This window comes from Excalfactoria chinensis, chromosome 3 (assembly GCF_039878825.1).
Source record: "Excalfactoria chinensis isolate bCotChi1 chromosome 3, bCotChi1.hap2, whole genome shotgun sequence".
NCBI classification, from domain to species: domain Eukaryota; kingdom Metazoa; phylum Chordata; class Aves; order Galliformes; family Phasianidae; genus Excalfactoria; species Excalfactoria chinensis.
The window spans coordinates 79,939,696-80,201,049 of record NC_092827.1 but is presented as its reverse complement, the minus strand read 5'-3'; the positions used below and the strand labels follow the sequence as shown (position 1 = coordinate 80,201,049).

Here is a 261,354-nt window from a genome sequence, read left to right as displayed (position 1 = left end):
TATTGCATGTTTTTATTTCATGTTAGGTAGGGAGGAGTGGGGAGTAAAAACTGGAAAGCTATAAACTGGGACCTGGAGCTCCTGTGTGGAAAAGTGTGTCTGTTTTTGGAGAGATATCCTATTATCTCCAAACCACTTATCTGTAGGGAAGCTGTGTTCTTTACCGACACTGGCACTGTAAATGCAGCACTTGTGAGACATTCTTTGCCATTGGGTAGTGTTGGAGCTCCTCACCTGTCGCCTCCAGGGCAGCTCCTGCTGATTCCTCAGACTTTAACATATGCTACTCCCAAGGTGAGATAGTGTCCCTAGAAACAAGGGTGTTTTGCTGACTGGGGCCAAAATCTCGCTTTCACATCTGCCTCATACCTTTCCTCGGGGTTGAAAACATTTCAGGGGCATCCTGAAGTTTTCAAGACCACTGTTTTTGAGATGAGAAATTGTCAGAGCATGTAATAGCTATCTCTGGAATGAAACTGCAATGAGAAAAAAAAGCAGTGTATCTGCATCACTGATGTTAAAGTAAGTGGTAGCTCTTCCATGGTATGCCTAAGCTGCTTCCATGGGTTGTTATGGCAGTTCTTTAGGAACACAGTGTACCTCACAGCATGCCAAAGAACTCCAGTGCCTAGAGCTGCACCTGAGGGTGGTTCTGCATGAAGCCTGGTAGATCAGTGCGACCCCTGCTACAGAAATGTTAAGGTCTCTAGGAGGGGAACTGGGGCTTTGATGTGACAGTTTGTATTTCTTTGACTTATTAAAGTCGCAGGCATAAATGTTTGAAGAGAATAGATTGTTTGATATATGTTCTGTTGCTGCATACCATTAAAAAACATTCTGCTTTTTCCCAGTAAAGAGGAGGAACAAACTTCTAATTTTTTTCATCCTCTATCCTGCCTTTTTGTGACAAAAGCTTCCTGGACCTTTACAATCTTTTGATATTTTTGCCAAGCTGGGTTGACATCAGTCAAGTCCAGAACCTACTTAAGGTTGAAGAGTGGTCTGATAGTTGAATTGCCTTTAAGGACAACTCAGGTTGGAAGAAGGTTGAGTGGATCTTCTAGTCCAATGACCTCACCAGCTATCTTAGCTTATGAAACTAGGCTACCAAAACAAAAGAAAAAACCCACTGAATCTAAATCCTGCAGTAATTACTGAAGATCATGGTGTAGCAAATCTTGCATGTATAAATATATATGCTTTAATGTATGTGTGTTTGTGTGTTTTATACAAGCTATGATTTTGAAATAATCCTGTTCCTTCGGCTTTCATTACCCATTGTGCTTTTATTTCCCAAATTCTCTTTTTGGAGTGAAGCAAGGTGTGTTGGATAAGGACCTGATTGCTCTCAAAGCCCTAGTCCTGCTCCCAGATGTAGCCCTTTACATTGTTTCACTAGTTAGTTAAAAGAATGCTCTATCCTGATGTGCTGGTTGGATTGGAAAAAGCCTCTGCTTGCTTCTTTCAACAGAGCATGGGGAAAGTGAGCAGCTGCAAGAAGCTGAGCCCCATCCATTTGGTACCACTTGAGTTCTCAGTAAAACTGAAAATGTTTTTACCCTAAGGGGTGTGGGAGGGAAGCATACAGAGAAAAAGATTGAAAAATTAGATTTAAAAAAAAAAAGACATGGAAACCAAGGTGGCTTCTGTTAAAGTCTGTCTTGCTTTTTTTAAAGAAGAAAGCAAGTACTTTTCCTATGGTGCAGTGAATCCAAACATAACAGCAACATGCTGGTTCATGGAACCGGAAACTGAGACAGACTAGAAAACAACATCCTTGGAAAAAAAAGTCAACACCAGAGTGCTCCTTTCAGGGCAGTTTCTTTATTTTTATTTTTATTACTGTTGGAAACAAGTGACCTACTGGAGCCAAATAGGCCTGGGGCTAAAATAAAAGGACCTTCAGAAGGCAACCAAAATATGCAGCCCAAATGCTGTACTCAACATAAGCATAATTGCTACTGTGCTGTCCTTTCCCTCTACCAATGTGTATCATTTTAATTTCTGAGGGGAAAAACAAATGTAACTGGAAAGTTTGTGTCTCAGTTATTGTTCCCAAAGGGAGGGGGGGGGGAGAAGAGGGATGAAGCTAAGAGGGAAAATAGACAAGAAAATGTAGTTTGTGTGCAGATAAGTGTCTGTGGGGAAGGGAAGGGAACTGGAGGAAGAGCTGGTGCAGAATGGTTCTCACCAACGTAAATGGAAGGATAATAATACACAGAAAATAAATGTTGCTGTATTTGTGTACCTATGTGCCATAAAGCTACCAGATGCCAAACTGCAGGCAAGACCGTAATTAGAGTTTATTTTAAGCTGGAATGAGATGCAGGAAACACTGACAATTTTCAGCAAGACATAGTAGATCTAGGAGTTGGAAAACACTTATTAGATCACTGGAGCCTGTTGCTTCAGCCAGTAGACAAGTCCCCTGTAAGACACTGATCTGGTAATGTAGCTGTGTGTGCTAATGTAATTAAATACCAAAATAAGTAAAAACAAGCCTTTGAAACTTCAATATTACAGATATGGGGGTAAGAACAGTAGGATTACATGTTCTCTTTCCCCAACATAGTTTTGTTGTTTGTTGTTTGGTTTGTTGTTGTTTTTTTTTTTCCTGTGGACTTGGGAGTCCTCAAATTCTGACAATGATATCAAAAATCAAGGTGACCTTTCTGTGTAAAATAAATTAAGTGTTCCATTTTTTGGTAAAGCGTTCTACTAGATATTTGAAATAGTTAAAATGCTGCTAGGTTCAGGAACATGAAGAGGGGCATGCTTTGGACTTTGAATTTGGCAAACACCAAGAAGTCTGTCTTCACATCCCCTCTTCTCATTCTCCACATTTTCTGTTATTTATTTAATAAATATACGGCAAGTTAGATCTCAGATCTGTTTATGATCCCAATAAATAAAACCCCTCAAATTTGGGTAGTACCTGACAATCTGGACAAGCATAACTGCTTTTCTACTTCACAGTAAAATCATCTTCCTCTTGGGAATGCTTTTTCTTACCAGCTTACTTTCTATTGTTTTGTTTTAACCCATGGTACTAATTAGCTTTGCATTCATTATTTCATTAATATTATTTATTAATTAATTTCACTTTGGTTTTTTGGGGCTTTCAAAAATTCTCAGGTCTGTCTCCCATTGCTGCCGGAGACTGCTCAGCCACACAACATATGTTTAGCTCTTTTGAAGGAACCTTAGTCAGTTCCTCCAACCACATAATTGTTTTGCAGTTCTCCTCCAAAATTCTTCGCAATTGTTTACATCTTTCCAAAGACGAAAATCCTGTTAAGTTGTCTCCGGGCTTACAAAGAAATGCTTTTCTGGTCTTTCTGATTCAAGACTCTAAAGATGAAACTGGTTGTGTTGGCCACACAGCTGGTTTCTGCTGCTCTTTTTGCATGAATTGGTTCACACTGGAATTTCATTTAAAAAATTCAACTTTGCAGCAGGGATGAAACAGGCCCAGGTCAGTATTTCATGCTGCTGTGTTTTGTCTAATATCCAACAAATTACTTTCTTTTCAAACCTTTCTATATCTGATATTTTCCCTCTTTTTATTCCATTTAAGTTTGTATTTATTTCTATTTTTTCTATTCTGTTCACTGTGTGATCTGTAGATGATAATTAAGATGATATTCAAGTTTGCTTTCAATATAATTTAAAATTTCTTGATGAGATGAAGTCTTTGTAAATTTCATTCTTTTCTTAGGAAGCTAATCATGAAGTTGTCACTGATCCCAAAGAGAGCATTCAACAACAGTAACAAAAAAGAGTGCTTGTGTGTGTGTTAGTGAAGCAGATGAGGTCCTGAAACATCACTTCTTGTTCATACTTTCATACACTTTTATCTTTGCTAACCCAAATGGTTTAATCAAGGGCAAATTCTTAATGCCCACTGGAGGTTTTGTTTCATCAGCTTATACTGCATCAAGGTTTGCAATGTCCCCATGTGAAGTTATAGGAGTTGATACTTGATTTGTTTCTTTCTGCTTATATTGGACTCCATGAAGTCTTAGTATTCCTGTTGTGCTGGAAAAATTACAAAGCTATTGTGGAACAGCTCTCTGATCTCCAGTTCAGCAATTTAATTGAATAGTCTCTAATGTTAGTTATGTGGTGTCATTTTTTAAAGCAAAGTATGTGATTGTGGCAGTGAAGAAGGGTGTTAAAGTGAATTCAGATGCTAATGGCCACAAGTGAATATTTATTATGGTTTGAGAAAGGTTATATGCTTGCTGTGATAAAGTACCTCGAGCTTTGTATCTACTATATACTCAGTGCATTCAGTCAGTCACTTTTCTTCTTTGTAGAAGCACATACAGATGTTTGATTTTGTGGAAATTGAGGCTGTCCAAGGAAGAAAATGTTCTAGGACCAGGGCAGAATGTAATCCTAGGCAACAAAGATAACTGCAGATAAAAAGATAAAAGCAGAGAAGCCAACAAACTTGCAGATGATTGTGGAAGACACAATGAACTGCATTACTGCTTTATCTCAGTGCATTGTGCCAGGTGATATCAGTAAGGATGCCGCAAGCTTTCCCAAGCCTTTTGTAGTCTTAGAAACAGCCCATCTCTACCTGCCATTAGCAGGTGGTCGCATCAGGAAACTCATAAAATGTTTGTTGCATCTCACAAAGTTCCAGACTTCCTATGTTAAGATTTTTCTTTTTTTTTTTTTCTTTTTTTTTTTTTAGGGGGGGGGGGGGGTTGGTGGGTTGGTTTATTGTAAGAGGTAAGTGGTTTACAGTCACAGGGTTTGTCTGAAGGAAAATACCTTTTCTACATCAGTGCATCTGATGGGATCATCCTGCACACATGCACAACTTCTTTCTGTACTGTTCCTCTGGCTCAAAGTATGCTCAAGTAGATGCTGCACAGCAAGGCCAAGGTCTTGCCACCCCTGCTTATCTGACCCTTTTGGAAGAGGCACCAGACCGAGTGCCAGATTATGGCCCTCACATACCAATAAGCTCAAGTGACTGGTGGAAAAGCAGCCATCACTGCAGGGCCGGTGTGCAGCTGATGTAAGGCAATTTAGTTTGAGATCAGGGCTGGTATTTTTTTTTCCCTCTGAGAGAACTCAGTACAGCGTCTGTGGCTGCCCTTGTGCACAAACACTGGTGGCATTGCTAGAGAGCCTCCACAGTTTGTTTCTCCAGTGGTTTTGTCAGCTAACCACACCCGCTGCTGGTTTCTGCAGTACCAATTTACAAGATTGGCTGGTTTGGGTGAGGAAACCCACATTTCCTGAGGTATCCCAGGGAACCCAAAAGCCAAGATCTTAAGAAAAATTAATGGAAGTTGTGATTTATTTATTTATTTATTTTTTCTGCACTGCAATTTAGTGAAGCCTGTGTGCTTTTTCTTCTTGTTGAGTAGGAAGTTGCAAATGCATGCATTCATGTATCAGGAACTGCTGGCATTTCTCTTGTCATACAGCTGGAATAACTAGCCAGTTGTTTGTTTTAACTTGATCCAGAACCTTCTGCCTTGTGTCATTGTGTAGTCTTATTCAGGTATGCAAGAGGACAGGCAAGGCTTTAGCTCCATGAAGGAGAAAAAAAGTAAATGCATAAGTTGGCCTCTCCAAATTGGAACAGCTGCATGAGGGTTTTTGCTGATAGTTAGGCTCAATTATTCATCTTATTTTTGTGGGTTAATTTCATTCTGGATTAATAAATTGAAGTGACAGATAAGAATTATCTAATGAGCATCTGGTATGAAACAGTGTAAGATGGGCATGGGAAGGTGGAAGTGCTCTTCACCTGTGATGTGCAGTTTAGTGGCTCATTTGGTGTCATAGAGCTACAGGACTATTCTTTGGTGTTTTGGATGAACCCTGGGATTGGGATGGAGGGCCAGGAGAGAGGTGCTCCTGGTCTATGATGGCTGCAGTTCTTGGCCCCCAGGTCACTCTCCTGCTGAAATAGAAAGTGCTGTCCACCTGCTGGCTCAAGATCTCTGCTGAAGTACTAGAATGTGTTACAAAAACTCATGAGAAGATGTTGGAGAATGGAGGGTTTTCAATGTTGCCTATCTCAAAGTTTTTAGGCATTTCTTTTTTCACAGTTACCTATGACTGCCAACAACTGAGAGAATCAGTACTAAAAATAGTATACAAGAAACAGCAAAATCCCCACAGTAGTCAAGACTTGCTTTTCAAGAATTTTTCAAGAATTGCTGGTGTAATTGTAAGAATGTAATTACTAACACTAGGGGATAACTTTTAAAAAGAAAACCTTTGCATTATAATAATTGCTGTTAAATAATTACTGTTGAATGTATTTTAATGCAGTGCCTTAAAAATACTTAAAAGCTCTCATTCTGTCCTCTGCAACTCTCATTGAATATTATTGCAAGTGTCTTATGCAAAATCCAGTCTAGGATCATAAAATCATAGAATGGCCTGAGTTAAAAGGGACCACGATGATCATCTAGTTTCAAGCCCCCTGCTATGTGCAGGGTTGCCAACCATTAGACCAGGATGGTGCAAGGCTAAGCCTATCTGGGAACTGCAGTCAGCCTGTGAAAAATATGCAGCTAGAAGGAAGTGTTGATGCAGTGGCATTTCCATTTCATTTGTATGGCACATATTTAACAAATGATGAAACATAGGAATCTGCTGCTTAATGACTGCAACCCATTTAGTCAGGTTCCCTTGGATCTGTATTCCTATCACCAGGCTGTGCTCAGGGCATCTTGCAGGGTGGGAGGAGGAGAGAAATGATCCATCCTTGCAGTGGCTACAGCCAGGCACTAGTGCCAAACTAAGAGAAGGTGGAGGGTGGAGTAGGGAAGATTGTGAGGGGGGGGGAATGGGGAAGAAGAAGGGTTGCTGTTAAATGACTGTAATTACAGAGTCTGGGAATGTTCATGATTTGATGGCTGGTGCTCAGTCTACCTACTCCAGATCCAAAGCCCAGAGTCTTCGGGGGAATTCCATGATAGGCTCCGTGTGACATACTTTCCACCAAATATTTTTGAAAATAACAGTTAACTGGTGTTGGAACTTTAACTCTTAGCTTCTTAAATTTTAGTGAAGTGTTTGTTTTTACTGGGTTTCTTTTGAAAATAAACCTCATTCATCCAGGCAAGGAAAGCTTTGTATTCAGACTGCCAGTCCAGAGTAGAGACGACTTCTGGTTGGAGGTGAAACTATCATGACACATTCAGAGCACAGTAGTTTCATCCATGTGTTACCTGATAAAGAATCCAGGAGCTGAAAAACCCAGTACTGTTACTTACATAGTTAAAATGCTGCAAATGCCTGCCACACCCTCACCTCTAACCAAAGTTTGAAGCAGAGTTTCACATACTGTTTCATCTGGTTTGCTCAATAAAACAAATCCTCTTTTCTTTGCCTTAAAGTGCTTCAGTTTAAATGAATGTTGTATAACTGCTTGAGATGCTTCTTTTAAGTGGGAGGGTTAAGAGAATGGGAAATTATTGGGGTTTTTTTGTTACTGGGAGACTAGGCAGGTAATTTCCTACAACTTATTTTTGCTTAGGGAATGTCCAGGATGTTTACACAACTGGGTTAGAAATGAAGATTCCAGCCAAGTGCAAGTACTGAAGTGTATATTCATGTTCAGCCATGGGTTGCTGCAGAACTTACTGATGCTCTGTGAACTAGGCACATACTTTGTTACAAACAGCTGAAGGAGTTGGTCCTTCTGAATTCAAGATGATATATCTGTATGGTTTGTTGCTGTCATAACTCTTGGGATGGTTGCCAATGAAACTGTTAACTAGCATAGTAATAAGTGCTGAGGCAGACACATATGTTTCTTCCTGATTGCAGATAACCCTGAATCTGCTCATGAAAAAGTAAGAACAGATCTACCAAAAATGTAAGATTCTTAACCCTACATGCCCCTAATATTGCTCCTTACTTGCTCTGCTCATAAAGGGATAAAAAAGGTATTATCCCCTCATGTCTTTGGCTAATGATCTGGCCAAAAGTAAATACAGAGCGTATCACAGGAATGTGAAGGGTTTAATTGCTGCCGGTATCTCAGTCTGAGCCAGTCCTGATCCTTGGCTGGCCCGACAGTGACTGGTGCCAATGGGGCTCTGATGGTCGAACATGTGCTTGCCCCTGGGGCAATAGCAAAGCCACCACACTGAATGAAGATGTGAGGCCTGCTGTAATGCATGTAGCCTGATGGCACTTTTGTCTTAGAAGCACATATAAGAAGGCATGCTCTTTTGCTAGCTTGTCCCAGTTTTCTTGTTTCTTGCACTACGATATGTACTGACAAAGAGGAAATAGGCATCCTTTTTTTAGTAGTGAGAGAAACCCTCACATAAAAGAAATAATTATGTGTGGTGGCATACAGCAAATCATTAACAGCAGCCATATACTTTTATCTAGCCATGAGCGTATCAGTTGTTCCACATCAGAGCTATCAAACCTATTCTTCTGAAAGTCTTGGGCCAGCATTCATGTTCTGTTGCCTGGTAGTCACTCTCTTGAACTGCTGATAAATAACTAAATGTCATAAATGGTTTAGCTAATCCTTTTTTTCCTAAGAACCATGTTTCTTAGCTCTTTTGATCTTCTATGAGTACCTAAATGACTTTCTCTTGATCAGTGTGTTGTATTAAAGATTATGGGGGAAAAAAAAAAAAAAAAAAAAAGACTAATTTATAATCTTCTCCATGCATTGAGATCTGAATATAAAGTGGCTGAAACCTTGGTTTGTTGATGGATAAAAAGGAGTCAGGACAAAGACAACAGTAGGAGTAGAACTGTGTTTTTTGCTGGATGACTTTGTCCACTTCCGAATTTTGGAAGAGTAGAGTACTTTATTGTTTGACAGGTGGCCTTCCTCTGGACCTGCTCCAAACGGTCCCTCCCCCCTGTGCAGGGGGGCATCACAGCTGAATATGGTACTCCAGATTGGGCCTCACCAGTGCAGAGTAGAGGGTGACAACCACTTTTCCCAGCTTGCTGGCCACACTCCTTTTGAAGCAGCCCAGGACATGGCTGGCTTTCTGACCTGCAAATGCATATCTCTGGCTCATGTTGAGGCTTTTTTTGTCAACCAACAGCCTCAAATTCTTTCCCTCACAACTGCTTTCAAACCAGTCTCTGCCCCAGCCTCTATGCTCAGGATTGCCTTGACCTGGGTACAGGACCTTGTGCTTGGCTTTGTTAACTTCATGAAGTTGGCATGAGCCCACCTCTCGAGCCTGTTGAGATCCCTCTAAGTGGTACCCCTTCTCCTGTGTGTCTCAAGAGAGATCTGTATGTAGAGACTGCGTACACAAAATGTAAAGATGTGAGCAGTTGGGGGACTCCTGTAAACAGACCCCAGAGAAATACTCAGCCTAGATATCCTGTACACTGATTTCAGTTGAAACATCCCCACACTTGGTGTAACTCAGTGCTAACAGCGCTGAAGACTTCTGTGGAAAGAAGATACATCAGGATTTCCATGGCAGGCAGGATCACTGATTCATTGCACTCCCCTTGTACATCATAATGTGCTTTTCTTGTGTAAAACATGACAACAACAAAATGATTAGACTGAAGCATACTTGTAGGATTTCCATGGCTTTCTTGGTTACATACCATAACACTGTAAACAGATAACAACGCAGTATTTATTTTTTTTTCCAAGTTGAGAGGACAATACATGTATGCATTTCAGTCTTATTTACAGAGCTATGAGAATTTTTATATAATATTTCCAGAGCAGGAAACTGTAAGCTAGTGTAAATTGACTGAGTTCATTTATCATGATGTTCTGCAGATCAGAGGCATCTGATCTACAGCCCCTGAGCATCAGCATATACCCTGCCTTCCTCTGCCAGGAAGTATCTAATGTGGCCTATGAAAATAAAAGAATATGGTTTCTTATGTTGTAACCACATTCACTGGCCACCAAAGCCAATTTCTGCCTTCATGTTAGTACATGCTGTGTGCAAAAGTTCAGTTTATTGTATTGTTATTGGAAGCAATTGGTTTTTAGGAGTCTCTGAAAGTATAGTATTGATTTTGAAATCAGGAATTTGCAGGACAAAAGCTTATCTGCTGATCAAGCATGCAAACTGGAACTGTTGCCTGCCTCTGGAATTTTTGCGATACTTAATTTGATCTAATTTCCACTGCAGTTAGAAAAATCTGATGTTTTCATTCAAGAATTTCTTAAAGCCTGTAATCCCTCGTTATTCCCGTGTTAGCTAGGTGGCTGTGCAAGGAAATAAACTTGAAAATGACCCTAAGTGTAGTCAAAATATCAAGAAACTTTTGTAATAGAAGTTCAACTTCAGTAACTTCTGAATTTCTAGCTTCAAAATGATTTATTTATTTATTTATTAGAGGATGATAGTGATGGTAAGAACTTGTTGTAGAGGCTGAGAACCATAGGATGTGTTGTGTGGGCTATAGAACAGATTGTAAGGCAGAGTAATGGTGTAATTCCTCTGAAGATTTGCCCTGTTGCTTCTGAATGTCAGATAGTCTGTATGTGAGTATGAATATTGCTCTTTAAACACATTGTGTTAATTTGTTTTTTTTCTTGCATTTTTTTCACTTCTATCTAAGAATTATAAGAAAAACAACATAAAAGATGTCAGGAAATAGTTAATAATTCATCACTTTCTGCAAACCACGAGTTCCATGTATTTAGGTGCCTGTTTGTTTCTTAGTCCTTTAATGGCAGTATCAAAATGTACTGTAAACAAGAGATAACCTTTTGTGAGACAGCTCCATTAAAGTCCTTCTTAGAATTTTTCTTACAACTGAGAGAACATTTAGAAAACTATTCTCAACAGCTGATCAATCCTTCTAGGAAAACACCAGTTGACAAAGGAGTCACCCTATTTTGAGCAACCACACACATACACAGAATTTTTCTTTAACTGATTAAAGAATACTTCCTCGTGCAGTGCAGTTGGAGAACTTGGCAAGCAGTCTACATATAAATGGAATACAACTACTGCCTTTTCTTCCTTTAGACTCTCTCAGCCCAGCTGTAGCAGCTTCCTCTCTCTGCTGGCTCAGCTCCTTGTGCATCGAGAACCAGGTGGAGTTTGGGGCTATAGCTATTTACATCACAGATTTAATGCTGCTCTTCCTGTAAAGTTTTATGGATTTTTTTTTTTATTTTTTTTTTTTTGCTTCCCTGAATTCAAATATTTACACTTGCAAATAGAGATGTTTATTGCAGAGAAAGTAATAATATAAAATTCCAAAATAAATATAATTTTATTTTAAAGGGAATGATAGAAAACCTGACTCGTAACCAGAAGATGGCACATCATAATAATACAGAGAGATATGTATCATCTTGGTTGCTACTGATGGCAGCAGCTTGTAGTGAAATTAGTCACGGCTAGAACTTCATCATGATGAGGTTTGTGGCTAACACACTCTGAAAACAGCTGCAAAGTCTCAGAGGCTGATATCGTCTCATCAGGACAGAAGGTCACTGCAGTGTTATTCACTAGTACTCGAGTATATGGTAGTTCATTGACACTTGCATCTTCCCTTCAAAACCAATTTTTCCACTGTTGTTTCTAAAAGAAAAGCAGGCAGTGAAGGAAGTATGTGACAATTTCAACTCAATTGAGTTGTGGGTGTCATAATTATAGTTTAAGCTATCCTATGCAGTTATCTATATGTCATAAGCTTCTGCTCAAAGGTAGTTCTGCTCAGAAACAATGATAAATGCTTATTGCTTTGTTTTTGTTAGTGCTGTGTTGTACCATCTGAGAAAAACCAAAAGCTCACACCTGTATGCTTTTGTTGAACTTCTTGTGAAGCAGTGAATAACTTCAGGAAGGTTGGGTACATGTGTATCTTCTACTGAGGCTTGCAAGCATGTCCTTTCTGGAACACACATGGACAGATGACTCTGTGTTGTACAAAAACCTGACAGATACCCACTGCCTCTTGTCTACCACCCAGCTCTCCCCTGACAGGAGCTAGAAGTTGCTAAGTGCCTATTTACAAATGTTTAGAAATGTATGAAAGAATACATGCTCTTCTGATATTGCAGCAGTGACTGAGCTCTTCAGAAACCTCTGCTCCTAAGACTTACCATGGTTGTGAGTTTCATGTAGTAAAAATGAGTTCAGTAACATTCACACGATTTTATGATGCTTGTTGATACCATAGACTTCTCAAGAAATTCTCCACTATTACTACCTAGAGTACCGTGTTAAGGGGAAAAGAGACTTCCTTCAGTACATTTGCTTTTCTTCCCTTTATTAGAAAGTATGTTTCCAGAACCATTATAAGTGGTTCAAGTGCCTTGAAGTACATCAGGGCTCTCATATTCTTGGTTTTTTTGTTGTTTCTTTTTGAGTTTTTTCCCACCGTATGGATTTTATTACTCTGCTTCCTTTTCAGTTCCTGAAATGTTCTGTTATCTTTGAAGTTTTTGTCTGAAAAAGTGAGAATTGGAAACATTAAAAAAAAAAAAAGTGAGGTTTTCTTGTAATTGTTTTTTTGTCACTGAGATCTAAAGAAATCTTATCATCACTAATGAAGTGAATAGAAGTAAACATTTTTAATATATTTATTATTTCATAGAAACATAAAACTGAAAGATTCTTTCTTATTGAGCATATCTAACCTCTATCATTGCATGAGAATGTAACAAAATCTTTTCCAAAAGGGACAAAGTGAGGTAACTGAATTGTTTAGATGTCTCTTCCCAAACATTTTTGCTATGCAGCTACTTAGGTTGTTACTCCTCCAGTACGTCCTTTTCAGCCTGAATTTTCTTGCAGCATGGCAGTTGGTATACCAGAACTTACACATTAATTGCTTTTTCTAAAATAAAAAGAATTGGGATATAGTTCCACTTTATCTGCTGTGCACAACAGATCACTGGTGTTTAAGGGTTTGTGAAAGTTGGCACCCGGTTTATGTTGTACAGTAAAAACAGTGACAAGTTACTACCAAAAAGTGGTATATGGTTGTTTCATCCTGCAAGCTCTGAGCAATAGGTAAATATTACAGGATAGCTTTTCAAATGCAGAAAATGAATACTCACGACCAGAGAGGAGGAAAGACATGATGTAACTTTAACATATTTTCTATTCAATCTTAATTCCTCTTCTATTATAAAATCAGTGGAGAAGAAATGGTGGGATTGCTTTGAACACATTTTCACTCTCTTCCAAGTGCCCCAGTTTGTGAGCCAGTGCCCTATATGCATTTTTGTCAATTTTGCACTGCTGAATGTGGGCTTTCTAATGCCAACCGCAGGAAATGCAGGACCAAATGAACCAGAAGACATGATCTTTCAGCTGTACTTCTGTTCCCAGCAGCCACTTACACATCTTTTCTGAGAAGTGCTTGTCTACATCAGTGTGTCAATATCTACTCACAGCTCATTTTATCACTGCTCTTCCTATTATTAATTAGTTTTCACTCATACCTATGCTTGTATGACTTAAGTCTCAGTTCTGTCCTTCTTACCACAGCTGGTGATTAGCAGACATTATCTCTTTTTCTCTTTTATTTTTTGCAGAATCCTTTCTATATTTGAAGCACATTGTTGGTTAGCAATAAAAAACAAAAACAAAATGGAACAAAGCAAAAGACAAAAAACAACAAGAAGAAAAAAGAAATAAAAAGAAACTTCTAATGTGATCATTCTTGTTGTTGACTGCTGTTCTTTCTCTGGCTCTGTCCAGATCTGAGAAACATAATAGCCATGACTTCCTATCTGCAATTGAGTTCGTTAGGATAGCAAGATTTGTTGCTGATAGATCCAAAAGTACCAAATCTGTAAGCACTGTAGGATGAAGATGAGGTGAAAGGTTTTTAACTTAAGTATTTTCTTACTAATTCTTTCCCTTTCTGCTAGATACATAATCTTTCTCACTAGTGTTGCTGTACAAGCAGCCTACTTCAAGCTGGCATTTGGCTGATGCAGAGATTCTGTTAAACAATTCAACTTCCTTGGCATCAGATCAGGCAGCTGATTCATTGTTTGGAGTCATCACTCTATTTTTTCATAGTTTTGCTGAGATTTCCCTAAGAAAGTGGTGCTAGGTGCTCAGAAAGTTACCACAGATTGCTACAGTAAGGAGACTGCCCGTGCTGAAAAAGCTAATGACTAATGCATATCAGTAAGCTGATGACAGAGTAGTGCAAGAAGAGAAAGTGAAAATGATAGCACCTGTGAGGAAGAGGATCTAAAAATATGAATTTAAAAACAAAACAAAAAAAATCAACTCTTAAATACAAAGAAAATGCAAGAATAGGCAGTGATGTTGAAAGACTGGACTTTCATGTTATTGTTCTCTACTTCAGAGAAATCTGGTGATATAAAAATGACAGGAAGAAATCAGGAGTGTTTCAGTATCACTTGTAACAAAGGAGGATACAAAGCAGAAGTTTCTTGACGTGCATGTTAGCAGACACAGATGACTTGCATCTGAGAGCTGAATGGGTCTCTGAGATGTTGATTTTTTTTTCCCCCTCACCCTCCCCAAATGTCTTTTTGAAACCATGGAGAAGATGAAGTGATTTGACCAAAAACATTGCTGCATCACTTTTAGAACATAAATTATGGTTGTATTCTGAGGGAAAATAAACAGTGTGCAGACTGATGAAGAACAGAAGTTATTGCCACATTGTAGTACTGCAGTGTGACATATGCCCCATAGAACAAAATCTTCCTGCAAGTTTTGCTTAAAAAAGCCGTAGTGTAGTAGTGAAGTCTTTTGCTTCCTGTAAAATGTTCGAATTATGCCATATGTTATTTTAGTTATGAACTAGAGGTGACCTAATTGAGTTGCAGACACTGAATGGATTAAAACTGCTCAACTGGTAGGTCTCAAAATGTAACCGTGCATAGGGACTCTTTCTGGAAAGGTTTGATAAAGTCTAGTTTTTTGCCAGCTCTGATTGCAGGCATCTCATCAATACTCCTGCAAGACATAAAAACTAGCTCTGGCAGGGTCAGATGGCAAACAGACCCATGGGACTGGCTTGAAGGGATAGTCCTGTGGCCACCTCCAAAGAGTACTTTTCTTCCTTCCCACTTGGATGCAACTTTAATCTGCTGTAGTTCCCGTTTTCCTTTTGACTTCCCTTTCTTTCCTTTCCTTTCTTTCCTTTCTCCTCTTGTTTCTTTTTACCTTGTGGTTATATTCCTGAGTCCACTACCTGCTTGAACCCTTACTTTGTGGCTAAAGTGGTATTTCACAGGCTGCTTTCTGGTTGAAACTAATAGGAACTAACCATCTGTGCTGTTTCCAGACCAAAACTCTTGGCTAGAAAGAGAAAGTTACCCCATATAAATAGGGGATATGAGCACTGATCTCTGAGTGTAGGAGTAGGCCTGTTTGCATTGTGATTCCTGCCCATAAAACCATATATTTCATGCTTACACAACTTGTGGTCTCAGTTCTTTCATCAGAATCCTTCATAATCTATGTTTGTTATCTAGTAAAGAAATTAAAGTTTTTAAATAAGCTGTATTTTCACCTCTCAGGAGATTAATTCTCATTTTGTATCCCAACTTTTACTAGGAAAGAATTGAAAATTGCCTTTAGAAGACACACTTGAGTCTTGTCTTTCTGTTTTTCATTGCTTTAGGTTGTATGGATATCAGGTGTTTCCTGGGGAAAATCGCTTTCTGGAGAAAATGCAGTACTTTTTAGGTGAATTAGCTTGTGATCTGAGTGTAAACTTCTCCACTGCATGTATTCAGAGTGCAAAAATTACAGTTTAGGTCAAAAAGCTTCTGTTCATAAGTAACTTCTGTTTCAGAATAATTTAGGAGACAAAGCTACAGAACTTAGAGAGGAATTTTAAATTACATGCACTTTTTAAATACTGACTTACGTGGCTTTTGCTTTGTAACTAAAGCGAACACTGGCATAATTCAGCTTCTCAGAGAACTGCTGAAGTCATTTATGTGCCTGTATCTCTGGAGGTATGCCAGCACCCTGCGTTAAGCCAAATCATATGAGTTTCCAGTCAATGAAGGACTCAAGTTTTTAAGTTCTTTCTTCTGCTTGGAATAAATCAGGGTTTATTTGAGATGCTGATTTCCCCATTGTGTTACCTTACCTTTGGACACTGCTACAAAACACGAATGTCATTCTTTTTGACAATACAGTGTGTGCAGACAGACTTTCAAAAGCTTTTCTAAGGCTCAGGTGGATTGTGTGATGCAGCTTGAAAGATTTTAGTAAAGTGTGTGCCTGGATAATTAAATCAGCACATGGGAACATATGATTTTACAATTCTGTATCAGAAGTGGTTTTGAGCTAAATTGTTGTGATACCAATTGGTGTTGTAATTTTAAAATCCTGCTGCTTTTATTGAAAGCTTGTGTCAGTGAGGACTTGGGAAAATCCCAGCTGTAGTCATTTAGCCTAATGAAAATGACTTGTCCTGGTAGTGGGAAAAGTCTTAAACTGGCTGAGGTAGTTGCCTTTAATGTTGGAGGGGGGTAGGTGTAGGAGACAGGCTGTTTTCAGAGCCATAATTTGTGTTGATGTTCCATAGGACTCTTCTAGCAAAGTTTCCACCCGTGAGTCTCTGAAAACTTAAGTGCTGCTTATTGTTCCCTTCTGATGCAAGCCATGTCTGTGGTTCTTCTATACTCGTCTCAGGGTTGGTGACACAATCCAGGGAGCAAACCTGCTGAGCCTGTCAGGCTGGCCAAGATTTTGGGCCATACTGGCCTAACGTGCTCTGTCCGCTATTTGAAAAATGCAATTGGAGGTTTTAACTGGGTTCACAGTCTTTCTGTTGGAAAACAGTTCTCCTTCGTTTTGCTGCCATGTTTGTGTTATAGATGGGACACATAAAATCCATATCTCAACAACTCCCATGGCTTGATCAAACGGAAAGATGGATGGTGGAGCACTGGGAAACTTGCAGGAGTTGGAAAGCTTAGAGCATTTTTTAAAACTTAATTTAAAAATGGCTGAAGGGTGATGGAAGTCTTTGTTCCAGTTCCTCTGTTACTAGTGCAAACAGAAGAAAAATCATGTATGGAATCTATATTTCCGAGCAGGATTTTCAGATACTTGAAAACTAATTGCAGTTGTCTGTATCAGTGTAAATGAAGAGTGACTTGGAACCAGTGATGACTTAAATGATATCTGTGTTATCCCTAGTTTTGTTTTTGTAGAAATATAAGTGCTTCTTGTTTGTGCTGTTGCTTAGTATTGCAAAGCTGGAATTATTAGTTTTTATTTGAATGTATGTGTCCAGACCAAATACCCTGTTAGATTAAATGGTTTGGAGTTCATTATTAGTGAAACTAAGCTGGAATGATTCTTCTCAGTTTCACTCTTATGACAACTGAAATCCAAGAGTTCAGTGTTTTAGTGTTTTAGTTTCAACCTGGAATGGGATTGTTTTCTTCAGAGCATTTCATATGATGCTATGATTTTGGTTACAGGAGGAAAAATGGTGTTGATAATACACTGAAGTTTCTGGCTGCTGCTAAGCAGTGTGCTACAGAGCCAGGGCCATTCTAAGCAAAGGGCCCAAGTTGACAGGAGGGAACAGAATTAGGACAATTGACCTAAGCTGGCTGAGGTATATTCCATACAATACAGCATCATGCAGAAGGAGTTTTGAAGGAGGTGGGATTTCATCTCACTCTCTTCCACTCTCTGAGGGAGCTAGCTGGGCATCAGTTGGAGTGTGGTGAACAACTGCTTGTGCATAAATTGTTATATACATTCATACATACGTAGTCATAACTATTATACTTTTCCTTTTCACTATCTTAGTTTTATCTCATCCCAAGGGTTCTATTTTGTTGGGTTTTTTTCTACTCTCCCCCCCATCCCAGTGGAATGGCAGGGAGAGTGAATAACTGTGGTGCTCAGTCACCTGCCAGATTAAACTACAGCACTGGGGAACAGCAAAGCTGCCTTCTTCCTTACTAAATCAGCCTGCAATGAAAATAGTTCTTTTTTTTTCCCAGAAATAAATGACAAGATGCAATAGTTGCACTTTCCTCCTAGTGGAAAATTTTGTTCTTTATTGCAAAATGGCACATGGTATCATAAATTCTATATTGTGATCTAACAGTGTTAATGAAGAGCAGTAAGCATAGTCGAGGTCGTTACCAGTGCTTCATGCAAAAAGTATAGCATGTGGAAACGGAAGAAAAATGCAAAGCTTGGAGTGGGCTTTGGGGGCAACTGGGGACAGCTATTGAACTCCTTGTCTGCGTGTAATTCACTTACGCTGTTACCAATACATCATGTTATCAGTATTTAAGAGTCTATTAATATTTCCAGGAGCAGATCTACTTCAGATGTTAGGCCCCATGCCAAATGGGTCCTGCAGTGGTTCCCCGAAATAGAACAGATTTCAGGGTGAAGGAGAAGGTGAATGCTACTAGCACTTTAAATAATCAGGAAACAGTAATCACACAAAGTTTGAGGAGACAGCTCAGGAGCAATTTGGTTGTTCCAGAAGGTAGGTGTAGGCTGCATCCCACGTGTCAGTGAGACCCTAGTCAGGCTTTTGCTCTAAAGAACTCTTTCACGGATATAATGTTTCTTCGCTGACTTAGGGGGAGCTAAGGGAGACTTAGTTGAGGTTATCCTCTGTGAATATCTTTTGCTTTCTGGAATTGGTTGAGGCTTAAATTATCCAGGATACATTTGGGAGTTGCACAGAGTAACTTTGGGCTGGGATTTCAATAACCCCACGTACTAAATAATAATAATAATAAAATTCTTTTTTAGAGCAATTAGAGGTCAAAAAGTCTAGGATCTCTAGTAATGTTTTCAAATGACGCAATGATAAACAATTCATTTTTATTTAATTTTTTTTCTGACCATTTCCAATTCCCAGTAAAGGTGGTGGCATTTTGGTCAGGGAATTATCATTCTGTATTGCAGTATCTGGAGAATTCTTTATTTCATCCAGTTTTACTGTAATTTGTCGCATTCTTTAGGTGACAAGCAGCCACAGGGTTAACAGGTTCAGTGCTTTTGTTGAACACTGGGAATTTAAGAATGTCTATTTCAAAAGAAACAGTTTTTGAGATCTTCGTTTTAAGTAAATTAGAGTCTTTGGGGAACAAAAACAGCACCCAAATTTGTAGGAGTAACTGCCCGAGATGAAAAGATTTTGGAGCAGCATTTCCAATGGTACTTATGTTCCTAAAATAAAACACACACATATATAAAAGAAACGTAACCTGGCTGGTTTTAAAATCCAAAGCTCTGCAGTGAGTGTGTTACACCATCTCTAAATAAATGTTTGTTGAGTGACCGAATGTTAACTACTAGGCAATGGTATTGGTTTCAGTGTTGCAAAAATCTTCCGTCACAGCTTCCCGTGTCTCTGGATATTCATCCAGTGCACAGAGCTCTGTGTGAGGAGAGGCTAATATTTATGTTGCTCCTCCTCCTGTGTGCAGACAGCTGTTTCATGAGCATAGGGGTAACGAGCATTAAAAAATATTGCTGCAAAGTTTGGCTTTTAAGATCCAGGGAGAGGAATGTTCTTCCCTTCCCTTCTGAATGCTGCTGTTGTTTTTGTTGGCTTTGTGGAAGACAAGTCTCTGGTCTTGCAGCCACGCTTCCTTCGGAGCGCTACTGTTGCGGAGCAGGAGGAGGCTGCCGGGCTCTGCGGCCTGGTGTGGGCACTGGCAGCTGCTGGGGGAGATGTGGAGAACTCGGTAAATGCTATATGTATTCAGGGCTTATCTTCTAGAAGCACTAGAAAAGAATTTCTGCAAATGAAGGCCATGTCTGCTTCGTACTTCTTTTTCATTAAGTTAGACTACTTTTGCATTCTATATCAAAAAAGCAGCACACTGCACTCCTAGATTAAGCCCACTGTGTGTAAACTTTGGAGTATCTGTCCTGGCTACCTTGGTGTTGTTTGCATGCAAAATGCATTTAGCCTTAGAAAATGTATTTAGCTTTTACTCATTATAACTGTGAAACACAAGTGAAAAATGTTACTGTGAAACATGCTATTTTCACAGTATTCTCAAGTAATAAGCTATTGAATGTCAGGGGAAAACCCAAAACAAAAGCCTCCTTCATTTAGTAAGCTGGATTGGTTTCTTGGTTGAGCTTTCCCAAAATTTCAAAAGGACAGTTTCCAGTATCATGACAGAATTATTTCTGAGCACTCGTTCATCATCAGTTTTCTTCTTTAACTGAGCCTATTGCAACATTTCACTGTCTTTGTTTCCTGACCTTTGCTTGGAATAGGCCACAGGCACCCTCAGTACATCATTTTGAAAAAGTCTAAAAGATGAGCTAAGCAATTTTAAGCCTTTAAAAACTTTCAGATACATTTCCTACATTTTGGTCATTATGTCTTTTTCTATGGGAGTGTGATGGCTGAAACATCTGGAATGTGTCTGTAAGTAATCAGTGCCTCAAAATACCTGAGCTTATCAGCGAGCCTTGCTCAAAGGTGTGCACTCAGTATTTGGAAGCCCTAAAATAAATACATCTTTCTGTACTCCCTCAAAACAACACTTGAAACCAGCTGTTCTAGTAATGCCTGTAGACTATGTGTTGTTTTCAGCACAGGTTAACAGGAGTGACAGCTGTCATAAGCTGATGGTTGTTCTATTTATTTATCTTGTTATAGAACTACAGAAAAGGCAAAGAAATCCCACAAACTCCATGTGTGCGAGTTGTGCTCCTATTTCTAGCCTGAGGAATGGTTGGTGCCACTATGCAGAAGGGGCACCGCTACTGATTGTGCAGAAGTGTAGTTACACAGAGATGCAGGTGTGGGCTGCTCATTTTTCCTCTTCAAAAGTTAGATATATGTCTCATTGGCTAACATATGTAACAAATATTTTGAGGCCGTATCTTATTCTGGTATGAATAAATGAAGAATACCATCTGTTTTCCTCAAGGGATCAACTGTGTTGCAGGAACAGGACTTCCTCCCCTTTCATTTCTCATAAAAAGTTGATACCTGTGATAATAAATAATTATCTTGTTATTCTGCTTTTTGGTGGTATTGAGGAGCCAAGTGGAGGAAAAAGGGGAAAAAAGTGAATAACCAGGGATTACTAATGAATCTGAAACTCTTCCTCCACTCAAGCTGCTTTTAATTTTAATCATAACACCTTCCTTGTAAGGGATGGAGTAGTCATGTATCCCTGGAGCATTAACTTCTGAACAATCTTGTCTGTTATGTTTTACCAATAACCTTTCAGTAAATACAGGTGGCAGTAGCATGCATGCATAACACAAAGCATTGGTCCTCCTTCACAGCTGATAACTATGCACATTCAAATCAGGACGTGTGCTAATTTGGATGGTTGATTGCATGTGTATGTATAGCCTGAGAATATGTGGTATAGCATAAGTGGTCTTAAATCAGTGGTGTGTTTCTGAATGAAGGGCAACACACTGGAGCCTGCTTGCTTCTTGTCCAGGTGATATAGCATCCTGCCTTGGGATGAGCTGAGCTCCAGTGGCCCAGTTCCTACTAAATGCAGATTTTCTAAATTAATGCAGTTTGACCTGAGAGTGAATCATGAAATTTGACCGTGGTTTTATTTTTTGTAAGTCTTCCATTTGTGTTCTCCCTAGAGTCTAGTTCAAGAGCGATTGACATAAGCTGATCCCCTGTTGACTTGAGGGGCCCTTTGGGAACAAACCACTGCTGCGCTGGCAAATGATAACAGGTTGTTTTCAGTGCCTGTCATCTTAAGATTGCTCTTGGGAAAGCAAGAACTTACTGTTCCTATAGCATCTCTAGGGCATTCACATGGGAACAATGTGGGTCACCTCCTGTAATTTCCAAAACAGAGAGGACAACATAACTACTTATTTTTAACCTGATCACTAAGGGTGAGGAAGCATATCTAGATGAATTACTGTTATGTTGATGCTATGTTGATTCTGCTGCAGAACTTGACAGGGTAGGTTTAATAGAAGCTAACCCCTGTTTAGGTTAGCTCATGAAATTTTCTGAGTACCTTTCCTCCTTCCATGAGCTTCCCTCCAAATGATGTCTACCTTTTACAAGTTAGCTCTAAAATATGGCAAGTATGGGATATAAAATGTAAGGAGTAATATAGGAGTATGAAACAGAACCCATAAGTGGATGACAGTAATTGAGAAGGCAAGCTGTGTTTACTGTCTTGAACCAGAACTGTCTGAGGTTTCTCTTGGCTTTCCTGGCAGTTGTCATCTCCTGTAGATTATATATTGCATCTCTAGAGTAAATGCATTCACAGCGTTGCTTCCCTTGAAACTTGTAAGCATCTAAGAACAGGGAAAGTCTACCTTGTGATGGAAAACATTGTTAATAAATATTGGCTGACAGTAAAGGAGATTAAAACAGTAATGAGGTTCAGCTAGAACAAAACGATTTTCTCTACTGTTCTCCAGCAAAGAGAAAGCTTTCTTCCTCTCTCTGTAGGTGCCTGATTGTCTCAGAATGCATCAAATAGAGTAACGATGCTATTAAAAATCTCCCTCTCTGAGTAGTCATGGGAAAGGGAGGGAATTCACAGCTCAGGCTCCAGAGGGCAGGACATTTGTTTTCCTTGTGGTCAAGATGGAGAGCTCGATTGCCAGAAATAACAGTATAGGCAGCTTTAGGAACTGAAGTTGTAATGGAGCTGTGAGAATCTCTCAGGCTTGTTTGCTTCACCTTAATGATGCAACAGACAGGTTCTGGTTGTTCTGGGCTCTGCTCTGCCTTGTAACCACTAGCGTCCCCACAGAGAAGGGCATGCTGGGGTTTGGAGTATCTCTTGGATGTGATGCTGCAACTGGGAAAGCACTTCCAGGCCTCGCTAGTAAGAGAGCAAGAGGCTGAGGCTGCCGCTCAGCTGTGCTATATCCATGCAGACAGAGCCAACAAGAGCTGGGCCAATGGGATAGACCTGAAATACTTGAAATTTACTGTGTGGTTTGGAGTTAGCCAATTAAAATTCTTGTCTTGTCTGATTTTTGAAGGCAAGTTGTTTATCCAAGTGAAGTAGTCTAAGATGCAGCAAGGAGCATTGACATCAGCAGAGATCAATGCAGGATGAAGAGGTCTATTTAATGTAGGAAATGAGTGACTTGGCTCTTTGATCCTGTTGCATTCTTTTATTCCCAGAAGGCTACATTTAGTCCTGCATACACAAATTCTGTTTAACTAAGTTTATTTAGGTTTTAAATATTTGTGGGTTTCTTTTGTTTAGGCTCTGTTGTATAACAAGAAAACAAAAACAAAAACCAAACCTGTTACCACGTAATTAGGCTGTTGCTGTGTAAGCATGTGTAGCCCTATTCAGAGCCAAGAGCAGAATATGCAAATTCAAACCCAAATACATTTCTTTAAACATCCATATGGTATAAAAGAGAACAAACCTCTGACCCATTGTAAACAAAACGGCCTAGGACATGGCATAGGGAAATCTCTCCCATTTGAATGACCAAGGACAGTATCTAGTTGGCTTCACTTGGCCTGCAGTCTGCCATTTTCCAGAAGTAGGAGAAACCTGGCACAGCTTCATGCAAAGGTGTATGTTTGGTTTTGAGATGGAAAAATGTAAGGCACGCATTAGAAAACATGAGGATAAGACTGCACTCTGTATGGTGATGAAAGATAATCTCAGAAAAAATCTTCATCACCCCTTGTCCAGCAAGATTATTTGCTTTAGTGTAAATAAGTAAGAGAACCCTGAGGTTTTTGCATTGATGCCACAGCACGCTGTAGCAGGTGTTGGGATGAGCTGAGCTGTACCACTGCTCGCTACAGCTTGCACCTCGTTGTGTTTCAGCAGCAGAGAGTTTTAAAGCTTAAATAACATGAAGGCAGCATGATGTAGAAAACAGCACTGTCAAACAAGCCGGGGGCAGGCAGCCCGGTCCCAGCGCAGTCCTCCGACCCAGCCGCTGCTCCCGCACGCCGGGACAGTTGTAATGTGCACTGCCCGAGCTAGCAGCTCAGTTCATACGGGTGCCAGCTGTGCGTGTTGCTTGCTCGTTTTCCTTTCTTTTATTATTATTATTGATGTTTGCTAAACACGCGCACTTTTCCCACGCAGGGATCAGGGTCGTCCCCGGCACTCTCAGCCTAGGCGGGGCAGGTGTGATCGCACTTCCCCCTTCTCCCCCCTCCCCCCGGAGGGACGCGCGGGGAGGTAGCGGGCTAAAGCCGTCTTATAATGGAAAAGAAATAAGTTTTAAAACGAAAAAAGAAAAGAAGCGGGGGGAGGGAAGGAAGGTGCGCAAGGCATCCCGGGGCCGGGAGCTCGGCTGCCCCGCGGCCGGGCGGGTGCCGGGGCTGGGGGCGGGGAGGCCGGGCTCGGCGGCAGCGGCCCCCATTGGCGGGCGCGGCGGCGGCGGCGGGGCCGGGCCGGGGCCGGAGCGGAGGGGCCGGCCCTGTCTCCGCGGCCGGCGGCGGCCCAAGGTTTAAAGTGAGAACTTACTGCGGGCGGCGCCGAGCAGCACAGCCCGTCGCCGAGCCGCTCCCGTCTGCCGTGTCGCCGCCTCTGCCTCCCCCGGGCGGGCCGTACAATCCTCGGCAGTGTCCTGAGACTGTACGCCCGCCTCGGGGGCGACCCGGCACAGCCGGCCACGCCGACCCCAGCCGACCCCGGCCGGCCGGCCGCCCGAGGAGTCCCGCGTCCCGCGTGCAGGTGTTGAGCCCGCCCCGGCCCGAGAGGCGGCGCAGGAGCCGACAGCCGACGCGATGACAGCTGACAAGGAGAAGAAGAGGTGAGGGGCTGCGGGTGAGGGGCTCGGGCCGCTCCGTTCCTCTCGGGGCCGCGGCTGAACTCCGCGAGGACCGGGCGGGAGGCGGCGGCCGCGGCCCGGCTGGGTTTGGGCACCCGCGGGCGGTCCCGACGGGAGCAGCGGGAAGGGGCCCGGCCCGGCCGCCGCCCGGAGCGAAGGCGCTGTGCCCGTGTCCGTGCTATGGGAGCTCCCGGGCAGGTGCACCTGGTAGAGCGGTCGCGGAGGCGCTTTGGCTTGCCGTCGGTTTTGGCCTCTCGGTGTGCAAGTGGACGGAAGCATCTTTGTAGCTAAATGCGCTTCGTACGTTTTTGCCTAGAGGCGGTTGGCACACCGTGAGAGTGTACACAAGTGGTACTAGCCTAATAAACTTCATTCAGCACATCCCCGCGGCCGCCTCGTGCTGGGCACTCGATCAGAACAAACCCGCAGCTTCCGTGGAGTTCCTCGTGTGCCGCACGTTTCCTAGAGTGTCGGCGGTGCGAGTAGTGAGCCCGGCAGGCAGCGTTCAGTGCGAGCCGGGGGCCGGGGCTGGCCGACCGTCTTCCTTTTGCCCCAGTGAACTATTCTATGAAGAAGTAACAGCGATTTAACACGCGTCTGTAGTCGCTTCAGAGCGTTTTCCCCGCTGATTCTTGAGGCTGAACGTCAAAATAAAGCTCCCTCGCTCACGTTCGCCAGTTTATAAGGGTGAGCACTAAGCGAGGGAATAAAGGTCCACGAAACCTCAGACAGGGTGTTTATTCAGCCTGTTGTCTACAACAGGCAGTCACAAGGCTGCTTCTATTATTGGCTCAGGTTGCACTTCTGTTCTGACTATAGATTGTGTTCATAAAAGATGTGATTTGCCAAGTAAGAATTTTATCTCGCTATTTGTCATGTGTGCCTTCCAGCTGATGATGCACTAAACGCTGGTTTGGTAGAAAGGCTGCCTTTTTATTGAGTCACTCTGTGACCGTGGAATAAGTCGTACATCCCATATGTTTCCCGTGCAGCCTGTCTCCGTTTCTCAAACTCGAATGGTTTACAATTAGCGAATTACCTTCAGTGTAGTTTGTTCTGGGCTCTGTGCAGAGCATAAAACGTGGGTGCACTGCGTGTCCTCTTTTGTCAGAGAGAGCAAACAATAGCAGTACTGTAAGGTGTGCTTATAAAAACGTCTTATAGAAGTTTATAGGAGTTAGAAGAATGAAGCAGCAGTGTATTCTCAATACGCACACTCCCTGCCTTCCTTGCATCGCCTCTTTTCATGAGAAACTCATAATCTCTTTGGGTTTAGCATTCAGACACAGTCGGGGGGTGAGGGGTACCTGAGGTTGCAGGACAGGACGCTGAAGTGCTCTGGAGAAATGCTTTTAAGGTACAACGTAGAAAGTTCACGGAACTAGAAACTGAGTGTTTGATCGCTAATCTCTGCCCTGTCCTCGATTTTCCGTAAATATTGTGACATTCCGGTGACAGCTTTCTGTCTCTCTCCGAAGTAGGCTATCTGTTGTTATCTGGCTCGTGGGATTGTTGTGTAAATTGGCGTTTGTGAAAGAACTGCGAGCGTATCACATGAGTGATTTAAGATACCGTGCTTGTGTCTCTCTGTCCGAATACGTACCTGAGCCTGTAGGAAAAACCGCACTCTGTAGCATATTGAAGCAAGAGACATATTTTCTTAATTTTTTTACTATGGTGGAATAGATTTATTGCCTTGAGTTCAACAGTTGTTGTGTTATTCTCTCAATTTCTATCCAGATATACAGCTGGAAACTCTAACCTGACTGGCTAATGGCACTTATAAATCGATTTCAGGGAAAAAAGGTGGTGGTGGTAATCTGGTTTACCGGATTTGCAGGCAACTCTGGCGCATATGTTTAGAAAAGCAGTTCTCTTACTGTTAAACAGATGCTCTGTGGAAGATAATCTTTGATTCTTTTAATGGGCCATTTAAGTTGAAGAGCATCCTCAGGTTCTCATTTGGAGCTTTGTCTGTCAATGAGAAAGAGCAGTTGCTTTCGCTGGAACGAGCACATTTAACAATATCATTTCTTACGTTTAAAACTAGTTGAGATTAATGCGATTATTATTTTTAACTTAACAAAAAGTTCATTATCTACGCTGTCTTAAATACCGAATATAGGAAATTGGTGAAGGGTGAAAATCAATTTGATTAAACAATCAAGGGTGGGGAGGGAAAAAAAACAAACAAACCTGTATTTATGAATATTTTGCAGCACGGTGACAATTAGTAAATAAGTCTCAATTTAACCGGGACAGTTTTTAAGATTGTCTTGGGATATTTTTAAATTATTCACTCATCATTTGTTCCTGTAAATTTAATTTGAGGGACATTATTATTTTGTTAGGATTGGATGGTTTGTTCAATGTACTGTTCTGGACAGACAGCAGTATATGTTTGAGAAGAGCTTGAGACCAGGACAGATCTGGTACCACTGAGTAGTAATACATAATTTGGTTTGGACTTTGCAACTGTGTCGTCTGGGGCTTTTTAGATTTTTCTAGTAGTATGAGAAATAAACCAATTTTGCAGCTTATGGAGATTCTGTAGTAGGGGTTCCCACATAATAACAAGTTTGGACCTGAAGCCCGAAAGGAGTCTGTAGATAACCCGATTACAGACCCAAAGGATGAAATGTTGTGTAAATCTGTTTAACTTCTTCATGTCCAGTGAATGACAAATGAGATTGTTCCCATCATCGGCTAAATAAGTGGTTACTTTCAGTTCCTCTTTCACATTTGGCTTTATTAGATGTTGAGGCCCTATGACAGACAGCTTGTGCCTCAGTTTCCACTTACCTTTGCTTCAAGAAAGTGATTCTGCCAAGCTGAAATCACTCTTGGCTGTTCCTCCCAAGGATGAGGAAATGGCCCTGACACCCTGCGCTCCAGAGCTCAGGTAGCTGCTTGCTTTTAGTGGATGAATTTGGATGCCAGGAAATGCAAAAGTTTGGATGGGCCAAGGTGTTAAACTGCAGTTTTCAGGAAATGTACTGTCTCAGTTTTATAGCACCCAGTATGCTTTCTATTTTAAGGTAGGTCAGGATTGACAGATATACTGCCTCTTGTTTATCTGTTATGCTGTGATGACGATGGATTAGATCATCTACTTGCCAGTATGTATTCTTACTTATATTCTTGTAAACCTCGCTGTATTTACTTCAAGATGGAGCTTTGAACACATTGCTTAGTAGACTATTGCAGAGATTACTCAACCATGTAAAGAAACAAAACAAAAACGTCATATTTTGTTATTACTCAGCATTTCCCTACGCAAAGTCCTTACATTTAATTTACTCCCGATTACTTCTATGCTAACCTTTGCCCTACAACTTCTCTTACTGAAGTTATCAAAAGGCAATGTAATTTCCTAAGTTCCTGATGAGCAATCTGTTGGATGTTAACAATATGATGTCTGGATTTATGCGTCATCACCAAAAAGGCAAGCACTTCATTTTGCACAGGTCATCTTGAATGACTGTGGCTAATTCAACTGTGGAGTGACTGAGCTTATGCTGCTGTATTGGAGTGGGACCAACAGATCCTGCCTTCTGATCCACATCACTTCTATACATTGTGGTGTTGTTCTGCATTGTAGAATAACTTAGGAAGCTGAAGCTGTTTGCAGCTGGTGTATTCTCTGTCTATAGCCCAGTTACCAGCTGGAGGGATCCAGCAATTTCCTTTTCTTATTCTAATTCAAAACAAATCAATTTTTTGTTCCCTTTCGAAGGAGGTTAAGTGGTGAGTAATAGACACCTGAGCTGGTGGCTATTGCTTTAGGCTTGCTATGGCAATTATAAATTCCTGAGAAGAGGTTTATAGTGAAAAGTAATAAAGCCTTATTGGCAATGACATTGCCACTGCTTTGAGAAGTCTTGAGTGTGACATTTGACTTTTGGCCTTCTGGTTTCTGCATTCATCACCCTTGCTGTATTTCTACAGATGTTTCATTCAGCCCAAGGGCTGAATGAGGAACACCTGGCTGCAGGTGTCCACATCTGCTTCTTCCCACAATGGCCTGTAACAGGTTGTGCTGAACTCTGACTTGGCTTCCTGGTCAGCTTGGAAAGTTCAGCTTCAGCTGCCCGGCTCCTGGAGCTTCCATCCACAGAGCTGAAGTGTTTGAGCTTAATGAGGTGGTATTCACAGTGAGCATGGTTTGCAGTGTGAATGTTTCCTGGTGTGTGCAGCCCTCCAAAAGATATCTGGACTCCTCAGGATTTGTACTTTGCACTGATGCAACTAGATGGTTTTCCATGTGCATAGCATGTATCTTGACAATAGATTAGTTTCACCTCCTGTTGTTGGTTGTTTTCTGTAGTGTTTACCCTACTTGGACCATGGGGAATATATTGCATATTGTGGTAATTTGCTAATAGAAATTCGAAGATTATGCTGCTGGTTTAGGAGTTTCATCAAGAGGTATTAAAAATGATCTTTCTGCCTTTCTGTAGTGCATCTTAACATGATGTAAAACTCATAAAACTCTTCAGTATTTTTGTTTCTGGGTCATGTGTAAGATATGCTATACATATGCTGTTTGGTGCAGTGGGGATAGAAAGTTTAAATTACTTAACTGCTATACAATACTTGATATATCTGCAGGCAAGTGTAAAATCACGTTCTCCAGAAGCTGACTGCCACATCTGCAAGAGTTTTGTGAATATTTTTGTTGATGATTCTGCATTCTAAGAACTGTTTGCTATCATGGAAGCAGTCTTGACAGCCAGTGGTGACAACAGAACCTGGAATTCTTGTTATCTAGGGAAAACAAAAAACAAAACAAAAAAAAAACAAACGGTTTGCATAGATGAGGCTTCAGTATAAGCAATAATCATAGAATCATAGAATGCATTAGGTTCAAATCCATATATTTCTAATTTAGAGATGAGGATGTGGTGCAGGACCATGTCATAGTCCAGGTAGATGGTATCAGTTGCCATTTCTTTGTCCACCGATGCTGTTACTCTATTATAGAAGGCCACCAGACTGGTCAGGCATGATCTGCCCTTGGTGAAGCTGTGCTGGCTCTCTCAGATTACCTCTCCTATTACAGTCACTGTTGACTTTGCCTCTCAGTTGTGACTTTTCAGATATGATGGAGAGTGGCTTGGCAACCACATCATCCCATTCCTTCAGGACCCATAGGCTTGAGTCTCATGAAGCTGTTTCTGACTTGCTCTGCTCTTATGGTGGGGTGGGATTTGCTCCCTTGACCTCCATCAAGAGGTTCAGGGATGTGAGAGGCACTTTGTGTCAAATTTCAGTGTACCTTTTCCAAAAGCACTGGTTAAGCTTAACGTGTTGTACATAGTTAACCTTCTGTGTGAAGAGCTAAGAACTCTATTGAGATGTATTAAGTTGAATCTGTTATACCACTTGAGCAATGGTACAGGAACATGCACTTTAGTTTCAATTGGAAAAAGCATTAGAGTAAGCAAATAAAAGATGATTGAAGAGGTTGAATTTTAACATAATTTGAATGTAAAGAATGGTTTTATTTCTCTAAAGCTAATTGTGAAATCCAGTGATACTTTTCTGTTAATTACACCAATATGCATAATGTCATGTATGTAGTGTCATCTTGGCAGTTATAAATAATTTTACTTGTAGTACTTGCCACAGTGTAGATGGAATCTTTCTCTTAAATTAGACAGAAGTAAGAATGATTATTGTGCAGCTGGTACTTTTAATTCTCATTTGTCAGTCTTGTGCTCCATTTGTTTGAAAGGCAATATAATAGTTATCTGCACAGTGTTAAATCTTGACTGCTTATATAGCAGCAAATAACTGCCTTCTTGGATTTACAGGGCTACTCTTCATGAGGACTCTTTTTGAAATACGTAAAATAGGAAACTGCATTTTACTGTGCCTTTAAAAAATAGTTTAATGAAGCAGAGTAAGCCAATTGGCTGATAAATAAGTCATGTTCTGAAGTAACTCTCATTTAATTATGATTTTACTTCTTGAGCTCAAATCTAATTGTGATTTTGGTTCTTTTCTTTGTGACTTTATTTAGCCCTAGAAAATGTGGCTGAAGCTAAACCTACCATAATATATTCTGATTAAATGCACATATTTAGGTCCTAGAGCAGTTAGACTTGTAATTTAATTCACTTGACTGTTATTACATGGACTTTGGGGTAGATTAAAATATCCATTTTGCTTCTCCATCCACTGCATTACATGACACAGCAAATATTCGATATTCTATTATATAGAAACTCACCAAATGTTTTGCCAGGCAAGAAGCAAAGTTGCTTTAGTTGAATTTTTATGCCTGTTTTTCAGTCAGAGAGGTGCCCTGGTCTTGACCCCTCCTCTGTGCACGAATATGTGGAATCAGCAGTTTTCTTTGATTAGAATGTTTAGGGTGTTGCCTCCAAAAAGATTGTCTGAAAAATTCAGAAAACTCAGAAATGCTTTATGTTAGCCTGTGGGTGTGCGATTAATACCAGCTTATTTTTTAGCTTTGTGAACAAGCTCTGTACATCTATGCAGAAGGAAAAGAATTTCTTATTTATTTTCTTATTTATCTTCCAAGTGGGACTGAAACAGGGTAGTAGAGATCTGTAGCATTTTTCTCTTTCATTCCTGAAACAGCTATGTTGAAACGTGCCCCTCTAGTTGCTTCATCCCGTCGTGTAGTGATCTGCTTTCAAGCAAGTAAACATTAAGTAGCATCTATTTTAAATGTCAAGTGCTTATCGTATCTCTGTAGAACCAAAGTGACTATTTCATAATGATTCCAACGATTTATTGGTGTTTCAAACAAGTTGCAGAAGTAAGTGCATGTCTATAAATGTATCTTGTCTATGCCTCCCCCCAAATCTTGAGATCCATCCCTCAATCTCAGCGGTGACCCACACAAATTTCAAACCTGGCCAGAAACACAAAGGCTGCAAAGTAGACACAATTCTAGCTGTGATGGTTTATGAGCTATATAGATGGGATATTTCTGTTTGTTTGTTTTCTTACTATATTGTCAGTAAGCAGAAGGGTTAGTGCCCCACCAAGATCTTACAATAACTCACAGCAACTAAAGTGTCTTCTCAGCTTTTTTTGTTGTTCCAGCTAGCAGTAGTGGAGATTAGGTCACCCACTGTTTCTCTATGAAAGAAGTGCTTATTTTACAGTTGTGGTGGAACAAAGGTGATTTTAAGAGTAGTGACTTCCAGACAAGTATTTGCATCTGCATTTCAGATCTGCAAGATAAAGGACAACTTCAAATACATGATGGGAAGATGCTATTTCTTATTGATCTGGGCTGGTGTAAAAACTCCCTTAAATTTCTTTGGATTCAGAAAATAATTTTTACTGCCACCTCTGTGTTAGCATAACTCTAGCTCTTCCTTGCTGAAGGAGGCTGCTCTGTTGGCCATTGCACATCTATGATTCTGTGATTCTATGATTCACACCCCATGAGACAGATGTTCTTGACCTGCCTCTCTGCATGTCCATGACCCACCTAGGATGTCTTGTTGATCTTGGCAAGGGTCCTCCCACTCCCAGGAGTGAAGGGCCACAACATGGTGGTTGTGGGGATGGTACCAGCACGGCTGTCACACATCCATCTCTGGTTTTGTATCCATCTTGGGGCACAGGATGAACCCCATTGGTATCTAATTTATCTTGTCTGCTACTGAACTGCTCCAGTGGGTTACCTTACTGCTGCTTCTACAGAGAAGCCAATAGTGCTATGTGCCAGAGTACCTTCTACTGTCTGCCTCAGTGCTTTTTTTCTTTTAAAGACTGTTTCATCCCTGTTGCTCTCTTCACCTTCTCTGCAGTTCCAACAGGATAGAAAGCTCAAGAAGCAGAGCAGCACCCCTTACATCTGGATGTGAATCAATGCCATGTGATCAAGTCATTTTACAAAATTTTACAACGTTTTAGAATTAGAGTATGTGCAGGCTGACCTTCCCTTTATTTTATTTTTTCTTTTGTTTATTTGTTTGTTTTGGGAAAAATGTATTATTTAATGAGAAGCTAAAAATAGTCAGAGTATGGGGGAGGTGTGTGTTTGGTTTTGGTTGTTGTTTTTTTTTTCCTTCTAATTTTCTATTTAAAACTGAGCAGCTCTCTGTATGGATGAATCATGTGGGTGTAACGTTCAGCACTTGATAACAAGCAGTCTGCAGATAAATGCGCAATAAGATTACCAGGATCATTTAGAAAATATTTGAAACAGGTGAAACATGAACTTAATCTACTGTAAATGTTTGTTATTTGCGTTATAGTATATCAAAATGCATTAGTCAGAGTTGGGGAAATGAAGGCAAAATACAACATGCAAGTTTCTAGGAATGAGTTACTAAAAACTAGAAAAGCTGTAGTTATACTTGATGGAGCTGTGCACTTTTTTAAGACTCAGGTTTGCTGTAAAATATTTCCTTGGAAAATAACTATCTAAGGAGGAAATGGGAGCTCATATTAGACTAAAATAAAGAAATAGGATTGAGAAATTGTCAGAGCATTTGTAGAGTGCTGAAACATTTTACCTTTCACTTCACTTTGCAAACTAAATTCCCATGTTGCACTATGTTGATCATCCAAAACTGGTCTATTTAAATTTAGTCTGAATGAGACTTTGGTATTGTTCAACCTTCTTATAATGAAAGATATTTTTCTGGTATTTGATTTGATTTCTTGATTTCTTTGTTTTTAAGATTTTATTTATTTATTTTCTACTGAAAGCCATGGTAGACGTGCATGAATTTGTTTTGGTGGCTTGACCTGAATCAAGTTTATGCCTTCCTTTCAGGAAGACTAGTTTTAAGTCTGTCTGCTATACCAAAATACTAAAATGTCCCTTTTAGGCTACTCGAGGAGCCTTTGTCACCTGGGGCTTTACACACAGAACAGGCCCAGTCCATCAAAACTGGCAATTGCTCAAACAAGATACTGTGTGCAATGAAAATATTCAGCCGTCTTTGGTTTAAGCAGGAAGAGTGACTTGTAGATGACAAATGCCTTCTCTAGCTTTTGTTATGAGAACAGCTTTTGAAAAACAGTAGTATGGTGGAAAACACAGCAGTAAAGGTACACCCCCACACTCCACCCTACATCAGCAGTTCTTGATGTTACAAATGGGAAAGTCAAAATATGGAAGAGATGGAAAAAAAAGAAACCCACGTTGCTGAATTTCTAACTCGGTTGTTCTCAGAGGACTGATAATTTTAGAGTCATGCTCTTGAAAACCTGCCTACGTATGTTGAGAGATAGAAATGTTTGTCTTTCCCATGAAAGCTGTTGCTTTCAGTAACAGATGCAACAGTATCTTGAAATGCACTGATCCTAGTAGGTGACATCCACCTCAGCTCTTGCACATGTGTTTTCTGTAGGCAGTCAGGTTCCAAATCCATTAATGTGTACTATCTTATATGCAGAAAGTGATTTTACTACCTTTTTAAAACTCAGTGCAGTGGCCTAAATTTGTTGCATGAAGTCTTATTTTCTTGAAAGGGAAAGTTTGTTGGTAATTTGTAGTGCCAGAGGTCTTATTCACTTCTTAAAACCTTAGTACTAGGGAAAAAAAAATCCATTAGGAACTGAAAAGTTTGATGCAAGTCATCTCAGAGTTCAAATGTTGCTATGTAGTGTTTTTCCTTTAAAACGCGTTTGTGAGATGCAAATACCGCTTAGAAAATGAACTGAACAGAGCACGAAGTCGCGTGGTTCTGAAGGACTTTTTCCTAAAGGTGGTGGAAATGTGCTTAGGGTACATTCCTTGTATTTTGTCTCGATCATTAGCACATCTAAAGTCTTTAATGCCATAAAATGGTACTTAAACTCTTGGTATTGCTGTTGTCTTCGCACTTGCATTTGTATGATAAACTACAAAGCAGCCCCATTCAGCCATTGTTTTTCGGACATTGTAGCAGCTGTTGTTGGTCCTTTAGCCCTGTCTATTCACCATTGTATTACCCTCTCTGCGAGTAAATTCTTGGTGCTACAGGCTGCTTGTTGTCACAGTACTTCAAAGGTCTGTGTGGTGTTAACAAACACTAGGAAAAAAGCCCTGTCTGAGTTTTTACATATTTAAATGTGGAATGTTGCTATGAATGTACCGAACTGTTACGGACTTTGTATCTAAAACTTGTTGCAAATACCAGGATGTCTTCTGATACTGTGCCTTGTTGATCCTGCTTAGATTTTCAAACGCCTCTGTGATAAAATACTTGTTGAGGGATGTCAGTGAAAGTATTATCAGGCTTGCATAATTATGGAGAGCATTGACTTTGAAGCTGGTATGAATTTTGCTGAGAATGAAGACTTTTTTTAATGACATTTGGACCACGATTGTATACACAAATGCAAGAAGAAATTCTCACATTGAATGGCTCTATTGGGAGCAATCCAAGAAGGGAGCACTGCTAGTTCTGGCTGGCCTTGATTTTTCCCATCCTTTCTTAAAGAGAATCTCTGTCACGAAGGAAACCTCACAAGGGACCCTAGGTTTGGGATTTACTACTTCTACTGTCTCCTCATGCTGACTGGCATTACTCTTTTCCCAGTGTTCTTTCAAAGTGGCTAATTTGGGGAACATGGAGTGATGGAGTTAGCCAACTTTTGCCAGCAAGATAAGAGAATTTCAGTTGCAGAGGAGGAAGCCAGTTCCTCTTTTGCTTTCCTACCCCATGTGTACAGCAGCTAACTACTGCACTTATGCATGAGTGATTTGGAGACATATTTGTTTGACTGATGGAACATCTTTCTGGTTTTTTGATCCAAATGAGGGTGGGCAGTTTATGTGCTAAAGGTGTAAGGTTATCAGTTACAGTTAATAATTTCAGTTCTACTTTTCTTTCTGAAAATGATTTGAAGGATGTGTTACTGCCATTACTAATCAGAAGGATATTTTTATGAGTATATCCTTTCCTTAAATTGTCTTGACGCTGCTACTGGCTTTTACATAACAGCAAAGCTGTGTTTGCCTTCCCACTGATTCACAAGAGGGACTATCCTATTCTCTTAGGCATGTGCTGACCTGAAAGTGGAATAGAAGCAAGTGCAGGTAACTTGAGGGAAACTTAATGCTGGTGTTTCGAAATGCCCATTATTTTGTGCTTAAGAAAAAACAACCCCCTCAACCCTACTTTTGTTTGTTAACCACACGACTGGCCTGAACAAAGCCTCTGTGGAACGGGGAACCTGGGCCAAAGCACAACATAATGCACAGCTAAGCTGAATAAAATGTTTGGTGTTTTTTTTTTTTGTTTTTTTTTTTTTTTTTTTTTTTTAAATTCCATCTTCAGATCTGCTTCTTCACACTCAGAACTGATTGTTGCATGAGGTTGCAGTGAGAAAGTGAATGTCACCTCTGCAGTTTGTGCTCTTACCTTTCTCCACCATACTCTCTCTGAAGGCCCTGTTGCCCAACTGGAGTGGCCAGTGGATAGTGGGTAGTGTAGCCCAGCCAGGGTGGCTGATTTCTGTCATCAGTCCTTGCTCCCCAGTCTGGAAAACTGGTGTGGTATTATGTTCTTCCTTCCTCCCTGATTTATTTAGTCTGTAAACTTACTGAAGTGAGAGCTTTCTATTTCCAGGCCCCACACAATGCCATAGCTGTGTTTAGCAAGGAGCTCGTGTAGTAAACCTAGTTTGAAAACACTCAAACAGGAGGTTGACAAATGGAAGGAGCTAGGTTATCTCTCATTCTCCTGGCTATTTGCTTTCTTCACTGCACCGCTACATGTTATCCCTCAATATGCAGGTTACACCCATGTGCTGACGTGTGACCTAAGCCCTAATTTACATCACCTTCGATTTGAGCCCTCCTGTCATATGAGATCATTATGCAGGTCAGAAGATGGGGTGCTGGTGGGATAGGGAGTTGTACAGCTCTGAATATGTCTGGAAGGTGATAACCACCTAGATTACTTCGGTTTTTTTCTAGATGTGGGTCGGTAAGCAACCCAACAGCATGACAAGGACAAAAAGAAAGATCCAACCGTTGCACAGAAACCAAAGCTCCTCACAGACTGGGGGCTTGGCAGCACTTCAAACAGCAACTGTTTGGTCTCCATTGCTCTGGTCTAAGAGCTGCAATGGAGGAGGGTAGTGCTGAATTACAGAGTCAGCCTGGACTGTTTGTAGATCGGTGAGCATGAGCAAGCTCCTTCCATGGGCCTGTGGTCTTTGCTCAGGATAAGGTTCTCCTGCCTGTGCATGACAGGCAGGCCTGGAGAAGGGAGCAGACTCTTTCCTGAGGCTGAGGAAGAGAGTGAGAAAAGCATAACATTTTGAACAGGCTTTTATTGGCAGCTTTGCAAAGTGTATAAGCAGGCCTCAAAAAAGATAAAGCAAGAAGCTTGTTATCTGCGCAGCACCACTCCTGTCTCTTTGCCTGCCAAAGCTTAGAAAAACTTCCACTCCCCTCCCCACAAAACTAAATATCATAAACAGAGCGTAACACAATGCCAGGTTCTCGAAAATGAAGTCATGAACTGCAGTGACTGGTAGTTTTACTTTCTGTGCTTTATTTATTTATTTATTTATTTATTTATTTATTTATTTATTTACGGATGACAGATGGTGCTTGTTGTGTGAGTAGTGGCTTCTCTTCAAACCTGGGAAATACAATGAGCAGAATGCTGCAGGGAGCAAAGTCTACATTGCAGGTCATAGTAGGGGTTTCAGGAGTAAGGATGGGTGATGTGGAGCAGAGCTCCAGCTAAAGACAAAGCTGAATGATAAGAGTGTCTGGAACCTGACTTGTTAAAAACTTCAAGAGCAAATCATGCCAGCATGAAGTCATCATGTTCCTCTGGAGGGAGTCAGTGTAAGGGACACAGTGCAAGCATAAAATGATCTTGTGTTGCATTGTGATTTAAATAAATTGCAGCCATGGATTGAACCTACCGAGTCATTTCTGCTGGGATGTGTGCTGCTTTCTTTGTGTTTCTTAGTTTGCATTTGTACCTTACATAGCTGATTTAGTGCTGTGTCTTTATACCAAAACAGCTCCAACTCCTGAAGTCTGATAGTCAATGAGGGCTGTTCTGAAAGTAGTGCCTCCAGTTTGATTATGTTGGCCCATGACACCAGAGGAGGATATTGGTGGTATGGCAGTAGAGGTTGAACCTTCCCACCAATATTTTATTATGTTCTGTTATGTGCCGTGTGACAGATGGCAGAAGAGGCAGTCTGACAAAGTGGCATTTGATATGGAAGTGCATATTAAGCAAAGGTGTGTCATTGAATTACTCCACTAGGAGAAATACTGCACCCAATGACATTCAATTGACACTTGCTGGACATTTATGGAAGCCAAATAATGATTGTGAAAGTGAGGCAGTGGGTTGTGTAGAGGTGAGAGCAACATGAAAGACAAGCCATGTTCTGGATGGCTATGCAGGTTTTTACCAGCATGACATGCAGGCTCTTGTTCATCACTAGCAAAAATGCACAGCTAATGGTGGTGAGTGTGCTGAAAAATAGTGGGTTTTTTTGGTTGATAATTTGCTCTATCAAATTATTATGCTCTTTGTATCTGTTGTAGTTTCCATGGAAATAAATAGGAGGTGTTACTTCTGGAGCATCCTATGTACATAGAACTTCTTGCAAAACAGAGATCAGTTCTTGTCTGAGATCTCTGCATATACTTTGTGAAACTGCATTTGAAGAAAATGAGATAAACAGTGTAGAGTATGAACCTTTATCCCTCTTCATGATCATTCCACTTGGCTTTTACCTCCGTGAAGTGGTGGATTAAGTAAATAACGTGGTTAAACACTCAACAAAGTACAAAAGTGAACTAACAATCAGTTCTTACATAGTTACTTGTGTGGGAAGTAACTTCTGATTTTCAAAGTTATAGAAGGAAACATTTAATGTGCAAATCTATTTTAATACGCTGTATTGAAAGTATTTAGTTTGTTCACATACCAAGAATTGCTAGAGAGCTTACAGGAAATCTCTGGAATATGAAACTACCTTACCATGGGGAAAACAAAGAGATACGTAGATATCTAGAGTGTCCCGTATTTGAAGGAATCCCACGCCCAACTCCTGGCTTTACGTAGCACCACCCAAAATTCAAAGCCTATGTCTGGGGGCATTGTCCAAATGTTCTTGAGTTCCAGCAGCTTGGGGCTGTGACCCAGAGCCTGTTCCAGTGCACAGCCACTCTAATCCCCAAATTGACTCTCCCCTGACACAACTCCATGCCATTACCTTGGATTCTACGCTGCCTATTGACAGCCAAAACATCTCTCCTTCTACCCAAAGGCAGAAAATGCTTTGTATCTTGTGGTAGTAGGTATATTTTGGTTTGCTGTAGATGAATGTGAATTGGATACATAAAGTTCAGAGTATGATTTTTGGATTGGCGCATGTTGCCTTTAATTTACTTGGAAATGCAGTCATCAAAAGAAACTTCAGTGTAGAATTTAGTTAGAATAGAAATCAGATAGTGATTAGAATCATAGAATGGCTTGAGTTAGAAGGGACCTTAATGATCATCAGTTACAAACCTTCTGCCTTGGGCAGAGTTGCAGCCTGCTAGATCAGGGTGCCTAACCTGGCCTCCAGAGATGGAACATCTGTAGCTTCTCTGGGTAACCTGTTCCGGTGTCAAATAGACTGAATAGGCCAACCTTCAAATCTATGTATTTCTAAATTAGAGATGAAGGATTGGAGTGGGACCATGTCAGAAGCCTTGTGGAAGTTCAGGTAGATGACATAGGTTACCTTACATTGGTCTACCATTGCTGTCACTCTGTCATAGAAGTCACCAAACTGGTCAGGCACAATCTGCCCATGGTGAAGCTGTGCTGACTGTCTTGGATTACCTCCTTGTCTCACCTTAACATATCTTCCAGGAGAACCTGCTCTATGGTTTTCCCAGGCATAGAGATGAGACTGCAGTTCTGCAGCCTGTAGTTGCCCAGGTCTTTGTTTCTTCCTTCCCAGTAGCAGTAACTCCAGGCATCTTCATTCTTGCAGCAAATTATGGTACAGATACCAGAGTACATCAAGAGTTTGCAGAACTGTGAGAAGCAAGATTATACTTGCACTTTAGTTCACAGAACTTGTTGCCTTTGTAGAATGACTTACTAGTTTAATTCTAGTGGCGTTTCAAAATTCATGAAATACTTGCTTGAAATAGATGCCTATGAGATACTTTTCCTCAGCATTTCTGAGTGTTCCAGTGTGTTTAAACCTCACCAGTTTTGGACAAATGTGAGAACGTTTTAGTATTAACACTAGAGAGTGCAGAATATTTTATGCTGGCCAGACTAAAACCTTCAGTGTGAGTTTGAATCAAGACCTGAAAAGTACTTTTGGAGTTCTTTGTTCTGGAAAGGAATTGCTGTCTTCAGCTGGAGAAACAAGTAAACTTCTGAGCAGTGATAGCTTTGGGTCTGGCTGTGGAAAGATCTGTTTTGGTTGGAGAGGTCCAATTGTGTATGTATGCATTTGGTGTTTGCTGTCAGGTTCATGATTAATCTTGGACATTGTTATACTAAAGTAACAATGAAGCCATTGTCACCGGTAACATTTTCACTTTCCTGTGTTGCTGTGGTGCTCATTTAATTATTTTTGCAAAAGTGCTAGGATATGGGAACCTTTTCATGCCTGAAGCATGGGGAAGACGGGAATCTCATGTTAGGAGTTACGTATGTTCGTCATTCCCATAAGGGATGGTAATGAGGAAAACTCTTCAAATCAGCTCATTGCTGATGGCAATTCATATCTGCTGAAGATCTACTTTACTTCTCAGAATCTTTTCCCCCATCAAGGCAGCAGTGTACTGTTTGGGTTTTGTTTGTACTATGTATTTGCTGGAAGGAGAGCCCTATTGTTTTTTAGGAGGTTGATTACAAACATAAAACAGATTCTCTTGAGAATGCTTTGTCTACACTCATCACAATTGGTAATTGTTTTCTGTTGTGTAATACTTTACATGCTGCACTGCTTATTTGGAAGTATGTGTGTAAATCTCAAAACAGACTTCCACATCAAACCACTGATGTTTTGAAGGTAGGTCCTAGAACAAATCATGAAACTTCTCCACACTCTTGTATTGCTAGATGATGAATATTTGCCAGATTAAAGGCAAATTTTTCCAACCATTTTGGAGACAAAGTTCACTGCACTTGAATTGATATCTTTGTCAAGTAAAACCTGGATGAGGTAGTTCTCAAAAATGAAACGAACAACAAACAAATGAAAAAACACCCCAACAATTACTTTCTGCATGGAAACAGATTGAAGTATTGTCATTGTTTGAGGGGTGGGTGTCATTTTATTTTTGTCAAGTCCACTTGCTGCAATATTCCAAAATGCCAAGGGAAGTAGAATCCAGGACCCTCATAAACCTTATTCATGGGGTGTGTTCAGGTGGAGATGGGCAAAATGCATGGAAAAAGTGAAACTTCTGCCACACATTTTCTTTGTAGGTTGCTTATTGTAGGTTAAATTATAGGGAGCATAAGAGCAAGTGGTCTATTAGCAAAGCCATGAAAACAAACCATTTGCCACTTCTAACAAATGTCGGACAAAAATACGCTCCAAATTTTAAAAATAAATGAAGACTTGGCGAAAAATAAGACCTGGGTTTATCTGCATCTCATCAGGTACATGGCGTCCTGGACGGCAGCCCACTGGCAAAAACATGGGGAGTGTTATCCTTTGCAGCACTGGGAATGTTCTCTGCTGAATTTGGCGCCAATGACCGAGCTCTGCTTGTTAGCTGGAGTTCACACAGACTCCTTGCCAGGCCTGCCCAGAATACTGTCTCCTCTGACTTCCTGTGGTCTTGCATAATATTTCCTTGCTTCTTGTATAACTGTGACTCGATCTGGTCACTGCCCCGTCAGACAGTTGACTTTTAAAAGGCCGGCCCTGCAAATGTGCGGGTGAGTGGCCTCCGCCTCAGGAGCTGTGACGCTGGTGGAGATGGCTGACTGCGGGCGGGAGCTGGGGCTGTATGGTGATGCGCCAAGACAGGGTGCAATGGACCTTCCTGTTTTTTTTTTTCAAATGAGCTGTGTCAGTAACTCATTTTCAAAAAGGTGGTCATCCAACACAACATCTTCAGCTGCCCCCTTCTAAGTGTAGCTTTCAAGCTGTTAATCCTGTTCTTTGGCATAGCAACCTTGACAAAGAAAAGTTTATGCTGCCTACATGTGACTTCTTGCAACACTGTTTATTAATTTGGTTAATGTAATTTTAAAAAATACACTTCTATCAGTTAATCCATGTTAGGAGGTCATTTTCTAATCAGTTATGAGTGGTTTATTACTTTGTATTCTTAGCATCAGAACTTCAGTAACTTTATTATAATCTAATTGATATGGCGATTGGAAAATTCTCTGAGTAACATAATGGCAATACTACTGACATCTAGTACACTATTTTATAACAGTATTTCTGGGAGGATTAAATAAATATACCACATTTTTGACACATAGATGTCCAATAAACCAGATTGATGTGAGCATTTCTCTTGCAAATGGTGGAGAAGCTTCTTTATGTGCCAGTACAAAGCTATGCTCACACTGATGGTTTTGGGGTCCTGGAGAGACCACACAAATAGAAATAGTATTGTAGAAGTAGACCAATACTGAATTGGTTCTAAGATTAAGGAAGAAGCCTAATAATTATAAAAGATGCTGGACTGAATGTAACTTAGCCAAAAGCAGAACGCAGGCCACGATCAGGAAGAGAGATTTCCCTTCTATAGAGAAGCTGGTGAGAATGCATTTTAGTACCTGTCAGTCTTTTTCTTCTTAAGAGGATTTGTCTCTACTGTGTAAACCATCTGAACTGTTTTAAAGGATTTCAGTAAATATCACTATAGATGTTCTTTGATCAAAATTTACCAGGGTGTCTCTTTTTTTCTGTATTGCTTTGCCTTTATTTTTCTTTGATGATTTAGTTGCAAGTGTTTGCTGTGAAGCTTTTAGGGGGGCAAATGCCCATCACATTCAGCAGGAGTTTTGTTTGCATAAACAGCTCAGGGTTGTGCACTTGTACACATGTCTAAATATGGATCATAGTCAAGTAAACAAGCATGTAGCTGTACACAGCAATCTGCATTCAGAGCTGGGAAACACCCTGTGTCCCTCACATGGCTGTGCACATGCCCACATCTGGGACACTGTGCAGCTTGCTGCTGAGGGCCATGATCACCAATCCACATGGGCCTCGCTGCAGGAAGGGAACGATAGCTATCTCTGAGGGGCAGAGGCCTCCGTCATTGGCTTTTGGAGCAGTAAGATACTGCTCTCCTTTGAAGGACATGTCAGGGCAGATAGATAGGCGCTTTCAAAATGCCTGTGCTTACAGATAAAGGGAGAGGGGAGCAGCTTGCCTAACACTGGATGTTTTCAGTCCTAAAGGCCTGTCAGTTTGTGACGCATAAGATTTTGTTCCCTGTTCCTCAGGCTGCAGGAGCAAGAGTATCTTTCTTATCTAAGGAAGAAGCTGCATACAGACCAACTGGAAGCATTAGAAAAATAGGGTTATGGCTTGTGCTGCCAAAAACCATTGGGGCATATCTTGTGAATTGTGTCCTGCAGCTGACAAAAATATCTGTAAATCTCTTTGTATATATTGTGCAGAGAGGAATGTGAAGTGCTCATGACTATTTAGATACTCCTTATGCGTACTGCAGTAGATAAAGAATAAGTGATATATGGGTATTTATTTAAAATTTGATAATCATTTTTTCTTTATGAAACTTAGATCAAGACTGTAGTCTGTCCCCAAAGAAAGTCAAATTTGTGATGCTGCTGCAAAGTATGCCATGTCTCATGCAGTCTTATAGAGCGTATGCTGTCATTAGGGATCTTTGCACATGAGGTAATTATATAGATGTGTAGGAATTTCTTTGTATTACCATAAAATCTGATCTCCTTGAATACTGAAGGCCTCAGGAGTTTTGGATCAACTTCTACTGTCAGGTAGTCATGTCCCTCTACTTTTTAGAGGATAGATCTTAAAGGAGCAAATTAGCACGCTTGTGTGTCTAAGTAGGCTTTAAAAGCTTGTGGTTTGAAAAAGTGAGTTAAGGGAACTGTAAACTTAACAGTGAAAACCAGTGAATGCTACAGTGAGGAAGTCTAGTCTTAGCTGTACTATACAAAATAGTGATCTGAAATGCTCTCTGGTTGTCAGATCTGCCAAATCAAGAAGAAACAAAAGGCAAATATTACGGTTGCTTATGTTGCATTGGATCTTGTCTGCGTTTTAAAAGCGTTAGGGAATCCTGCAGGTGATCTGGAATCAAATTGCAGAAATGCACATTTCTGAGAAGTCAGTAAAAAAAGCATCAGAAAGAGCAATGATGTCTCACAAATTTTACACTCTTGAGTTTCTCTTAACTGAAAAAATAAGGAAATATCTGTTTTCTTTAATAAGGAAATTTCTATTTCCTTTAATGAGGTACATTGCTGAAATGAAGGCAAAGGGAAGCTCAGTGCAATGTGAGCTACACAGAGAAAGAGAAGTATACTTTCCTTTTCCTGATGTGAGTGCTTGTTTAGGCTCAGTGAGGCTACCTTTTGGGGCGAGGTGGTATGTATTACCCCAGTGGTGCTTGAGGGCTGGGAAGGGACAAGGTGGCTCTGCCCTTTCTGTAGAGTCCAATTCCACAGCATAAAGTTTTCCTGATAAGGCTGCACTACGTTGCCTGCTATACAGCAGGACTTGACAGACCAGACCATAAGCAGTGAGCAAAGGAAATGACCAGTTTAAGCTGTAAGTGTTGTGCTGGCCTACCAGTGTATACTTTGAAAGGTTTTTACTGAGTTTCAGCTGCATGCTAGCAATCAAAAGCAACTGTAACCACTGGACCAAACTGGCCCAGTAAAGAACTGCAGGTAACACACAGAGGCTGGGAGAATGTTTTGAGGAACCATCACTCTGTTTTATCTGCCCATCTTGGAGTTCGCTGATTGAAATGAGCTGGTGGGAAGATGCTGGGCTACATCCACCTCTCACCTGGCCCACCTGGGCTGTTCCCTACATATCTCTATAGATAAGGATAAGGATACTTCAAGAAGGCTGAAAGGATTGAAGAAATAGACACACAAATTACCTTAACAGGCAACCAGCTTCACTTTTGCTCTATCCAAATCCTCAGCAAAAGTCTGCCCTGCTGATTTTATTGACCATACATGATTTTTGAGCAGAAATCCTCATGATTTTATATCATTATTAATACGAGTCAGCTTTCAGTCTGATAGTTAATAAGGGTTCCTACATAATAAGTATTTTTGTTGCTTCTGCTTTGCTTTGTTTTTCAGGAAAATAAACATTTTCTACTAATTATTCCTTAGACATTGCTGCTCCTTTTCTCCAAATGGTATGTATATTATTCCTCAGCAAAGCACATTTTTCATACTCTTAACACAGCGTTAGCCTTGGTCAAGCACATGGGGATTACTTAGATAAGATACTAGCCATGGCTAGCGTAATCTTCTGATAAAACCAGAGCATCATTAGGGTGCAAAGCTATAGCCTTGGAAGACAGAGAAAACAGCATGTAGGACTCTTGAATAAGAGTCATGAGCAAACAGATTTTTGCAAGGATTATAGGAATACTTTTGTTAACTTTTGCAATAATCATTAAACCCCTTTCTTGTTGTTTAAAAATTGGTGCTCTCAGTTGTTCGTTACTGTTAAATCAATGGAGTGAATTTCTTGGTAATAAATTTCAGCATGGGGAAATAGTATCATAGTTATTTCAAGCAGAATTTGAGTACTGGAAACATAGGAAGAATGAAAGTTGAAGATCAATGGCTTAATAACAAGATCTTTGAGACCACACCTTGTATATGGAAGACAGCAATTTGCATTTGCTTCCTGTAGGGTGACTTTAATAAGGAACAGAAGACATTTAGCATATGCTAATGCTGAGTCTCTTTTGTGCATCTGTTGAACTTGGAAAGTGTAAAAGCTGTAATGGAGACTTGTAAGATGGTACACAGACCGATATGAGTGCTACTGTAGGCAGGGAGTGATGAGGAGAGCATGTGTTGATGAAGTTCCAAAAAGCTTGGGGGGCATCAGCATAGCTAATGTGGAGTTTTGTTTAAGAAAGAGATGTTTACATGCTGAATAGAATTGCGTATACTGCAAATAGCCTTAAATATATTTTGTGGTCACCGATACTTATATACAACGCAAAACCATAATTACAATGAAGTTCTTGTTTTTGGAACATCGTCGTGTGCCAAACAAGTTCTGTATATTTGTAGGGCACAATAATGTCAAAGATCAACTGAGAGTATTGATTTACAGGTACCTGCCATATTCACAAGAACAACAAGAGCTAAATTCTCATTCACATGATGTTGTGAATACACTAACCTTCAAGTGTTTGCCTATGGCTTCTGCAGCACCTGCTCATGGAGCCCACCTGCCCCAAGGGGTGGTGGGTGGTGCTGGTTGGCCTGTGCAATCTGTGAAGGGGAATCATTAAGGTCCCTTTGTTCTTCCCTAGTTCTGTATTGAACAGCTTGGAGAAGAAAAAAAAAAAAGCCTTAAACAGAGTTTGCTGATGTTACCCATGTCTTATGAAACTCAGTAGTTTCTCTTTCCTGTTTTGATCATTCTGGTGGCTTCTTTTGGAACATTATCCAGTCTGTTGGCTCCTCGTTTTTTTTTTTTAAAGTGTTTCAAGAAGTTCAAGGAAAAATGGTTGGTTTGATTGTAGTTTTAGAAGGAGGAGTCCTCACTGCAGTTGGAACAACAATTTCCTAGACAGTTTAACACACTTATTTAGCCCTCCCTGTTCTACTAGTGTCCCTGCTGTTGGTTTTAAGATAAATTATGGACCTGGAACAGCATATAGGTCAGATGCCTGGCATAAGAAGTAGAGACTTCATCTTTGGCAGAGCAGCCAAGCTCCCACAGACCAAATGTCTCCAGGATTTCTGCAGGTTAACCATAGGGTATTAAACTTACTCCTCCAGTCCAGCTTGGAAAGCTGACAATCTCAAATCACTTATTGAACCTCTAATCAAAATAACAACAATAAAAAAGTATTGGTAATGCATGAAAACAGATCACTAATAGTTTTAATACATTAGGAAAAACAAAAAACAAAAAAACAAAAACAAAAAAAACCGCTGCTATTTATAACAAAATGATTGTTTATTGGCAGTAAAGGAGTTTTGTCATCCATTCATAGGATGACACCAACTACTTGCAGGCATGAAAAGCAAAGTCAGTTAAAAATGTGGAAGATTTTGTGCATTTCTCTGCCCTTGCTTGTGCCCTGTTCAATATTAATGGGTCTGTATGGGATGTAAATGGCCACAGCACTTGGGCCATTACATATAACCCAAATTTGGGGAACTCTTAGTGTTTGTTATGCACAGTGAACCTCTGGGAAAGCTTCAGCCTTTGACCTCTGTAGTGGATTGTGACAGAGAAGAATCGTAAGAGCTGGATTTAGACCCATCTGTGGAAAGCTGGTTAAAAATATTTAACATGTTCTTCCTCTTCCCCCAGCTCAGTAAAGGTCCTCTTAAAATATATTCTCTGTGACTTCATTTTTATCATTGCTTTGGGAGCCCTGTCCCCAAGCTTTCTTGTAAGGAAATGATTAAATTATATTCATGTTTGTGCTTTGAAATTGCCTTGGTGCAAGTCCAAGAAGTATTTTCATGCTCTTCCAAATTTCCATGCTCTTTAATATTAATCTATTTTCATCAGTGACCTGCCCCAGCAGTAAAATTTGTTTGGTCATGTAATGATTGCTGAGGGGACACAAGAGTTAAACTGAATTAATCCCAGACTTAAAGATGTATACATATTTTTTTTTCTAAGAAAAAGTAAGGTTTTTATTAGACAATGAAATGGAATTTGACAAGTAACAGTGGGTAATTTGTTTCACAAATCATTAAAGAAATTATGGTAGCAGAACTCTTTCATTTTGTGTTTACAACATAGAATGTTCTTCTCTTTGAAATTCTTTGTCACTAGCTTTTAATTTTCCATTATATGTTAATAAGTGTTTATGTTTGGTTTGTGGTGGCAATTTCAAAGTGAGCAAACACTAACACCATTTATTGCTTTTGAGAACCTTTTCACATGGTCTACAAGTTAAAACTATCCCAAGTATCTAAAATTAAGGAATTCAAGGAATTATTTATTTTCTGTAATGTTAGCCTAGATGGTCTTCAGAAAAGTCCAAGCATTTGGCTGCAAGTTAGCAGACTTCTTGAAATTCTTAGTGAGGCTTTTTGTTGGGTTTATGGTGGAAAGATGTTTTGTACAAGAGCGGGAGTGGCTATACTGCTTAAGAGAATGGCTATTACTAATGACTGTTAGTTGCATTTTTAGTCAATAACATTTTGTTGGTTTTTTTTTTCCTGCAAAATAGTTTGTAATCAAAGCCATTATGCTATCACTTAAATGGAAAGGCCAGCATTTGCCCAGAACAGTTGTGTAGTTACATTAGCTTCTATAAATAAGTTTATTATTTTAGAAGAAAGTTATAAAGCACTCTGTTTACCTCTATGGAAGCAAGTGGAATAGCTTAAAATATGCCTAAGTAAAGGATGAAGAACAACATTTGAACAAAATAACATCCTTCCAGGGTTCTTTATGGATATATAATATTTTAATCAAACACAATTTCTCTGTGGTTTTGTGGTCTTAAGAAAACTGAAAGGAAGGAAAGTGCCATTTCTCTGTTCAGGTGGCTGAAATACAATAATTTCCTTGTTTAAAACATTGATTCTCCCTGTTTGCATCGAGATGTTTTTGGAGGCTGATAGAATATAGCATGTTCTCAGATTTTTCTATGTTATGTAATTTTCTCTAAAATATGGAAACTTCTGTTCACTGTGTGGAGAAAATAAAAGCATTAGCACACACTCTGTACTCCTTTAGAAACACACATTGGTTAGACAGAGAAGTTTCATTATCATGCATGCTGAAAATGTGGTCTAAGAGCTTTAATTTACCTTCATCTGTCAATGTTAATGGACAGAGCAAGTGCTGGAGCTGCTGTAAAACAAATCTGTTTTCCTTTTTTCTGCTGTGCTAGATAATGAAATAAAAGCTAAATTATCACTGATAAAAGTAATTTGCAGAAAAGCAATGATAAAAATATAACAGCAGAGCTTGCCATTAGCAGTTTAAATGGATAATGTTTGCTAGTGCTTCTAACATACTTCTGTCCTCTGTTTTTTGTTGTCTTCTCCCCTTCCCCCCCAATCTGGGAAAGGCCTTTAAAATTACGAATACACTAAATCTGAGCATGAGTACTTTTCTGAGAGCTAACTAATATACATATATATACAATATAATATTGGTAAGTCAAAGCATGTAGTTAGTGCTTTGAGGTGCTGTATCAGTATAATTCTATCCACCCTAACTTTAAGAATGTGTTCGCTAATGATGAAAAATGAGAAAATGGTTTAACTCCTTGCTGTGCTGGTAGCTCTTGTAAACTTACCATGAATTATGTGATGTTTACTGTGGAAGCCTTAATTCATTCTTGGAGGTGTATTTAGGTGAGTGAGGCTCATAGCTGCCTTTTGTCTGTTTTTGTTGTTTCTTTGTTTTGTTTACCTTTTTCTATCATTAAACCATAAAAATGAAGTTTGAAGCCATGCCTCAGTTGCTCACAAAACCTCAAAAATGAGGAGGCAGATGCACAGCCTGCTGAGCCTCATGTGTTTGCGTGCATGTTGTGATTCCAATGTCTGTGTATAGAAATGTACACAAACCTTTTTTAAATCTTAGAATTTATTTTTAAACTAGCTTTATCTCTGTTGAAATTGAGTCATCGTTTTTAGAAAATGACTGGAATTCGTACTATTTTTAAGATGGAAAGTCAGTTTCCAGGGTTAAAACTGAATATTAGCCAAGGAATACTTTAAAGAGGGTTGATTTCTTGTTATAGCTGAACATACTAACTGGTACACATGTAGTTTGTAAAAGTATTTAATTAAAGACATTTGGTTGTGAATGGCCACATTGGAGCAACTGCTCAACTCTAATTGTAGTACCTAAAAGCATTCTATGTTTGCAGCCTGGCTACCACCATACAGTGCTTGCCAGTTTGCAAATGTCAAGGACAGTTATGCTGTCACGTTCCTGACTGGCCTGCTCCTGACCATCCTTCAAAAAACCTGCTCTTTCTTCAGTGCTTTTTCTCCAGCTATTGCTGCCAGTTGCTATTTTGCTGTTTCATGGCTATGCCTGTAATCCTGAGGAAGGCAGGGCCTCGCTGGACCAGGCAGCCTGGGAAAGCAGATGTACTCACTCTCCCTGCCCCAAAAAATAAAGCAAGGGCACTGTGGGAGTTAAGGAAACTATTCATCAGTGTGTCTGTGCCGAGTATCAGCTGGAGCACACAGCCCTGGTCAGACAACGTCAGAAAGGTGAACGCTTGTGTGAAGTACAAAGCTACTGCTTTATTTTATTGTGCAAGAATTAACATAGGAGAAAGTATCACATTTCTGAAATTCTTAGAGTATTTTTAGCCAGCAAAACCTTTCAAGTGATGTGTGTCTGTTGTTCTAAAGTGCCTCACTATCTATTGTATCTGAACACTGTCATCATAAGTTTACGATGTCGTAATACTTTGAGGATTCTTTATTATTCAATATTTTGTGTTTATGCCTTCTGTGTTTAGCAAGTGTTTAGGAAAAATAGTGTTAAAACATGTTGATATATCAACACAGATAATTAGGTTCTTATTTTGAAGTACTATTCAAATAGATGAACATGAAGTGTATTTCATGGAGGGGCCTTCAGAGATTTATTTATTGATTTATTTATTTATTTTGTGGTATAATAGGTATAAATGTAGTAGAACAATAAGAACACCATAATGGAAGAAAATCTAAATCTTAGTTTACTGATATAAAACAAAATTAAGAAAATAACCTGAAACTGGGATGGCAGAGGCCTGCTTGCCAGCAGCAGTGCTGCTGTTACTCACAGCTGGCTATTAATAGGCAAGTGGGAGGGATGTGATGCACCAAGCTGACTCCTTTCATGGTAAGTCAAACACAACTTCAGTGAAGTAAAACTTTGATGAGTTAGTATCAAAGCTGTATCAGCATAGCTAGGTAGCAGAGCAGTCTAATGCATGAGCACAGTGTTTGTCTGTTGGTTAACAAACACACATTAGAACAAAATGGAGTTGCAAAACTGGTGCTCATGCAGAAACAAAGGCCAGAGGGTGAACTTTAGTACACAAGCAGAAATAGGAGAGGAGTAGCTTTGCTGTCTTATCTACATATGGATTTGTTATACTGTAGCTAGGAATGGATGTTGGGCAAAACTATCTCACTGCAGGAAAACATAATCTCCTATTCCCTAGTGACAACTGCAAATGGGGAGTAAACCACAAAATCTTTGAAAACAGCAGCATTAAACACTGAAAGCTTTACAAAGATACTCTCTGTGCTGAAAAGTCAGTGTAAAATGCATGGGAACTCTTGCACGTTCAGTTTGTCTACAGAGAGGAGGCTGCATGTGCTCAGTGCCTCTAGGTCTGCTGAGTTATGTTGTAGTCATAAGTAGAAGCATGCTTGAAAATTTGCTGTTTTAGGGAGCTTAGGTAAGCAGTCAGACCAGAGGTAAAACATGTGAGACCTGAGCTGCGTCGTCTGACAGCAGTTTGTTCAAAACAAGGTGAGAAAGGAATTGCCAAAGGCTTTCAGTAAATGAAATTGTTGCTTCTGGAAGGGAGAGATATCCTACTTAGAGAGCATAGACCTTTCTGAGAAGGGCTGAGTGTGACCTTGGGTGCACAATCATGAGGCCTACTGAGCCATCTGGAATGGTTTGCATGGGTGAGAAAAGAGCAAAGTTGGTTCAGCAGTAGAAGAGGGCTGGAAATACTCGTGCAGATAGAAAATAGATCTCAATGTAAAGTTGTATTGGCACAGTTGTAGTCATGTATGCTTCTTCAAAGGTACTACAGAGTAGATACTTTTATCCTTTCTAATAGTTTTTTTTCAGTAACGTTTCTTCTTTTCAGTATCCTTGTGGGGATGACAAGTGGATCTTTTAGGTCATTTCTGGTCTAAGTCTTGGTAGACAAGGCTGATGAAGTTACTGAGCAGGCTGGAGCCTTTTCATCATAAATGTTACTCATGGAGTTCAACAGAATTTATCTTTGTCCTTCTGACTGTTCTCAAAGCTTAGTTAATTGGGATGATCTCTGCTTGCATAACTGGGACTTAACAGAGTCCAGATATTCCTGTATTTCAGCCACACTTGCACCTTTCACCCCGTGTGAAGCAAGACACTTGGGGTGAAAAGTTCTTCCACTTTGCCTTTTATCTAATTCTGTGTCTGCGCTTTAAGATATTTTCCATGCCCTTGAAGTCTTTCTGCACCCATGGGATTTTTTTGGGTTGTCTCCTTTCCCCTTCCTCTCCCAAAGTCTGCTGACGGCACTCCCAAATCTTTCTCCCATTTTCTGAATTGTGTTATCTACTTCCTCCAGAGATGGTTTGATAAAAATCTGGTTTCCAGTTCTCTCCATGCTCAGACCTCTTTGTGGTATAGAACATCATTTAATGAAGCTCTGATAATGATCCTTCTTGCTTTACTGAAAATGTTATCAGTTTCTAATACTCCTCAATATTTCTATTATTTTTTCCTACAATGTTATGCATATTTTTGAGACATTGGAAATACTGTATTATATGCTAGCAAGACATTCATTATTTCTTGGCCTGAGGAACTCCATGACATTTTCATTGTTGTTTTTGAATAACAGACTTGTAGAAAGAGCTACTTTTTCCATGCAAGCCTTTTATTTTGTATGAAGTTCCCCACAGTTTGTTGTTTCTACCTACTTTTTTTTTTTTTTTTTTCCCTTTTTTAATGTTCATATTCATCTCCTTGACTACCAAGTAATGGAACTTATGCAGAAACTTGGATGGTCTTTCCCTTGCCAAACAGTGGCTTTCTTCTTCTAGAAGCTGATTTGATACAGAAAGCATTGCATGTCGTAGGCAAATCTGAAAGCAAAATATTTTCTGTTTATTGTCACCGACACAAGACAAGAAAATAGAAACCAAAACTCATTTTGAAGAGCTGCATTGTAATCTTTTACATACAGACATCAGGATAACTCTATTTTCAGTTGATTTAGTGAGGTGGGAATCAGTCCCAAAGATGGCTGCAGTTCCACCTGTGAGGGATCATATAATGGAGAAAAATGATTTTATAGCATCACGTTTGTCCATTGTCCAAGATTCTGCTAGGTCCCTGTTGGGTCTTCATCTTCACAGTACAACAAGGACTGTTGTTTGGATTTAGTTTTGTGTTTTGTTTGTTGTTGGTTTTGTTTGTTTTTTTATGTCCACTGGCATGTTTGAGTTCCCTCTTTGTGTGTGGGATGAGCGTCAGTATTGGATTGGACCCTAAAGTGGTTTACAGGCTCAGGACATTTCCCTTCCTATGTTGAGGATGATTTTCCCAGTTGTTTAGTTGCTGTTTTTGTTGTTGTTGTTGTTTTTTAATGCTAAAATGAGGAAGTGAGGAGTTTAATATTTCAAAGTGATTATTTAAGTATCTGTAGCTCCCCACATACATGATAGGCATGCATGGAGGCTGACTGTCCAGAACTGTTCTAAGTCCACCCTAAGCCAGAAGACATGCTCTGCAGCAATTCAGCCCTTTTAGGGCAGCAGGCTTTACAGGCATTCTAGTCGCTCATAGGTTTTTACTGTCAGTTACAGCTCATCTGTAGAAATATTCCTGCCATCATGTGTGATGCCACACGGTGTAATTCCAAAAGCACCTAAATAACAGTTTGCTGTAACTGATACATTTGTAATGGAGAAGGAGAAATTGCAGTCATCAGAGTAGGTGCAAACACTGTATTTTCTGGGAACAGAGTGTTATTTTTTTTCCCCCCTCCAAACCCTGCAGCTTATCTTGCTTGTTTCTGTCTTTCCTCTCCCCTTTGGCCAGACTCCAGTTTGTAATTCTGCATTCTTTGCTACTCAGCCTGAGGTTTTCTGATTTTTAAATGCTTGTTTTCAATTTGCATGATGTTTCTGCACAGAATATTGTGGTGACGCAAGACCTGCTGGTTAGAAGATGTTTTTGGGAATATAAAACAGAGGCTGAAAGTCAAGTGGTATCCACTTGGCACACCTATATGCCCAGAATAACTTCAGACCTATAAAAATAGACAGTGAGAAGTTAATTCTTATGGGGGAAAAATAAAACCTGTGCAAATATTTTGGCGGTGAAGGTGACTGACCAGTAGAACAACCTACTAAATATTAGAATGGGTTGGGTCTCCATCCCTGAAAGTTATATAAATTGTCCAGGTTGTTCTTTTAAAGAAATGCTCAGATTCAAATTGTTTTAATTCAAGTGAATCCTTTAACCTCTGATCTACAGGTTAGACAGGTTGTTGTTATTCATCCTTTCTGGACTGATGAGGTTTGACGCTGTCATTCATCCTTCTTCCAAGCTCTTAGTAAGTCAGAGCTTCAGGGAAACATGTCTTCATTCAGGATTTTAATAAAACATGCTATAATCATAATGTATAAAATCTCTGCATCTACAGAGGCACAGGCTGACACTCTACTTCTACTCTGATTTGAAGTTTTGTTGAAATTATAATAGGTCAGTGGGCTTTCCTGCTTCATGTCACACTGTGGGCAAGTTTTCTTGCAGGCCTTTCAGAAAGGCATTTTCTAGCTTTCATTAGTGAAAGCTAAGCAGCGTATTCTCAGCTGTCGTAAACATTTAATGGTAGATAATAAAACTTTAATGCCGTTCATAAAGATCACCTATTTAATTCTTACGCAGTGATCTGAGGTAGAGGATCTCTCTGCCACTGAATGTTCACCAGTGTGAATTTGCTGTGTTAATGACTATTCTGTAACAGTCCTTGGAGGTTATTATTTATTTATTTTAATGTTTTCAATTTTTCTTTGAATGACTAATGGGAAAATCCCCAGAAATTGGTGGAAGTCTACTACATGTTTAAGGAAGTAACAGTAAGAATAGAGGGGGAAAGGTTGATAATTAGTAGTTGATCTGTACAATGGTGAATAAGATAAAGAAAAATGGGAGTAAAATGACATACATAAGATGTATTTCTTTGAGGTTTGTTATTTCATAAATAACACTATTGACTATTCACAATTGACTAAAAACTGCATTAAGTCAAATTTAAACTATGCTTCTACAATGTAGATGAACACTGTGCTGTGCCCTGCTCTTTAAAAGTAATTACTGATGTTTTTTGCCATACGCATTGCATTATTAAGCTTTATTAATCTTAAATACACTTCACACTGGCAGTTCCAGTAAAAGATGTATTTATTCATGTTCTGTATTGTGTATGGAGGGGCTTTCTGTTCTCCTTTTTTCCTATGGAGGAATAAAAATCCATATAACTACCCTTGGCCATGGCAGCATGTTTTGTTCAAATGTAGCTAACCACACTGGGGGTGAAAATACAACTCAAAACTCATGCAAGCAGTTTTGTCTTTTGGATTCAGCATGAACAATACAGGTACATCCTGCTTGCTCTGTGCTTGTCTCGTCATTCTTTTATGTTAGCATTTGGAGTAGGCTTGTGGTACAACTGTTACCTCATCTTTGGCCTGCATGTCATCCCAGTTGTCTTTCCTAATGACAAAATTATTATTTTGGGCAATAAGTACAGTTTTTTTGGTGGTGTTTTTTTTTTTTTTTCTTTCTTTCTTTTTCCCCTCTTTTTTTTTTTTTTTTTTTTCCTTTTTCTTTCTTTCTTTTTTCTTCTTTCTGCTTCTTCCAAAATCAGTCATTTGTAGAACAACCATTCAGGTTGATTAAGTAATTTAATTTAGAAAAGGACAAGAAGAAAAAGATGCGTTTTCCAAGAACTGCTCTAAAGACGCACAAGATGTGTTTCTAACACTGCACTGGGAGCTGATGAGACTCAGCTCAAAAAGGATAAGCACACCTTTGCCCTCATCTTGGGAAGGAAGTACCATCTGGTTTGTGTAATGCTTGCGACCCCTTATGCATGTACTGATACATTTGCATGCATTTCATGTGAATCTTGGGCTACCTTGTCAGAAATTTGGCTGTGATATAGCTAGAATGAGAACAATGAAATATGGAGGTACCACATCCTAATGCAAAGTGGAGCATCTGCTAAGCCCACAGAGTTGCACCATTTTGCCTTAGCAAGGAGAATGGTTATTCTTTCTGTGTTTGTTTTATTGCTCTGCCAATGCTAGCACAACTGAAATGTGAAATTCTGATGTATGTCCAAGATATGGCTATTTGTTGCATGTCTTCTAGGGAACACAAGGGATTTTAATAGAAAGATGATGACATTAAATTGTATTGAATTAAAGAGAAGGTCTTATTTTGTCAAATAACTAATTTGTATTTACCACATACTATTGTCTCAACTGTAACTTATTACTGTTCTTAGATTCCCACTTCCTGCCTTTCTGGAGAGGTGGGATGGTGATGGAGATGGGAATCACAATCACAATATATGCAATGTGTGCCTTCTTTGGTTATCTTCAAGAAAGATAAAAGCTCCATCAGGAATAATGGCAAAATATTGATTTTGTTACTTCATAATTTTGAAGTAAAAATAAGAAAACAGAAATCTGTTATTACATGCCTTCTCAGTTTTGCTGCTGCTCACTCATCATCACCTTCTATGTCTGCCTAGAGCAGCCATTCTCTGATTCTAGGTACACAGGAATTTAGAGTTGGTAGGCAGCGGTAGGAAAAGAAACACAGATAAAGCAAGGAATGCTGAAAAAGAATGACTGTGTCCGGTTATTCTTGATTTGTAATAGAAAATGTAGACAGCCCTTACTGCTATCAGTTCCCTTTGCAAGTTTTTGTGTAGTGAGCAATTAATTATTTAGGGCCATGGATCAGATGTGCTGGCAGCCATTTCCTGACAGAACCAAGCCTTAATTTTTAGAATACTTGAAATTCTGTAGTTGAATGTGGAGAGGCCACAACTCTTTCTTCCTTGAGTACCAGAGTTTCTGTGTCCCTCTTGTTTCTACCAGATCCTGATAGGCAGGTCAGCCATGAGAGTGCTCATCACAGCAATGAAGGTAGCCATGGAAAAGGCTTTACTAAGAAACGATGAAGGTTGGTTTTGGATAAGTAAAATCTCAGTGGCTTGTGCTACTTTGTGATCAGTGGTTTCTTTACTCTTCCCATCACAGTTGTTCGAAAGAACCTAGCTCAGACAGTGACTGATGGGTGGTAATCAGGTGTGTGTACAAGAGTGGGCAGTCAGGGCACCAATTCCTTTGATGTACAAGACCTCCAGTTTCTGATTTTAGCTGTTAATCTGAAAGAAAAGCTGGAACTGAGAAATATCTGTGTCCCAGGATGCATGTGCAGATAAAACTTGCATTCCATGGTGCAAAAAATGCAGCCTGGCTCTAAGGATTTATGCTGGATAGTTGTTTCAGGAAGCTGAGGAAACTGTGTGACATAGAATAATCAAAATTAAGGAATGTCTGTATTGTTGTTCTTAAGAATTATTGTTCCCTCCTTGCTAGTGAAGTGGTTGTTTTATCTGTCTTTCTGGGTCTCTGGACATCCATCTTATTGTGCATAATTACAAATGACCACAAGTCAAGTAACAGAGAGACCATTAAATTGCATCATAACTGAGCACATATTAAAATGATCAAGGTTCGAAAAGTAAAGAAGAGTCAACATAATTTCATAAAGATTTTATTACAAGAGCTGTTTTCTTAGCTTTATTAGCAAAAGTGTTTAAAGGATTTGACGCTTTTGAAAGACAAGACATGGCTTCTTATCAGTGAAGCAAAGTAATTTAGATGATTGCTTTGGACATTCTTTAAAGGAGAAAAAAACATTTTGTTTTGAGTTGTTGTGGATCGTCTTTTGAGCATGCAGTGAGAAGACTGTATGCTTGAAGCAATGCAATGTGATCATCAAGCTGGCTGAATTTCCTTTAAAGATGCTCTACTGCCTGAATTCGGGGTTCAGATCACTGTGGAATGCATCAATGCAGAGCAGCCCAAAACCTTATCAACCTAATCAAGGAGGGACATCATTTTGCAGAGGGGGTTTGCCTATTCTATCTGCGCTTTACTTGGAACCTTACCAACTGCGTTGGAGACAAGTGAAAGCTTGGGCTCTACCCTTGAATATGTGCTGATTTCAGAGCACCATTTCACTGTGGATCAGTTTCATTGCTCCTTTTCTGTCTTGCAGCTGTTCTATCCTAAACATTTTTATTTTTATTTTTTGGTTCTAACTTTAACTGGTGAAATTAGCAAACAACAAAACAAAAAAGCACAACTTGAATGCATTGTGGAAAACCATTCACTTATGTAACTTCTTTTTTTTTAAAGTTGTTGCAATACTTTTACTTCATGATCCCTATGAATGCTTGCTGTCATTTATTTACCAGCCAGTGCCATCTGAAATGTTGATGGCTTTATTCTGAAAGTAAAGATGCCTAATTTACTCTGCTAATGTAGAAAAACTGGATGCACTTGAGACTGTCACTGGACCAAGGTTACATTGGATGCTTGCAAACCTCTTATACAACTGTGCTTGGTGAAGATATCTGTGGCATTAGGGCTCGCTGTCTTTTTTCAGGGACTGGAGAACCTACAGCATTTTTAAGGGTGGTCTGTTTATTTTCCCTGTGTTGTTTTATGTACTGAAATATTGTAGTGAAAATAGCTGGGTGGGGTGTAATGAATGTTTTCAAAGACCTTCCTTTGAAAGAAGCTTTTTTTCCAGTCCTTGGTGGTCACCACCCGTTTTCCTGTTCTGTGCGCGCCTCTCTCATTGTTCCTATCCACAAAGGCCCCTTGTGCAAACCTGTCAGTATATGTGCCAGTGTGGCGAGATAAAATGGCACGGGATATAAGGCTGAGCCTGGTGAAATGCCAGAGATTTTAACCACAGGCTCCATAAATTTCAGCATGTATTGCTCACATCGTTATGCGGTATTGGATTGTAAAATTCAGTGTTTGTCAACAAGTTTCAATGTGACTCTTTCAGCTGTTTATAGTTGATGGTGTCTGTGGCTGAAATGCTACCAGGGCAGGTATGTTAGCAGGTCATATTATCATCATGTGATGGCAATAGTTGTCCCTTAGACTTGAAATAAAGCGTGATTGAAAATTTGTCCTTGTTTACCCGTAATTGCATCATCTTGATAAATAATTTTCATTGTGGTCAGTGTCCCATCTGAAAAATGAAGCTGGTTTGGGGTTTAACTTCTGGGTCTGTGAGTTGCACTTCGTTCACCTTTAGCTTTAACCCACTGGTGAGGAGATAAAGCACATCCTTTGGTATGTGTTTTTTTAGAGTAGGTAAATAGTTGGGCTATCTGAAAGCAGATCTCAGCAATACCTGCTGAGCTTCTGAGCAACAATACTTATGGACCTTTAGATTAGCCGTCAAAATTGACTGATTACTACAAGTAATGCCACAAGATAAGAATCAGTAATCTCTCAGAACACAAATCACTGATTGAGATCTCGGGTTGTGCATTGTCATAACCTTGTCCCCACGGTTGCAGTGCAATTCCAGCTCTAACTGTGCTGCAGGTAGTCTTGAATGTGAGAGCAGAAACTGTGAAGAAAAGCAGAGTTGTACATTTTTCACCACAAAAATGGCTGGTTTCAAGCATGTTCAATTTCAGCCAATGCAGAAACAGTCTTTCTGTTGTGTTGTTCAGTGGTTCTGTTTTTCTTTTTGTCTACAAGTTATCTCTGAAGTTTGCTAGGTCCTGGCTGGTACCAAAGAGTTGCTTGCCACAGGGAAGGAATCCATTATCTGATATCTTGACTTAGCAGAACAGTGCAAAACCAATCTCAGGAGGGAAGATTGAGTTTTGAAGTCTTTGTGCTCCTCCAGTTGTAATTTGGCCATGTGCTGGGAACTTTGTTTCTCTCACACTTTCCTTAGTATTTGAGAAGACTGATGAAATGATTTCCTCATCTGCTGAAGCTTTACAGGATGGTCCAGAGCCATCCTGCCACTTTCTGGGGCCAACACCAGACCTTGCTGAGTGCAGGGACTTGGTGCTATAAGAAATGCTTCTCCATCATACTGCACTCCTCTAGCCTTAATGCAAGGAATGTGTTGAAAAGTAAAAAAGTCAGTGCCTACATCTTCTCTACCTGCTGACCAAACAGCAACTGGAAACTTCTCTTCATGTAATAAGCCTTATGAAGTTCCTGGTGGCTGAGCCTAGCCTAAGAGTATCATGTTCGGCACATCCTTTGAGGTGCCAGGTTCACGCTGGCATGGTGAATGACGAATGGGCTGTGCTCTCAACATTGTAAAATAATCCTTGGCCAGATTAATGGTTGATGGAATCCTAATACTTATCTCTCCAGTTCAAGGTACTCATAAAACAAGAGAGAAAATGGTAGAACGTAAATCCTGTGGACATTGTTTTGCTTTCTGTGATTAAATTTATCAGACTCTGGTGACATATTGCAAACCTAAATGCTTTAAAAAAATATAAGGGATCCAGCAACCACAATAAGGTTCTCAATGTCAGATTCCATGAGTACTTTTTAGCTGCTGTGATAACCAGTATTAATAGTGGTACTAAAAAATGGAAGTGCAAAGAGTTTATCTTAACAGCTGTATTAAATATAAATGATATAAATGTTTTTAAAATGTATGGATGTAATGCTTTTCATCTTAGAGTAACTCCACAAACCTTCTGAGCAGCTCTGGCATCCACACAGTAAAGAACTGCATCCTGGTGTTTAGATGGAAGTTTAGATGGTGTTTAGATGCCTTCCAGTTTGTGCCTATTCCTCTTGTCCTGTCACTGGGCATCACTGAAAAGATCTTGGCTCTGTCTTCCTTGTACCCATCCAAAGATCTGATGTATTTCCAATTCAAGAAAGCATTTTCACAACTATGTTACTGTAAGCCATAATGACAGTAGAGTCAGTATTCTCAGCTTAAAAACACTAGAAGTCTGGTGTTCTCATAGGCTTCATCTCTTGCTACACTACTCAGACTAGCCAAGTTCTACAATATCACGCTAAACATCCTTTGGAAAGGCCTAGCAAGAACAGAAATTAGTTTCTTGCTCTTAACACGAGCCTTTTTCTGATCTATTTTTAAGTCTTTTGTATTTTCTGACTCACATTAAATCTAGATTTTGGTTTTAAACTTGGAGGAAAGAATCACATTACATGTTGATATGGCAGTAGGTGCCAATGTTTGTTTATTAGACTAGCAGCAGTGATTTGTTTAGTGGGTATGTGCAGAAAATATACGAAGTCCCCCAGTCAAACCAAGGAGTCAGTGGTAAGTCAAAGTAGATTTAAAGGAAGGGTGGAAGGTATTTCATTTCCTTATTTTTGTAATAGCCCTCTCTGTTAGTAGCTTTTCTTGTTACCTTCGAACTCTCATTTCCTCTATTAACAAATTCTTTGTTTTGGTGGAGTTCATATTCATTTTGCCTGAGTACCATCTTCCAGTGTTCAACTATGCCACTTCAGCACTTTACAGCCATGAACACTACACGTTTTCAAACCTTTTTTTTAACTATTATTATTATTTTCCTTTCCTCTCAGTTGAGGGATAACTGTGTTCTTCCCCTTCCTACTGGTGTGCCAAACTTGCTCATCTGGTGCTTTCTCAGATTTTAGAAACAATTATTTTCACTGGAATGTGTTTGTGTATAAGGAGGGATCTTCATGGCACCATGTTTGGATTTCGTTGACAGCTTACATATTTGGGCCTGGTTTCCTGGTGAGCGAGTAAATTGCTGTTTGTAATACTCTTTATTTACTGATGGTCACTTTTATTACTTTAATGGAGGGGACTTTCAAAAAGCACAGTGTGCCATCCAGATTGAACTGCTTTTTGGGTAGAATGGTTACAAAGGTGAGTGAATTCTTTTTCAAGGAATTTTAAGGCTAAGTAAGCACGACTGCTGGCTGCTTGGTGTCCATACAGGAACATCTCTGGGCTTTCAGATGTTATGGTTCCGAGATAGCTATGGAGCAAAACTCCTTTTTAGATATGGTAGTGGCTTAAATCATCTAGGGATTTGCTAAACAGAAGGTAAAGCAAAATGTAAACACACAGAAAAAAGTGGATTTGCTGGTTTGAAATAAATCTTTGTTGTTATCTAAGATATTACTGCCCATTAAAATATTTTTACAAATTGGATTTTTTTTATGTTAAACATCCACTCTGTTTTTTAATTTGTTTTATGTGTACTGTAAAATATTTTCTTATCTTTTCATCCCTAGAATGTATTTCTCTTGCTCTACAAGTTAGCATTTGAGGCTATGAGAGTTTACTTCAGACATTTCATATGACAGCTTAATTAACTCTGGATTCTTGACCTTTAAAGTGCTGGAACTAGAAACATTTAATAACCAGCCACTGGATATAAAGTAATATGCTTGCTGTTTTACTAGTTTGCATGGAAGGCAGTCTGAAGCAAAGTCCAAGGGTCACCAAAATAGGGAAGGAAACTGAAGGAAGTCAGTCTGAGCTATGTATTTCAGAAGGTTTTATGTCTGTGTCACGCAGTGTGTAGGTATGAGTGAAGACTACCAGACTGCAATTAAGGTGTTCTCATGCGAGGAGAAGGCAGTGGTTTCACTAAAATCTCCTGTGATCTGGGGCTTACAAGGTAGAAAGGTAATTCAGCACAGTTACTGTGCTGCCTAGTCTTACATGAGCAAAGTATTGATCCATGTGGACTTGAGAGCAGTGAAACACTGAGCTGGAAGTTTCTATCTCAGCCTGGGACACAGTGCAATCCACTCCGCGAGTTGCAAGGAGGTCGCCACCCTCCTCGACATCGGGAGCATGGCTGAGGCTGACCACTCGGCACCATCAGCAGAGTAAGTTCCAAGGGCTTCCATGGGTAACTGCAGGCTGGGATTCCTCCCACCTGCAGAGGTTTGGAGCTGATGGGGGTGACAGGTCCCCAAGATGATGTGATAGTTTTACAAAGTTGTTTGGGCAGGGGTGGTTATATAGGGCTTCAGATTTTTCCCAGCCTGAAGTTTCCAGCAGCCTCTCCAGCACAGCAGTTGGAGAGGCTGCTGGAAGCCAGATTATGATCTGAACCCCAAGCAAGACCTTCATCTGCTGGCATTCCCATTGTTTTCAGCACAGCTGTGTTGCAAGGGTGCTGAGGTGAGCGAGGGGATGGGAATCCGACCCCTGTCGTCTTCACCAGGTGCTCTTGCTCCCAGTTGAGTTCTTCTCACTGGTAAGTGGCATGTGTGGTGGGTATAGCCATTGGGCTGGCTCATTGTCTGGGTTGGTGGAAGAAAACATGGAGAGCTGTAGCTTGTGACACGCTGAGAGCTCCACCTGAAACTGCCAGCACAGCTAGCGTCACAGGCAGCAGCCCTTAACTTCTGTTTTCAGAAGGCAAACTGAATGTGGCCGGGAGCAAGTGGACTGGGTCCTAACCAGAGACCCCAGGCCTGCTCCTGAGCTCCATCACCTTGTTTCCAGCAAAGACTTGAGCTTTCCCATTCCTTGAGGGGAACAGTTTGTGATCATGCAGTGATTACAGTGTGAGTGTGTGTGTTGGTGGAGCAGGGCCAGATCCTGGCAGGTCCTGGGACTCCCAAAAGTACAAGGCACGATGTAGGCTTCCCTGCAGGACCTCCCGCCCTTGTGAGCATGGATGGGTTGATCTGAAGTGTCTTTCTCCTCTCATTGCCCCCTGCATTTTTAAAAATGTGACATGGGTTGGGGTGAGGAAGGTTTCTGCCTTTGCTTGCTCCACTTTCTCTGAGCAGTGACGCACACATTTACTCGTTTTTGCCACATAAGTGGGCGGTTTATAAGCTGGGAGGGAATGATTCATAAATTAGCTGCAGCCTATGCCTTTATTGCTCTAATGATGTGTGAGCAGGACTCTGCGTAAACCTTTCTGCCTGGCCCTCAGACAAAGTTGTTGAGGAGTTATATTTTCACTTTCTGGCTGCTGGTAGCCAAGCCTTGCCCAGGGAGAAAAGCTCTCCCTGTGAATAAGATGGAGGACAGCTGCAGGGTGATGAGATAGCCTGCAAAGGAGAACCATGAACATAGTGCATTCTGCAAAGCTGTATCGCTTGGCTGAAGGTTCTGGAGATTTTTGTGCGACCAAGATGAATGAGTACTAGATGACAGTCTTTTAAGCAGGGAAAGACTCTGCTTGGGGGAAATGGTGTGAGGCATGAGGCCAGGGGATTGTTTTGTGCCTCCGTGTGCTTGTACTTACCTGATGACAACAACCACCCAACTTGAGGGTATGCTGAGCTAGGAAAGAAGAGGAGGAAAATTGAGGTGCAGGAAACCACACAGGGAAATGCTTAACAAGCAAATTGTTTGTTTATTCAAAATGATAATGTGCGAGCTAGAACTCTTTTGAAAGCAGCCAAACAGGCCAACTCTTCCTCTCATTTTCCAAGTCAAGAGGACTCTGGAGTGGCGTGCGCTGAGCTACGTCTCATTGCAGACAAGCAGGGAACTACTTATTGTTGGAAGCAGTGCTAAGGGAAGGCATCTGCAGCACAGAGGAAAAATCATTCTTTGCTCATAGCATTACTTGTTAGAAACCTTGGGCAACCTGTGGTTAATGAAACCAGCTTGTCTTATTAGCCACAATTGGCAACAATATTTACAGATGCTAGCAAAACTAAATATTTTTCTTTGTGGCTGGAGTGGCATCCTGAGAGACCCCATCCTCTCTTATACAACCCATTTTTTTTCATGCATGAATTGCGACATGGCTTTGGCTTTAGTTCCCAAAATCTGGTATTTACATGAGACAGGATTGGGCCATGTTTTGCCCATTTTGGTTCTAATGTGAAAATCACAGGGTTTAGATTTAGAGCAGAGCTTAAGTGTTCATGGTTCAAATTAGTTTTTCCAAGCTGCAATTGGAAATTCTCATGAATATTGCTGCATAGTTTATGTTTGGTTTGGTTTTCCTTTGTTTCTAACCTTTTATCTCAGTGGTTGCATTAGAAACTGGGAAGAATTTTTTTTCCCAGATTGGAATCTTTATAGACGCTGCATAGATGCATTTTTCTCAAGAGAGCAAGTTACCTATAAAAGAAACACTCACCAGGCTTTCCCATTCCAGGGTGACATAGCACATTTTTTTGTTATAACTTCAAGGACACCTTTGTGTAAAGGGACTTATTCTATGTGCATATAATCTGACTCTTACTTGGCAAAGAGAAAAATAAGCAGCTAGTGTTACTTCGTAAACATCTGATACTTTAGATTCAGACTTGGATAGGTTGATGCTTGCTCCTGTAATGCCACTGAAGTTGTTATCAAGCTGGATTTTGCTGCTACCTAACTAAAAGTGTGTTGGTCTCATCTTGTACATATCTGCTGTAACAGATACCATGTCAGAAAATATTCACCTCAGGCAAAAGAATTGTGAAAGAGGTTTGCCAAAGGCTGAACATGGATGTTAAGAAGATACCATAAGCATTTATGAGGCCCTGTTCTCTGTCAGCAAACCCAGTAATGAACACCTGCCATCCCACCTATCTGATCCCCACGCTTATGCCCAGCTTCAAGTGTTTTGAAATGTAGGAGTTCTGTTGATGTGCTATGAGTGGTTTTTTGCTTTGAAAGATGATGTTGAACACCCAGCCTTGGGTGGACCCCAACACACACCTTACTGTAACTTTGCTCTTAGCACTTAACACATACATATTTTACTTATAATTTTCTAAGCCACCTGTGGTTTCCATGCTAGAAACTTTGCAGTCAGTCAGGATCTTCTAGAAATGGTCACCTTATCTAAAATGCATTATCGTGTTTTAAAACTCTTTTTCTATTCTGTGCTGTTTTACTTCATACCAACTGTAATTTGAACAGCTTATAGGATTAAGGAATGTGGTTAATATTTGCCACATCATTTATTTTTCTCATCTTCTTTACATGAAAGAGTTAGTAAAATGTCCTGTTCTGATGGGGAGTTTTTCTAAGCATCGAGGACTCATTACTTCACACTAACGTTGGAAAGGGCAGGTTGTAATATTTATAAGGCTTGGCAAGCAGAGACCCACCACTGCTGATTCTGGAAATAAATGTCTATCAGCATAAATGATGTGGTCAATCTTTTCCACAACTTGTGCTCATCTGAGCTGTGCAATTTGCACTGATACTCCATTGTGGAAATATGACAGAAAAACATATCTGTTCTGTATGGAAGTAATTACAGTGTGAAACCTCAACTTGTGCAAGTGAAGGAAGTTTGTAATATCAGCCGAGCTACATTAAGTTGAAACAATTAATAGTTTTTAAGCCCTTTTTGTTTCCCAATAACACTGGGTTTCTCATGCTCTGAAATAAAAGAATTCTTTTTTCTGAAACACGAGTCAGTGAAGTTTTCTTTTAAATGATTGTATCCCGAATCCATAATAAATGTAGCCTTAGTGTTTCTCACGTTAAATTTAGCTTTGTGTCCCTTGGTGGCTTAGTTTTGTATACTTGCTTCATAAAATGTCTTCCCCTTTGTTATTTCCTGCTCTTCTGTTCTCTGTGGTGTTTAAGTGAGGTTGTCTTTATTTGTCTTGTTGTTTCACTATAGAAGGTGTCTGTTCTCATGCACAATGGAGAGATGATGTTTTCATTAAAATAGCTTTTACTAAGGAGAGATTTCTTGCATGCAGCAGTATTTTCTTTCCCATTCTGTATTCTTTATGGTCAAGGAAAGTTGCTTTCTCAGAGTAGTGTTAAGAGCTGAGACAGCTGTACATATACAGTTGGATACCCTATTATTACCTTTATTTTAATGCAGGGAACCATAATTGCAATTCATTTCATCCATGACACATGCTCTGCAATTTCTCCAGCTTAAGAATGAATTGTCCACTAACTCTGGAGCATTTTTCTAGTAAACTACTGTAGATTGAACAAAACAAATTTAGATTTCGTGCAATTTTTAACATTTACTGAATCTCAGGAATCATAGTTGGTGATTTCATTTTTAATCTCTCAGCTAAGACAGATCTTGAACCTGTTGCATTCCGTAAGGGCTCAATTGATGTGAGGATTTTCTAGTTGCAGCAGTCCCCCTCCTAACTCCCACTTTAAATGAGCAAATTAATATTAATGTTTGGTCAATGAAGTTTAAACCAGTTGACAGAGTGGATTCATTGATGACAAGGCTAACTCGTATAAATGCCTCTCTGAAGTTGTGAATTGCATTTCAAAAAATCCTTTTTTCCCTTCTCTCTTCTAGGAGCAGTTCTGAGCGGAGGAAGGAGAAATCGAGAGATGCAGCAAGATGCAGGAGAAGCAAAGAGACGGAAGTATTCTACGAACTGGCTCATGAACTGCCCCTGCCCCACAATGTCAGTTCCCACCTGGACAAGGCATCTATAATGCGCCTGGCAATCAGTTTCTTACGCACTCACAAGCTTCTATCTTCAGGTAATGTCTGGCAAAAAGAAGTTGTTGATCCTAGTTGATAGCAGCTTGGTAGGAGTGTGAATGGTCGGCTCCGAATGCAAGGACTTAAAAGAACAGGACACAGTTGCTTGTATTGTGAGAGTGCAAACAGATTTACAGTTTTTGTTTTGCTTACACAAAAAGAATTGTCTATACTTGAACTGAGATAAAAAATCTGAGTGATGCTAATCATATAAGGTTTCCATTACCCAAGTAACAACGGATGCATTTTTGCATCTGTAAGATCTGAACTCTAAAAACAATTGAATGCGGTCTATTAAAGTTAGTTACAGTGTTTTGAGCTTTTAGGAGTTTAATCAGAACTTAGACATATACCTTAAGCTTCCATGCTGAAACAAGTACATCTGAATATAGCATGGCAAGCATGTGTGTGCCACTGCATTCAGAAGGCTGCTGGGAAGTTCCAAAGGTCCAATACTTTGTCCTAAAGGCCTGATTGTTCTGCACACTGGTAATGAGTAGTAGGCTGTCTATATATGGCAGAGTGAGAGAGCTAAAGTAAACAACTTTAAAATCATTGATATGAATGGATTCTATTTAATCAGTACTGCTTATTTTGGACTAATCTGAAATGTTAAATCAGTGTTACATTCTTAGCCTGTTAAAACTGATAAAATGAACAGTATTCTTATTTTGCACCTACATTTGCATAATCACATTGATAGAAATTTGTTGTTTGAATAGCACGTAGAATCAATGAAAATAACAGTTGTATCTGGAGAAACATTTACACTGACTTTGTGTCAAGAATACGTTAAAAGAAACGTTGAACTATTTGTGAAAAGCAAAGCCAAGATTTTGTCTTCTACTTCATTCATGGCAAAAGTCCCAATAAGGTCACAATTGCCCTCCCTCTCTTTAGAAAAATTGAGTCATACCATAACAACTGCTTTAATAAATGCCATTAGGAAGTATCTCATCCCCTGGAAAAGTATGCTGTTGGTTTGTTGTTCTTAGTCTGAAGGATACAACAGATTCAGTTCTACGTCCATATGCCCCATATTACTTATAGCTATTTTGAGCTCCACTATGACTATTTTATGAACTATGGGCTTTTTACCTTGATTTATAGAATTGGATTTTAATGTTTACTTCTGTAAAAAGAAAAGTTTATTTGCCAAACAGCATTTGGAACTCATCTTTGATATCTCTGTGTAATTAATGCTTGAAGTGCATTAAATAGGTAAACATTCTTTAAAATGCTGTACACCAAGACTGTTTGTTCGTGGCTTTCTCATTAAAAACAAAACAAAACAAATAACAGTTTCAGCTTTACAAATATTTATGTGAGATGAGCTAGTGATTGGTACAGAATAGAAACAGCAAACTTGTGCAGGACTGTAACAGATAAATAATGCTTGTGTTCAGATAAAATACTTTGATGCTGTCGTTGTGAGAAGATATTTGCTGACCTGAAAATCGCTGAATTTGAAGTGAACTTTTCAAATACACTTTCGCTTTTGACAAAGTTCTACAGACAAAATATTTGATTCAGCACTTCTTTAGTGTTAAGGGTTAAGATCATATTGCTTGATAGTGATGATAACTCAATATATTGATATAATATTCATACATTTGCATACTTGGGGGTATTTTCTGTGACACTGTTTGAAAACCAGTGTGATTTGTGCAGCCAATTTACGTTTGCTTGAGGTATCACCATGACCAAGCAGTTAGAAAGGAATCTGGAAATAAAATGTTACAGTTGTGACAGGCTGTATCCTAACGATATTCCAGATCTATTCTGTGTTAGTTGTTTCCTTAGCCTGTAGTCTGATCTGCTTCCCCAGTTAAAATACTGGTTTGGATTAAATCACCTAATGCAGATTTGTCCATGGAGGTATGGATCAGAGTTTCAAAATCCTTAAATGTTTCCCTTTTGAGGGATTGAGCTTAAGTTAGTCTAAAGGGACTGATTTTCTGGAAGAGTTGGATATTATTTTCTGTCATGGAGAATACATGGAAATGAAAGAACTCAAGCTAGAAAACTACTGAGTACTTGTAATTTCTTGTTCATTTGCTTCTTATATTCTTCTGGGTTTGGCTAATGCTTAAATCAAGCTAAACAAGAAAGCTGAAACTGTTTAGCTCTGAATATTTGAAAGATAACACATACCAGGCTTTGGAATACAGTGGTTATCAGAGAGAGAACTTTCTTTATCAGAATAATGTTTTTGAAACATTATTTCATTTGATTACTGTGCATTGTACACTTGCTGAGATTCTTGAAATTCACACAGGTAGACTACTATTCTAACCAAAGCAATTTCTATCAGTTTGAGTACTGTTTCTTCCCCTCAGGAGATAAAGCTGTAAAACAGAATATAGACATTTCTAAGCAGGCTTTGGGCAGGTAAGAGTTCTTGAAAAACTTCTGCCTTTCAGGCCTGTTGTTGTACAATAACTACTTAATGCAGCTAATGTTGAAAAGCTGTTGTTTTTCTGACTTGTTCCTGTGAGTGCGGAATCAAACTCTTTGTGGTCTGCTGAGCAACATCAGTCTTTATAAAGACAACATTTTTCTCAAGTAGAATGTCTAATTTAATTCAGAATGATAGTTTTTTGTTATTTTTGACTCCCATATGAAGAGATTTTGGCAAGAGCTTGGAGTGAAATGAAAGTGGTTTATGAGATGCCTGTTGGTTTTCCTCTTTCCAAGCCCCAGCCAAAACTACCCCCATTTGACAGTCATGCCTAGCAGACTCGAATTTAGCATTAGCTTTGCACTGCATTTGAGGAACCTAACTCCAATGCTGGGCAGCACAGAGCTTCTTCTGTCATCTCTGACAGATTAACTGGGAACTATGGGGAGGTAGAGAACTGGAGCATGCATGAGGGAGACCTCTTTGCTTTATGTTGTCTTCATGGAACAGTACTGATTATTTTGGCTAGATTCTTTGTGTAAACAGGAGTTAAGTGGGAGTATATGTTCTGTCATTAATTAGGACACTGAAATAACATTTACTGCATTTATATATATATATACACACACTATGTCACTAAAGTAAGTCTGGGTTACAGCTTGGTAAATACTTCAAAAGTTAGTAGAGAAAAACATACTGCTTGATTAGCATTTTTGTTATTTATTATTAATTATATTAAAAGCTTCTGGTGGAAGACATTATATTTTATAATGCTGTTTGTGAGCATGATGCTCAAAAGAGGACACATCTTGATACACAGCAGTTTTACTGAAAACAGGGCAAGCAAGGGCTTTCCTGGGTCTGCATCCTCATCATTCTGCAAGCACACAGAATCACTGTATGGCTTGAGTTGAAAGGGACTTAAAACCCAACCGATTCCCACCCCCTGCCATGGGCAGGGCTGCCCCCCAGCAGCTCAGGTTGCCCTGAGCCCCATCCAACCTGACCTCAACACTTCCAGGCATGGGGTATCTCATTTTGGAGATGGCCTCAGGCAGTGTGCCAGTCTCGGTCCCCTGGCACTGAATGCCATTGTACTGTTCCCAGACTTGGAACAGAAATTTTTCACTTGTGTAACTCAGCTGTTTCGCTAGCTGTGCCTGCATAATGATTATTTAGCTGGCAGAAAGCTGAGACCTTGGGAGATCTATACTTATGTTCTTCCAGCAGGTGAAAGGCAGAGCCTGGAGTCTGAGCATGCATTGAGCTCAGTGCTACGTGCCGCTCACTGGGAAGGCCCAGTGTCTGGGCTGCGGGCGCGCTTCTCCTGCAGCCATGGCGGGGCCTCCGCAGGGCCCTTGCATCCTATCATAATAGGAAATAGCTGGTTGTATATCTCAGAGTTCAAAAGGGTAAAAAATACCAGGCTTTGCTTTATAAAAGTTGCTTCTTTACTTAGTAACACGTTTCCCTTTGATTTTCACAGTAGGCAATTCTGTGTGGGAATGTTGGAGAGGAAGCCTTTAACATTTAGAAATGCAGGCTGTTAGTCTCACGGCCTGATTGAGATTAGTATCACAGGAAGCAAACTGAAACAATGGCTTTATAATACTGTTTCCATGTTGTGCACACAACAGTACGCGGTATAATTGGAATGTTAGTAGAAATATCATTTAATTATGACCTCTTAAATATTTTTCAAGCTGTCTTCTAATTCTGTTGGCGTAATACCTTTTGCCGTCGCTGCATTAATATCGTTGGGATAAATTTAGAATCCATCTTTGTTCAAGTAAAGGCTTTGATCCCAGAAAGTTGCTGCCTAAAATTGGCTGTTTGGCGGTTGTCTATATCGGAGCTTTTTGGATTTAGGATCTTATGTCTTTTAGTGCAGTCAGAAAGACCCATACCAGTATTTGTATCTTACTATTCCCTAGTACAGCTTGTGCTTTTCGAGTATAAATGGATGGCAATGGGGGAAAAAAAAAAAAAAAAAAAAAAAAAAAAGAGAGAAAGAAAGAAAGAAAGAAATTGTCTTTTTCCACAGAACAATAAATCTGTCTCAGTATTGTGGCGGATTCTAAGGCTTACTCAGTGTGTTGTTGTCTGTATATTAGGAAGAGGATCCACTTCAGGAAGCCTATGTGGGGTACCAGTAATTTTAAGTGTTTATTTGGGCTGCACATGTGATAGAAGCCTGGCACCAATGTGCCAGGGCTGATGACTTTTTAGTTAGGCTAATCAGGCAAGCACAGCTTTATCAGCTTGCTTCAATCCCATGCTACTTGTACAGTCATCCAGGTGTCTTTTCTGCACAGAGAATCCAGCAAAGGAAGCTGGGTGGGAGTCGCTTCTGTGCAGTCAGACAGCAGAAGAAATGGGGAGGGAACAGGGAAGCAGACGGGAAGTTGTTTAGGAGAAGGGAGGCCACAAGGAAGCCAGTTGAAACAGTTGTTTCAAGGGAGGGAGACAACAGAGCAGGAAAGCCAGCGGGAAGCAGAAAGGAAAAAATAGCTTTTCTCTGTGCTTTTAAGGGAGAGCGCAAACTGCAAGGAGAACTGATGTGGGCATTGTTTTTCAATGTCTGGACAAGCTGCATCTAATCTCAGACCATTGTAGCATAAAACAGCGCTTTAAAAATAGCTTGTCCACTTGTTTGCTTTCATTAGATTGGAAAACTAGCTCCATGCCAGCTGTGCTTGTAGGAATGAGTGGAGATGGGTACCGAGTGCCCTCAGCCCTCAGCTGCCTGAAGTGACATCCCTTTTTGGGGAAGACATGCTCAGAAAGCCTGGTCTGATGTGATACTGTGTCCCTCTGCTCATCACCAATTGCAGCAGGACTTAAAGCACCTTCTCAGAGCAGAGTCTGAGGGATGTGGCTAAATACAAACTGCAGTAAAATTGCAAAGCAGCATTAACATAAGTGTTTTCTTTATCAAAATTGCTTGTGTTCTTACAGATAAGAGCCCTTCAGGAAGACTCTAGTTTCAGAGTAGCTTTTTTGTGATGTATCTAAACTGAAAGCATTTATTGGATATTTTGAAAATAACCCCTTGAACAGGATGTACTCTTCAGTCAAGAAGGGGCGGGGGGAGGAATCTGTTGCTTTCCTCTAATGCAGAAAAAGAAACTGGGAAGAGGCAGGTTTGTTTCAAAGTTGCCCTCTCTGATGCAGGTTAAAGCTGCTCTAACATCCCTATCTTCTGATGACTGACATCAAGCAGTTTTTACAACCCTCCAGAAAACTTGCAGCTATAGCCTTGTGTCTGCTATGCACAACATCTGATCAGTTTTTTGGCACTTGTTGGATTCAGAAAAGACAAACCTTGACAGGTCTGTAGAGGTGGTGATGTGACCCCTTGTAGAAGCCCCTTTAAACATTTTGTACCTCTGAACAGACAAAAAATAATGTACCTCTTGGTCAGAACAAAGCTGTTGAAAGGAGCAGAAGCTGTTTGCTAGGAGTCTGTTTGTACCTGAACAGTAAGGAGAGCATGGAGTTCGAGCCTTCAGATTCATTCCAAGAGGTTGGACTGAAGGAAATGAGCAAGCATCTACGGAAAAAGTGTTCTTAAACTTGGGAACAGAGCACATCCTGACAGTGGGAATTAATCAAAGCTTGTTTACACGAGCTATTTTTAGCATTAAAGGTTATCATAAACACTGCAATAAGCATTTGCCATTACAGTTCAAAGTTTCTTGTTGATGAATACATTCTGCTACAGTTGGTGCAAATTTATTTCAAAATAGAGCAGGTTAAAAATGCTTTTCAAAATTTGATACAGACTGAGAAATAGACTGCAAACATGCCACGTCAAAATTTGACACAGACTAAGAAATACTGCCTTGAGGCAACTTAAATGCATTGCACAGGAACTGGGGACACCATTGCTATACTCCTGGGTGTGCTGTAGCAGCCCCAGGGATTCTCCCTCCTGTATAGGCTTTCCTAGCGGTGTATGAGAACAATCTTGGCTGGGGTCCATAAATGTAACTATAGTATGAACAGTTAGATTACAATGCCTTATTCTGCTGAACATGCTATTAATTTATAGCTAGACTGGAATATCTGCAGTCCACTCTTTCATTGTCATGCTATGTGAACTGGGATAATCTGGTTATTAATGGGGAAATGAAAAACGTTGCAGGAAAAAGACAAGTTTGTCCTTATTGCAAAGTTAATATAGCAGCTCTTTTAAGCAGTGATGATGACAGTAAAAATTCTGCCTAAAAATCAAAGTAAGTTGGATTCACAGATAACTATCTTTAAGACTTGGAAGAGACTGGCAAGTCTGCATGGGCTGCTACTACCCAGATAAGTGGCGTCAGACCTACTGGGAATTTCAGGTTGAAGTTTTGTTCCTTCCTCCTTGTGCAGAACTCCTGCTTTCATTTGACTTAATCCTTCCATCTGGAGCTGAAATTCCGTATGCTAACGCTCCAGTCCAGCCCTACCATAAACTTATGAAGAAAATTCAAAGCAAAGTAAAAGATAACAGGGGTTTCTGGGGCCAGCTCAAAGCAGCAGTGGCTTTATTTTTTCTTCTGCTACTAAGTAGATTTGTTCTAAAGAAAAACAGATTTTTGCAGGTAGAAATAATTTAATTGTGTCCAGTGCATCAATCTCCTAAGGTGTGTATACCCTCTGTGTATTAATAGCCAGAGATTTTCACAGGAGAAAGGGAACAAGCTGTAACATTGTAAATGTAGCCAAAGGAGGGATTCTTATGTATTAATTGCATTAATGTAATTATACAGCTAAGTCCCCGATGCAGGGCCTGGCAGGGACATGGCAGTGCTGCCAGCCTCTCTCTTCGCTGCAGACCAGTGATTTCAGTTTGTGCTGCTCAGGGGCTTAGCACTGTTTGCACCTAGTGGGGTCACCACAGGGAACCTGGGCAGGGGAAAACGTGACCAGCCCAGGGACCTCTCCCCATGCCCAGGTTTCCTCTGGGAAGTGGCTGGGGATACCCACAGTCTGGCAAGTATGAGGAGGCACAGCAGCACACACCATTCCCCTTCCTCCTCCCAGCCCACATCACAGATGCCTCCAGCTGGACGAAGGTAGTTTTAATAATACAGTTAAACTCTGATCCAACAAATCCCTGTAACCACGTGCTTTAAGGCTGTCTATGTCTTCTAAGTGCTTTGCTGGACTGGGACCTTAAGGGTTTGAACCTGCAGCCCTGATGTGAATGATCTTATGTCCTCTCTGTGTGTTTGTACAAGTAATATAATTTATATACATGGAAAAGCAAACTTAATCACCTGATAATACTAGTAAAGTGTTTGTCTTTCACTGTTGGAGGCATTTAAGAATACAAATGCTTTGAATAGCCTTCCTGCCTTTGAATGGTGATGTTTTGTTAATGCAAACTTAATGAGCTGGAAAAAAAAATGGAAAGGAGGGTCTGGGGTTAGAACTGAAAAGTCATTTTTTCTCCAAACCCACACTTGGCTGATTGTCTTGGGCTGTAGCCATAGTCCTTGCTGAATAAACCATTTGTTTGCATCCGGAAAAGTTAAAAAAGACCCTTGACATTCTTTACACAGCAGAAACAAGCTTGGGAGCAGATGGTCACTTACCGTTTTTTTTTTCCCCACCTAAATGTCATTATGGTCAAAGTGCATACTATTCAAATATATTATTGTGCATTTGCTGTATTTTAAATGCTGGCCCTGATGTAATTTCCTGAAGCCAGTTGCTTTGTACTGAGGAGGAATTGGCCCCTGCGCATGCAGTTCAATGCTTGGTGCAGGGACATGAAGCAGTGCACTGCCAGCCTGTGCTGCCCATCCCCAGTTTCTCCTCTTCTCCTCTACCCAAACAGCCATGCTGAGAAGCAAAGTTTGGAACACAAAGTGCACCTGATGCGACTGGACCAGCTCCTTCCAGTGCTTGTAGAATGGGTGATGGGCAGCTGCTAGAGAGGTGCAGAAGCAGCAGCTGTCAGTTTTGTCAGTGCTCATCTGTTCCAACCAGGGTCTGTGTGCTGCAAGTGCTCATCCCTCTGCAACTGCTCCTGGTTTAGATTTAGGTGTTAGAGGTGCAGTTGCGGGAGGTGTATAGATTAGATTCATCCTTTAATCATAGCTGTTCCATACTTACAAGTAAGAACCACATTAGTTTGGCTTAGCTTCTTTCCTATCAGAGAAAAAAAACAAAGCAACAACAAAAGTCACTTCCAATAGTGTACTTTGCAAAGCAACACCCCAGTTCTGTTTCAGGACTTCTCCTGAAACAAACCTTTTCACGAGAAGATGAATGTACTGTTTGGGGGTGGGAAAGAAAAACACAAAAATGAAATACTTTTCTCAGGTTTGCTAACAAACAAAATCTCTGTTTTGAAATTGGAACATTTAACCAGCAAAGCGAAACAACTACTCTAAGCAAGTGCTTTGAGTCTCCCTATTCTTGCAAAGCAAGCTGATGCAGTGGGGTTGGAGCCTCTGGCCAGCACAACCCTGCTGTGCTCAGCCTGAGCCCTTTCTACAAAGAAGTTTTTTAGTACCAATCATGTACAAACCATCTCCTGCAGGCTTCCTATTTATGAGGCTGAACAGGTGTGGGAGATGAGAAGGTAAGAGTGCTGTATGGCCAGCTGTATGGCTGACTTAAACCTGAGAAAGCAGAGGAGGTGTTAAAAAAGAGTAGGGTCTCTCCCCTCCCCTCCTGCAGCCATGCCTACATATTGCATCCCATCTCAGGAGGTGGAGCACACCCACTGAAGGCGTAGCAGTGCCATCAGTCATCTCTACAGCCAAGCCGAAAAACAAAACAGGAAAGTGAGTAACAAAAATAAAAACACAAAACAAAGCAAGGATGTCCTCAGTTTTCCAGCAAGGCCTTAGATTTCAGCACAACAGTAGTACTCCTCCTCAGAAATGTTAAGATGCACTGAATTTGTGAATGCTTCATAGGCAAGCATATGGAATCTGAAGCCTTTGTGGGTCAGGAGGGAACACAGGTGGGTAACAACACATGCCAGAGGTGAATGGAGTTCTGACTCCTGCAGGTGTAAAAGCAGGTATTGATGGGATGGATCAGGGTTTTTTACAGGAATTTTGAGAGTTGTTAGATGAGAAATGCCCCTGAAAGGATTTCAAGGGACTTTTTCTTCTTTTTCTTCTAAAGGTAGTATTAACAGACATCTCCATTTGGAGTGCAGAGGTATATAGGCATGCTTCATAGGAAGAGTATTTGGACTCCTTAGAAAACCTGATCTGATGTAAATGTTCCTTGTTAAGACCATTTGGTTGTCTTCCGTGAGATTTGCCCTGCATTTGGCACTTATTAGAAGATGTGAAGGTAACGTGTGGCCAAAATGATGTGCGCCCAGAATCTGTGCTTCATGTCTGAGTATTGGTGGTGTTAAGCAATAAGAACACATCCAGCAGAAAAAGCAAACAAGGTCAATAGAGAATCTGTTGTGTTTGTCAAAAGGTTTAGCAAAGTATCTCCTGCCTTTCCATAGGGAGATGACTTTTATATCAAAAAAAAAAAAAGGAAGAAGAAAAGGCTCCGGCAGAAGGGATTTATGGAAAGGAAATTTGAAGAGCAGAAAAATATTTTGTTGCCTTGTTATTCGATGTGATGGTGCTGAAAAAGGCTGGCCAAAGATTTTAGATGCTTTTTTTTTCCTTTCTCAGTATGTGCCGACAATGAGAATGAACTAGAAGCAGATCAGCAGATGGACAACTTGTACCTGAAAGCTTTGGAGGGATTTATTGCCGTGGTGACACAGGATGGAGACATGATCTTTTTGTCAGAGAATGTCAACAAATACATGGGTCTCACCCAGGTAACTTGTTCCCTCACACTTTTCCTGTCTTTGTAATACAATTCCTAGAAACTAGATGTATGCTTAAATGCAGAAAAACAAGCATGTGTTTGTGAAATAAATAAATAAATTATATATATATATATATATATAAATAGACTGTCTTATTTGTCAGACAGATGCCCTGTACATCAGACAGATTGTTGTTGTTTTCTGTCTCCATTTCTATCAAAGTTATAGTGTATAATACCCAATGTGTATTTAATTAGAGCAACATTTTCTTCTAAGAAAATGATATTTAAAAGCATATGAACAAGCAACTGAAATTCTCATCAAGAAAAGATGACTCCCCCAAGAAATTGTCTCCTGATCCATTTGATTCACATTATTTTCTGTGTGTGTTGCTTTTATTTAAATAAGGATCATTTTTATTTCTGAACAGGTGGAATTAACTGGACACAGCATTTTTGACTTCACTCATCCATGTGATCATGAGGAAATTAGAGAGAATCTGAGTCTGAAAAATGGTAATACCAAAATAAAGAGTTTGCTTTATAAATAACCTAATGAAGTAATTGGCCGATAGTAGAGATCTGTTAGTCATGGTAAAGGGAACTTTTGTTCCTAGAGCTATCATCAACTTTTATTCAGTACTTTGCAGATTTGTTTTGTTTCAGTTTGCTAAATACTGCTTATGTATGATAGACCTCAGAGCTGCTTGTTTTGTGTTTTCCTTTCATCAAGTTAAAACAGGCGGAATGTTTTCTCTTGTAACACTTTGCGAAAATTTATGTGCTGCAAGCTAAAACATGAGTTCTGATGCAAAAAGTCTCATTTAAGTTTCACTTAAAGTTTATGTTCTACAAACTGCTTTTCAATGGTCCACGCATCTTTGATGGTCTCTGCAGCTATGTTACCTGAGAATTAGTCTATTATTTCTGTTGCATCTTTCATGCTTATGGATAAGCACAAAGTCAAGAAGCAAAACTGAGAACACTCATTTGCCACTTAACTTTTTCAGGTCCAGGCTTTGGAAAGAAAAACAAGGAGATGTCAACTGAACGTGACTTCTTCATGAGGATGAAATGCACCGTTACCAACAGAGGCAGAACTGTTAACCTCAAATCTGCCACATGGAAGGTACCATTTTAGCCATAAGTGTTGACTTTGTTGGTTTTTTTGTTTCTCTGTTTTATTATTGCGAAGATATTCTGGATGGTAGAGAACAAATGTTCTGAGTCTGTTTTTCATATAAAAATTGTTATTTCAGGTTTTGCACTGCACTGGACAAGTTAAAGTGTACAACACTTGCCCTCCTCACACTTTGTGTGGGTATAAAGAACCTCTTCTCACCTGCCTTATAATAATGTGTGAGCCTATTCAGCATCCTTCAAACATTGATATCCCTCTGGACAGCAAGACCTTCATGAGTCGCCATAGCATGGACATGAAATTCACCTACTGTGATGACAGGTAAACTCAGCTGATTTCTCCTTTTCATGGACATTTCAATTTTATCCAAAAACAAGCAGCCAGCAGTCAGTCAGCAGTCAGTCAGCAGTCAGACTGCCCTCCTTTGTAGACCTGATAAGCAAGGACTAAAAGAAAGTACAATCTGTTACCAAGACATCTATTCAGTAGCTCGCTTAATCCATCTTAAATCTTAGTTTAGACAAAATGGAACTGCTGCATTTCATCCCCTTCCATGTGAGAAATTCAGCTTTGCTGGCAGAAGACAAGACAACTTAGAGCCATAAACATTAGCTTCTTGAGTCTTAAATTGAAGAGTACAGAAAGTTTCTGTTATGTTTTTAGAGAATACCTCTAGGGACATGCCTTATGGACCTTACTCAAGGACTGCCTAATAGTTGTTTTGGCCCAGGTTACTGTTATCAGTTAGATGGAAAAGTAGTTTGTGCTCTGGATTAACTAAGAACTGCTAAGGCACCCAGAGATCTGAAAAGAGCTGGTGTCCTGCTCAATGAAGAGCAATCACCCTTTGGTGTTTGTCTGTTACAGAGCATCCAAGGAGGGCTACAAATATGGTGGAAGGTCTGGAGAGCAAGGTGTGTGACAAGCAGCTGAAGTCCCTAAGGGGACAGAGGGCAGTGCTGAGCTCTGCTCTTTTTGGCAGCAACAGGGCCCGAGGGAACAGCATGGAGCTGCGTCAGGGGAAGGGCAGCTGGGGGTGAGGGACAGGGTCTGCACCAGACGACGCTGAGCATGGAATGGGATGCCCAAGGCAGTGGGCACAGCCATGAGTTGCTGGAGTTCAAGCAGCAGTAGGACAGCACTCTCAGACGCAGGACTTGGGTGTTGGGTGGTACTGTGTTGTCACAGGTTAACCAACCATGACATGTGTGGAGCCAAGAGGTGGAATCAGTGATCCCTGAATTTAATTTGAAGTTTTCTGATGGCTTTGTCTGACCCTGCTCTCATTTAGAGTTGTTTGCAGCCACCTGAGATATGTAGGGTTGTCAGTGGGTTTATACATATGCTTGAATCTTAGTAAAAACTCACAGGATTGAGTTCTTGTTTATTTTCTTGATCTTGATGCAGCAGCCTTATAAATCAACTGGTTTAGCAGCTATGGGTGAAAGCAAGGTTACAAGTGTGAGACTCATGACTGACCTTATTCTGACCTCTCTGGGAATTTAGCAGCAAGTCTATTGTAATTAGAAATGTGCTATGGTGTAACTGCAGTAAAATATACTTTTTTTTCTTTAGTACTTTCAGAATGAGTGTACAGAGGTATCAGTAAGATTTTGCTATTGGGAGGAAAAGTCTAACAAGACAGTAGAGATCCATTATAAAAGGAACGTACCTCAGAATAACTGGTGCTATAAGCTCACTCAGCAGTTGGTTTCAAGAGTCTAACAGAAGGTCTTGCTATGTTTTATCATTTTCATATCTCTGCTGGACTTGATGCTTGAGCAATTACAAGTGCAAATTTTCAGGAGTGACACTTTTCTATGGAAGATATATATGATTGTTTTAAAAAGAGTGAAACATTACGTTCTGGCTTTGATTTACAAGGAGGCGATGTATAGGGATTACTTTTCATGTAGAAGTGAAATGCAACAGCATCCTCTGAGTTACATAACTTGTAAGGAATTTCAGAGATTTATCTTTAAAACAAAACAACCAAACTGCACGTCTGTTGCTAAATAATTTACTCTGGAGGTTTCATTCATGTTTTACGGAAATTATGATAAAGACATGAAAAGGGAGCCAGGCCAGAGAAGGAAATAAACTTCACACACCTTTCAGGTTTCTGTCAATCAGTCCTTCTGGCTCTCTTCTCTCCCAGAGGGATGTTGGTCTCTCTCCAGCAGGTGACACCTCAGCAGACACATAAAAATGTAAAACACTCAGCTGTTCTTATCAAATTTGGTGCTGCTAGACGAATGGCATTAACGGAGCAGCTTATGCCAGGAATGTAAATCCAGGCTGAGGAGCGAGGGAGGAAAGGCAGCATGTGCCAGTTGGATGCCTAAACCCTGCTCAGTGCACTCAGCCTTTCTGCAGCAGTGTGACAGGGCTGACATGGATCATTTCACCATAAGAGATCATCGTGTGTTCTGAGCTCAGGGCTGACATCCTAGGAGAGCAGTGTGCCTCCTCACATAGTCTGAGGACCCTCGTTGCAGTTCATCTGGTGTGAAGAGGTCCACCCTCCGGACTTCTTTCACAGTGTGTTTATATTTTTGAAGCGTCTAGTTCAAAAACTCTTAAGATTTCTGGGACATTTTGTACTGAATGGCTGCTGTGCTCAACCTTACTCATGGAAGCATCCACGTTGAGTGTGAAGCTCGAATACATACAAAAGATGACTGTGTGCAACTGAAATGTATCTGTGCAGAAAAATGAAGATGGCATCAGTTATCTCCTTAGGAAAGCTCACTGTCTTTTCATGTGACAAATGAATACACTGATTACCTTTCAATAGTGAGTAACAAAAATTAGGAGGCTGGTACAATGCCCCTTGATTATTTAGGGTTTTCCTCAGGAGGGTTGCAGGGGCAGGGAAGACATGACACTGGTAAGCCATGAAGTGAGTAAGACTGGCCTTCCCTCAGCTGAAATGTCTGAGACAGTAGCCTATATGTTTTACCTTCCAAATATTGTGTGTATATATATGGGTCCGTCAGTTGTCTGTGGCTAGCTGGGAAGGATTTGTATTCTTAAAACAGTTTTAGAAAGGTGATGAACCCATAAAGAAAGGAGTTTTGAGACATGAGATACTAAAAATTGGTCTACAACTCAAATCCTTGTTTTTCTAAATGCCTGCTTCAGCCATTCCTGGAGAGTGATTTAAAAACATTCCCTTTCTCCACTTATCTTGGCTAAGTGGTTTACAGGAAGGATATTTTTAGCTGTAATACGGAAATGCTGATCAGTGGCACAATTCAGTAATCCAAGTGAGGACTTAGTTCAGCTGCATGAGGCTTCATGTCAGGGACAATCTCCAGAGTGGCTGTTTTAGTCAGAAAGGGGCAAGTCTTTGGGTGAAAGAAGTTCTGTTTCTTCAGTGCAGAGCTGATGCTCAGCATATCTTCCTATGCAGGGCCACTGGGACAGTGGGTAGACAGAAATAACTGCAGCATGTTTCTGTGGTGGAAAAATCCACAAAACAAAGGTGAAAACTCTATCTGTGTTTGATAGAAAACCCCCCAAAATACCTCAGGTGCCCATAGGTATAAAGGAAGTGAATGCACTGTATCTTGATGGGGAATGGGGCTTTGAAAGCAGAGTGCGTGATGTGCCATTGTAGGTGATGCTGGCTTTCCACCTTCACCTCCACAACCTCTGCAAGGTGCTGTGGTGTGCAGGGGGAAGTGCTCTTTGCCCCCAGTGGCTGTGGGTGGTGTGTGTGAATGAAGGATAAGGGAGAAAATCTGTTCTGCACAGCAAAAGGACTGGGCATGAAGGTAGCCATTCTGGAGGCTGTCACAAACCCGTTCCCTGGCACCAATACATTAGAAAGCATATGTTGTGCATTACTATGAAGGCATTTCTGCTTTGGGGAATTGTGTGTTTCTGGTTACAGGAAACCTAATTGCTTACAATTTTTCTTGATTGGGACTTTGTAATGGAAGAGTTGAAGAATAAAAGGGATTGACAGTGGATGCACAGTGATTCAAAATAGGACTGTGCAGGAAGATGCAATTCCAATAGTGCTGGTCCCAGTCAAGTTTCTTCTAACATGAGCATACATGTGGTTGTCCACTCTGCGCCCAGCTGAGAGAACACTAGATTATGTTGTGCTTCCATTTAGGTCTGTGTAAAACAGAAATGTGCAAGCACAGGTCCTGACAAGAGGTTTTAAGTTGCTTTGCCATTTGACCTATATTTGGAGAATATTTTCATATTGGGTGAGAAAGCAAACAAGCATGTGAAAGGATGTCCTGTCCCTCTTCCATCCCTGCTCAGGGGTAATGCAGTAGGGAGAGGAGCATGGTGATAGCTGAAACCAGAGGTCTACATTTGGCAAAACTAGCTCTTTTTTTTTCTTTTTTTTTTTTTTTTCCTAAATTATTGCATAGAACAGGAATAACAACTTTTGTTAATAAATAAACTTTGCTTTAGATAGACCAAGGGTGGAGGAGAAAGAGAGTACTCCTGCAGTTCTCAGTGTACCCATATTGGTTTTTTGCTCAGCAGCACAGATACAGCCCATCAGGACAGCTCTGCCTCTGAGTGGGTGGGGGTCCCAGCTTTGTGCACTTGGTTGGCATGGCTTAGAGTGGGAGATGCCATGAACACTTCACTGTATCGTACTGCCTTCTGTGACAGCACCATCTGGAGCCATCTTACCAGAGGGAACAGGGGTGCTCAACAGGAGTGCCATACTACAGTGCTTGCCTAGCTTTACCCTAGAGGCAATGGCTGTTTGGGCTCATTCTCATTCTCATTGGATTGCAGCTCATTCAAATTTAAATATAACTTTGTTTGTTTGTTTGTTAGTTCCCAGCAAGACCAATTTAACTTCAATAGCTTGGTAACAGTTTGAATACAGAAAGGCTTTGTTAAGGGTTCCACACCCTCACACACACAGAGTCCACACAAGGGCTGATGAATACACACCCAGCTATTTTCTCTGAGCAGTAAACATTACAGTAGAGTTGCACAAAGAGCCTGGCTTTTCGGTCCTGTTAGCTCTCACTATACTATTTTAACTCAAGTAATGTTATACAATAAAAGGCTTTGTGCTCCTGCAAAGAGACAGAAAAACACCAAAGCACAAAAAAAAATAGATAAATAAAAACACCTGAAATAACTCTTAAGAGATGTGGCCTTGAACAGTGAGCTTTGTTTATGCTTTTTTTGTTTCTTGAAATGAACAGGAAGGCCAAAGTAGTGGCTATCCAGGTATAGGATTCAGATCCATTGTTTTCCTTAACACAGTAGTCTCCCCTTCCATCTCAAGAGATGGTGGTATTAAGATAAACTATACTAGTACTCAAAGACCACTTAAATAGTGGTAGTTGGGGCAGACTCACACTGGGGGGCTGTTGCCCATCTCATAATGTGTTCTTTGAGATTTTGACCTTGCTGCATTATGGGGACAAGTTTAGCTCAGAAAACTGAAGTGCCACTTTGGCAAAATTAGGATTACCCCGAAGCTATTTGTGCTCCATAGAGGGCTGCCTAGCAGGAGCACAAACAGCCTCTCAGCCCATCTGTCCTCTTCAGCAAAAAATCAGCATTCTTCTAATGCCTCCAATTCAGCTTTTACAGACACAAAGGCTAACATGGTAGGAAAGCCATCCAAAATCACCGTACACTTTGTGTTCCAATTTTGTCATTCCACGACTTGTCCAAAAAGGAGTTTTCCACTTAGTGCCTAAATTAAAGCAGAGTTCTGGACTCAGGTTTTGTGAGTGACCCATTTGTCCTGCAGAAAAAAAAAAAAAAAAAAAAAAATCCATATAATTTTCCACAACTTTTTTTGCTTTGGTACTCCTCATAGCTCTGTAGTATGCTTTTTGCTTTGCATTTCCTCCTCTGCGTGCTCATTTGATGTTCCATATTGCTGACAGACTGCTGTGGAAAGCGTGCAGAGTTTGGAGGCTGCACTAGAACGGCCCAACTCAATGCAGTGCCATAGCACTATCAGTGCAGAGGCTGTTGTAGCCCTTGTTGTGTTTCAACCTCAGTGCTGCTCTGCCAGACTTCTTCCACAAAAGCCTCGGAGAGGCACAGGACCATGTGATGGACACAGGGGAAGATGCTGATCCCAGCATCCGTGAGCATCAAAACTTACTGGAGTCAGCAGCACCAGAGGAGGAGGAAAGGAGTGTGCAACCTGCCAGTTCTTGCCCCAGAAAGCAGTACTGTTAGCAATTCGTGGCGAGAGGATACTTGTTACAAGATAGTGGTATTTGAAAGTGTATGTCGGAAACATTGCCAGCCAACTCTTTTTTAGTGTTTGGAGCTGGGAAAAAGACAAAAATCAGGCTCTGTTGCCTGATGTAGCTTTAGCTTGGTCAGCCTTGTTAGGTTCGTGAATATCTTTTCATGTACTTTTTTGTTGGTTGTAGTAAAAACCTGTTTACCACTGCTGACGTGAATCCAAGACAAAATTTGATCTAATCAAACTTGGCATTATCACAGCAGTATCGTAACACAAGTCTTCATGTGCCATGGAATGAGGAGAAGGCTAATTCTGTAGCAAGGACACATACTTGTTGGGAGCTTGTCAGAAACGAGTAATTTGAGAGGTGAATTACAGGTTTGGAGTAGACAATGTTGGCATAGAGATTGCAATTCATATATGAGAGGAGTTAAGAGTCCCTTAGCTTGCTGTAATGCATATGTTTTGCTTGCTATCTCAGTCCCATTGTTGACATCCACTACAGCTGGTTTTAGATTTGCATTGGAGCTTCTGGGTGCTTCTTTTATTTCATTACTTTTATTTCCTTTTCCTTCTTCGCAAGCAATCCCTACTTGCTCTTGAGCTTCAGATGAGTGGATTAAGATTAAATCCTGAACTTCCTGCATTGTAAAAGCCTTCCCCTTGTGCTGAGCTCCAAACTAATCTGCTAGCTTTATGGTGCTGTGCCATTGTATAACCAAAGGCCATAGTTCCAATTTTTAAAGACCGAGTATTTACACTGGTCCTGGAAAAAGCCTCTGGCTCCTTGCTCCAGTAGGTCTGCACAACTGCAAGCAAAAAATGTACTTTGGGAGACTTAACTAAATTAGGGATCCTTCTGTATTCAGTGTGTTCTGACATTTTAGCTCTTCTGACCCACTCGTTATGAGGACTCTTGCATTTATTAAAAAGAAAAGGCATCTGTTGTTTCAGAGAAAAGTTAAGATTAAACTGTGTCACAGTTTAAAAGATCAGCAACTTGCCAGTGAAGAGTGATTCAAGAATTCCCCTTTTGTTGGTCCAGTGGTAAGCATAAACAAAGCTATAAACACAAACAGAAGACCAAGTTGTCTGGGTGAATCCAGTAAAATCAGCAACTGTCTTTGCTTAGCTGAAGCTATTTGAGCTCAGGTTCATTCCATGCAGATGAGGACAGGAAGCAGTTTTCAGTGTGACAAACCAAGGTGTCCCAGGGGTATGAGCTTCTGTGGAGGTGAGGGAAAAACTGACTCAACACCTTGGCTTTCAAACTGTACACAAAATAGCTACATCTGATTCATCCTCCTTGCTCGAGGGGTATCCAGATGACTGCCATGCTCTTGTTCTGTTTGTGTTACAGTATTTACATGTCTGTCTTGTAAAGACATGCTTCTGTCTGGAGGGCTGGGCCACGACTGTCCTTCCAAGCAGTACATAAAAGTGGAGATGTGCATCTTGGAAGTAGCAGTGCGTTAATGCCACTAATCAAATGTGGTGGCAGATAAATCCTTCCGGGGGTGTTTAGTTATAAGGCATAAAACTTGGGCACTGCTGTTCATAGCAGGTATGTGCTGTAAGATGTGACCCTCTTTCCAAACTTCCTGGCTTTTTCAGGTTTTTGACAGCCAAGCAGTTGATCTGTAGTTGTTTTGGTACTGCTCTGGGTAGCATTGTGGGTGATTAGTGCAGTTTCAAAGCTAGTAAGAGGCATCCAAGAGTGTGTTGCTGACTTGAAAAACAGTAATGCTTCCGTGTTTTTCCAGGAGAGGTGATATCTTTAATTTTTGAGTGCATAGAGAGGATTTTTTAAAATAATTATTATTTTACTAACTGTATTTTCTGTAAATGTGAGTATGTGACTGTTTTAATTCAGATTTTATTTAGGAAAAAAAAGAACCCTTTTCCTCCACCCCCTCATTAGAGAAATTCATCTGCACAGTTTGCTGACCTATTTTCATTTACTCAGGAACTTGTGACAAACCGTGCCTTGCCTGAGTACTCAGAAAAGCTCTGAAAAAAAGTCCATTTTTTTTTTCAGATCATAGCTTTCTTTGTGTCAAATCCTACTTAGCTTGTGGATTAGTCACCCAAGTAACCTAATCCACATGGTAAAGTTCACATATAATTGAGAAGTGCTAAGTATAAGAGCTGATTTTTTTTTTTTTCTTCTAGCTGTTCGTAATTACTCACCTTGCATTTTTATTAAATGTAGTACCAAAAGCAGTGAATTAACACTTTTATATATGTAAGCTTTTACAGTATATACTTTCAAACCTGACGGTGCCAGCCACTATTCCCCTGCCTTGTGTGCATTTGTTTTGTGAATGATGGTAGTGGAAGTTGCTATGGGTAGGGAACAGCTTGAGAACTTGGTCAGCAACAGTTTCCCTGTGGTGAGCTTCTATAGGAGATACTGTACAATGGGCCTAGGAAAATTTGCAACACTTGTAATGATGACCACCCTAGGAATTACTGGGAATAGAATAGTGGTAAAAGTCAGTCTATTCTTAACATGAAAATATTTAAGAACATGATTGGAAATCCTCTAAAGCTTCTAAAGTGTAGGGAAGTTCAGGATTTCTCACACTGTAGTTTTAATCCTTTTTGTTTAAGGACTAGAACTGAGTGCTGTGATGTACTGTCAGATGATGTGAATTTTAAATGTTTGGCTTTTCTTAACCTAGAATAAGAGAACTGATCGGATATCACCCAGAGGAGTTGCTGGGCCGTTCAGCATATGAGTTCTACCATGCCTTGGACTCAGAGAACATGACCAAAAGTCATCAGAACTGTAAGTCACATTCTTAGTTTTCTTCATAGTTTGCAAACAATAAACCACAACTAGCAGATACCTCAATAAGTAGTTGGAAATATAAGTGCACCCTGTGTGTGAGGATGGGTGTTCATATGCATGTATTCTTAAAAAATAGGTTCTTTCTTTGTAAGAAAATGTACATGTTACCATGTTTGTCTTGCTGAAGAGTGTTGCTGCTCTTTCTACATGGCCTGATTTTTGCCAGACTTAAAACTAAATTTGGATCATAGCTAAAAGAGGATCTTTCTTTCAGGGAGTAATACAAAGATCAGTTGAGAAAAGGTGAGTTAGGCAGTATTATCTTGGTGAAAAGTGCATTTACTGGCTTATCATTCTGGTGTACTGTTGGGCTCAGCAACAAAGACGGCTGTAAAGAGTAGTAGAAAGAGCTTAGTACAGCATATTTCTGAATGTCCTTCTACCAAAAAAACCCTGTCTTCACTCAAAAGAGATGTGCAAAGAGACTATCTAAACAGGGTATTCGTTATACGGATGATATATACTGCCAGAAACAGCTGCTTCTTGTTTCTCTTATGACTTAACTGCTGGCCTCAGCTGTTTTTGGTGTAAAATACCTGAATCATTTTGGTAACAGAGATCAGAGCCTGTTCCTCCTATTTGGCAGGTGTCTTAAGATATCTTAAAACCTCTTGATTCAAACCTGCAGTCTTTGTTCTTAAAGGTGACGCAATGGCTAGAGAAAGCATGGTGCCCTAATGTACAAATTATGCTTTCTAGGTCTGGCTTTACAACCGCTGAACTAGTAGTGCTTGGGAGAGTACTCAGCAAAGAATCACTAAAACTTCTTCTGCTGCTGTTTTAATAAAAACAAAGCAGAGCTGCTAGGCTGGAGCACACAAGTTAAAAACAAAAACATAAACCTCCTTGTAGTTATTATGATCAAGGTCTCTGTGGCTCAGGAGAGACTATGACTTATATCGTGTACCTAGGGAATTACCCAGCAAATGCACTTAGAGTATTTTCTGTACATCTTGGAGGAAAGTATCAGTTAAGTGTAGCTGTCTGACTTTAAGGAGAAAAGGGAATATAATATGTGTTGTTAGCTGCAATGGCAAGGATTCAGGGCAGCTTTGAGTTGAATGTTATTTGAAAGATCATTTGGCAGTGATTAAAGTTGTGTGCTGTTGGTATGAATCATCCCGTTTCCAGAGCTGCTGAAAAAAAAAAAAAAATAAAAAAAAAATAGTAATAATCACATCATACTTACAGAGAGTTCTCTGGGAATACATTTGTTGAAATTGTTTCTTTGAAAATGTGTTCATGCTTTTAATAGTGAAAAAGAGTGATACTTATTAGATAGAATGTGCATAGCCCATGATGGGCTAAAAGTAATCCCATGAGGAAATTAGTGACTATGCTTTATGGTTGGTTTTGAGTTATGGAGTTACATTTCTAAGAATGGGACAATGCTAGATGAAAGAAAATGAGAGTTGGCAAATTTTTTGGTGGCTGGAGAGAGCCCATGTTGTTTATCCCTGTATAATTAATTAGACAGGACCATTTAGTCAAGACCTGTCTGTGTAAGGATTTCTCGATTGCTCCTACTAGTAATCTTGACCGAGTATTGATGGTGGCTTCTTCTCAATGTAGCAATTGGAATCATCTCACAAATGGCATAAGTTAATGTTTGGAGGCAATTCAGAGGAAGACCACGAAGACAAACTAGAAAATCCCTAGGTTTCTTAAAGTGTGCCATTATTACTGAGATGTTGTCTAATGCAAAAGGTTACCAAGCAAGCACATAGCATATACAGAACTTAACTGTTTCCTCCTGGCCATATTCATTTATGCAGGAAAATATCCACCTCGTAGCTTATATAAAGAGTTGTAAATAAGAATACAGAACTAAACTCAACATTCATGATCAGAACACTTGTATGTATCAAACAATATATTTTTATTTAGAAATATACAACAGTATAGTGATCAATTCTGATACAGTATTGTAGAGATGTATAGAAAACAGAAGAGCGAAGCTTAAGTGACAGAATGATGGCTTGGATTGGAGTGGACCGTAAAGATTATCTAGTTCTGACCCCCAGCTGTGGGCAGGGGCCTAGTTAAACCTCATTAAATCCTCATGTGCTCACTTTTTGGGCCTGCCCTGGTTCCTCTGGATGGTGTCCCTCCCTTCTGTTGTGTCAACCACAACTCTCCCTGGTGTCATCAGCATACTTGCTGAGGGTGCACTCAATCCCGCTGTCTAAGTTGCTGATAAAGATGTTGAAAAGCACTAGTCTAAGACAGACCCCTGGAGGGCACCACTAGTGACCAGCTTCCACCTGGAAATAGAGGGTTGACAGCAACCCTCTGGCTATGACCATCCAACCATGTCTTTATCCATCAAGCAGTCCAGACTTCAAATCCATATCTCTCCAATTCTGAGATAAGGATGTGATGCAGGACCACATCAAAGGCCTTGCACAAGTCCATTAAAGAGCATGAGGGAGAGAAACCTCAAATGGGTCTAATAAATAAAAGCAGAACTCCTTCCCTTTTCTTCCTTTAAATTTAGTTGTAAATCATGCTCATTGCAGTTCTACTGTACTGCAGTTTTTTTTCACTGCCAAAGTTCTTCAGTAACAGCCTTGCATTCAAGCAAGGCACAGTAGTGCTTGTGTTTTCAAGTATAGTTGCATATACAATATGAAAGTCTTAATTAAGTCATCATTAGTAGAAGATTAGAAAGTGGCAGTATTTAGCATACCCTGTTTTTCACATGTTATGCAAACAAGATGGAAATCTGTTTTATTGCATAGATGTGTACAAATGATTGGCTGTAGAGCTATATTTTCCAATTTAGTGATTAATAGTCTGTAATTACTTCCATTTAATGTTTGGTCTTGTTGACATTAAAACCAATGAGAATTTCACTGTTGACTTCAGTGAAGAACTGAAAATGTCACTGTCTGGGACATGTTTCTTGGTAGTACACCTAGGATACAATTCCCCCTTTCTATCCCCAATAAGGTATATATTGTGAATGTATTTCATTGAAATGTTACTAATTCTGTAAAGATACAGGCATGTGTGTATGTCTGTATAAAAATGTGTATTTTAAAAGAAAAAGAAAAAAGTAGTTCATTCTGAATCCAGAACCTTAAATGCAGTGTTGATAACAAAGTCAGCAGTTACGAGTATATTAGTAATTTATGAGATTACCCCAAGGAGTGCTTCTGCTGTACCTTATTATATCAGAACATGACATGCTTTGAATAATAATAATAAAAAAGATTAAAGCAGTAAAAAGCTTCTTTGTAATGTAGCAGGCGCCTACACTGTGACTCTTATTGATGAGCTGATGATTAGGAAGCTGTGTAATTGTGTTTCACAAGCAGAGCAGAACAGTTCAGTCACTAAAACACTTTGAAATGAAAGCCTTTTGATTTTGTTCTGCCAGAAGTATTTAATCAATAAAGGTAATGTTCTACTTTGTCTAAATAAATTAAATGAAGGATGATTAAATATTCCTAGGAAGAAAACAAACAAACAAACTTCAGAGATAGAAAGATAAACACAGAAACAATTATCTGCAGTGCAGTTGTTGAGTTTCACGGGGTTGGATTGTGTGTTTCTATTGTGGCAATGTAGGAGAGAGCGACAATAAATAGTCACTGTTGAGTGGCTACATTCACAAGGAATTAATTCTGTGCAAAGAATGCAGAAATAAGTTCCAGTCTTAGTGAGTAAAACTGCTTTATTTTTAGGGCATTACTTTGATGGCATACTGTCTTCACACATAACACTGTTTAAAAGGAAAAACTGCCAACGTGTTCTAGTGTTGAGTTTGCCAGTTCCCATTTAGGTACTCGGTGTAATTATGTCTGCATACAAATAAATGCATTCTTGTTTGTACTGCTTGTGTACTCCAGCCCTAATTTTACTGGTATTGATCACTACAATTTCCTATTTTTTTTAAACAGCTGTAAATTGCATGACAATATGCCTTGCTTTTAAGAAAAGTGTGCACGAGGCAGACGTCATAAAACTACATTTTAGATGTTCAGAGCTCCATGTTGAAATCTCATTCTTTTCAAATATTACAAAACACTCGTGGAACCTTCACCTTTTGAACACCTACATGAAACTTTAAACCTGAATTGTACTGTCATCAGTTTATTGCTTGAGAAACACAGGCCAGTTCAAATAAAAGGTCTGGAGTTAACATTATTTGATTTTTCACATGAGTCTCAGTTCCTTCTCCTTTGTTAATTCCAAGCTATTACAGAGAACCAAAACAGTGCAAACAACAAGGGAAATAAGATGCTTTTTCTTTATTAACATTGTTACCTTTTTAAAAGTGATGTCACTTCTTCAGCCACTTATTTAAGACCAATATTGTGCTGAGGCTACTTTCACTTTATTTGTGTTGCTGATACCTTCAGCTCCTGACTCTAGGCACAGAAAAGAAAGAGGTATGAAATTAAAGCACAAGAATTACTTTACTGTGGGTGTTGCTCTTAAATCATCTACCTGACCCTTGGTTTTATCCACCACCTAAATTAGGGAGACCATTGAATAATTTCCTGAATCAATTTGGGAACCTAAGTTGAGAGCAATTCTACTGGAACAGGAACTTTCAAGAAATATGCAGTCAGCAGACTTTACTTTTAGGGTAATTAGAACTTTGTATTAAATTCAAAAAACCTCATGCATTGGTCTAAATACTCAAGACAATCTAAAGGCTTCAAATGCCAGGTGTCTCAAGTGGAGAGCTCAGCTTCACAGACTTATTTATATCAAAAATAGCTGATTTTTTCTAGAAGTTGAGCATCATTGGCCATCCTGCTGATGGCAGGGGACTGGTTCTTAAATGGATCTTTAAGATCCCTTCCAACCGAAGCCATTCTGTGATCGCTGTTTACAAATGTTTTCGTGCAGTTTTGCATAAAGAAAAGTTGGGAGTATATGTATTTAAACAAGTGTTATATATTATGCATTCTTATTTGTGCTGCTACCTCATTTTTATCTCTCTGCTCCTGTTTCTTAGTGTGTACAAAAGGTCAAGTAGTGACTGGCCAGTACCGTATGCTTGCCAAGCATGGTGGATACGTGTGGCTGGAAACTCAAGGGACCGTCATTTACAACACGCGCAACCTACAGCCTCAGTGTATCATCTGTGTCAACTATGTGCTGAGGTAAGTTGTACAGAACAGAAAAAACACGTCTGAATCCTTGTGCTGGAAAAAATGCAAGGATGAGAAATATTTCTGAAGGGTCTATTTATCCAGTGCAGCTATGCTGGAATCAGTTTAGTCATGTTTGTTCAATCTTGTTTACTGATGTTAGACATTGATGAAGAATGTGGCATGCCCATTCCCATACAAGCTGTTGAATTACACCATAGCCTTTTTCTTCTACAGAGCAACTGCTCTGCTGGTGAAGCGGAACATAAGGCCTGCACTAAAGATTTTGTTGTGTAACACAACTACTGAATGCATTTTATTTTTCTAGTACTGTGACAGAGGGAAAAACTGGTAGTAAGTGTACTTGTGTTGCTAGGAAAAGCCATTTTCTTTCTCAAAAATCAGAACCACAGATCAATCTCTGTCCTGAAAAGCTCATGGATTTTTGGTCCTGGACGAGTCCTAAATAAAATACTTATTTGAGTGATAGTCTGGGTCATTGTAGCCCTGACTACATCCCTTAGAAAACCAGAGCAACAAAGCCCTAAGTACTCTCACAGAAGTCCTGACCACACTCTACATGTCATCTGAGATTGTGGTGCTCAGCAACACTGGAACTATGCCTTTCCTGTCAAGAGCCTGGCATTCAACTGAGAGAGACCAAAATACTGTTAGAGCAATCTTTTGAGAATTATAATTCCTGTCTTTATCACATCTTCTTCCTTTATGGTGCTAAATACCTAAACTCTTTCTTCTTCTTACTAGTGAAATTGAGAAGAATGATGTTGTCTTCTCTATGGACCAAACGGAATCGCTCTTCAAGCCTCACCTGTTGACGATGAGCAGTGCCTTTGAGAATGGGATCTCAGGGAGGGATAAGAGTGACTTATTGTTTACTAAGCTAAAAGAAGAACCGGAGGAACTTGCACAGCTGGCTCCAACACCTGGAGATGCCATTATTTCTCTGGATTTTGGTTAGTATTTGTGTAAATAATTTCTGTGCAACAAAGAACCACATATGAGCCTATGTTTAGAAACTTAATAGACCAGGTCTGTTTGCTGTGTGTATAAATCAGGAGTAACAGTCATAGGAGCTCATGTGCTCACATCAGTGGAAAATTTCTGTGAATGAGGGCAGAATCAGGCTTTTTTGCTGACTAAACAACATAAAGTCTGCGCAAACTTGCTTATTGTTATGGCAACTGGAATTAGGGTTTACTTTTAATGAATAGCTGTAATTATATCATAACAGGGCACAAGCTAAAAGCATCCATTAATATTGTACTATTAACATTGTTAGAACTCCATCCAGGGATACAGAAGTTTGAGGAACCCCCTGCCTATACCAGCGCTGTTTTGACACCAAACAAACCATGGCCAGTAGAAGTGAAAAGCCATGCTGCTCAAGGTGAAACACTGACAATGCCATCCTTTACAATGCCTCAGATTGCACCTGGCAACAGTACTCCAAGTGCAAGCAGCAACAGTAGCTGTTCCACGGTAAGAAAAGCTTTAAAGAATGCAAATGTGATATTCTCATATTCTCTATGTAAGTCCCATCAGAACATGAAGGTGACATTTTCTCTTTAGCAGTCCTGTCTCAATGCTTGTAACAAGCCCAGCACATCTATACTATATGTATGTATGTATGTGTGTGTGTATATATATATATATATATATACATATATATCCCTACTGTACTGTGCATTTTTATCCTATGCTGTTTGTGTAGGAAAGCACTGATAGAAAAAATGTCAGATGGAAGCTATATCTCGCCTTTATATTGCATGAATAAGCAATTATGATAGTCTATAAACCAGGTAGTAGCTGAACTTGCTACCATCTTACATGGAACTAGCCTTAAATGAAACTCCAATATTAAATGGTCTGGTGATTAGCAAAATTGCCCTCAGGCAGTCCTCTGTTTACTAGAAACTATAGTCTTCAACAAAAAAAATTTGCCCAATTCAGGCTTTTGAGAGTGGCTCTGCAGAGTTTACTGCTAAAAGAATGAATGAGCTTTCCAGGGCACTGCCCTCATGAGCTAGAGCCACTATTATCAGAACTTTACTAGATGACTTACTAGGTTAGGACTCTACTGGATTTTGGAGACATTCAAGGTCAAGTTGGAGCAGGCTCTGAACAACCCAATCTTGCTGTAGTTGTCTCTGTTCACTGCAGGACTTTTAGCAGTCCCTTCTAACTTGAAACAATTTTATGTCCAATTTTAATAAAATTACTGAGGTAGTGCAAAGGGTTTTATTTGTTGAGATGTGTACTATTCAATTATTTTGTCATGTTATTAGTATGATGTGCCAAAAAAAAAAAAAAATTAAAAAAATTAAACTAACAGGGTAACGAAGTTATTGTATTGGGTGCCTGTGTTAAATCACTATGGCTCTCAAAGTTTGTAGTGACAAGTAATCTGATGTTGGAGGAAATTATGTGACAGAAATGTAGTTAAGTGTGCTAAGCCAGCACTATAGTTGTCTTGGCTGCTTATAGCCAATTGTTATTTCTGTGCAGCCAAACAGTCCAGAGGATTACTACACTTCTGTGGATGACGATCTTAAGATTGAGGTGATTGAAAAACTCTTTGCCATGGACACAGAATCAAAAAGTCAGTGCAACTCCCAGGTAAGTAAGAAGCTAATATCTCTCCCAAAACCATGAAAACTGGCCCTCTGTTAGCAGACAATAATAGAGATTCATGCAGTGTCATAACATGCACACCAAAACCATCAAACACAAGTATATGCTTTGAAAAGCTGAGGTGTCCACTTATTTCCCTAATGATATGAAGCAATTACCTTGGAGGTGTCTCTGTGGCAGTGCAGAAAAGAGAGAAGCAGAGCTTCAGAAATTGGGAGCTTCTGTAGACCCGATAAGGGATATAAGCAGCGGCCTGTTTTTTTAATATCTTGCCCTGATGACTAATGAGTAAATGTTGTTTCTAGAACAAAACACAAATAAATTGACTCCTGTAAAACCTCAAAATGAAAAATGTTGTCAGTTAATGCCACAAGACAGGTAGACCCATGCAGCCACTTCCTCACTCCCTCCAGTAGGACAAGCAAGAGAATTAGAAGGGTAAAATTGTGCAAACTCTCCGGTTGAGATAAAGACAGCTTAGTTTGCAAAAGCAAAAGCTACACGTGCAAGCAAAGCAAAATAAGGAATTCATTCACTACTTCTCATTGGCAGGCAGATGTTCAGCCATTTCCAGGAAAACAGTGCTCCATCACGTTTAGCAGTTTCCTGGGAAGACAAACACTGTAACTCTGAATGCCGCGCAGCTTCTCTTTCTTTCCCCCACCTCTTATTGCTTAGCATGTCACGCGGTATGGGATATCCTTTTTGGTCATCTGGGGTCAGCTGACCTAACTGTGCTCCCTCCCAACTTCTTGTGCACCACCAGCCTATTCCACTGGTAGGGCAAGGTGAAGAACACAGAAAGCCTTGAGTCTTTGTAAGCAAGAGCTAATACATTGATCAAAAGTCCAAAATATAATAGTGTATGATCTATTGTGAATAAGATTAACTCTATCTGAGCCAAAATGAGTACAACATATGTGCAACTCATAGCAATAATGTTTTGTTGTTTTGTTGTTTTTTATTTTAATATGGAGAAGCTGGCCACTTTCATTCACATAAATTTGGCATACAGTGTTTTTTTTTTTAGCTTCGTAGCTCCCAACTAATATTTCACATCACAGTGCCTCAACTATTATTAACTTTCAGGTTTCTCATGAACCTCTTTCATTTTTGTGCAGACTGACTTCAATGAACTGGACCTTGAAACCTTGGCTCCTTACATTCCTATGGATGGAGAAGATTTCCAGCTCAGCCCTATCTGCCAAGAAGAACGTCCTCACTCTGAAAGTGCACAAAATACCCAGCAGAATCTAAGTAGCATGAGTACCATTTTCCAACCTCTTGCTTCTGCTTCACAGAACCAGTTCCTCCCAGAGAAATATTGCCCACAGCTATCAAATAAAAACATTAACCCTGGTCATGGGTCCCTATCATCTGTGTTCTTCAACAATATGAGTAGGTCATCGTTGCCACCATACCACAACCAAGCCAGCACTCCGCTGTCTTCGATGGGGGGTAGACCAAACACCCAGTGGCCACCTGATCCGCCATTAGAATATGTTCCTGCTAAATGGAGACTCATGGATAAATACTCAGGAACCCTATCAAGTTCCCCCTCAGGACCCCCAGTACATTCTCCCAACATGCCCGTATATAAAAAAAGGTAAGAATTTATGTTTTCCATTAGAAAATATTTGAGCAGAAAGGGGTAGATATCTTGAATACATACAACTCGTGTTTGTGCTTAGCAAGGAGACAGGCATAGCTTTCAGAATCCTAAGATTAAAAATCTCATGACTCTTTTCCATATTATTTTTATGCTTGGCTGGAGATTTTAGAGGCTACTTATTCTAGCCTTTGATCCCCAAAGTAAAGTGTTCCCAAAGCATGTGGGATGACTAACAAAAGGAAACAAAGACATTCAGTGTACAGTGTCATGTGTCTAAAGGCATCTTAAATGAAATAGATGAAAGAAGAATCTGTATAAATGAAAAAGATGGTTTAGATTTGCCTTCTTGCTCATCCAGAGATCTTTTTTCAACAGGCCACTGGATGGTTTGGGGCAACGAGGCATAGATATAAACCCAGCAAGAATTGCTTTGTCTAACAGTTTGAAACTGAAGCGACAGTTGGATTATGAAGAGCAAGCAATGCAACAGCTGACTGGGGTAATCATAAGAAATTGCATCCCCTTCAGAATTGTGGATGTACCAAGATCATCAGTGTAATGATTCATTTTGCTTTTCTCCAAACTGTAGGGAGATCCATCTGCCATTAACCCATCTCAGTTAATGTGGAAGAGAATGAAATTTCTCAAAGGGGAAAACTGTTCCTTGCTTACAGAGAAGAAGTCTCTCAGCACAAGTGTTCTTACTGGTAAGAGAAATGAAATTGGTTTTGCAGTGTTAAGCTAGTTTGAACTCCATCTCCCATACAGCTTACTGCTGGACAATTTATAGTATGTTTGATAACTGCCAAGTAGATTGTTTCGTATATGTCCATACCCTTACTTGGGAAGTAAATAGGGATCAGTTTAATAGAGGTAGGTTTACCTAGTGCTGATCTAATGTGTGGGCATTTTAGAGCTAGAACAGATACACTGTTTTTCATTATTCAAAAATATCTTCAGTACAACACAACTTCCAGGTAGTACTGACTTCAGATATGCCTACACAGTTTCATCATCACACTGAGGAACAATTTGCTTCAAATCAGTATTAGCTTCTATAACAATTACAATGGCTTGATTTAATTTTTTTGTTTTCTCCTGTATGAATTAGATGAGTTTGTCTGCAACTCGAGAGGTCTGAGCCAACCAATGAATCAACTGCAGCAGCAGCAGCAACAGCAGCAACCCACCTGCGGCAATCCTGGTGAAAATCTGAAAGCAGGAGCGTTTTCCCCTCAGTTTTACAGTCCCCATTATCAGGACTATACCGTGCAGTCAGCTCATAAAGTGTCAGGTAAGAGTTGTCAAATACAGAGGCTGAAAAATGTTGGCATTTAGTTCCACTACAGGTTCCATGAGAATAAAGCTTTTAACACAAAAGTAAGAGAATGTTAAACCAAGAGTCAAACGCGTGTTTCACAAAATAAGAAATTAATTTGGCTGTTAAAAGTTTCACATTAAACACGTACATTTGTGATATATGTGGAAAAACAATTCTTTTCCCTTCATTTCAGTTCAACTAGCACCTTTGTTACCTTAGTAGTCTAGTCATCTTCCTGCACGTTCTTGTCTTGTGACAAAGTTGATTAAACTATACTAAGCAACTTTAGTGCAGCAGCAGTAGCTGATGTTTGTAGATTACAGACCAATATCTGCCTTCTAAAAATTAATATCTGCAATGAAAGGAGATATATGGAGACAGAGCAAGGCTGTCAATTTATGAGCTATGTTACTATAGCCTTCTTCATTTTCACTGGTGTTGTTTTCCTCTGAACAATCTGATTTAATGTGGAAGTGGAAGACTTTGTGTTCGTAACCCCATAAATCAGAGATGCTTATATTTGCTCTGAAAACATTAACTGTTGGTAGTCTGAGGTGTGTTGGCATAAGTACAATACAAAGTAGTAACTGGTATACAGAAGAGGAGGAAACATTCTCTTGCCCTCATTCTCTCCCTCCGATCTCAGCATCCTGATTTACTGTTTCAGGTGTGACGAGTCGTCTGCTGGGGTCTTCCTTTGAACCATACTTGCTGCCTGAGTTGACAAGATATGACTGTGAGGTAAACGTCCCTGTTTTGGGCAGTTCCACGCTTCTGCAGGGCAGTGAACTGCTCAGAGCCCTGGACCAGGCAACCTGAGCAATCCTGCAGTATTCCTTGGCCTATACTGTTCAAAACAGCTTCAGTTTTTAAATATATTTTTGCAAGTAGACGATTTCTAATACCAATACACTTTTACAGGATTTTACATAGATACTGAATCTGTCCACGTTACCAAATAGTGGCCTTTTGAAGTTACTCACTTCTATTATTCATATTAAAGAAATACATCTACTGTATTTTCTCTATTCCAATTAAAGCATTGTTTAGAGAGTTTGATTACCCTCCCTTTATCTTGTTACCTGTAATTTATACTCAAATTTCCTTCGATTTTCATGCTAGTAAAAAGCTGTGGTATAAATGCCTTGTTGCGTGATACTTTGGCTGCAGTACTGCAAGGATTTATTTTTATTGCCAAAGACAAATGAAACAAATTTGATCTCCAACCACAGTTTTTTGTTCATTTGCCAAATTGAAATCCTTTGAGCCTTTCTGTTTTCCAGCATTTGTTGCTTTCTAACTTCAATAACTTCTGGAAAAGCATACTAAAGAGAAATCCCAGCCTTCTGCCTTCCTCCCTTCCCCTTCAGTTTTATACACCTTGATGAAAGAAATGTGAATGGTCAACTACAGTGTTTGTGGGTATCTGTGAAGGTTGCACATTGTAAGCTTTTGTCCTCAGAAGCAAGTCACGTTCTCAACTGACTTAACCTGGCTTAGTGCTAGGGACACGACAGTCCCACAGATTTATCCCAGTGGAGGATTCAGACCTGTGTTTTTGTTTGTGTTGGGGTTTCTTGCTTGTTGTACTTTTAGTTTGTTTTTTTTTTTTTTCTTTGTTGTTTCCTTCATTTTTTACACAAAACATCTTTTTTTTTTTAACAATTTCTCTTTGGGTCAGTTGTTCATCATCTCTTGGTACTTCTGCTGTATCTAGAACGCAACAAAGTTAAGAGCTGTTTCTGCTAGAACTGGTAGTATTTCTCAGAATGTTAAAATACTTCAGGAATCTGACCAATGGCCAGTAGTAACACCTCTGAATACCGCTAGCTTTTTTCCTGGGTGTGCGGCTGGCTAGCAATATAATTTCAATATTGAAACTAGAAGTAGTATTTTCTGGCATATTATGCTTACTCAATTGTAAGTGGACAAAAAGAATTAAGAGTGGTGTAGTGAGATGAATTACTGACAGACAGGTTTTTCTCATTTTAACTTATGTTTTAATCAAGAGCTGAAATGTTATTAAACTCAGATGTTTTCAGGGCTCTTTTTCAACTATGATGTATTGTCATACACATTTTTAGAAATAAGGCTATGAATGCTTTCAAATGTTGAAGGTTGAAAATTGGGGTGTATTTAAGCAGCAAAAACATTAAAACTAATAAAAATAGGTGGGAAGTTCTGACTTTGGAATAACTACGTATTAAGATATTTATCGAAATCCATCTGATTTCCTCCACTGGTATGAATCGTGGCTTCACTGAAGAAAATGGAACAGTGGCAATGTACAGAAGGTATAAAATCTGGCCCAGAAACTGAGAACAAAGGTAATTGGTTTTAGAAATCCAGTTCCACTGAAGCCTGTTTTATGAATTTGCTTTCCACATGCACTGACACTTGCAGAGAGGGAGCCTTGGGTTCATTGAGCACTTCAGAGATTGCTGTGTTAAGTGAGTCTTAACCATAGATACTGTGCACTCTTTTGAAAATGAAAGATCTTATGTTAGTAGTGGTATATAATGTATTAAAAGAAAACCTTACGATAGTCCTTACTGCAGGCAGATCTTTCAAGAGTTGTTTTGTTTTGTGCTCTTTTTTTTTTTCTTTTTACCAAAAATAAGCTACTCGTGAAGTGCATTTATTCCTATATGGGAAAAGGATAGCATAAGAGTCAATGAAAATTGGCAAGCCAGATTTGACATTTTTCAGTGGCAAGGACTTAAAGGCGTCAAAGACTAAAGACACTTGAATACTGCTTTTATTCTGTTTCTTATTTGTGTAGTTTCAGCATTAAAAATGTTATATAGCCTAACAGTTTACTAAAACACTCTGGAAAAATATTCCCTGTCTTAATATTAATCATACTTTTTATCGTAATTATTTCATAATCTATATTGCTGAATTCTTATTGACAATATTATAACTATATGGGAACTTTAATTTGATAAGGAAATGTATTTTGACACTGATACCTTATTAAAGTATACTGATCCTAAATTCTTTGTGACTCATTTGCTATGAATTTGTCATTTATTGTATCATTGTAAAACAAAAGTATTTATTAAATTATTTATAGAAAATAAAGGTTTGCATTGATCTTTAAAAAAAAGGTGGACAGTACAGGCCTTTGTCAGCTTAATTCCAGCTCTCATCTATGGGTAACTCCATTCTTCCATTTTTAGTCCATCTTCCAGCTTTCCTCATATGGGTTATTAATACCTTGCAGACCACACTTCTGCTCCAAAACTTTTCCTGTTATTTGGATTTCTGTTACACACTCTTGAAATTGAAGCAGGTCCCTGTTACAGTGCTACGATAAAAAAATATTGATAATAATTTAACAAAACAAGTACTTACCCAGAGATGTGGTCTGTGACTTTCAAGGCGGAACTGCTGTCGGGTCTCACTTCAGTTTCTGTAGCGGTGACATCATCGTATGCTGGCAGTCCTGATGTGTTCCTGAGCATGGCTGACCCAAGCAGATCTAAGCTGCTGGTTCAGCCATTCCTGTTCTTGCAATGCTGCTGTTCAACACTTCCATCCTTTTCCATGTAGGAATTGCTGTTTCTGACAGCGCAGTAACACTAATCACACTGTAAGAGAACACACATTAAACCATCATTTTCAGACATGCTCTATGAAAGCTGTTGCTTAACCTTTCTGATGACCACTGGTGAGTTTTTTAAACTCACCAGTAAGGCTTCTTAAATAATCTAAGTGGGTTATCAGCACCTTGTTTTTGGACATGATTCCAGACATAAGAAGTAACTCCTAGCTTCTCAATCTGTTAAAATCACAAGTGTGCACAGAATATCCATCCACCAGCGAAGAGCATGCACAGTCATCTACCTTTTAGAACATCCCCCTGCTCTTCAAAGCTTTTCCATAACAACCAGCTCAGCATGTCACACACTTCTTAGCCAACTGTTTTAAAGCAAAGCAAAACCAAAGAACTAATCTAATACAGATTAAGCTGTTCAGGTAAGTTCTGTCACCTAAAGGTTGCAGTCACTAACTGCAAACGGTGCTGTCCTTTACTAATGCTGCCTGGAATCATTGGTGTTGGGTAACCAAACCCAGCTCATTGTTAGCACTCTGCTCTTCAAGCAGTCTCAACTCTGACATCCAAATATCTAAAAGAATAATAGTGTTGCCTTCAGGTTTGTGGGTATATTTTGTTTGTTTTTATTTTTTCTTCCTCCTTTTACCTAGTACTTCTACAGAGTATTGCTACACATGGGGTTGAGCTTCAGAGCTTTATTCCCTTATGTATATTTATACATAGCTGGGTAGCTCACATCTAGCTATTTAAGCTCTCACGCAGCTTCTTAGTACACAAACTTTGAGCTGCTGAACGGGGGTTTCATGTGGCTTTTTTAAAAACCAAGTTTTTGCCAGTAGAAGTACTTACTTAAATGTACGTCAGTTTCACTGTGAATGCTCCATTTCTTTCTGAGCTTGCATTCCTAACAGCATTGATCACAATTATTTTGTTCAACACTATTTTCTGCCTAACACCAGGCAGTTCTGCTCAGCTCTCATGATTTGGGTTTCTCTCAAGCTCAGGCTGGCTTCCAAGTATATCACCCTTGTAAAATGATCAAGCCACTGTTTTTCCTAGACTGCACAGTTGATTCAATGCAAGCAACATTCACACTGATCTTCAAGCAAACGATAACAACAGAATTCTATAGCAAGAACATCCTAGTGTCTCTGGTGATTCTATTAGAGGTCAAAGAACACCCAGAAAGACTCAAAGCAAATTCTGTCTACCCTTTCAGCCAAGACACCCATCCCCAAGCAATGCTGAGATCCCCGGGCATGAGGTAATTCATCGCATTCTCTTGCAGTGGTGCACAGAGCGCAGGCTGACAACACCTCAGCCCGGCACACAACAGCTCTTGTACTAGGTGGTGACTATTACTTCTCCCTGTGGAGCTTTATAAAGCTACTCACATACGTGCCAGATTCTTTATTTTTATTTTTCATCTGCAGAGAAGTAGAAATTTTCACCTACATTTAAGTAAACAACATTGTTTTGTTCCTCACCCCAGCTCTCCTATTATAGACCTCCCAAGAGACAAAAAAATCTAGGAAAAATAAAGAAAATCCATAACAGTATTTTCCTAGGGCAAAGCCATCTGCCACTGCCACAGCTCCACTCCCTGCCCACCACACGCCAGATGCCTCCCACCTTTCTGGAGCCACACATTAGCCCAGCACTGTCACCCTTGCCTTTCCCATGCTCTATTCAGTCCAGTTTGCCTAGTCAACAGAAGCAGCAAAAGCACTACTGGAAGACCTAGAGATTTGTATGTACCCTGTTTCTGGGGTGTCCGCATTAAAAATGGCTTCAAATAAATAAAATGAGGGGAAAAAAACTTCAGCTACTCAATTTGGAAGCATCACCTACTTCTTCATTATCACCTTGGCAGCTCTTTCACCATCACCTCGACACTTTGCCTCAAGCAAAATCCCAGCAATGAACATCAGAAGCACAGACAATTTTTTCTACACTTTCAGAAACGAGAGCAATATTGAGCAATTTCCCCAAATGCCTGACCTCTGTCTATGAAGCCTGAATGATTTCTTAGCCACAAGATGCTTCTTTTAGTTCTATTATGCATCACGGAGCTACAACCAGCAGGAAGAAAACTTGGATTTGTGTTTCCCCGCGCAGGTTATTTGGGTTCAGGACAAAAATCAAGCCTCAGATTAGAGAGTTATACACACATGCACCAGAGCACCTCGAGAGCCTATTGCAATCTTGATGGACACCAACATCCTTGCTTGGGGTGAGATTTCTGAATCCCAACATATCCACTTGTGTTTTCAGCCCCAGGCAATCGTTATGCACTCCCCCCTGATTTTGTCCAGGCAGGTAGGAGTTGGAGAACTGCAAGCTGTACTGGAGGAAGGTAACACACAAGGATCGTTCTGTGCTGTATAAGCCAGAAGTCAGAAAAATAGAAGGCTAAAATTCCCACAACTAAACTTAAACTGACTCATACAGCAGCCAGACAGTGATGGGAAAACAAATGATCTCAATGTCAATTCAGCAGCTTTCCTGACTAATTCTCTTTCTAAAGACATTGACAAGGATGCATTTCCCAGTTATGAGCATATTTATACAAGTAAATTTCACTTTGAATCTCAGTAAAAGTAAATAAATTAATTTTAAAAAACATCATCTTGAAAGCCTTGTTCTCTATTTCCCAAGATGTTCATAAAGGCCAAATCCAAGGCAGAAGGAGAAAGCATGAATCCTAAACAATCACAGCTGACAAAAACCCAGACAGAAGCCCACAGTTCCCTGAATCTATTTTGAAGCAGAATTTGCATGACTTCTAAGTGGCAAACCACAAAAGTTGCATCCTGCAACGAGCCTTATGATCAATAGAAATAAAACACGCTTTTCTAATTCAAAACCTCCTCCAACACAGCAGCTTCACATTAGTACTCAGGATCAAATGAAGCATAAAATGGATGTCGTTGCCACTCATTTTTAGGTAAGTCACAGGTCAGATACTGGCTTTCTTCCCGGTAGAGCACACAATACTGTGTCTAACAACACCTTACTGCTAACAAGCATGGACTGTACGGAAGCTTAACTACAACCCCCCCTCCACTCCCCACCCGACTCCATGGAGTTAACAGCAAGCAAAACAGCAGAGGTGTGCTGGAAAAACAGGTTGCTCTCCATTATTTTGACTGCAACTGCAAACAGAATCACAGAATCATTTGTGGTGGAAGACACACTACAGGGGTCATAAAGATGAGATTTCCCCGTGCTTTGCTCAACTACATAAATGCTTGTATTTACCAGCCTGTTTACACCTTTTAGCACAGCTTGCTGTTCACAGCTTCCATTTCTTTGAATTTCAGTAAGACTTTGGTATCAGAACCTTCAGGGTAGGTCTGATCACTGCAGGCATCTCAAAGATAAAGGAAACACCAACACCAAATATGTCAGTTTTCAGGCTGCCTCCCTCTCCCTGCCTAAAAACACTCTTCTGCAGAAAAAGAGTTGATTTAATGATAGCCAATGCTTTGAACGCTTGGAACAATTAGACACTGTTTTTGCTCTAATCTAGCACAACACTGCCTTCCCCAAGTCCAAGGTGACCCATACCTCAGCCTGTGCACCGCCACCTGAACATTTCAAAAAGCAGACAAAAAACGTGGCTTCTGCAACCATCAATTAAATCTTTAATATACTGAACAAACACTTGTGCTTTCATTTTTAGAGTGACTTCCCCAGCCTCAGCCCATACAAGCTTTCCCTCCCCCCATGCAAAACCAAGAAGAAAGCAGCTTTAGAAAAACAGTAAGTCACTAAAATACTCATCTGGGTAACCAGCAACCAATGAATACCTGGAACTCACTTAAGTTCCTATGAAAGATGGGAAAGAGTCAACAGAGCTCTCATTGTTCCCTTTGGAACGTAGGCCCCACTGAGCAGTTTATTTGTACTGGGGTTTTGTATTAGAAACACAAACACACACATGCTGCTAAATAAAATTTTATTCATCCAGGATTTCTTCTGTTCTGCTCAGTGCATTAATTCCACTAGTGTGTGTATGGGAAACAATAAACAGTGAAAAGTGCCCATGCTCAGTGTTTCAAGAACCAGAACAGGTTCAACAGCAGCCCACTGCACTGACCCAAAATATGCATCCCAAACCATTCTCACAGCAGGTCCTCTTCAAAACCTGCCAGGAGAATGCTCTCCCTGGTGGGTGTGGGTTGTGTGGGTCCCAAGTGAGCCACCTCAGAGCACAAGAAGTGCTCCTGCCTGCTGCTGCTGAGCCATTCCCAAGAATATGGAGAAAAATGCAATCCTACTTCTTACTCCTCCCTTCTACCCAAGTCACTTCTCCCTTCCAGGGAGATCTCTCAATGCTTATTTCAAGTCCTAAACGCAAAGCTCTGTCCTAACTCATGCCAAGGAAGTAAATCCCACATGCTTACTCAGCCCATGTCACAGTCTGATGGCTGAGGGGTGCCCCAGAAGCAACTATCCCACAGGCTGGGTAGGAACCCTCCTGTTCTTCTGTCATTCCCAGGCTGTGCTCTTCCACAACCTGTACCCAGCACAGGTCACCTATACAAAACCCATCTCCTTATGTTTAGTGTAGATGCTGCACAATCCCCTTTATAGTGGGAATAAGGGAGCAAGTGAGCCTGGAGATGCATTACTCCTAAGGTTCATGGAGCTACCTAGTGGATGGGCACTACAGAGCAATACTGTGTGTAGCAAAAGCTGCTTAATGGGAAATTTTCCCAAAAATCTCTCAAAAACAAACAAACAAAAAAATCATACTTTCCACTTTCACACTAGACACCTAACTTCACCTTCAAACTGCATTGTGCACCCAGTGTGCTTTGCATTGCATCCTACCCTGCTTCCCCCGGTGAGCCAAGCCACAGTGGCAGCAAGGACCTACAGCAGCACTGCGGGGTCCCTGAGGAGTGCTGCGCTCACCAGCCATCCCTCAAATGGAAGGCAGCACTCTCCCTTTCTCACATTGGCTAACTTCGCAGCAGTCAGACCCTGACCTGCTTTACTGCATCCCACAGCCTTGCCCTTCCTTTCCTAAACACCAAGATGCTGAATTCTGAGTATCACCAGCTTGCTTTTTCACAATACCCAACAGCATTTAGAAATCCTCTTCCAGATGCTCTTATTGGAAATGAAGACGATGCAATTGCATAAGGAGTTCTGGGATCTTAACTGTATCTGTGTGAGTCATCTCTAGAAACAGCAAAACCTGCATTCAAATCTTTGGTCTTTTTTTTTTTTTCTTCTTTTCTTTTCTTTAAAAGTGTGCTACAGAACAAAAATATTTGCATTCTGCACAGCACACAATGCAGTCTGACACCGTGAGATGCCTGTGCCACTAAATCAGCCTGTACCCAAAGAGGTACGGTCTCATAGGATTAAGCTCCATTAAGAAAACTCAACATTTGAAGACAAATCCTTAAGTCAGTGTGATGTAGCTCTATGGTTCATGCTCAAATATAACAGCCTGCGTTGCTCCTGCACCACACAGTAACAAAAAAGCATTATAACACTGAAGTCATCTTCTTGTAGGACCTCTGAAGACCCAATTAAACAGGTATCTTTGTAACAACCAAGGAAATAGAGCAGGGTGCATTTGGAGGCAGAAGTAAGCAGCACACAAAGGGGCCTTTTTTAAAATAACGCAGACTGTTCTCTCCATTTTTGCCATGAAAACAAGTAGACTTTCATCCATTTCCACCCAATCAAAACGCGGTCCTGCTCAACATTCATTTCTACTGAATATGTATCGCTTCTACATATCATTTCTGTGTCCTTAAAGAAAAAAATAAAATAAAATAAAAATAAATCACCCTGCTCATTTATTTAGGTTTTTTAGTTTTTGATGCCTCCCCTTAACAGCTGCAATAACTTAATTTCCAGACTTTAAAAACAAGCTACTTGGAAAACTTAACTTTGTTAGCAGTTCAGAGAAGATGGATGTCATACTTTCATTTCCAAGAAGCAGTCTGCGTAGATTTTAGTACAATCACTTCATGTCTATGTCATGTTTCATTTTCATGCTCCACTTTACAAGCCCACTAATCAGAGTAATGAGGTTGAATGTGAAGAAATCCCTTTGTTTCAAGCTGAACAGCCTCTGAAATCACATCTATAATGGTCTTTCGCTGCTTACCCAATTCCTATTTTCAAGCAATTGCAAAAAGAAATAAAATGGCATCACTGAAGTTTTCTGCTAAACTTTCTTACTTTAAAGTCATCCTATTCCTACATACCCTGCAACTTACAGGAGATAGGGTTACACACTGATGTAGGAGTCAAAGTGCCCTCCACACTGAGAACATGTTTAAATGAGAACACAATCTTACTATCTGCTTTCGTAGGGCTACAAATTAGACCCATATGTTCCAAATCAGCGGTATAAGTTTGTCTAGTGAGAAAATGCCTGTCTGCAGGCAGCAGGGAGTTTGTGCCATGCTGACCCATCTCCCACACAAATTGGTTGATTCCTCCCATGGTCCATGTACCATGTTTGTAGGACCTCAACACAGCCTGGAGCCTTCCTGGTTCATTAACCCATCTGAAGTGTGAGCCACATGTATGTGGATAATCCTCTAGAGGAGATGGAAGTTAGAAGGGGAGATGGAAATTCCCACTCTGGGATTCATTACAGAGCTGTCACAAGCTGTAATACAAATACACCAATGTTTCTCAGTGCTTTTTGTCACGAGTTGATAGGACTACAAAGAGACTTACAAAGGAATACACACCATTATGAGCCCGCACCACAAAAGGCAGCACTGTCAACTGCCACACAATTCCAATGAACATGAAATCGTAAATACAAAATATTCTTGACTTGAATTTGCTCATTCTAGAGAACTCTTCCTTTTTTTTCCTTTTTTTAAAGTATCACATACTTAACACATGCTCCACCCCACCTTTGCTTTGGAAAGCTCAGTAGCAGTCAGTACATGGTGGCAATCAGAGAAAGGTTTGATTCTGGTCCTCTAAACACCTAAAGCAGCAGCTAACAACTGTTGAGAGAGTCACAAGAGGACTTCAGATTTTTGGGCCACAGAGGACTCCATCTGTTCTGTCCAAGTTACTGAGGGTGCCACTAGAGCTGCTCAGTGTGTACATATGAGGTTCAAACGTGGTTCAGAGTTGCTGAACAATGCTTGGATGCACTCCTACAAAGGCACGGAGATCAGGGAGGTGGAGGATAACTTTCAGCCTGCAGCACCATCTCTCAAGTGGTGCCATGGCTGAAATCCAGGAAAAGGATGGCTCCCATTCAAAGCATATTTTACTCTGCAGAGAGAACCCCGGTAAAACATTTCCTTCGAAAGCCATAAGACAAACATGAGAAACGCTCTTTTAATCCATCCTACGCTACAACAGAAGCATAGTCCTTCACACATCACTATAAGTTACTAAGAGAAGAGTCAGCAGGGCTGTATGAGGTTTAGAGGTACCACATGCCTAAACCTTCTGCCCAAACAATCCATGGAGATTAGGTGAAGTTTTGTTGGGCTAGGAGCCAGCCCTATCTCTGCATCAGTCCTGCCTGGTTAAGCTTCACCCAGAGCATCAACTGGGTTGCAAGACTGATCTCAAAGACATCAGTGTGGTATATGCAGGTGGCTTTTAGCCAGTGCCTACATCCACCCGCAGAAAACAGACAATTCATTTTGCTCTCCTTCACAAACCTGAGCCAACCTTCAGCAGGACCATAGAAGGCAAGTCATTGGGAACTGGGAGTATCTGAAGAATTGCATACAGAATAAACATTTCAGCTTTCAACTATCTCAAGTGATCCTCTAATGTTTCATTAGGAATAAATAAAGAACAAACAAAAAGTCAGATCCTTTCATGAGTACTTCAATAGCCATACACCTGCTATGTTAAAGAGGAGCTTCATTCCAGGATGGCAAACTCCCTCTACTCAAGAGCTGAAGAAAAGCCAGCTAATCTGATAAATAAAGGTGTCAGATTTCCTCCAAAACAGACATTTTTGGCAAAATATGCTGAAGCTACCAAACTGATTAGTAAACTTAAGCAGGGTGACTGACTAATGACAGACAGCAATCCCTCACTGTCAGCCTTAAGACACAGCTGACATTAAAATCAACGTGCAGCTTTCTTGAAGTCTTCAAAAAACTACACTGCCTTCCAGACACGAGAAAAGAATAAAACTGCCTGAGCAGCTTGGCTTTGGCATAGAAAGAGAGAGTTAATTAAAGAATTGGGTTAATCCCAAGCTGTGCTGTGTAAGAAGCCCCATTATACCTGCTGCACAATAGGTGGGATCCATTTTCTTTGAGCAATGCTTATGTAAGATGTTAATTGAAGACTGCATCTCATTTAACAAATACTGCCCTAAGTCAAACTATCTCCTGACGAACAAGAGGTAGGTAGGGCAGATTGCTGGAGGGACTGCTCCAGGAAGATCATAAACTACAGCATATGGGTGAAGAGTAGGTGAACTCAAGCGAGTTCAAAGGTGGAAGATGAAACATGGTTTAGAGATGCCAAAGATTTGGGAGGAGTCATGGAAAAGGAATGCCTGCGTTACTCGGGGTGAGAGAGCACAGCCTTTTCCTTACCACTACACTTCCTGATTTCTCTCTTTTTTTGGGTGCAGTCTGATTTGGGCCCCGTTGGAGAAGCAACATGACCTGCAGAAGGCTTCCTCTATACTGCTTCTGTAGCCCTATGCCTGGGTGCCTCACAAACACTCCTTGACACACATGTTCCAGTGGGGGGATTGAGGGACTCAGGAGCCGCATGGCTTTTGCACAGCTATTAGAGCAAACTACCGATGACTGGTGAATCCACACATAAATCTTTTCACTGGCAGATGTGGATGTGGCGTGCAGAGGCCCTGCAGAGCATGGGCACAGCTGGTACAGGGCTGCCCTCACCTCCTGCTCGTGCCACCCCAGCTGTGCAACCCAGCTGGGCGCTGGGGACCGGCACACGCTGGTACAGCAGGGAGGGTAGAAAAAACAACATGGAGAAAGCAGAGAAATGAACAGCAAAGACTCCCTGCTGCCACATCACACTACTTCTTTGACAGCACACATGCCAAGAAGCCTCAGGGCCTTGTCTTTGCTCTCGATGGCAGTGAGAGTCTCCTGGGTGCAATACCACCAACCCATGTTTGCACACCTAGGGGCTCCAAGGCAAGAGCCAGCACACCAGTTTCAGCAGGAAGACTAGGAAACAGAGACCATAGCAGATAACCCCCAAAAGGCAGTCTTTCCTTTGTTTTAGCAACAGAGATCTACAGTCCTCCTAAGGGTGCTCAGACAGGTCCTGAACATCAGTCTTGGTGCTAAAATTCATAAGTGAGAGAGTAGGTTGCATGGTGAGCAGCACATTCTCAAGCACCGAACACAATAAAGAAGGAAGCTATACAGCCACGTGGGCAGGAACTATGGGTGTGGAAGAAGCCACTGGCACAGCATGGGGACAAGACCCCTATCCTCCTATCCCCATTGGTCTCATTGGTGATTTGAAGATCTCTAGAGCAGTATTTTTCTGCTTCTGCTGGTTTTCAAGGAACCTCTGTTGACACAAACCTCGATGCCATTTGTGGCCCTACAGATATAAATGATGTGAAGCATGACAGAGGAATTTTATACGCAGAAGGACAAAGAGGAGGGGATGTTTAAATCAGCCTCTACCTCTAAGCATTCACTATTCATCAGTAATGCTTTCACACTACTGCTGTGTACTCCTTTTTTGCTTAACAACATGTTTTCATGTGAAACCTCTAGCTACTTTGTGGTCATCTCTTCCTGCTCATCCTGTCTTGCTCATATCAACCAAAACAGTGTTTTATACACAATAATCAGCATGCCTGCTGGTTGGAGAACATCCTCAAAGAAGACAAAAGTATCATGGTACCATAACAACTCTTCTCCCACATTTCCAAGAGAATAGTGTTCCCTATTTGAGAGAGACACACTCTGTCTTCAGTACTTACGCCACTAAGCAGTCACTAATAGCTAAACTCCCAAATTCTGATACTAGTGTCAGGAGTGAGCGTGCAAGCATCACATAATACATACACTTACACAACTCAAGATGCAATGAGATCCAGGGCAGTTAGCAGAACCTGCTCACAGTAAACTAACAGAGTTGCCTTTGCAAATATAAAAACGTAAATTTTATCTAGAACTCTCACAAACATTCCTTCACCATCTTCATTGGGAACGGCCCAGCTGCTGTTCCTGTAGTTTTAAATACTCTTCTTTCTGAAGGAAGTTCAGCTGCACAAAGTGAGCAAAGACAAACAAAACTAAGTAGTGTGCCTCAATTCCATTGCAAAACTAACAAATTGCTCAGACAAGCAAAACCGTTTACAGAACAAATGATAGTCTACAGCACACTAGCAAGAGAGGTCACATTATTGTTATGGTTAATTCTCATGCTTAACCCCTCCCATCTTACTCACTCCTCACTTCCGTGTCCCCAGACAGCACAGTCTGATCTCAGAACAGAGAATTTCTGAATTCACCAGAAACCAGTGAAAGGGTGGGAGGTTGTTTCCAACACCTGTATTTCAGGCAGAATTTGAGACCTGAAGAAGGGTTCTCAATCCCAAAGATCTTTATGTCAAGTCCTGTTCTCCAAGAACCGTGTTATGACACAGAATAATAATTAAAAAAAGAAACATCAGAACATTGCCGCCTTCTTGGTGGGTTTTGTTACATGCTCTCATTCATTTGTTCTCTCTGGTTTGTTTGTTTTTTTACTTACAGTCTCCCTCAGTATAAGAAACTCTCATTTTTGAGGTGTTCTCCTTAGTTCCTAAAGGAAACATCAACATCAGCAGATACGATCACATGGTCTCCCCAGTGATTAGGAAATGTTTATGCTTACACCAAGAATCTCATATCATATTAAACATTCTGGGATGCATAAACAGAAAAGATCATTCCTTAGCCTTCTAAAAGACAACCAACCATGTGCAAATGACAACTACCATCCCTCTGAAATAGCTTAGCACTGAAAATTAAGTTTTTAATGGGCTTTTCTTGGGATGTGTATGTATTTTCACATAAGCACTTACACAAGAAAAGTGGAGTAATGATGCTTATGTAGGCTAATTAATATACAAACATGTACATGGATACCAAAGGCTGAGGCTTCAGATCACATCTTAAAGTACTTTGAGTGAAAACATAACGCTTTAGAGCAAGTCAAATCTTAAAATGAAAGGCTCCGGGTGGGTGCTGCAATTTAAAGCTTCCATGATGAGAAACCAAGCATGATTACACAACCCCGTGATATATGCTGGGCTAGATGCCTGATATCAAGTGTTCCACATATATATGTGCTGACTATTCAGTTACGTAAATGAATCCTAAATCTCAGGACTGAATTATAAATAAAGTCGAGTTACATCACATTTAGTTACAGATACACCACACTTTATGCAAACTTTGTCCAACTGAAGTTTTATCATTTGAAAAATCATAAATACACTTATTATTCTTCCTTGTGCTGCTCAGTTTCCTAATAGATGCTGAGGGAAATATACGTTTCACTGAGAGAATTAAATGTTTGTCCTTCACAGGAATGACAAGACACAAAATGACCTTTTGTCTAGAGACTTACTTATCTTTGCAAATATAAAATGGAGACATTATGGTCTGTATAGTCTTACTTATAGATGCAAAACCATTCTGTTCAGAACATCTTCAGGCACGACATAAACCCCAAAACTCATCGCATGTCTTGTCCATAAAGGCACGTTAAAAACTTGCTTCTGAATCCATTATTAAGAAATCAAGATCAAAGTTTTTCAAGTTTTCCTTGCATGATCCCCTCAATCTGTGGGAAACTCATCAAGTCTTCACTGTGATAGTAAGTAGTTGTCCTTACGACTACTTCCACAATTGCTGAGATGCTTTTGGTGCTGCTTACAAAGGAGAGTCAGAATGACACAAGTACATGAGAGCTCAAGAAATCTTAGACCCGAGATCATCATGCCCTCCACTGCCCCAGTGGTTAAGAATCTGTGACCTTGCACTGTAACATTTATTTCTTTTCCTCACAAAACTTGTTTGTAAAGAAATCCAAGCACTTGAATTTTTCATACCTGCAATGGAAGAAAAGCTTCTAAGTCACATCCCCACAATTCAGAGCTAGAGTGTTCGAAATAGGTTCAGCTGACACTCATAATGGATAAACACAAATCAATGACAAAAGATGCCCAGGAGGTATTTTTCTACCCTCTTCAGAGCTACCAATATTTTCAGATTTCCCCATTCTCCATTATCAACTTATGTTTTTCTTATCATGGTGTACTATTGCACCTGATAGTCAATGCAACTTTCCTCAACTCTCATGCCATTTTTTTTCCCCAGAAGGATGCCAAAAACCACTCCATCATACCATGAAACAGCTACTTTTGCCAGCAGCTTTTGCTCCTGACATCTGGCTTAACCTGTTGCCAGGAGGATAATTATCACTTTAGTACCCAACTGCCTGAGCAACTGGAAAGAGTCAAGATTTCTTGTATGGTGTTTTTTGTTCTGTATATTTTTTTTATCTATACAATGGATGTCAAATCCGAGGGAAAGTAGAGACCAGAAAATTCCCTTCCTTCTAGACCCAGCTGGTTAGAGCTGTCTTCCAAAGATATGACCTCATGTGCACTTTGGGCATAGCACTCACAAAGACAAAACTACAGTTTTTGAGAGCCAATCTCTCCGTTGGCTCACTCTGTTGGCAATGAGAAGAAAGAATATTACAGAAGGCGACTCAGAGCCACTGTTGAGCTGCCCAGAGGAAGGAGCTGTGATCGTGGTGGTACATAAAAAGACCTGTTAAAACACACACAATGAAAGAAGAGTAAAGAAGTCTTTGTACTAGCTAATGTACTGCTATTTTTTTCTATTAGATTTCACACTCTCATCCTTCACATGCCAGACAACATCCAAACCTGACAACTCAAATTTTGCACGTCCCACATAGGACTGACTCCTGTTTTTCCATATCATACTAGGGCTGGTACTCCTTCTGAAACAAGAATCTATGTAATATTTGATGCAGTGTAAATCACCTCCACAACTCAAAGTAAGTTTATAGCAGAGGAAGAACCTCAAAAGATAGCAGGTAAGTCTACTCGTAGTACTGCTAAGGAACTGCTGGATGGGCAATGGCCCTGTGTTATATAGTTTAAAGTTCACTGACACATAAGCAAGCTCCTTTTTTCCCCACACAGTTTGCTGCTGAGTAAGCAGGCTTCCATACACATTCTTCACATCTTTTCTGAGCTTGAGTTTTTCTTTGTCATTTGAGTAATCATATAGCCCAGTCTCAGTCAGCAGTTACTGATCACAGCCAAACGTACAACTGTTTTGTATGGAAATCACAGGACCTTTGCCTCCCTAAAGCATTTATGCTTTTATTCATTAGGCTATGTAGTCTTGTTACTGGAGTTCAACAGGATTTAAAGGTTCTGCTGGAGTTCCTTCTTTACCTCTCCAATCCCCACTCAACTCTCTTCCACATGCATTGTGGAAAATACGTAATTTCTAATGCAGAGGTGAGAACTACTGGCCCAATTTTAAAACCATACTGTCCTATCAAATAGGCCCCTATCCTCCTCTTTTTTTGTTCATTTAGGTGTTCTTGAAAAAATGAAGTATTCAACCTCCAGATTTTTTTGTTCAAGATTTCACAAACTATAACCATGGCTTGAAATACATGGAGAGCACGTGCAAGAGTGCTATTATTCACTTCTGTGCCTTCTAAGACTTCTCACACATTGCAAGATATTTCACTTCTACAAACCACTTGAACTGGACTAGGTATTTTCCCTTGGTTTAACTGATGCTAGAAGATTGATTAGCCGTATCTCAATATATTTTTACAAGTATAAATGGTGCCAAAACATTATGTAGGCTTTGGTAGCAATCACATCTCTTTCACAGAAAGCAGGGTTATGGTGGGGAACAAAATAAAATCTGAGCAAAGAATTATCTGAGTTTAATTATGAAAGAGTAATGCAGTCTTACGCTTTGTAATACAAGTTAAACTTGTCCCTCAGACTAACATGAAGTTCCCAAGTAGATCGGAGGTGAAAAATAGAAAGATTTTTGCCTTGTTTCCTCTGGGAATAGAGTGAAAACTGTCACACTCAATAGAGAACTGTGCTTGAGCATTTAGAGCTTAAAATGTATTATTCCTCATTATAATGCGTAGAAACATTCTTCCATTTTCACTGCAAGTTTAAAAGCAAAAAATTTGAAGAGCAGCTATGCTACCAAATATAGCCATCAGGACAGAATAAGAAAAATAATTCAATCTATTTTTATTGTGCATATCTATGGGACATAAGTGAATACTACCCGATCTGCTAGAGATGTGAGAATTACACCTAGATATCAGTCTACAAAACAATTCCTACAGCTCCTTTCCAGGTAAGGTGTTTCACAGTGCTTTGACTCTTAGGACTTCCTCCAGTTTATCTGTTTAGTGTTTTTCTAATTACTTCCAAGTGTAGAATCCATATCATGGATACTCAGTATTTTAGACAAGGGATGAAACCGAAAAACAAAAGCCTCCAGAAGATAAATATTTTACCAGACAATGACAAAAAATTGCACAAAATATTTTCTTTTGTCAATCAAACCATAGCAATGTTCAAATATTTTTTGTACCTTGGCATCTTATGATACATCTCTTTCTTTTACTAGTCATGTCTCAATCCCGATTCATGTTCAGTGAACCAGGTGAACTTCACTCATTCCTATGCAGATGACCACATTCATGCTCACCAGTTATCCCACACATCTATGAGGTCACCTACCTCAAGCTTCTTATCTCACATGCATTGCTTAATCAAATTGTATTGTGCACCCTGTAACAAAATACCCTCCCTTTTCCAGGAGGCCAAATGCACTGGCAGTCTTTCACTGTTCATATTGACTTTTCTACATCAGCACCATGCCTCTATTAGTAAGAGTAGTAGGATCAAAGCTTAGGGTGGATCAAGCTTCCTGTACTGCATTCAGGCATGTAAGAGCATGAAATGTGTGCTGGTTTTTAGTCTCCTACCTACCTCCTGAGTGCTGCAGTCATTGCAGACAGAGAACCACGTGCAAACCTTCAAACACTCTTTATTTAGATAGCAAAAGACAACCACAGCTGTACCTGCCCCTTTCTCTATCCTCAAGGATTGCCTTTTCTTAAGAAAAAAGCTAATATCCCACTGTTGGGATGATCTAAACTGGAAGGAATAGTAGAGGTACAGAACCTATATATCAGAAAACACTGCCCAGCTCTCCAACTATATTTTGTAGAAGTTAGCTGGTGAGAAGGGCAGGACTGACAGACTGAGGCACACTACAGGTGGAGAGAGTGTAAAAGAGAATATGGCAAGTAAAAAGGGCTCTTAGTTTCTATTATATCACTGGCTATACTCTAGACCTGTAATAAAAGCCAAGTCCTAGATTTCTGTTATGCTTACTGGAAGCCTACATATGAAATCCAGAAGTTTGTAGGTGTGGCATTTGGCAGAGACCAGGTACATAAGGAGAGATGACCAAAGTCACCAACAGGCTGTACAAGTGATTCCAAGAAAATTCAGCACAGATCAATTAGCTCAGCAAAAAAAATCTCTGTACAGACTTCCCATGAATCCCCAGAGAACGGATATGTACTTAGAAATGAAAGGCATTTTCAGCCCTCTGCAGCTGAAGCACAGACTCTTCAATTTCCCTATTTTACATCAACAGGCCTTTTGATACAATTGCCTTGAGACAGGTGCAGAGTAATTGCTGAAGATCAGTGTCTTCTGTTATGGCCAACTTCAAAACTTCCGTCAAGATGTTGACAAGAACTCTGTATCTTGAGGATGTAAGTAATGGCCCTGCTTGCTTACTCAAAATCATTCCTGAAAAGGTTCTCAACATTCAAATACCATCCTGCGTACATACTTCTGTAGCAAATCAATGTGCTGCTTTTTGGCAAAGTTTAGTACCATGCCTGGCCTCCCCCTTCTAAAGCTCTTGCTGCTCTGGTAGAAGAGTCACCAAACGCAATCCACATTTGAGCAGGAATACAAGCAGTGAGGACAACCACAGCATCTAGAACAGAACACAGGGCTCAGGTAGCAAAGTGCCATCAATACAACTACTGAGAAGGCTGTCTGTTCCCTAACTTACATGAGGAATAACATAAGGCTACAACAAAGCAAGCAACAATGATATCTACCACACCTCTAAATTTCCTACCGAAGTAAAACATTTTTAAAATGTCATAAGAACAAAAGATAATGTTGAATTGCAGACAAATGAGATTTTTACAACCTCCAAGCATTGTCACCAACTATAGAAGGCAGCTTCCTCTTCTCTGGGGAACAGATTTCACGTTGCTGCATCTGTTGTGGCCCTTGTCAATACTGCGCTCAGTAGCAGAGAAATCCTTTTGCAATGCAAATGCCAGTTTTTTTTCCTCCCACATCATATTTGCTTGGATATGCCCTATTTCCAGCTCTTGACATAAGAATTCTGATAAATGTTTCCACCTTTGTTTTCCACTAGCAAAAATCACTACATACAAAAATCTGCCACTGATAGAAATCTGGATTTCTTTTTGCCTTTACTGAAACACTGAGTTCACAACTTCTGGAATACTTTATACAATTGAACTGGTATTAGATATGCGATGAGAGACTAAAGAAGAACAAGATGTAGTCATATTATCAAGTCACCTTTGTGCCTCCTTCTCTATGGTTTCTCCTACGGCTGATTATATGTATTATTTTATTGCACAGGAGTGGAAAATCTGGATGTGGGTTTAACAACTCTAAGCAAAAACAGCACATAGGGTATGGACACTCCAAATAAGCAAACATGTTACTCTAGCCTCCAGAGAATATTCAGAAGATTCTTTCAACATATTTATATTATTTACCTAAAGTGGAAAACATCAGACTAAAACAAAGTCCTTAAACACACTGAAACATTAAAAATAAGGGGTAAGCGGACCAAATCTATATAATTCAATGTTTAAACAACATTATAGAGAGAGCGCAGTTAAGTTCAAAGTATGTAAATGATTGCTAACTAAATATATATATATATTTAAAAACTTAATGCTTGAGACAGCATTGTAATAATGGGTTATCCTACACATATAGAAGTTCCTGGGATGCTAATGAGTGACAAGTCAGATGGGAAGAATGACAAGACTGTTCCGCTATGCCTGTTTCTTTATCATTTAAGATAATTTGCCAGCCAAGGACTATATTCTCTAAAGCCACAGCCCAAGCAACATCAAAGGCTATGGAGAAATTTGTTGTAGAATGAAACTGAATTCAATCACTTCATCACTGGATCATCACTTTTTGCCAACACTGAAGTTAAGACACTCGCAATTTTAGAATCTTATACAACAGTCTAAAGAATAAAAGATAACAGTATGAACAGAAGTTAAGCATCTACTGCAGCGCTAATGTGCTGGGGTTTTTGCACCAAGAGAAATGGATTATAATGCAAAATTGGCAAGAGCTTTGTTGCACGTCTCCAGAATGTTACAGAACTGCTGTTCAGACATTCCCATCTTGCAAAGGATAAGCATCGCACAGAAGCATCATCATTTACAGATTTGACACTGAATTTTAGTATTCATATTTTCCAACTGATTTTACTTCACCAACACCTTTCTACCATAATACTGAAAGGAGAAGAGGAATTGCAACCCTACAGAGAAAAAATAGCAACCTCTATCTGCATTACAATTTCAAAGGCAGAAAAAGGGGCACAAGCTGACTAACAGCACAAATGTTTGGACCGCAGACAGAGGCTTACAAACTGATGTCCATGTGTACAATGCAGGTCGGTTTAGTCATGGGCAGAAAGGGGCACAAAGCCACTCTGAAAAACAAAAATCTCACTCTTCATATTGTCTTGTCCTGCTGGGGACAAGAAAAGATGAGCAAAAACGTTCTATCCAGATGTGTCACTCACCTTTTGCCATTGGCAAGACAGAGGGATACATCCCATTTGTTACCAAAAGAGTGGACCTGCTATACAGACAAAATGCAGAGGATCAAATTCTGAGAAGCACCGGCTTTGCCGTATGCATGTATGTACTTCCTAACATAGAATGGATTTGACCCTTAGGAAACATTTCAAAAAGAAATGACACTATGCTCAGTTATTGGTACATGTTTCATGAATGTATTTTGATTATTCAAAATTAGGTACAGTAGAAAGATGATACCAGACATAAGATAATTTATGTAAACTAGAAGTTACAACCGGAAATAAGTGAATGTGCTGTTCTTCACATTAAACCTTTGAACAGTAAGCATCTTAACAGTGGAGTTTGAAATGCATTGGATTACATCTAAGTACAAATCACTAGGCACCTACTGCCTACAGAAATCCAACATGCAAAAAGCCAATAGCTTGGCTCTGTAAAAGCAAAGATTTGTTGTTGTATTGTTTGTCTCTCTGTTTGCATACAGATGGGCTACAGTTTTGTCAGAACAACTAGTACAGAAGAAGGCCCCTCCTTAGTAAAGTTGAAATCTACGAACCCAAATATTAATTTATGTTATACGCTTAAAATGAGGAAGATCTAGACCTAAACATAAAAATAATTTAAAAAATTAATGTTACTTTCCATGAGAACTCTGGAGATAAAGACAGCCTAGACAGTGGGACAGTAGCCTGGTCTTTTCTACAAGATTTTTTCTATAGACACTGGGTAGCATGCAGAAAGAAGTTGGAAGCTGTGACCTGAAAACTGAAAGAGCACAGAAGTTCACAGAGAATGCTGATATCTGCTTCACCTCACACCTCTATTTCTGTTTCAACTACAGCTATGACTGTCGCTGATTTTAGTCTGTGTCACAACCTTTCATACTGAATCTAGAACATAGAAAATTTCAGCTTCCAGCTGTAAATGGAGGAAAAACTCAGGAAGAAAAAGAGAAAGAGATATAGCAAAAAATTTACTTTCTGTATGTAATTATCAGAATGACCTGTCTTTAACCTACACTATGGTTAATAAACTTCCTGTAGCCATCATGTGATTAGACATCTCTTGCACCTGTTAGCATATTTAGGCATGTATTTTTGTGTTAACGGCCAGTGTCTTTCTAAATAAGCCACGACTACTTTTTAAATCGCTTAAGTCAACTTCCTCAAGCAACCACAAAGTAAGAGGTTCTCATGGGAAAAAAAAAGAAAAAAAAATAGAGAAAAAAAAGTGCCAGGCATCAGTTTTCAGTTCAGAAAACCTCAATAAAAATCTACAAACTATTTACCAGAGGAAGGGAGAAGAAATGAGAAACTACCTGATCAAAATACAGAGTAGCAAATACAGAAGGAGACAATCGGGTCACCTGCGGAAAAAAATACCTCCATTTTATCTTTGCTTTGAAATGTTCTTGCTTCAACAAGATCATCACGGATATCTCCACAGGTAAACCCTGCAGTATTAGTCTGAAAGTATTTAAAACAATGCAACTAATTCCTGACCTGGGGAGAGGACAGCGTACTGCTGGAGCAGCAGTCAGTGCACTACAACCGCTCTGTTGTACTCTTGCTGGAAAATAATCTCAATGAGGGATAAAAGGGATTTTTTTTGAGCAAAAACAGGGTGGTTTACCCTATTTCTCCCTTCTCAGAATCACAGAGTGACCCAGGTTGAAAGGGACCTCAAGGATCATGAAGCTCCAAACCCCCTGCCTGGCAAGGCCACCAAACTTCCATGTTTACTAGATCAGGTTGCCCAGGGCCCCATCCAACCTGGCCTTGAACACCTCCACGGATGGGGCATCCACAATGTCCCTGGGCAGCCTGTTCCAAGATCTCACCACTTTCCTAGTAAATAACTTATCTTGTGCCTCATAGAATACTACCATATTTCAGGTTATGTTTCATTTCTAGCTTTCATGACCTTAACATTACTTCAAGTAACTTGTTTGACCCGATCTTTACCTCTGCTCCTTCCTTTTCCAGGGCACCAGCATGGGAAAAGGCCCCTTGAAGAGGCCAAGATGTGCTTCCCAAGCTGCACTGCTGCCTTCCCATGTCACCCTAGTAGTGCAGCTGCAGCTGGTAGGCTGCAGAGAGGGAGGCAGAGCTTTTGGGACCTCTGGAACACAGTGCACAGAGACAACTGCATCTGACTCAGTTTTCACTTAAAAGACGCCTTCTGTTATCAGTCATGTAAAGGTCTATTGACTTCAGTAGAGCTCTATGTGTACTGTCACACACACACGCATACGTGCGAAGCACCATCATGAAGCATCCTTCCAGCTAGCAGGCAGCCAGCATGACAATGAGAAGGCTCTTTTGTTTGTGGCCATTTGTAGGAGACAGAGAGCTTTAAGTGCCTTGTACCAGTATAGTCTGTGGTTCACATGCAGCAGTCAACAGCCAAGATATTCTAATATGCAATACCACAGCACCGGCAGTACAAGTTCAACTGTATTTGTGGGTTACATGAAAAGTTCTCTGGAATAGTTAGGGCAATACAGTTGTTCAGCATGGACAAGATCTAAGATGCAATTGGATTATCAGGTTCGGGATTACATTAGACTCATCCATATATATTTTCACAGCTCTCACATGAGCTCTAGCCAGACTCAGCCCTGGACCCAGTCTGCTCATAGGGGAGACAGCATTTCCTCACGTAAGACCTCTCTGCACTGAGCACACAGCCACCACCAGGCATCACATGGGAGAAAGAATCACCAACTGCATTTCTTTCAGCTTGCTTGATTATTCAGATAAGAATCCATTTCTGCAAACATCGAGGGTGGAGAAAGCATTTGCTTTCAGGGCTGACATTTGCCCACACTGACAAGAAGGCTGGTGGTTTGCAGACAGTTTGATAAGTAGATGACATAGGAGTGGAAGAGAAATCTGTTAGATTTTGCCTTGTCTGACATAACTGGCAGGATAAACCACAAAAACAAAACTGGGAGTTGGCTACCAACATCAGCAATAGATAAAGCTCTTCAATTTCTGTGCTGAAATTGTGTTAACCTTCATAAATGTCTATCTCATCTTCCCATGAAGTCATTCACTTCCGTACATGATTATTGGCTCTGTAACACGCTAGTGACAACCAAGACATGGTTGTGTTGCCTTGGGCAACATTGCTTGATTTCTGTTTTTGAAGTCGGTATATCTGTTCTGCCTACTAATTATAGTTTTGTGCTTATAGTTCAAAGAATGATATTTAAAATAAAATAAAAAAAAGAGAGAGTTGAATTGCTAATATGGAAAAGTAGCTACATTGTTTTGCCTTAGGTTTCACTGCATCATTTTGGCAAGAACTATACGTTCATTTCTCAGATGTTACATATATTAGGTGGCCTGGGATTAACCAGCTACAGATTTGGGTTTTCCTGCTTACTCACATTTTTCCTAGCCATTTATGAAGTTAGAATGAAAGCCTCGGGTGTGTTAGGTTATGTGAAAGAAGCATGTCTACACATGTACAAATGAGTGCAGAGAAAATAAAGGGGAGGGGAGACCAATGACACCCTGCCCCAGCTCCTCCCAGGCCCATCACAGGAGACATCAGAACTGATCTTCACCAATCTGGATGAGCACAGAGGCATAAATGCAAGCAGAAACACAAAGCAAGGACTCTTAAGAAAAGACTCCCTGCCCAGGACACACCCAGGGCTGTCTCAGCAGGGACTGAGATCCAGTGGATAGGTGCAAAAACCACGAACAATGGCTTATGAGCCAACACTATTCACCCTTTGAATGGAGAAGGGTTGTTTGTCAGGGGTTGGGGACAGTATGGGAAGTGGAAGAACATCATCTCAGGATCATGCAAGACATTACAGGATGATGAGGGAAGACACCAGAGGTGGAAAAGGGATGGATTTGTGTGATTCAGGAGTAAATAAACATGACCAAAAAAAAAAAAATAGAGGGACAAAGGGCTATAAAATGTTAGTCACATGTCAACAGACATCTGGTTGGTACAGCTGTGTGGCCACATCCAGCACCTGATCAGCATTGTCTGTGCCACCTTATAAAAGAATGTAATAACTTCTCAGGAGTGAAGATCTCTGTCACTGCTTCATGTGGCTGTATGTGAATCTGAGTACCAGCAAGAGAAGAAAGATCACAAGCAGGAGGAATATATGTCCACAGTGCTAACAACTGCAGTGGGTACAGGGGGTGTGCAAGGGCCAGAAGAGAACAAGCTGGACTAGTTAATGAATAGGTAATTATCTGGGAGCCTGAGGTGTCTTTAGGGTCAAGAACATAGAAGCCAAGGGAACCCTGTGGTCAGCTCCATGCATGTGTGTACATGCATGCAACAGTGAGGTAATGTGTATCAGAAGCTGAACTGGGGCTACAGCCTCAGGATGCAGCCCACAGTACTGTGTTTCTACAGTGCTGTGTGTGCCTCTGGGATCTGTGTAACTGGTGATGTATATATGTGGGGTGCATGTGTGTTCCAGCTGGTTGCCATGTAGGCCCTGCTACCAACCCAGGCACATGCAGTAGCTCCACCTATCTCAGGCCACTGCAATTATTACAATGTATTTTCCCCTAGAAAGGTGTATTTTTCTGAACTATTACTACTCACATAGAAATTGTTGGCACTACTCCATACCACAAGTGTGTTCTACATGTTGTATTTCCAAAAGGGAACTCTATACACAAGTCACTGCTTCAGCACTCGTCTTCTGAAGTCCGTTCTCACCTTCAAAAATAAGGAAGCACTGTGGCTGCTGTATTAATGAGCCTCTGGAATTTAGATCAAGACTATTTAATTGGTGACAAAGTAACTCCGTAGTCACAACAGAGAGAATCATCTATTTTCCACAGGAAAAAGCAGATGTATTCACTATTCATGAGCAACTCCTCACCAGTAATCATGACAGACCTCCCTATCTCTTCATTTATTCACTATCAGAGCCAGGAGCCACAACCTTTAAGAGACGAGAACTAGACACTAAACACAGAGAAGACACTGCCTGAGGAGCGTGCAGCCTATATAAACAGGAAAGGAAACACAGGCAGGGAGAGGCAGAGTGCCTTTCCCTAGGTCATGCACCAGGTCCTTGACAAAGCCAGAAATAGAGCTCTGGCTTCCTGAGCCCCCTCCATCCCGGCCCACCTGGCCTCCCCTGTGGTTAGGGCACAGACAGCAAGCTCATGCAGCAGCACTGCTTCACACGTCAGCAGAGAACAGATCAGCAGCAGCCTTACAGGGGCTGCATCTGTACTCTTTTCAGGAACAGCAGTTTCAGCAGGAAGAGCGAGGCCAGGAGGTATTACATAGTAATAACTGTATTTCAATATTCTTTGCTCCCAATTGGTTGTCTATAATTTTCTGGGTAGCATTTGAGGGATTTTCTTTCCCTCATGAATTCATAGTTTCTTCTCCCATATACAGTTTTTTCTTAGAAGTGATTAGACACCAACAAAAAACATAGCACAAGAAATCACTCTATCAGAAAAACATCAAACCAAATACATGACATTATCATATACCCTTTGCAGTTACTTCATTCTGGAAGTGATCCTTAGGTAAGCAAGAAATTTACCTGAAGCAGAAGGAATCATTCTCTAAGTTATTTAGCATAATTACATTTGCAGTCTCCAAAATTAACAGAGAGGTCCAAAGTCTATTTATCTGCAAGCAAAAACCATCAGGAATCCAGATCCAAAAAAGCACTTCTGGGCTCTTTTCCTATGGGATGCAGGGCAGCAGTTGGCTTTGATAAGTTACTCCAAAATCAGAACTGTAGGCAACAGAGTCTCAATTGAGGTTGGCATCTGCATCACTCCCAGCAGCACATGGACTTTCTTCTCTACTGCATGTACTGCATGTCTGGTGGCATTAACACAGTACAGAGTAGATGGCTTGATTTCAGTTTTCTTATGTCTATCTGAGCATAAGATTTTGGAGAAGGGGTTGAACCAAAGCCTGAAGAACTTCTAAAGGCAGTCTGCCCTTAAGCCTCTGCATTTCTTCCTCTTCTAGAACTAGTACACCCAACAAGAAGATCAACAAAATTATTGTTTGAGATGATTGTATATGTGTTATTCAGTGGTCGCATTATCTCTCTTGGCAGTAACAACAGGTAATATGAAGCATAACATTTGTGGACTCACAGTGCCTTGGGCTGGCTGTCTCCGGGAAAGGGAGAAGGCTTCCATCACCCCATCCCTGCTCCTGTCCTCTCTGCAAGATGCATCTCCCTACACACTACACAGAAACTCACTGAGTGAGTCACTACTTTAAGATGCTCTACTTCTACTTGGCTAAATCTTACGATTCTCCTCCAAAAATAAATAAATAAAATCAGGCTACACTAGGGCTGAAGAATGAAGGACTGCATGTTTCAATTATGTACATGCAGCCTGGAGAAAACCAAAGTAAATTAATAATGTTACACCTGGGCAGTTAGCTGCACATGCTGGCTATTAGCACAAGGCTGTCAGCCAAGTGCCATTAACCTCCAAGGCAAATCATGATTAAACCATAACACCCAACCTGTCATGTCTCATTGTTTCATTAACACAGTTCTGGAAAGCCTCTAATAAAGTCAGGGAAACTGTTGCCTCATAATTAGCAGAGATTACAAGATTTTGCACGTGGATACTGAGGAGAAGAAAAGGAAGTTTATCACAATCATTTTAAGGGCATTAGAGATAACAGCGATAATTTTGCTTCTGATCTAAAGCCCACTGAAGTCAGCAAACAGGCTCCTACTCTTTTCCTCTGAAACAGTGATTATTATAAATACTCTACCCCACTCATTTCTTAAATTAAATTAGAAGTTGCTCAGCCCAGAAGAAATCTGTAATGCATGTACCAAAATATTTGCATGGCTGACAAGCTCTGTCTTTGATTCTTCATGAAAGGCATATAATTGTGTTTAATGTAATTTATTTGTCATTAAAGAAACAAGCTTTGATCCCAACATCCCAACAGAGATCCAAGAAACTAAAACTCCAGGTCTACTTTAAAAGCATTGTGCATTTAACATTCATTCCTTATCTTACTAGGAAATTTATTCCATAAGAGATTATAGAAATATAAGAAAGGGGGGGAAAAATGCTATGCTTACATAACTCTATTAATGCCTCAAATTACAGTTGAGCCAGTTTTGTTTGTTTTGTTGTTCTTGGTTTTAAGAAATTGTCACATAATTCAACCTAAAATCTAACCTAAAACTCTAAAATCAACCTAAAACCCTAGAAAGCTTAGATAGCACCAAACCATGTACTCCTTTCACTCTTCTCTCTGTCCCAGTCCCAAATGCCAGCTAACAAAAAAGAACCCTATGAGGAAAAGTAGTTTTAAAAGCATAATGGAAATACTGTTGTGACAGATTCCATTAACAGCAGCAATTTGTCTACTTTTAAATAGCTGCAACATGAGCATGGGGCAACAGAGGTCTTGCACACCTAGTCATAAGGGAAGAACCAGCTTATCTGGTTTTATTATTGTTCTGTATTGCTGGGTGAAGGCAGCAGGGGGCAGGACTCATCTGCTTTCTTTATTTCCTTTTTTGGTTTAATCGAAGCATAAGCAAAACAAACGCTCCAGAAGGTGATCAGCTGAGCAACAATAAACAAGTAATCAAAAAGCAACATTCTGTAATAGAAAATTTTCTCCTCTCAAGTACCAAACGCCACCAGGAAGCTTTTCTAGGGCTTCTCATAGTCATCATCCAGAACCTGGCCCCTAGTGAAGAATTATCCATGCCAAGGCAAGACAAGAGGCAAGGAAAAAAAAAAAAAAAAAAAAAACAAATTCTACAGTGTGATTGTGAAATAATTCGGATCATCTAATTTCCTATTACTCATTTAAAATATTTGTTTTAGAAGGAGGAAAGTTACTTAGAAGTCATGATTACATTTAAAAAGACCAAAAGCTTTAAAACCACAGCAGTTTGACTTCCAAGCTAGTTTTTATCATGTGAAAAATCGGTGTTCAAGAAAAAACACAGTGCAATCACATCACCCTGGGTGGGATTCTCTCAGTCACATAGTCATGGTAGCCCAGGCAGCCTGCTTCTGACATCAAGTGCCAGGGCTACCACAAGCACGTATAACAACTCTTCATGAGATCACTCTTTCAGGGACAACATAGTTCACAGCTCTGAGAATCCTGAAGCTCACAGCTTGAACTCTTGCGAAGTTCCAGCACCTCTAATCTCTTCTTAGTGTCTTTGATACTGTTATAAATCTCCATCTTTGCTTAAACCTCAAATTCCCTAAAACATTTAGCATTGTCTGCACTTCATACAATAAGCAGCAGAGTCCTATTTGTCTTCTCCTTGCCCGTGGCATTGATACCTTCATCCATCCTTTCTCAGTGGCATCTTTCCCAAGAAGAGAAGTTCAAAGCCTATCTGCTGTTAGACAGAAGATGTTTGAGAATCACCACTACTCTGTTTCCTCCAGTTCTATTCTACCTACTCAGGTACAGAGCAGCTCTTAGCTGTTTTCTTTATTGTTGGCTTTTGACTATTTATTCAATCATTTGAAGCCTCAGTGTAGTTGGTAACAGTGGAACAAGTAGCTCTTCAAGAAAACCAGTAGTGAGGAGAGTACTGGATTTTGTAGCCATCAGTTCTGCCAGGTCTAGCATTCTTTAAAATAAACAGAAAAACAATTTATCCCTATAAGTCATCCAGTTTTTGACTGAAGGCGAGTCAGACTTGTTAGCCAGTGAATACTTGAAAGAAAATAAAAATACAGCCCTGAAGCAGAATCAGTGACATAAACTCTTCTGCATTATTAAATGAGTTTTTAAAAAATACAATGTTAGTTTGAATTATTATTCACATGAAAATTCTTTTATTCTAACCACCCTGAAAAGGGAATTATGCTGTAAAGACAATGCTACTTTAGAGTACTTGGACTGTAGAAACAGTTCAGGCACAGTGAATTTAATTCTAGAATATCCATGTTAATTTACCCCCATCTCACACATGGTCTCACACAATCACCAGGTTCCCAAATGCGAAAATCCTCTCTGGAAAGCTTGTTTTTCATTTGTTTTTAAGCAACAGCCAGAATGCCTTTGAGTGTGTCCCAAGAGGTAAACTTGGGTTTCTTGTCCCCAAATGAAAGGACAGATTTAGCTGCTTCTGCAGGCATTTTCCACTCCTTTCCTCAGATTCATTGTGAGCTCTCCGGGGAGAAGACTACAGAACTAGATGAGGAAATCATGTGTGTAAGGATGTGATGGGGGGAAGGGAGATGGAAGTTTCAGGGTATAAACTGTACTCCCCTCATTCCATGATGACCACTGGTCAGATCCTGTGGGAGAATCAACAGGCTCGGAGCTGCAGTCAGACAAAGCAGTAGCTTAGAAATAACTCTGTGGAACAATCAAGTCCAGGCAGAAAAAATAAAATACAGCTCCAACAGAAGAACCCTGATAAGAAAAGAGTGTCGCCTACACAGAGTCAGGGTTATGATACTGGGGCAGTTTCAAGTTCTTTGAATCTGACCCCAAAAGAGAACACTGGAAAAGTTGGAAAGCTTGCTTATAAGTAGAGAGTGAAGGACCAAACGTTCAGCACAGTCTTTAGGGAACAGTTGTAGCTGTGACGACATTATAAAAAGCTGTAGACATCCAGCCACAGATGTAGAGATAAAGCATTCATAGCATGCATTCTAATAATTTCTGTTTATACAGCCTAGACAAAAAGTAACTAAAACTAATTCCTTTTTGTGTGGGAATCTGCTCTGGTTTGACTCAAAGGTCATTTTTAAGTCTGTGTTCATTTACAGCGCTAGACAAATATTTGTCAAATATACAGGCTGCTGGTCTCATTTGAAAGATAAAGGTTATGGAGGAGGAGGGGCGGGGGAGAAAAAAAGCCAGCCAGGACATAACACAACACTGAATGAACCTTAAGAAAAAGCATCCATCCGCCAGAACAAGACACTCCTGCTAGCAGACACCGCCACCTTTTGGGGAACAGCTTGAGAGGCTGAGCATAAAAGAGAGCGCTTCAACTTTCTAGTAAGTTTCCAGTCTTGGTTCTGTATTTGCCTGAACATCAGAGTCAAATCGATTCAATTCTCAGCTAACATCCAGCAGAGGAAAAACGATGAGGGACCCCCTGAAAGCTGCTGCTAGCTTCTTTTACAGTATATTTCCCCCAAAAAGATGTACTTTTATACTGTAGTCCATTCACTTCTATTGCTATTGCAATTATTTTTGAATCTCTTAGCCATCTTCAACCAAACTTGATAGAGGGAAAAATATCTCAGATAAAATACTAGTTTTACTTCTGAGAAGATGAGCTACACTCGAAGTCCATGCCTCATTAGGGGAGGGCAGAGGAGGAAAGTGTTACACACTTTTGTGGTAGTAACCAGTCAGTCAGTTTGGCCTTAGTCACTGCAAACGCACTTTCTTATATCAGACCCTCGAGATGCTTTTCTAGTATCAGAATTCTAACAACTGATTTTAAGATATTTATTTCAGATTAACTTGGAGTGTCTTAGTAAAGGACACTCCTAAAACTCTTGATACTGGAGTGGCTACAAACAGTATCTCTGAATTAAGGATTGAGGCCATGATCATTTTCCACCCCCTACAGGCTCCTGAAATAGTACACTCCTACCACCACAGGAAAGCACTTCCTCAAGCATTTGTAGTATTTACTAAGAGATCTGGGAGGAGGGCTGTTCACTCCACAGGAAGAACGCAAGATGACAAGCTTTTAAAGACTAAAGCAAGTTTTGTTGGAGACAGAAGTACCCTTTCTGGTTGAACCTTTGAAAGGCATCACAACATTGGTAAGCCAATAAGAATTAATATTCTTGTTCTCACCTTAGATCACCCAGGAGGACTAATTGTTAACGGTAACAAAACAAAAATCCTTGACAGTTGAATTAACACTTTCTGTCCTGAATTAGGCTGGATAACAGGTCTACCAACCTAACCCATTAGCGCAGTCAAATCTTAACAAACATCACAGCATCGATTTAGCCAGAGATAACTTTTTGTCCCAATGTCTTCTTGTTCCTGTCAGATAATTAAGATACTACTCAAAACATTACAGTAGACATGATTTTAAATTGTATGTGATCAGCTAGAAGATATAGGATGCTACGTAATAAAACAGGGCAAGGTTTCCTGTTGGCGTTAAGGTTGGTGAATGTCAATATTCCCTTAAAAATAAATAAGAAAATCATTCTAATCTGGTCACTTGCCTCCTCACAACTCTGCTTTTGCTACATTAATGTACATTTCCTGAAAGATTTTGTCTCTTCTCTAACCCACCATCAGCTTTCCTTATATCCAAAAGAGAGAATGAGAGGAAGAAAGAGTCACCTAGTAGACAAATGTCTGCCACTGGGATAAAATGACAGTGAAAGTTTGAAATTATATTAATTTAAATTAATTTCAAAACGTTCTAGTGTTTCTTCTAAGAAGTTAACCAACACTTTACAAACGATGTACAAGCAAAGGTCCGCTACAAAGCACAAACGGTTGCAAGGAAGACTGGGAGTGAGAAACACCTCTAAGCGCCGTGCAGCAGCTGGTAGCCTCCATGAGAGGGCAGCCTTAGACTGGTAATGATTCACAGGGGGATTCATCGTTACGCCTGTCTGCAGTCTCATCTCACCCTATGTATCTAAGGAGGGTGGTTTTTAAGCAACATCATCCATCAAACAAAAAAACAAACAACACTGGTCAACACTTATCACCTAGCCTCTTGCAAGGTTGAAAGGTGAAGGAAATATTTCTCTTTTCCAGAAAAAGACAGCATTCTGCATAGGGATCTCAGTTCAGGACAAAGTGTATAGTTAGGCACGTGCTCATCTTAAATAAATGATTAATTCTACAGCAGTCAACAGCACTTTCCCTTGCTTCTGAATTTACCAGCAGGAAGACTGGTGTGAAAGGCAATTGCTCAGATTCTGCAAGACCAGTGCAGGGGGAAAAATGCAATTGATACAGCATTTCCCTGTAAGGACAGAAATTCTACCAGATTATTTTTAAAGTCACTGTCAAACAGCTTTTCTATGCAAGCCTTGTTGCCTGTTTTCACTTTTATGCAGAAGCTTTACTGCTTAAATAACTGGAGATAGAAAACTATAGCAAATTGGAGCCTTCCTTGCTTTTCTCCAGACCTTTATTAAGACTATCAAGAAAGAGTCAACCCTAAATACAGTCTGATACTTCCCTTCTCACCAGTGAGCAGAGGCTTCTGGAAAGAAGGAAAGCTTGCACTGAATTCTGCTGCATCCAGCATTTTAAGTTATACTTTTAAGTCATCATTTCAGTACCGATACCAGCAGCCTATGCTCCAACTGATTGACGGTAGTTATAGGGTCCTGGGGAAACCTCATGTTTCATGTGGTTATTCGTGTGGACATTCATAAGGCAACCTGGTTGGAAATAACTCCCACCTAGTATTTATCTTTACTTTGACCAATGCTAAGCACACAAAATAGCACTCAGAGCTCTGGGGAACACGGGCAGCAGTAAAATACCAACAATTCTCGGGGCAGAGACCCAATCAATCCTTTAGGAGCAAAAGAACAGCTGAAGAAACAAAGATTGAAAGAGTAACTGTGAGCACAGATCTACTTTACGCCACTAAAGTAACAGCATCTTGATTTATACACAATTGTCTTGATAGTGCTTTTCCATCCAGCTGCACACAACCACACTTTGCCCTACAAGACATAGCTGCTGTCGCATTTCAGATGGCAGAACACAGGTTTGTTTACTCCAATCACTGCAGCTGAAAGAACTCTGTTCCTTCAACCAGAATGCCCCTCAGAATCTCAGAGATGCACCTCATCTCTGCTCATCAGCATCAAAGACAACTTCATGTGAATGCTTTGGAGAGAGACAGAAAAATAATCAGCGGGAACTTAGCTGGTTAAAGAGGTCATACTTTCTTCTTCTCTCCAATAAAACTAACACATATGGGCATCAGGGTTTTCAGATATTTCTGCAATGTAAAGTTAGGTTAAAAGACTGAGGGGGAAAAAAAGCAACACTGGAGCTTATGGAACACAACAGTAATAATACAATGGGAAAGATTTCTTAGCCAGAATGAGAAATTCTTAATTGAGATTTTAAGACTGTAAAAGAAAGCAAACAAGGTCCTATCTTCTCACTTTACTTGCTTAAGTACTCAGAAAAGAAAGCCCATTGAAACAAATCCTTCCAGCTTCCACTGCTGACAGACAGACAAAAGGGGGAACACTCAACTCAGATTTAAGTCACTACTCAGGATGAATATCTGGGATTTTTTTGTGTCTAATGAGACTCGACAGCTATAGTATCCCAACAGCCACTATAGTAGTGACATCCAAACAAGCAAGCTAGAACAACTTACCCAGCTACCACTGAGGTTAGCAAAATGGTTTTGTCTGCTTTCAGTGAAAGTTACCCTCACAGCTACAGCCAGGTCTGTCTTGCTGGTAAGGTCCCTAGAAGGACGCACCAATGCAATTCCTCAGTTTTCTTCACCAACAAGGAACTACAAGTCTCAAGAAATCACAGAAACCAAATAATCACTTCAGTAACACCTACCCAAGCTGTGCATTCCAGTTGGTTTTAAAGGAGGGCAATTCATAAAGTGCTAAGCAACTACAAATTCCTGAGCGCCAAATGAGAAGGAATCTATAAAGCATGAAGTTTGTTAGCCCCACCATAGCATTGCAGCCAATGGGTTGGTTTGTTTTAGAGAAAAGCCAAGAATGCAACACATAAAGACACTGCATCCCTGCAGACAAGTTAAAGGGCCTGGCTTTTAAACATGTAACACGAGACAAAACTACCCCTTGAACAACTAAAGCACAGACAAAAGGGAAATTCAAGAACATTACATTAACTTAAGCCAAATCGGCCCTGGAAAATACAAATAAAGATATTTAAGTAGTCTGAGATTATAGGGAGTAAGCTCCTTTAAAGAGCCCACCTAAGCCCACGCCTGGCTGTGATCAACTACATCCCAGTTACAAGCACTTAACACAATCAGTCCTTACCTATCACTGCTGAGGGTGAGAACAAGTAGTATGTATGCTCAATCAACTCCTTTTCACTCCTTAGTTTTGTATATATAGGGGTCATTACCATAACTATAACACAACAGGGATCCCATCTCATTCCACGTAATCTACAAAGCAGTTTACAGTGCTGAAGGCAACAGGCACAACCTTTATCTGTGCTAAAGAAAAGCGCTTGAGAAAAGTGTTTAACTGAAGTCTCTCCTGAAAGTCCCCCCACCCCCAAACAAATAAAACAACACAAAAACCATCACCAAAAAGAAGCACGTGCAACTTACTGTTGCTGGCTGTTCATCACTGCTAGCAAGCGTAGTAGCAGCCTTCAAACCTGTCCCAAAAGACTCAGAGCAAGAGCGCCCAGTCCAGAGCAACAGCAACCCATTTCACCACCAGCAGAAAGACGCCTATCCCTGCCACAGGCAATCCCCCTTCTCATCGAAATCAGGTGCGCAGGAGCCCCTCCACCTGAGTTTGCTGACGCTGAGTGGCTGGGCAGGGAGCACACCTGAGCACACACGGATGTTGCCCATCCACCACCACAGCTCTGTGAAAATAATTCATTTTTCTGCTGTCCCGTCTCACTCCCCTCATAACTGATTTGCAAATCACTCTTCCAAAATTACCCGTTTCTTACCTGAGCAACGCGTCTTCCGGAATTCCGTAGCTAGAATTAAGTAAAATTAAGAGCACGCAAAACCACCTGCAGCATCCTCTCCCTTCGTTACGAAGAGCACCAGACTACTCACCCGTACGTTTTAACGAGGATCTCCGAGGTTTCTTTGTCCCACGTCGTTGGGGGCAGCGGGTAACTCCTCCTCGCCCAGCTTTGCTCGCAGCCTGCCCCTAAGAGCAGCCTTACCGCGCCCCGATGGGGCCGGGCTTGGGCGAGGCTCCTGGCGTCTTTCCCATTGCCGTGCCGGGATGGGGTGCCGTGCCTGTCCCGGGACCGCCGGAGCTCGCATGCCCGTTGGGGAACTGCTCCGTCACCTCCCCTCCTCCCTGCCTGCTGAGGCAACGTGAGCAAGTGCAGGGCTCGCAGAGTTCCTCTGTTCAACGTCGCCGGTAACGTTCGGTGTAATGTGGTTTTAATTTTGCTCAGCGGAGGCAATGAAAGCACGCAGTCTTACCGCTGTTTCCCTTCTTTCTGCTGGGGGTTATCTGACCTGCTGAACTTTGCCTCGTTGGCATTCAAAGTAGCGGATTGTTTTCAGACACGATCTTCTCTGCTGCACACCGAGTCTCCTCTTCCTCTCTTCTTTGCTTTTTGTTGCAACGAATGAAAAAGTAGAGGAAGGTTTGGATCACGTTTACTAAGCTTACGTACATGGAAGAGGTCGTTTAAGTTTAAAACATAAATCTGAGGTCTGAAGGCACAAATTAACTGAAAAGAGCCCTTTTGCAGCACAGCTGACCTTGCAGCCATCTCAAACACTTCAGCTGTGATCATTAGGAAAAAACTCTTAGCTAGAAAGCCCTCAAATGAGATTGTTAAATATGAATGAGGTTTGCCTACCTGGTAGGGTGACGCCTTCCCTTCTCTTCAAGGTTTGCCCTTTCATTTGGTTCAGCCATCCTCATTAGAGGAGAATAAGAAAATTAAATGCTGTGAAATGTAGACTTGACCAGTAGGAGAATTAGCAAGTGTTTTGTTTTGTCACGTTAGTGACGCCCAGCTCAGGTACCCATAGAACACCTGTTAGATACCAGACATATAAATATGTATAATATCACACCATTATTTTTAATCATTTTAATCATTCATTTGGTGCTCTTCATGGGGGCCTTCTGAAACCTTGGACTAGTATCTGTTCTATGACCCTGAAGGTTAAGAAAGCTTTCTTTGCCTACTGAAGAGTTCTTGAAACCATACCAGCTGTAAAATGCTGCCTGCTTCTAGGTTTAAAATAGCTGAAACCACCACGTTTCCTGTGGTTTCACAGAAAACCATACGGTTTGTGATGAGTGCCTACTGTTGTAAAGACGTGGGCAAGGGCATAGCCAGGGGATCTAACCCAGGTTTATAAATATCTGAGGTGTGGGGGCCATAGTGATGAGGCCAGTCTCTTTTCAGTGGTACGTGGAGACAGGACAAGGGGAAATGGACATAAGCTGGAGCATAGGAAGTTCCACACGAATGTGCGCAAGAACTTCTTTACAGTGAGGGTGACGGAGCACTGGAACAGGCTGCCCAGGGAGGTGGTGGAGTCTCCTTCTCTGGAGATATTCAAGTCCTGCTTGGACACCTACCTGTGCGACCTGGTGCAGGGAGCCTGCTTTGGCAGGGGGGTTAGACTCGATGATCTCTAGAGGTCCCTTCCAACCCCTACAACTCTGTGATTCTGTGATTTTTTTTCAGTGGCAATCTCTGTCTGTCTCTCATCCATATGAGAATATGTTAATAAGTACAGAATAGGTGCCTGCAAGGATGACATATCAGGAAGAAGCCTATCTATTTTTTCCTTAATTTTATGATTTTAGGTGGTGTGTGTGCATGTGTTCGGAATATAAGCACGTGGCTGGGCAGCTGTCTCTCAAGACAGTTCAGTATTACCTCATAAGTGCAGTAAATAAAATGCAAAAGACTCTTCTTTCTGCCCCTCACCAAAAAACATTAGCATCTTCAGAAGCTACCATCAAACAAGTATTAAAAATATTACTTCTACACAGACTCTGTGCTCTGGAACTTGTAGTGGATTCGCATTTGTGACAACTTCTGGTTGCCTTTTGAGTTAACAATTCTAGATGCAGACTAACACCATCTTTCCTGTCTGTTAGAACACAAACGTCTCCAACAATGAAAACAGGAATTCTGAGTAACTTGCCTCATTGCAAACCATATTCATATCAAAGGTTATCTATAGGAAGCATTTCCAGATCCAGCAGAAAGCAAAGGACGGGTTTCTCTCAGCCATCTGGGTGACATTCTTGAGATTTCAGTGAGAAAAATACAGGTTTGAAAGCAGCTTATTTACTGTTTTCACTCTCAGTTCACTTGGAATATAAAGTCTAATTGCTGACTCCCACAGAAATTCTATAGCAGAAGGAGGGACCACTTCTGCTGGAAGTAGAGGAACTGTAGCTTATTAAAGCTTCCCTTCATTTATTTATAATTGTTCTAGTTGTCTAAATCTGTGTATGTTGGTGATACCTATAGAGAGCAACCTCACTTTGCTTGGTCATATTTCCTTTCAGGTAACTTACCTGATTATCAAATAGCTTTCAGGTAATTTACTTGTTTAGAGCACAATGCAAAGAGAAGGAAGACTGCAACAAAAAGTATTTAAATCGAACATTCAGGCATGTATATGAGGATAGGTGGATGAATTTTGTTCTAACATCATTGAAAGGGTCATGATACTGTAGTTACTTGAACCTGATATACCATATGGTAGATGACTTTTCACCTTTTCTTAGTTAGAAATACCTCATTCTATACGATTAAAGTAGCATTAAAAAATCTCATCTCAATAGACAAAATGCCTTTTTATTGGGGCTATATTTGGTATCTTATCACTGTGAAGACTTCAGAAATCACAACACCTCGATTACAGATGAGGTATGTGTCTGCCAGTGCTGGCTGGTTTATTGCTGATTGAAGCTGTGTGTAACTAAAGCGAGTGCCACGGCACGGAGGGGAATATTTCTATCCCAGAAGCAGAGAAAGCCTCAACCCAAAGCAAGGTATGTGCCCAGCATATGGTAATGAACTTACAGCAATATTAAATGATCCTGAGTATTTTTCCACAGCTAGTGAATATAGCTCTGAAGCTTCTGTACAAAAATACGTATATAGATAGAGAGATAAGCCCAAGCTACTATGTTAAGCCAAGGAGGGGAGGAAAAAACTAAAACACATTCAAAAGAGATTTATTTTATTTGTATAGACAAATGCCCCTGAATGATTCCAAACACACTGGTGAGACAATGTGATGTCAAAGGATGTCATCCAGTTCCAGTTTTCTTCAGGAAATGCTGGTTTTGTGTAACTGTTGATTGGTGTGGCTGACAAAAAAGCAGTAAGATCAGGGGCAGAAAAATGAACAATATGCCACCTCTTTTAAGGGCATATTTTTCCTAGATTTTTAATCCTGGAAAATCCTTTTGAGAATGAAAAAGAACACAATAGCAAAAGAAAACTGATAATGGTTTTGGAAAAAGTAAAAGACCAGGTCTTTTACTATGTAAATAATATACATAAGGATGAAGGAGTATAAGAACAAAACAGTTGGGTTTGGAGGCAGGAGCCGATCTTGGAGTCCTTGGCTAAACTGTGAAAAGAGAAGATATACATTATGTCATATGACTGTGATCCACTCACACCCAGTCCACGTGCTTCCCCGAGCACACCTGATCTACTGGCATGTTTAGTTCATAAGAAATAATTGTGAGGTTAGGCAGCACGTAGATTGTGACTGAATCAGCTATTCTGTTAAAAAACAGATGTCACATTCCCACCTTTATCTGTAACACAGACTAAGTTTTCTCTCTCTGAAGTAAATGTTAAGCAAACTCACTTATAGGAAGAGTCTGCAAGTACACAGAGTAGTTCATGTGAGGTAAGTGCACACCCAGGGTAAGACCTTTTGCATCCATCTCTATACCTGTGCAACAAACTGTAACCAGTGCTTCTTTACCGCATGGTCATTTTCAAACATTTACACAGGCTCATGGGCAAAATGTCAGGCTTTTTCTAAAAAGAATCCAATAGCTGAGATGTTTAGTCCAGATGCATGTAATTTAACCAAGTGTATTTCTCTTAATTGACATTAGAAATCTTAGGGATTCTATGGAGTTGACCAGAGTGCCATCCTTGCACATGCTCTGAGCTATGTACAACACAAGTGCTATGAATATTGCATAAAACATCCTTCCATTCTGTCCAGAGCATGCAAGTGAAGTCAAATATACAAGCACCTCTAAAACATATCTGATTTAAACTCAGATACTCTTTTTATTCTCTAACTCGATCCAATGACAATTGCAGGCTTATCAGGGAAAGTTCTGGCAAGCAGGTCTTGTAGCTGTCCTGTTTGCTAAACTGCCCAGTTGTCTCTTTTGGACTGGGCTGCTGTTAACAACAGATTAAATACTGAGCATACGATAACGTCAGCTACTTCTGTAAAAAGCAGTCTTGCAAAACTGATTAGTTGTATTGCTTTGATAGATTATTTCATCCATGCATTTACTCATGCATTTCCTGTCTGAATCATCCAAACGTAACTCAGGAAATTGATCATACTGTAGAGGCAGGAAACTTCTACACTGACAAATGTGGCATTCAGATCAAGTCCTTTGTCATTCAAGGGTAAGAAAGAGTAAGAAAAAAATGTGTTTGTGGATCCATACCTCATGAAGTTAACTTGTGAGTTAGCTGTTCTTTAATACATTTTATTGTAGTGAATGTTCTACGGAGAAGAACCCATCTCCATAGTTACGTGTACAAGCTCTAAGGATCACCTCCTGAAGTTTAACTTTAAAAGAAGTCATAGTACTACACAACACACAGAAGAATAAAACCTTACAAAGTGCTTAACACAGAAATGTTTCAAATCTCTACTGGGTTCCACCCTCTCTCTTTTTCCTACGTACTGCTCTTTTAACTACCTGTTGACGAATCCGTGCCATTCTCTCCTCATGAAGCCTTTGTTTGTCACTATCCTCATCTTCATATTTCTGTCCAGCCAGCATAAAATTACACCACATCCTCTGAAGTTCAATGTCAGCAGCTGTGACCTGCATGCAGCAAAGCTCTTTCTGCTCTTCCACATTGGTGGATACTTCAGACTGCAAAGCACTGGTTCTTCCCGTCACATCCAAGTGTGCCATGTGACTCCTAGCATCCGTGTTCTCAGTTGTATAGTCCGAGACGAAATATGATGTTGGTATGTCTCTCATGGCTCCCTGTTAGAGATTGGAGAGAGAGTAGTTAAATTCATCTTCAAACTGATAGAAATGCAAATGGAACAGGTTCATCTAAGTCTGCCTGAGTATTTGTTCAAGGGATTATTCATACTTTCCTGTAATGACTCACCAATTCTCTAATATCCCTCATTTCTCTAATTTCCATCATTTCTAAATTTAATCATCAGATTTGGAAAAGAAATCTTGCATTGAATGTTGCCCTACAAAACATGAAATATCCTCCCTATCAAAATATTCTCATTTGAACTTTTACAGAACTTTCAAAAAATATTTAATTAGGCCCTTTGTGGTCTAAATCAAACACTACGACCCTTTTAACCAAGTAGAAGGATCTCACAACTTGTGAACTTGATATAATGCAAAAAAATCTGAGCTACTGGAGTTCTTTTTCTCTCAGAAGAAACTCAGATTTCTCATGATCCTCACACACCTTTGTAGAAAAATTCCTGGCTGATCTATGTCTTCCATGATTCACTGTAGTTTTACATCTGGAAGAACTGTATTTTCCACATACCGTCTTTACTTGTTGCTGCTTCTTTTGCCTCTTGTTGTCATTATTCTGGGTTTCCTGTAATGTAAGCTCAATATCTTTCACTAGTTCGTCCATAGCTCTTTGGAATGAATGTCTTAATTCCTTTAGAATTTTGGATTCTTTCAAATCACCTTGCATTTCCTGGTCTTTAGCAAACAGAGATCCTTTCTGAACGTGAGAGACTTCTACCAACATCAAAGGGTCTCCAGGGATGTTCTGGAATGGAATGGGAATATGTATGAAGCAGGTGACTAGTATGTAACAAAGGGTGTGATTCTGAGTTCAATTTGGGAACATACACTTAGGGCGTATAGTTAGGGATCATATATAAAAGTGTCAAGAAGCCTAACTTGATTTTTTTTTTTTTTGCCTAGATGTGGATGACAACAAAAATCACTATTTGTAGTGATGCAGGTACATCTTCTGGAAATCTCCTCTCTAGTCTTTTTAAGATTTGTCAGTAATTCTCTTCACAGTACTATTCAACACATGGAAAAGTCTACCCTGATCTAGAGGGATTCTTACTGTTTTCTGCATAGGCAGAATCACAACCTGTAGGATTACAGCAAGTCATTAGTTAGAACTGCCAATACCATTCTTTTACTTAACTGGAGCTAGGCAGGAAATTCAGCATGCCAACTAAGAATTCAGCTTCTTGTTTCCAGTCTCACAGTATTTGCTACACTTTATAAAGGGGATACAAAGCATAAATTTCATATCTGATAAAAGACTGAGGCACGTAGGGCAATTAATTTGTTACTGAATTTGAGGAAGAGGAGCAAAAGAGGAAGAAAGGAAATGATCTGAGTATCATGGGAAATTGATATCCAAAGACAAGCAACAGGTTAACACAAAACAATTACCTTCTCTTCACAAGATTCCCATATAGAAAACTTGAAACTAGCTGTCCCAGTTCAGCTCAAAGAAGACTATGATCACAGGAGATCCTGCTCTTGGCTGACTTGCATGGACCTTGCAGTTGGCAGTGACATGTTTGAGAGTCTGTGGATAAGGATTAGGGGACAAGGAAAGAAAGTAGGTGTCAATGAGAGAGTCTGCTATAGGCCATCCAGAAAGGACACATTACTCTTTAAGGAAGTAAGGAACACCTCTAGAATAGCCATCCTTGTCCCTGTGGGTGCCTTCAAGTATTTTTCTGGGTAGCACCAGTTATCTACACACTTTGAAAGGAGCAAATAGCATGCTAGAAAAACAAAAATCAGTTTCCTTGAAATATCAGCAAAAATTCCTTGGAGAGTACCACTGAAGCTGAAATAGGCACCTAGAATCACAGTACGGTGGTAGAAAAGGAAACAAAATCACTACTCATACATGGAAATAAAATAATAATCATAATAAAAATTTAAAAATAAATAAAAACAAACAAGTACAGTTTGCCAAATAATTGAATTATTCACTCTTTTCAAACTTCAGACTTTTAAAATTCAACAATAAACTGAGCAAGGAAAAAAACAATGAAACACAGGTGTCTCTTAGTTAGGAAACGAATACACACATTATTTTAATCAGCTCATCAGCACCAGCCTGACAGCTTATGCACTTAGAGCATCTGTTTGCTCTGAACATGAGCTTACAGCATGAGGATATGGAGTCTCACTTTACTCATGAGTATGGAGGGGGAAGAGATGAATTCTGGGCCTTGCTGATGGGGAGGGGTGCTGAAACAGGGAACAAAATACAGCTCTCTCTTGGGTCTAGGGAAAATGTAAAGCTCTTTGGATGACAAAGTAGTTCCCTTTTGAATAATACAGGTTTCTATATCCCAATCAAGTTTGGACTCAATCAGTAGCAAGATCTGAAACTTGGTAGCGTAAGATGCATTTCTCCTACAGAATAGGAAAATTAAGGATATAAATGTAAACTGAGTGACAGGTCACAATTCCCTGCTATGCTGACAGCTGTGTTGGTGGAGGAATAAATGGATAACAGTACTGTTCAATTTTCATTACAACAGCTTAAGGCACCATTATTTTAAAGAAAATGGATTTGGAACATTCAAATTGAGTGAATGAAATTGTAGCTTTTTACAAATATCACGCTTTATCATTCTGACAATGTGCATCCCAGAGGCACAGAAAAAGTTAGTAAATACTGAGAAATACTATCCAAATTCCTAATAGCAAGGAAATATTTTTGTTTACTACGTTACTAAAACTGGAAAATAGGAACTGTAGGTTTTAAGATAGCTCTCAACTGTTATTAACCCAGTGTTTGCAGTAAAGTATCTGGGTATTACCAGAGCTCTGTGTGGTTCCAAGACATATAAAAAGCGGGGTCAGATGGAAATAACAAGTGGACCATAAAAGAACCATGATAGTAAACATTTGGAAAAAATTATAAGACTCTGATTTTTACCATTTAGAGTAGCAAAAAAGGAATCCAGTCTCTTTCTTGGCTTTGAGTCATACTGAATTGTTAGAGAATTTTACCCCCTTCGCGTGTTATTATTTTTCGGTACTCAGACATTGCAAGATCCTACATAATAGTTAACAAACAATGGAGCTGAATGCAAACACAACCGGAGGTTTCACTCTACTAAGGTTAGATGCTCTCTCCCATTCATTATGGTCTGAACGCTCTTGATATTAACATTTGGAATATGATTCTCAGTTATCAGCAATCCTCCCTCAAAACAGTTACTACTTCAAAGAGAAAATAAATAAATAGATAGATAAAGTTATCAAGTCTTGCAGACAATAGTTTTTCATGGTTTATTTTAATAAGATCTAATATTAAAAAAAAAAATAAATCATAGAACAGTGCTTTCCTTTTTCAGAAGAACCTCACTGAGGTTGTTCACCAATGATATGTCTGTCTTGATGTAAACATGTAGAAAAGTCCCTTCTTCCCATAATTAAAATACATACCTAGGTCAGATTCAGATAAAAGACTAAGTGGTTCCTGGCACAGCTCTTCTTCTGTAAATGGTGCATGTTATTTATTTACTTTACATGACTTCTTTTTCTCAAAAAGGAAATAGAGTTATAGCGAGAGCATTAGAAGCCAAAGAATGATTCTTAGTCTGGTGGGTGAAAGTTGATAATTTAGAGGACACATATAAAAAGCAGTCTGGGAGATTATGCTTGTATTAGAAAAGCAAGGCAAAAAAGAAGGTGTGAATCCTTGTAGGACAAAGATACACAAGAGGAAGAAAATGAAATACATGAATGGAATAAAGAAAGGGAGCCAGCAAGTTGCTTTACATGGCAATTACTCATGAAAAACAAAACAGATTAGTATTACGAAGACTGAACTCCCTTGTGGACTGAGGGAGGAACAAAGAACAATAGGTGACTCAGAGAGAAGCGAAGGAGTAAAGAAATATTAACTGAATATATACACTCTTGATATCAAAGGCAGCCTCTGTCTTCAATTTGCATTTGTGCACACTGCATGGGTGAAAAGGCAACGCAGCTCTATCTCAAGGCACGCATCCTCTTGGCAGAGCATAATGATGGTAACACCACGTCCCTGAGCTCCCTTCATGTTCTCCCAGCAAGTTAGACACATCCTAGAGAACATTTGCCTTTTGGGAACTTACACTTACTGAAACACTTATCAATAAACATGGGAATATCCATCCACTCTCTGCAGATGGCTCAGGGTCTGCATAATCAGTCCTTAACATAACACCTGCTGAGGTTTTCCACCAGCACAATTTACCATTATCATCCAGAATATGAGCCTCCTTTTCCCTGAAGGCAAATACCTACAGATTCTCTGTCAGCTAAAATCTCTAAGGAAACTGCCTATGCACACACTTTCTTCAAGAAGCAACTCCCAGAATTTCTGTTTCAAAACTTCTCCAAAGCTCCTAGCAGCCGCTCCTCTATTCTCTGGGGGGAGGTCTCTAACTAGAAAGAACTTGACCCCAGCCTGCTGCTCCTTCAAGCAGTCATCCATCTCTTTAAGCAGCAACATCACACAGCAGTGGAAAGGTCCTATTACAGCCCAGACAGTAGAACTCAAGAATGATGCTGATCATCATATGCAGTCAAGCTTCCTTTACCCTGAAATTTTAATGAGACCAGTACGAGGAAAAGGAGACTTATGGAATAAAGAAGTGAAGTGCGGTATCATCCCGAAGTGGCTTGCTGAAGTTGTCCTTCTTGATCCCAAACTACCAAGGCAACATAATAACAGCAAAGAAACTGCATCACTCTGACATAAGGCTTGGCAAACTATTCTGGAGGAAGTCCAGGAATGGTGAATGGGCTTGAACAGTCTGAGATGTATCAGCATGAAGAGATGGAGCTGCATGGACAAAAAACTCCAGGGAAGTGCCTGTCACTGATCCAGTTTCACAAATACATCAAACTGTGAGACGGAGCATAGAGAACACTGAATTGTCTCATGGTTGTTTTTTTGTCTCCAGTCAAACAGCAATTATACTGCTTTGGAGTAGATGTGTAACAGGACAGGAACAAACTAGCGGAGACTTTTCTCCATTACTGAGTTCTCTTCAAAAGCACTCTACATTCAAAAGGGTAATGGGGCTGTAGGTGTGTAAACAATATGCCAAGTTATTTTTTATATTGCCTACATTGCCATAATACATTATCAATATACAGCGATATGACTTCATTCACTAGAGGAAAGTTCCTAAGATTTCTCCTACACATAATTTAACAAGAGAATTAGTCAAGGTTCCCTCCCCCTCTCCTATAGACACTAAAGATGAATCATCTCATCTAGAGCATGAAAAGGAAATGGAAACCCACAAAAACTGGTAAGATAGCAGAGAGCTCTGCTGCAGCACTGGGCCACGTGGCCTCCAACTCACTAGGTGAACAGGATATTTGGTGTTTGTAGACAAGGTGAACGTGAGTCAGCAATGTGTCTACAGGGATGAGAGTCAATGGCACACTGGACTGCATTAACAAAAGCATTGCCAGCAAGTCGAAGGAAGTGCTTATTACCTCTACTCAGCACTTGTGAGATCACATCTGGAGCACTGCACTCAGTTTGAACTCCACAGAACACAAAAGACACTGATAAGCAGAAGTAAGTACAGCAGGAGAATGGGGGTTTGGGAGGAGGGGGATAATACAGGGCTGGGGCGGGGAGAGACCTTCAGTCTTGTCTACCTAATATACAGTTGTGAAAAGGACAAGCCAGGTTCTTCTTAGAGGCATGCAGGAAAACAGGCTATAGGTACAGGCTGTAGCCAGCAAAATTCTGATCAGATACTAGCAAAGCTTCTTCACAGTAAGAATGGTTCTGGAGCTGGTGCCAGATAAGCCAAGTATCTCTTGTGAACACAGGCTCACAGCATCTTGCAGGTGAGAATAGCAGTTTCAATTCCTTGTGTGGGGAAGCATCTAGCTGAGCTTCAGGCACCATTTCTCTATGAAGGGAGTTACCTTCAACCCACTAGTTAAAAACAGCTCACTTGTGTGTGTCTGTCAGCAGCTCCATGCTGGCTGGCTGCTTTTATTGCAGTGCTTGCTGCAGGAACTCTGTTGGGAGCTGCATTTCTGGTTCAGGATGTGGGAGCATGTGGGTTGCTGACGTGTGACTGAACAGAGGAGAGGCATGAAGTTTGTGGGTGCAGCAGGTTCACATAAAGAGCTGAGAAGCCAGTCTTGTAGGAGTGAAGAAACACTGTAGAAGGCTATAAAAGAAGGATGTCTATTACTGTGTATATGTGCTTTTTTTGTCCTGGAAGGAGTCAAACACACCCAGCAACTTAGTGTCTCACAAATAAGATTTGGAAATCTCATGTATTTTCACCACCTATGGTGGTGAAAGGGGAAGAAGAAAGTATATTTATGTTACTGTGAAGATCAGAAGATCTGAGGAGTATTTGATAAATATAAGGAAAAAAAAAGTCCATCAATAGTACCACAGCCATCTCAGATAGTGCTTCTTTTTATGTAAATCCTGGTATTTCCCTCAAATCAGCCAACTAGGAATGAGAAAAATCCTTCCCACAAATAACAGCTCTTAACTTTAGCGCCAGTTTGGTGACAAATGTCGGATCAAATCATAGACATGTGACATGTTAGCTTTATGTTTAAGACTTCAGGAAGTAAAGATGAAGTCTGAGTTTTCAATACATACCGAACAAGGAAACTCAATAGTTGTAAGTATATGATCAGCAGGCTCTTTGCTGGCAGTTTTAGAGATAAAAAAGAAAACTGAAGGGAAGAGATCATGTAGAAGAGTCTCAGATGTTTTACACAGTACCTGAAGGAACCTGAATGGAAATGAAACCTCACAATGTGACTAGCTCACGATACAGCTGGGTCATTGGATTTAGCTGTCTGTAAGCAATGAGGATAACTTATGGAAAAGTACATGCTAAAATGCACATCTGCCAAAGCTGATTAGGGAGCTTTCTCTGCCAAACAGTCTGAGGGACCTGGAATAACTTTTTGTCTCCCAAAGATTACAGAAGATGATATATAGCTGGCAAGAATGTGGTGGGATACAGAAACACATTTTAAGAGATAATAAAGCGTAAAAGGCATTGGAGGAGGACATCTATGGAGCACATGGATAGTCAGCCACAAATCAGTAAGAGCAGGAAACAGAAAGTTGGGCAGGACACATCAGGAAGTAAGATAAGGAAGCAGCATACCTAGCTTCATTGCTAAATGCTTCTGCATTTTGCAAATATCTCTTTCTATCACAACACAGGCTTCAGAAATCCTCTCAGCCCATGTGAAATTTGACTGGGCAATGTACCAACAGCACGAACATATTCACAGACAATGTCAAAATACTCTCACTTGGGCAGTTCAAGTAGACAAAATAGGTTATTGAAGTGCGATCAGTTCCAGCCTGAAGAAAGAAAGTTAAATGTTCAGAAGAAAAAGATATTAAAACTGAAAGATTATAATCAGATAGAGGACTTCTTTGCTTACCTATGAAGGAAAGAAAGTTTGATCATGCAAGTGATCACCCAGCTCCAGCCACAGACTTTATGCCTGTTGGCATAAAAAACATAAAAAAACAGATAAGAATGAGACTGTAGGTCCCAACTGGAATAGGATAGAAGTATCATCTCCTTTATATCATAGTCCAGCTGTCAACACATTGACACTGCAATATTTTACTTTTCACAGTTCTGAGTGATATAGCTGCAGGTGAGTCATCTCACCTTCACACCCCTGATTTTCTGTTACTCTGACAAGAACTTTTACTTTCTGGCTTGCCCCAAATACCTACAACCATCCCTATAAGCCAACATAGTCCCTGTGAGTACAGCAGCCTTCAGAAATGAAATTTTTCCTGCTGAGAATTCCACCACTGCTGAACTCAAGGCAGGAATGTTTATATATATATATATATATATATTATATATATATATAAAATATATATATATATTTTTTTTTTCCCATGGTAAAATTGTTCAATACTGATTCTGTTCAAGGCCTATATTATCACTGAGCCTAGATCTGAAAGCTGGTCCTGTGCACACTGCAATTATACAAAGGTAAAGTAGATGGGTAGCCAGAGGTTATATAGGAAGCACTCACTGATGTTGAGGCACACAGTCAAGATGCTCACCAATATTAAGACTCACTGTAGAAACTCCACACAGGAGCAATCTCCAGAAAGAGATGTTACCTTATTTGTCGTCAGCCCTTAAATGGGATCTCGGAGAGGTGGAGTCAAGCTCCATCCCTTCCGGGAGCACAGCTGAGTTACCTTCACCTGTGCTCCCACAGCTGACCCGTCACTTGCCTCAGATGGTTAATCAGAGGTTCAGGCTGTGATTAACAGTTTCCCATACAGCCTTGATTCTTGAACAGTTCTCTTCTGTCCTGTTTACGGTGCTGTATTGTGTGTGGATAACTGCATGCAAAGTGCCAAACAGAGAATATACGAATCTGATATGGCACAACATTAATAAAGATACTGAACTTTTAAATTAAAGTTGCACTTTAAAACCCAACTTAAACAGGGTTATCATTGCAAGGGGCAATTATGAACTTAATGTATAAGTTGCTTTAACATATAAGAAACAGTTCAGATACTTAAATTCAATATCTTGATCATGGAAATCAGAGAAAAGCTACCTCTGAGGAAAAACAAGACAAAATCTATTTCTTCTAGTGGTGTTTCCTAAGTATCAGAACACTGACCACCAACTTGGAAATTCCATTGAATGCTGTAATTCCTATATCCCTCTCAGAGTTTATCCTTCGTATATCTAAGCCAAAAACTGGGGGGGGAGGGGGAGGGGGAAGGGGCAGATTTCTTGAAGTAACAGGGCACCTAATGACATCTCCATGATAATGTGAAGATTTGTCCAATGTATTTTTTTCAAGAACAACTAACCAGCTTGGCTCTTATTATCTACAAAAAACAAAGGAGCCAAAATGATTAATTGGTTATTTGCACCAGTTCAGGTGAAGAGCATACCAACATAGATCTTTAGAACAAACAGGCAAGATTAAGGAGAAATACAATTAACTCACTGTTTAATAGATGAAGAGGATTTGACACAAATCTCTCAGAATCACTTGATTTTTGTGTGCATTCAGGTTTTACCTTAACTGGTCCAAGCTCAACAAAATGTCTGGTGGTTTGGACAATGAATCCAAAACAAATGAGTCCATCCTGTTGTTTTAGCTGCATAGAGTTCCATAATTGAGCTGACATTCATCATTAAAAAACAAAATCAGACAATAGTGCTGCTGTATTTAGCAGTCCTATGTAACTTGCTGTCAGTCAGAAATGGTAACAAATGGTGGAGAGGCAAACCAGATTTATTTTTAAATCTTTTGAGAATGACTAAGTCACATTAGATCATTCTCCACCCACCCCACCCCAAAAAAGTACATTCTTCTTTCTCCATAGTAAATTCTGTAGAAACTGCTTTGAAATGTTTTCATTAAATTTGCCAGATTCTCTAATGCCCTTTTTTTTCAAAGGTAGTTTCTTTTTGCTCTTACAGTAGAGTACAGCAGTGCTGTCATATGTATATACTGATAAAATTCACCTAGGCTTTCTTTCATTGTTGTTAATGGTGGTTTTCATACTAATAATTCTTAGTGTGCATGGTACCTCTTCCGTAGTCATAAAAGGAATTCCATATACTTTACCACTGTTTTTTTCCTTATTGCAAATTGGGATAGAAAGGCAACAGTATAATCACTGACGAGATTCTATCCCTTGAACTGTTCACCAGCTACACCCACTCTGTATCCTGTGTCTTTCTGCATAACTGTGAGGTGTATCTGCAAAGGAGTGAAAATCATTTTACAATTCATACACGTTTTCTTATGTGTAAGGCTTGCATGTTGTGGTGCACAAGGCAAACTACATCCACCATAAGCCTTTTATCTCTTTGACAGTACATGCTTTTTATTGTCAAGGAAAGGATACACTGGCACATACTAGCTGTTTTGTTATCCCTTTCTTGATGGTGTGCGTGGTTGCTCATTATATTCTCTTTCATATTACCTCTACATTGTAATGGTACTATGGAGTACCATAAACTGTGTTCTAAAATGGCTCTGACAAGACTTTCTTTTTTTGTGTGTAGATTTTCTCTAGTTCTTTTGTACTCTCAGTAGTTTTTGTCCAACAACCTCAGCTGTCCAAGTCTAAGCTTTTATAAACTATAGCCAAAAACAACCTGTCAATTGTTTTTTCTACATCCTAGGCTTTTTCTTTCCCTCTGAAAAACAATAGACATTAAGTACTTCAAACACCCTGATCAGTTCCTCCTATCTGCTCCTGCATATACAGCGAGAGAAAAGTGCTTACCTGTCCTTAGATATTTTCCCACTTCAGTTTCTGTGAAGATCAGTTCTCATAATTGCTTCATCTCTGTTCAGTTCCCAAAGTCTGATTTGCTTCATCTTCTGCAAAAGGGACATTCTTTGGCATTCTCTTGAATAGAAAAGTGAAATCAAGACTCATCACGGATGGGGTAAAATAATCAGATATTTCAAATACACTTGCATGCAGCTGTTGAGCTCACAGGGGAAAGAGCTCAGTAGAGAAAGGGCATGAAGAAAGAAGTACCTTAGAAATAGTTTGTCAGGCTTTCTTAAAAAGCTTTTGCTATATAGCTAACTATAACACTTCAGTTTGATTCAGATCTGTTATTTCAAGCTCACTAACATTCAAATTTCTTCCTGTTTTCCCTTCTCCTTCTCTTCGCATCGTGGATGGCAGCATCATCTTCCTACTCATCAGGCATAAGCAGAACACCATATTTCTTTGTCCTTTCTCCTAGAATACCTTGTATCTTGGCTGTGTTTAAATCCTATCACTCTTCCCTCCACAACTTTGCTAAGACTTGTTTTGCCTGAGAGACTGCCAAAGCACTTGAGGATAGGCTGATAATCCTGTTGCTTGACTACTGTCATTTCCACTTTTCCAGCACTTTTGCCTCCAGCCCTTTTGTCTCTCAATTCTAGGCCAAACACTATTGCTATTTTCTACTTTGCTTTTCACTCCTGTCTCCAGCTCCGCCTCGCTTTCTTTCACCATCTTACTACTTCAAATGTAAGCTTATTCCTTAACTCTTTAAAGACTGTAAAAATGTAACAACAAAATGATAATCAGATTTCCTTCGGAACAAAAATAACAACTCCATGGCTTGTTGTTCTGCAAACAAACATCCCTGCAAACAACACCTGATCTGTTATGATCAATATGTGACATGATATGAAAATCCTGATTAATAAGGAAAACTTTATCAGAGCACTCTTCAGATTACTTAAAGTCTCTTCTTCTCCAGGTCTTCTGGGTGATAATGAGTATTTTGGAGGGTGAACTAAGACCACTCTGTAGCATGTAGAATGATGTGGAAGAAACTGCATCTCCTCCACCACAGAAGCCATTAAACAGGAGACAGGCAGGAAAGAAAATAGGAAAGACAGCTGAGTGATAACAGCTTTAAACCATCTTCCAGGTGAATTGCATTCTGACCTGGCTCTGCTACAGTTTGCTTGTGTAATACTGAGAAACTCAATTTCATCAAATTTTCCAGATTGGAGAGACAACCTTTTCCAGCCTTAATGATTCCATGATTCTAGGGTTCTATGACAAAAGCCCTGTGTAGCCTGCCACACTCAGCCCTGCTGCAGCTGGGCAGGTGGCAGAGGCAACAGAGTGGCATCAGTAAGATCAACACTGGCTTCTGCTGGCCCAGGTCACAGCACTGTACTGAACAGGCTTTGCTGGGTCTTCTACAAGGGTGAAGGAGAGGCCTGACAAACAGAGGCTGCTGTTTATGAGTCCAGTGTTAATTTCCCTTTGTGCCTAACTTCTTAGCAGTAAGAGTAATGCTGTCTCTTCCCATGTTTACTCTCCTGTTTTAACGTAGACTTTGAACTATGACAGAATTTAACAACTCTGACAGGAGTATTTGCCTTTTCTGTCTGACTCTTCTTTTAATGAAAACTCTTGTTCGAGCTTCCTGCACTTACTTGCTAAATAAACAGACCTTCAGACTACATCCATCAACTTACCCCAACTAACATTGCTTTGAAAGGGCACAGAACTATGGAGGTTTACACAAAAGCTGATGAAAGTACCCAACAGGTCTTTCTTTAAAGCTTTACATGCAGCTATAACTAAATATCTCAGTACAAAGTTGTTTTCTACCAAAAACAGGGAGGAAAAACTACAAAGGGTTAGTCATGGGAACGCAGAATGTAGGAGACAGAAGTCCATGTGATACAGTAAGACCCAAAAGTGAGATAAGCTTCAAATAACTGTGGGAGAGAAGACAGACTAGTTTGCTCTAGCTTTTTTTTTTTCTGCTTATATGCATTATTGACCTTCTATTTGAGCAAAGGAAGGTAAACATGTCAGAGTTACGCAGACAGAGGTCTGTGCCATCATTTAGAGCTCAATATCACATTAATGGTTTAGCATTTGACACAGATGGCAGGGAAAGACATTTTAAGCAATGAGTAAGGAAAAGGCAAGAACGACTCTCAAATCAATAATTAAGTTTATGATAATTAAAGTAGACTAATTGGTTGACATTGATAGGCTCTACTCTGTGCAACCAAGAGATGCTAAAGCATTTGGAAAAGCGTGAAAAACACAATATAAGAAATTGAAAAATACACGCTTATTTCAGTTAAAAAAAAAAAAAAAGTTGTAGTTTTAAGAAGCTAAAACTGTTGTATATTCAGAAGGAGAAGGTGTGACTGGCTTCTGTATGATGGATTCCAGCTATACCAGGACTGTAAATGGACAGATAATTAGATGGCCTCTGATTAAATCTGCACACTGTACAACATCACTCATTAGATCTGTACCAATGACAAATCTGACTTCTATCTCATCCTCAGTTTCACTGACAGTGAATTTTCCTCTGCCTTTTCCATTCTAGTGTCAGGAATCTGGGTCAAAGGCCTTGGTCTCTCTATGGGAATGTGGTACAGTAAATTGACAAGGCTGTACCCATACTGTAGACTATGTAAGTCTATGTAAGCTGCATGTGTTTCACAGAGATTTATTGAGAGGAATCTGCTGTAGTTAACTAGATTGGGGAAAAAAAATGCACAAACATGATAATTTGTTTCTCTTGGTTACAGGTGATGAATAACAGTTGTTTTGTTTTTTCTTTTTCCCTACAAACTGCACTAGGGGGAAACTGTAGGAAATCTTCCTGACGGCTTGAAAACTAGAAGTCTCCAGTCACCAGAAGCTGGAAATGGCGAAACATGCAAGCAGATGAAGGCACAGGGAGAAAATGATGATCTTCAAACCAAATTATCCAGCAGTGAGGGTGAGACAAACAAACAACCAAAGGCAAAACAGGAAAACTTCAGGCTGAATCGAATGTCTCAGTCTGACCTGGAAAAGATGAAGCTGGATATGGAGCTTACCATGTTGCAATGCCAGTACAATGAAGTAGTAAAAGAGACGGCAACATGAAGAGAAAATGTGTTTTCTCTGTCTGCAGTCATCACCAGCAGATGTAAGTCTAAAAGAAAGTTCTAAAAAAAGCAGTGAGGAAGAGTGGGGAGTTCCAGATGTGTGCTTACTACTCACTGGTTCCAAATGCAATCCTGAAGCATCTTCATGTCTCAATAAAAGTTCATTCATCTGGACATCCTTCTCCCTCTAGCCCAACAGAGCTGGAGGAAGCTTCTTTTTACCACTTCACAATCTACACCTCCAAGATTTGCCTAAAGGAGGCAGGTCTCTTCTGCCTCCCTCGCCCAAAATTCTTCCCAGATGCTTGCTGGCTCATTAATGTCTTCCAACAGGCAGCCTCACTATACAGAAATCTTCCTTCCTTTTCTGTGTTTCCCTTTCCAGTTGCGTACTGTGTGCCACTTCAAAGATACCTCCAAACCCTCTGCCGGGAGGAGGAGAGGCCCACAGCTCTGGGTTGCTTACATACAGCTAGTCATCTTTCCAGAATACTTTGCTATATCTTTATTATAACTTTATTATAACTGCAACCCTGGAGTGTATAGCTCCAAATGTATTCCCCTGAGGAGCAACATAAGCAGGGCAGAACTAAGGTTGGAATCTTTTTCACAAAGGCCACATTTATTTATTTTTTCTGAGGCAAGGGAATACCCACTCAGCCACATCAAAGATACCCTGTTACCACACAAATGCAGAAGAAACTGAAGAAGAGATTAGAGGACCAAATCCTGGGCAAGGGAAAACAAGCAGTTGTGATGGTTAATAGACACAAGGACAGCTCATAGGAAAAGAATAATGAGACATGGAGCATGATGTAAAAGAAACAGGCCAGATGGCAGTACAGCTGTAGTGAAACTCAGCAAGCTCTGAAATGAGTCTTCTGTTGTTCAGACTGCTGGCTGTGGATCCAAGCCACTGACTGCAAAAAAAGAAAAAAGAAAAAGTCTCAGGATTGTGGCGGTTTGTTAACAATTATCCAATTGAAAGCTAAATGAAGCAGGTGATGTTAAGAAATCTATTATGACACGCCTGATTACGACACACCTGATGCAGAGCCACACAAGAATGTCTACTATATCTTGTACTTCCAGTAGCACAGATTTAGCAGATACTTTAGAAAGCGGAGTTGTAACTTAAGCATTAGGTATCAACAGCTAATAACTTTATTATGTACAGGATTATCCACTTGAAATCTGTTCCGGGAATTTTTTTGAGGTCATGCAGTATCTTCTTGGATTACTCAGTAAGAAAATAGGAAAATTAATCCATAAAGTACTCTTCTGAAAAAGTTTAAAGATGTAGCAGTAAGGAGTTCTCCCGACACCGCATATTTCATAAATCCTTGTAATTTACCATTGGCAAAGGTTACAAGGAAAAACCTAATTCTAGCTTAGTTCTTGGAAATTGTATTTTACTTATCATCTCGAATTTAAAGAAATACTCTCCAGCTGATTTAGAAATGCCCATAATATTGCTGTTCCTGTCCATGCCAGCAGAAGAGAAAAATGGCTTTGAGTACAAGACAGAACATGGTGCTAGAATATTTAGATATTCAGAGAGATGGTAGTGTAAGCCACCAAACTCTAGCAGAATGCTTTCCTTAACTGAGCAGTTCCATTAGATGGCAATTCATTGGCACTCTCCATTGCACTTCTGTTGGTTCTCAGTGTACCACAGCAATTGCTGCTGGCAAATGCTTGTCCTTACCACATTCATGGCTGCGATTCAGATGGGAGGTCAACAGTGTACCACTGTATGAGCAGTGCTAGGGTGGGCAGAACAAGTATATATAATATACTCTTAGATTTATCTACCTCCTCAATATTTAATCTAACTTTACTCCATTTTTCCTACAATCTGTCAAAAGATTACAGAACATCCATGTGCCCCAGGACCACACTGGTTTGCTTTTGTACTGTTTCATCTTCATATGCCTTATCAACATTGCAAAAAGAGCTGCTGTTCTTTCTTGTTGAGAAGAATCAGCTGCTCATTCTTGCGCTAGCTATGTCACATTTAATTAAAAATCTCTGTAACTATATGCTTGTTATTAGTTGTTCCTTTCCAATATTAGGCTCCAGTGAAATTCCTGACTGTAGTCCAGGGTCCACACCTGAGAATGAAAAGGACCTTACAAGAGGGATTCATCATGTGATATGAGTCACTGTCTATTTCTGGTATTTCACTTTTGGAGAACATATCTCACCCTCCTGATGATGAGATAATATCATTGATAATAAACTATATCCTTTACCAAAGATATAATTTAACTGAGTATGGCTAGAGTGGATGAACCAAAGATTAGATTAACCTCTTGGGAGGTAAAAAACTGTCTTCTCTGACACTATGTGCAATGCCATCCTAAATATCCCAAGCAAGAGGATCTAACCTTCCCATGGGATATTATTCTAGAATATTACAGATACTGTCAGGAATATCAGACATTGTACATTTCCCTCATCAAGCTCTCATTACTCCTTTTTCAGCTACTACCCTTAAAGTAAACCACCACCAAGGAAATAAGAGACTTTTAACAACTAGTGACATGAACTTGTGTTGTGCTCACTTCAGACAATGCTGACCAGATTGATTCAGATTAAAGGGATTTCTGTCAAACTTGATTTTGGATGATTGCTAAGCAAGCAATTGCTAAGTAAAACAAGCAGAGAAAGAGAAATAAATAGATCAAGGGAATGAGAAATAGAACAAGGAATAAAACACTCAGAAATATCTATGGATGACTGAAATACCCAGGTAAAGCCCTAATGCAGTACTGGGATCAACTGAACACAGCAAGAGGTTGTTCTGAGAGTCCAGTCAGCTCATTGGCACTCTTCTTAAAGCCAGCTGAAGAGTACAAACAGGATGACAGAACACGGTTGCCTGCAAGAGGTAAGGATAAGACTTACAAAGTCAGTTTTAGTCTCATCTTTCTCGTTGTCTGCATCAGACAAAAGCCCCAGCATGAGCCTAAAAACCATTTAGAAAGTGCATATCCACACCTTTCCCAATCATACTATTCTTAAAAAGCAAAAATAAAAACAAAACAACTCCATGAGCCTGAGCTTGGTACCACTGTAAACCTATTTAGATTATGCTGTCTTCAACTTTGGCTCAAAATGAGCAAGCAGAAGAAACATATGTCAAAACTTCATTCCACACTCTTTAACTCAATTTGGTAAATAAGAATTGCTATAAATCCTCAACATTTTCTCATCTGCTTGGTTTTTTATTATACTTTATTGCATGTGCAAGCCTGGATTATCAGCTAGGCTCAAACTAATAACAAACTTCTACAGCAGTTATACTGTGAATTAGGAGTTTCATGCTTGATTTAGAGTTTGATGCAGACAAAATGGATTTTACATCTGCATAACCATCTGGGTGCTTTCGCTTTGCAGCTAAGTTGGCATTTTTCACTTCAGGAAGAAGCAAAAAAGTTCATGTTGACTAATTTGCTACTGCAAGGCAAAAGCAAGACGACTACTGCTGAAGCTTATCATCCCTTTGCACCTTCAGCTGCCTCTGTCACTCCCCTTCTGGGAGTTTTTGTGGCTTCTAACGTCTCTACAATCTCTGTTTCCAGCTTCCCTGTGACCTTTTGGTTCATTCAGTTGTTGTCTACTGAAGTCTCTCTCCTGGGGATAGATAAGTGAGAGTAAAGATGAATATATTACAATCCACAGATCTCTTAAAATCCTAGAGGAAAGGAGAATGTTAGTCATGGTTTCCTTGACAATATCTTGTCTCCCTACACAGGTTGATTAGAACCTTTTTTTGGAGGAAAAACATAAACCTACAACCCAACTATTTGCTGTATGGAGAGACAAACAATGATTTCAACAGATCAGACAGTAGATTCCCAATTATGCTGGAGATCTGGTTCCTGAGATCTTTTATTTATTTTTTACTAGGCATGAGAAGAAACTAGATGACTGAGAAGACCATGCGTGGCAGAAAGATGCGGCCAGATGGTGGAATGGACAACGGCCTTAGCTCTATCTTAATCCTCTTTCATGAATCATAGAATCATCTGAGTTGGAAGGGACCCTTAGAAGTTACCTAGTCCAGCATCATTGCACTGAACAGGGGCACCTACAGCTGGATCACGTTGCTCAGAGCTCTGTCCAGCCTGACCTTGAATGCCTCCAGGGATGGGGCATCTACCACCTCCCCAAGCAGCCTGTGCCAGCACCTCACCACCTTACTGTAAAACATTCTCTTCCTTATATCAAATCTTAATCACTCCTCTTTTAGTTTGAAACCATTTCCCTGTGTTCTATCACAACAGACCCTGCCAAAGAGTCTGTCCCCTTCTTTTTTACAGCCCCCTCTATATACTGAAAGGCCACTCTTAGGTCTCCCTGGAGCCTTCTCATCGCCAGGCTGAACAGCTCCTGCCCTCTCAGCCTGTCCTTGTAGGAGAGGTGCCCCATCCCACTCATGGAACATGAGGGTTTTTCTCTTGTCACCTAATTGAAATAAAATAAAATAAATAAAATAATAATAATAAAAAAGTACCTATAAATTTTGCCATAATAGAAAGACAGATATATAAGACATGCCTGTTAACAAACAAATGCTTTAGCTGCTGTATGGTGAGGAACCACAGAGTGGTACAGAGCCTGATTCACTTCTCTTTACAGGTGACATGATTGAGGGGATCCAACCAGACTTAAACACACACATTTTCATAAGCACCCTGAAAACCGAGAGATATTAACTGATTGAAAGTGAAACTCAGAACACGCTGATATTACTGCTACTGCGTGTTAGTCTCTCCAAACAGGTCTTCCCAAAGACCCTTTATAATCATTACCCTGAAATTCTGCTAACTATGCCAGTTATAGGATTCTCTCTCCCAAACACAGATCACTGTACAGACATTTAGAGCTCAGAGTCAGCTAGCTGCCAATATCCCATTCATTCAAGGTCAAACTTAGATGCTGCAATAAAGAGCAGAGGCAGGATGAGGGTTAGACACGGGTCATTCTGCACTTTCTTATATTCAAATGCTGACAGCAGGAAGGATCCTCTCTGGCCTCTAGCATGACTCAGAACACTTTTCTAGCTGCTCAGTGTTAGAGCCCGCTTCACTGAATCAGTGGCTTTTGTGGAACTGTCTCCTGTCCTGTCCCTGACTCTGAGATCACATCTGTTGTAGCTGCAGTGATGGTAGCAGAAGGAGACCAGAATGTCAGGCTCTACACTTTGCAGTAAGAATTCCTTTCAGGTCAGGCTTCTTCGCCGTTACTTTCCAGGACGCTGACATGAAATAGATGGCAGCTACGTGTAGCAGAAGTATGAGCAGTAAGAGGAGGAGTGGATGAAGGAGGATACAGGAGAGAAGAAAGTGGAAGAAGCAGCAGCGCCATGAAGACGGGAAAGAAAGAGCCGAGCACAAGGAGAGCCGGGGGCAAAGCCGAGGCATGCCACACGCGCCGTGCAAGCGAAGGGAAAGGCTGCAGGCAGGCAGGAGGCGGGGCGGTCCGCGGGCCCCGTGGCCCGACTCAGCCACGCAGCCGGGGGTGCCGGAGGCGCAGCCGTACGCCCCGAGGCGGCCCTGCCGACGTGACCCGCGGGGCGGCGCGGCGCCGCGGGGAGCCCCACTACGTGCGGCCGCGACCGCCGCTTCCTGGGGCCGCCGCCCCGCCCCCCCGGCCTACGTGAGCGCCGGCAGCCGCCCGGCTTCGGTTGCTCTCCGTCCGAGGGATTTGGGGCCGGGCCTGGGGCGAGAGGGGGGCGGCAGACTACGCCTGTGATGTACAGCCGGCATCCGTGAGGAGCCGGGCGTCGCGCAGGAGGAAAGGGAAGCCTGCTGGGAGTGATAAAGGGAGCGGGATGGGTACGAATCCACTCGCTTGGGGATGAGTAAGCGCGATTTGCGCTCTTATCCATCGTCAGTCTGGAAGAGACTGAGAAGGACGGATCCAAGCTGTGTGCTACAGAGAACGACGGAAACTACGGGTGTATCCCATTCATGAGACCGCAGCTGAGGTTCGGGTTTGATCCTGCGATTTCTGGTCCCTCACCCGCAGATGAATAGCACAACTGCAGAGAAGGCTTAAAGGGCAATGGGCGACCTGTAATAAGAAAGAACAGAGAAAAACCTGGCTAACCCGGCTTTGCACAACAAAGGCCAAGAGCAGATAGGATCGCTTTGCAGGAACACCTCGGGTGACTGTAGTCTGCGGAAGGACAAGAGCTATGTAAACTAAAGGCGAAGTGTTTGCACAAAAACAATGAAGGTGTAAATGGGTCACAAAGATGTTTTGGCTGAAAATTTGGGGATTTATTTTTCCTTTCCTGTTGAGAGTGAGAGCCTGCATTAGCCCTTCTGTGGAACTAGGAGGGGAAACGATCCTGATTACCTAACTAGCGACGGGTTTGTCATTTTGAGACAGAAATTATACGTATGTGTGCAGTGGCAGTGGAACTGGACTGAAGCAGGATGTCCTTCCAATCCTGCTTTCTTAAGTGGGCCAGCAGCGTCTGGATACCGTGCTGATAAAGCATGCAAGTGAATACGTATGAAAATAGTAACATTTCTAATGTGTTTATCCAGGGATCTCCAATGGTGCAAACGTGAATGGCAGATACAGATCTGTCACTCGGGCAAAAATATGGGCAAGTACTATTAGCTTCATGTAGAGTTGGGGACACTGAAGTGTGGAGAAGCCGTGTATCTGTCATAGCTCCAAGCCAAGGGTTTTATTTTCAGTGATGACAAAGCTCCAAGCACCGCTGGAGTGAACTAGTGGCACATTGAAGCTCTGGAGTGCAGGTGACCATGTAGACTTCTTTCCTAGGGCAGCAAGCAAGAGCTTTGGTACCTGCTTCTTAAAACATTTCTTAAGACTGGAGGTCCCTGGAGGTTTTGGGAAGTATTCTGTGTTGCACTGTAATACAGGCTTTCTGTGTACCCTGCAGATAAAAGAAGATGATCAGAAGTAGCTGTGCCAATTAGAACAGCCTTGAAACAGCTCTATATTTCACCCGAGGGCATCAGAACAGTGGAAGAGTTCTCCCCAAGTGAAAGAATAGTGTGACTGAAAAATAGGCCATATGAATAAGTGGCGGAACAGAAAGAAAACACAGTAACCCTAAATTCTCTTCTAACCACAATGAATGCAAGTCTTCATTTACATTCAGCCACCGGCAAAAAGAATGAATAATGTTGCTGTGCATCAGCATCATACATGGCCCGTATTTCCCAGCTATTTGTCCATGCCCTCAGTATAAGCCCGTAAACAGGGGCAGTCTAATGACAAAGCAGATGCTTCTCTTTGCTAAACTTTTCCCAGAAAAAAAGAAGAAAAAACAAACCAAAAACAAAAGGCTGACAAAACTGGCAGACTTTCACACGTGTATCAAGAGTAAAGTGTTAGTCTACCTGTGTGGCCACATACCTCCTAACAAACATCAATTTTCAGAATCATAGAATCACTAAGGTTGCAGGAGACCTCCAAGGTGATCCAGTCCAACCATCCACCTACCACCATATTTCCCCACTCAGCCATGTCCCTTAGTACAACATACAAACTTCTCTTGATCACTGTGTTCATCTGCAGTATGGAAAAAGATGTTCCATACCCCAACACTATAGCCTCAAGCAAAGCTAAGACATACGTGAACTTTCTTCCTTAGAAACCATCACTCTCCCATGATATCTGAGTTCAGTAAATATCTGAACATACACTAAATAATGAATCTACCCAGGAATCACAGGAGGCCATCAGTTTATAGGAGAGAAAAAAACGGGGTGGCACCTGTTTACCTGCAGTTTTCTTACAGGTGAGTTTAACCTCCTACTTTTTGATGTTATTTATGTATGTTTCTATGAACAAATCTCCACAGTTCAATTCTCCCCCTGAATAATGAAAGCAAAGTAGTTCCCACTGCAAATACTGACGTGTTTTTTCTTTGCTATCATTTTTCCTTTCTATGAGGCATTCTTAATGCTGACAAAGGACATGTGTCAGAAAAAAAAAGTCTGGGTGGACTCTGTACTGCTGATGTTTAATCATTTACACTGCTGCCAGCAACCACCAAGTGAAATGGTTGCATAGACCTCTTCCTGGGACCTTTGTAAATGATATCAAATGCACAGCAATGGAGCATCCTATACTTTGTACTTTTTCACATATTTTAGGCACATTGGCAGTTAAGGACTTGATGATACTTGTGAGTCCCTTTCAACTCAGAATGTTCTATGAGTCTATGATAAGCACATACGTTAGGCCCATTTAGGCATTTTGGAACAGAATTTCCCTATGTTTCTAGGCAGTCGTCATTTAGGTCTGTATCATATAATTCTGTAAGCTCATATGGGGTCAAAGCTGGTCTTAATTATCTAAAAATGACAGGTGCAAAAATCTATTTATTTGGGACTTATGAATGCTGGTTATAAAATGGCTGCATCATGGAAAGGCTCAGGATACAGAGAATCTGCAGTTTGCTACCACAGCTGGTCCCATAACTTCCTGAAAACAGAAAAAAAAAAATAAATCTAAATGAGTCATAGACATGAACAGTCTTCCTTTTAAATAGGACTGTCATAGACGATATGTATGGCTTCACCCAATGGTCTGTAAGAGCTGGGGGGGAGTCCTGGAAAAATCCCAGTAAAAGAGAAGGAACAAAGAGCAGGAAGTGGCTTTTGAAAACACGGATGTTAAGTGTTGAGGAGATTCAAAGCATACTTTGACTGAGGGAAGTCTTTTGCTATTGTAGAGAGCTGTAATAGAAATGCTAAGACTAGTATGAATAGGAATTGTCCGGCTGTGGAAGTACCAGAAGGGGCACAAGGTAGGATAGAACTATGGGAATGGCAAGTGTTGGTGGTATTTAGGTTAGCAAATTGCACATGTATGTGCAGCTTCTCAGGACAACCATGTTGAGAGAACAAAGGGCAGAAAATCCTAATTACTCACTGAGGTGGGACAGAGTGTAGAGACTGGTCAGTGTCAGCACCCAAAGAGTACAAAGAGAACCCAGCTCATGATTAACCACTCTGTAAAGAGCTCAGAACTGAGGAGGACTCAGCAGCTGGTGTCCTCTGCATCATTTCAAGGAATGTCCACATACTGGACAGGCTACAATGCTTGCACGCATGGGGCAGTGCTTGTATGTGCTGCCAGTGTGGAAGTGTGAGTGAACATCTGTTTTATTTTGTGTTTTGATTTTACAATAAAATTGCCTTTCTCTCTTACAAGCTCTGGAATTGAGATGCCACGCTGTTAATATAGGGTTGCAAAATCTCCTACACTGAGTCTTTTTGATAATCCGGACATGGATTTATGGTTTTTAGTGAGCTCTGCGATTAATTTTTGTGTATTTATTTGCTTGACTTCACAAAATTATTTAAATAATGTAAAAAAGAAAGTTTGATCATTAATTTCATTTAAAGCTACTGCTTTAGAGGACATAAGCAGCCTCCATGGGCAATGCTATCCAGTACTTTTTCCAAGGAAAATTGAAGTGTGGTCTGTGCATCCCTGTGTCTGGAAGTAATGACAGAGACTTACTCAAAGACCATCAGTGTGGGTTTGTCCATTGAGGACATTGGAGTGGCTGTTGAAGGCAATATGCCTATCAAGTGAAAATGTGCTTTTTTTGTTTGTTTTTTTTTAGTACTGCACAAGAAATTCATATATTAGCAGAAATAAAAGACTCTGTTGCCACTCTTGGTTAGAGAATTAAAGTCATGTATGTGTGTGTGTGTATACAAACATATATATACCTACACATATACATATGCCTTGTCTTTTTAATCCATCATAAAATACAGTTGGTTATTATACTATAGTCTTAGGCGTTAAAATAGATTTGGAAAGAGTTCTGATATATATTATCTCAAACTCTCCTTACACCTTCCCAGCTCTGCTGGATGTCAGATTTGTTCAAATGCGTATTAATTACACGGACTTCAGAATTATAGCACCTTGCCTTGAGCTTTGCTCTTTCCACCAGCTCCTTTAATTGTGTGTAGGTAAGTTCCCTACGCCAAAGTTTCAAAATCATCCACCTAACACTGGTATCACCGATGTTCTGATACCCCTTTAAGACTTTTGATCCAAAATAACAAATACAAATTCATCTTAGCCCAATCAGAGCTTTGTTGTTGGCAGCAAGCTCATTTTTATGCTGCAGAAGAGCTTGGTCACATTAATGAATTGCATATTTTCCTACCGGTGAGTGTATATGTGAGAGCAAATGTGCATTAGGATGAAAATCAGAAAATCTAAACTTAGCTGCCATCATTAAAGTAATTATTTTGCTGAGACACATTTGTAAGGTGCAACTGTTAATGGCAGTGCTACCTGCGTGCCAAGATACAGACCTTTTTCCCAGGCAACTACAAAAATCTGGGGGCTAATCTTTGCTTCAGTTGCTGCTGCCCAGCATCACTGCTCTTACACCAGACCAGAATGACCATCGCCTCCATTTCCTTATGAATAGCAAACTCAAACGCTGTGTGGAGTCCAGAGCTGATCTTTTTTCTGCAGCTGCAATGAAGAAGCAAACAATAGTGAAGATGCTGCAGCATAAGAGAAACAACAGACAGGGCTCTGAGATTCCACCCTTTGAAATGCCACAGGCTTCTTCAACAGTCCTTCATCAAATAAATAATTCTGTGTCCCAATACGTTAATTTATAACAAAGATCTTGACTCAAAGCTCATTTATCTCTAGAACAGTAAAATATCCATATGTTTTGGATTTACTAAAAACATTGAAATAAAAGATGATGTCACTTTAAACTATATATTATTCATGTGTCTGTGAGATGTTTATATGTCCTAAAACATTTGAGCTGTTGTATGCAAGATTTAAAATGATGTGTTCCTTCAGCATTTTTTCCCCCACTTTTTAATATGACTTTCTGTGTTTCAGTAGACTTGTTCTCTATCTCCATTTCAAAAAGAAACTTGCATTAGGATATATATACATATATATATATATATAAGAAAACAGTAAATAATTAGCATATATCAAGCAGCTCATTTAGAAACAATGTAGATCTCACTTGGGCAATTCCTGTCCCGAAATCTTGTCTGGCAACATCAGGCTGCTTTACAGTACAGAGAAGTAATCTGCTGAGAGAACCGCCTGTACCAAGGGCCCCTTCAGGCAATGAAGAACTGGTGTAGTAAATCCACATTGGTCTTTCTTTCCACTCCAGCACACAGGGAAGATCAGGAACACTTCCATATGAAATAAGGTGGCTCGGTGATCCTCAAGTCATAGCTGACCAAAAACGTCCCATTTCCTATCTGTGGGTACACTCACAGACTGCATTTTGAGACCATAACTTCTAAAATTTCTGTTTTTTACTTCAAGAAACTTCAAACTTCAGGGACACGTCCTGACTGTCACCGAAGTGCTCAGTGTTGTGTTTTTTAACAAAGGTGAAACTGGAGGAAGTCTGTAAATGCTGCCCAACTGACCGTTGCTACCATTCTTTCTTAGTAATAACTGATCAGAAGGGCTTAAACAGTGACAATGTTGGATTAGAGGATTAGTTTGGGAGAATTTCAGCAGATGCTGAGGAGACAGATGGTCAAATACTGCAGTGAAAAGAGAATAAAGCCTGGAAGAATCAGTGCACCATCTGCTTTCAGAATTTTCCGTGACCACCTAAAAATACTGTAACACAAAGATTGTTTACATGTGGAATATTGGATGTGGATTTTTTTTTTCTTGGCAATTGGATCAGATAAATACGTAATGCTACATAGAAGCAAATCCCATGAGTATTTAATCAAAAATTTCTGAGGACAAGAAGTATGATTTTAGATACATGCTGGATATACCACCAGCTAATATCTCAAGAAACAGAAATTCCTGGACACGGTAACAGGCTGTCTTTGATTTTCCTGTGTTTTTTAATGGCACATCTATTCCAGATGTAGATTTTCAAATGTAGCATATACCTGTTTTGGCAAGGATAGAAATTCAGCAACCTACTTTGTCGCCTCTATGGCTGCTAGACCAATGTTTTCTAGTTAAACAGCATCCATGTTCTGATGAAAATAGCATTCCTCTAAGGTGCCGCTTTCAATCTTCTAAAGGTTCTTTCCAAAAGAACCTTTGGAATAAATTTTACATTTTTCCTTTTCAGGACAGTATTTCCACCTCAATGTAAAAATAATTGTAACAGATTTTGAAATCCCAGGGTCAGCCGCTTCCCCTCGTGATAAAGCATGGAGCGGCAAATACATGAAGCGCTCTATCCCATACAGTTAGCATGACTTTGCCTTCGACTAAAAAATGCAGGGCTGAAACCTTGTGTGATGCCTAAAAAGGGAGCTGATAATTATGAGGACTGCTCAACTAAGGGATTCCTGACTTGGAAAACACTATTTACACAATCCTATTGGTACCACTTTGGTTATTTGTGGACCCTAGTCCTTGACCTGTGGTCATCAGTTCAGCAACCTCTGCACCGTTCTTTTCCTCACTGCTTGACTGCAATGAAGTTCATTTGCGAGGCCTATAAAGCATGGAGTAGGAAGCTGTATGTTTCCCTGACCAAGGAAATTCTGCTTATACACGTGAGAAGCCATCTGCCTTTTGTGAAATTTAAGTGCAAACTCCAATTGGTAATTTGCATAGTTGGTGTTATACAAGTTGCTAAGTCAGCCCTGATGTGTTGCTTTGTGATATTCACTCATGTTCTTTCACTTCGCAATGGGGAACGGTGAACGTACAGTATCAAAAATAAATAGTGTGAGTAAAACTGCCTAGGTTTATGGAGAAACCCACTGCAGGATTAGGGAAACACTGGGAGTGTATTGTCTTTTCTGTTCTTTGATGTGATTAATACACATGCATATGCAATACGTACACACTCTGGGTTTAAGAGCATATTGGTAACTCAGATGTTCAGATAATCGAAGCAGTAGGATGTATGTCAGTTGAAAACCAGATAGCTGGGGGTAAGTATTAAGGCTTATTATAGTATAGAAGCCACATAGGATTAAAGGGAAAATTTACTTTTCTCATACAGAGATGGCAAAAATAACACCTGGAAAGCTGAAATTTATGCATTATTTAAGCCCAGTTTTGTTAAGTAGAGCCTCGCAGTGGCTGTCTGCATAAAGGTGACTTTAACATAGAAGGAGTACCGAGACATTTAATATTGCTGCTATTAAGACATGCAAGAGAATTGAAATGATTCTAAGCAGAGATTTATAGCACCAGCAAGGACCTGATTAAATTCACCAAGAATTCTCCAAGGTCTCTAGATAAAACCTTCAGTCCAAATATTTTATCTAAGTATTTCATAAACTCCAGTACTGTGCTTTATAAAAGGTATTTGCATTATTTAAATGTCTTCTACAGGGGTATGAATAAATCTTTCTTCTCGTCTAACCCTTTTAATCAAGTTTTCGTTTTTCTTTTAAACCTTTACATCAGGATTATATACTTCAATGCTGTTTTTATATCCAAAATCCCTGTCTTTCCACAGTGCTCCCAAATATGACCCAGGCTGCAGGAAGGCTGGAGTTGTTGCTGAAACCTGTATACCACCAGATGTACAGCAAACTGCTGCACACACACTGCTTCACAGTGGCTGCTTACACCTACAGTTCAGGTTAAACCCTCACTGAGGTCAAAATTGTTCACTTTTATTAACAAGCTACCTCAAATTTATTAGATTCAACTGTATTAATTACAATATTCTAGTACAGTTTATTCTGTAGGACTGACCAAACAAAATGACCAAGGAATTTTATTGATTTTTACCCCTTAGGCAAATTTTATTTTATCCAGCAATCATGACACCAAACAAAGACACAGAATCTGAGAGCCCTGGATGGTCTATGACTCCTCATACTGTTGGAGCAGAAGGAGTTATATTCATTGCTATGAATAGCAATGCCTGGCATTCAAGCTACCTTTCAGTTAGCATTGCCCTCTGCTTTTGTGGGCCAAGAACACACAGGGTCTGCAGGAAATCAAGACAAAAAGAAGACTCTGCACATGTCCAGTCCCCAACCTTTTGCATCAGCACAGAAAACAGTCATGGATTAACAGAAGCAAGATAGCAGGATCAGAGCACTGCTGCAGGTCTGAGTGGTAGTAAAATGTCACACCAAAATATTCATTAAAGAGTTAAATGATTTAGCTAAAAATACAGCGTCACATCAATTAATTCAACCAGTGCAGAGACATGTGTATGTGCATATTCTGTGCTAGTGGAGGGGACCACCAGCATAAGCGAAGTTAGATTTGTCATCAACCTTCTAATGAAACTGACACATTTCCTCTGTGTAATGAGCTGGTTTTGAGACAGCATTGCTTTGTCTGCATCCTCATTTACACCTACCTGAGAAAGGATACCCTATCAAATCAGCAGAAGGGATACTTCCTATCAGATCAAAAATTACAAAGATGATTTTGCAAAACCAAGGTTAACCTGACTAAATCCTCCGTGCTTTCTGTGGCAGATTTATATTTTTAAAAGAATTTGGGAACTGGCAAAGGCCATAGGTCAGTATGATTCATCTCAGCTTCTGACTATGGAGGTAGCTGCTTATTTGACACGTTCCTGTTTCTATCCAGGTTTCCTAGATAAACAAATTCCTCTGTGTAAATGAATCTCATCAGGTGACACGGGGCTAAATATTCATCCAGCCTGAACTCCATGTGCAAGGTGCCAGCAGTTCTAGGACATTTTATCTGTGGATCCCAGTGAAATAGAAATCATGACCAACAATCTTTATGACTACTACCATCTGACTAAGTACTGTGGAGTTCCTTGCTGCTTCCTCACTGAAGCAACTCTGGGAGGCCAGGGTACCCTGGTGTTCTACCTACTGGAGTACTTGAATCCTACCCAGCTTGGTAAGCTACAGTCTCCAGGAGTTGTCAGCTTAGTAGAGACAGATCACTCAGTGAATGCAGTATTTCATGGGCTTGAAACACAATAGGAATTTGGCTGAGATGAATCTATATGTAGTACAGGCTCTGCAATTGGTTTGGGGTTCACTGTTATAAGAAGTATCAAGCTACGGAAAGTAGAAAGCAGGAGAGGGTGAAAATAGGTGGAATGCCCATTTCATTCCTTCAATATCACTACTGTGTGTCACTAGACACACTATTCCAGAAAGGTCTAATTCCTGTTCCTTCCTTGTTTAGAATCTCCCACCTGAGGCACAGGCTACACGGAAGGGCATATACTCCAGACATAATTAGCTGTGAATAAGCAGGGATCATATTTATCTAAGCGCTGCACTTCCTTGAGTAACTCCAGTAGCCTGTCACCAGCAGAGTACAAATTCTTGCCTCCTGTCTTTCTTTTTCCTCAGAAACAGGAGGTACAGTGCACCTGTAGGTTTTGAAGTAAACAGAGGCCACAGTAACACTCATGGATACATAACAAGGGATTTGTCACAGTCCATTTGGTTGTCAACAATATTCTGATACCTAAAGGAAACACTACTCTGTGCTTCATAAGAACAGTCTTATTTGCTCAAGCTTCTTAAATGAGGGATGACTGGAACGCTGTCTGCTTTGGTTACTATGCAAGGCAGGAAATCTGCAGTCTATCACTGAAATTATAGCAACTCCCATATTTGCTGTGTATATGTTATGTAAGAGTTACTATTCTGGGCTCTGCTAAATTTAAAAGAGAAATCTATCAGGGACTCCTTCCAGCACATTGGTCATTTGGGTATTCAGGAGGATCTCCTGCTTTGATTAGGCAGATTGTGAGTAGAAAAGCAAAGATCATCTGCTTAATTTAATTCCCAGTTCAGGTTAAAAGAGAAAATTTTAAAGACCTAGACAAACTGCTATGGATATTGTCATCTAATCTACACCACAAATAAAACTTCATCTATAGCAACACATATCATGTACAAGGGGGCATATCCTGAGGCTCTTCTATAATAAATTTCCCCTCCTAGTCTGGCCAGGGAGGGTCTAGTGTATAAGACATAAAAATATGACTGGCCTTATTGGAAACTTGTAAAAATGAGCTTCTGTCCCTCCAGAAGGTCCATGGCTTAAGTGGGGCTCACACAGAGGTCTTCTTTGTCTCATCAAATAAGTCAATACAGCAGAATGTATGTTAGATTATTTGATGTTTTCACCTTAGCACTTTCTAATAAATAATAGTCGTTATTTGATAACAACTTAATTTACCAGTACTAATAGAAATAAGAAAAATTAAGCTAAACACCAAGAAGTTGATTTTGAAATGATTATAGGCATCAAAATATACAGCACATACCTGCTGAAGTGTAGATATTTTGCACAATGTTCCTAACACTGTGAATACAGAGTGCTTCTCTGAAAACTTCTCACCCAATGATATGAGATACTTGAGGCCTAAGTAACACTTTTTATAAGGCTGTAGTGAGAAGACATCTAAAGAGAGACTCCCTAATGGAAGGTGCATGACAAACCTGAAACTTGACTCTTGCCATGTTGTTACAAATCTCATCCAGTTCCAGCTTTGATAAGTATGTCAGCTTTCAGAAGGGGCATGGGCTTTTCACACAGTGCTTACCTGAGCTGCTCTGTGCCTGGTGCCTGCTGATGCTGCCCAGCAGCAGGGGAGGCCAGTTCAGAACTAGGGATGAGTTAAGTTTTCCCCACCTCTCTCAGAGCCACACCATTACCACCATCACCACCATTTTAGGAATGATGGAGGAAGTTGAAAGATTCTTTTCCTAGTACTCACTCGCAGCTCAGTGTTCACAGGAAAACGCATTATCACAAGCTGGGCTACAGGTGAAAAGAGGTGACTGATGATTTTAATTCCTGGTGAAATGTGGAAAATATATCAGTCATCTACATATACAGTCATCTACATGGGGGTTAAGTTTAGGCTCATCCTAAACAGGGCAAATGCTTATTCAACACCACACTGTTCTACCTGCTCAGCAACGAGTGTAAGGCAATCCTGTGCTGCTGAGGTGTCTTTCCCTGGGAAAGCACTTCCCGGTGTGCTGAGAAGCAGCAGGGCAATGTCCCCAACAGCCGGCCCCGGCGACGGCCCGCCTGCCGGCACCAGCCCTCAGGCACCACAAGATGGCGCCCTGCACGGGACGCGGCTCCCGAGATGGCGGCCGCGCCAGGGGGGGATCGCGGGCAGAGAAGCCGGGGATGCTCCCTGCGGTATTGACGAGTGTGCTCGTTTTTAACACCGGTAGAGCTTCATTCTGCCATGGAATGTCTTTCTGAGTGAAACTGCTGGCTGAAAGCATCTCATGAAGGCTTGGGCGAGGAGGCAGTGCCATGGCCATGGAGTGTAGGTCTCCAGGAAAGGCTTTCCTGGATCTGAAGCCAAAATATGACTGAAACCCTGTTTATCTAAGGCAGAGAAATCCCATCCCTTTCCAATATGCTGTCAACATAAAGAAGACCAACTAGGATATTTCTGATCCAAAGCACTGCTATGGCAGTTGGGCAGATTAGAATACCTGTGACACATCTGGATCCTGTGAGAAGATCAGCAATAGAGTGCAAAAGGAAAGGTGGATAAGGGATAAGTAGTTGTATGGAAAAAAAGCCTTTTTTTCCATCTATTTGATAGCACTGTAACTGTTATGAAAAAAATCTGGTCTGTTTTCTAGGGATCGTTGCAAATTGGAGGTATGTTAGTGAGAAAACTCAAAAAAAAAAAAAAAAACAAAACACAAAAACACAAAAGTCTTGGCACTTTTAGAACGCTTTCTGTTAGGATCACTGAGCAAGTAATTGCTGTTGTCATTTCATGCATGGCATAAGGGGCCAGGAGGTCAGTGCAAAGCTGAGATTTTAATTTAGAACCTCTAACCCTCACCCAGCCTCAGCTTTGATCCCTATATAACAGTTCAATAGCAAATTATCCCCACAGAGCAGACTGAATCTTTGGAAATTTCCAAGGTGGGATCCCCTTCATGTTGAAGCGGTGTTCATCTGCTGAGAATATTGTTTTCTTCTTACAGGGCCCTTTTGGGGACTTGTATGATCCAAAATCTAAGCCAAAAAGAAAAAAAGGGCAGGCTTATGGGGACACGTAGTGCCCTTGGATGGAACTCCAGTGAAAGGAGCAGAAGTTCCGGCATGCCTTCTGCAAAATCATCCTGACAGAGCATCCAGAGTGGCTCCTGGGGAGGAGGCAGGGCAGAGACAGCCCCCTCCGTGCTGCAGTATCCTCCCACATATCCCTGGAGGACATCAGAGCCTGCAGCAGCCCAATTGTCTGCATAGTAATCCTGTGAACAGATCATTGAGGCATTTTCTTCCCTCTAAGGCCCCTTCTGCGGCTTTTTCATTGGGAAGGGATGATCTAAGCCCGTGTGACTTGTGATTCAGTATTTTTACCCTAATAGCAAATGTAGTGCACTTCCCAAGTGGAAAAAAAAATTGTTTTGCATAACTGTCACTGTTTGAGAAGCTGCTTAATAGTTCATACAAAGTACATCCATGTGTCCAAATTCAGGCTGCTTCTTTAAGTAACTCATCAACTAGCCTTCTAGTACAGGCTTTTTGCTTATTTAAGGGCTGATAGCACTGCCCTCACTTCTGGGGGAGGAGAAGAGAAAGCAGAAATATGAGGTCATGTTTTAGTCACATGATTGCTGCAGCATCTGTCAACTGTGATACAATTACTAACCCACAACAGTGCATTTATGACATTCAAACCTGCCCAGCGTAGCCTCTCCTCCTCCAATGCTTGAGCTTTTTTGGTACTTAGGGATCAGCTTAAAAGCTGTCTAAGCAAACGAGCATCGTGAATCACAAAGCATACATTTTGGCAGTTTATTATATTGAAAATTGCACTATACCAGGAAAATCACATTTGGAGACTTTGGTTAATTAAATCCTTTCTCTGTAGAAAGCTTCAGAGCAGCCTCTTGGGTGGAAATGCTTGGAGTGGTGGATTTAAACACACTGCTTCTTGAGAGCAGCTTGCTGATCTGAGAAGGACTGAACACTGCAGTCTGAGACTCTTATTCCAAACTGTGGCTGCATGATTTTCACCTCAGCTGCTTCCTAGGTGAATATCACTGGATAGAGTAGTTTTTGTAGCTTCTTTCCTTCTTTCCTTCTTTCCAGTTATTTTACAATGACAAGAACAGCCAGATCTGCTGCAGGTTATGTCAAGGTATACAGAAGGGCATCACTATTTTCTACCACTTTGAAGAAACTCATCTCTGCAGAGTGTTTCTTCTTTTGGAACTTCATGGCAAAGTCTAATAGTTTCCTGAGCTGGAATATGCATTTGGACCAGCATATTTAATGGCCATGGATGGAACTACCATAGGGAAATCTTTCTAATCTTTTTAAAGCCTGTTTATGCATTTTTTGGTGCCACAATTTTTTCTGACAGCTATGAGCTCCACAACAGTAGGATGCACTGTGTTTAAGCAGTTGTTTTCTGTTTATTTAATACTGCTGCCTGGTCATTTCTTTACATTTGAGTTCACATTTATCTCATGTATTAGGCACCATACAACTATTAGTCACATTTGAAGAATGATATGCTAATGCACATACTTACTGTCTCCTTATTCAGCAAGGAGTTAGGGAGAAAAGTAACCGAGCTGTTAAACTGATGATGGTTTTCACTGCCAGCATTTAGGCTGTCTCTGATATTAGTACTGGTGATGTGAGAGATGAGCTGTGGTCTGTAACTACCTCACAGTATCCATCACTTACTCCCAGTGGACTGAAGAAAGGGAAGATAGAATCTCTAAGGCTCTTCTTAATTCAAAAGGGTGAACAAAGAAGAAAATCACCACAGTCTCCTCTCAAATCTCTGAGTCCCTTCTGCTTCTGTGGCCCCAGTGGAGACTCTGCTCTAAGCTCCTTCCCATATTCTCTAGTTGGAAAGAAGATGCTTACACAGTTAGCTGGGTGTTAGAGCAGACTATAAGTCACAAGTAGATGAACATACTGAAGTGCCTGGAGGATGTTTTGGGTGGTAATAGTTCAGGATGGAAATTAATCACTGAGAAATTTGGGATCCCAGAGAAATTGTTACAGAGCCTATAAACATTGGAAGAGGTTAATTGATTAAATTAATATATAAAGGAGAGGTTTCTGCGAATGCTGCCAAGGGATGAGTTGAACAGGCTTGAATATGATTTGCTAGCAAAATCCTTAGTGACTAACATAGTTCTCATAAAGGTATCAACAACAGCAAGAATGAGACTATCCTTTACATAGCTAAATTTGACTCAAATAAAGCCTCATCCAAAGCTTTTCTATTTTAATTAGAACACGTGATATAAATGTGTTTGCAAGAAACAGAGCAATGGAATTAAATCACATCCCTTGGCAGAATATGGAATTGTATGTATGCAGGAAGTTAGACTACAAGATAATTCAGGAGAAAATGACAGCAGAAAACCAGGAGCTGTTTCATATTCATGGCTATGTATACTGTCTGTGGCATGTGAAATGAAGCATGCAAGCTGAAGTCGGTATCTAATGAATCAAGAAATGGTGTCAAGCCCATCTTCTCACACTGGACTGTAAGTGCAATTCAGGCTGCAAGCTACGAGTTCTCACTGCATGGGCTGTACAGTTTGGCGTGTGCCTTTCTGTGCTCTGTTTTTCTGTGTTGCTTCTAACTTTTCTCTTGATTTCTGCATCCCTGCAGCAGCTGTCTTTTATTCAGATGAAAAGCTCCATGAAGAAGGGAACACGTTACTATAGACCATAATACAATAGAGCCTCAAACTACAGCAAAGTCAAAAGGAGTTGTTGTAGTACCACAAATGCGTTCGTTTGTGTATGTCTTCTTTTGCATTTATACATCAGCTGCACAATGAGAGAGATTTCCAGACAGAAGAAATTCTGAGGGCTTCCTTAACAGAAAAAGCATTTAATGCTTGAAAAAGCATAGTAACAAGCTGGCACTGCATCTAAGAATTTTATAACAGTTTAATTCACACCCTCTCTCCGAATGTAAATTAATCCAGATTGGGAAATGTTGAAAATCTGAAGCAATATATGTGGTTTGGTACTAACCTAGGGGTGGGGAAGGGAGACTTGTAGGAAATATCTTGCTCAGACCTTCATGTGAGCATAAAGCCAGTTTTTTCAAGCCTTTCTGTCTTCAGGCTGTCCTTGCTGCTAAGCCCAAACTGAAAGTTGGATCCCCAGATGCCATCCTCAGACCTGCTTGAAATTCTACTAGTGATTGAAGCTTTACAATTTCCCTTTCTACTTTTTCTTCACAATCAGGAGGAGGGGGAAAAAAAATCAAAGTAAAATGGGACATACAGACCGAGTCAGGTTTGGAAATGCTTTGTTCAATTTGCACTGATATTCTCTAGCAGAGTTTCAATTTTTTCAACAAAGTTTTCTCAGTAATGATGGCTCTTTAAATACAAGACCACGTCCCATTAAAATGTTCTAAGCATACCCTAGCAGAGCACAAAGGATGGCATCCTGCAGGCAGTCAGACAGGTGGCAGGGCACTTACATAAAAGCTGTCATTAGCACTCGCACTCCCTTTTCTGGTTCCTTCAGTGCCTTTTGCACTTAACTCTTTTCTGACCTCTTTTGAAAGTACTTGTGGATCATACCCTGGCATGGGATTTATCTGGGAGGCAAGTACAGGTGATGCAAATGAGACCGAAGGTGTTTTTGCTACTATAGATTATCTACCAAGGAACGCACAATGTGGCAAACAGGACTGGTTCACTGTGGCTACAAAAGAAGTACATTATTGACAGTACCAATCATTTTGATGTCCTTCAGTTAATGTAACATCGCTGCTCATAAACTCACAAAACTGACTTCCACCTAACTATGCCATAAGCAGTTCTACTGATACGAAAGAAATTGAGTTTGAACACAAAGTTATCCACGAGTTTGGACTACTTTGTAAGGTAATTCATAATTCGGCAGTGTTAACTATTTTAGGGGTTGGATGGCCTATTTTCTCTGATGTCCTCACTGCATGGGCTGTTATTTCTGTAGATTCTAACGTCCTGAAGTTCCTGTCTGTCTCTCTGGGTTTCTCATGGGCATTAAGACAACAGAGATCCACGCAGAAGGAAGCAGCAACTTCTGTATCCTTTCCAGCTAAAGGGCGGCACACACAGTGCAGTTCCTCTGTCTGAAAACATTAAGCTGGTTTTTCTGCTGTTTTTCAGATTGCATGAAGCAGGACAGTCGGTAAGGGAACTGAGATTTGCCTGGAGCCAGCAGACAGATCTAAAACAACTCATCAAGCTTGAAATTCAAAAGACTTATAGCCATTAATCCCAGCTTACTTTTTTTCTTTTCTCTTTTTCTTTTTTTTCTTTTTTCTTTTGGCATTTATTATTGCAAATGAACATTCGTGCTACTTATTTTTGGGAGAGGAATGGAGCACAAGTCGGGACATTTGTAAAGACACTTGGTTTCACTTAAGAATGTGCTGATTTTAAAAGAAACCTATTTCTGCCTGGTTCCAATCACACTTAATCACAGGTTGCCACAGACAGCTTCCTTTGGGGGTGTTGGAACGGTGCCTGAAATCCTTTTATCCCTCTCTTGCACTGCTCAATAGTACAAAGGCCATGCAAGGTTTATTTCTAAGGCAATACCTGCTTTGTTTGGATTCCTTCACTGTCCAAACTCAGACACCGCTGACGCTGATGCAAATGGTTGACTCATGCCACCACTGCTGTTTTTTTTCCCCCTCAAACTATTGCTGTAAGGTAAAATCTACATCTGTTTTATCTCTCTTCTAAATGCCCAGCATCAACTGTCACCTTCTGGTGATGGTTTAATGGGTGGAAGGAGCAGTGGACCTGGTAGCAATGCACTCCTCCATATTCATGAATACATGAACTGCTGAGGAATTTTGTCACTCCTACCTTGGCACGATAATGCTGGTTTTCCAATGGACAACATTGATTTGTATTGCTTTTTAAAAATGTCACTTGAAATGCTTGAACTGATCTTGGGGTCAACTTTTTCTTTGCCCTCATTACCCTTCATTGCCCTCATTTTTCAGGCACCCTGGGAGAGATTATCAGGTGATAGAAATGGAAGGTTAAGAAGGTTACAACCACCATGAGTGACAGCTGTGGTAGTTATGTAGACTGCTCCAAAAGTAATGCCACATATTTATTTCCATGCAAACTACAACGGATACAAACAACGCAGTAACTCTATTATTTGATAAAGCAAATTCTCAGCTATGAAACATAATTCTTCAACACAGTCACCACCATAAGATATGCATTTTCACCAGCAGTGAATAAGAGCCTGTATGCTGCACTCATAACAGTCTGTACCAGCAGAGGCGATCCGCTGTCATAGAGGCCACTATTGAAATGTACCACCCACTGCCTCACTGTGCTCACACACACTGTTTGGTCTCCATAAACATTCAGCAACTGTAGATGAACGTCAGTGGGGGCCATTTTTTCTGCATGGAGGAATTCAGTTAGTTCCATGCCTTTGCTCCATACGCGCTTCATGTCAGACGCCATTCTGTCAGACTGCCCCTCTGCTGCCATATGTCACACAGCAACAGTGTGTAACGTAATATTCAGCTTCTACTGCCATACCACCACCATCCTCTTCTGATGTCGTGAGCCAACATAATAAAATAGGAGGCATTACTTTTGGAGCAGCCATCATGTTTTGGAAGAGCAACTTCCCCTCCCCCCCCTCTTTGTTTTTTTTCTCCTAGCAGGGTAAATAGGAGCTGACACTGAGTTTAAGCCTTTTTAAAAAGCAAGCTACTGTCTTCCTATGCACCTGCTAAAGAAACCTGCTTGTCCTTACCTCAGTATTTTTAACCGCCAATGGAAATAGAACCCATAACAGCAATAAAGAAAATAAGAAAATGGTGAACTTCACCTGATATAAAAGAGCTGATCGGCAAGGAAATGTTATAAAACCAACCAGGCAGACCCACACACCAAAAAAACCCACACCCATCCTGCCATACTTTCTGCCTCATGCACCGGTTTTCACTAGAAGCCTCAGGACTGTAGAAGCTAAAGCCTATCTTTCTCATCCTGAACTATGGACCAAGACATTGCAAAGATACTCATGCAAGCCACATTTTGAGGATCAAGGAAAGATTTTATGTCTGGCCCTTAAAGCATCTTCCTTTCTTAGTGACTGTTGCAAACCTGTAATTAATGCAGAATTAGGACATCCTGGCAGAAGCTAGAGCACTTATAATACATCACCTTCAGCAGAATTCAGACTTTTGGAAACCAGGTAATACAAAGCTTAGGTCAACATTCAGGCAACCTTTATTTTATTGTTCCTTCTTCAGATGGGAAGTGGCAATATTTACCCAGTTGAGTACTACCGTATCAAACAGTGGCAGACTGGTTAAACTGTGATAGCAGGAAATATGTTAGGCAGATGGAGCTCATCACTTCTGTGGAGGGGAACAGAAGAACAATGTCTATATGCACCTCTTGATAACCATATGCCTCTTCTCACTGATGAGCTGCATACACTGAGTCAGCACTGGGACACAGGAATGTTTTAGCCACTAGCACTTGGGCAAACTAAAGTAAGGGAAATAAATGTGGGTTTAATAATACATATGTGACCAACTATTGTCACACGGCACCTAGAAGGAAAGAGAAAATGTAATTACTATGGAATTGGTTTTAGGAAATTGGATCAGTGTATGCATGTAAAGAAAGTGTCACTGTAAATACAGCACGCTTTTCCAAATGGGTCTGCCTGTGCAGTAGTAGTTATATACAGTGTTCTCTGAAAGGCGCTCACAGTAGTGGTGAATTATTTCCATTACAGATACACTGAGGCACTGCTATAAAGACTGGCATTCATACCGATCTATTATGCTCCATATTTTCTGGTTTCTTGGAGACTTGAATTATGCTGAACTTGACTTTATGGAAGCAAGTGAGCAATCTCAACCATCAAATATTGAATATTTTCTGCAAAGTAATGTTTCTAACAGAGGCATATTTCCTGTAGACCTTAGGAGTCCATCGGGTGCAACAATGGCACTACTGAGATGAAATAAAGGGAACTAACACTGTGATTGTCAACCCCTACTCTCTCTGTTGTGACATTGGACTAGGTGTTATTACCACTTACTGAAAAACTCAGAAGGTGAAATTACTGATAGTATGACCAGAAATTATGGTTTCCTGTTAATTACACCAAAGAACCATTGAATAAATACCAAAGAAGTACATAATGCGTGTCTCCTACCTCCCCTCCATTTCCTATCCCAATAAACATGACCCTTTCTGAGAAAGTTTCCAGTGTGCTCTTCTTTTCAGCCTTATTAAACCACTAGCATCTTAGAAACTATCAATGCTGATCCTCTGGAGCTGCAGGCATGCTTCACAGTGAGCAGCTTATACATTGCATACATAAGATTTCCCCAGCTCTGGTTTTCTGTCCTTGGGTCTGTATCTGAGCTCCCTTCAACACTCTTGGTGTGCCAATTTACATGACAAGCTGTGCAAGAGGATTGCAGTCCTAGCACAGGACTGAGCAGGAGGGCCCCAAGATTCCCTGCCTTTCCATTCACACAGGTAGCCTGAAAAGATAATGTTAAGTGCTTAGATGAAGGCCTTGCTTGCTTAATCCTCTCTTCTGTTCCTGGCAATGCTGGTAACTGTAGCTGTACAAAAAACTCCACTGTGAGGCAGATTTTATTTCCAACAAAATGTTTGGTGAACTGCAAGCAATTATCACCAAGTTGGTGTGAGGAAGAGAATTGCTTCCTTTAGACACTTAGCCCAGCTCCAAGTAACTCTGTAGTGATTTATTCTGTTCAGACTCCTTTCCTGAACATAGCACCAAAAGAACTCAACTCTGAACAGTAGTAACTAGGTATTTTGAGATACCTAAGGCAGCAAAAACCATCCTAACTGGCTGAGTGCGAACATAACACAGGGGGTACTCACCTGGAAATGAGATTGGGTGGCAATAATATGGAGACTGAGTGGCTGCCCCAGCTCATGTGCTAGGGATGCACTGAGAGAAAGAGATGCCATGGTTGGACACATCAGGTAGGATAAAGCACTCACTGCTCTGCCTAAGTCTTGGCAGCATCGTAGTTGCAGAGCTCAGTGAAACGTGGCCCCTAGATGCTGCTGAGATAGGAGTGCAGAGATGCAAGTGACCTCTGTGACACCAGGAATGGTATAGGATACACTTAAATAGGTATCACAGATGCCTAAGTAAATGTCACTGGAAGCCAGCAAAGTGCTTCCTTTCAGAGGATGAAATAAGTGTCTGAAGAGGCACCTCAGCCTCTAGCTCATTGCTTTTCACACCCTGTCCAGAACATCCATGTTGTTTCAAACTCTCTCCTAAGAAAGCTACTTACAGTGATGTAACATTCCCCTTAAAATCACTTTTATCTCTTTTTTTTTACATAGGAACCAATTCATTAGTGTTGCTGTGGAGTTGTCCTTGATTTTAGTCAAGAGGCAGGTGCTCCCTTTGACAGGAGACCTATTATCTTCACTGCTTCTGTTAGATAGACAGTGCATTCAAATGTCACAGTTGGAAGCTACAAATAAATCCGTGGAGCAGAGCATCTCATAAATACCTTTTCATGGAAGAAAATGAGAGGTAAACATCACTAATGATTCCCAAACCGAAGGGAAATCAATTGTATCAATCTACGGATGAGATCTCTGCAGTGTCTTTCTCCCTGATAGGGACCACCTCCTGTGATCTGCAGCAGAATGGTTTGAGCAATGATTAGGAAAGCAACCTGAAATTTTAACAAATTCCTTCAAAAAAGAACTCATAGGGAAAAAAGAGAGAGAGAGAGGGGAGGAATGATTCAAATGTTGAATGAGATCATCTTTTCTTTAGTATTGCATGGTATTCTAAAACTATGCTAGCACAAGCTGTAATAGCATAATAGCATAAAACCGGCTACTTGAAGAGACCTGTGCATGAGGTCTCCCTATAATGGAGCAGACTAATTCGGGTTTATTGGAGGGAGGAAGTGGTGTATATATATGTGTATATATATATATATAATGTTAGTTTGTTTGTGATAGCCAGTTCCATTTCAGTAAGGTGACTGCCACAGGTAAGTGTGCTTGGACAACTGGATAATTACAGCTGATGATCTAAGACGTGTCACCTTTTGCATGGAGACCATCACTGTGTTTATGAAAAGCGTTACGGAGGAAGCAAGAATACAGATGGGACACTTTATATTGAGATAAAACGATACCTCTGCTCTTGTAAATGATGAAAAAAATGTTTGAGATGAAGTAGATGCTGACATTCAGAAGGAATCATATCTGCAGCTATTGAATTCCCTATCCATTTTTGGCACATTAGATACACGTCATTTGTTTCCTCTGTATGAGCTCCATGTATATATACACAAACATTCTCTGCATTACCTAATCTTGGAAAGACAAGCAATACGTAATGATCTGATTCATAAACTGCAGAAGTAGTGTTCTCACCGCTGATGCTGACAATGAATCATTCAGACTGAAATACCAGCTTGCATTACATCTGTGCTGGCATTACCTTCTGCTGCTTACAGCAGTGACGGGGAGCTCTGTTTGAAAATGAGAGACCGAGTGGTCTGAAAGACAATATGCTGCAAACAGGGCATTCGGAGGGCACTGTCCTTTTTACTGACTTTTGTGAAGACTTTATTTCTTCTGAGTCTGTAAGTATTGTAAAATAGCTCCAATCTTGCAAATACATGCACGCATAAGGAGTGAATCCTGAGACTGACTTATGTACAACTAATGTTACTGAAACTCACCTATTACTTCACGTAGTTTATCAGATCTTCTCTGAACATCTTCCTCCACTACTGACCTGAACGCTTGCAATAGACCCTATTTGAAAAGGTAGCCTAGCTGTATTCCTTCCTCCCAGAATACTCAGTGGGTGACACAGGCTGAACATCGCAGTCCTAGTCCTAGAAACGTGTAGGCCAAGGGGCTCCTGGGAGATTCTATGAGGTCCTGCTCCTACTCCCTGTAGCCATGCCATGTGGTGAGCAGATCCAAGCAAACATTTTAGTTTACCAGCTCTGAGTCTTCATTTGCCCTAAATATTTAGTGCAAGCTGATTGGCCGCCCATTGTCTGCGAGAGATGGAGGAATGGAGGAGACTAATTTGGCTGAGATTGTGCAAGTGCAAAATGATGATTATGGGATTTGTGAAGCAATGCTGGCAATTATGCAAGTGCCAGAAGGGAAGAAGCACGCTTCCCATTGCCTGTGTAGTGGCAGGCTGGGGAGCTGGCTCCTGAGCCCGTACCTCAGCAAGCATAGTGATAAGGAAGTGATGTTACCAAGGCCACTGTGTGTGTGCATGCTGTCAGCTCCCTTGTGGGTACTTGGAGAACCTCTGACAGGTACTGAGGGGTAGCATGCACCAGATTGCTATGAAGCACTGATGCACTTTAGGAGGCCACTGCACCCGTGCCCCAAGCCCTGTGCTGGCTGCCCGCTGGGTTCTCCAGATGGTCGTTTCCAAATACAACTGACATGCTCTGGAAGGCTGACGACATACCACCATTTTCTGTCTGCTCAAGGGGTTGGGTTAATGCTCTCTGAGTGCATCTGGAAATCAAGGTGCATTAAAAAGAGCATGGCCAGCAGGTGGAGGGAGGTGATCGTTTCCCTCTACTCTGCCCTGGTGAGGCCACATCTGGAGTACTGTGTTCAGTTCTGGGCTCCCCAGTTCAAGATGGGGAACTTCTAGAGAGTCCAGTGGAGGGACACAAAGATGATGAAGAAACCTGGAGCATCTCCCTTATGAGGAAAGGCTGAGATTCCTGGGACTGCTCAGCATGGAGAAGGCTGAGAAGGGATCTCATCAATGCTTATAAATATACCCGAAGGGTAGGAGTTCTTGTGGATGAGGATGGGCTCTTTTCAGTGGTGCAGTGACAGGACAAGGGGCACAGTGAAGAACACGGGAAGTTCCATATGAACATGAGGAAGAAAGTCTTCCCTGTGAGGGTGACAAGAGCACCAGAACAGGCTGCTGAGAGGTGGTGAAGTCTCCTTCTCTGGAGGTATTCAAGAGCTGCTTGGGCACCCACCTTGGTAGGCTGCTGTAGGGAGCTGCTTTAGCAGTGGAGTTGGACTCGGTGACCTCAGTGGTTCCTTCCAACCCGTGGTCCTGTGACCCTGCGCGTTTCCTCTCAGGGCTCTCAAGGCTGAGGGAAAGACTTGTCAAGTAGTAAGGGTCATACTTTGTTCTGATCCAAAACCACGTCCTACTGGATATTCGGATAAGCCTTGTGCAACGTTGGGATTTGCATTCATTTTCACCCTTAAGTGCATCAGATCACAACAAAGGGTCTTTGTGGTGCATTTTGTCGTGGTCAGATGGGGCTTAATCGCGAGTCTCCAAAAGTAATCACAAACCAGAAAAGACACTGTTCTCCCTGTAAGCAGTCATAGCGCTCCAGCTCAAAGCGGATTGCTGGAATGACACCCTTGTGCCGCTAGACGTGGCGCTGCTCGCCGCGACCACGCGTGGAAGCATGACTTCATTCCTTTCCGCGCGGTACCCCCTCGCCAGACCTGCCCCCCGCTCCTCAGCCTTTCAGGTGCGAGCTCAACGCGCTCCAAGCGCACACGTTCAGGTTCCCCAGCATCCGAAATTCACGGCTCGGCAGACCGCCTCTCATCCCGCCGATCGCCTCGGCTCAGTAGCCCGGCCGGGGCCGCTCCTCGCGGCGAGGGGGGCCCGTCTGGCCGAGCCGAGCTCGCGCTCCCGGGTTCCGCCGGCGGCCGCGAGAAGGAGGGCAGGCGGCAGCTCCCCGGTCCCGCGGGCCGCCTCGCCCACGCTCGGGCCGGCCTCCCCGCCTCCCGCGGGCACTTCCCCTGCGCGGCCGCGGCCGGGGGAAGGCGGCTCCCGCCGGGCCCAGCGCGGCGGCGGATGGCGGGGGGGCCGCGCCCGGCGGGGGCCGGCGGGGGCGCCCGTTGAGCGGCGGCGGCGGAGCGATGCCGGGGGGCCCGGCGCGGCGGGGCGCGCCCGCGGGGCCATGAGGGCGGGCTCCCGGCCATGGCCCATGGCAGCGCCGCGGTCATGCTCAAGTGCGTGGTGGTGGGGGACGGCGCCGTGGGCAAGACGTGCCTGCTGATGAGCTACGCCAACGACGCCTTCCCCGAGGAGTACGTGCCCACCGTCTTCGACCACTACGCAGGTGAGCGGGGCGGGGGGCGGCGGCGCGGAGCGGATCGCTTCGGCTCGGCTGCGCTACCCCCACCCCCCAACCCCCCCGATCTCCTTGCCCCGCCGCGGCCTCACCCGGTTTGTTTCTCCCTCCTCGCAGTCAGCGTCACCGTGGAGGGCAAGCAGTACCTGCTGGGGCTCTACGACACCGCCGGGCAGGTGAGTGAGCGACCCCAGACCCCGGCCGCCGAGCAGCCGGCGCTGTCCGGCGCCGAAGTTGCTGTGGCGGCTGCGCGCCCCGGCGGCATTACTCAGCGGGGCTCCTCGCATCGCCCGCTGCCGCAGCGGGGACAGCCCGGAGCGGGGCTGCTGGCTGGGCGGCGGGGAGCCGGCTCGGCAGCGGGGAGGCACGGCACGGCCGGCGGTGGGCTGCTGCAGGACCCGTGTCTGCGCTTGTGGCTCAGGGAGTTGTTCAGGCTTGCGTTTTTGGCTTCACTGCCTTGTTTCTTTCTTTCTTAATTTTCTTTTCTTCTTCTTTCTCTTCTTCTTCTTCTTTCTTTTTTTTTTTTTTTTTTTTTTTTTCTTTTAACCTATTCTAGACAGTCCAAGTGATCCTCTCTTGCTAAGGTTATTACAGCCCACTGTAGAAGATGCTATGTCAGCATGTGACTGAGGCAGTTTTAATGCTGGATATTCAGAGGGCTCTCTGCCGTAGCAAACAGCACAGGGCTCCATTATCTACAGCCCTGCTCAGTTATCCCGATTTGCAGCCAGCAGCTGCCGGCTGAGCACAGTCTTACAGTTAAAGTACTTGGGAGGTGGTATATCTGAACCAAAACAACATGTAAAGGGCCTGACTGTGGGGGGCAGGAGGTGCTAAGAGGGTGTGGAGCCTCTGCAGAAATGCTGCGTGGTCTTTTGCAAAGTTGTATATTCCTTATACTAAAACTTCTTGCAGCGTGAGCATGTGTTTGGGTCTCACATGACCTCAGACGTGCTTCCCTCTGGTAAGGAGCAGCGAGGAAGATAATCTCTCTGCACTGGCACACGCTGAAACCATACTTTGTAACCCAGTAATTCCTGCTCTTAACTGAACAATTGCTATCTAAATTAGCGTGCCTCTCTAGGTGTGCATGTGTCTGAAGGGAGGCAATACTCAGCCAGTCCTGAGTATTTAAGGCCTGAAAGCAGCAACAGAATCCATTCAGGGAGAATTCCAGGGAACAGCTTTGCTTCCAGAAAGCCGGTAGCTGGAGGGTGAGGTTCTTACCAACAGACTGACTTCATCACTGAGATCTCACTGATACAAACACAAACTGGTCCCAGTGATGCAAACTGAGTTCACTTGCTATTTCCATCATAGCTTTGTTTTTTAGTAGTAAATGCTTCACAACCCAGCTGGCTTTAACATACCGCTCAGGTGTGCTGCAGTATGAGGATCTAGTGCTCAGGTAAATAAAGCATCGGTTAACATGCATCCAGTTTCTATAACAGGCATTGGAAAAGACAAAAAAACCAAAACCAAACCACCTTGCACTTGTGTACGTATGCAGAGCTTATTTGTGGATGCTGTCTCGAACAGCCCGTGCTGGCTTGTTGCTATTAACAGGAGCTCTGTGCAACCTTACCTCAAGTGGCTTTGTGGTGTCCATCTGGGTAGCTGCACAGAGAAACCTTTGGCTTCCTCTGACACTAATGGTAGGCTGGCCAATTTGCAGCAAACAGCAAGCAAATGTATTGTATGTCTGGACTTGTAGGTTGTTTCAGTGAGACTGCTGTCACAAATAGAGCTGCTCTTGGCAAAACTCAGACCTGCGGCAATCATAAAATCTTGACCATTTCCCTCACTCCAGTTGAAGGGGAGCAGTGGACATCCGGGGCTGCCTGTGGAAGCCCCATTCCAGCACCCAGCACAGCTGAGGAGGTTCTGATGGGAACCTGTATAGAGCCTCCAGTCTGACAGTTCTGTTCTTTTTGCTCCTTCATCAGAGTTTGCTGATGAGCCATGCTGAGAGAGCCATGGCGTAGATGAAAGCCTTCAATGAATTTTAACAATTATATGCATTTAAGAGCAGAAAAGACAGGAGTTGCCGGTGTCTTCTCTGTGTTGAGGAAGCAGCACGCTGCATCTGGTACGTGCCTGCTGGTTGTACAGACTTCTGTTCAGCTCGGATTCATTGCAGCTTGAAGTCAGGATTTCTGTGCCAGCATACAGCAGTGTTGTTATTTCTAATCCTGTCACCCCCAAATAGTTTTACTGCAAAACAGTAGCCTGATAGTATCATTTTATCAAAGCTTGGCAGCATGTGATTATTGTGGTATCTGAGCTACTCGCAGCCTTCTGAGTGCATACAGTTCCAGCCCTGGGTAGAGTCCAGATCTCATCTTCTGGGGGAAGAGGGGTGAGAGTGCAAACAGAGGTTTGGCCTGTGACCTGCTCTGCATCCCTGCAGGAAGCCCACGGCAGAGCAAGGAGCTGAAGCCTTTTGATTTCTAGCTGGTGTGCAGCAGGCCCATCAGCCTGAAGTACTGACTTAGCGGTCTGTGGGTGTTGTTAGCTTGCATGGTTATGTATTTAGCAATGTGTGACAGACTTCTGTTTGGCGGGGGGCTGTGAGCTGAGTTCATGACATCCAGTTTGCTTTTCTAGTGAGCTGCTTCACTATGTAGGCAGAATTGCACATAGTAACTGCACCAATCACATAATGCCTTGCGTTTTTGTGAGTTTAAAGTAGGTTGTGAATAAATCTATTAAGATCCCATTTTTTCCAGGTTATATTTAGCAGGGGAAAATGACACAGTTCATAAGTTTCAGTCTATACACAGACAAACCTTCCCCACTATGTGCATGTCCAAGCAGACTTCATCTGAAAATGCCCCAGTTCAGCAGAAAGCAACCAGTACGGCAGCTGGGAGGTTCCTGGAGCCCACTTGGTTTTGCAGCTGCAGTGGCCAACTCCTGGTCCCGGTGTGGCCATGCCGCCATGGGGAGTGCATTCCACAGGCAATTCCTCTCCGAGGTGGAGCTGCAGCTCCTTTGGGCCTCACTGCCCTGCACAGCCCTCCACTTGGTCTGAGTTTCTTTGTCCCCTTACTCCTCCTTGTTGTCCCTCGGATGAGAATGGTGGAGCCTACTTGCATAGCCTGGAGCTGGGAACAGAAACATGCCAAAGCTTATGAACATGAAGCGCACTCAGTGGTGATGCTTGCTCTGAGAGCAACTGCATGTCAGTACTGTTCTTTATGGAACAGGGGTACGTGGCAAAACAAGCCTGGGAAGGAAACTGGGGCTCCAGCGGGAGCCTGCTGACTTCACCCTGGCAGAGTGCTTTGGAACTATGAACAGTGCTGATCATTTTGGTCTTTCATAATACAGCTAACTCACAAGATTGAAATTCTCAGAGAAATTTCTGAGAGCATTAACAGAGAGGTAGGCTGTGTGCCTCCTTGCCACGTCCCAAGTGATGGAAGTGGGAGGATATGTAGTGTTTGCCTCTTTGAGGTGGTGCTACTTAACATGGCAGCCAGGATTAATCCTCCTTTCCTTCCCTTTTGATGTGGGGTTTCCATTTGTGGTGTGGTCAGTTTCATCCAGCATGTCCTGAGCATGTACATGCAGAAGCCTTGCTCTTCTCATATGTTTTGCTGTGAAGGGCTGTCAGGAATCAGAGGGTGGACAGGAAGGTTGCAGCAGCTGGCCAGAGTAAAATCCTTGGTGGCTCCTCAGCTGTGACTAAAGCAGAAGCTGCAAAAATGCAAGGCACAGTATGAGAACAGCCTCTGCCCGGTGTCTTTCAACTTGCATACTCTGATGGCTGCTCTTGTTGCAGCTACAGCCACCTTAATTCAGACACGGTGCTATATATATTTTTTTGGTGTTGTAACTGAGTTAAAACTGAAGTCAAAAGCAATTTTATGTTACAGTTGGTCAAGCTGAAGTGTGTAAAGCTAACTCGAATACTGGCGAGATCAGCGCCTCCCCGAAGGCCAGATGTAAAAACAAATAATTCTAGCTGTGAATGAGCCTGTGGGAAAGAGAGGGATGGAGGCAGGGCTTTTAGAGTGGATGGACACACAACTTGTAGTGGTTGCTATAAATAAAACAAGAAATAGCAGTCATCTCTGTAATCCTGGCCGACTGTTTGCCTTGGCTCTGGAAGGTAGCCTCAGTTTCGCAGGTAGCGCTTCAGCATCCAGGGAGGAGAGGCAGCTGCTGACTGTTGGGGTGGTCTGTTGTGGAATAGGAATTTCCCTCCTTAGATTGCATTATTCCTTCTGATCTGCACATACCACGCAGTCAGAGCGCCAAATGCAAACCCAGAGCAAGCCAGCACGCTTCCACAAAGCAAACCCTCTAAGCCTTCACTGCTGAGTTACAAATGCTGAAACCTCCAACGTGATGTTGGCAAATCTAAAAATTAAATGTGAGCCACCCCCATCGTGTCCCTGCACCTCCCTCCTCCCACGTGCATTTTGCCTCGCTCCCTTTGCGCTGTTGCAGGCAGGCTGCAGCTGCTGTCGGCAGGCTGTGAGCTCACTGCAGCCTGGCTGGCTGCAGCCCTATGAATAGCTCAGCTGAAGCTGCTGTGTCTGAGGATGCAGAGCCACGCAGGTTTAACAGCTCTGCAGCAACAACTGGATGTGTGTAGGTAACTTAAAGTAGAAATATGCCCAGATCCCTTCTCTGAAGTTGGAAGATTTGAAGGAGGTAGTATGAGTGAGCAGATGGTCGCTGTGATGGGAGGTCAGCAGCAGATACTTCAGCAAGGACACACTTCCCTTTGAAAGGTAATAGACTGTTACCTTTAGAATGGCCAAATGATCTTCCTTACAGCGCAAAGCTTACTTACATCCAAACACCTCATTGCTGTCTGTGAGTCACACTTCGCAAGCATCACATCTTCCCTAGAAAGACAGGGAAGTTATCAGCAGGCGAAGAGTCACAGGATGAGGAGTATTGCTCAGAGCTTCCAAAAGCATCTGCTGTAGCAAACCCAGTGTTTAATTTTCAGAATGTCCCAAATAAGGCCTGCAGCATTTCTGAAAATCGGGACTGAGTTAACTTAATTAAATTAAAGGTTGCCTTTGAGAATGAAGACCTGTGACGTCTTGGTCATATGAACACTGAGTTAATGGCAGGCCAAAGGGAAGAATCCAAAGTAAACCATGCACGAGAGGTTCTTCAAAACATCAGCTTATGGTATGTTACAACCATGTTTTTATGAAGTCTGCTGGCATAGAGAAACTATTGCTAAGCACCAATTGTGTTGTCAAGTAAAACCATCTCTTTTTCTGGGTTAGGAGTCAGTAGATATCCATTAGTTTGTGAGGAGGTTCTCTCTGAATTTTGCTCGCTTTTCTGAGGTACAGTGGCATGTTTCAGTGCTATAGAAACACCACAATCTACAAGAGAAACCCTGAATTATCACTGTTCTAGCATAATGTTACCGCCTGTCCTCTTGCTTCCTGACTTCACTTTAAGACGGTGTGCACCTGCGCTCAGCAAATTGTCATGTAATCTGCAACTGTCCTGTAGGCAGCAGGAGTGATGGAAGGGGACAGCTGGGTGAGCGGCCTGAGCTGGCGGGGCTTTCTGATGTCAGAATTTGCTGTACAAGACCATGGGACTTTTTGGAAGTTCTGCTGTCGCGTTTCTTGATTGAAACATTTCATTTGCGAAGAGTTTTTCATATTTTGCCAAATAGGAAGAATCTTAGAAATGCCCTGTTTTTTCTCTTATACTCCGACTCCTGAGTCAGCCTCTAAAATATGCTTTCAAACAAGTTAAGTATAATTCAGACCAGAGGACAGCTTCCGCAGCAATGACCTCCTTTGGCTGGTCGGAATCCTTGGTGCAAAGGGACATACAGTGTAAGTTAAGGTGTGATCCACAGCTTCACGTCAGCAGGCGCTCACTGCTGATTTCAGTGTGCTTTGTTCCAATTCCTTCAGTTAGAACACGTGGACTAAGAGGACATAAAACAGCTGTGTTCAAAATGCTGAGTCAGCCAATCCTATCCTCACACGCTGGTATGGAGCACCTGAAAACACAGGAAATGAAGATGGTTTGAGACTTCTGCCCCGTGCTGGGAGTGATTTTCCTTGAAGCCTTTGGGTTCTGTGAATTCAAGTTTTCTCTGTATTTATGGATGAGTAGAAATTCACCTTTCATTTCAAAGGGAGAAGGATGAGGTTTTTCTTTTATGTAATCAGCAGTCTACGGGAGCCTGGGCTTTAAGAGATAATATAAAACACACTGACTGGAAATCCTGCGGTTTTACTATGAATTATACAAAGCAGTATTATGAGAATGGATGCTTTGGGACAGAGCTTCGGTTCTTATTTCAACCTCCAAGCGTTAGGTGCTGCCACCCTCATCTTTTTTAATCACTTTTTTAGTCACCAAAATGGAATGAGTTCCTTATGAGGAAAAAGTGAAAACCTGTGGTAGGAAGAGTGCTGTCTGTAAGGTCACTGAGCGTGAGGAGGAAACCGGCACAGCAACCCGGTGATTTCCCATGGATAATGAGTGAAAGGGCTTCCCAGGCAGTCACTGCACTGCTTCCTTGCAGATCCGTAAGGGGGGGGCAACTGGTAAAGGTGTGTTGAAGTGAAAATGTGCATGTGGTCAGTGGAATCCATGTTCCATTGTGGAAGATGCTAAATAATATGTCTTAGAGAGAAAATCCAGGGATGGCTTCTTTTAGAAAGCCAGAGAGAAGTTGGGAAGCTGAAGTTACTGTGGTAATGGAGAGAAGTGCTCTGTTGTGACTGTCTAGGGAAATAGAGAGCATCACCTCATGCCAAGATGTGGGATTTGGACAGTGTTTAATCCCACATGAAGACTGGGATCAATTTTGATCTCTTAAGAGCAATTTTATAGATAATAAAGGGCATATTCTGTCCTTCTTATCTCTACTCTAAGATCCTCTTATTAGGCTTCATCTTTCAGCTGGTTATTGCTCGATATGCAGAAAAGCTTTTCAGACATGTAAGCAGCAGCACAGTTCTCAGATATGCCAGAAGTTTTGTCAGAAGAAAAACCATAATTCACAAACCCTGGTCTTGTTCAATGTATAATTCATACTTCTTCAAACAGTTCTCGCAGGAATTCAGAGATGGATTTAGATTAGCTCACTTCATTTTTAGAATACAATGGGAGAGCACTTAGCCTGTATTCTTGCAGCCTTTTCTATAAATAAAAAATAGGTGCTGGACCCAAATCAGCCACTTTCTGCATTCCCTGGGAAACCTGTGTTAGAAGCCACAGCAGGACAGCTCGGTCTTCTTTGGCAGCGCTCACTGGAACCCCAGCAGCCAGCAAAGAGATAGAGGGGCTGTGCTGTACTTTTTCCCTTCAGGCAGGGAACAATCAGCTGACTTTGTTGTGCATGTTCAGAAGCCAGGGGCTACAGATGTAGGCAGCAGAGAAATCGAACACAGCGATGCACGTGACAGGCTTTGATTGCAGAGCTGGGCAGGCAGTTGCTTTTTGGCGATGCTGCATCACGGGCACCATGCTGGGGACACTTCACTCTGTGCCCCTGCAAAGTGTTACAGAGTACGTGCAGCCCAGACTGAAATGGCTCAGTTTTTAAAGCCAGAGACGTGCTTTGTATTGAGCAGTACAGCCCACTTCCCTCTCCCTTCCCTCCCCCCTGGGCTTCTAGCACAATCAGAAACCACAGCGTGATTCAGCCCCTCAGCACAAATCTGCTTCCTGGTGTGCTTCTGAGGGAGGCTGTTGCTTGCTGAGGCTCTGCTTGGTGCGTATGGCAAAGCTGCAGATTGACTTTTAACTCGGTCTGGGGGAGACAGCAGGATTTGCCCAGTGCTGTGACGAGTCCCTGAGGTGTGTTCTCATTACAGCAGTTATTCAGGTTCTTTTTATGCTTTACAAAATATTGCAGGGCCTTCCGAAATGGGAATTTCAGGGAGGAAAACTACGAACGATGCAATATTGAAGGATAGCATTGAAACATGCTCCAAAAATGGTAAAATTGAAGCGTGGCAGTTTCTACGGAGTGAAAACTGTCCTACCACGTAATAGGTTACAACTCACATACAGCTGGGGTTGACTTACCACCTCCAGTGATCTGTGTGTGCCGCACTGAGAGCCTGCGAGCAGCAGTTGTCATTACCCTGCGCTACATGAAAGCTGGATTCCTCTAGCAACTCCGCCTGAGATCTATTTTTGGCTTCTCGTCTAAAAACAGATGGTTGGGAGTGAGAACCTCCTCTTATGATTGCTGTTGTAAGCTGTGAAAGCAACAGATGGTTGCCAATGCAGAGAGCGCAAACCTAGAGTTGTTAAGTTCCAGTTTTTCTTGCAGCGTGGTGTGAGCCATATTTTGTTCCCCTCTGTCCACTTCATATCTTCTCAGAATATAAAACAGGCTTATCTTTTTGTTTATAAGAGTATGGAGATATCTGCAAGGAAAACAAACAGGGTTCATGTCTTTTTCAGTACCTGTAACAGCAGATCTCAGAGGTGTGAATTTCTCTGGACCTTTTGGTCAAGGTGTGGGGAGGTGCTTGCTGCAAAGCAGGCTCCTCTAATTATCCTTCATGCCTCCAAATGGAATAGAGAGAGCCTAGTTCCATTCCAGAGGAGAAGGAAGCCAGCGGCTTCCTTCTCACTGTGGTGAGGAGGGTAAGGACCTCTGTCCCCACTGCTCTTGGCCACCGATACCATAAAACAGGGAAGCTAAGGTGGATATGGGTTCTCAGCTATGTCTACTCATCTGACTTAAGTTTTCTAATAGATAAAGGGAAATGATGCTTCTGTGGGTCAAGAAATTGAATTTGCAGTTTGTCTCAGCTGTTTTTCAGGTCTTTTGTTTTTTTGTTTTTTAAATAACCCATTGCACTGCAAGCTGTGTACACCAAAAGCTTTCGGAAAGCTTTGCAAAGACTAATGCATTATTAAGCTAGCAAACCCCTGTGGGACACCCTAACAGATGGGAAGATGCAAGGAGAGAGAGGATAATAACTTGCTCAGGGCAACAAATTGTGTCAGCAGCAGAGTTAGGAATGCAGTTTGTGTGTTTTTAACTATGTCTTCCAGCTGATATCCATGGAATTAGGCAACTTGAAATACAGCACGGGCTTCTTTTAGTCTGAGCAAAACCTTGAAATGAAGAACAATACGCTGTTGTAGAATTGCAAGATCACTTCACGCAAGGAGTTCTTTGAGACCTCTGTTTTGAAGTATCTAAAGGTGAGGAAAAGGAGTAGCCAAGTTTTGGATCGTAGATTAGAACATATCCAGCTAATCATCCAAAATACAGCGAAAATCAGTGATTTTGGTGCCAGCCAAAGCAGCAGGAAACCTGAGAGGGGGAGATTGTTATGTACTACAGCAGATAGAAGAAGAGACCTAAAGGAGAGATCTTAAGGAGACAGATAATGCTAGATTTGTTTGCAAAAGACCAAAACTAGAGGGAAATGAAAATTTACTATGAATTTTCTTTTTCCCTTCTTAAAAACAACCCCCGTTAGTGGCTTTCTTACCCATCCTATTTATACTCATAAATATTCCAGTTTCATTCTTTACATATTGTAATGCCTAAACATACAAGCACTGCCTCCCCCATTTGGGTTGGAAGTTTAATTGCCGTACAGCATGGTGTGCACGTGCACTCCAATTGGAATTTATGTTGACTGACCTGTATAATTAGATTTTGCCGTCGCATTTAATTTTAGAATAAATCACACTTATTTCCCTTACTCTAGATTCAGGAAATAAACTATAATTGAAGCAATCAGATTTTTTTCCAGGCTTCTCTAATATTCAGTCTGAATTCATATGGTATTTCAGCTTCTCCAACCGAGTGCAAGCAGTTACTGAGACCTGAGACATCACAGAAAGTTTTCAGATTTGATTTTATTATTTCAGAGGGGGTTGTTGGGGAGCAGAAGGAGCCTTCATACATGGGCAGCCTACACAGTGCTCACAGTGTTTAAGCCAGGCTCTCCCTGAGGAGAACCCAGTACCAGTCTAACTATGTGTCTTACTAAAACAAGTGGTGGTGGGCCATTATTGCTATCAATATGAACATAATTTTCATAGTGCAGGTGAGATCTAAAGGACAGTCTGGCAGCATTGACTTGTTTCAAACAGTAGGACTGGTGAGTATAGCCAAACTCTCTGTTAATTTATGTCGGTGAAGTCACTATAGTGAATACCACATACATTTGGCTGTGGTACATAAAGTATCCGATCACACTGTACTTGTTTAACATCTTAAATGGGGTGGACCCACAGCTTGCCCAGATGGAGCAGGGTATAAATCAAAAGGCATATAAATAGATGAAGGCAGAGAGAAGAAGATCAGCTCTTCACGCTCTTTAAAGAGCAGTGAAATCCCTCACTCCTGGATGACTACTGGGAGATGGTGAAGAAGAAAGATGCCACACCAAAATGTGGCTGAAAGTACAGAGATTTGTGTCCAGTGGGATTTAAAAAGAGAACCTGAACAGTATGGAAGTAAATCAAACAAATGTAACTTGTCTTTGGGATGAGCAGATGAGTATTTGCCATGAGTTAAAGGTCTGTCTGTAATTTGAAATGGGTTAAGTCGTACATATTTTAGTGTCAGTGGACTTGCAGTAATTTCTGCTGACACTTTTCTCCATTGCAATATTTAATGCATATAATACTCTTAATTACTGTAACCCGGGTGTGAGGCTTTCATAAAACTTAAGAGTTCAGTAAAGGCAGCTCTCCAGCGGTAGAAATTACGACTATAAGCTAGATTTATTTTTGTAAAAAAACAAACAAAGCAAAACCTTTCCAAGAATATCTTGCATATGATTTAGCAGAGCTGATTTGGAGATGGATCTCACTGATGGATCCACACGAGTGTTCTTGCACGCAGATTTCTGAACTCCAGGGACCAGTTTAATTTGCAGTTGGGAACCTTCTTTTAGGATTTCGTTCTCCACCCTAAAAAACAGTGTGGTAACTCTGAGCAGGCTCTAATTACATTCAGTAATAAAAGAGAATCGTAAAGTGTACGCTTAAACCCAAACGACAACAAAATCATGTTGCTATTGTGATATTTTTGTTTGCTTTGAAAGTTATTTCTGCCTTCTATGATGAATAGCCACGGCGGTTGAAAAGACTTGCTTACTGGGTCTTTCTTCTGCAACAAGATAGGACCCTGATGCTAGCAGAGAAAGAGCAGACCTTCAAATGGCCTGTCAAATGTTTCACAGTAGTTTCAGCTACCGTGGTTGTGAAACTGTGTGCGCATGTTTATGGCTCAGCTTACTCTGGCTTATTGACAAAGCTGTAGAGTTAAATAGGGCTGGCATTAAAGTACGTGTAACCAAAATGGCACATGAACACAGAAGAGCCTGGCCAATGGTTGCCTCCTCACTAGTGCAGAATCTCCTCCAGTGCTTACTTGTTGCCACGTCTTTTCTCTGCTTCATGATGAAGACAGCAGTCTTCTTCCTGCAGCTGCTGACTTTCAGATGACCAGAGAGGTCTAGCAGAAACTGTGCTGAGGAAGTTCTCATGCGATATCTGAAATTCTAGTGATGCATCTTAAGAACTTAACAGTTCGTCAATGAAGCACTTTTTTGAGGGTGCAGCTATAGGTTAATAATCTGGTGCAGCTGCCAAGGAAACAGAAATTGAATTTTCTGGTTTGTTTCAAACATGGAGTTGAATCACATTTCTGTTTATATTTAATGAACTAATTATTTCAGTATCTTTGAGATTTAATGAAGATGGGGAGCTTATGTGCGGAAGAGGGAGGCTGCTATAGCCCACAGATTAACCACGCGGTGTTGTTTATTGTGGAGGAAAAGGCACCAAACAGTCATTTTTCACTGTCTTGGCAACAGCAGGGATCAGTCTTAGTTATCTATGCTAACAAACAAATAACTAACCAAGGTAAGAATAGTAGGACACAGACCAAAAGAACCCTGGCAGAATAAGCTGGGGAGTCTTCCGTCTTGGCATTAGCTGGAAAGTATGGCAAAGTCTACTTTCTTCCTCTTGCTAGAGGGATTATGTCTGTTTCACAGTGGGGATAATGTTTCTAAGTACCTCTGTGCCTGTATGCATTGGCAATAGGACTGGTGGCTTCAAATGCTATGGCTCTAAATGACCCAAACAGTAATCTTTTTAAGACACATGCCCCTAAAAGGACATTAATGTTTCCCTGAGAGGGTTCTTAATCTTTAATTTCTGTTCCTTGCTGCTGTTTGCTGAGCTTGTTTGTGGAAAGCAGAGTCTGGACAAAGGAGCTCCCTTCTGATCCCTCCTTCCCCTGCCTTGATCATTAGCAACAGGACAGCACAGTTTCTTTGGCTGAAAGAAAATTTTCAGGAAGAACTTAAATAGCATTTCTACATATGATCCAAAGGGAACATTTAAGTGTATTAAATAGCCTTAATCTAACCTAGCTTTGTATAACCTGGATGACTCTATATTGGTCACATCTTGTTCTTTTTTTAAAGATACTCTTCCATATATTCTATTACAGAGGTAAGTGTCTATCGGTACTAACACAGAGATTGTGTTTCTGTTTAAATTCACATATAATTACTCTGATATCGAGATTTTGTACCACACTGGCTGACCAGGAACAGCTGTAAACATTGAGAACGTTTGCCTCAATGTACTTCCTGCAATACAAGTATAGTTCCTGAATATGAAATTAATGAAATACAAGCAATAACTTAGCATTGAAGATAACGGCATTTTTCTTTCTCAGGAAGACTATGACCGTCTGAGACCTTTATCTTATCCTATGACCGATGTCTTCCTTATCTGCTTCTCAGTGGTAAACCCTGCTTCATTTCAAAACGTGAAGGAAGAATGGGTACCGGAGTTGAAGGAATATGCACCTAATGTTCCTTTTTTACTAGTAGGAACACAGGTATCTGTTTCTGTTTTAGTTTGTTTAAATCAGTTGATTGTTTATGCCCTTTCTTTGGGCGCAGAGTTCAAGTCCAGCTGGATCTGAGCAGCACCTCCTTATGGATTTAAATGCAGAACTATCCTAACAGTTGGCAGAAAACTTTAGGTCTGCGTTTTTCTCTAATAAACAACTTGTGTTTTGTTGAAATAAAAGCACTGGTCTGCAACTACCAGTCGTATCCATTGCTTATGGAAGCTAAGGAACAAGCAGAGAAGTGAGACAGTTTCCTCCTGCATCTTGTAGGTAGTGCACTGGACTCCAGTTATGAAGCGATCCACTTGTTGCGTTTATGTTCGAGTTAGCTGTGCTGCCACTGCTAGATATATATTCTAGTATTTTAATTGAAGAGCTGAATTAGGGAGTAAATGTTTTGAACTTCTGGACTGAAAGCAGTTAGTAGCTTACATTTACAAGGGCTTTTGGATCAGTAAGGATTCAAGATCTAAGCAGCGACTCCATTTTTTGTTATGCTTTAAAAAGAAGGTATTCACATAACCAGTTGTCTTTTGCTTAAGAAAAAAAGTTATTCCAACATGATTGCAATCTTTCTTGTTAGATTGATCTTCGTGATGACCCGAAAACTCTGGCAAGACTGAATGATATGAAAGAGAAGCCTTTATCTGTGGAACAAGGACAGAAGTTAGCAAAAGAGGTAAATTAGAAACTCCTAAATGAAATGCAAAGAAGCAAGAAATATCTATTTTCAATCCAGTTTTTCTTCCTCTACAGCTTTGTCCATTTCTTTTACCAGTTAACATAGGAAACCTCAGAACTGGTAGCCAGCAATTAGCAATATTTCTTTATATCACTGAATACAGCTAAGAAGCAGACCTATGGAATAGCACTTCCTTATTAGTAGTTGTTGTAGCTTTCTGAATAGAAACTCAGTAAAATTTATGTAAGCATTAATAAGAGATAGTTGAAATCGTGGAATGACTGGGGTTAGGAAGGAGGTCATCTTGTCCAATCCCTATGCTGAAGCAAGATGCTGGAACCATTTGTAGGGAATTATTTCTGAATGCTGTACTACCATTTTAACACCCTGTGTGGATGCTGTGAACGTTTCTATTGAGACTTCCTTTTGAAACATAAATTGGTCATGTTATTCTTTTTTGCTGTTCAGTTATTGAAAATGCCTGGAGGACCTCACTGCCTGACTACAGAGTTTATTTAATATGCTTCCTTTATAAGATGAACCAAATTAAAGAAGTGCCCTGTCTTTGGCCAGAATACAAATCTTCTTCTGCAGGGGGAAGCACATTCAGATACATTTTTGAGATCGCAGCCAAACTTTGTGGTTTTCATTATAGAAACAAATTGCTCAAGTTCACAGTTCTGAACAGCTGAAATACATTGCTATTGAATTAACTTATTTTCTTGACAGATAGGAGCCTACTGCTATGTGGAGTGTTCTGCTTTAACACAGAAAGGACTGAAGACTGTTTTTGATGAAGCTATTATAGCCATTCTAACTCCAAAGAAACACACGGTGAAGAAGAGAATAGGCTCGAGATGCATAAACTGCTGTTTGATCACGTGAGACACATTTGACAATGGCCAGGCTTACTGTGAAATTCTACTGAACTGAAATACAACGCGTTAAGTACACAGCAAACTTGTTTGAAAGCTAAAATAACGATTCTGCCTTCTACAACCAGTGAAATCCAGAGGAATACAATCAAAATCAACGAACTTTGTAATGAGAAGCCACCACATCTGTTACAAATATTTTATTCAGACTGGAAGGTACAATCTCTCAGGGTTACATAGTCTAGAGGAAGCAAAAACTGCACCATGTTGAAACAGCATCTGTATGATGCTATTGAGTGGAGGTGCTTGGCCTGTAATGCTTTAAATGCATTTGGATAGTCGTCTGCTTTGACTACACATATACATATATATCTAAAGGAAAAAAACAAACAAAACAAAAAACAACGACAAAAAAGAAAAAAAAAAAACTTCTGCACAGTCTGTATGGAATCTGCACAAAGAAATACCTTGTCTCTCTTTGCGCCAGTTATCTGCTCTTGTATGTAAGCTGTTTCCGGTTCCAGTGTATCCACAGAGGTGCAATAATCAGACCAGCCATATAGCCAAAGGTAGCTCCGAGGGAACATGAAATGGGCCACACCTGAGGGGAGCACACAAGGGAAAAGCAGACAATGAGAAAAAGGTTTGTGTTTTTGTACTTTGTGAGCACAAATTCCCAGTGTAATCTAGGTACTGAAAGACAGTGGAGTCTTATTCTACTTTAAAGCTTGACGTGCTTTCCTAAAAATGCCACAAGTATAACAATCATACGTGCATCTTCATGAACACTAAATGCTGTGGTACAGTTTTGTTATTTTTTATATTAATATGTATTAAAATGTAACCGGGCTTCTGGCTGTTGCAGAACTTAGTTTGATATTCCCAAAACTACGTGGAAAACTTAATAGCATTTATATCCCCTGAGATGTTCAGCTAACGTAGTGTCCTCCTCACACATCTTGAAACCTACAGGTGTTATTTTTTGTGACAATTAGACTTGAAGGTCTTTGTAGGTCCCTTCCAACTGAAACTATTCTAAGTCTGCCTTTTCCCATTTTTCCTTCCAGTCTTTCATGGCATTCTGAAACTTCCAGAGGTGTGTCTAAGTAACCTAATAATCCAATAAGGCCAGAGACTGAGATTAATAGAGGGGCTGTTTTTTGTTTGTTTTTTTTTTTAAGGCTTGAAAAGTAGGCAGAGGGATGAATTCCCTTCTGGCTAGAAGAAAGAAGCAAACTTAAGTCTGGAAACTGACTGAACATCTTGCACCCAGTTCAGGAAAAATATAATAAGCCAGTTATTTTGAAGACTCCAAGAGAGCTTTCATTATAGGCCCTATTTCCTAACATAAGAACAGGGAACTGACTCAATACAGCTGACTCACTTACACAAAGCATCTAGTATTAAGGCAAAGAACTAAAGGAATCCTTCCCCCACCACAGTCAAACTGGTATTGATTTTCAGGGAGGATGGTCCAAAGCAAAACTTTAACCATTCTGTACTCAGATGTAGCATATTTTAACGTCAATTGCGAGTTGCATTTGATGAAGGTCCCAACTAAGTTGGTGATTAAAAATATTTATTGTAGAATAAACTGAATTCCCACCTCTCTTCACAATTCTCCTTTGTATATTGCAGGGACAATTTTGCACATCCTGCTGTACAGTCCTTAAGCTAGTACAGACTGCACTGTCCTATTTGTTTTTTAAATTAAAGGGGATATTCCCCCTTCTACGGTACTTGAGACTGAGAAATGCACTAGACATTAAAGAAAATATCCACATCTCAGTGTCCAGCCTTTTTTCCTACTTCATTTTGACTGGCAATTCATGAGAATCAAATGAACCTACTCTTAACGGTACTGGTTTCTCCTTTCATTTTCCTAGATCTGATTCTTCATTTATCACAGGGAGAAATAGATTTATTCACATCCTTCAATCATGGGAATTTTAACCAGGAATAAGAGTAACTTATTTTTGACCTCTGCTGTTTCATCTTCACATTCCTTGGCATTTGCAGTTTTATATATTATTTGGAGGTCTTAAGGAGTGTAGCAAAGATGACTATAAATAAACAAGGTGCCTTAGGTACTCTTTATTGACCTTGTTTCATTCTTCCATTTCCAAACGTTGTATCTCTGCTACTTGGTTTTGTTGCTAGAATGTTTTGGCTGTTGCCTCTCAAACCAAAGACTTGTTTGTTTCTATTCAGTTAACAGTGGCGTCGTAGATCTTCTATATAAAGCCTTGAGATGCTTTGGCACAGTAGGATATTATGTATATTTAAAACTCACATGACTTTGTGGCCTTGGCTGAACTTCTGCTTCAGGTAGATCTTTTGGACTTTTAAAAGAGATGTAATCAAGTTCCTTCTAACGTTTTGCAGGCTATTTTAAGTGTCTAAAGGACAAAAGCAAAAAAAGTCCCCGAGACCGCAGCTACTTGGTAACGTTCAGTGGAAACAGCAGTCAAACTTTCTTATCCACTGGTAAAGTCAAATACCATTCTAACAAAACTAACGAGAGAAGCTTCATAACTCTGCGGTCTTCTTTTGCATCAATGATCCTTCATTAAATTTTACCTACATTAGGTGAATCTATTGTAGCCAAATTGCTTTTCAGAAGCATGAGCAGATGTCAGACTCTGAATTTTTCATGTTCCCTTAACCAGTAAGGTCAATATCTCTGCTGACACATTCACTCTGTATTTTTTGGTATTGTGTGTATAGCGAGCAATTGTTGAAACGATTAAAATGATCTCTGTTGATTGCTGTACCTTCTTTTGCCTGATTGAATCACAACTTGGAGCACAGTTTCTCAATAGTGTTCCTGAACTATGTAACTTAATATTGATGATATCTCTGTCTGCCCTCCAAGACATTCAGTTTTTGCTTTGATTTTTTAAAAAAATCAGTGTTATCTCGCGAGCATTCAGGCTGTCTTACCATATGACCTGAAATCCAGCCCTCACCCATGGCAGACATCAAAGGTAAGGGGCAAAAGTGAGAAACCATACAACACTCCATCTCACTGACTGTGAATGGGATAGAAAAAGAAACACCTCTAGTGGCATAGAAAAGAAGAGTACCATAGAAAAAAAGAACATTACCAGATGCCTTATTATTGCTATTGGCCTACGTGTCTTATGCTGGTCACATGGCCCAAAACAGTTGTGAAGTCACTTTGGCCTTTCAAAAAGTCCCTAAGCACAGGAGCTACAAGCTTGGACATAAGAGAATAGCTGTCCTTATGTCACCTCTCAAGGCAAGGCAAAACAATAAACAAGTAATGGTACAAGCTCTGTAACTTTTATTCTTGACCATTGCCATATAGCCAGATGCACCCAAGAAACAAATCAAAGAAATATTAATATGTGGTTCTTAAGCTCATCAGCTGCTGAAATAAAAGCCTTGTGAATGCTTTACAGTCTGTAGTAAATGTACTGCATTGCACTGACCAAAGAAAGCAGACCGCTTTCTTTTTCATTAGGTGCTGGCCTTGTGTTTCTGAGGTGCAGTCACTTTCTGCTGAACCTTTTTAAATGAAATTGACTTCCTTGATCAATCTACTTTTGCCCTGTCTTCCGTATTTTCTCTTAAACTTGGTTTGGCGTTCCTGACTCCGTACTGATTGATAAAAATCTAAGCAGCTGACAGACACCTACCAATTGTAAGAGATTCCATCCATCCCACTTGTTAAAAGTACCCAACTTGTCTTATATTCCTTTCACTTTCTGAAAACTGCTCAGCTCAGTTTCCCGTACTTTGTGCTCCTTTCTGCCATGAGGAAGCTGACGCAACCTACTCCAGCACTGATGTCATGCTTGGGGTGGAGTACGTGGGTCAGCAGCAGGAAAATAAGACGTTAGGCAATGTTACCTAACTGCACTTTTTTGAGGGAGAGGAGAGGAAGTTGATCTGCAGAGAAAAGTATGGAGAGTGTAGGAGGCAGGACAGAACATTCTTCAGGAAACTGTTGTGAAATACCTTGTGTATCCCAGCAGCTGGGAAGCATCTGCTACCATCCTCACAGCCTAATACAAAAACCGTCAGCATATGTACCAAATGCATGTGGAAACAGACCAGTCCTAACAGTGTATTTGATTGCTAAGAATCTGAACAGCAGTTCGGCAACAACAAATCCCACCTGCATGCTTAGCAAGTACAGAAAATGAATTTTAAGGGATAGAGCAGAAGCCAGCGGTTAACAGAAAGCAACCCTGACTTCTGCTTTCAGTTTTCTTCATGCCTTATTCTTTTAACCTGGCAGTGCTGATAGGACTTAACAGGAGGTTTTTTTTAGGCTGGCCAAATAGACACTGCAGAACTGTGAGGTTTTTAGTCTAAGAACTTATTCTAAGAATGAGAAAAGGAGTTGCCAGCCTTTCAGGAAATAAATGAGCTAGTTTCCTAAGTGCTCTTTAGAACACCTACGAGCCAACTTGAGAATACTTAACGTATTGCATGGAAAGAGGTCCTTGCTCTGCTATACTACGCATGTAGCTACTTAAAGCAGATTTCTGGCTGCATGATAGTTTTGTCCTCTACTATGAGTCTGCAACATGCAGTAGGAAGCATGTCAGCACTGATAATGACAGAAAGGTCAAATTCTTACAGAGCAGAGCAGTAAAAGCCTAATAAAGGTTTTAAGGGGTAAAGTAAGCAGATGACTGCTGGTACAAACAGAGTGGGGTAATCTACTGCATTTATTCTTTAAATAAATAAACAAACAGTCCGGTCCCATTCTACAGATAAGTGCTTTTCTCATATGCCTACACTAGGATTTGTTTTGTATTATTATTTCCAAAGATCCGTTTCTGGCTGTCAATTAGAAAGCTGTGTAAGATTTTTATTTCACTTAAGAACCGAATAAATGAGCATAATGATTTTCCCTCTGTTTTTAACATGCCTTAAATTACAGATTGTTTAGTCTGCAGTGTCTCAACATTTTCAAAACATACTTTTAACCCATTTTGGTTGTGTGAATGTTAAGTAAAAGTGTCTTATCACATTGTACAGAGCGTGTACGTTGACAAGCATGTGCTGCAGGGAGGAAAGTGTGAAGACTTTTTCAGGCTGGCATTTGTAACCACAAGTTGGTTTTGTTGATTTGTGTTCTAAAGTTCTAGCAAGCATGGCTGCCTTTGATTTCAACATTAAGGTTTACACTAAGAAAAAACATACCTTTAAATAAACAATGATAACCCAGCTGAAGTGGAACAAGCTTCTACCTCTGTTTAAAACAAACAAACAAACAAAACCACCCCAAAACCAAAACCAAACACTTCCCCCACCTCGGTGGATATTATCCCTGCAACTCTTATGAAACAACTTGTTTTACAATAAAAATTCTGCTGTAGTTAATAGAACAACTCAAGTTGTTATCAGCACTACATGTTATGTTACAGACATTCGGTATCAGGTAGGAACTCATTCTTCAAAGTCACTGTCACACATGATACAAAAACAATGTAGACAAGATACGGTTTAGAAGTCACATTTTATCATCAATATTATGTTATGAGAAAAAGGGATGGGCATGAAAACAGTTTTAAAAATCCAGTGTCAAAATATGCAATAAAGCCAGGAACTTCACTCTTTGCTAAATAAAGTTTCTGAGTGATGTACAGGATGTCTGGAATACTGGTTCTACAGCATACAGAGTATACTGATAAGGTTTTCATCTTTAACTATACCATCTTGTTTTGCAACTCAGTTACCTCACATGGTGCAAAGAAAGGATGTGTCACTTTGTGTCTAATTCCACCTGAACTATCCCGCTCTGTTTCAGCAGCGTTGTGCTTTGAGGTGCCACTTCTCAGATGACACACAAAGCTCAGATCCTAATCGCTTGTGCTTATTGCATCATCAACCTGAAACAGTCAATCTGGGAAAACAAACAAAACCCAACAACTAAGCAACTGCAGCAAAGGAAGTTATTTCCTTTTTCTTTGCTGAAACTATTCTAACCAACCCCAATCCTCACATAAGCACTGTGCATCAGATGGCTAGAGGCAACTGGCTATGGATACTCTTGAAAACATCCGATCATCCTCTAGAATAGTCAAGCAATCACAATTAAGCCCCACAATGATTTGTAAAACTTCTTACAGATTTGACAGTAAGCTCAAGACACTGAAAAAATACCCATTCTACCAATAGGACATTTTTTCTCTGCAAGACATGTTGACATGTTTTAGTGTATTATGCCTTGAAAAGTGTGTTGTTTCTTTTTCCATACAGAAATGTAACTGCTGTAGGGACTTGCTTTCCTGTATAACAACTGTCCTTACATCTTCACCTTTGCCTGAGATTGGATTAATTCTGCAGCATTCTTAATTCTTCTCTAACCAGTAAGAATCACCTGGTATGTCTCCCTGACCAACTGTTTTACACAGTTAGAAAATAAACGTTTACTGAAAAGTAGCAGAGAGACAACAGGCGTGGCCAAACTCTACCTTAAAAGGTTACTTTATGAATAGCAACAGAATAATGAAGAACAATGAATCAGGATACCAAATGACTTTCCACAATATGTTATACTCTTCTAACAGAAATGCTTTATACATTTTTCATTTCCATTCTGAAACATTATTCAGACAATGAACGTCATTTTATTTCCAGAATAATATTCCGTTCCTGCTGAGTTTCATTTACTTAGAATAACAGTTGTCAGTTGTATGCCAAAAGAAGCGTTTTACATCATTATATTTAAATGTAGGGCCACTAATCTCAATATCCCCTGTATGCAATATTTTTCACAATATGAACATGGAAAATAAAGCAAAGATTTTCTGAGACATCTGCATTCATCTTGTTTTTTTTATGGGCCACAAGAAGTATGCACAAAGGACCAGTATGGTTTTTGTTGGTAACTAAGTATGAAGCAGCATTTTGGTTTTAGCCGTTAGGACATGGACTGCAATTCCTGATTTTGAATTTTTATTAAGTTTTTTATTAAGTTTGCTCCACTTGAAATCTTAATCTTTTTGAACTGAAAATGAATTCCAGTGGAAGATGTGCTAGACACACTGAAATCTGTTTTCTGGCAAGATATAGGTAATGGTAGTATAAACTACTCCAGTTCTATTACGTCTCCAAGGATGGAGCTTCCACCGCCTCACTGGGTAGCCTGTTCCAGTGCCTCACCACCCTTACTGTGAAAAATACTCTTATTTCCAGTCTAAATTTCCCCTCTTTTAATTTGAAACCATTTTCCCTTGTCCTATCACAACAGAACCTACTAAAGAGTCTGCCCCTTTCTTCCTAAAGCCCCCTTTTAGATACTGAAAAGTCGCTATCAGGTCTCCCCAGAGCGTTCTCTTCTCCAGTCTGACCAGCCCCAGCTCTCAGCCTGTCCTTGTATAGGGTGGGGTGTCTCATCCCTTGGATCATTTTTGTGACCCCCTTCTGGACACACTCCCAACAGGTTTATGTTTCTCCCATAGTAAGGCTCCACATCTGCATACAGTACTCCAAGTGAGGTCTCACCAGGAGAGTTTTGACTGGGCTGTCAGTACTTTTGAGCCTATGTTAATACCTACATGATTTTTTCCACACCTTGCCTAGAACTTAATCTGTAGGTGTTTCTGTAAGCACACCAGTTGGATTAAATTCTACACAGAACACTCCAGTTCGTGTCTTTGTTCTTCCTTCGGTGAACTTTCCATAACTGTGTTGTACAGATATTTGTATGATCAGGAAGTCAACCTGCACTAAATATCTTCTTCCTAAAGCAAGTAAATTTACAACTACAGTATAATATTTTATTAGGCCCATTCACCATTCTCTGCCTTTAGCCTAAGGTAACACTTACAGCACCCCTCCTCTTTCATTGCTACTACAAAGGATCTACTATGAGCTTCCGTAATTACCTGCCATCAGGTAGCAAAAGGCAAACTATTCCAAAAAGAGATTTTGTTTCTAGTACACATAATTTCTGAAGACAGACAGAAATGTCTCTTGGTTCTTTAAGACAGCAACGCACAGCTGCTACATGCAAGTCAGTACCTGTGATGATGGATCCATACCAAGTGGGGACAGAAAGACAAAGAAGTTATGTAAACTCTTGCATAAAATACAGTGTTTCTAGAGAAGCTGGTTCTTAAATATGAATCAACCAGCTTGGCTGAACTGGAAAGATGTGATTCCCGGGCAGCTCTTGAAAATACCTGCCTAGGACACTTACACTTTTACTGTCCCTTTATTTACCAACACTTAAGACATCACGTTCAGGAAAAACAAAAAAAGAAACAAACACTAAAAATAAAACCATTAAAATAAATAAATAAGTAGATCAATAACTGCAAACCTCTGAGAGTCTTGAACAGGATCTCTAAGAAGCTACCTTAAGGGAGTTCCACTCCTGCCTTCAACACTTGTGACCATTTTTGTGCTTCACTGCAATACAGCTATAAAATATAAAGGATTTTACAAGGGCTTCTTTCATTTTTCCCTATAAAGCGGATCCTTAAAAAAAATGATAATAATTTTAAAAAAGCACCTAAATTTGAAATTTTCTGACTGTTGAAATATCAGCTTGCAGAACCGATAAGCAAACTTCTCCATTCATCTGACCTCTTGAATTACTCAGATGATGATTCAACTAATGATCCCGCACTTCAGACTCAAAATGGACTTCTCCCACTCCATTATTTTAAATTCCACAGGGTAAAATGTGGAGGAGCGGGGAGCACTCATGCCCCCAGAAACAACTAGTGACAAGTTACAATATTTGAGGCTTCTGCCAATTCTTTGCTGTTCTGAGGAGTCAGATAATATGTTTTTAGATTTACAGATTCCAGATCTTAACTTCAGTAAGTCTGTTACGTTCAGCTTGTATGACTTTGAAGACTTTTCAAGCAGAAAAAGCTGATCATTAGCAAACTTGTGTGTCTTAGTGTGGGGAGACGGTGGGAATGGACAAATTTAAAATGGGTATCTGTTTTAATCAGAGCCTATTGACTTTTATGAAGGTTTTCTTGTATCACTGGTGCATAAAAGAAAGTTTTTATATAATGCAACTTAGTGTCTTCTGAGATTTTGTGCATGTGTACATGCATACATATATCTGTACCAACATAAAAGAGATGAGTAGGCACGCATATTGATGGTATCAACTTGTCTAAACATGAGGTGTCCAGTGTCATTCTTACTCCTCTCCAGCTGCTGCTTTGAAAGTTGATGTTTTTCCTCTATGTCCTCTGACATCAGCCCTACAGGAGTTTCTAATACACTGCATGGCAATCAATATTATGATTAGGCTACTAAGGATCATCCAAAACTCACGCATGTGGGCTTAACTCCAGCTCTAAATTGTAGAAAGCATTAGTCAGAATTATTACTCTTTGTATGGTAACTGCTGAGTCATGGCCTGAACCACTGATTGACCAGCTGGGGAAAGGACCTGGTCAGCCCTGGGAGCACAGGTGAAGGCAATTCAGTTGTTTGACTACAATGGGTGGAGGCTGGCTGCACCTCTCCTAGACCCCATTTAAGGGCTGACTGCCACTGGGGAACAAGCTCTTTCTGGAGATTCCTCCCTGGTGGAGTTTTTCCCTGCAAACCTGGAATTTTCTGACACAGGTAAGCAATCTTCTTCCCTTATAGCACCCTTCCATCGTGTCAATACTACCATCACATTGACCTGCCCAACTGTACTACACTCATACACACAGTTTTCACCCGAGATCAAGTCCTATACTAGGAAATGCAGCTCTTAGTCTTACTTTTGTGAATGACACCAAAGAAAGAAGAGGCAGAGAGCATTCAGTACTTCTTTCTGACAAATATCAATAGAGTAGGGAGATGGACAACATGCCATTATATGCTCATATAAATCCAAGTTTTTAATCAACACTTACATAGATTGATTCAATACACAAATGCCAATAAGTGAAGATACTGTGACAAATCATGGGTGTAAGCAAAAGAGTAAAATAAAAACTGCCAGATGTGACACGCCATTTAAAAACACAGCTGAGCAAGAAGAGAACTGCTTGTCTCTCAACGCAGAAGGACATAATACTGCACTTCAATGAACCCCTTGTCTTTTAGGCAGTATCAGGGAAGGTCAGCCAGCAATTAACTGGTTGCCAACACATACTTTACCATCAGTCTCACGTAGGTACCTTGCAAAAAATAAATCCAAGCCATTTTAGAGAGGAAAACTTCATTTTGTATGCAAGGTATTACCCTGCTCCTCTACTATTACTTTTGAAATAGAAATTGTAACGTCTCATTACACTGGTATAAAGAAAGGCTGATGGCATAAAGCTGCTAGCTGTTTCAGGAGGACAAATTTCTATGGCAGCTCTAAGTCTCCACCGTATCAGAAATAAAAGCATGTTGCCTGTTATACTGATTTCTGAAATACACCTTTGAAACCATCTGCTTACAAACAGGCCTCAAAGATATTGTGTAGCTGAGAGTTTTTGAGGTTGGTCACTGGAGGAATGAAAATACCCACTGAGGATCTTCAGTGCAAATTGGTACCGACATCATCATTTTATGGCAAATGCAGATTTTCACTGTTTTATATAATCATTTCTCCATGACAAACAAAATATGAAGAAAATAACACAGACAATTTGAATTTATAAAGACGGAATCTGCAGTGCCAGCATTTTTTATTGTGCAGTTACAAAGTTAATCATCCTTGCCTTCCTTTGAAATCAGAAGTCAAGATTGTAGTACAGTTCTTTGGCCACACCATTTCCACAAATCAATCCAAATCTATTTCAAATGCATTCTGTTAAGTGTTTGTATGGAACTAAAGCACTGGGAGAGCATCATTTCTTCCCTGCCCATAAGAAAGAAAAAAATACCAGACTGAAGGTAGACAAACCCAGAGCAATCTTTACCATTTCACATTTCTCTTTCCCCTTGTCTACCTTATTCTTACAGCTCTATTTTGTGATTAAAATTTGCATGCAGCAGACACACTCATAAAACTACAACAAAGAATCTTAACAAGTAATAAAAAAATCTTAAAAAGTAAAAAAAAACATGCATCCTTATACTGTAAGAAAAGGTGCTTCCAATGACCTTTCAAATGTCTGGCAGTACCCTGTAGAAACAACTTACAAGTAAATCCAATATATCTATTCAGTTTCAGAGCTACTTTGAGTAGCTTGTATATCTGGAAAACAGGTTTTTTTTTTTAATTAACAATGAAGATGCCGATACTAACCTGCCAGGGCCGATCCCAATCAAGAGGAATAGGAAATGCTCCAAACCAACCTCCTAGTATACTGCACGTTGTAGTAATCTGTAGGCTTTTTTCCCAGATGGACATAGCTCTGTAAAAACAACGTGTTACAGGATTTCAACAGCAGCAAATGACATGAAAATCAACACTGCAAAGTAAGTACAGACTGCATGTTACACCTCTTAAGCCACACTGCATTCAAGTTCAACTGCACAGGAGGCAGGAAGAATTTTTTGCATGCTGGTGAATTATTATTATCCATCATCTGTTTACTGAGTGATCATTTTTGCTTTCCTCAAGCCATGGACTTCTGAGTTCTTTGTGCATTTCATAACGCTGCAGGCTATAGTACTGAGTTGAATTGAATTCAAATCCCTACTCCAAATCAGTAAGGTACAAGATCAGAATCTTAAATTTGCTCCATCTCAGGTTATAAACACAAATCTAGCCTTAGCCAATGAAGGAAAGAAAATGGGCATTTTACAGCTAAAAGTCTAGATGAACTGCAAACCCCAAGCTTCACAAGTGACATTTAGTTTGTGTCACATCAAAGCTTTAAACCTTTAACCCTTATTTTGAAGAGTCTAAAGTACACAGAAGTCTAAAACATGTAACTCACTGCTGCATTCAATATTGATGGAACAATGTATAAGCATAGGACAAACAAACTCTACTGCTTGCATAATATAACTCATACTGATTATAGTATTTATAATGCAATGCTGACATTTTGGGCAGAAACAACACTATTTATTCTACGCTAATCCCATTGCTGTAACTTAGAACACTAGATTTGAGCACACAATTCTATATTCTTGTAACTTGGAAAAAAAGCCAAACAAATACCAAGCTAGTCTGCACACCAAAAATTGTACGTTATTTCCAGAAGCTGAATAACCAATGCCAATATGGAGAGGCAACCATTCACTACGGCCCTAAAGCAGTGAAAGAGGCAGCAGAATACACTAAGGACAGACTGAGGTACGTTTGTATCACACAAGACATCCTATCTGGTAAACGTATGCACATACTGCTGTGCCATATGGAGATGCCAGATTGAGTCCAAAAGCAGAATAACAGGATGAGCAAGGCACGGTGCCCAAATGAAGAACAGTTCTCGGTCGTTTGGCAACAACTTGAACTTCTAATTCATACACATAGACAAAGCATGGACATAGGCCTCTCAAACCTGGCACAACTTGTCCTCCAACAGTTTACCGCAGTAACAATGCACGGATCATTCACTGCTCTGCATGGAGTGTCAGCCATCAGGATTTTTGTAAATAGTCATTAACACACCACACAAATCCTTCATTAGTATGAGGAGCAACAGGTAGGAGCTTTAAATATACATGTACAAACATCTATATGTACTCATATGAAAACTAAGTTTTATAATTTCTGTATTTTTAAACCACTGATAAAACTAAGCTGAAATGATTCTACAGGTAAAACTAGTAATATTTAAGATGGCAAATGATGACTAGTGGCATAATAACACTTTAAAACCTCAAATCATTTCAAACCTTACTCATACCACAAGTTGAGAGCTGTTTTAAGTAATATTTGAATTAAGAGGTTAGTTAACATAAAATAATGTATTAAGATAGATCCTGGATAGACAAGAATGAGAACTCTACGCCATGGCAGGACTGAAATACAAAGCAGCACAGTCCTTTGGTGATGCCCACCTTTACAAATGACATTTCTAACTCTGTGAAAGTGCACAGTACATAGACAAGTGATGAAATCGGAGAAATGAAAACTGGACAAAGCACTTCTGTGAAGTGCTTCATTTAATCTCACTTCATTTAATTCATTGCACTCGCTTCATTTAATTGCTCAAAAAGTGCACTTAGAAAATTTCACATGCTTCATGTTTTTAAGCTATCTGAGCTACAATTGTACTGCACCTAACTGTATTCTGCACGCTGGAGCGTGTCCCTGACCCACCAACATCCCCCATCCCTTATGTAACAAACAAACCTGCAGTGCCACAGATCACACCATACCATGCAATGGCACATAGAATCTGACCCTTACAGGCAAGAAGACTTGAATTTTTGAGTTCCAATTAAAAGTGATTTTACTCAAGGTGACTGCTTTGCTAGAAGTGCTGTAATTGCAAACAGAGAAAGCTAAGCACCTCTGCAGAAAAAAATAAGCACTTGGCTAGATTGCCTCCAAGATATTTATGCTGAATGACTCAATTGTACCATAGCTATTACAATGCAATAGATTATGTAGCGCAAGTTACTTGGATGTAACCTTATGAAAAGGCCTCCAAGAAAATATTAGGTCTAACAGTATTTCCACACTAGACCACCACCTTAACATAGCAGAGATTTCACGGCTATCCAAAGCAACAGCTGGCTAATTAGTACTAAAATCTATCACTTGTTTACATTTGATTTATTAAGATAAAATTTCTTTTAATAGATGCCCTCTCCTATGTTTCTGTAAAGACAAAGGCACAGCAGATCTCGATCTTATAAATATTGCAAGCAAGAGCAACAAACATAAATGTCAACGATTTCTTCAGTTTAAGTTGTACACATATTTTTTTAAACAATTCCTCTTTCATTCTATGCTACACTCCTACTCAGACTTTCCAGCTCATTGTGCCAGTGCAATTCAGTTCTCTAAATGCTTCTTTCAAGGCAAACAGCCATGCTGATCTTACCTCAATGCCCTTTTCCATGTTCAACCAACCTCACCTCATCCCACATGGTTAAAGCAGGATATAACCTTTGAATAAATCATTCCCACACTTTGTTAACTTCTAAGTACTTGCAACTCATTCAGGAGGTCAAATGAAAAAACACGGACTTATTTTCAAAAGGGCAACTTACTACAACTCATAAAAAAAACCTGCTACAATATTTCTTCATAATTTATTTTCATTCAAAGGGTTGTGCAATCAAACATCATTACTAAATGCACATTTAATCAGATAACGTCATACGGCTCCCTATTAACAAGTATGTACAAAAACATCATAGCAAGACAATCCTGTTTCCTGTGCAAAAATTATGCTGAAGTAACATGAAGTTCTGGACTAGGAAGAAAAAGACATGCGTTTAAAATCTAACCTGGCACAAAGACGGGCAGTTGCCAAACATCTGTTACTTGATTTCACCTATTCTCTCCAGTTGCAAAACTTCCACACAAGAACAAGTGAATCAGCAATGATTCGTTTTGGCTAAATAACACCACGATTTTATTAAGTTCTTGTGAGTTATCATTTTTGTTACTCTATTCACTCCTTCCACTGAAAATGAAAACCAAACATAACCAACATGGATAAGAATTTAGATACTTTTCAGTAAGCTGAGAACTGATATAAAACAAAAGCCAACATATAAACTACTATAAAAAGTTTCTTATTTCTAATCTTCTCCACACGGAGTAACTAAATGCAACTCCCCTCAGTCAGTGGGACGATACAACTTTTTGTGTTCTTTTGAGACGAGAGTTTACCCTTACAAACTGTTATAAGGGAACAAACGCTAATGTCTTATTAAACTTCAAGTGTATGTGGAGCTGCTCATATTTCACAGCCCGAATCTTTCAACAGTCCTGTTATTTAGCGTGTGAAAAAAGGAGAAAGAGATGGAATGCTTCTGAAGACCGTGTTATCCTTGACCCAAGCTAATATAATGGCTTTTACTAGGCAAAAAAATAAATTACATTCATTTCTTTTTTCCAAGAGCATATTTAAAGAGTACTTGAAACCTCTGACACTGAGGAAAGCTTTCTTTGAAACGTGAAAAGGAACGAGGGCAAAGATTACATAAGTAAGATGACAGTAGACTATACGTTATCTTCACAATTACATTTAAGTTAATAATACTGTTAAAATACTACCGATTTTTAGCTGCTATTCCTACTCTAAAAACTGTTTTTATAAAGCTAATGTGGATCAAATTCTTCCTCACTCACAGTACGGTAGCTCACTCACTCCTCTTTATTATAATCATCATACTGGACAGCAGGATGCTTACAGACCATTAAAACGCTCATTTGAAACTTTACCTCCTCCAAACACATATAAAGTAAGGCTTATTCTTTGGATAACAGAAATAAAAGGCCAGTTTTCCCAATCTGCGTCTTCAAACTAAATAACACAATCTTTATCAGAAAAGCTTTCGCAGAGCTGCCATTACAAAAGTGAAACTACATCCATAATTCAGAGAGTTTCCTTCCCCAAAATAAAATGATAATAAAAATTCCCTGATATTCACATCAATTCACTCTGTTTCTATTGCGGTTAGAAATCAGAATGGAACAGAACTTACCCATTTCTACTAAATACTCGTATCCAAGCTTGTATGTTTGGTCCCAGCAAACATAAACATTGTAAAGTGGTAAAGGTAGATAGGAGAACTGCAAACAAAAATGTCTCAGTCACTGACCTACAAAGAAGCAATATAACAAAATTATGTTATAAATACCAATTTTCCTAAATCTTGGAACTCTAAGAAAAAAAAAATATCTCAATCAACCTGTGAAAGCACATGTGCTTTCTAAAGTCTCATGTAGAAGAATGAAGCTTTTTCTTATTATTCTATTACAGTTCAAAAAGGTAGAGGAAAATCACTATTATCTGCTGCCTCAGCAAAGTCTGAAATGTAGTTTATTAGCCCCTGATACTTGTATCATTTTAAATACAGGTTTATCTCATACGGTTTTGAATACTTGGATATTCACTTCATTATTCAGCTTATTTTTCTAGTTTGACATTGTGGAAGCAGCCATGAAACCAAACACCATTGCTAACCTGTAATTTGTTGACTCTCTCAGAAATGGGGTTGCTTTCTGATTCTCTTACTTCCTTTACGTAACTATGCCTAAAAATTTACTTATATCAATAGGATGAAAGATAAACAAGATGTGTATTTTACAATCTTAGCAGAAAAATAATTAAAACTTAGCAGACATTTGTACCCGCACAAAGACTGAGTGAAACATGGAAAATACTCGTCCCCCTACACAGAACAAATATCAAAGTAAAACAGCTTGTTTCCTAAGGTCTCACAGAACAGATCTCCAGATGCATAAAATCTATAAGAGCCAACTTCTACAAAGAAAGCCACCCTGCTTCCTCCAGCCAGGAGCTTATTTTTTAATTTCCGATATACCAAATAATATAGAAGAATTTATACCAATATCTGCTAGGAGAACTCCCCCTTAAAGCGTTTAGAAAAAAATAGGGTCTTCTGACTTACTCTATGAGAGGTGCTCCATAAAGAACAATAATCGCATGAAATAGTATGCAAGACATGAAAAAGTATATACAGCATTTTAGAAATCTGGATATCTAAAAAAGAGCAATAAAATATCAGAATAATGTTTCAAAAGTGAAGAGAATATAAACAACATACTCAGCTTATATGTATCTAATCAACAACATCACACACTACTCTTTAGATATTCAATTCTAGCACAGTATGCATTCAAACAGGTACCCTTTAAACAATGAATTAAAATGACAACACACGCTCCATCCAACGTTTCTTCATCCATCTTATTATAATAAAACAAATATAAAATATATAACTGGAAATGACAATGTAATCAGAAATGGTTTCACATTCTGTGAAAGATGTCTCTTAATGAAAAGTTAAAAAAAATTCAAAGAAAGTACATAATATGAAAAAAAGACGTTCAGAATCAAAAGTAGTATTTAAAACCACAAGCAATTAAAGCCACTCTGTTTTGAAACTTGGCACTATACATTCTAAATCCCTTTAAAATGTTTGTAGATCTACATAGAACTGTCTACAAAATTAAATGACAGCTTCTGGGTACTCACTATATCATACAGAAGGACGGACACTGGATAAGCACATCTGGCTAGGCCTGTTCTGATCAGGTCACAAATGGAAATCCATATCTCACTTGACCACTTCTTTGATATTTATTATATATGCTAGGCTGGGATGAAACCTCACCTAGAACACATAAGCCTACTTCATTTTCAAATCACAGGTGGTTAAAAGACTTGTTTTCCATGATGTTTTCATGTATTTCATATCCCCTCTGTCAGCAATTAACAGTTTTACATACAAAGATACTACTTTCTTGGATGGAGACTGCTTAACTCTTTAAGAATCACTGTAAGAGCACTGTCTGACAGCTGGTGGGGGTGCACGACTAAGCTGACTTCAGATTGTATTCTACCACTCCAGACCCAGCTATGTTTTACTCCAAACGTGCTCTCCTCTAACCTGTTAAATTAGGATCCATGCCCTCAATGGTCCTGTTACAAACTGTAACTACAAAGAAATCTCTCGGATTCCTCTGCATGCAGATTTCAAGGAAACGCAATCATTCTGACACTTTTCAACTTCACTTTTTTAAAGTTTACCAACTTTCAGAGAATCACAGAATAGCTTAGGTTGGAGGGGGCCTCAAAGCCCACCCATTTCCAACCCCCTACCATGAGCAGGGCTGTCCACCACCAGCTCAGGCTGCCCAGGCCCCCATCCAACCTGGCCTTGACACCTCCAGGAATGGGGCACCACAGCTTTTCTGGGCAGCTGTGCCACTGCCTCATCAAGTTTTAGTAGTAATGAGCTGTTCTCTCTTTTACACCTCGAATCCTACACGAGGAACTACACAAGAGCAAAGCAATACTCTCTGCAATAACGAAGGTCAGGCCTAGACTGTGAAGTGAATTTCGTGCCCACTCTGGCGTGCCCCAATTCCTGCCAGCATGCAGTCAGTGATAGTCTTATGACTACAAACCACAACCCCGTGGGCAAGATGTGTCAGGGATGCTCGCTCCAGAGGGCTGCTGGCAGGTGCAGACAGAGTTAAGCTCTGCAACTCATGGAAAACAAGAATTCACCACCAGAAGCTGTAACTTCTTTCTCATCGCATCATTCCAGTTGACAGACTTAGCATCCTCTCCACATCACTCGGTAGGAATCTAAGAAAAAAACAAATCTTACCTTGTTAGACAGCGAGCTTCTCTTAGAAGATGGACTTGGCTTTAGGATTAAACACAAGGTTACGTTAAGGACGCTAACACAAACAGAACAAACACACAGCCACGTGAGGTGCGTGCCCAAAACCGAGAACCCATCCAGGAACAAAGCCGGCACGAATGCCGTCAGGACGACGGAGACGACGCAGAGCAGGTTGGCAGCCAGCAGCCTCCTCAGCTCTGCCTCCTTCATCGCGCCCTGCCGCCAGACACCTGCAAGACAGCGAGCGGCACTCGGTCAGAGGGACTCAGCAGCAGCAGCAAGGCGCTGAGGGCGTTCTGGGGGCGAAAAGGGCTTTTTCGTGGCAGAATAACGACCCTCCCGCTCGCACAACGTCCTGGGCCGGACTCGCCCCGCGGGGCGGCCTAACAACGCGCAGGGCCCACCTGGCCCTTACCGGGGACGCCGGCCGCCCGGCAACGGGATGGCGTCAGCTCCGGGGCGGGCCCGGAAGCGGCAGTTGTTGTGCTGGGCAGCCATGGTGTGCGAGAAGTGTAAGTAGGGTGGGCTTGGGGGGATCCCCGGCACTAAGCGGGATCTGAGGGCAGCGGGCGGCGCAATTCTAATCGTTTCTTTCGTGCTGTTTCTTTCCGCAGGTGAGAGGAAGCTGGGCACCGTGATCACTCCTGATACGTGGAAGGATGGGGCGAGAAACACTACAGGTAGTGTCGGTCGCACGGTGTTCCCTGCGGGTCGTCCGGGCGCACGGTCTGTCACGCAGCCTCAAAGCCTGCTGTAGTTACCGAGTTGGCTCTTCACTGCTGTAGTTTCCTTTGAGTGCAGTGAAGGTCTGTTTGCCTCGAGCTTTTTGGCGTTGAACTTGTCCACCTCATCGCAGCCTAACAGTATTTAAAACGGGATCATAACCGGGGGGGGGAGGGGGAAGAATCGACTTTTTTCTTGAATAGGTAATGATAGAATCAGGGGTAACAGTTTTAAGCTCAAAGAGGGAAGGTTTTAGATTGGATGTCAGGGGCAGCTCTTCACACAGAGTGGTGAGGTGCTGGAACAGGCTGCCCAGAGAGGCTGTGGAGGTGCTGAAGACCAGGTTGGATGGAGCCCCAGGAAACTTGGTTTAGTACCAGATCTGGAGGTTGGCGGCCCTGCCTGTGGCAGGGTGCTGGAACTTAACCATCCTTGGGGGATCCCTTCCAACCCAAGCCATTTTGTGATTCTAGGCATTCTATGTTTCCGTTATGATCCTTCCTCTCATTTGGAAGGATGATATGCAGGGCCTACCCATGCTATGTGCTACATGTTTCACTTTGTTCTGATCACACATGCCCACGTGTGGCAGCTGGAAGCTGGACTCTTTCCAGCATACCACAAACTGTGAAATGCATTGACTTGTGGTTGTATTTTTTTTTAATAGAAAGTGGTGGCCGTAAGCTGAATGAAAACAAGGCGTTGACCTCAAAGAAAGCAAGGTTAGTATTTAATCCTCGTTTTGGCTTAAAAAAAATAATTCAATTTTCTGTAACTGAGACCTTGCTTTCTCACAAGGCAGGGTAATTCCTCAAAACTTGTCCAAAATACACCTTAATTTGTTTGTCTTTTTTTTTTTTAACAACACGCTTTTCCCTGGTGGAAGTGTGTCTTTATGTACTTCATGGGGACTTTCTGTGGGATTACAGAGCATGGGCAGCTGTATTGCTGTGGGCATCCCTAAAATTGGTAGGAATTGCTGTTTGTGTTAAGAAAGGAGATGAAAAGGCTGTCTGTCCCTGTTTGTTGCAGGAGAGTTGGACTAGATGACATTTAAAGGTCCCTTCCAACTCACATGATTCTGTGATCTTTCATGCTAACATTGCCTGTTCAAACTCTTGAGTGTCTCCTTAATGTCTAAAGGATGTTCCGTTATGCCAGGGGCAAGCCATTGTTGAAATGTATTTTGACTTCAAAATAGGCTTGTATCTTAAGAACAATGCATGGTTTTAGTTCATCACTTATTAATTTAATTTCCAGAATGCAAGAAACCTCTCTTAATGGAGAAAGCGGGAGTTTTTCTGTAGAAATTCTGTAGTCTATTAGAGTTGACCTCTTTATGTCCCTTTTTTTGATTGCAGTTTTTTCTGGAGTTTCTGTCTATATCCTCTCGTATAGCATTTTTAGTATGAGGTGAAGGAAGTGCTTTATTTCACTGTGCATAAACAAAGCACTTCTCTGTTTTTCCAGGTTTGATCCTTATGGAAAGAACAAATTTTCAATATGTCGAATTTGTAAGAGTTCTGTCCATCAGCCAGGGTCTCACTATTGCCAAGGATGTGCCTATAAAAAAGGTGAGTTTTACGGAGAACTTTATTACCCCACTTTGATTTGGAATTAGAGGCCAAGTAGAACTCTTGAGTTTGTTCTGTGAGGAAAAAGAAGGCTGTGATGAGATTCAGTTACCATCTTCAGCTAATAATAGGAAGGTGTAGAGAAGGTGCACTGACCCCATCACAGTGCACAGTGATGGAGAAGAGTGCAAAATTCTTTAATTCCATATAAATAAAACAATTTTCACCATGAGGGTGGTCAAACATGGTAATAACAGGGACTCAGAACCCTTATGAAATCTCTACTGGAGAATATAAAATTTTATCAGTCTTGTGAGTTTCAGAGGGCAAGCAAAATGGCTCAAACTTGGAATCCATGGGGAGAAAATAGTGCAACATGAACTCAGTTACGTTCTTACTATTGAAGAATTCACTCAGCACACAGACATGGGGTGGATGAATTGTTAGATGTAGAGTCACAGCTAACTAGTAATGATTTTTGTTTATGGAATAATGTTAATTGTTCTACAACTGCACACTGTGTCACTGAGTACATGGTTTAGAAGACTGCTAAAGGAGGGCTGCCTCTGGGTCATCAGTCTTCTCTGCTTCAACTCTTAGCTATTCTTGGTGTCCATTATATTTCTCCCTTGTACACTGTAATTAGCTTAATTCTGTGAAATTGTATTCTCAGCTTTCTCAGTAGCCAGTTAATCTTTCAAGGTAATCTTTCATCTAGCAATCAGTTTCTTGGCGCCTGTATTTTCTTAACCTCTCTACTTTCTGTCCATCTCAGGCTACAGGAATTATAAAGTTCAGTAACATGCTATTTTTACCCATTTGCCAGTTGGGATCCTTTCCTGGCTGTCCTCCAGTAGTTCAGCAAATTAGAGGCTTCAGGTGCTGCTGTGAATCATAACGCTCTTAAAATAGAGTTTATTTTTTAAGTGGAAGTGTTACATGTACATTGCAAATATTAATTTGTGTTAAAAATCATATGACTACTTCTGAATGTGCAGTATCTGGTGAGAAGGTGCACGGGTAGATTGGCAATTAGAAGTCTTTAACAGTTCATTGAAAATTATCCTTACAAAAACATATTCAGTTTGTTTTTGAAGAAAGGATAATGATTGTTTAATGACTTACACACCTTTTGTGTGTTTGTAGGCATCTGTTCAATGTGTGGCAAGAAGGTCTTGGATACAAAGAACTACAAGCAAACTTCTGTCTAACTACATTGATCAGTTTTTCATGAAGAACTGACTTCTGTGTCTTTGTACATTTACCTTTGTCCAATATTGTTTGTGAATATTGCTTTCTGGAATATAATAGACTTGCTTGGAATGAGTTTAGGGGAGAAGACAGCCTGGGTGTTTCTGTAGAAATGAACATATTTGATTTTTGTTGTTTTAGCACTAATGTTAACTAACATTTAAAGGTAATGGTTTGCAGCAGCTGATACAGCTCAAAGTCATAGGTTGAAACTGTTAGTATCATATCAGATCCTTGAGATTAGCACTTACTGTTCAGTTGTCCTATCTTGAATCTTCTGCTTGTCTGGTGGTAATACTTAACAGATACATAAAATAAGAGCGTATATCACCTCATTAAAGTACTGTCATTAATTAGTTCTGTGCTTATAGGTCTTTATATTTATGCTCATCCCTAACTGTTATGTCGTGTGCTTTGAAGTGCTGCTTTTCAGAGTTTAATTGCATTATTCTGATCCAACAGTAGGGTTTGTTGAGTCACAAGCTGTTGAACTACTGAAATGTGTTACTCTGCTGCTTCTTACTTCTGCAGCAAGGCTGATTAGCTATTCCCATGTCAGATCCTAAGCAGATTTTGCATACAGCATCTGGTGGCCCGAGGCAATAAAATAACGAGCATCAATTTCTAATGCCAGGTCTCAGTCTCCTTATTTCCTTAGTTAGTGAGGTTTCTAAACACTTGTTTTGAAACTGGCTCCTGAATTCTGTGATGTAATCAGTTATATAAATGTCAGATGGAAAGATCAAAACAGGCTGCCTTCTCCTTAGCACTGTTTGGAGATAAGACTTGAAGCCTGCACCTGTGAACGTGTGGGACTGCATTTCTTGTATCCTTTTGTCATTTCTACATAAGAAAGCAGTTTCTCTCTTACAAAGAATAATAACTTGAATTCATGATAGGATTTTAACTAGGCCTTTTTGTTTATCCCTCTTGCCACCTATTCTTAGCAAATTCTTACAGTTTTGCAACTTATTTTCAACCATAATGAAGAAAATGTCAATACGAATTTCCCTGTGAATTGATTTTTCTAGTTGAAATTTCCTTTTGTTCTGTTATCTACAACAGAGACAGCTGTATGTATGATGGAGACTGAACAGTCACTGTTCTTTCTGTGTATTAATGTGGAAAACTGAACAGAAAGTGCATGGAATAGCTCATGTACAGTAACATCAATTCTAATGTCAGTGTACCTCACTGTGGCACATTCCTTGTGCAGTTCAAAGAATATCTGTAATGGACCTCATGTTTTGCAGCAAGTGCTTCTCAGTACAGCTGTAGTAACATTTCAACCATGTGACAAACAAATTATGAGGTAGCTGTGAAAACCAAGTAGTTAGTATTACGTATGGATCATTGTCCTATGTAACAGCAATGCACTGGCAACCATCAAGAGGCCAAAATAAGACCATCATAAGAACATCTTTTCTGTCATGCTGGAAACAATAATTTGTAGTGAGGTGACTGAATTTGGTTACTGCCTGCCAGATTTATGTAAGGCGGCTGTGCTGAAGGGTCTCACTTGAATGTACTTGTTTTCTGCCTCTTTTGTGTCCTCTACAGCTGTAGGGTATTTTCTGTGCAAGTGGTATCACTTATTGCGTTGGCCGTATTGCATTAAATGTATGAAGACTATTAGAAGTGAAGGTTGTAAACCAAGTGATTTTGACCATGCGAAAGGATTAACTGGGGAATGTAACTGGGCATCTGAGCAAGTCATTTCTAGTGGCAGTAAATGGTATTTTAAAACAAATGCAAAAAATCCCACGTTTATAGAAATGTAAAAATCACAGGTAAGGTGGTTTGGGGATTTTTAAGGTACTCTGTAAGTCATTGGTAGGAGTTCCTGTGTTTTTTTAGAAGATCAAATGGATATATATATATATAATTACTATTGTTTTATCCTCCCATAGTTGGGTTAGATAGTTTTCATCAACTTGTTTCCAACTTAGCCTTCAACTTTAGCTTTTTGATCAGACTTATTCAAGGTGATTTCAAGTGAAAGATCCTCTGATATTCTGCAAACTCTTCATTCTTTGTGTATTTGTTCTATAAGATTAGTTTGGCCATTCTGTATATAAAGTTTTTCTTGCCTTCCTAATGTTTTCCAGCATCTTTGTTTCAAAAATCTGACTGTTTGTAATTCTTGAATGCATTGTATCGATTCAAGGTTATTTTACACTGTAAATACCATATTGAGTAAACGTGTACTTTGTTTTGTAACATGTAAATAATATGATTCTCTGTTGACAGTTGGTTTATGAATGGAGCTTTTATACCCTATTACCAGGCAGCTGCTTTTGCTTGTTACGGTGTGTCTCAGGTGGAAAAAGGAGAGAGTAGGGGTTTATTTTATATTTTAAAGTGGTTACAGATGGTGCCTGTTCTAGTGGTTTGCACGTGCTCATCTCAGACCTTTTTACTCTCGTGAGAGGTTCAGTTCCTGAGGTCTGTGTAAGATGTACTGATGTAAGCAATCAGCTTTCAGAAATGCCCTTTTCCTTCAGAAATCCTTGTTTCGGAGACCTACTACAATAAGTTTGTATCTCAGGCCCTGTTCTGCCTCTCTGCTCTATGGCTTAAATTTGTATATTGTTCCGGTATAATTGAATTGTCATATAAAAGCATTATTTGATTATATTAGAAATGTCTCATTAGCATGTGATGCCTTTCTTGCAACATTATGCCTTGAAAAGCAAAGAAAAATCTGTTATGGAAAGTTGCCACTTTTGTTTAATGTCTTGAGAAGAACAAATTAACGTTCCCAGATGGTCAGACTGTCCTCTAGTTCACAGGTTATGTAAGAGATTTGTGCTGCCAAACTGACTTGGATTAGGATTTTCCTCAGTACTGCTGAATTCCTACTGGCCTTGCTCTTTCTGCATGTTTATTGGCTACAGGTATTACTATATACAGGCAACATTTTGATGCAGATTTCTGAGAGAAATGAAGGGAATAGCTATAAGGACATTTCTGTGCAGCCAAACAGATGAAAATTGAACAGAAACCATTGAAGAGGTTTTTTGTGTGCCTTTGTATTCTTCCCATCCTTCCCATTTGTTCCTCTGATTGATTTACTCCTACTGCTGCATCAGCTAGAGAAAGGACCACCCAGGTTAGGCTGGGTGCATAGGCATAAAGACTTTTAATTCTTACCTGGTTCTGTACTGGCTGGACATCGTTCTACTCAAGAGTATCTTAGGGCTGCCTTTGTATTATCAGTAAACACAAGAGTTATGTGCAAAAAATAATAGCTTAAATTAAGCAGCTGCATGAAATAACACAATGAACCATGTTACTGTATTTTCCTAACAGAGCTGTACATTTCTCAGCCATGGAAACAACAGACCACAGTATGAGAAATTCATTATTCACTGAAGGACATTAAGCCTAAGAGGAGGAGAAAAGTCTACATCCAGGGGCAGTTAACTGTCTGTAGATGACAAGAAAGCCAATGTGAGGTTTCTTAGTGTCAGGGATAAAAAAGGCTTTCATGGTGGATGTGAAATGTACAGTGTGAACTTCTTTTCCTCTAATTGATGTGCTAATTGTTCAGACAGTGCTATTGAAACTAAGCAGTGATAATGCTTTTGAATGTCAGTACAGTTTTTTCGTGCCCCTGCTGTATGCAAGCAGCATTTGGTTAGTTGAAAGAGATTTGGTTATTGTTTACTTGAAGAAGTTTTGTTTCCAGTGCCTTTGTGCCCACTGGTTGCTCAATAGATATTACTAGATCTATATTCTCCGTGAGCAGTGGTTTGGCATGGAATCATGGTTGTGTCTTTTGCTCCTACTGTTTTACCAGTTCACCGGTTTAGGAAGGTTGCGAAGTGCCAAACTGAATACTGATAACAGAGAAACTGGCCTTGAATATCATCAGAGAATGAACACCCTTGTCACACTGCAGCTGAGGTTTGCTACGAAGGAAAAGTGTTTTTGCTATCCCCAGTGGCAGAATTGGATGGACAACCTGATTAGGCATGAGGATAGCCCTTATATATAAATAATGGCCAAATGTTTCTGTTAGTGAGGATTAGAAATGTGCGTTGCTGTGAAAAGCAGTTGGCTTTAAAGTAATTTTGTTCCTCCCAGAACTTCTGCTTTTATGGAAGCAGTTATCATCTGAACTTCATCAGAAACTGGTTTTTCATTAACTTTTATGGATGGAAGCTGCAGCTCACTTAACAAAATTTGCATGAGGCATACATGTGTTCATCATCTCTGTCTAACATCAGCAGAAGACTTGAATTCTCTGCTGATAACGAGTGCTCATTTCACCCACATCAGGGCAACGAGAGCGGATGTGATGAAGGGGACTGGAAGAATTTGTTTGATATCCTGCCAAAAAAAAACTGAAGGGAAAAGCTGAGGGCAGTCTTCTCCATGTGGATATTGCTGATGAAGATTGTTTTCTGACGTGGTTCGTCAAGGCTTTTCTGTAATGGAGTAAATAGCAAGTTCTGTTTTCAGGTGCCACAGAAGTGATGGTCAACCTACCCATTTAAGCAGGCATTTCTAGACTAGATGTCAAATGGTAGAAAGGCTCAAGAAGCAACTTTTTCCTTCCTTAGCCTCTCTTTGCACTGAAAGACACAGACTGAGATTGGCAATGTTAGCGATCCATTAAGGCTGTTTTTCAGAGCAAAGTGTAAGTGCTTCCAGCAAATGCACTTACCGTATGCCTGTCTGCCAGGTGGTATTGGGAAAACAAGTGTGGAGATATTTTTTTGTGCCTCGTTGCAGTTACAATTCAATATAGCTATTGTTTAACTGTTTCAGTTCATATACAAACACAGAACTCATCATTGCAATTTTCTACTGGCTAATGGATCTCTTCACATGTAACTGTAATGCGGTTATGAGGCTGTTTTACAGAAAATCACTCCTGGCCATTAGTTTTCTGTTACCGCTATTGCTGACATAAAGGTGAGAATTTTGTTCCTGTACATCCCAGATGGTCCCAAACACTTATTGTTCTGATGCATATACTCCTGTTCACTAACACATTGTCACTGGGCCAAGTGTGATAAAAGGCTTTCATGGCTGCTAGGGAGCTGGCATCTAGGCAACAGTTCTTGGTTTTTGTTCTTGTTTGGTTTGTTCATTTCCAGAAATACAGCAGCTGGGTGCCAGGGAAAAGTTTTTGGAAGGCTGTTAGATTTAAACAATTTAATAAAGCTTTCAGATCCTTTCCTATATAAATCTGTATATGGCAAAACCGCGAGACTTGTTTGGAGGTGAATCTATAGATTACCCGAGCTTGACTGTCGTGTATAGGTGTGAAGTGAAATTTTATAACAACTACTCTATGCTCTTGCTTTATTCTGCCTTTCTGCTGGTAATGAACAATCAGTGCTTGATTGAGGGAGGGAACTGTAATACTAGCAACTGTAGAAGACTGTGTATATATTCATTGTTGCGTATGCCTCACTGGCTATAGCAGCTGATAACAGCTACCCAGAACACTTCCGGGGGACATGTGCCCATCAAGGTCCCTTCCAGCTCAGGATATTCTATGACTGTGTGTATTTCTGCTAGTGACTTTTAGAAATGGGCAAGTAACTGTCTTACTCTTTTTTCAGTGCTGTCTGACTTCCAAAGGGCAGCTCACCAGGGGATCCAAAGGGATATTTGGATATTTGTGGTAGCAGTGTGGCACATATTCTGCCATACCACTTAGGAACTTTTATCTTGCACTCCATTTCTGCCAAACAAATCTACAATGTCTGCCAGATATCTCCAGAACAGAATTCACAGGGAAAGTCTGACTAAAGACAAGTTCCCTTCCTTTATCCTTAGATACCTAGGAGCCCTTAATGGGGAAGACCTTTATCCTGCTTAGGTAGCTTCTCAGACAGCTTGTTGCTTTTTGAGGATCTCATCCTTCAGCACCCAACAACCCATGGACTTTTGTGCAGGAGAACTGTAGTGCTCCACCTCAAGTACCACTGCACATGACTCAGCCTAACAAGGAAGCACTGGAGCACTAAAGTCTCTTGCAGAGCCAGTTGCAAATGACTTCACCAAGGTCATTATATCAATGTCATAAGCAGAGTTATCTTCAGGGGCTGACTCAGAATGTTACCTAACTGTCTCAGAAGGAAACAACAGGAAAACACCAGTACTATGCAACTATTCATGATATTGATACCAAGCACTGTGATTAGATATTGGGAAGTATGTGGAGTGATTCTACAACCCGTGGGCGCTCCAGTATATTTCAGAGCCTCAGTAATTGTAAGAGCACTGCTTGGTAAACTCTTAAACTACAGGGAGAAAAAGTGGAACTTGTAAACCCCATTAATACTGCCAGCACTTGTGAAGTAGTGCTGAGATGGTCCTGCTGCACTGCAGGTATGCTCTGTTTAAAGCAGGCATTAGGGACACCTGGGCCTGTTAATGTAAGACAGTGAAGTGCATGTCTCATATTATGTGATTCAGCTGTGCTTGAACCCATTTTCTCACTAGCCCAGCCTGGAGGTAAGCCAGCACTCATTTGTTTTAATCCATCTACTTTATAAATGTAGTTATGTCTGTGAGACATCTGTCAACCAAAACAAGGAGATCATATTTTACTAGTATGATCAATTTCTACTGCATTCTCAGGCATGCTATCACAATTACAAAGCAGTCTCTAATATCCATGAGTTGCAGTTCAGAGCACAGTAGGAATACAATAGGAGATTGTTTACATTTATTTTTATTATCTTCATGATGTGGAGCTGTAATGTGATTTTGTTGGTTTGTTTTGTTTTGCTTTCAGATGTAGGGTGTTTGCTCATTATTTGATAACCTTAAATTGTTAGCAGAAAAGAGATTAACTCACTTGCAGGGATCTTTTTTTCCTATCCAAAAAGACCAATTAGTCTGAAAGTCATAGGTATTCCTTGCTTTGCTTACAAAACTAATCTGGCAAATGTAGCAAGTGACCAGCAGGGCCATCAGCAGCTGCCAGTAAAATAAGTGTGCTTGGTGTTAGCTCTTAACTACACAGATCACAGAACCTACCCTTCATACAGACCTTAGCTCTCTGCCAAGTCCCTGCTGAGAAGTCTGGGCAATAGGAAAATATTTGCAGCATGCTTCTGAGGCTATTTCAGTTCAGGCTGAGGTGCCAACTCCTTAATTGAGCACCTTTCACAGTGAACACCCTCCTGCCAATATCAGCCTGTGGACGATGGCAAGTGTTCTTTCAAACAGTCTGATGGGAAAACAGGTTTAGAAAAGACAACATTTCCATGGTGTGAAAAACTACAGTTATGAAACCTTTGCAAATAACTACATAAAGTATAACAGCATCCCATCATGTAAGCTCTACAGAAATATGTATATATTTTAACATCACTGTCATTGTTTTTGATACTGGTATAAGCAAGCTACAGATTATCCGCACTGTTCCTGTTGTCTATAAAAGACCCTTGCCTGCTGTGGGTAGGAGAAAGCACTCACAGAACTTGGGATAGAGAAGGACCTTCATTTATACACTTGGCAGCCATGCTCTTCTGCAGTTTAGGAGGCGCAGCAGAGCTATCTGCTAGATTTTCAGTTCTCAAAGGGAGAAAAATCCAACTGCAATGTCAAATATGTTGAATAAGGGCTTGTCTAAATCGAAAAGTTGTCTCACTGATTAGCAAAAAGAAGATGATGTAGAGACTACGTTCTGCTGCAAATGGACACTGGATTACTTATAAATAGAAGAGTTCTACTGGAGAGAAAGGAAATTCTGACAAATGAATGCTGTGGGAGTCTCAGTTGTGGAGGGATTTCAAGATTAATCCAGTGAGTGTAAAACTTGGATTAAGTTTGTCTGAATAGAGGTACTACCTTTATGTAGAGAGCGGTGGCTGTTCTGTAGCCAGCAGTAGATTATCTACAATTGCTCGCTGATTTTGCTGTACACCTTACGTGTGTTATTACTGACTTTCATTTTACTCAAGCAATTAGCTGAAATTAGTATCTGCAAGGATACCTGCAAGGTCTGGGAAAAAAGAAGTGGTAGTCATCCAGCTGCAAAGAAAAGTCAGATACTACAGACTCATCAGCCTAACTTTGTGCCGTGGAGAGTTTTGGAACAAAACACCGAAGAACCAATATCTGTGAGTGCTGAGATAAGACACTGATAGCAGCCCACCCACAAGCCTCCCACAGTAATCTGTCATTAGATGAACCAGTCTAATTTTCTTGTTAAAGGGAATAACTAGCTTGGCAAGAAAGGAAGAAACAGTAGCATATATACAGCAAATAACCAGCTATGCAGCAATACAGAGTGTTTGTGGGAACAAAGTATTTTAGCAAATACATCTGAGTCAATTAAATGGCATCATTCTAGGCTGAATGGACAGAGCTGTCATATTTTAAACAGGGGAAGAAATTGTTGTGCGCTATTTGATCCTTTTAAACACTCAGATGGAAAATTCTGATGGCAGATTTTAGAGAACGCAAAGCAAAGCTAGAGGAATGAGTTTGTTCTCTTAAAAAAAGATTACACATAGAGAGTTTAACAATTTTCCAATGCGTGAATGGTTAGTAGCAAAATCATAGAACCACAGAATCTGTTGATTCCAACCTTGTTAGGTTGGAAAAGACCTAAAAGATCATCCAGTCCCCTGAATATCAGTGGAGAGAAAAAACCTATTTCCAGGGTGTGATTCATCTCACATTAGATGTGCCTGTGATGCTTTTTCCCCTGTAATGGCTCCTGCAGGCTGGTAGCATGTGACGTAAGCGACCCTCTGTAACTGCCCCAGAAGATGACTTTGTAATTACCCCATAGTTGACATGCAGGCACCTAGTACAGGTTTAAATGAGGATCTTAGGGAGGGCTTCATACTGAACTTTTAAACCCTCTGTGAATTTTCCTCTCATTCCCTACCTGGCCTGAAAAATGAAAAAAACAGGTGCTTTTTGGAAGGGATAGGGAGAGATGTAGAGAAAATGAAAGCATGTAATGGATGGATATTTAGATAGTAATGCCCCACTTTGTGCATGTTTCTGTTGTCAGCTGGCCAATTAAATCATTTGGCAGTAGGCTCTGGGAATGGATTGCTAGGATGTTGTCTGTTACCTCTTCTGAACTCTGAAGCCAAACATATTCATGATTATCACTTAATCACAAGACAGGCCAGGTACCATCAACAGTAGTTCTTTTTATTATTAACACTGTATCCGTGTCTACTTAGCAAGGATGAGATAAAATATTATAGCCTGACTTGTGGAACTTAAGGGTTAATCAGAGTGATCAGAATGAGAAGTAACGTGCAGTAAGTTCCTAGACATTTTAGCTGTGATCTCCTGCTTTGGTGGGACCGTTTGCATGCCCACTGAGGATCAGAGTGCACTGCAACTGCCCAGGCAGCACCACACGTTCATTGCTGTGAAAACAGCGAGCTATTTTATTATGCATGGCAAAATAGTATAAGACATGCAGGTATATAGAGCTAATAAAGTATTTAGACATTTTAATGAGCAGTGTACTGTGAAACTGCTCTTCCAATAATTTCTGTTGAAGAAATTTGGATACAGCAGATGAGCAATGGATCACACAAAGAATTATATGAGGTGATAAGTAATCACATCTGTACCAGTTACCGAGCTTTGGCATGTCAAATAGCTATTCATATATGCAGAAACATTCACATAGAGAAATGCTTGTTTAAACTACATTGTATTTTGTATATGACAAAGGTTTCCCTCTAGAAAAAAACAAACATATCCTGATTCCTTCTTATGCATTTTTGCAGAAAATCATCCCTTATCTGTTCCAAGATACTTATGCCAGAATCGAGGCAGATCGTCATGTTTTTGTTTAAACAGAATTTCTCAATCGATTTTCATGTTATCTCATGGTAAATTTAATTTTGCTGACATTCTATACGGCTTTCTCCCTTTTAAATATCGGGACTGGTCTTTTTGAACAGCCTCTGGCACAAAGGAAGTACTGATTCTGTTGAGTCTTTGAGAAACGTTGTGGCACAGAGCATAAATTATCCAGCACAGTGAGACAAAGGCATTAGCAATACCCAGGAGTTCAAAGTGAATCAGACCGCCAAGGTACGAAGCTGATTTAAAAATCGTAACATTTCATCACAAGTCATTTTGTGGGATGGATTTGGTCTTCTTGTTTCGGAGGTCTTAGGACTTACATTTTTCCACCTTGCTCTGTGACGTTCAAAGCAGTTAACTGACATTTAACCTTTTGTTCATTGTCCTTTATTAAGATGAAAGCTGATAGTTTCATAGATCTCTGGATCCATGAAGCCACCAGATTGCATGTCGGGAAATTCATGCATCTGTGAACAGCACTGAGATCTTACCTGTGAACAGCACTGAGTCTATTCAACTCAATAAAAACCCAGAAAGGGCAAAAACATCTGTTTTTCATATTAGATTTTCACTTTTTGCAATAAATCCTGGAATAAACGCAACTGTGATATTCAGCTTCAGCTCATTTTCCACTGCTGAAATGAAACAGTTTCTGCTCATTTCAACCAGAGCTGGAGCAGAACTTCTTGAGCAGTACTTTCTCTCACAACTCTGTATTCACAAAGCAATTCAGGACTCTGTGACAGTTTGCTAACTCATTTTAAATATGAAGAACATAATGGGAAAAACTATTTTAATGTCACAACTAAACAGACCAACATGCCTCAATTTAACTTCCTTTCAGGTCAATAGGAAATTTCCATTAACTTTGCTGGGCATTGAACCAAGTCAGATAAATCAGGCTGAAAATCTGAATGGAATCTAAATAAAATTGACAGCCTAGAGTGAGATCCTGGGTAATAAGCTTAATGTATTGCCAACCCCAAATTCAGAAGGCATGTGTGCTGCATTCAAAAACAATCTAGGCAGAGAGCATCAAAGTGTGTGGAGGAATTGTTCTGTTGTTGCAAGCGTAAGTGGGTAGATTTTAAATATAGCAGCAAGCCAAACCTAGATTAAATCATCAAGCATATTTTTAGGCTCTTTAATGTGCAAAAAGTAGTAGGTATCACTTTTGACCAGCTTATTGTTGCAAGAAGTAATTCTCCATGAGTCCCACGGAAGTAATATCTGCAGCTCTGCTGGCAGTCTGTAGCATGTTCCATCAAAAATGACTCAAAGCAGAACTTCTGTAATGTTGGCAATAACTGCATTGAAACAGTCTGTGAATACTCTACATAAATGACATTTATTAAGACTGGCTTCTGTTAATGACACTGCATAGGGATGCATTTGGCAAGCAGTAAAGATAAAGTGTAGTGGTTGTACATTGGCAGTCTATCTGCTTTGTCCTAGTGTCACTCAGATATGTTACTCACAGCTTTCCTTATTTCAGGCTGACACACTTCTGTGTTTCCAATGTCCTTAATTTTGAAGAATTAGTTGAGGAGATTATTATAATGCTGTATGGTTCCAGAGCAGATGAGATCTGGATAACATGGAATTCTTAATCCCAGTCCTTGCCTCCAACACATCTGTGATTCTACCCAGAGTACCCTCCAGCATGATCCAGTATTTTCCACTGAGACGTTTCCTGCTGTGTTTTCAAAAGCCTGACGGCCACGTGTCACTGCCTCACTTTATCTTCAAGTTTCTTTCCCTCTCCACTTCTTCAGATGTGTTCCCTTACCTTCTGACTGCAATGTTCTCCCCTAAGGCTTAGTCATCTGACTGCCTCCTGTGCCATCAGGGAAATCAGCCCACCCATTTTGCTTTTGGGATTCTTCTTTACGAGTCTTCTATTCAAGCCCATCTCTGGTTACTTTTCTTTCAGCCTTTACATCCTTATTCATGCATAGATTCAGCTGCCACATTACTTGTTAGCCAGAGATCTCTTCCAGCCACCACAGGAGCAAACGTTGTTTCACAGAAGAAGATGGAAATGGCAAACCCAGTTCTGTGAGATCCTTTATAGAAGCAATGAATAATGTTTCAATAGCAAACAAATGGATTTTCAACCTCTAAACAAGCTGAATGCTTCAAGCAAATACAAAAGACAACATGTTGCCATAAATGCCATCACTGCTAGCATGCCAGAAGACAAATAGGTAAAATTCAGGGCTTAAAAAGATGTTCATATCTCTCCAAGGGATATACATGGAGCTTTGCTGAGTCCTAGATCACAAACAAGTTACCATGGTGTAGAAAAATGTGATAGCAGTCCAGAAGCACTTTAACCCTGTGGCAACTATCAGGTTTGGTGGAGACTTAATATTCTTGGATGTTTGAAACACTTCTGCAGAGCTCTAGTTAAATGTGCTATATAGTAATATTAAGATTATATTGGGCTCCTTGCCTTTGAGATCTGCTGAGTGAAGGGAACCTCACTACAGCTGGCCTCGCTGCTCCTGCCTGTGCACAGCTCATCAAAGCTGGAGCTGGGCTGGAGTCATGCAGCCAGCAGACCTGTACTGATGAGCAGCACCCAAGGGAATGCACCAGAGACTTCTGTGTGCCTTTCCACAGTATAAAGCACAGCTGAATGTGCTGGCCTTTTCATCTCCTGCAGCACCAAAGACTTCACAAGCCACAAGCTTCTTTTTGCTGTTAGTTCTCTTAGTACAGCCTCATGTTTGATTTAAATCACAGGAATTTCACAACACAGCAAGGCTCTTTCGCTATGCCTGGGCTTTCTGTCTCCACCTGCAGCTCTCTCTCTTCAATCATTACTTTTCAACTAAAAGTACTAACCTGCTGTCAGCCTTTGAGCAGGATCAGAATGCCTTTTTTGTATAATGCCTTGGCTGGCCTGAGTCTCCTCATGGATTTTGAGTTTCTGTTTTTTCTCACATTTCACTTCCTTCAAAGCTTTGGTTTGGACGAGACTGTTTCTGCTATTCCATCATCGTTCTCTGCGAACTGCAGCTGTTTATTTGGGTCTACAGGAGTTAATGAAGGTTTTGCAGTGACTCATGAGAGTTCAGGCTGTGATTCATCCAACCTCTACTGAAAATTCTTTCCAGAGCCAGGTCTCCCAGACTGAGACACACTGTCTTAAACTCTCACATGTTATATTCCGTACTTTGGAAATCTCTCAGCAGAATCATAGAGTTTGAATGGCTTTCAAAGTAATAAGATACAATTTACTTTTTGTCTTAGTGTAGATCTTCATGCGCTATTGCCACCATTTTGATACATTTCTACTTATTTCTTCCTGCAATTTATCCTCCAGATTACTTTTCCCCATTCTATCTTGCCCAGCAATGTCTTACACTTAGAATATAAAGTTATACTATGACTCATATTCCAGGCAAAATGCCATTCATTCTAATAGAGTGAAACCAAGTATATATTCCCCGCATTAATTTACCCAAATCCGTTTTTTGCTCAGATCATTTTCTTCACTTTCAGATATATCTTCTTTGTTCCTGACCTCTTCTGGGGCTCTCAGCACATTTCAAAGTGTAAAAGATTAGGCTCTACAGCTCCACTATGAAACAGGTGGGTACTAAGAGGTTTTTTTCCCAAGTGACAAAGTCAGATATAGCTTATAAAATTCATTAATGGTCATAATCTGGTAAATGAGCTGTGATCTGAATCAATTCCTTACTCTAAGCTTAACTCCTACTTATTTTCACTTAATCACCCTTTCTTAGGTCGGTATGTATAATAAAGCTCAGGTTGTTAAAGCTAAAAAGGATGGCATGATTATAAATTTGGTTTTCATTGGGAAAAAGAAAGAAGCAGTTAGGAAATGCAGTTCTGACACCCAGGGCCATTTCACTGCTCCATATTAGCTCTGTCTTGCAGGTCAAAAATTATGATGTGTTCTTCCTTTGTTTTAGTAAGCTGATTGCCACGTCTAGAAGAACATCCTCTTTACAAGATGCTCATACAGAAGATCATCAGTTCAGTACTTTTCAGCCTGAACTTTGAGCTGTGAGCAGTAGCTGCTTATCTCAGTCAGCCCTAACAGCTTTTTGAGATTTAGGATGAATATATTTCTGGTCTTAAATTGGGAGTGATGTGATTGTTGTCATTATATGCCCTCCGGGCTAATCAGTGCTGTTATTTTTCATTTTCCCTTGTCTCCAGTTAGGCATGGTTAAACTATAGGGTTACCTGTAAATAAAACAGCTTGTTTGATGTTTTTCTTGCCTGGGTGGGGAGAAGGGAAAGATATATTTCTTGCTGAGCTCTGCAGCAGTATTGTTTAGTTTGCAGATTCCTGCTTTTGGGCTCGCGTTGATGCTGTGTAGGTGGTTTTGTAAGTTTGCTTAAGGCAGTGTCTGGGCAACAAGATGCATTTAGTCCACAAAGGCAGTGCTACACTCCAACTTGTGCTCATTCTCAGATAGCATGAATTGTGGTTGGCAGCACTTGTATGTGTACTTGGGTCTGCGCTGGATGTCTGCTGCATGAGCCACACATACAGCTGTTGGAAATAAGGACACAAGCAGTCTGAGATTTCAGCTTATATTCTGTTGTTTTCCTCTCAGTACGTTTGTCTAGCCTGTGCACCTTCCCAATAAAGATCCAGTACATGCATTTATTGAGGTAGCATAGTTCTAGTAAATGCAAGATACGGAAGCAAGAGAGGCACAGTGCATTGTGTTTGCCCATTCTCCTCCTTTAAGATGGGCTACACCACATTGTTCCTGTTAATTGTGGACTGGGCCTTGCTCTCTGTGAACCTGCTTTAGAGGTATCTGTAAGAGAGATCTGTAGTCTTGCAGAAGACCAATCTTCTAAAAGCAAACTGATTTATTTACATATATGCTGCTTCCACAAGACACCGAGAAACAGCACTGCGCAGATATCACAACCTGGCTCACCAAGAATAATAATCACACATCAGAAGTAGATCCAGGAAACTGGGTCAGAACGATTTAAGAAATTGTACTCACTTTACTGATGAAACAGACTCTGTCCAGCTGTTCCTTTTGACAACCCTTCTGATTGCATGGACAGGATCCAGCACACGTATTGACAAATACCTCCATGAACCGAACCCTTCTGAAGAAACACAGAGAAAGGCAATTGCACCTTCTTGCATATCCCTGGCAGGCATAAGTTCCTCTTTCCACAGAAATCTAACAGTGTACAGACAGAAGGATACCTATTGGGAAAAGAAAAAGGCATCGGTAACTTGAATCAAAAGTATATCAGAATAGAAATCCTAATGAGGTGTCAGATATTCCTTCACTCTGCCCTTTTCTGCCGGTAGCTTAATAGCAGGCTTCCTGCAAGCCATTGATGTGATTATCTCACAGACAGGAGTTTCTTAGGAAGCCCTTCAGAAAAGTGTGGCACCTATATTCCCAAATACTGTTCTAAAGCAGTAGGTGGCAGACATTATGCGTTTCTAATTTAAAACTATTATAAATTTGTTTCTCATTCACTAGATAAAGAATTTGTTCATATATCCTGAAACCAGTAAGACTGACAGATGAGCAAAAATAGCATTTTTTTACTCAAGGAAGTACTAACTGGGAAACACAGAAGATTTTTTGAATCTGTGACTGCATAAATTGGCAATGTTTTGGGTTTTTTTAACCTCATAAAATAGATCGACTATATAGTATCTATATATCCATCAGGAATATCCAATTTTTGAACCACAAACACCCTTTTGGAAAGTTCGGTTTTATATGCTAAAACTTAAAGCAATTCATAAGTGTTAGAGCCCAGGCTAAGACCAAGGCTAGGAGCGTCACTATTGGCATGCCAGAGGCTCTTGGAGATTCCTCTGAAGAGCTTTGTACTGAACACTGCCAGAGAAAAGGTTTTGGACCAAATGAATCCGGACCTGCCTATGCAGGTAGTATCACTGTATTGAAATTTTGCTTCTGAATTGCTGTTCTCTCTACGTACTCCAACACTAAATTTCCTGTGAGCTTACTTGAGTTACTCTCTACTCATATAGAATTTTTCCTATCATTTCCTAGGCAACAAGACATTATAAGAGTAGACTCAGAACTAATTCACAGAACTGGGCAAACAACCAATTACACCAGTATTGCCATTACATTAAATATTTTTGCTTCTTCAGTCAGCTTTTTGTTATGCGTGGTCCCTTGGCACCACCTAGTGTTTGAAAATGTACACCGACATTAGACCACTGAGCTCTACGAAAAGGTTTCAGCTGCAAAAAAACAACACCAACCCAACACTGGTGCTGGGAATAATCATCTAATTAATTTAATGCAATTAAATTTTTTTCCAGTTACAGAATAGAAATAAACAAGGGCAGGATATGCAAAAGCCTGTACATGCTTCTGATTTAGCACTAGAAGGAATGGCCTCAAGTTGCACCAGGAGTTGTTTGGGTTGGGTATTAGGAAAAACTTCTCTGAAAGAGTGTTGAGTTACTGCTCCTGGGTGCATCCAAGAAATGTTCAGATGTTGTACTAAGGGACATGATTTAGTGGGGAAATATTGGTGCTAGGTGGACAATTGGATTAGATGATCTTGCAGGTCTTTTCCAATAGTGGTGATTCTATGACTCTGTGATTCTATGCCTTTCAGTCCCTTGTCTCTCTCATGGTATTGCACTGGAACTCTTATATCAGCTCTGAAATGCTACTCTTCAGAAATGTAACAGCAGAGATTTTCTGTCAATATTGTGTATTTCATGAGTATAGCTTGCTATGAAGACTTTATTTTAATAAAATCAGTGACAGGTTTGTAGTTTTAGCATAGAGTGCTATGGCTTCTAAAAAAGCTGAGGCAGCATAGTCTCTGATTTCTGATATCTTGAGAGCATGACTTGCAGCAGCTGACTGAAAAGATCTGTGTGAAGTGCAGTATGGTTAGCCAAGTGTGAAGGGGAAATAATGCTGTGATAGCAAATTACACTTCCTTCTACGTGCTATGAGAAATGTAGTCAGGGAAAAAAAATATACCTCATTGTCAGTTTATGCCAGGCCAAATGAAAGTCAGGGAGAGGTAATATCATTTTTAACTGATAGCTCTTCTTGTTCTTGTGAGCCCATGAATGTAACCCAGCTGCTGGTTGTTGATGTATTGCCAGGGATGGCTGGGAAAAAACAATCTGCCATAGTTAACTAGAGATAGAGGCAGAGGATGTGTGGAAGACAGAGAACAGAGAGGATATTCAGCATTTAAATTAAACTTTGTGGATCCTCATACATATATTGACTTTGGCTATGCACAGAACAGATTATAAGTGCCTTCTTAGAAAAGCAATCAGCTGGATTAGAGAGCCTGCACCACCATTAAGGAAGTAATTGTGATTGCCTTTCTATGGCTGTCAGAGAATTAGACATCTGGTTGGTTTTTACACTCTTTGCTAGTCAATGGAGAAAGACAGTGCTTTCAGAAGGTGATTCACTCTGTGCGTCTAAGACTTTAATTTTGGAGTGGAATGAATCTAGAGCTTGGTAGGTATTTCTTCCACTCCTAGATGGTAGAGGAGGCCTAAAAGGCAAGCGATTATGCTAGATTACGCAAGGCAAGAGATTATGCTAGATTAAGAGCAGTTAGATGGGATGAGACCTGTACTAAGTTGGAGGCAGAAGTGAAGTGAGGAGAATAGACCTGAAGGAAAACATACAGTTAGTGGCATGGACTCCCTTTGCTGTTTTTTATTCATCATACTCATGGTTAAGGTCATAGGCATGACAGTCCTTAGACTGGCATCTTGTAAGTGGATAAAATGATTTGCATATGCTTGACATCTCTGTTCCTCACTGCCCTCTGCCCATGGGCTCCATTTACATTTGTTTCAGCACATTTTCTGTAGTATTAAGTAGTCTGATAAGTGCAAGAATTTACCTATAAAGCAGGGGGCAGGATCAAGGCTTTCTCTGGGGATACCTCCCAGCTTTTGGTGCAAATTAATTGATAGCACCCTTTAAAAGCTGTGTCCAGTCTGGTTGTGGCTGGCAAATACAGGCCTTGAGGCTCTCTTTCTTCACAGCTGTCACAACACAACATGATCTATCCTAGTCTGCCCTTCAGAGTGAGCTCACAATCCTCATGCAGTCTTTTCTGTAGAAGAAAACCTGGGTTATGTGGATCATAAACTGAATTTGAGTCAGTTCTGTGACAGGATTGCAAAACAGACAGATGATGTTCTGGGAAATGCTAATAACAGGGCCACACTTAAACCAAAGGAGGCCATTTTTCTGGTCTGTTTGGTGTCGGATTTTTCTTCCACTAGTAGAATACAGAGTCCTGTTTTGGGTCCCGTGTTTCAGAAAGGGTGGAAAACTAAGAAGTGGAGAGACAAGCAGTAGAACTGTCAGGCAGTTCAGAAAACCTGCACTCTGAGGAAGAAAAGAAGGAAGCTAAAAGAAAAACACAAACCAAAAACAGGAAGAAGAGAGAAGAAGAAATGTTGCAAACTGCTAAATATGTTTTCAGTTGTTAGGAAGCTGATTCAACTGTAGCCTGTACCCAGTGCAGGTAAGGAGTTAAGAACAAATGATCTGAAATCGTAATGAGAGATTTCAATTAGCCATTAGAAAAAAACTTCTAGTTAGAAGAGTTGGATGTGAAATATTGTGAGAGGATGCTGTCTGTGGTAATTGTGCAATTGCTTTCATTGGAAGCTGTTATGAAATAAGCATCTGTCAGGAATAGCTCGATATACTTCGCTCTGTGTCAATACTAGGGAGTGGACTGAAGGATACCAGGAAATGCCTTCCAGCTATAGAGATCTCTAAGCTTCATTAATGCTGTCAAATTTCAGGAAAAGCTGTATCTACTTTACACAGGCAAGGTGACAGATATGTGACCTTCCCCATCAGTTTAGCAATATACCCACCTCTTTCTTTATTATTATTATTTTTTTAATTCCTAGAGCTTGCATTCCCTTTCTGCCTCTGGATGTGCAAATGCTGGTGGAGGCTGAGACCCCGCTGTGCCCTACCAGCAGGCAGTGAGTACCTGCCTTGGTCAAGGACCTTGCTGCATCTCTCTATGCATTTCTCACTTCCATTCTGTATCGCTGCACTCCTCGTCAGAACAAAGGTAATCCAAGCTAACAGAAAAGGAGGGCGTGCCTATGCTCTGCATTGTGTAATACATAGAGAGCATTAAATCTCTACTTACGTACAGATTGTGCCAACTTTGTAGGAATATACCTACTTTAGTTGTGCTGGAGGGACTATGAACTTCAGGGTTCATGCAGTCAGCTTTGTTATTATCAGAAGTGCAAGCAGTTGTACTTTGCACCTAAGTGCAAACTGCAGAATCCATCTAAGATGCTGAGTATGGGAGCTAGATCCATGGTGCTACAACTACACTCTAATCAAAACCATATTTTATACCTCATCTGAGTGTGTTTAGGATTGTAAATAGATACGCCCTTTGGGGATTTTGTTCTTCTGGCTCTTACATTGGTGAGATCAGCTTAGTTCCTTACTTCAGACATTAAGGTCTGGTGGGTAACAGTTTGCAAAGGGGAACTCTCGAGTTTAAGCCTTCCCCGTGTTCCAAAAATCTGTAAGACTTCCAAAGCTGGTAGAAAACATCTGAGCTGCTCTAGAAAGAGGATACCTTTTGTCTCCGTTGATTGGTACGTATTTGTATACACATTTGATGTTAGCCAGGAAAATCTAGCCTTTCTTTTACCTGAACAGAAACATCTTGAAAGACACCAATTATCCACTTAAATTCAGCCCTTGGCAAATAAACAGAATGTACTCTCATGACACTGTTGTCAGCCAATGTCAAACAATACAGGTTCTGTGGGGTGTAAAGACTTCTGGTAAAGAGGCAGCCTGAGGCCTTCTCTGGAAGGAAGGATCAAATGGAAGGGCTATTGTTTTTTCTCCTCTATGATTTCTTTCAGGGTCATTTTTAACATCATATTTTAGTTCATTTTAATTCTTCTTGTGCATTTTGTATCCTATTGCATATGCCTGGAGTGTCATAACTGGCAAAGTACAGAAATCAAGTGATTAGCAGCAGGACTGTGGAAGGGTGTCAGACTGTTGTTCTATATAAACCACTGCTTTTCTTGTTGCACTCCTTCCTACATTCTCAAGGATTATTCTTAAATGATCCTGGACTGCCAAGTTTAGTTCTGCACTGCAAATCTTCCTTGTTTCATTGACTGTGCTTTGTTAATTGTCTGGAAAGAAGCTTTGATCTACCGTGTCTATGCACTTACGTACTTCAACTAAAAAGAGCAAGCACACTTTCCTGCCACTTATCTCCCTGTCAGAATATGACTGAATGCTGGCATTAGTATGGCTCAGAAGATGAAGGAAGATGTTTCTGGGAATTCTGTGCAAACTTTTATTATCCTTAAGAACTTATGGTTACTTAGAAAAGAATCAGAGATGGGAGAAGAGAGAAAGCTGGTGGAATATGGCTGGGAGTGGCAGGGAGCCCAAAGCTGTGCCATTAGCATTACCAGTAAGGGCCTTTAGAGGGGATACCAAAATGGGTGAAATTCTGTGATCTTCATTCTTCAGAGCACTGAAAGCAAAGTACTGGGTCCTGATTTTAACTTTAGCACTTGGTGGATATTTAATGTGGCTGAAAACTTGTGTGCTCACCCTCTGGTTCCCCCTTAGGATATGCTTAAAAAAAGGTTTGAGATCAGTCACATCCAAGCTCTTATTATCACACAGGCATTGATCAGTGTAATGTCTTGTTTCCATAATTTGCTTACACATCTTCAGCTACAGAGACTGTGCCTCCAACATAGAATATAGATACAGAATCCAGTCTCACATCCTCTTACCCCATTTTATGAGGTGTTCATAATTGTTGGTCATCGTGCAGATTTTACAGCTGATACTAAAAGGAGAACAATTTATTGCTGTGTTGTGTCTTGAACATTACAAGTGCCTACACTCTCTAGTGACCTTGTCAGATAACAGATGAAGAAAGAAGGATAATGCAATGGTTAAATATGTAGTTTTTCCAGCCCTGCTGTACGGTATTTTAAATTGTAAGCTGCAATATTTAATAAACCGAACAAACTGGCTTCCAAATTGGCAGGAGGGATAAATAGTAGAAGAACTAGACTTACATCTGTTTGGATACTTTATTCTCTTTTTAGCTGTCATCTGCAAGGAATGTTCCCAGGACAATAAACTCAGAATCCAGTTGGGAAAATGGGATTATTGTTTTCCATTTCTGTCATCAGGAAGCTGAAGGCAGAGCAAGTACTTAACTTGTGTTATCACAATCGCAGATGTCTGTATCACTCCCCCCACACTTCATACCCTCAGACTGCTTGGTAAGTGTTTGCATTCAAAGAGGTTACGACTTTAGAATAGGCATGTGACTATACAAGCAGCATGAAAGCTGATGACCGCTGATTTCTCTGCAGCTGTATGTCCACTTTACTTCAGGTTGCCCAGTCTAGTAATTAGTTATGACCAAAAGGGATGTATTCAATGTTCGGGAGTAACTTCCCAATTTTATATACTGTCATTAGGCCAGATTCTGGCTATTTCCATGATGTATTTCAAACAAACAGAGAGCTCTGCCTGAGCCATCCACTTCTGAACCACTGAGAAGCTGAAGTGTTTTCTAGTCCCTTGGGACAAGAGCTGCTTAGTCCTGAAATACAACGCTACTCTTTGGCTTCTCCAAGGATTAAACTTGTGAAAGCTAAGTGAAAAGGAGTTTTTCTATTGTTCTGAATAAAGATAGGAATTTTTCTCAGCAAGTAGTGGTATCTATAGGAGGCACTGTTTCTCTCAGCAGTCCCATAACAAGGACAGAGGCTGCCGGAGCTATGTTGTTGGCAAGCAGGGATTATGAGCATTCCTCCTGGCACCAGCATGGAACATCCCAGTAAAGAAATTGGAGTCGTTGCCTAAGGATTTACCAATCCTGCATTACTCCTTATGTCTCCTAAGTAATCTTGCTCTGTCTCATACCACTTCTGATGTCTGATCAGTGGTATGACATTCATTACTTCAGTCTCTGGCTCCTGTCTGTGCTTTCCATCACCTCTGCAAGATTTCATGAAGTATTAATGGGAAAAACAAAAAGGACAGAGAGGGAACTGATCACTGCTGGCTCCAGAATAAGGCACAGTCCCTCAGTGTGTAAAATCAACAGCTTTTCTAAAGATCATAGCTTGCATATACAAGTACAGGAGCTGGTGAACTACACAGAGTGTATGGATTTTGTCAGCTCTGCTGTTTAGGAACAGCTTTAAATGTTAGATGTGAGTTGATTCAGAAGCATTTAGTTGTTTTTATGTCCTGACTGGCCTCCAGTTGCTGCTGCAGAAGTGCTCACGTCTGTAAGTGTAGTATACCTGTCAACCTAACAAAGATGCCTTGGACAACCTAGGGCGTCTGAATGGCACAGATCCCTAGTCCAGATGTGTCCTGATCATTCTCAAGATGTCTGCCTAGCTGGGAAAATGGAATACATTTGAAGTTCAAAGCTTGTATCTTCTGAAAAGAATAAAAGGGTTTCCTTTGTCTTACTTAAATGGATCATTAGAAGAACAAGCAGCCCTTCATGTTTTTACACATGAAAGAAAACCCAGAAAGTCACAAGCTCTCACATGCAACTGAAAATTGTAAGAATATAGTATGTCTAGATCTCATATGTAAGCCGTGATTTTAAGAGAGTCAGTCTTTATGTCACCTGACTGCTTTCATGCAATGCAAGGCACTGAGGTGCTTTGATTAAGAATTCATTAGATTTCAGTAGTACCACAGACTCTTGTGAGACCCTTGGCCATTGTGTGATGAGGAGAATGTACTGGTTGTGTGACCTTCAAGTTTCACTTCTACATCTGCAGATTTCTTTCCAGACATGATTTAAATATGCTTCGTGCCATGTAAACCAAACAATTCCATGAAAAAAAGTGGAACTAAACAAAATGGAATTGATTTGAAACTTTCATCATTGCTCTAAAAGCACATAATCTTATCATGTAACTGACAACAGTAGGGTGATGTGAGTTTCCTAAATCTAAGTCCTGGAATCATACAGTGTCACACTTACCTCTGTAACAGTAAAGAAAAATTACACATTCTAAAAGGCAAAGTAAAAAGAACCCCAAAAGGATTAACAACAACAACAAAGTGTTATGATTTGGAGGGGCTGCCTTGTGAATGTTGAATTGTTGTCATTAACGATACAGAAACAAAATACTGGAGTTTAGATTCTCTGGTTATTCAGGTCTTCATGGCTGTTAAAGCACAGCATACTCTTTGTTTTGTCCCACTGGTCTCCTCATTTTTTGCAGCAGCAGCTTCAGGCTGAATGTACAGTAGCAAAGCTGGTGTGTCAGCAATCCCACACACCTCTACTGCTCTGTACTCCATTAATTCCTGTGAAGCAACAGGAACCCCCTATTCCACTCATCTACACTTTCTCTAACACCTCCCCCTCTGGGTCCCAGTCCTGCTGCTTTTATTCCTCCAGTTTGGGTGGCCTGGGAGTGTTTTACCTCAGCTGTCCTTGTGGGAGTAAAAGGCAAAGGATCAAACAAGAGACAGCACGCCTTTGAAAACATGGATGTATCCAGGAAGGCTTAGTTGTGCCACCTTCAATTGCCTGGAAACACACTCTGTGAGTCACTTAACTGACTTTCATAACCTTATTCACCAGTTCATACAGAAATGTACAGAGAAAAGATAACAGAAGCAACAAGTCTGGAATGTATTTACTTCTTGTGCCTCGAGTCATGCAAGCTGAAGCAAACTATTAGGGTTCCATCTCACATGAACTGTGGGTGTGTGGAGAAATTTTGCATGTAAACAGCCTATTGAATGGCTTCATTTTCACTCTTATTTTTTAACATGATGTACATGTTTTTTTCTGTCTCAAAATGTTGCTTCTCTCCTGAAAGGAAAGAAATAGAGAGATTCTCCTAGTTTAGGCCCAAAGAACCTGTGAAAAATGGGACAGGACAAGGGAAAATAGTTTTAAGTTAAAGGAAGGAAGAATTAGATTGGATGTTAGGGGGAAGTTCTTTACTATGAGAGCAGTGAGGTGCTGGAACAGGCTGCCCAGAGAGGCTGTGGATGCCCCATCCCTGGAGGTATTCAAAGTCTGGTTGGATGGGGCCCTAGGCAGCCTGGTCTAGTAAATGGAGATGTTGGTGGCCCTGTTTGGCAGGGGGGCTGGAGATTCATGATCTTTGATTCCCTTCCAACCCAGGCCATGCTGTGATACTGTGAAAATTCCAGGAGCCACTGAAGCAATGGAGGGAGAGCAGATGATAGAGTGCAGGGAAAGCAGATCGTGAGAGCAGGACAACAGGGAGAGGACCTGGACACTGAGGCAGAATTGTTTGTCAGAGGTATAGTCCTGCAAAGTCAAAACTTTGTTCTGGACTGTGTCCCATTTAGATAAGTATAAAAGATTATGCTGAAATCTACAGGGGGCCTCTCGTGGAGGTTAGAACTAGACCTCTACTTCCTTTCTGGGGCCTCCAGATCCTTTATTCTTGAGGTTGAATGCGTTCAATGTGACAGTAAAAGCCAAGATGATTCAAGAGTGCAAATGCATCTGCTTGTCTGTGTGTGTAAAAGCTGCCCCAGTGGTCACTTTTCCCATAGCTGAGAGCTTTTAGCTTATTGAGTGGACAGATGAGGATGAGGGATGGAGCACACCCTGAATCAGCACATTGCACAAACAGATTGGACAGTCCATAGGAGGCGAGCTTCATGTGTGTGCAACAATGACACACTTGAAATTAGCCACCAAGCTGTTCTTGAGGATCTGAACATCTAGAATGATTACATTTATATGTTGGTTTTGTAGACATCATTAGCTCAAATGTTGGGATGGTTTTGTTTCGTGGTTTGTTTTTCTGCAAAATGAAAGGGCAGTGATTAAGAACAGGCAAGGTAAGTGGTTATCTAAACAATTCACTTCATTGCAGAAATATACAGCGGGTTTCTGAGAGACAATTTCATATCACACCATTCCAAGGCCTAAAAATAGTATTAGGATGCTGAAAAGCTGGCAGCCATTTAGCTGCAATGGAGCTGTAAGGCTAAGATAAACTTATTTGAAGAAATATTAGAAGTGCCGGGATAATAAATGTACTTAAAATGCTCTCTGCTCCCTTGCAAAGCCCCGTATTCTTTCCTCCTGATTTTTCCTCTAAATGAGGATTCTTTGCCAATGAAAACAGAAAAAGATTTTTGCATTCTCAAATATCTTAGCTTTTGGCATTTGGACTAAAAACAACTATTTCTGAAAAGTAAAGCTTTTCTATGGAAAACTTACTTTCCTTAAGAGCCTAGAAGCTGTAAAAAGGGACTTTTTTCTTTCTTTTGAAATTGCTGCAATTTTTAAGAACAATAATGCAATTCATATGTTTTCTAAAAGAAATTTAATTGGCTTTCAGTAAACGTCTCGCAAGAAATGTAAGTATTTCCAGTAATCCAACACATAACACCACAGCTTACAATTGTTTTTCAGTGTCTTTACTGTGGCACATTGATAAGATTAGTCAGTAAAAGCTGGAAGAAAATAATTCAGAGCTGGAAAAATGTGTTGTGACAGAATGAATGACACGCGGGATTTCTGCAGCTATGGTGTCAGGCTTGTTGCAGTACTGTGTCAGTACTATCCTGTCAGAGGAGAATGCCATTACTGTGCAAAAATAATCTTTTCAGACTTTCTCAGTTTAAGTATGAAGGTGTCAAAAGTATTCAGATTACAGTTGCATTCCACGGGAAGCTTTTACCTCAAAAAGGTATAAAGCAATGCAATTGAATTTTAGGAGATGATAATCTGGAGGTCATTTGTAGGCATCTCTGACTCTGCTTCTTGTGCATGTGGGCGTAATTACCATTCCCCACGTGACAGAGGACCCCCCCAAGAACAAATGCTCCTTCTCTATGCTTCCTCGTATCTTCCTTTATTCATAAGCCCTCAAGCCAGAGAGAATCATCTGTCATCTTATCTCCCTCCTGTGTGACACAGGCAGCTGAATTTCACAAACTGAACCCACGACTTCTAGTAGAAAGATAACCCATCTGGCTTTAGAAATGGCTAACTCTAGGGGCCCAGTTTAACCAACTTCCCCATAACCTCACAACCCTCAAAAGAAAGGAGGTTGCCTGTGAATAATGAGTTACCTGTGAAGTATAGAAGGGTAGAAGATTCTCTGTCAATTTCAAATATTGAATTTGAATTTATTGAAGCAGAATTTCTTCAAGTTGCACATATGAGCCAAGAATGAAGCCTGTCTTATTGAACAAGAGAAGACTATTGGAAATTCCAGAAGGAAAATTCCTTTTCAAACTTTTTCATGTTTGCTGCAGACCACAGAAGTCACATTAACAACCTGAGTACTCTTTTTCCTGCCAGTGAACCTCAAATCACTCAGCAGTGCTAAATGAATAGAAAAGAAAAACTATTTTTAAACGCTTTTCTCTGCTCACTTCATCATCTCGGTCTCATTACAGAAAGCCTTCTGAGCTGAGTACAGTATGAATATGCCAAATTTTGGGCCCAATTTTCATTTGAGCTGAGATACATTGACAACAACTCCGTAAAAGTCAGTGGTGGCTTCTGTATTTACTTATGTGAAAAGGACAGAACAGAACCTGGACCTGAATGACTGACTTTATTGCTTTCTGTTTTGCAGGCATAGGAATCTTAAACGGAAGATGGATTTAACATTCAAGGCCAGGCTGGATGTGGCTCTGGGCAGCCTAGCCTGGTGGTTGGCGACCCTGCACATAGCAAGGGCGCTGAAACTACATGATCATTGTGGTCCTTTTCAACCCAGACCATTCTATGATTCTATGATATTATTCAAGCACCGCTTTGGTGATGAGACAAGTCAGTCCTACCACGTATTGTAGAGATAAATTTGAAAAGAATAATAGACTGATACCAGTCTTACAGTAAGACAAGTTATTGACAAGTTATCCACATTAATAAGTAACAATAATTTTTCAAACTACTGACACAGGAAACTACCTAATAGTGAGGGGAAAATGCAGAAATGGGCATTCCATTACTAAGGAGGAATTACAGTCATTTGGGAACACAACTGAACAACTGTGAACGTTCATATCTAAACTAGTTCTCTTGACAAGACCTGACAAAAGTATACCGCAAGAATTAAGAGGACAAGAAAGGAACTTCACTGTAAGCATTACTCATGGCTGCTAAAACACTGCTACATCTCTGCCGTGCCACTACCTGTTAAGTTTTAGCATTTGGTACTTCCAATGAGAATGAGGAATTAATGCAACCCACCCAGTAAGCCAGCTAACAGCTTCCAGCAACTCACCACCAAAATTGAAATGGTAATAATTAAAAAATAAAAATAACAATGAAGGCAGAGTTTAACAAAACCTAAATACTGACAAAACGAAATGAATTTCCAGTAAGAATGAAATAGAGACCCAAAGTGATAGTCCAGATGGAGAGTAGTTGGGGTTACATCAGTGAAATGTGTCAAGCTAAAGGAATTGCAAAAGAGAATGAAAGTGAATCTATGACTACTTAGTGAATAGGACAGGAAACTGTACCATTGAGAGAGGGGTGTGTATAGGGAACAATGTTAAATGGAATACCTTTTGCAAGATATTGGCTCTAGAGCACACGGCCTTGCAAAATAAAAGCAAATCCAGCAACACTTCCTAAACAGCAGATCATCTGTAGTGAGTTGTGAAAACTGACAGGTGAATGTGCTGATATTTGACAATAGGAAACAGAGAACAGATCAAATAAATCCCTCTGTCCTTCCCTTGTTCTGCAGGCTGGCCATCACAGCTGCTTTGAAGTGCTGGTCCTGGAAGCCTTCTGCTGTACTAGTGAAAGCTTATAGAAGACCCTGTTCCTTAGGGAGATGGGCGCTGTAGCACCTTCCCACTGGAGCCCAAGTTCCGTGAAGCTTAGTGATGGTATCCAGCAAACAGTTACCAATTCCCTCTTCACACTTAAAGCTGCCAGGATAAGGGATGGGGGAGAGATGGGGTGTGAGAGAGAGCTAGAAGGGGCTGCCCAGAGCCAGCAGATGTAACCCTAGTCAAGGGTGCTTAGCAAAGCTTCTCAACTTCTGTGCACAGGCTGGCCAGGCTGCACCACTGGATGAGGGTATGGCCCCTGCAGCAAAAAGAGATCACAGGAACTGATCAGCCATGCTCTAGGGCGTCAGGATGTCTGAGTCTTTCTTAAAGCCAGAAGAGTTCATTATGAATGTATTTTATTTCAGTGTGATATTAGGCTGCAGATGACATTTACAGGCTTCTGCACAGCTTGGTTTTCAGTTTGATCTCACCTCTCTTTATCAGACATCATGTGCAAACCCCTGTGCTCCAGCTGGATCTTCCGCTGCACTGGCAGACAGCCTATGGCCAAGTTAAATATTGAATCCGGGGAGTGGCAAAATCTTTTCCTTGCTTGAGACTGAAAGCCTTCTGAACACCTTTGACAAGTCACAGCTTGATACACGTCTTAATATTACCCAACAATAGCCAGAAAAATAAACTCTGTGTTGGCAAACAATTAAATAACAAGCTGCATTGAGCTTCCAACTTCTATTTCTCTCTCCCTCCTCAACAGTTTAAAAACTTCTTATTCTTCAAAGCGGCCACTTGAGGCTGAGTTATGGGGTAAAACCACAGCCTCCAAAAATCTTACTTTCTCCCACCATCTAAAGAGTGCCTCATCTTTCAGCACACTGTCATGCCCTGAGCTCTGCAGTCTGGATGTCTGCAACTTCTGCACCAGCCTCCATTTCTTTGGCCCGTTGCTGTTTGTTTCTTCTCCACTAGTTCATACACACGCATTTTGCTCTCCCTGTCTCTCTTGGTTTTCACTCTCTCAAAAGAAAGCAGACAAGACCAAGTACTTCTGACAGAAATTAGGCCAGATCAGAAGTTTAGCATTAGGAACACTATAACAGATGAGATTTTATATGCAAAATATCACTTAATGGTAAAAAATGTTAAGTGAGATGTTGCTGTCTCTTCAGAAGTCATTTGAAATCCCTCTGTCAAAATGTTCTGGTAGAGCTCCCAGGTGAAGGAAACATTTTTATTTCAAGCCTTCTGTTTCTATATTGTTTCTTCAGTTATATTTATTGCTTGACAGTGAAAAATTGATCAACACCTGTTCTATCTTAGTCTCTTAACAGGTTTGAAATATACCAGAGTGGAACATCTATTTGACATTTAAAAGAATAAGACAGCAGGGTACTGTGCTTAACTGTGACACTGTCAGTCAGTTCTTTTTTATATATCATAGACAGTGCTCACTAAATATGTGAAATGTTACCTAGACACAATGGGAATGCTGTCCTGACTTTTAAGAAAAGATTAAAGTGTATGTAGTTTGCTGGCATATATAGCATAGTCATAAAACTGAGGCTCTTATCAGAGTCAACATAGAAAGTGAAGTAAAATTCAGTAAGAATATCCCTAAATTAAACTGCATCAGTCTTTCCCCCAGTTTTGGTGCTATGTTCCAAATGGGAAATGGTCTGATGTGGTTAAGAGTCACTGCTTTCTGTTCCCTATTTGAGCACTGTCCAAGCCAGACAGTGGGCATCTCTGAGACAGCTTATGCAGCCACTTCAGAGCTTTAGGAGGGCCTTAGATTTACTGTCATTCCATAAGACTTAGTTGCTGGTGCTCACCGGGTGGGGGGTTGAGGTGTGGGGGGAATTCTTACTCATGCAGATTGAACTTTAGGCAATTTTTATTGGATGGAATTCTTCTATCTGTCATTAATTCGTGGAGATCTGTTAATGTTGCGTTAAGGGTAATGTATTGCACTCTTGATCTGTGAAAAATATTGACTATGTAGGTTCCCTGCTTGCAGTTCACTCTTGCACAGTTTACAGGAATGATCCAGAAAAGTCAGGCTGGAGAAGTAATGCAACAGCTACAGAAGGTGTTGGATACACAAAAACTGAACAGAGGGCTGTGCTCACTGCACAGAAACAAAGGGCCCATTAGAGAGGAAGGTTAAGAACATATCAGTGTATTTCAAACACAGATCCTAAAGCTGGTGAAATGTGTGCAGATGCTGAACGTTTTGCTTTGTGAATAGTTCCATCTGAATCAATGGGGCTCTTCATAGCATGTAAAACCTGACACATACATAAGTCTTGGCAGGATCAGGGCCAAGCTTTTTTTTTACTGAAGAGCGTGACTTGCTTGGAGACATTCCAGAGGAAAAAAAACAACACGTGGGGCTTTCTATATAAAATTGTTGGCACCATTCTGCTTATTAGACAGACATGAACTCACTCACGTAAGATAAGGTCTAGACATTTGGATCAATTATATGGAAGTTTGTGCCTACTTCTTAGCTGAAAAACTTAGCGATAATAGGTCTAGATTTGTATGTTGCATTGATTTCTTAATACATACGTATTTAACCTCGAGTTTTATAACATTACCTGTCTTGTCTATTTTGCTACCTTACCTATAGTTCTGCTACCAGGCAGAATTTATTCTGGCTGGCTAACAAAGCGCCAAAACTTTCAATCAGATTGCACAGAAAACAGTTTCTATTATTTACTTTGTGGCCTTAGAAGAGGCAAAAAGCAAATCTCCTTGTCTTGCTTCAAACTAATTCAGCACTAAGTATATGAGAGAAGAATTTATTGTATTTGTGGCTTGTATATTGAAGAGCAACATATTCATTTCAGGAACAGAGTCTAATTTTAGAGCAGTATTGAAGGTGCTATTAAAATGAGAATGCTGGGAGTGCCAGGAGGACTTTTCAAGAGCAATCCTGTATAGTTCTTGAAATACAATGATTGTAAGGTGAGAGAAATCACAGAACAAACTTTGCTGGTTTAAAGTGAACCTACTATATACCTGAAATCTGTTGTCATGGACATGGCCTCAAACTGATCCAAATAAACACCTCAACTTTATAGGTCTTTGAGAACACAGAAATAGTCACTTGGCCCACTTGGTGCTGGACTGCTTGGTGGTAGATGCTGCCAGCACTTAAAATAAGCAGCCTGGGGAGACACGTGGAACATCTGGCAACAGCAGCTACTTTTAATCACACAGGCCACAGGTCACATTATACAACAGTGTCTAAAATCAGTGTCACATTTAGCAAAGCACGTTTCCTTGGCCACGAGATGTCCTGAGGTCAGATTTAAAAGCTTCTGCAGATGTAGACAGGAACCCAGCAGTGTTTTCACAAGTCTCTAAGTGCCTATTTCCCATTGGTTTCTCATTAGGACTTTCTTTGTATGGTTACTTTAAAAACAGTTCAGAAATACAGTGTTAGCAGTCTCGAGGCATGCTGCCTTGCTCCAAGCTGCAGGAAGGCAAAAGTTGCGTTCTGGCTAACTTTTTCAGCTATGGTTACCTTTAGGGCAGCTGTCCTCCCATGTCTGTACCAAGCTCCTCTCAGTGCTCCTAGTCTGGCAATGCCCTGGGTGAGTTGATGGGAATGACTGCTGCATGAATCAGCTTCATGTTAGTTAACAGAATCGCATAGCAAGTCTTGAAGTCTTTTTCATCTCCCGGTGTGTGGGAATCTCTGTTGATTTTTCAACAGAGATTGCCCCCCAGACATATATGGTAAATCACAGTTTCTTTACTATTTTGTCTAGGATTCGTTTGTAGAAATCCTCTTTGCATTCAGGATTACCTCCTCCCTGGTACTCTCCAGCCTTTCACCCAGACTGGCCATACCAGAAGCCACCAGGCCCCTTCTCTAAGCTCACTCCAGTGAGCAACTTCCACATTCCTATTTTTAAAAACCATACATCTCGAATAGAAGAGAACACATGGTCTTTGCAAGATCATCTCCAGTTCCTTCCCCATTCCACACAGTCACGCTGCTCAGTGCCAATTTTATTTCATGGCATTGCTGAAAGATCCGATATAGAAATATATATATAACCTACATTATCATTTCCCAGGGAAAAGAAAGAGAAAGAAAGAAAAATAAAAAAGAAAAAGAAAGAAAGAAAAAAAAGAAAAATAAATGGAAGTGGGATGGGGAGGGGATGTTCCCGAGGAAATGGACTGCATCTTCATGGTTTAAAAGTATTTAGAGCTACAAGTAACAAATACAGAGCGACGTCCTCCCGAAATGTTGTGCTGCATATGCAAGCACCAGCCAAGTAGCACTAGATGGCACTGTAGTTATCCGCAGTCAAAAAGCCTAGGCCGAACACGGGGAAGGATGGACTCACCTCCACCTCTGAATGGGCAGCTGCGATTTGGCACCTAAATTTTACCCCGGTGGCTTGGGGAGATTCCGAGGCATATGAGACATAGCAATCCTTCTAAGGATTCTGGTATATATAACCTTCAGTAGGTTGCTAAAGAATATGATACATTTGATGTGAATGAAAAAAACCCATCAAAACAAAACTAGCACGAAAAGCTTACCGAATGCTTTCGTTTCACAAAGTGAGACTGCGTGGGCACCTAAGAATTTGTTACGTTCTGTTGAATCCAAGGGAAGAATATTCCGATTCAGTGGTAAACCCAGTACGTCTAAAATCATCTCACTCCAAAGAACACCAAAAGTGTTATGTTGTGTTGGCAACTGGAATTTCAGTGCCTGTCTGCAGGTACAAGCTGGGTGTTCGCAACTGCACTGTTGGGTGCCTAGAAATGAAGATTTGGCTTTGTGGGCCAAAGTCTGCTATATTATGGGACCAGCCTCATGCATCTCCTCATCTTACCAAGTTAAATGCTGACTATTGCCAGTTTCTTCTAAAGGTTCTCAGCACTAACGTCAAAGCTCAGAACACACCTTGTTCCTAATAATACACATCTTGTTCCTAATTTCAGGCAGTGATGTGTTGTCTCCAAGAGGCACTGTGATATGCTGATTTGGGTGCCAGCTTTTAGAACTTTGCAGAAGAGCCGCCTTTTATAGTAACAGTTGAATGATTCTGTAGACCGTATTATCAAATACTTGGAGGAAAAAATAGAACCTGTTGAAAGAGTCGCACCCTTTCTTGTAAAGTGAACCAATTCAAACTCAGTTCAGGAGGTTGTTGCAATATAATTGATACGGTGCATCCCAGATGTGCATTCTAAAAAGCTGTAGAACCAGATTAATAAATCTTGTAAATCCTTTTAAAGGAAACCCATAAGTGCAGATTATTCGGTACAGAAGCCGTACAAGTTATTTTTATAGTATGATAATTATTTTTGTGTTATGCATTTCTTTTAGTTACATTTTGCCTTCTGTTACGCTCCAGTTTCAAATCCTCGAAGGGTAATTAGTATCTATTTAACTTGAATCAGTGGGAGTCAGTTATTTCAGCTGCTCTGACACTTCTGTTTTAAGGAGAGATCGGTATGAATGTTTGTTTCAAATATATCTTATAATCATACAGCTACTTAGAGCTTAGAGATATTTCCAGCTACAAGGCCATATACCTCCCAGAAAGAATAGTAGATTCCTTTAATACAAGAATGGTCTTCATCTATGTAAATAGCCTGAATGAAGACAATAGGACTGTTGAAAGAAGGAAGCACTGGAAACAATAGTATTATTTGACTATAGTACTCGCTCCCACCCAGCCAGCGTGTGTAAGTTAACCCAAAAGGGCATTCGGCATAGGAGGGTTGAGAAGAGGGGTAACAGAGCATAACAATCTTTTCCTCTGCTTCAAACAATGCCAACATTTAAAGAGCAGAAATTAAACACCCTTTGTGCTGGAATTGGACTGTTTGTCCATGCAAGGCTAAGCCTGTGGTAAAGACAAGAGACATATGATATCCAAAAAAACCTTTAAACTCTCTCTTTTAGTCATAAGCCACTGCTCTTTGAAATGATTCCTGTGTGGTTCTGAGCGCCTCCTGAGAAAATGTGTTAGTTGTCCTACTTCTTCTAATGTGTACTCTAATAAGGGCTCCTTTAATCAGTGCTCTAAATCTCCTTTAATCTGGTCACTGTTTTACACTTTGAGATGTACCCCTAAGGCCTCTTCTTGCCTCAGAAGAGGCTTGAAAACAACCATAACTTGCTGCTTGCTTCTTCAGACATGTCCATGTCTACATTCCTGGTGTTGATGCTGGTCCTGATAGATATGTCCTAAAAGCAGGCTCTACCTTGTATGCAAAAGTGACCTGTGTAGTTAGTTGGCAGCGAAGCATGGCGCTCACAGAAATACTTGCTGGGGAAGCGAAGGTCTAATGAGACGAGCAGTTTGTTGCTCAGCCCATTTGTCAGCCTTGGTGATTTTAAAGAAGTCAATCCCAGCTGTCCATCTGAGGCCCAGAAGAGTAGCTGGAAAAATTCCTGTAGAAATTGACCAAACAGTGTGTTGCATCTGTGGGAAACAGCAATGCTCCCAAGTTCACCATTCTCAGTGTCACTGCAAAAGCACGAGGTGACACACAAAAGGATGAAACAGTGTCTAAGCTGTCTTCAAGCAAGTACAGCCACAACAGTAGGCTACAGTGCCCAGCTGCATAGGCTTGGGATGAGGTATGTGCTTGGTCATTGCAAATTACATTACCAAACCAGTGTATTTGTATGTGGGTGTGTGACGTGGGGATCAGGAAGTTTGTCTTTCTTAATTCTATACTTGAAGGCTAGGTATCTCGCCTGCTCCCTTTGTGACAATGGCAAGGTATTGTAACACATCCTCTTCTAACCAAGGGTTACAGCCTAGAAATCTAGTTTAGAAATTAAATAGCTACCATTCATTTAGCAGAACACGTGATAGAAGTCTTCCCATGCACTTAAAAAAGTCAAGTTATCATGAAATAGTTTAGAAACACAGCATGTTTAAAACAACTTGCTTCCTTCTACATTTGAAATGCACAGCTAATGCTTTCTCAAATTCTCTTTTTATTGCAGTGAATTTTGACCTGCTTAATTTCCAACTTAGGCTGTTTTACCCCTCCTTAGTCAACCTATAGACCCAAGGAGGAGGAGTTTAGGAGCAGCATTGGTCAAGGGAAGTGATCCTTCCCCTTTGGGGACTTTGTGATTCTGTGAATTGGCTTTAAGTAAAGACAGCTTCAGGTTGTTGCTGGTTTGGTACTGCAAGGGCAATATCCTTACAATGTCTAATCTGTAGCAAATCCAGACAGCTGTGGTACAGGCTATAGGCACCAATTCGAACATAAACCTTGTTTATTCTAAATGTAAATGACACTAGATTCAGATCAGTTGTATGTTTACATTTATCTACACATGCACACACATGCACAGACACAGGCAAAGAATCATTTAGTTTAAATCATTCAGGTGTTTTGACACTGTATGGGCAGTCTTACCACTTTTTTTCTGTTCATTATGTTTAGCTGCCAGCCTTCAGAAATCACATTAGTAGCCACAAACGCTGAACGTCACTAATTATCATCAGATTTTCCTGAGGTTAAGACACCCAACAGCAAGTTCAAAATTCTTTGCTGCAAGTTTGGGGGTCTCCAAATGAACTGAAGCCACCAACTGTAATTCCTCACAAACCACCTCCTGGTAGGCAATGCCACAAAGGGCATTTGGCCTGTACAGAGCCCAGGGGACTGATTGGCTGCTCCTGTTCATACTCTTGACATGCTGGCAGACAAGTGACCTGTTTGTATCTAAATTTCATTCTAAAACTCACAGAGACATGCAAAACAAAAGCAACCCCGTTCAGTCTAATGTCAGATCTGCACTACCTACAGCTTTTTGAAAACTGCATCTGCTCTTTGAGTGACAGGATAGTCCAAAGATATGCAGAGGTCTCTTCAGGACCTGGGGAGCACTACAGGCAGATGAGGTACACGTTGTTTTGCTCGCCCTCTTTCCAGTGAACTGTGACATCTGCAGAGGAAAAACGCTACACAAGAGCTGAAAACTGGGGCTCCATGGCATTAACTAAGTTGCAACCCAGCCATTTCCTACTGCTGCTGTAGCCTGGAAAACTATGCAAATGCATTGCTGCTAAGGGAAGGAGGAAAAACTCATCGAGTCCAGACAACAGAAGCTCCCATTAGTATTCTGTCACAGTGGAATAAACCCGACTGTTCAGACAGAATAGGCACAAGTGAAGGTCTCACAGGGAATACAGCTGGTTGAATAGGAGTGGCTCTAATCTCTCAGCAGTGCCACAAATCCCCTTTGAGAAAATGAATTTTGGAACACTTCGAATTTGTAGCTGTTATTTGGTTTCCATGGAATAGTACCATGCCTCAGGCCACTCTAATAACATTCCTGCCTTGCCCTGCTATAACCATCCATAAAACTCATCCAGTCAGTCGATTTGGGTTTTATTATCAAGTTGCTTTGGAGAACATTCATGGTTGGAGGTGCGTAATGATACGTTTTATTACTGCTATTAAAAAAAAAAAAAAAAGGAAAAAAAAAAGAGCAAAACTAGAAGAGCCGTGGTTTGCTTCTGCCCATTGGGGAGGTCTGGGTTGTTATTGCGTTCCGTGCAATGATAATGAATGACTCCTCACACGGCACTAAAAAAGCATTCCTTGGCTAAAGTTATCAAAAGCAACGAATGATCTGGGGTTTCTTTGCTTTGATGTGTTCAGTTTAAAATACCTGCAGAGGGAACCTGGGTTTCAGAAAACTCTAAGCACTGACTTCCTAGAAATTGTCCACTTTGCTCTTAAAACCTTCAAGCCTTGTCATTTTATGGCCACGGTAGGTGCTGTTTAAGGGCAGCAAATTAATTAATTAATTAAAAGAAATGTGTCCATTCATAATTAGTAGAAGAGCCTCAGAACAGATTTTCAAATCTCAAATAAATACATATCAAAGGGGAAAAAAATAAAATTAAATTAAAAGGACACCTTCCTTGTATTTGCAAGAGGAGAATTCTAGACTCTTGGGATGATTGGAAGCTACTTAATTAACAAATATATAAGCAAAAGTAGGTAGACTAGGGACCGGTTCTAGCAGTTGTTTCGTATTGCTTATTAAAGGAAAGATCAAGACCACATCCTGCAGTCCTGGGTCATGCTTTGACATGTCGGAGTACTTTGGAATATCACTATGTGGGTTGTGCCTGCCTGAAGCTGTCCTGGAGCCTGACTGCCCAGCAGGACAAATCACTACTAACAAAGTGCAAAGTGGAGAACCTGCAACTGAATCAGAAAGCTGGTGTTCCAGCTTTGGTGTCGATGCTCATTCAAGGCATTCAGCAATGGAGAAAGGAGCATCACCAATGTCCTTATTTCATCCACTCAAATGACTCAGCTTCAGTAAAATCCAGTTCTTTCCCCCAGCTCAGAAGGCAGAAGAAAGCCAAGGACAGGAGAAAGCAAATAACTACATCTGAACAGCAGTGTATCCCTATTTCATTCCCCTCCACTTCTAGTCACATGCATTTAGTCCAGACAAACAGCCTGCTTTGGGTCTGTGTCCCCAGCTTGGTTCTACAGCACTAAGAAGCCTTTCTTTTATTTATTGAGGGGCAGTCCCTGGACAGGGCAGGTGTGTTGGATCTTCAGCTCAACAAAAAGTTTTCTTCTGGTATCTAAGGTTTTCACATTTTTAATTGCAAGTTCACTTTCTGGCTGCTCGGACGAGATGCAGCTTTTGATCCTGTGAGGTTAGTGAGTGTACTTGCAAGCCAGCAGATGACCACGCCACAGCAGCCTTTACTTGGAGGCAGCAGATGGATGTTAGTGAGGGCAGAGCAGCATAGCAGTAGCTCAAGGTGCCCAGATGCATGAAGGTGGCTGATGTAGGGATTATTTCTGCTGAATTAGACACCAGAGAAGGCTCTGCTCTTGCTTTAGTTTGCTCCTTCACCAGAATTGTCCATTTTTGTTTTGCAGAATTCCCTCCTCCCCAGTCCCATGGTTTTTGTGGTACTTGCTCATCATCCTTTTTGCTTCAAGGTATCCTGTCCTGACAGGATTTATCATCAGATGCCAATGATTTCCTGAGCAGGATACTGGAACTGATTATTGCTTTTCTCCAGCTGTCTTACCTTGCAGTTATCCTAGATTTTGCAACACTGATTCTTCTGCCTGGCTGAAGAGAGGAGGAGTGTTTGTCTAGTTCCAGCCTGAAGACACAACGCCTAGAAGTAAGGAAGGAACATCAAATGACCACCCTTCCAGTGGATGACTGCTCCGACTTTTATGGGCAGCGTGTGGGCTGTGTCCTGTGGGCTAGAAGAAGCACTTCTCTCCAGCCTGGAAAATCCTACCACTGTTCTGCACCATGGTTCTCACAGACTGACAGGCTTTTGGACATGAAGCAGAGGTGCAGATTGCATTATGCAGAGAAAGCTTCGACTCCATCCAAAATTAAAAGGGTACTATTTTGCTTTGCTGAACTACAATTCAATTTTACAACTCCCAGTGCACTAACTGAGGTTTACTATGTGATTGATGAGCTGCTAGGAGAGAGGGAAGAACATGTGCCTTGCCTAACTTCATGTCCCTTCATGAAATTCTGTTTGTAATAGAAAAAGGTTGATTTAAGGTCTATGCCTGCATTTGCTTTCTCAAAACTGCTCTAAGGTGGAGACAGGATAAACCCTGGAGAAGGGAGTGGGAGAAGGAGCTCAGAGCCGGAGACGCAGTGATTGCAAAAGCCTGGAAATGTTTTATGTGGAACCACAGTTGGTCAGGAACACACTGAGAAACAATAACCAGGGTGAGGTGGGCTAGGGAAATGCAGCTAGTCTGGCAGCTTGGGGTCCAGGACAGCTCACAGCACAGCGATGGACACGTTACCCACAGAGACAGCCTGGGAACACAGGGCACAGCATGTCCAGCAGTGCAGCGCTGCATTGCTGTCAGAGCAAGTCTGGGAGATAAATGTGGAAAGATGAAAGAAGGCCAGTGTGGGAGGTAGCAGCCCTCTTGGTTTCCAGCCTCTGGTCACCTTCTTCCAAGCCCTACCTCCCCGCAGTATCCCCTTGTCCACTCGCAGTGACAGTGGATCATTGCTCTACTTCAGGAAAACGAATTGCCTTAGGAAAAAAAGGGGTTTGCCTGGATGTGTCCCCAGAGAACTGCTTTGCATTGGTGCACACTCTGAGAAAGGATGTGATCTGATTTCTTTTAATAGACACATTGCATCCTCATAGTCTGGAGCATCCACAATTGTCCCTGGCTTTCTCGTGACCTACAGCTTCTTAAGATGCCCATACTAATGCATTGCTACAGAAATATCACAAGAAATAGCACTGTGTGCTGAAGCCTCAGCCCTGCCCTGATGCATCAGTGCTTCTCCCCAGAATATACATAAGTCCAGCATCTGTAAGTGTCAGGCTGGGTATGTGGTGGATGGAAATCGCAGTACTTATCCTGCTGAGTTCTGGCAACAGCTGAGTCAGATGCCAATCTGAATCACCATAATGGTGTTCATATGGACAAGCTGAGCTTATTGTTGTTGAAAGGGTGGAGTTCAGGTGGTCTGGCAGGACACAGAAGATAGAAGCCTAGTATTCTAGTGACAAAGTGCATCAATTTAAAAAGGAACCCGTGGCTCTGAGAATTGGAGGAGGGCTAGAGTTTGGAAAAGAGCCTAAGAAGTCACAGAGAGAGACCTGGTTCTACTGGAGTATGGATAAACCATGCCAAATCTTATACTGCACGCAGACGTCAAGTTACCATTCCAAAAGATCTGGAATAGCTTTTTACTGAGATGATTTTTTGTCCTTGAAGTGGCCATGGGATTTTTGATTCCCTGCCGAGTGTACGACAACTGCATTTTTCAGGGAAATTTAACACATTTTCTGAAACTTTGGAATTTTTTTTACCTTGAAACATTGTAGTAATAGAGAAATAACATGCCTTTAGGAATGCTGCATATATATCTGACTCCATTTTGCACATGTACTGAAAGAAAAAGCAAGATCAACCGTGCTGGATCTCAGAGTCTGCACTACTATTTCCCCCCAGCTCTAACAAAAATGCACTTCTAGTCTCATTCTGACAGTGACTTTTCAGTGACTTTATGAATAGTGAGGGATACTCCTGTCTCCCTTTCCCAATCTGAATAAAGCATTTCGGACATAGTAATGCTGAAAAATAAGTAAGTGTGCAAGAGCAAAAAAGCCCACCCAAAATAAAAGTAAAGTGTTTGCAATAAAGGCATAATTATGTGGGTTTAAAACTAAGAAATAGGCAGTGAGCTTTGACTTCAGTACCCATACATGAGGAATGCAGCTGATGGAAGCAATTGATGAGGGAGCTCTCATGCAATTCCCCTTCATTCCCCCAGAGTTTGCATACTGAGGCGATCACAGTAGAATGAACCATTCACTAACACGTTTGGAGACAGTAGAGTACGTGAGGGTAGACTGGCCTACTATATTTTGGTTTGATTGTTACTTTGCTCAGAAATGCAGTAGGAGAGATCATAATGTACATCATGCTGATGCTTTCTATATGCTGTTGCAGAGTATAACATGCTATTGAATCGAGGAGTAACAATTTGCATTCCTTTCTTAGAAGTGTAAGTAATTACATAGGAGACAATGTACAGAACAATCAGGTTCTTCCTTTCATTCACTGAAGTTAGTCAATGTGCTTTAATGAGTGGCTGGTTGCAAGATAAGACCTTGACTTGCAACCGCCTTGTCAAGTGAAAAGCTCGACCTGAACTGTGCCTACCAACCAATTCAGAAGGGTCCAGCTGCTCACGTGTATAATGGCTTACATCATCATGTAAAGGATATGTTATACGAATATGGCATGTACGTCTGTGCTGCCCTGTCAGCTGGCAAAATGTTGCCTCTTGGAGATGAAGGGTCTCATTTTTAACACTCTCTTCCTTTGCATCAGTCTTGTGTGTCCTTTTCCTCTACCCAGTTGCCATTTTCCACAAAACCTGCAGGAAATGAAATGTCACATCTCTTATCTCTTCATCACATGCAGTAAAAATTGGCCCTCTCATTCAAAAGTATTCAGAGGGCAGGGACATAAGTGGAACAGAAGTGGTGTTGTATTACCACTAATTCGTATTAGGTGAGGGGTGGGAGATTATATCACTAGCCCTCAAAATTGTTGAAGAATCGAGTTTCTTTGACATAAATCAGGCTTGTCTTTGACACTTGCCTTGACAAGAAAGCAGAGCAGTATAAAAAAAGATGAATGCCAACCCACCTGCCTCCCTCCTGCACTCTTGGCACAGTACTACGTGGTAGCTGCTGGCCTCCCTACCAACAACAGCTCTCAGATTTCTGACTCTCTGATGCTTATTCTTTGTCCCCAGCTCTTGCCCACAGCTGCCTCTTGGAGTATTGAGTAGCTAAAAGCTGGGCAGTGCAAGTCTCACTCTTGCTGTCAAAGCACGCTTTCTGTGCTGTTTTTGCTGCTACTGCTAAAAGCTACTTTTCCCTCCTGTTGATTAAAAAGCTTTTTGTTCGAAGGCTTACAAAAGAAGTAATGTACTCGATTTTTTTCTATTTTTTTTAAGATCTGCAAAGTCAGGTAGGAATTTCCTCTTCCTACAGTTGTTGCTTGGCAAGACATGGAGAATGTTACGGCTTTTGGGAGTGCCAACAAAAGCTAGCTGAAGTCCAGCCAACCTGTCCTAGCTTGAAAGATCCATGGCTCTGAAGGGGCAATCTCAATAGTCTGTAATACAGACCACAGGAGTGCCACGGTTTATTCTTGTTTACACTGCAGCACAGCATTTTGGAAATCAGCCTTTAGTGATGGAGAAGCATCATATAATGTGTGGTAAACGATTTCAAGCTGTGAAAAAGGAAGAGCTTTGTTTCTGGTCTGAACTCAGTGAGGTTAAACTTCCAGATTATCATTCTTGTACCTTTATATGATTGATACTGTAAAGCCTTCTCTAGCAAAGTCTGCTTCCTAGATATCTACCGGTACACTGCACTTCATGACATCTCCTGTGATTAGCTTGAGCTCTCTGTCTATTGCAGGTTGTGTACCAGTCTCCTGTTACTGGAAGGCTACTCTGGGAGTCCTCTCTAATGTGTCTTAGTCATTACTTCAGTCCTGTGACTTTTCTTTACTGTCCTTTTTGAAAAATTCATTGATTCAGGTTCACTTTGGATGCAGTGATTTGAACAGAGGATGAAGCAGAACATAACAGTCATGCAAAATATGCCACGTAGGTTGTGCAACCATGCAATACTACCGTCAATCAGCAGGAGGAATAAAATAAGCTCTGCAAAGCCATGTATTCCTGGGTATTCAAAGTACAGTGTTGGTTCCCTTCTTTCATTTCAACCTTCTTTATTTTTTAGAGAAAAGGAAAGAGGAGAATGTACCAGTGTATTTGCCTTAGTGACAGTTTGCA

At 40.7% G+C, this 261,354-nt stretch overlaps 5 protein-coding genes and 1 long non-coding RNA gene across 8 annotated transcripts; 3 read left to right on the top strand and 3 right to left on the bottom strand.

Annotated features, from left to right (window-relative positions):
* The first annotated feature begins 24,337 nt into the window (after positions 1-24,337).
* EPAS1 (endothelial PAS domain protein 1) lies at positions 24,338-101,254 on the top strand. The gene is made up of 16 exons (XM_072330908.1): positions 24,338-24,668; positions 66,877-67,067; positions 77,119-77,270; positions 77,692-77,776; positions 78,271-78,389; positions 78,520-78,722; positions 87,291-87,397; positions 92,433-92,580; positions 93,334-93,542; positions 93,869-94,068; positions 95,095-95,205; positions 96,342-96,826; positions 97,208-97,331; positions 97,422-97,539; positions 97,944-98,126; positions 98,821-101,254. Exons 1-16 carry the CDS (start codon positions 24,643-24,645, stop codon positions 98,970-98,972), a joined length of 2,613 nt encoding a protein of 870 aa, XP_072187009.1. The 5' UTR covers positions 24,338-24,642; the 3' UTR covers positions 98,973-101,254.
* Positions 95,259-134,995, bottom strand: LOC140249392 (uncharacterized). The gene is made up of 3 exons (XR_011903004.1): positions 134,450-134,995; positions 101,511-101,746; positions 95,259-95,521 (listed from the first exon to the last, which is right to left on the bottom strand). It is a non-coding gene; the product is annotated as an uncharacterized lncRNA (long non-coding RNA).
* Positions 134,996-137,560: 2,565 nt separating this feature from the next.
* On the bottom strand, positions 137,561-183,455 carry TMEM247 (transmembrane protein 247). Its single transcript, XM_072332213.1, has 4 exons — positions 183,261-183,455; positions 140,140-140,373; positions 139,308-139,607; positions 137,561-137,971 (listed from the first exon to the last, which is right to left on the bottom strand). The coding sequence occupies exons 1-4, from the start codon at positions 183,453-183,455 to the stop codon at positions 137,786-137,788; spliced, it is 915 nt and encodes a 304-aa protein (XP_072188314.1). The 3' UTR covers positions 137,561-137,785.
* RHOQ (ras homolog family member Q) lies at positions 182,929-197,603 on the top strand. 2 transcript variants are annotated; one of them, XM_072330913.1, is made up of 5 exons: positions 182,929-183,156; positions 183,286-183,344; positions 195,857-196,021; positions 196,620-196,715; positions 197,452-197,603. In XM_072330913.1, exons 1-5 carry the CDS (start codon positions 183,015-183,017, stop codon positions 197,482-197,484), a joined length of 495 nt encoding a protein of 164 aa, XP_072187014.1. In that variant the 5' UTR covers positions 182,929-183,014; the 3' UTR covers positions 197,485-197,603. The 2 variants fall into 2 exon arrangements, with proteins under 2 accessions (XP_072187014.1, XP_072187012.1); XM_072330911.1 differs by having other exon boundaries at positions 197,448-197,603.
* Positions 197,604-198,063: 460 nt separating this feature from the next.
* PIGF (phosphatidylinositol glycan anchor biosynthesis class F) lies at positions 198,064-216,250 on the bottom strand. 2 transcript variants are annotated; one of them, XM_072330909.1, is made up of 6 exons: positions 216,189-216,250; positions 215,756-216,003; positions 214,028-214,119; positions 213,098-213,214; positions 208,782-208,890; positions 198,064-198,194 (listed from the first exon to the last, which is right to left on the bottom strand). In XM_072330909.1, the coding sequence occupies exons 2-6, from the start codon at positions 215,981-215,983 to the stop codon at positions 198,081-198,083; spliced, it is 660 nt and encodes a 219-aa protein (XP_072187010.1). In that variant the 5' UTR covers positions 215,984-216,003; positions 216,189-216,250; the 3' UTR covers positions 198,064-198,080. The 2 variants fall into 2 exon arrangements, with proteins under 2 accessions (XP_072187010.1, XP_072187011.1); XM_072330910.1 differs by lacking the exons at positions 198,064-198,194; positions 216,189-216,250 and adding an exon at positions 203,023-203,477 and having other exon boundaries at positions 215,756-215,983.
* On the top strand, positions 216,200-221,415 carry CRIPT (CXXC repeat containing interactor of PDZ3 domain). Its single transcript, XM_072330914.1, has 5 exons — positions 216,200-216,285; positions 216,388-216,453; positions 217,164-217,218; positions 217,967-218,070; positions 219,217-221,415. Exons 1-5 carry the CDS (start codon positions 216,216-216,218, stop codon positions 219,279-219,281), a joined length of 360 nt encoding a protein of 119 aa, XP_072187015.1. The 5' UTR covers positions 216,200-216,215; the 3' UTR covers positions 219,282-221,415.
* The last annotated feature ends 39,939 nt before the right edge of the window (positions 221,416-261,354 follow it).

Coding starts and splice junctions, on each gene's coding strand:
- EPAS1 (XM_072330908.1), top strand. CDS start 24,643: ATGACAGCTGACAAGGAGAAGAAGAG. Junction 77,271..77,691: donor AATACATGGGTCTCACCCAG/GTAACTTGTTCC, acceptor ATTTCTGAACAG/GTGGAATTAACTGGACACAG. Junction 94,069..95,094: donor GCAACAGTAGCTGTTCCACG/GTAAGAAAAGCT, acceptor ATTTCTGTGCAG/CCAAACAGTCCAGAGGATTA.
- TMEM247 (XM_072332213.1), bottom strand. CDS start 183,455: ATGCGAGGAGCCCCGCTGAGTAATGCCGCCGGGGCGCGCAGCCGCCAC. Junction 139,608..140,139: donor AGCAGCAACAAGTAAAGACG/GTATGTGGAAAA, acceptor TCCAATCTCTAA/CAGGGAGCCATGAGAGACAT. Junction 137,972..139,307: donor TGGCACGGATTCGTCAACAG/GTAGTTAAAAGA, acceptor CTCTTTTCACAG/TTTAGCCAAGGACTCCAAGA.
- CRIPT (XM_072330914.1), top strand. CDS start 216,216: ATGGCGTCAGCTCCGGGGCGGGCCCGGAAGCGGCAGTTGTTGTGCTGG. Junction 217,219..217,966: donor TTGACCTCAAAGAAAGCAAG/GTTAGTATTTAA, acceptor CTGTTTTTCCAG/GTTTGATCCTTATGGAAAGA. Junction 218,071..219,216: donor AGGATGTGCCTATAAAAAAG/GTGAGTTTTACG, acceptor GTGTGTTTGTAG/GCATCTGTTCAATGTGTGGC.
- PIGF (XM_072330909.1), bottom strand. CDS start 215,983: ATGAAGGAGGCAGAGCTGAGGAGGCTGCTGGCTGCCAACCTGCTCTGC. Junction 214,120..215,755: donor GAAGCTCGCTGTCTAACAAG/GTAAGATTTGTT, acceptor GCTCTTTTTTAG/ATATCCAGATTTCTAAAATG. Junction 198,195..208,781: donor ATTGGGATCGGCCCTGGCAG/GTTAGTATCGGC, acceptor TGCTCCCCTCAG/GTGTGGCCCATTTCATGTTC.
- RHOQ (XM_072330911.1), top strand. CDS start 183,015: ATGGCCCATGGCAGCGCCGCGGTCATGCTCAAGTGCGTGGTGGTGGGG. Junction 183,157..183,285: donor CGTCTTCGACCACTACGCAG/GTGAGCGGGGCG, acceptor CCCTCCTCGCAG/TCAGCGTCACCGTGGAGGGC. Junction 196,022..196,619: donor TTTTACTAGTAGGAACACAG/GTATCTGTTTCT, acceptor CTTTCTTGTTAG/ATTGATCTTCGTGATGACCC.